The sequence below is a fragment of the Chenopodium album genome, chromosome 2 (assembly GCF_948465745.1).
Source record: "Chenopodium album chromosome 2, dcCheAlbu1.1, whole genome shotgun sequence".
Taxonomy (NCBI): Eukaryota; Viridiplantae; Streptophyta; class Magnoliopsida; order Caryophyllales; family Amaranthaceae; genus Chenopodium; species Chenopodium album.
The window spans coordinates 2721700-2932874 of NC_137835.1; the positions used below are offsets into that span (position 1 = coordinate 2721700).

General features: G+C 34.7%; 17 protein-coding genes, 4 long non-coding RNA genes and 3 pseudogenes across 26 annotated transcripts; 9 read left to right on the top strand and 15 right to left on the bottom strand.

Moving 5' to 3' along the window:
• Nucleotides 1–2086: 2086 nt before the first annotated feature.
• LOC145579572 (uncharacterized protein At5g39865-like) lies at nucleotides 2087–3390 on the top strand. Its single transcript, XM_081636814.1, has one exon. The coding sequence runs from the start codon at nucleotides 2242–2244 to the stop codon at nucleotides 3292–3294; it is 1053 nt and encodes a 350-aa protein (XP_081492940.1). The 5' UTR covers nucleotides 2087–2241; the 3' UTR covers nucleotides 3295–3390.
• Nucleotides 3391–9615: 6225 nt separating this feature from the next.
• LOC145606084 (NAC domain-containing protein 43 pseudogene) lies at nucleotides 9616–11285 on the bottom strand (annotated as a pseudogene).
• Nucleotides 11286–18713: 7428 nt separating this feature from the next.
• LOC145579583 (uncharacterized) lies at nucleotides 18714–21434 on the bottom strand. The gene is made up of 3 exons (XR_014099165.1): nucleotides 20569–21434; nucleotides 20378–20478; nucleotides 18714–19138 (listed from the first exon to the last, which is right to left on the bottom strand). It is a non-coding gene; the product is annotated as an uncharacterized LOC145579583 (long non-coding RNA).
• Nucleotides 21435–21490: 56 nt separating this feature from the next.
• On the bottom strand, nucleotides 21491–23705 carry LOC145606094 (mediator of RNA polymerase II transcription subunit 31-like; annotated as a pseudogene).
• A 4262-nt stretch (nucleotides 23706–27967) lies between these two features.
• On the bottom strand, nucleotides 27968–28588 carry LOC145606104 (uncharacterized). The gene has a single exon (XM_081662163.1). The coding sequence runs from the start codon at nucleotides 28586–28588 to the stop codon at nucleotides 27968–27970; it is 621 nt and encodes a 206-aa protein (XP_081518289.1).
• Nucleotides 28589–31105: 2517 nt separating this feature from the next.
• On the bottom strand, nucleotides 31106–35584 carry LOC145592910 (polyadenylate-binding protein-interacting protein 11-like). 2 transcript variants are annotated; one of them, XM_081649435.1, is made up of 10 exons: nucleotides 35117–35584; nucleotides 34633–35008; nucleotides 34400–34507; nucleotides 34276–34320; nucleotides 34037–34109; nucleotides 33833–33945; nucleotides 33675–33734; nucleotides 33506–33574; nucleotides 31681–31742; nucleotides 31106–31578 (listed from the first exon to the last, which is right to left on the bottom strand). In XM_081649435.1, exons 2-10 carry the CDS (start codon nucleotides 34942–34944, stop codon nucleotides 31521–31523), a joined length of 900 nt encoding a protein of 299 aa, XP_081505561.1. In that variant the 5' UTR covers nucleotides 34945–35008; nucleotides 35117–35584; the 3' UTR covers nucleotides 31106–31520. The 2 variants fall into 2 exon arrangements, with proteins under 2 accessions (XP_081505561.1, XP_081505553.1); XM_081649427.1 differs by having other exon boundaries at nucleotides 34400–34510.
• Nucleotides 35585–38566: 2982 nt separating this feature from the next.
• LOC145592922 (uncharacterized) lies at nucleotides 38567–48609 on the top strand. The gene is made up of 8 exons (XM_081649446.1): nucleotides 38567–39805; nucleotides 39927–40231; nucleotides 45015–46145; nucleotides 46283–46441; nucleotides 46645–46960; nucleotides 47059–47129; nucleotides 47237–47359; nucleotides 47766–48609. Exons 1-8 carry the CDS (start codon nucleotides 38860–38862, stop codon nucleotides 48114–48116), a joined length of 3402 nt encoding a protein of 1133 aa, XP_081505572.1. The 5' UTR covers nucleotides 38567–38859; the 3' UTR covers nucleotides 48117–48609.
• A 1090-nt stretch (nucleotides 48610–49699) lies between these two features.
• Nucleotides 49700–61836, top strand: LOC145592934 (ubiquitin carboxyl-terminal hydrolase 10-like). The gene is made up of 14 exons (XM_081649456.1): nucleotides 49700–49992; nucleotides 50183–50339; nucleotides 54568–54801; nucleotides 55332–55476; nucleotides 55806–55865; nucleotides 56006–56104; nucleotides 56476–56868; nucleotides 56981–57121; nucleotides 57811–57981; nucleotides 58872–59129; nucleotides 59232–59377; nucleotides 59549–60043; nucleotides 60151–60427; nucleotides 61073–61836. Exons 2-14 carry the CDS (start codon nucleotides 50191–50193, stop codon nucleotides 61211–61213), a joined length of 2709 nt encoding a protein of 902 aa, XP_081505582.1. The 5' UTR covers nucleotides 49700–49992; nucleotides 50183–50190; the 3' UTR covers nucleotides 61214–61836.
• A 393-nt stretch (nucleotides 61837–62229) lies between these two features.
• LOC145592955 (glucan endo-1,3-beta-glucosidase 11-like) lies at nucleotides 62230–64899 on the bottom strand. Its single transcript, XM_081649477.1, has 3 exons — nucleotides 64597–64899; nucleotides 63288–64438; nucleotides 62230–62480 (listed from the first exon to the last, which is right to left on the bottom strand). Exons 1-3 carry the CDS (start codon nucleotides 64685–64687, stop codon nucleotides 62412–62414), a joined length of 1311 nt encoding a protein of 436 aa, XP_081505603.1. The 5' UTR covers nucleotides 64688–64899; the 3' UTR covers nucleotides 62230–62411.
• Nucleotides 64900–69117: 4218 nt separating this feature from the next.
• LOC145592944 (granule-bound starch synthase 1, chloroplastic/amyloplastic-like) lies at nucleotides 69118–73210 on the bottom strand. The gene is made up of 13 exons (XM_081649467.1): nucleotides 72832–73210; nucleotides 72648–72728; nucleotides 72441–72539; nucleotides 72253–72342; nucleotides 71918–71981; nucleotides 71714–71814; nucleotides 71511–71620; nucleotides 71150–71393; nucleotides 70758–70934; nucleotides 70480–70671; nucleotides 70298–70384; nucleotides 69716–69844; nucleotides 69118–69582 (listed from the first exon to the last, which is right to left on the bottom strand). Exons 1-13 carry the CDS (start codon nucleotides 73171–73173, stop codon nucleotides 69463–69465), a joined length of 1836 nt encoding a protein of 611 aa, XP_081505593.1. The 5' UTR covers nucleotides 73174–73210; the 3' UTR covers nucleotides 69118–69462.
• Nucleotides 73211–82731: 9521 nt separating this feature from the next.
• Nucleotides 82732–83612, top strand: LOC145579590 (uncharacterized). Its single transcript, XR_014099166.1, has 2 exons — nucleotides 82732–83259; nucleotides 83340–83612. It is a non-coding gene; the product is annotated as an uncharacterized LOC145579590 (long non-coding RNA).
• Nucleotides 83613–88981: 5369 nt separating this feature from the next.
• On the bottom strand, nucleotides 88982–89832 carry LOC145579596 (uncharacterized). The gene is made up of 2 exons (XR_014099168.1): nucleotides 89432–89832; nucleotides 88982–89323 (listed from the first exon to the last, which is right to left on the bottom strand). It is a non-coding gene; the product is annotated as an uncharacterized LOC145579596 (long non-coding RNA).
• A 1479-nt stretch (nucleotides 89833–91311) lies between these two features.
• LOC145579603 (uncharacterized) lies at nucleotides 91312–94720 on the bottom strand. Its single transcript, XR_014099169.1, has 4 exons — nucleotides 94061–94720; nucleotides 92725–92794; nucleotides 92300–92365; nucleotides 91312–91796 (listed from the first exon to the last, which is right to left on the bottom strand). It is a non-coding gene; the product is annotated as an uncharacterized LOC145579603 (long non-coding RNA).
• Nucleotides 94721–96263: 1543 nt separating this feature from the next.
• Nucleotides 96264–105011, bottom strand: LOC145592966 (uncharacterized). Its single transcript, XM_081649486.1, has 6 exons — nucleotides 104484–105011; nucleotides 98672–98834; nucleotides 98332–98508; nucleotides 98143–98226; nucleotides 97097–97178; nucleotides 96264–97005 (listed from the first exon to the last, which is right to left on the bottom strand). Exons 1-6 carry the CDS (start codon nucleotides 104804–104806, stop codon nucleotides 96557–96559), a joined length of 1278 nt encoding a protein of 425 aa, XP_081505612.1. The 5' UTR covers nucleotides 104807–105011; the 3' UTR covers nucleotides 96264–96556.
• Nucleotides 105012–107295: 2284 nt separating this feature from the next.
• On the bottom strand, nucleotides 107296–120284 carry LOC145579611 (beta-1,6-galactosyltransferase GALT31A-like). Its single transcript, XM_081636848.1, has 12 exons — nucleotides 119873–120284; nucleotides 117041–117140; nucleotides 116891–116958; nucleotides 116558–116769; nucleotides 116408–116471; nucleotides 116239–116302; nucleotides 112048–112056; nucleotides 109798–109918; nucleotides 109605–109692; nucleotides 109402–109527; nucleotides 109190–109299; nucleotides 107296–108418 (listed from the first exon to the last, which is right to left on the bottom strand). The coding sequence occupies exons 1-12, from the start codon at nucleotides 119974–119976 to the stop codon at nucleotides 108270–108272; spliced, it is 1215 nt and encodes a 404-aa protein (XP_081492974.1). The 5' UTR covers nucleotides 119977–120284; the 3' UTR covers nucleotides 107296–108269.
• Nucleotides 120285–122088: 1804 nt separating this feature from the next.
• On the top strand, nucleotides 122089–125263 carry LOC145592977 (large ribosomal subunit protein uL11c). Its single transcript, XM_081649495.1, has 4 exons — nucleotides 122089–122437; nucleotides 122648–122820; nucleotides 122918–122981; nucleotides 124906–125263. The coding sequence occupies exons 1-4, from the start codon at nucleotides 122182–122184 to the stop codon at nucleotides 125115–125117; spliced, it is 705 nt and encodes a 234-aa protein (XP_081505621.1). The 5' UTR covers nucleotides 122089–122181; the 3' UTR covers nucleotides 125118–125263.
• A 1355-nt stretch (nucleotides 125264–126618) lies between these two features.
• LOC145579621 (soluble inorganic pyrophosphatase 1-like) lies at nucleotides 126619–129796 on the top strand. Its single transcript, XM_081636858.1, has 9 exons — nucleotides 126619–126772; nucleotides 127898–128052; nucleotides 128138–128166; nucleotides 128299–128364; nucleotides 128563–128670; nucleotides 128798–128863; nucleotides 128962–129082; nucleotides 129213–129294; nucleotides 129406–129796. The coding sequence occupies exons 2-9, from the start codon at nucleotides 127902–127904 to the stop codon at nucleotides 129446–129448; spliced, it is 666 nt and encodes a 221-aa protein (XP_081492984.1). The 5' UTR covers nucleotides 126619–126772; nucleotides 127898–127901; the 3' UTR covers nucleotides 129449–129796.
• Nucleotides 129797–130922: 1126 nt separating this feature from the next.
• Nucleotides 130923–133258, bottom strand: LOC145579632 (mitochondrial import inner membrane translocase subunit Tim13-like). The gene is made up of 2 exons (XM_081636869.1): nucleotides 133071–133258; nucleotides 130923–131301 (listed from the first exon to the last, which is right to left on the bottom strand). Exons 1-2 carry the CDS (start codon nucleotides 133185–133187, stop codon nucleotides 131152–131154), a joined length of 267 nt encoding a protein of 88 aa, XP_081492995.1. The 5' UTR covers nucleotides 133188–133258; the 3' UTR covers nucleotides 130923–131151.
• A 7766-nt stretch (nucleotides 133259–141024) lies between these two features.
• LOC145579642 (uncharacterized) lies at nucleotides 141025–143462 on the top strand. Its single transcript, XM_081636879.1, has one exon. It carries the CDS (start codon nucleotides 141377–141379, stop codon nucleotides 142874–142876), a length of 1500 nt encoding a protein of 499 aa, XP_081493005.1. The 5' UTR covers nucleotides 141025–141376; the 3' UTR covers nucleotides 142877–143462.
• An 18501-nt stretch (nucleotides 143463–161963) lies between these two features.
• LOC145579648 (heavy metal-associated isoprenylated plant protein 30-like) lies at nucleotides 161964–166297 on the bottom strand. Its single transcript, XM_081636891.1, has 3 exons — nucleotides 165787–166297; nucleotides 164204–164279; nucleotides 161964–162542 (listed from the first exon to the last, which is right to left on the bottom strand). Exons 1-3 carry the CDS (start codon nucleotides 165964–165966, stop codon nucleotides 162220–162222), a joined length of 579 nt encoding a protein of 192 aa, XP_081493017.1. The 5' UTR covers nucleotides 165967–166297; the 3' UTR covers nucleotides 161964–162219.
• Nucleotides 166298–170474: 4177 nt separating this feature from the next.
• Nucleotides 170475–173163, top strand: LOC145606114 (putative methyltransferase PMT18). The gene is made up of 5 exons (XM_081662172.1): nucleotides 170475–171218; nucleotides 171602–171812; nucleotides 171962–172259; nucleotides 172366–172833; nucleotides 172935–173163. The coding sequence occupies exons 1-5, from the start codon at nucleotides 170475–170477 to the stop codon at nucleotides 173161–173163; spliced, it is 1950 nt and encodes a 649-aa protein (XP_081518298.1).
• Nucleotides 173164–173465: 302 nt separating this feature from the next.
• Nucleotides 173466–175639, top strand: LOC145579653 (putative pentatricopeptide repeat-containing protein At5g47460 pseudogene; annotated as a pseudogene).
• A 903-nt stretch (nucleotides 175640–176542) lies between these two features.
• On the bottom strand, nucleotides 176543–179058 carry LOC145579663 (uncharacterized). 5 transcript variants are annotated; one of them, XR_014099178.1, is made up of 4 exons: nucleotides 178814–179058; nucleotides 178605–178723; nucleotides 177718–177796; nucleotides 176543–176737 (listed from the first exon to the last, which is right to left on the bottom strand). XR_014099178.1 is itself a non-coding variant. In XM_081636900.1 (3 exons), the coding sequence occupies exons 1-3, from the start codon at nucleotides 178963–178965 to the stop codon at nucleotides 176712–176714; spliced, it is 297 nt and encodes a 98-aa protein (XP_081493026.1). In that variant the 5' UTR covers nucleotides 178966–179058; the 3' UTR covers nucleotides 176543–176711. The 5 variants fall into 5 exon arrangements, 3 of the variants coding, with proteins under 3 accessions (XP_081493026.1, XP_081493031.1, XP_081493037.1); XR_014099177.1 differs by having other exon boundaries at nucleotides 176543–177026; XM_081636900.1 differs by lacking the exon at nucleotides 177718–177796.
• Nucleotides 179059–188911: 9853 nt separating this feature from the next.
• LOC145579679 (metalloendoproteinase 1-MMP-like) lies at nucleotides 188912–190348 on the bottom strand. The gene has a single exon (XM_081636917.1). The coding sequence runs from the start codon at nucleotides 190242–190244 to the stop codon at nucleotides 189117–189119; it is 1128 nt and encodes a 375-aa protein (XP_081493043.1). The 5' UTR covers nucleotides 190245–190348; the 3' UTR covers nucleotides 188912–189116.
• Nucleotides 190349–211175: the final 20827 nt, after the last annotated feature.

Sequence of the window (211175 nt, forward strand, 5' to 3'; positions counted from 1 at the left end):
AAGGTTATGGCCCAATAATATCCCCATTTTAAGATGTCTTTAGTGGAAATTTAACCCGAAATCTTAAAATTATATTGGTTTCACTAAATTTAGCTTAACTTGGTATCTACTGAGTATGTAGGTATGGTACATTCAATTAGTATTGGTACATATTTTACAAAATCACAAGTGATAGATAGTTGATGGGCTGACAGAATGACAATCATGTCCAGAAGCAACAGTCCAATTCATGCGAGTCTATTCTTGAACACATGGTGTTTTTGGACCTATACTTGACCCAGCCCAAAGCTGATATTGGCGATCAGAACTTCAGAAGCCCACAATTCCACGAGCTCTCTTTTCATCATTTATAACTTACAGTAAGTCTTAAGGTTATAGATTATAACTTACAGTAAGTCTTAAGGTTATAGATTGTTAAAAATATTACTAGCATAATTATTCTTACTAATACACCGAGTTGAAGCTTGAACTTACCTCAAATTATATGCGAAGTAAGCTACTCGAAAATGAAAACACTGCTTCAAGTAGTCTTTGCCACCTCTTTGAAACAAGCTCTATGGAGTACAACTTAGGGTACGGTCTATTTCAATTTACCGAACTGAAGTGATTGGGGCTGAATTGAATTGAACTGAACAAAACTGTATAGAGTTGAAATGAATTGTTTATGAGAGAAGAAAATTAGAAACAAAACTGAACTAAACTGATTGGAGCCGAACTGAAATTAAGCTGAATAAAACAGACCCTTAGTACGAGTCTTCGAGCTACTTTACTGCCCAAATTGTTTTCTTTTTGTGTCGACTCGTCTATTATCATGGTTAACATTAAGCAGGGTTTGAATTAAGTTAAATATGGTTGCTGGTTGTGCCAAATAATGTCTCATAATGTGTCTTGCCTCATGGCCGAGTCTACTCACTACATATCGTTTGAAATTTTCAAAAGGATGTCCGACTCATGCCATGTGGCACTGTTTTGTATTCATTTGCGTACGTGAACAAATTTTAACTTATTTTGCTTCATTGTCATGTTGGTTATATACATGTTATGCCTTGTCGTGTTTCTTAATTAAAAAAAAAAAGTGGTTCAACCCTAATTTACAACTGCTTGTCGTATCATGACATAGGTTAGACAAATTTGACCAACACCTGAGTACGCTTATTTTGACCTATATGTTCAATGGTGAATAATATTTTTCAAGAGCTGATCGTGATTGAACCAACCCAATACACATGAGTGGGTGAATATTGAGAACACACGATCTAATAAACGAGCAAGTTTGGGGTCATTTGGTGATTACAATTTTGTTGTCTAGCATGATGTCACGACTTACTTGAAGAATATGGGCTTTGAAAAACAAAACAAAAAAATCTATGAAATATTATGTGGATGTTCGGTTTACCCCTAAATTATTCCGTAATATTCTAAATATCTAAAGTTTATTATTCTTCAAGTAAATTCTGGTTACATTGTAGATTTATATTTCTCCCTTATACAAAGTGCATGAATAAGAACAATAAGGGGTTGTTCTCATACGTTTATTTTCAGTTCAGTTCAGTTCAGCTCCTAATTTCCTTCTCTTATAAAATATTCATTTCATTTCATTTCAGTTCAGTTCAACTGAGTTCAGTCTATGAGAACAGACCCTAAGTTTGTTCTTTCCTAATTTCTCTATTCTCTTTGTATCACAACATAAAAATAAATCTTATATTAATCTTTAAAACAAAAATTTAGGGTAGCTCAAATGAGTATTTGAATTTTTTTTTTGAAAGAAATGAGTTTTTGATCTAATTATATTCAAATTTTTACAATCAACCTTTATTTTTACCAATTAAAGTTTCCGAAAAGACCCAAATCCTTTTTATTCTTTTAATGAAGTTTCTTTTGTTGTTCACACAAGTCACAAGACTCACAACTATCACGAGTGTGTAGTAATCCTAATACTCCGTAGCTAATAAGCAAAACCTGTTAATAGCCTTAAATGACCCTCCTCACTAGTCACTATGCTACTACAGTTGCACATTTTCAAACTCAAATCGGCGCCTTCCTCGCTTCTTTCGTGAACAACCACAGTAACCCCCTTCACTCACTCTCCCCCCAAATTCACATTTTTGAATCTTGAATTTTTCTCTCTCCTCCTCTTCTCATAACTCCCCCTCTTTTTTCTCATCAAACTCACTACAAAACTCTACCAAAACCAAATTCAAAATCAAAACCAAAATCAACCCAAAAAAAAAACACAAAAAAATGGGTTGTGTATCATCAACTCTCCTAAACCAAGACGATGATTTCCCGCAAATCGGAAGCACCGCCTTTAACCACCACATTGTCTCCCTCACTTCCACCACTTACGGCCTTCTTTCGCTCGATCCCCCACCACCCTCTTCCCCTATGACACCGCCTCAGCCGCTCCGTCGCTTCTCTCTAACACCCAAATCCCTACTCATTGACCAGCCTCCTACCGAAGTCATCAATTCATGGGAACTTATGGCCGGCCTGGACTCAACCACACCCGAAAATAATGAGATTCAAGACAATAATAGTAGTTTCAGATTCACTCCTCAGTTGTCTAACTCCAAACCTTGTACCCCTAAATTCTTCTCCAAATTCAAAGAGAATTCGAACCCGAATACTAATACTCGGGTTCGAAAACCCCGACAATTGTTCTCAGAACCAGATGATGGTTGCGGAATTAAGTGTAAATTGGAGAAGTTTCCGGAAATTTGTCCGCCAAATGGGGAGGACAAAGTAGTGCTCTACACTACTTCTTTGAGAGGGGTTCGGAAGACGTTTGAGGGTTGCAATGCGGTTAGATCGGTGATTCAAGGTTTGGGTTTCGGGTTTTGCGAAAGAGATATATCAATGGATCGCGGGCTAAGAGACGAATTGAAGAAGCTGTTAGCATCATCATCAAAGGGCGGAAATCATGAGGTGCTTGCTCCGTCTCCGCCACCGCTGCCTTGTTTATTTATAAAAGGACGGTTTATTGGAGGAGTTGATCAAGTGTTGAAATTACACGAGGAAGGTGGCCTTGTTGAGCTGCTTCAAGGGTTACCGAGACTCGAGGCAGGTACTGTGTGTGAAGGGTGCGGTGATGTTAGGTTCTTGCCTTGTTTTCGATGTAATGGGAGTTGTAAATTGGTTGTGGTTGTCAAAGAGGTTGATGATGATGATAATCAAGATAATGTTATTAGTAAGAATACTAATTATGTTATTAGTGATGGTGTTAAGAGGTCTGTTGTGATTAGATGCCCTGATTGTAATGAGAATGGATTAGTGCTCTGCCCTATTTGCAGTTGATCAAATCATAAAATTAATTTGTAAGTTTATTTCTCTATCTCAAATCTTCTCATTTGAGTATTTTTAAACTTTAGTGTTAATTGTATGGTTATGTTATACAAGTACAATACTTCGTATATTGTAAACTAGAAATATTTGGTTTCTACTTTCTACTAATTGATATGATTTGTATGAGTATGGATAATTTTGAACTAATGACTTTACGAGTATTATACAACTTTTGAAATCTTTTCAAGATTTCGAATTATTGATTGATCATACCTTCACCTACACAGAATGACAATGACATTACTCTTGTTGTTGGTTTGTACCAACTAAAAAGAAAATTCTAAAATCATGCATTTGGATAAGTTGTTTCATAGGAAGATGCATAATTTTTCTACGACATTTATGTTGATACTTGGTGTCGTAGTGCATCCTCCATGATTTCACTTTTCTATTAGTCTTTTTTGTCATGATATTATACAAGATTGTCTGTTATTTTATCATATTTTTTTGTTTGGTGCTTGAATATTGGAGTTTAAGTACTTTTATTTTGTATAGAGGTTTAAGTGTGTAACTAACTAACTCACTATTGTTATGGTTGCTGCATAAAGATTCATATTGGGTTCCTTTGAATGAATTTTTGGTAGATACTCTTAAGCCCCACTCTACATCCCTTATGGAATGTTTGAAAAATCCTCCAAAGGTATAAAAGAACAAAATCCAATAGTGGCCGAAAAAAATAACTGTGGTGAATTGGGGACCTTCAAAGTTCGAACTTTTAACTATGATAGTTAGGAAGTGCGAGTACAAAATTTAAATTGTTTTGATAAAATGCTTCGTATATCTATATCCTCTAATGGACAAAATAATCCATTCTTAAGAGTAATTAGTAAAATCATTACTCTAGCTATAAACTCACTAAATTAATCCTATGTCTAGATTTGGCCGGTTTGTCTACTCTTAGGGAGGGCTTACCATTCCTCTTAAAAGGTGCATAAAATGAATAGATAAACAATTTAATTTTTGTAGTTTTGTAGGTTTTAACATGGTAGAAAAAACTTATGTGTGAGATTCCCCATATATGGACAATACACTTTAGCACTGGATTCCTTATCAACTGTAAGTAACAACAACTTCTCTTATGTTCTTATTTGAGTGTTGAATATAGTATGGATTGTTGTTACATGAGTCTTGGTGAAATTGAACCAACAAGTAACACGCTGAGTAATCTTTGAAATTTATTTATTCCTTGAAGCATCGCGATTTTATTGAAATCTATGTTTTATGGAGTACCATGGCTGCTAAAGTGCTAAGGGTATAGTCACCTTTAAAAATATTCACGAATACATAGTACATAGCTGTAAACATAATTTATTTACATGTATTAATAAGTCGTTGCAAGTAATTTGAAAGGCAAATACACTACAACTTTACAAGCATGGTTGTAGGCCTTGTAGCTTGCTATCAGCTACTTAAACCTAAAAGATTTTGAATAATTTTGTCTTGTGAAACAAACACAACATTTTACCAACCAAGATGAAAGTCTATGGTGATTGGTTTAGTTGATTACCCCACATTCCTCCAAGAAGTTATCCTGTCCTGTTCAATTATCATCAATTTAGTTGGCTACTAATGAGGGAAAGGAAATAAAGGCAAAGGATAAGAGGGATATGAAATTTTATTCCTCTTTTGATTTGACGATTATTGAGGAAGTGAATGCATCTTTATCACTACTAGTATCATTTTTGCCTAAAATTCTAGTGATTATAAGGTTTAATTCATCACTTTATGTAGTGATTTTAATTCAATATACAAGTATAAAGTATATTTCTCCATAGGTTATAAATGCTATTTTTGGTCAATTTGATGGATGTTACTTGTTAGTTTACTCTACTAATACATTATCATAGTAACAAGCAACAACTAACAAGTACTCCATACATAACAATCTTGGTTATTCTACTAATAACATTATCATATAGTCTGATGAAATGCTGCCTATGAGAGTGAGGGATAACTCAAATGGTTAAAGCTCCCATTCCAATTCCAAGAGATCTTGGGATCGATTCTTATCACCCGCCCAAAAAAAAAAATGTTTCAATGAAATCCTAGAAAAGTGCCCTTTGATCGAAGTGATACTCTGCTACGGAGTATTAGTTACTTCGTAAGTGCTTATGTTATTTTCATCATCATTTAAAACTTATCCGTACAATACAAACTACATATGAAGTATAAAACTTTTATCAATCTTTTGAATTATGTCCTTGTTTGAAATGAGCCATTAATATAAGTATATAACCCTTCACCCTTCTCGCTATCAACCAAAAGTAAGGGTGTCATTTACCACCTTTCCTTTTATCTTGGTTAAGATTCTCTCTTGACAACTAGGAAGTACAATGTTTTGTAATGTAAAGATCAAGCTTTGAGAAAAATGAAAATTGACATGAGAAATTGTACTTGCTTTTAGGAATGAATCTATCTAACTAGTAAGCTGAAGTAAATCTTTCCTTTTCCCCCCAATTACATGAGAGATGACAGTTTGTTTTTGCTCAATAATTGGATAGTAGAGGCGTATGCACAATACACGTTGGGTAGGGGTGAACAAAAATTCAGGGTACCCTGAATCAGAACCGAAACCTGTTAGGAACCGCAGGTTCTAAGAACTTGTTGCAACAGATTCCGGTCAGGTTCTCGATTTTTTGGAATCTGTAGGGTACCCTATAACCTAATAAAAGTGTTACTTAAGCCCAAATCATATATCAATTTAAGGCCAATTTTTACTTAATATTAATAAAATAATTTTATAACTATATGTATTAAATTTGGTAAATAAGTATTTTTGGTTTGTTATATTTGCAAACTGTAAATTTATGAAAAATTGCAAAAAAGTACGAAATATAGTAAAAGACAGAGTACCCTGAATCAAAACCAGAACCGGTTCGGTTTCCAATTTTCAGGAACCTGTTCAATAGGTTCCGGTTCTCATTTTTAGGAACCTTTTGCAACAGGTTTCGATTCCAAGAAATTTAACAGTTTAGGTATCTTGTTATGCTCACCCCTAAGTCCTAACATTGGGCATCTGACAAACATAAAACCAAAGAAACATGAAGACTAAAATAAAAGAGCATAAACTTGGATGAACATAAAATCCCATCAACATAACATTATCTTAATTATAGCTCTTATGTTCATTGGAAGTTTTTATGTTCTTTGATTTTAGGCTTAATGTTCAATGAATGTGTAGTGAGCATTGTGCATCACCTCTACCATCATTTATTGAGCTCAGACTCTAATTATAGGTTTGAAATTTTAGTTGTTACTTAAGAGTTAAGACCAACTGAATAGTATCATATGCACGTAAATATATACTTGTACCTTGAACAATCTACGTATTTCATTGTCTACAAATAGACACGTACTGAATTACTTATTCAGCAAGTTCAAATTATTTTGTTGAGGCAATTTTCTCCAACAAATTAATGGTGTTTCACTGAGTTGAAGGAATAGACATGTACCCATTAGGTATGGCATGACTTTTGTATATTGATGTTTGGTGATGTTATTGGTTATTGGTAGACTCTGTTGTCATGCTTTGTCATTTTTCTAATTCATGATGTTATTATTGGGGTAACATCATATTATTCTTTCAATTACACTTACACGGTTACACCTACTAGTATAACAGGTTAGTGTACGTACTTGAAACTTTAAAAGGTCGTGGAACGACAAGAGAAATGAATGTTGTGAGGCCTTTCCTTCGTTCCTTTTATCAAATAGAACATGTGCATATGTACTTGATATGTCTCTCATAGTTAGAAACATTGAACTAATGCTTTGTATACGTTCACTAGTTTAGTTGTTTAAAGTTACAGTAGGTAGTAACCTATATGAGATTAAGAACATGAATATTCAGTACGGAGTAAGGTTTTCCAAATACAAGTAACTTTCCAAGTATAGGAGGAAAAGTTTTTTTTTTAATTAATCCAGCTCTAACTCTCATTAACACAATACATTGTATGTATTTAACTACTTCCCTAAAAAATAATATGTAATTAACTAATGGTAATGTCGTAATGCTATATGTATGTAGCCTTTCGTGTTAAGAATAAGGACTTGTTCTGTTTAGCTTAATTTCAATTCTATTCAGCTTCCATCAATTCAGTTCAGTTCAATTCCTACCCTTCTCTCATAAACAATTCTCCAGCTCTATGCAGCTAAGTTCAGCTTCAATTAGTTCAGTTCAGCCCCCATCAATTCAGTTCAGCCCCAATCAATTCAGTTCAGTTGTCTTCAGTAAATCGGAAACAGAACCTAAATATTTAATATATTTTCTAATTTGTTATTAGTTTAGAAATACATGACAAAATCACCTGCAAATCAGTTTCACCTCTTAAATGATAGCATAGTGTTAGAGATAATATCGGAAAATATATGTGTGATATATTTTCCGTATTGATCTTATTAGGAGAATAATATATTTAGGTTTATTATATGTTAAGATATTATTAAAGTATATCTTTTAAGAAGATTGTTTCCTATCTTTTGTTCTTAGGTTTTGTATAAATACTCTACTTATGGATGAATAATGATCAAGCAATACAAAAGCTATTCTATTCTATTTCTCTCTAATTTGTCATGGTATCAGAGCCAAGTTTGTCATGTATGATATATTTTCCGATATTATCTCTAACACATAATTTTTCAATTTTATCAGTTTCAAATGAGAAACATAACCATTTATTAAAACAAGCTCCCGTGCTTTTTTCTCTTGCTTAATTGGCGTACACAATTTAACTATTTTTGTGGCGAACTCAACAAAAAAAATGTCAAATGATGATGTTAAGATTGTTAACTGTTGATAAACAATGTGTATGTCCTATTTTGTTGTTTAGGAAATTTAAAGGTGCTTTATTTAAAAAAAATAAATCTAAAGGTGATGATTAAAAAATACGGAGTACTTTCTTATAAAAAAAAAAAAATTATAAGAAGCGGTAGTCCAATTAATATGAAAAGGGATGTAATTCTCCTTAATTCCTTTTAATATTTACTGCGTGAAATCATTTAAAATCTTAAATTACTTTATGGCTGAGGTTCAGTCACCTTTGTGTATGATTAAAATGTGAATTAAGATCTTAATTAGTACAAACTATTAATCATTGAACCATTATAATCCTTAACTTCATCCATCTCTTCATCATGTAATTAAATGGAGGTAAATATACGAATCATTAAGATAAGCTACCACTAACACCCATCATAGAAGTCAACACTTCAATCACTAATTTTTTCTGAAAAAAAAAAAGAAATATTTAAATTACAAAACAATAGTTTATCAAAATACAATTTAATATGAATTCTCCGTATAAACAGATGTACAAGAGTGTTTTTTTTCTTAATTGTATATTTTGAGAGATATTGGGCGTGATCGGACTAGCGTTTGAGTAACTTTTAGTGATTTGATTAATTCAAACCATTACTTTGTAAAAGATATAAATGTTTGATAATGTAGTGATGGGAGTAGAGTTTAGTAGTTGGAGTAGCTTTTGTGAAAAATTAATAGTTTTTATGAAAAACTAATTCTATTCCAAAAAAAAAATAAAAATGAAAAGCTAATTAGCTGTTGGAATTTTTTCTTCTATATTTTTTGAATTTTACCGCTAACAACCCATTTTACCTAACACTTATACTTAATTATTTATTTTTAAAGCTCACAGCTACTAGACAGCTAACGGTTAGTATCATAGCTAACAGCTATCTCTATAGATATATTTTGCCGAACACGTCCATTAATAGTCAAAGTTCGAATGAAGATCGACTTTAACCAGTCCGGTAACACCCATATATCAATGAAGTCAAACTATAATCATTAATGTCTATCAAAATAATTTATTAAAATTACAAAACAATAATATTACAAAATTACACTTTGATATGAATACTAGATCCGATCCGTATAAAGATGTACAAGTGAATTTTATTGTATAGTTTTAGCGAAATCATCAATAGTTAAAGATGGAATGATAATCATGCAAAGAGGAAGACTTTACAGGGTATATATCAGCTAAATTTCAACGTAAGTAATGATGAAGATTGGTAACGACAAAGATCTTCAGTAACTAGTCAACTTTCATAGATAGTCCTGGGTTCGTTGCTGGTTCCCACAAGTGACTTGATGAAAAAGTTGCTCTAATTGATGACCGCGAATCATGTGCAGAAAGGTAACTTATGTCACCATCTTCATCATCATCTGGATTCAGGAGACAGCAGAAAACGCGATTTTAATTGCATACTACTAACAAAACTTGTATAACAGTAGGGCGGATATCTAGCTATGACTTAACCATGATACATAACTGATGAATTCGAGCATATTAAGTCTTGGTGATCTTGGCCGTTAAGCTGAGATGCAATAAGGCGGTCTAGTGTAATCCAATCGCTTAAACTTGTTGTGTTACCGCTGCAGGTAAGCATAGGATCATCTTCGTTAAATGGTTGTGGGCTGCTGTTGTTGCTGCAGGTCAGCATAGGAAGATTATTGTACTGATCATTTTCGACTGAGAACTGATTGTTCAGTAATAGCTGATGGTTCGAGACCTCGATGCTGGGGGTGGTTTCAGTACAGCAGTTGTAAGTAGGGATGATGTTGTTATTGGTGGCGGTACTAGTACAGGTTGTTGGGTGATCATGATTGTTGGTAATCTCATCTTCATAGGTTGTCTTCTCCATGCAAGAAAAGAGGTGATCAAGCACCTTTTTACTGCTGAAATTTAACAATTGGGTTTGTGGATCGGTTGATGTGGGGAAGCATCTTGGACTATCACTTGCCTTTTGGTAGTTTTTCTTCTTGAAAACGCGGCATATCACCCACCCTTCTTCTGTTATGCAATTATCTTGTCTCGGCACCTATAACAACATCAATTATCGGTTGTTAAATTAGATTAGTTAGTCGATCTTCAAGATCTATCAGAAGTGTCAAGTGTCGATACTCATGTTAGAGAACGTTTTGAAGGTCCAACAAGGGTACTTTATATAAAATGAGAAATCTAAGTTATAAGATAGATCACATGAATTACTTAGAAGTATACAATATCTGTAAACCATCCAAAAAAAAATGTAAACGTGTCAAGTTGTCAATACTAATTTTGACATCAAGAATCATTATGCATGGATGTTAAAGGGTAATTTTTATCCCTCGAGTATAAACGTAAATAGAAACACAGGATAATTAGGTAAAAACTATCCTAAAGTAGAAGATTATTGATATGTACTGCTTGAAAAGGAGGTCTACATTTGCTGTATTTCATAACAAAATCATAACTCTTTGACTCTATAAATTAAATCATCCTTTTTTATATTTTGCATTAATTTCCTAAGCTTTTCATAAATAATGCTTGGAATAAAAAGGTAAAATTTACTAAAAGCTTTAAGCTTACAAAGGAGTGATGATCATGCACCGTGTTAGAACCACAGTCTTCAAGCCTGTACTCGTGCATAATCCAATCAGATTTCTCACCATGAGGAGCTCGACCTTTGTAGAAAACAAGCGTCTTTCTCATACCAATGCGTTTGTTATTGCTATGTATCATCTTGTCGCGGCCTGTGGCCTTCCAAAACCCGGCTGCTGTGGCACGATTTGTTCGAGTCCCTGTAGGGTATTTCTTGTCTTTATGACTAAAGAAGTACCAGTCATTTTGAGGCCCTGATCCTATTTTGCACTTCTCTGAAAAATAGTATATAATTTGTGTAAGGAAAATGATCAATTTTAATTTTGTACATTAATGATATGAAAAAAAAATATGTTATGAAATGAAATCTAGTCACATAAATTAATTACCTTGGATATCCCATGGTTCAAGCTTGTTAAGATCAATGTCTCTAATGACATCAAGGTCTATCTTTTCATAAGCAACTTTCTTCTTCAAGTAATATTGAAGAAGCTCTTCTTCTGTAGGATGAAATCGAAACCCTGGAGGTACTTTCGAGTGACCATTCACTGAAAGATTCATATTGATTCAACTATCAACAAAAAAAATCAAATAGCACTAGTCACTAGAAGAATATTTGTTACAACAATAAATAAAAAAAAACGCGGATTCTTGTAGTGAGTTGATTTTGAATCAAGAGTTGATAAAAATAATATTGTTAATGACTTAGAGAAATTTGAGCATTGTAATTATGGAAAACAAAGTTGCAAACTAGAACTGTGGGGGGGACAAATGAATGGTTATTACGAAGATAATATATATAAAGGCAATGAAGATTAAGGTGAAAAGAGTCCAAAAACTGCATGGAAAGGTTTGGTATCATGGCCATTCTAGTGTACTTTGTGGGTCCTTATTATGGAGGGGCTTCCAGAAGGGGCTAACTACCTAAAATATCAATAAGAATGTACATTACATAAGGTGTAACTTATAAGTGTGAATCAATTTCAAGTCTTTTAACTAGTAATTATCTCTCGTTAAAACTTAAAAGTATTTACCTTATTTGGTAATGGGCTTTTATACGTCATGTAGTAAGAGCAACTCCAATGGTAAGCTAATTGTGAAATTAGCTTGCCATGCCACCTAGGATTGCAAAGCTAATCTACCTTGTAGCTAATTAATCCCACAATGGTTAAGCTAATTTTCAATAATTTTTTTTTATTTATTTAATTCCCACAATTTGCTAAGCTAATTAGCTTAACTAAGCGAATAGCTTTTCCCAGCTAATTTGATAATGCAATTCCAATGGTTAAGCTAATTATTTGTTAGTTTCATAAATTGCAAGCTAGTTCTAATTTTACACTGTTGGAGTTGCTCTAATACAATTAGAATTGTGTTGGATTAAGGGTAGGTTTATCTAAACTACAGTGTTTTAGCCAATATCAAAAGACTAATATAAGCAAAATTTTCTCAATGGCTTTTGATAGTTTTGGCTTATTATTTAATCAGCACATAATAGTAGGCTTTAACAATTGATAATATCAAAAAATATTTGGCCACGCAAGCCTAGTAAAATAGTTTATTAAAGTATTATACGTTGTAATATAATTGTCATTTGAGATCCTAGTAAGCAACTAACCCTTTATATGTCTTAACAGGGTTTAAGATGCATGGTTTCAGTTTGCACCCCCAAATATATATTCAAATGGAATATCATTAATTCATTATTGCTTTGTTATTAGATCAAATCAGCTCAAACTAATATTTTTTTATTTTAACAAGTAATATTGGAAACATTGATCGATCTACACATCGATGGCACTACAACATTCGTACGTCCTTTTATCATCTAAATTTTTTTTTGAGGTCTCATGGGGTTGTTCATATGTTCATCAACTAATTAAGTTGGGCCTTTTTTTAAAACCAACCAATTAAGTAAAATTAGAATGAAAGCTTGTTACAAGTTTAATTGGTGGCGGGGTCACTCTCCTCCATTCCAAACACAAAGTATGCAAAAAAAACATAATAGCCAAAGGCAAACATAATGAATTGGTCCTACAAAAGGGGGCTTGTTAGGGTAAGGGGAAGCCCTCCATCTTACATCATATTATGACACTTCACCTTATAATCTTCAGTGAAAGCACCATTTCAAGTATAAATAGAAGTAGAATTAGAAGTATTAGTTAGAAGACCATATCTTCAAAAGGAGATACTTAGCAACTATCTTCAATCATTCGTATTCTTTGAGTTTAGATAACATGGAAGAAATTACCCTCCTCCCTTTTTGTGGTGTTCGACCACAATATACGTAGTAGGTTTTTATGATTGTCATGCATTTTATGATGTTAATATATCTCCGGCTTTTTTTTTTTTTTTTTTTTTTTTTTTTTTTTTTTTTTTTTTTTTTTTTTTACCAATGTGACATGAAATTGCCACCTTTTTTTAAACAAATATATTTTATACCAATCTGATTAATTATTTTTAGTTTTATACAAAGTAACACTTCAATCTACGCAACGTACTGTGCATCTATATTAGCTATTTTTTAGATAATGTGTCATGCAAATGAGAACGTGACACTTTAATTAATAAAACCAATTAAGGCCCCCTATGATGATTATACAAAGAAATTTTTCTAAAAAAAAGTTTTAATAAATGAGGTCCATCACTTTTTGTTTATTCCTTTTTAGGAATGGTTCTTTTTACGTTTATTTAACCCTGTAATTAAGCCGCTCATTTGAAGATAGAATTTATGTTTTGTTCTTATTTTAGTGGCTTTATTTTTTGTTCTTATATAAATGGCTTATTATGTGCAGGGATTATGTGATTTTATGCATAATTTTGATCAAGTAAAGAGTTTCAATTAACATAGTGAAGAATTATAAACATTGAAGCTCAGCTTGAAATAGAGACATAACTTACATTATTCTCATATACATTTAGAATTTTTAGGCTAATCTTTTTTACCACTGTTCACCCTTAGGGTACGTTTGGTATAGTAATTTTAGATGTCGGAAACGGATTCAATCAAGCGTCTCCAATTCTAGTTGTTTGGTATGTGTTAAAAGTAACAAATACCCTTTCCTAAGGGTAACAAAATCCCCCAATTTGTTACCCTTGACAAACTAGTGGAAACAAAATACGTTTCCTTACTCCATGGCTAACTACTCAAATTGTTTCCATTCCACTAGAATACCAAACATATAGGCCCTGTTTGGGAGAAAGCTGAAGCTGATTGAGTTAGCTGATTTTGACTAGCTGATTTTATTAACTGAATTGACTAACTTATTGTATTAACTGATTATATAAAAGTGTTTGGTAAATAGCTGATAGCTTAAAGGTGATTGAATATGTGAAATGATCAATAAGCTAATTGTGGGGTAGGTAGTTTAGGTAGGATTTTAAATTAAATGAGGTTATAAGTGTAATTTCACAATAATTAATGAATAAGCTAATTGAAAAAGCTCCTAAAATGAGCTTTTTCAAAAAGAGCTTATTTAGTGGAATAAGCTCTTTCAATAAGCTTAGTACCAAACACTTGTATTAGCTTGTTTGACTAGTCAATCAGCTAAAGTTAGTCAAATAAGCTAATATACCCCCAATAAGCTAACTACCAAACAGGGCCATACTAAACGTAACATTTATCATTACCCTTTCCCCTACTTTTTTGAATCCTTTCCGTTTCCTTTTTTTTTTTTTTTTTTTTTTTGACATTGGATCCTTTCCGTTTCAATTATAGTATTTATACCAAACACCTCCTTAATGTTTACAAAGTATATTTAAAAGTTAAAAAGGAAATAATGTTGTGAAAGTACCATGTTTAAGATAAATTTACCAACATAGTAGTAGTAGTAGGCTAGTAGTTGCTAAACTTTTACCATTATTCACCATTATAGTATAGAAAGTATATTAAGAAATTTAAATAGGATTTTTTTTTTTTAAAAGCCATTTAAAAAAATAAATAAAATGTTGTGATATATAGCACTATGTTTAAGAAAAATCTACTAATTTAGTACTCCGTAGTAGTTGTTGTTTTTAAAGTGCATGCCTTGCTATAGTACTTCTAATTCACGTTCTTAAATTATTACTTCGTATTTTTTAATTTGTGGCAAAAGATAATGACTAAATATACAGAGTACTTAATCCTGCACCATTCGACAAGCCAAACCCTTAGAGGAAGAGTATATCGGGTAAAAGCGCCCCCCAAGTCCCCCCAATTAAGGGTGTGTTCATATATTCTGAATTTCTGAAATGAGCTGAACTGAACTGATAGGAGCTGAACTGAATTGAACTCAAATTAAACTGAAGTGAACAGGCCCTAATATGGAACAAACTATAAACATACATATAGCCTCAAAGTCAAGAGATGGGAAGGCCACCATCAAGGTTGCACCAAGTTTGTGTGTTGGGTTACTTAAGCAGTGGCGGACCCATAGGATACACAGGAAAAAAAAAAAAAAAAAACAAAAAAAACCTACTAACAAAAAAGACCCTTTTTTTTATTATTTTTTTAAAAAAAGGTCTCTTAGGTGCTTCTATAGTAACAGGCGGTACAGGCCTAACCATGATGTGTGCTGGCGTGCTGCGCAGTGCGCATGTCTACAATCTATATTTAATAAAAGACCAGTTTTATAAACAACTGGTCTCTTAGGTACTGTCATAATAGGGCACACTGTTTTCTGAAGATTGAAAAAAAAGAGACCATTTTTATGGATATCGGCTCTCTTAGGTGTGCTCTTTTGATTTTATTTTTTTAAAAAAAAATTATTTTCTTCTAATGAAATCCTATGTGTTCATGCTATTCAAAAAAAATAATAATAATAAATAAAAAAAATCCTATGTGTTCATGGATGTGACAATAATTATCTCTGTACTTAGTATTTTTTTTTCACACAAATTCATATCAATTCTTTTAATTAGTAAAATAATTTTATTTTTTTTTTTTGTATTTTTCATTGTAAATTTTCTTGTACTACATATTGTGCAATTAATATACTTGTGTGTTATATTATGGAAATGTGTCAAAGTAAGTGTATGTGATTTATTATGGATGGATGAAATCTTTCTTTAAGTGTAACCTTTAATTTATTTAATTGACTTATTATTTGGTTCAATTATAGACAAATTTAGAGGTGAAATAACATGCAATGATGAATAAGAGTAAGAGTGTGAAATTAATAATTATTTGAAAGTCTAGTATGACAAAATTTGTGTTTTATAAAAAAAAATTAACAATCCTAATTCCGTATCCTCATAACTAAATTTCTAAATCCGCCACTGTACTTAATAATTTAGCCGAATACACTAATACACATGTGCATTTATGGACCTAACGAGTTATGTACGGAAACTAGAAAAAATCACAAGAAAATTCAAATAGGCAACCAACAATATAATAGTGATGGATTCGTTCAAACAAAAAAAAGAAAACAAAAAAAAAAGTGACGTATAGCTCTCGTGAAATAGACGAGTATACAAGTATGTGGAGAAAGAGGCTGAAAGTGCATGTTAGTAGTAAAGGAAGTAGTTGTTCTGTCAATTAATAGTTTGGCCCAAATCATGATTATGGATAGAATTTTAAGGGCTTAAGCTTAATGGCCATAATTAAGACCAAGACTATTGTGTAAGTAGTAGGAGTAGTAAGTAGTAAAACTCTCTTAACTGAAACTAATCAGCTTTGGTGCAGTGCGCCACCCATATTATATTATGCATGTCATTAATCTCATGATTTCAAAATATTGGTGAAGTGGGATTGAAATATTACATACGTATGTTGTCATATCTAATTACAAATTCGCGATAAATATCACTTAGTTTAGTTAGTTAAAAGTTACTGGTATAAAAGATGTCTATAAACACAAACTTAATTTTATAGGTGGTTGGCCACACCGTGTGACCAACCATTATGAAAGTTACTTTGTTAGTGCTTTAAAGATTACTCACTGGTCAGAGGTTACTTGATTGGTTAGGGGTTACTCAATCGGTTAGGGATTACTCACTCGGCCAAGAGTTATTAAGTCGGACAGAAGTTACTCAGCCGGTCAGATTTTATTCGTTGATTATTAGGGGTTACTTAAGTATAACCTTAAAATTAAGATCAAACCTGGTCTAACATAGGCAGAACCATAAGTACACAAGTACAGACGAGGTTTGATCTTAATTTAAATATTGCTCAAATAATAATCCCTAATATATTTGTTGTTATTCCCAAGCCTTTCATGACGTGGAATATGATTTTTAAGTTTTGTGTACTTTATGTGTGCTATTATGGTTTGCATGTTTGTTATCAACCCTTGTAATTGTTAATCAATACCAATTAACATGCAATCACTCGTTATAAGAATAATGGCTTCATATCTTTTAATTTGGACTCTTAAATATAGTGATCACCTTTTATTAAATCTCATGGGCTATATTAATCAGCTTTAGTGTATATTAGTCTGTTTAAGATGCTAATTTGATGATCATCTGGTTTAAGTCTCTTTCATTTAGTTGTCCCTTTTAAGAATCCAATAACAATTTTAAGTCTCCCTTTAAAGCAAATTTAGTAGTTCTCTACTTGTCCCTATCATGTCCCTTTCAAATCAACCTAATTATTTACAATATTGTAAAAGATATTCACACGTGTCACGCTGTAGGTTTTTCAATAAGCCTATAATTTAACGACTCTATTACAAAGAATTTTTGTAGGATTCAACTTTAAACGATTGAAAATTAAATTTGATTAGAGTTAAAAAGGTTTTTGATATGTAATTTGCAATTTAGTTAAGTAGACTCTAGTAGTCTAGCGTCTATAAAATGTAAACTTAAAAGAACTTTTTAACTCAAACTTAAAAGTCTTGTGGTTGTCTTCAAAGAGTCTTAACTTGTAAGTCATCATTTCATGCATCAAGAAGTCTAAATTCATGACCAACTAAGGAAATTTTTACAATTAAGAAATTTATTCATCTATGGTTCCTTTTTATCATAACATTTCATTTTAGAGTCTTACTTAGATTTCATTTTGCAGTTAAAGTCTATCTCCATAAGAGTCTAGATAGAAGATCATGATAGGGGTTCATTTTGTCATAGGATTCTCTCATAACAAGGGTTCATGCATTATTAGAAGCCAATTACACTTAGGGCATGTTCTCATACATTTATTTTCAGTTCAGCTAAGTTTAGTTCAGCTCAGTTTAGTTCAGCTATTAATTTTCTTCTCTTATAAAATATTCAGTTCAGTCTATGAGAATAAGCCCTTAGAGTTGTTTACATCAAAAGTCTCATACATCCAAAGATCCATTTTCATCTTAAGTTAGCTTTCATCCCTAGATCACTCTATAACTCCCCCTCCCCTATAATGTCCCATAGTTATACAATAAATTAATTCTCGGTATATCACTATGATAAAGAAAAATTACAAATTAAGCAACAATCTTGTAATTAAATCACCAAAGATATCCGGTTAGCAAAACGTATTTGCAAATCGCAGTGATATCAACAAATGTCAACCCATCATTTAATTACGTATAAAAACTTATTATGAAAATGTCATTTACTAATGTCGACCGGGTTTGTTTGTTTACTTAGCTACTTAATTATCACATAATTTGCAATCCTAATTATTCAAGGTGATAAACTTAGATTTAGCTCCACTTAATATATACTTGTATATCTTTTTTCTTTTGTGTTTTTCTTTTCACAAGTGGTCAATTCAACCCAATTTTTTTTTTATTTTTTTTTTCATTTTCAAAAACTTAGGCCCAATCTAGTGACAAGTCAATTTCATTCATGCAAACTCAACTCATCCATTTGTACTTATGTTGTATCATAGCCCATCATTCCACCTCATTATCTAAGTTCAATCCCTCTACTTCACTATCCACATTTCATATAGTTCCAAGCATGTACCATTCATGCATCGACCATATCTACGCACAAATTTCTCAAGTTGCATGACCATATCAACCTGAAAACTTTGCAATAGCTAAAATACACGAAATGATACTGGTGTTAAGTTAAGCTAAGCAACGGACAAATTTTACATGCTGATTATACAATGCATCATAGCAACAAATAATAGACAGGATTTACTGATTTAGTACAAATATCAAGTTTTAATTCTCCCAAAAAATCTTTCACTCAAAAGACATCAGCCTTGTTAACAAGAATGGCGTCTAGCTCATCATGATCAGAGTCTGAGCTACAGCGAAAGTATCTAACAGACTAGAGTGTTGCACCAAATACAATATGGGAGGCTAAAGACAGTAGATCTGAAACAACTCCTAAGGTTGTAAAAGGCATTTTTTTTCCTTTATAAAGACATGGAAGGAAACCGGAATAAGAAAATCTCTACAGAATACCTGGTCCAGAATGATTAGTAGTCAGTTGGAACTCTTGGAAGCAGTACAATTATGAACAGGTCCTACAGCAAGCCAGTTGGAAGAAATACATCAGACCTGCATGTTGTTAGCAACGTCAGAGCCCCAACATAGTACAGCTTAGTAGCATAACATAACAACTAACAAACTTAATGCCATAATTGTGTAATTAAGCTTTTTAGCTTAATGTAAACAATGAAAGTATCTCTTGGAGCCTTAGGCAAAATATTCATTCTTCAAACAATGACCATGACAAAGTATAAGAATTTTATGCCCAATTTATATACAGATATACTTCCTCAAGCATGGTGAAGATATCCTTCCATGAATTAAAACTCTGTTCTACTTGTTTTTGCTCAAGAAAATCACATCAGCCTGAACTCATGATTGCATAAAAAGTAAATATCTGATCCACTAGTTATGACCTGTAGAAACTCTAATAAACATCGTAAAGGTATCTAGTAGATTTCCCACAGAAGATCAAGACAGGACAAGGACACAAAATGTGTCATATTCACACATCAATTTGGGCAAGGCAAGACAGGGCAAGGACACAAAATGTATCATATTTACACATCAATTAGGGACATTAACTAGAGAAGCAAAAGATGAGTTTTCTTCAAGTTCATTCCCCAAGTCAAACAATTTGAGAATGGGGTATGGGTTCCAATTTCTCATAATACTGTTAAAAATTCTGAGCTCTAAGACAGCTTTTAGACACCAGTGTGGTCAATACAATCATATAATAGCTAATTATAAAATATAATTCATCATTCATCTATCCCCAAAAGATTTTCTCAAGCAAAACATTGCCCCAACATCAAGTACTTAGACATTCAACTTTACAAGGCCCAGAAAAAGTGGGGGGCTTATGTAAGTACTTAGATATATTTCACCCTTGTTCCTATGTAACACCCTACAATTGTACTACTCGAATTAAGGGTATGAAAAGAACAAATTTCTCAAGTTGCTCTTCCTGTGTTTTTAACCTGAAAACTTTGCAATTACTACTTTTCACGAAGTATTATTGGTGTCCAATTATGACAAGAAATGGACAAATTTTATACATTGGTTATTATGTACATGACAGCAACAATTATATACAGGATTCAGCACACACAAACTTTTAATTATCGCAAAAATCTTTTACACTCAAAAGACGTTCAGCCTTGTTAACCAGAACGTCTTGCTCATCATGATCAGAGTCTGAAATACTGCCGAATAAGATATGGGAGCTAAGCAAATATCAGAAAACAATTCCAAAGGTTTTACAGTAATATGGGATGAGACAGGCTTCAGAAAATCTCTACAAAGTACCTCGTCCAGAATGATTAGTAATTGTAAAAACTTCGAGTCCAGGCCATATAAAATTATGAACAAGTCCTAGAGCAGAGCCAGTTAGAAGAATTAAATCACCCCTGCATGTTGTTAGCAACGTCACGAGCCTGGATATAGTACAGCCTCTTAGCTTAATGTAAACAGTATAAGTGGAGTTAAATCAGTCTTACCATCTAGACTCTGATGGCATGCCATTGAAGATAAACAAACTTAAGCCTGTAATTTTGGTGATCAACAAGGGAGATTTTTATCTGCAGATTAGATAGCGTCTCTAGGAGGCATGGGGCAAAAAAATTCATTTTCAAACAATGACCATGACAGAGTATAAGAACTGTAACAGCCAACTCATTTACTTCCTCAAGCATAATGAACATGTTCTTCTTCTTCCGTACTTGTTTACGGTATCTGTCCCACAGAAAGGCAAGACAGAAAAGGGCATAAAATGTGTCATTTTCACACATCAATTTAGGAAAGGCAAGACAAGAAGAAGACACACAATGTGTCATATTCACACATCAATCAAGAACACTAACTAGAGAAGTGACAGGAGTTTTCTTCAATTAATTTTATCCCCCTCTTACCTGTCACAATATTAGAGAATGGATTAGCGAGGCCAGGAAGAAATTCTGAGGCTCTAAGCACTTACAATGATTCTTATCTACTTATAACTGCAGGCTTTGAAAATAATCAAAGACATTTACCAATGCTTTTAGACACCAAAAGGTCAATAAACTATAATTATAACTAATTTTAAACGAAATCTATATTATTCGACATCTGTTAAAGAGGATGTGAAGTCCGCTTTTTAAATATTTCTGTATCTGATGTTAAAATCCATCCATAATATTAAATTGATAAGAAAAGGCAAAGTTTGATGAGCTAGTACAAAAGGGAAAAATAAAAAAGAAAGACATGGTTTAACCTTCGATGAGACTCTGATAAGAAGGTTTACCATACTGACATACTCCTGCTTCCCTCAAAGAGAGAAATAAATCCACCAGTAGGCAGTAGCATAAGAAGCAGTCAAGATGGCCAACTTTCTTTCCTGTAAGCACATAGCTGGCATTAGTATCTGTGCAACTTTTGATTCTTTTATTTTAAACAATGTGTAACTTAAATATGCTACATGCACAATGTGTGCTCTCCAGTTCAAACAAGTAAAAAAAAGCTTACTTTCTCTTTTTCGATCAATGCCACTATACATCATGTCATTCTTGCAACACCAGGTACAGTTTGGAATACATAATGCATAGGAGAAAGGGCTGGAGAAGGAGCCGGAATTGAAAGAATAGCAGGCGGTAGGGGTGGTGGGGCAGTAGTTGAAGGTGGAGGTGCAGGAGCAGGTTCAGGTTCAGGAATGAATTTGGGGATAATGTATTTCAGCCTATTGTTTCTGTTGTTCTTCCAGAATAAAACTGTTGTCTGTGAGCCAGTTCCTGAAAATTTTGAAGTGATAGTTGATCATGTAAGAGCATCCTGAATTCCTGATGAAAAATTATTTTTTCTCTAGAATTTGATGACAAATACAATTGTATTCAATAGCAGACTACTCAAAACCGTGAGGTTTGAGGTCTAGTTTAGGAACCTTTTCCTTACTTTAAAATAAATATATACATAAATCATGTATCTCTCCTATAAAATAGAAGAATCATGTCCAGGTGTTGCAGCTATTGCCCGATTCAAATTACTTTATATATTTTGGTAAATAGGAAGAAGAAATGAACATTAAATGAAGCAATATTTATCAAGTAGACAGTCCATTTGGTAGTCGACTAGTCGGTAATAAACTATGACAATAGCAATGAGCTTTGGTCGGGTACTTTTAAAGTGAAAACTCCATACTAAAGCCCATGGTATTTTACGCACCTGAACTTGTGATAGACCTATTTGTAAAGCCAGATATTCCTATCACAAGACGGTGATGGACCATTTTTAGTAATAAATAGGTCAAAGAATCATATAGTCTAGATAGATCACACTCAGTAACCTACATCCTAAACATGTGGACTTTTAACCCCCTAACCTCCACCTAGAGATTTAGGGAATTGGGGAAAAAGGAAATCCAACATATCATTTGCAACAGCAAGCAAAACTAAAATAATTAATTCCTTGGATATCATGTCCAAAAAAAAAAAAAAAAAAAAAAAACCTTACATTTCCTCTAACATGCTGTTTCCAAAATCAAGGTGTAATTTATAGAACAAGCTACATGGGTAAGTACAAATGCCCTTGCTCTGAAACCAATGACAAGTCACAAACAATTCTTTTCATCCTCATCATTTCCAAGCTTTTGATGCATCAATCAAAGTCGATAAAAGAGAAATAAGATAACATAATTACCTTGCTCCCGGGATGAGCTGTTGTATTACGGAAGTTTGCATTTTGCAACAGCTCGAGGAAGAACAAGCAGTGAGGATACCTAAATGTGACAGTGTCATGTCAACACTTAACAGGCAAGAGAATAGGCTAGCCAAAACAAATTTACAAAATATCATCCATTTGGCAAATTGCATGTTTCAAATCAGCTAATTAAGTGGACATAACATATACTTCCTCCGTTTTTATTTTATTGCACCATTAGGACTTTTACACTATTCACTTAATCTTTTTTGACCATCATTTGTGATTTACTCATTCGGAAAAATATACTCATGTGGGATCTAGTTAGATTCGTCTCGAAATATTCTTTTCAAATATCAGATTTTTATAATTTTTACAAAAGTATAATTGAAGATATTAATAGTTAAAAAAATGCATTGGCAAGCGTGAAATCCTTCATGGTGCAATAAAAAAAGAACGGAGAAAGTATATACTTACATTATATATATTTTAAAAACTCTGGCTGCTGCCAATACTGAAGGTATTTCAAATAACCAATGAAATTGTCGTCTTCAAAATAGCGATTCTGTGCCAACTCTGCACACAGGTAAAACTTTTCCGTTTATTTTGAAGTTTACATTGTACAACTCCAGGTCTCACATCATTAGTTATAGAAGAAGTAATATACAATGGATGTAAGTTGGACTGGCAAGACTGAACAAATTCCAATTCAAGTAACAAGTGTTGGCGTCCATCATCTTGATTCTTGTAGACATTTTTTGTTCTGAGAATCAGCAGCCATAAAGCAAAAAATTATACTTATTAGGAAGAGAAAGTCAATAGAGATGAACTTGTAGGGCTTAGTAATTTTGTACGTACAAGTGCAATTGTGCAAAATGGGATGTCTGTAGAGTAGGCAAAAAAAACACAAGGAACCTTACGAGGGTATGGAGTCAACCATGTCATGAGCATCATTTGAAGAACCCATACACTCACAAATCTACTCACACAAAAAGTCTACTTTCTGTATGCAAAGATTAGATTAACTTCAACCACATTCCTCTCATTGAATTTAAATAATAGAGCAATACAAGCAACAAGCTATAACATTTATAATAACAATCATGCTTATTTAATTTAAGGCCGTGTTTGGTTTGATGTAACACATTTTCATTGAAAAATTAGTCTTCATGGAAAACATATTTTTAAGGAAACACCATAATTGCGAATTAGTTTTCCTTTATTTGATTCCTTACATATTTTCAAGGAAAACCACAATAGCAAATTAGTTTTCCTTTATTTAATTCCTTAGATGTTTCAAGGAAAATCACAATTGCAAATTAGTTCTCCTTTATTAGAAAAATAAAAAAAAAATTAAATAAATAAAAATAGGAGTGGAAATGTGAGGATGGATGAGAGAAAAGTAAAAAGGAAGTAAGGAGTAGGAATGAAAGTGGGGCTTCCCTTGTTTTATAAAGGAGAATGTTTTCCATAATTAAGGGTACAATCTTCCACCATTGGGAAAATTGTTGTCCACCCCTTGACAAACCAAAAAATGAAAACGGGAGAAAACATTTTACATCAAACCAAATGGGGCCTAAGTGAAAGTCTCATGAATATTCATCAGCAAAACACATTGTAGATATTACAACTTTCATGACAAACCAACATCAAATCTAAACATAGATTAGGGAAAGCTATGAATGAAGCTGGAGACTGTAAACCCCTATCGGGTTCTCGGTCCTCAACTAAACGGTCAAGAGGCATACAGGAACACATGTAGGGATACTAGATTATGACAGCAGCCATACTCTTGTTCCAACCAAGGTTCAATCTTAGCTTTTCTTCAGGAAGAACAAGCAACCAGTAACTGACATTTTATCATTGTTTCCATATTCAAGAACTTTATATGCTAGTAAGCTTTGCATTGATTCATCTACAAATTTGGCTTGAATTAATTAAGAATAACTCCAATAAAAATAAAACAATTGTATGAACAATTACACTACAACATTAAAATCATCGTAACAAGTTCAATTGAGATTGAAATTCCTATTTTTCTTAAATTGCACCAAAATTACAAAATTTATATAATCAAATTCCATAAATTCATGAACAACATCCAGTAAATTTCAAACAATGTACCTCATAATTCCAGCATAAAAGAAGTTGATTAATATTTGATACTTTTAACCTCACAAAATCGAAACCAACAACGAATTAAGGGGAAAATATTTTACAGATAGAAAATAAAGCGCAAAATTAAAGGTTAAAGATAAACGGAGTATTATTACTACTATACATACATTGAGCGAGGGACTGCGAATGACTCAGTGAGTTGACACTCAAAATATCAAATTGAACCTGGGAGTGGCCGGAGCCGGCAACTCCCGCAGGAGAGTGAAAATTGGAGTAATTTTTTTTTTTTTTTGAAGAAGAAGAAGAAATTGGAGTAAATTCATTTTAGGTAAATTTGAGAATTACTGGTAACAAAATTACTATTATACCCTAGTTACTTTTATACCCTAGTTACTATTATACCCTTATGGAAAATTTGCCAACAACTACTATTTAAATTATCACTTTTGAGAACAACTACCATTTAGTGGGGCCTAATTTATAAAATTTTAAACAATTGTGGTTGAAATAACTAGGGAATTCAGTGGCTAAGCACAATTGTAGGTAAATTGTTTTAAAATTTGCATTATACTTGATTTAATTTATCAATTTTATTTTAAATTAGGGTTCATAATTAAAAAATTGAATTTAGGGTTTTAAGAAATTGGGGTATATGGAGCAATTGAATCATATTATCCAATTTTTAGGGTTAATGTAAGGGTCATTTTGTCAATTCATATAGGTTTTTTGGTCGAAAATAGTATAAAATGGAGCTCTCCAACCGAAGTTTATTGCTGGAAAACCAAAAGTGGTAGTGCCACTCAAAGTTTTTGTGGTAGTTTTTTCAAAAAAAAAAATTAAAATGATAGTTGTTCTCAAAAGTGATCATTTAAATGGTAGTTGTTAGCAAAATTTCCTACCCTTATTAACCCATTTGATAGTGTGAATTTTGGTAAATTAGCCTCCATTTTACAAGTACCTACTGTAATATTGAGGGTAGAATTGATTTTGTCAATGTTGATATGAGCTTATGAGGTAAATTAATCGTCGGTTCTCTTAAAGAATAAATATTTAACATTTTAAATATTTTAATGTAGACATCAGCTAGGTTATAGTTATGGAATGCCAATCTAGATCATATAATGATTTTTCTCATACAGTCAGACTCATTCTTTGACATCAAATCCATATACTTGTATTAGTACTTCGTAGTAAATATAACTCTCAGTAAGACGCAAACAACCCAAAATAAAAACATTGTTGGGAAGTAGCTTGAATTATTCTAATATATGGAGTAACACAAATTTTCATATGTGGCTGGGGGTACTCGGTCAGAGGTTATTGGTCAGACAAGGGTTACTCGGTCAGTGTTTTAATGTGTGTCGACTTGTCGCCTGGTGTGACTAGCCAAAAAAAAAAAAAAAAAAAAAAAAAAAAAAAAAAAAAACTTTACAACAACTAATATTGACTTTGATTTTTATCCTTTTAGTATGTAAACACATGTTCAGTAAAATGTTGTTTAATAGCCTCTTTTTATTGGTGTATAGTTATTATACATATTGTTGATATTTACCACCCAGCAATTTTACCAAATATTTTTAATTAGTACTAGTAGCCATTCTAAACAATCAATTCAAAGTATCATTAATTGGTCAAACAAAAGTCAATTCAACAACTACAATAGATGGACTAGTGTTGTGTTAGACTTAGATGTATATTCACACTTTTCACGCTTATCTTACCATGTTCACCCATTATCACTTTGTACCCTTTATTTTGGATTTTGATCCATATCTTAGGGTAGTCAATAGTAATGGTGTTTGATAAAATTGTTATTCCACGTTTTCACTATGAATATGGATGATTTCTATAGTCTTTGGAAGTGTAGTCTTGACCATGCTCTCTAACAAAAGAAATACTTATGCAATGAACAAGTTAAAGTCGGTAAATATCGTGTTGAAAACATAAACTTTGATCCAACTTAATTAATCTACTATCAAACTCTTTGTCATTAGGTGCAATTTAGGTTAAGATAATATATGCCAACTCTAAACGTCCGATTCATCTAATGTGATATTTGAACACAATAAATTGAATTGTTGCCGGCCTTGCCGCCCCAAGGACAATGCTCTTTCTTGATGGGCTTGCAAATAATACAGATGACAAAGAAAATGACCTAACAGAAACTGTAAAAGGGAAAAAAGAGAAGCTAGACATAATCAAGGCAAAGGAAGCAAAAAGAGGAACAAAGAAGACAGCAGCCAATGATTTCCCCATGCAATTTCCATGCTTATCTAACATAAAGAGCATTAAAGTAAAGGCCCAAATTTCAGGGGTAAAGCTAAATTGCAACCAAAGAAGCCGTAGCTTGCCCAACACCCTTCACCCAGCCCTACAATGACAGGATATTTACTTTAGTCTTTAATGCAGATTTTTTTTTTTTTTTTTTTTTGGTGGATAGGTTGGCTAGGTATATTCTCGGCCTTCAGATCCAGGCCATCTTGGACCACTCGTCGAACCTCAACACCCAGACCCGAATCTGACTAGACCTCAATGCATAGTCGTAAGTCGTTGTTAGACCCTATACAGAGAAATGATGCATCCGAGACTCAATTAAGTTGTTCTGCAGGATATCCAAGATGTGGCTTTGATGCCACCAGATCACTGACTAGATTGGCTCTACTAATGAAATTTGCAAAACACTACATGTGTAGCAAAGAACTTTTACCATAAATAAACCTGAATAGTTTAATCTAGATTTATGCTAGATTCACGGCTCTTCCATGGGTGATTAATCACAGTACAGAGAAGGGGACATAAAATTTACAGGTAGAACTTTCAATAACAAGCACAAACACAAATTACACGAACATAAAATTCATTAGATATAATCATATTAGCTAAAGGAATTCATTGCATAATTCAGATCACTTGCACATTCAAATGTCTGCTTAAGGCAGAATTCAGCATCTCTTAAAAAGACTTCCAGAAACTATACAGACAGATATCTTGTTAGCAGCACAAGCAAAATCAGCACCTATGCTCTTTTCTTTGTTCCCACCCCCCTTCCCCCCAAAGAAAAATTAAAAAAGTTTAATAAGAGATTACGGAGTAAACTAAATTTCTCGGATACTAATCTTTCTTTGAGGATGCCCTGCTACTGGCTACACTCCATTGATCTGAAAACCCGGTAGAGGCAGCCCCATTGCAGCCACATTTTGCTACGGTTCTGACACTCTCAATCAACTCCTCAGTGCGCGCTTCTTGTGACAGTATCTCCACCAACTGCTCTGGAGTTATCACTAGCTTCACCTTCCAAACTCCTTCTTTTGCTCCTCCTTTATTGCTGTACCTCGAAAAGACATCAGTATTTGATCTCTTGAGAACATTGCTTTGAGTTGTACTCCTGCTATCAAAGGACATCCTATAACCTGCATTCCCTCCTGTTGTACCTGTAGGTATACTCTTGGATCTAACATGCCCTACCTTAACATCAAACTCGTCTTTATATTCTTTACTCGTATGAAGCGGAAGAAGCAAGTACGAAACTCCAGGATGAAGCTCTTCATTGTTTAACAACGGCTTCCAGAAGAGATCATCACTCTTAAAAATGGCGTGGCAAGGAAATTCTTCCAAGATGAAGCCAACTGTTATAGGGCCATGGAATTCCATAATACCGCCATTTGCTGTGACAACTTGGATGGTCTCAGCCTCCTCCGCACCTCCCATGCCACCAAACAAGCAATTTCCCATGATGACTAGTACTAACTACTGATTTGTTCCAACTATAAGAGGCTTTTTTGACACAGAAAGCATTTTCCAGTCATCCCCTTAATTTCAGCAATGCAGTTATGCTGATCTAGTGGGATTCAGGTATAAATGCAGGGGGGTTGGTTTTGGTCGGCAAATTATTGATTTATAACTTATGGAAAAAAAAAAAAAAAAGCAAACTAGTTTTAAACCCGGGCAATGCCACGACTATATTCTAAAATAGTGAAGTATTAAATTCATGTTCCCCTGGTCCCCTCACCTCAATCTATACTAATCTTTTGACTAAAAAATGATAAGAGAGCAAACAAAAAGCGATTCATCTTATAACAAGAAAAACCAGATCTAAGAGTAATTCAACATCACGCTACGAGCACATATAAATAAGCCAGTGTTAAGCAGTGGTCTGAATCTGATGGTGTCTCCAACATCCACAGGCTAAGCCAAAGAAGGATGGTCAAAAACACACCCAAGACTCATTGAAGTGGTCCACTAAACCTCATCATAACCTTCACTTTCCCTTTAACAAAGGTTATGTCTATATTCTATACGAAGGAATAAGAAATTTTTTTCCCGCTGCTTTAAAAAAACAAACAATATTCCCAATCCCAAAGTATCACTATCCTTTAAAAATAAGTGGAGTATTATGCAGCAATTAACTGCAGTTTGCAGCTAAAAAGGTTTATATTAGTGGTTGTTAACTCCACTAATACATGCACTTCTAATTAAAGAAACATCAAAACTACAAAATAGAATATATTGCCCTCAAAATCCTCTAACTTTAAGCCTGAATCCACCTTATAACCACATTCCTAATGCAAATGACTTATATAGTATCTGGCAGCTCAAAAGGTAACAAAAGTATGTAGCTTAATAGAAAAGAAATACTAATATATTTAAGTAAGAACCACTAATAACTTTCCATACATGTAAGATGTAACAGTGTAACACCCCACTCACATATTCATTTTAAAAAATAATAATAAAATAGAATAAATTAGGTTTAATCCGACGCAGTGCATAGAGTTTAGAGTTCATTCACAATTATTTCTACCAAAACCCTACATTAACTTCGGGAGAAAATGATGTACATGAACTCGAGAATGGTTCCGGACTTTGAATCCATCCAATGCCCAGTAGCTCCCTTTAGACTTTTGTAAAGAAGAAAAGGAAAAATCAACAATAGCATATTAGTATCCCACTTTTTTACTCTTTAACATGTTTGGTATCTTGCACAGGCTGCACTACTTTTACTAATTACTGCCAGCGCAGTGTTTGAGACAGATACTGCTTAATGACAGTCTGTTACTCAAGTAACTCCATTAATATGATGTAATAACTACCAAAAGGTTCCAGTTGCTAGAAGCTTCCTGTATCCCCTCAGGGGACAGATGACAGTTTGTAACTTCCTAAACCCAAGCTCAATTATCACAGTAAAGTGTAAGTATGATATCACCAAATTCCAGGTCTCAGAAACAATAACAAATCTATAATGGTTTCACATCCCCAGGGGAACGTTATAAGTTTTCCATGCAACCTATACGAGCCTTTGCATGTCTTCACCTTGTTGGTCCATGTCTAAACATTACCGCCACACGCCTGTGGCGGGTTTTCAACGGACTTTTCAGACCCTCTATAGATAATCAAGTATCAAAACCTAGCAAGATGTTTGTTTGGAGGAATAGAAAGAGGATGATAGGGATAAAAGAAAAGGGATTAAAATATTCTCTTGTTTGTTTAAGGGGATAGGGATAACATTGGAATGGGGATAAGGATAAAAATACAGATTATCTCTCCAAAATAATAACTAGGGGGAGGTGGTATAAGAGTTGGGGACAAAATGAAGGAGAGTGAAGGAGAGTTGAGCAAGGTTAAGTAACTTCTTTCTTATCCCAATATAATTCCCAATTCATGCCAAACAAAAGACAACCTCTTTTTTATTTTTATCCCACTTACTAATCCTCAAGATTTATCCTACCCTTTTATCCTCCTTATCTCTATCCCACGTACCAAACTCCCTGTAGAGTGACTTGCTTAGTAATCCTCAAAACTTATCCCACCCTTTTAACCTCCTTATCCCTATCCCTCATACCAAACACCCTGTAGAGTGACTCGCTTAAGAGTAACAAGCATTAGACACCATTGTCATCCCAAAGTGGTCTGATAGAGTAAACAGATCTCTGAGTAGGAAAACTCTCGAGAGCAAGTTAGGTAGTAACTAATAAGGCACACCCTAGGGAATAAGGAGGATAAGAGTGGACCCTTAAATCCACTCTCTAAGATGAGGGCAAACGTTCTCATCTTGATATGACAAAAGGCAGAGTGAGGGGTAATAAGACCACCTCAAAGCCCCAAAAAGTCTGCGTAAGCAAATGAAAGATATATACATGGAAAGTTGGAAACATAGTTCATGTTCCATCCCATATACAGCTAGTACATGTAGAATTCCAATGGCAGATACAGCCATACAGGCATACAGCAGATTACAATTTAGGCAGGTAATAGCAAATAAATGGCAGATGTGTCAAATTCATTGCAATTCAAGAATCCAGGACGACATAGATAACGTAAACATGAGCTTGAAACTCATAATAGCTGATAGGGAACATTAAAAAAAAAACCTCAATAACTGCTACCACAACGGGTAATCATAGTTAAGTTATAAGTAGAATTGTCAAGTCAAAAACAGCTGCACCTTCATTCAGCCGTGCATCATATACAACCTTGCAAGATCCTCAAAGTTCCATCCAACTCTATGCCATTAAGTAGACCCAAAATGAAATACGATACTTCCTGATAAGAATAATTCAGGCTCAGATAGGCAGAAACACCAAGTAGGAGTATAGCATCTTTACATAGTCATCTATGTCCAAAATATACAAAAAGTACTCCTGTTCCTCAAAAGAGCAAAGATGAATCAGTGCATAGGTTTTCTGGGAGCACGAGGGCGAACTGGTGTCTTGGATGGGCTAACCCTGTACAAATACAATCCACCAAAAACAACACGTAAACAGAGCTGTAGTGAAATACACGGGTATTCATATAAATACACCGAACTCTGATATATGGTATCTGACCTTATAGCCGAAGTTCCCAAGACCACACCACTGCAATTCAGAGCTGCTATAGCACTTTCAGCCTGAAGAGGTCAAATGGTAAAGCGCATCAGTAACATGCTTTAAAAATTCTCCTTTGAGTCTTCACTATGATCTTTATAAATCCTGTTTTCTTAAATTTTCTCTTCATTCACTAGGTTGATGATTTAAAATAACTATTTTTCGGTTCATCTACTAGGTGTCTAGGTTGATTAATTGATCAAATCAGAGAATAACAAGTGCTGAATTATTTTCTATTCGCATAGAAGTCAAAAGGCAGCTATACCACTAACACCCACGATCCAAAATACATCAGTGGCAGCATTAATAAAGTGACAGAGTTCATGAAATTGGTAAAAAAAACAGATTTATACCAAAGTAAGCAAATGCCCTTATGCCTTCTGTTGCACAACAAGTATTCGCCAACAAACCTCTGCCTATAATAGCCAACCTTTCAGATAGTTCAACTAGAAAGACAGTACACAACATAGATGGAGACTTTCAGATATTTTTCTATCATAGAGATTAGAAGTAAAGCATGATATACTCTCTAACTGTTGCAAGTTGCAGGACAGACAACCACAGAGACGTGGAATAAAAATATACTCTACTCAGTTGAAGAAAAATTTTAAGCACCCAAAAGTCACACTCCAGAAACACTAATGTAACAGAGGGAACAGATGTATTTGATAGCAAGTAAATGTTAAAAAATTTTATAGTTCAACATTTTAGGAAGTATGCTGACAGCAAGTGCCACAAGAAAAAGAAAAGAAAAAAAAAAGTTCCAAAGAGCATGTAATTTGTGCTGCATTTCATTAGAGTTACAGTGGTAGACAAAGAAGGATTAGGGCATTAACCTAAACATCAGTCAGAAAAGTGCAAGCCATAATACTGCAGGACCACCTAAATTACATCTCGACATTCATAATCATGCAATTTACAGCTTCGTGGCTTTTAGACACTTCAACTTATTACTTTCAAACCACAATGTCAGAGGTAATTGTGCTACACTTCCCACTATAAGCTGAGCACAAATAATGCATTCAACGCCTTTATAACCATATCAAACCTTGAAAAAAAAATTTAGAGAGCAGGAGTTAAAAATGATCCCACATTGAAAAGCTCCCACGGAAAGGTGAAACAATGCTTTATCCTACATTATAATTATTTCACTTCCATAGTATATATGGGTTTTTTTTAAAAAAAAAAAATACACTTCCATAGTATATAAATACTCAATAAGCTTTGACTGAAAACATAATTCAGGAACACAACATGTTAAATTTATAACTGACTGAAGGTCAGTTATATTGGAGGATAAATCCATTGTTAATTGGGATCAAAAATCACATTGTGCAGGTATATACTGATAAGACTTTTATCGCATTAACTAATCCCACATACACCTCAAAAACAAAAAAAGTGTATGGTTGAATTGATGTACATAATTTGACTTTCTATTCATCAATGTACAAGGTTGGACCCTAAAAGGATATAATACCTATTCAATATAATGAAAAATTAAACAAAAATAAGGTCTAGAACTACAATTTCTCTCGGTCGATGCTAAAGTTATTTTACTCAACGTCAGCAATGAAATCTTGAAGTCTTACAACTTCCATAGCCCAAATTATGGGAGAACTAAGATATCAACTAACCAACTAGGTGAACAATATCAGTAATGACAATCACGAACTTCAGAAAACAATATTTATAGGTGTTCAAGTTTAAAACAGAGCACATATCAAGGAACAACATTTGTAAAAAAAAAAAAGGAACCAAAAAGAATGGAAATGAAAATACTTACCATCTCAAACTCAACAAAACAAATACGAGTAGAATGGTGATGATCTCCAAGCATCCTTAAGCGACGAACCTGAAACAAACAAGATCTGCAGTTCAATAAAGATCCTACCCAGCATACAAATTTTGACAATGAACAACGAAAAAACAACTGCAAGAAAAAGAAAAGGCACCTTCTTATCGATGTTGGTGCAGTAAACAGTTCTTGCACACATTTCACGCTCATCGTCGTTCTGAAGTCAAAATTACCCAAGTATAATATGTTAAAATGGAGAAACAAAACAATAAGCCTAAAAGCAATATGAATGGTGATGATGGCGATGACACTCACCTGGGGCAAAAAAGTAGGGTTTACAGGAGCAATTGCAGTCTTAGAAGGCAGAACTTTGATCGGATAAAAGCCAAGCATAGTACCAGACAGACTCAATGCAGCCTGTGCACCTTCTGCAGCACCACATAACAAGTTGCTTTGTTAAACTTAAAGAATCAAAGTTTTGATTTTGAAACTACAATAAGGACATGTTCAATGCTTTACCCTCATCTGTGAACTCAACAAAAGCGAACCGAAGCACAGAATTCGGGTCACCACAAACACGGCAATCCACCACCTAAAAGAGAGTGATACAATATACAATACTATTCAGAACTAATGATAAAATTCAACCAAAACACAAAGAAAAACTACTGCTTGTAGACTAATTTATTTTTAACAAATTCAAAAGCAAATACTGCCAAAAAAAAACTGATAGAATTTGAGTCTATGAAATCAAATACCTGTCCATAGTTGATGAAAAGACCAGCCAGCTGCTCTTCAGTAACCTACCAAAAAAAACCCAGATATAATTTAGAAAATACAAAAAAGATTTAATTTTTTCTTTCAATGAAAGTGATAGAATACCTGTTGATCAATATCAGAAACATAAACAGTCCTTCTAATAACTTCTTCCCTTTGTGCCATACCAGTTCGATTATTTGGCCTACGCTTTCCTTGACCATAATTAGCCTTCTTCTACACACAAACAACGCATTTCAATAAATGACAATCTTATCACACACAACAACAGATTCAATAAACAGTTAAAAATTCACAAAAAAAAACAGAAAAAAAAAAACAAAAAAAATCACTCGAACCTTTCTCAGATTAAGATTATTCTGAGGATTCGGGAAGATTCGAAACGGATCATCCATAGTAGGAGGACCAAAATTAGGAACAAACGATCGAGGAAATTGAGGGGGAAATTGATACTGACTACTGAGAAGAGATGGCGGAACAAATTCTTGAGCACATGGGTTTAATTTCGATAACATTTCCTCCAATTCCCTCATTTCTCTTTTATGATTTTCATTATTGTTGGTATTGTTCGTGTTGTTGGAGGTCCGATTCATTGATGACCCATTTTCAGCACCCAAATCACCCTTAACACCATTTTCAACCACTGCCATTTCTTCTTCTTCCTAAACTCTCAACAACTCTTCTTTTTCTCTCTCCTTTGAAAAATCCGCCTACCTAATTCAATCAATATAAAACCACATTAAAAACTATAGATTATAATACTGAATATAAAAAAGATTATAGATTTGATCGTATAAAAGAAATTAAAGAAAAGGGTATTACCTGGGTTTAAGGAAGTTTGAATGATCGAATGAACTACACAACGAGTGATTGATTTATTTGAAACCTAACCCCACCTCGAGATTCTTCTAAAAGGGGGGAAAGATTAAGAAAAAAAATGGGAAATTTCTATTTTTATGAAAGAAAAAATTAGGGCATTAAATGAGAAAGTATTGAAATGAAATTAGAGGAGAGAGAAAATTTTGTCGTGTTGGATCATAAGGTGAAAGGGGAGCAGAAGATCAAGTTTGAGTCTGCTACAAATCCTTCCAAAAATGGCGAAAATCGCTTCCTTTTTCAGAACCTACTCGCTTTTTTTTTTTGGTTATTATTATGATTGATATTTAAAAAATAAAATTTGTCATGAATTTTTGACGTATTGGAAATATGAGAAAAAGGGGTGCCAAGTCTAAAGGTGACATGTGGTGGGATTTGATTAGTGGATGTGATGGAGTGGGTTTTGGAGGGTGAGAGAGAATAATGGATGAATAGGATGATGCATGCCATAATGTCCCATGCTAATATATGATCTAGATTTTAGAGATGATATAATTAAATTGTTTGATTATCAAGTGATAATTGGTGAAATTGGGAGTGGTTTCACTTTATTATTATTACCTTAATAAAGTGTGTAGAAGCTTATCAGTTACGATTTTTGGATTTAACAATTTTAGGGAAGAAGTCTCGTTTTATTTCCTTGATAAGCATATTTTCTTTAATAATGGGTAAAATTGTAATATCATATGCTAGTATACGTACAAAATTACGCATTTATTTATGGCATTGTCATTTGAAATAACATGAATTATTTATCAAGAAAATAAACTTGAATTTTTTTTCGTCTATAGTCTTGTGGTTGAGGTTTTTAGCTTGTGAGAAGTTCGATCTTGTAGAATTTTTTCCATATACAAAAAAATGATCATTGGATCTTACATGTATTAGTCCAATTTAACTACTCCGTACAATCATATTCTTTATTTGACATGGAGTATTGGATTGAGTCAATAACAAATTGGTTTAGTTTAATTTGTTTGGTTGTCATTAAAGAAATTACAATTCCTAAAAAAAATGAATTTATAGAGGTGGGTAAATTTTTTGCACAATTTTCCCACATAATGTGCAAATTAGCCTTTAGCGTATTTTCTATGACCATTAACCAAATAACACAATATACTCTTTAATATATTTCATTTTCCTTCATTTACATTTTTTTTATTAGCATTAACCAAACAATAGTCTTTAATGTATTTTTGGTACGTACATAAAATTGGTGCAATCATATGCCATGGCAATGACAATGATATACTCCGTAGTTTTGTTATATCAATGTATATGTAATATGTAATATTGTAATATTGTAATGTGTGTGATATTGACATGATGAGATACATATAAATGTTGAATGCATACAAAATAAATGGGATTAGGAGGGTAGTACTAAGGCGGTGTAAGAATGAATGGAAAATGGGAGAGTTTGGTTAACCAACTCGTGAATAGTTGTTCTGTAGTGCTTTAATAACTTTGATAGGTGGCGGTACACTTGGGCTAGTAGTGGCCTATTGCGCAATAGTGCACCGCACCCTTAGACACACGCACACCCACCTCATACCCTGATGGTACTTGCTTGGTTGTGGCATGCACAGCTGCTGTAGCCTGCAGGAGGACAAGCCAGCTTTCTCTGTCCCTGCACTCCTACAGTCCTTCGCCAACCCTTTTTGTCGTTTACTCGCTTTACTCATACACTTCATTGGATTATTGGACCTCAAACTAAGCCATTTGCACAACAGTTCATTAACATGGCCCAGCAATAAAATCTTGGTCCCTTTTAGTCCCAAGCCCAAAAAAAATTTTGGGTGTTCCACTAGCCCAACTTTATTGATGACTCTTTATAAGGGCATATTCACATTTATTAAAATGAACTGAACTGAACTGAACTGAGCTAAACTGAATTGAATATTTTATGAGAAAAGGAAATTAGAAGCTAAATTTAACTGAACTGATTAGAGTTTAACTCAACTAAACTTTAGTATATAATTTTTTTTATTGTATATAGTTTTTGATTGATAATTGTATCGGTTGCAATATTGTATGTAGTATTTTGATTGTTGAGATTTAATACCTATTGGGATATGATCCCTTGATTTTAGCTTCCTCTTATTGCTATTTTAGTAGGTTTTATTGCTGATTAATTTTGTTTGTTTAACTGATAGTCGTTATACCCTTAAATGTTGATTAAAGTTATCTGTTACGGGGGATTGCTGGTCGCTTAGCTCCTCCCATTACTATATATAAACAACTTCTTCACCTCCGTAATAAACTACCAAAAAATCAACAATTTATTTTCCCTTCTCTTGACATATTCTTTCGATTTTCGAACAAGTACTTTTAGTTCCAATTAGGTTTGTGAGTGCTTACAAACACCAGTGTCGTGCTTATCTTGAAGGGCTACCGCTTGGTTTCTATTGCACCTAGAGTAGTGGGGAATCGTCTTTTAAGTCAATGATTCACCATGACGCAACAATTGTCAGTTTAGTCTACACAACAATGAGATAAGTATTTATCGTTTCAATTGCTTAATTACTAACAATTCGCATCATTAGATACAAATATACTACGTATCTTTTATGATCTTATAAATACACTAATAGAGAAACACTTACTTTTAATATCACACAAGTAAATGTAATATCATTGCATATCAAACATAACACTTTAGATTGAAGGTGAAATATGAAAGTGTTTAACATGTGCATATCTCACTCAAAGCCAAATAGGCCGTTGGTGATAGATTTGCTATTGTTCAAATTCCATATAACCAAATTAGATGCTATTTAAAATTCTTGTACTATCACCGATGTTTCTTAGGATCGTTATTACTATTGTTTTTCGTATATTTAAATTTACCATGTGCTAAAAAAACAACATTTAGCTATTCACTCAATTTTTTCTAGAGGTGATCAAAGTTAGCCCGACGCTATTTTGGGTAGAATTTTTCGGTCCAAAACGGGTAATTTTTTTTTTTGGGCGGGTTTGGAAATGCGCTTTTATACATATTTTGATATTTAGTTGATTTATTAGACCATGCCTGAAAAGCTCGCATAGCTCACCAATTTTGGACACAAAAATTCCGGCATGGCTCAAGTAGTGGGCTTACTTTTAGCTTCGGTCCGGCTTGTCCAATAATCGCCTCTATTTTTTTATCTTCAAATTTGTCAATTTCCAATTTTTTGTCAAATTTCACGCAATTATTTAATTATTTTTCACGTGATTTTCTCCATTTTAATCTTAATCTTAAAAAATAAAAATAAAAATAAAACATGGACCCAGTCCACTGCGCACACCCTCCTCTTTCGCCTCTCTCTCATATCTCAGCAAGCAGCACCTTACCTCTCACCAAACCACTTCCCCACCCTTTTCGCTCTCAAAAAATAATCCGCTCCAAAAAAAACCACCGTCTTTCTCAGCCGCCCCTCTCCGGCGACCGGAATCCGGCCACTGTTCAACGCCGATGAAAATTCACAACAAGATAACCGCGGTTGCAACTCGATACTCCCTTCTTCCGGTGGTTTTTATCCCCAATGTTCAATTCTCAATTATTACCAGTTGTTGATTCCCAAAACTTAGGGTTTTTCCGATTAAACCCTAGATCTGAAAACACTGGATTTCCTTCACCCAAAACTGAGATTCTACTCCTTTAAATCTTGAATTTTTATAACAGAGTTACAATTCATAGTTGGTCGGAAACCATGAAGAGCAGGTCGAATCGTAACCCGACATCCGACCCGCCGGATGACTGGGTGGACGGTTCATGGACGGTGGATTGCATTTGCGGCGTGAATTTCGACGATGGGGAGGAGATGGTGAATTGCGACGAGTGTGCAGTTTGGGTTCACACTCGTTGCGTTCGTTTCGTAAAGGGGGAGAAATCATTTGCTTGTGATAAGTGCAAGAGTAAAGCTAGTAGAATTAACAATGATAGCGAAGAGACAGAGGTTGCGCAATTGCTCGTTGAATTGCCAACCAAAACAATCAAGATGAGTAGTGGGAATAATAATGTTTATAGTACAAGTAATTCTTATGGTTTTAGTAATCATCCTCCACCTCCTCCCCCGCCTCGAAGACCGCCTTATCGATTGTGGGCGACTCGACCGATGGAGGAGAGGGTACATGTGCAGGGGGTACCTGGGGGTGCTGATGATCCTGGTCTTTTTCAAGGGTTTCCTATACTATTTGGGTCGGAGTTGTGGAAGTGTAGTGGTTATGTTCCTAAGAAGTTTAATTTTAGGTATAGGGAGTTTCCCTGTTGGGAGAAGGAGCAGGATGATGGGGAGGATGAGGCGAAGGCGGACGGGAGCCCTGAGAATGTGATTGATAGAGGGGCTGGTGTGTTGTACTCTTTGTCGAAAGAGAATGGGGTTGTTAGTATGAGGGGAGGTCAGTCTAAAGGGGGTGCTTCTGATAGGAAAGGTTCTAAGGATAGGAAATTGGAGAATGGTGAATCTAAGAAGTTGGGTTCACCTGGTTTGTCAAAGAAAGAACCGGGTACGAGTCGGTCGATTGTGGTTCATTGTAGTAAGAGAAGTAGAGAAGATTTGGGGTTGTCCAAGGATCGTGGTGGGAAGAAGAAGAGTAAAGCTAGTCATAGAGAACAGGATGATGTGAAGAAGAGTAAAGTTCAAAATTTTAAAGCAGGTAATTGCTGGAACTCTTAATGCTGTTTCATTGATATACTGAATTGCTAATTGTGTTTTGCACTTTGCACAATTTCTTTTTGCTCATTGATTTTGATTTTGTTTTTTTATTTTTGTGTTAGTTGTCATACATTCAACTAGTGCTAGGCAAGCTGAAGTGTGTGAAAGCAAAGCTCACAAAGTAGCATCAAAGGGTAGCCTATCTGAGGGTAGTAACATAGAAAAACCCAAGAGAAATGCTGCTACTGATGAGGGAAATTTGATACTTAGGTCCCCAGAAGTGGCTGGACTTGAGTGTTCAATTGAAAAGAGGGTCAAAGCAGAAAAGCCTGGCCATGATGCTACTGATGGTTCTCAGAAGTCTGCTAAAACCGATGCAGTCATTGCGGAGAAGGACAACAACACTATTAGTCCTATAAAGAAAGAGGTATGTTGGCTGATTAAGGTCTTCCACTGTGCTTTATGCTGTTGAACATGTTTTATTTTTTTGCTATGAGTTATGACCACATAATTATGTCATTCATTGGCATGGAATAGTATCCATGATATCATGGTATAATAAACTAAAGGCTCCTTATGCGATATTACACAATATCTTTGTTAATGTTTATTGTTATTCTGTATTCTTCTGTAGCTAAGAGTCTGGGTGTGTCTTTTCACCCAAGCTCACTTGTTCCCAAATTATATGGTTTAGAACTTATTGTGGTTGTAGATTGAACCTTGTGTACTTATTGGAACTTTTCTTTGGAAAACAGCCTTTGTATTAGTAATTGGACTTAATGTGCTGGCACAGAAGACTGGCCTTTTGTTTATTAATGTTTCAAATCATGCTTTACATGTTTAGCCACACAAAATTTAGCATAGTAATAAAAGATTTTCTAGGCTATAGACTCTAGAGTAATTTACTTATGAGATTGCTGAGTAATTGGAATTATTGCCTCTGTTCTGTATTTCTGTTTGTTGTTCTTTGTGGGATATCTGAAAAGTCTTTCCCAGCTTTAGCAAAGCTTTGTATCAGATGATAATTGATAACTGTTTCACTCATTATCCCCATAGCTATGTTGATTGGGTTCCAGGATATCTGATACGGGTTTTTGGTGCATATATGACTCATCAAGGCTCATAATGGCTTATAGTGGCTCGAATTGTTAGGACTTGGAGAGTCGGAGTCGTGACTATGTCCTAAGTTTGGTCATGAGTATCATAACTTTTTAAGCATAAGAGTGTTTGAAATTCCAAATTTTTTTGGGCTCTTGGTTCTACTTATTGCCTATAATTAGTTGTTTGTAGAAACAATGGCTGAGATTGGTGCTAATAGTTGATAAACACCATGGAATTTAGATTCAATCCTAATGGTTGTGTTTGTTCTGCTTTGGTTCATCATGGACATCCTTAAATCATAACCGTGGAATTTCAACAAATTACTATGAAATCGTGATGTGGCCGCATGGGTGAGTTATAATTCCATAGTTTCATAGTTTGATACAGATATCACACCCATATATGAGATATGGTGTGTATGTTGAGATGGATTCTGCCACATTGCCAGAATTTGTTGATTTTGATATTTGGGTTTTTTGTCATAAACTACCTATTAAAAGCCATTTTTGTGAGAAACTACCTAATAAAAAAAATATTGTAAGAAACTACTTATTAAAATGAAAATGTTGTGTCTATTAGTGGATTTTCACCGTTGACTAATTTTTCCGATGTTGACCATCCACTTGCCAATCACGTGATCTTTTAAAACTTTTTTTTCCATGCCCCACCAACAATGCCACCTATCATGTGACCGATTGAGGGTGGTCAACGCTGGAGAAATTAGTTAAAGACGAAAATATGACGAATAGTAGTTTTTTTTACAACATTATATGTTTTAATAGGTAGTTTCTTACAATATTTTTATTTTAGGGTAATGATATATGTAGCCCTTAGGGCTATATGTATAAGCATTAAATATAATTCTTAAAATGGAATTAAGTTGAAAATTCATGACAAAATCACGCGTAAATCGGTGTAATGAATGTTAATCTATCCTCATTATATTCTTTTTAGCTTTTTATACATAGCCCTTAGAGCTATGGTCATCATTTCCCTTTTTATTTTAATAGGTAGCTTCTTACAACATTTTTTTTATTAGGTAGTTTCTCACAAAAAATTGCTTTTAAAAGGTAGTTGTTGACAAAAAGTCTTTGATATTATTACTAGTACGAGCATCAGAAAGTAATCTCTATATCACCTCCTCACGTGACATTCAATTTAGGTCTTAAAAACTCTATATGACTACCTTTTAAGCTCCAATGGTGATACTCTAGTTCTATACTTCTATAAAATTACTTGTATTTGAGACTCAAATGTCCAATGGTAAGATTCTTCCATACTCCCTCCGTTTTTAAATACTTGCTCCACTTTCCTTTTGTGGCCGTTTTTAAATACTTGCTCTATTTCCTTATTTGAAAAGATTTTACAATAGTTAATTCATTTCTCTCGACTAGTAGACCCAACATAAATCGGTATTTTATTAATTTCATATTCTCTCTCCTCAATTCTCTCTACTAATTTTGCTTTTACAATGTTTTATTTTTCAAACAACCCAACTACCACCATATTTTATTACTTTCTCCAATTTCTCTTAAAACTCCGTGAATGGAGAAATAGAGCAAGTATTTAAAAAGGAAAGAGTATAAGTCTTTAAAATTATTTTTCACCTATACATTTGTTGAAGTCATAATATTCTTTGTTTGAAAAAAATAAAAAGAAAACATTCCATTTTTAACAGGGTGAAAACTATTATGAAGTATTTAAATATGTTAACTATTCTCAATCTGCTACTTACCCAAGGCTCTCTTCTGACAATATTTTTCTCTAAAGCCCCGTATTGGAGATGCTCTTACGTCTTAAGAGTGTTTGTTATTATGTGTATCAATGTAATGTGAATAAATGTTGATAGGATGAAAATGTACTCTATGTATGGTAATCTTAGAGGACATTAATATCAGGCAAATCCAAAAAGGGTTAGTGCATACAGATTTTTTAAAGTAAGAAGCACCTTTAATATAAGCGTATTATCCTTATTAGTTGTCATCTTTTCAAGCCCCTAAGACCGAGTCCTTTTGGACTCGTAATTTGGATGGGAGGATCAAGTTCTCGTTCGTATGGGGCAATTACAAAACATTAATACATATTTGTGTTTAGACACTTATCTTTACAAGGAAGCCTTCCATTGCGCCAAATGGACGAGGTCTTTAAACTCCCATCCAGAATTACGGGTCCTAAAGGAGAAACATGTTGTTTGCGAGTTAAAATTGTGTGGCAATACCACAAAAGGACGACTGTGGTGGTTGTTCAGCTATAATTCATATGCTAAGTGTTTGTGCATTATCTTTTTTTTTTTTTTCCTTAGAAAAATAATATGAATATAACTAAGGGGGTGTTTGGTTCATCAGATTGGAATGGATTGGTATGGAATCTCATAGTAGAGAGGTATGAATTCTAAAAACCATACTTGTCCAAAGTTGTTTGGTTTTATTGTTGGAATGGATTCCATCCTTCATTAATGGAATGTATTGTGAATATTAGGGGGAGGGGTGGGTATGGGATTCCATGGGTATGGAGGAGAGTTAGAAACCCTCGGGTATGAGATTCCCTCACTAAAAACCACAACCAAACCAAAAACTAGATGAAATGGATTCTAACTACATTCTAGATGATCCAACCAAACGACCCCTAGTATAGTTCAATAGTGAGTTTTAAAAACTAACATGAGTAGTGCAAGTATGACTCATTTTTGAGTTTATTATACATTTTGCATCATATGACTTTTTGTATCTCTAGTAGGGTTACCAAGTAAGCCCTATGGTGTCGTCGTATCTGATGGATGGGCTATCTATTTTATAATTATGGAGTGTATATTATGAAGCCTTGGAAAGTGATGACTGATTGAGCCACTTTGGCTGCAAATTTGCTTCTAATATTTGGGTTCCGAGGCAATTGACCAAAGTATGCCCCAAGACTCTTTTACGCATGTTCACATATTTCTGTTCGTTCATGAATGCTTTAACACTTGTTCACTTATCTACTCACATGCATTGTGTTTGCAAGGACTGACGCACAAGATTTTATATGTGGTTTTTAAAATACTTTCTTTTGACAACAACCTTCAAATGGTCTTCATCTTTGAGTATGACTGGCTATGCGTCCAATTTCTTCTCTTTTGTTTCTCATCTCATTCAATTATGGAAAAGTAGATACTTTACTTACCATTCCTTTCCCGTCTCCAAATTTCCTTTTCTGAACATTAAGTGAAAGGGAATTGGAACTGTCGCATCTCGCACATACGATATTATGTTGTATGTTGTTCAGTTAGGATCAAAAGGAGTATGATTAGTACCTTTTACTATGAAGTGATTAAATAAAATGCATTCTGATTTGTTCATCATGCCTGCCTTCTTGCTGTGCCCCTAATGCCTATGCTGCTGCTTCCCAGGTCATTAGAGGTAGCCCTTTCCTCTTCTAATATCCCTGACTCATTTTCTGGCTAATGTCTTAGAGACAATTTAGGATGAAATAACAAATGGGCAAGGAAAGCTTAGCATGTGATTGTAGCCTTTTACTCCCATGGAAATTATCTTTGCAGAGCAGATAATTGATTGAATGGGGATTGGGGAGGGTTTTTTTTAAACACTACTAGCAATATTTTCAATCTCTCTTTTCTGTTCACCCCCCCTTCCCCCCCTCTTTGTTGGTAAGCTTAGTTTTCATCCTCTTTTTTTTTTAGATACATCAATGTTTTATTTAGAAGTTTCAATATACATGCATCACCTTCCTTTTCAGTTAATAAATTATCTCGCTCTCTCATCTCCTATAATTACCTTGGAGTCCGTGATTTTAAAAGTGATGCATCTAAAAAAAAAAAAAGAGGAAATATTATAAATTTATAATAATAGTTGTAATTGAAATGGTAATACCATTGCAATTTCAGCTCTATTTGTGTAAGTCAGTTTCTTCTAAGACATTCATTATAAGAAATCCAAATGTTTAAGTAGTCCCCACTACATTTCTATCCTTGGCTCTCACTTGTGCCATGTTGATTACGTTCTGCTATAGAAGAATGATTGCATTGTTACCTCGTTGTCGGCTTATGTTTATTTATTAATAGCCTTACATGACTGCTTTACAATGCGATTGCTGATTTTTCTTATATATGATAGGGACTTGTTTTAGATGTCATGGATAAAAATCAAGGAGTGCTTCCAGTCGTTCCAGAAGGCCGAACTAGTGATATTTCGATGCTAAAGCCTATCACTGAAGATGTAGATATTGCTCGGGTAGAAGTTAATAATACTGGGGTTGCTAAGGATATAGAGACTACTGTGCCTTTGATCTCTGGACATTGTGCTAGTAAAACAGAATCAGATACTGATAATCCTAATGGGGTTTTGAGGAGTCGTCCTTCTGATATTGATGTGGAGTTACATTGTTCTGAGCAAATATCATCTCCTGATCGGGAATGTGAAGACTCCAAACGGAATGAGGTTGTTGCAACTAGTTCTCAGCCCCTTGGGCAAGAGGTTCAAGACAACGAAAAAACTTTTCAGGCACTGAGTGGCAATCAGCTCGTGAAAGATGAAGAATTAGTGGAAAATCAGTGTAATAACAAAGTGAATTGTGAGGGTTCAGAAAATTCCGATGAGGTGCAGAGAACTCTTTCAGACGTTAAAGAAGTTACAAAAGTTACAGGTGAGGTATCAAAATTGAGTGGGGAAATCCTACCTCCACTAGCTAGTTATCATAAAACAGTGTCTGTTGGAAAATCGTCGCCAAGCTCTTCAACTATTGTCATCTCTAGGTCTTGTCTTTCTGATAAAAATAGGGCTGGAAGCTCACAGAATCAGAGTTCCATTGGCAAACGACCGTTGTCAAATTTCAGTATGGGTACTAAGAAAGAAAATGCACCTCATGGTCAAGCTAAAGATGAAGATAAATATGAAAAAACAAAAAGTTCGACCAATGCTGTGTTGAAGGCATCACAGCCAAGCAAGCCTCTGACGAGTCCTATTCTTAGACATCATACTTCTCTAGGAAAGGATTCATCAAGGCATTTATCTTCAAAAAAGTCCTCCACTGATGGTGCCTTGCTTCCTTCAAGTACTGACGAGACTGCTGGGACACAGCAGACTCAACATGCTTTAACTGGGCAAAGTAAAAATTCAGCTTCTGCTGGACAACATAGAGGGGAAAAAGTTCTTCAGCCAAATTTACAGTCATCCAAGTCAACTCAGTCATCTTTGGGTCACCTGCCACCTTCGTCAAGTGCCCCTGCTGGATTAAGTGATGAAGAGGTTAGAATAAAATAATTGTATACTTTTGATATAAATATAAGTATATCTATATATTTTTTTTACTACGTTTTATCTTATTCTTTCTTTTTTATTGATACAGAAGCTGTTTTTTACAATTTTCGGGTTTTGTATTGCAGCTTGCTTTGCTCTTACACCAGGAACTTAACAGCTCCCCCAGAGTTCCTCGAGTACCACGTGTACGTAATGCTGGGAGCTTACCTCAGTTATCTTCTGCCTCTGCAACAAGCATATTTAACAAGCGCAGTGCTAGTTCTGGAGGGAAAGATCAGCAGACAGTAAGATGCTTCCTTTATTATAGTAATAAATCTAATTTTTTTTTTTTTAAAAAAAAAAATATTATTATTATGTCTGTATTTTCTTTCCTGGAGCCTGATAGTGGTGTTAAGGATCTTTGCTTTACATGAATTCATCTATGACTATTTTGTCCTTGCATCAATTTCTTATTCAAGCATCTGATTGTGTGTAATTGTTGTGCTAGTTTTCAAGAAGAAAGAACAAGGATGGGTCTCGCAATTCTCGTGATCTAGATAATGACGCTAGGAAGGTAGACAGGGCACCTTCATCTCCTGATTCCGTAAAAACATCTGATGCTTTGACTCAAGCAGAATGTGAGTCAATACATTCTGTGAGGAAGAATGGTGAAGATGTTTCCACATCAGCAGCAAATAGTGGTCCATCCTCAACTGATGCTAATGAGCGAAAATCATCATCTACCCGTGATTCCCCTGTCAATAAGCCTGAATATGATACAGGCACCAATAAGGGCCTTGCTCCAATTCATCGCACTCTACCAGGTTGCTGCAGTAAAATGTGATTAATTTTTATTTTATTTTTGATTTCAAATAATGTGGCATCACTAATGGATGGTTTTTGTTTTTCCTCACACTTGTAGGTCTTATTGCTGAAATTATGGGCGCGGGCAGGCGTATGACATATGAAGAATTGTGTAATGCTGTCCTTCCGGTGAGTTCCTACAGTTTGCATGATGCTTTGATGTGTTTAATATAGTATTACAGCTCAAGTGGGTGGCTCTGAATCTCTGATGCCTTTTTGCTGATTAATCTTTACAGCATTGGCAAAACTTGAGAAAGCACAATGGCGAGAGGTATGCCTACTCCAGTCATTCTCAAGCTGTACTTGATTGTTTGAGGAACCGGTCTGAATGGGCACGATTGGTTGATCGTGGTCCCAAGGTATGTTATCATCCCATTAAATCAACTGCTTCTTCTCTATTTTTGCTCACTTTCGTCAGTCATTCTCTTCATCACTCTTGCTGTTGTTTTTGGTGACCAATTACACCAAAGACAACTTGTGGATTTTTCATGACAGTTCCAAAATTTTGAAATCTTTCAGCTGAAAACTTATATTTTGACCCTTGAATTTTTGGATTTTCTATTTCAGTATACCCCTCTCTGCTGGCTATTAATGACTATTGACTAATTAGCAGATATGTGACATGCATATGATTGTTCTAGTCCCTTCCAATAGCTGCATGCTGGAGATGGTTAAAATTGTTGATTATATATTTTGGTCATGTGGAGGATGTATAGGTGCTTCATTTTACTAATGATTAAAGGTTTTTTTTTTTCCTTTTCCCAGACTAGTGCTAGTCGAAAGAAGCGCAAGGTTGATGTTGAGCCTTCTAATACCGAGTCAGAGGATGGTGAGGACAGAACTCGTAGAAATGGTAAGAGCAAGAGCTTTGATTCAAATAAAGATGAATTTCCTAAGGGCAGGAGGAAAGCTCGAAAGCGTAGGAGATTAGCTTTGCGAGGAAGAGGGGTTAAAGATGATCGTAGAAAAACGAAGAAGGGAGCAGGTTCTGATGACTCTGGTACATTTTCTAATTCCAGTGAAGACAGTGGTTCTAGTGATGCTGACAGCCAAGGAAGCAGGCGTGCAGCTAAAAGTGAAGTTTCTGCCAGTTCAGCTGATAATGATGCCTCGTAGTGTAAACTTTGAAGCATGTAAAATCCAGTTGACAGCAAGTGTTATATACTAATATGTTGTGCGGGATACTCCAGTCAACATCGAGAATTATATACTTAAAATGCAGTGTCGTTTCTCAGCAGCCAATCACATATCTCCTCATATGGCCTTGGAAAACATTTGGTTTATTGCAAGAGCAGGAATGCTGTTATCATGCTGTGTTAAAAGTGTTGCCTTCAAGTTTTGAGGAGATGGGCCTGCTTTCTTCCCCTAGAGGAAATGGAATTATTCCAGTTTTAGTGTTTACTATAGAGAAATACAAAGTAGGTGTTAGTGTAAATACTAAATTGTAGTATTCCTTTTTTTAAGCTCTTTTGTTGGAGGTTGAGGGGAGATGGAGGAATCACGATATTTAATAATTGTTTCTTTCTACTCTGATCCAGCTTGATTACTTTGATATGTAAAGTGCTGTAAATTCTTTAATCTCATATTAATTGCTGATTTGCCTATTCTATTCGTAGTTGCTATTAATGTGGCTGTGGTCGGAGCTGGATTGTGTCATTTCATGTAGGATTTCTAAGACTTTAATAATGCGTGCCCTCAATGACTAATGCTTGTTGATACTTAAGCCATACATAGATATGTTTGTTGCCTTATTTGGTACTCCGTAGCTTGTTACAAAAAAAGAAGTATTTTTGTTGGTACTAAGATTGTTACTAGCACGACTTGGTGGCCGTTCTAGATTCAGAATGTTTTACTCCATATTAATCTCAAATTTGGTTTAGAATTTTTCTTTCCTGAAAATTATGATGGAAAGTGACAGTTTCTGTTTTTAATAAAAATTATATGAGTAATAAAAATAAAAAAGTTACTAGGATTTGAGGATTAAGAGTTTAAAAGCTTGTGGACTTGTGGTGAAAAGTGTTAAAATGATTGCAATTACTGAGTATTATACGAAGTATAGATTTTTGGCTTTATGTTGCAATTTGATCAGCATATTGAATTTATGAGTCCTATCAAATTACTTTCACTTCAAACTTTTATCGAAAATTGCATATTTTCACGTATCTCATTACATTTATTTATTTATTATTATTTTTTTTAATATTGAATCAGTGTTGGAATGTATCCAAACAAGTTATAACCAATTTATTCTTTACACCATCTTTTCGAGCAAGTTGGTGTTAGAGGTGTTGTAAAATCAATTTGATTAAGTAACATACTCTGTACCTGTACTACTCAACATTGATCAAATCCGGTCCAAAATCTTAAAAAATCAGTAACACCAGACCGATGTTTTATTATTCTTTCTTTATTTCCAAAAAGTCACAAAATGACAGAAGTAATTATAAAATATAAAATATTCTAGAGTAAAATTGATCAAAACTGGTGTAATCATAAATTTCATAATGTAAATCACTAATCAGTCAAAACTTTGAATCTTGATTTTCAAATTAAGAGGCTTCGGCTTCGGCTCTGTCGAGTGTTAGACTAGTGCACATCCGCTACCTTGTTGGTGCACCCAAAACGGTGGAGTAGCAAAGGGGTAACATTAACGATTAACCAGGTGAAGGGCTCGTCACACAAAACCAAAAACAGACACTTCTTCTTATTAGTTATTACATTTACGTACTACAACTTGCCTTCCCAACTCTGCAATCAGACCCTCGCTTTTCGCATATTCCTTTCTTTCCAGCTAGGGATTTCAATCTCTTAACTTTTTCTATTCATTTCTATTTTTCAATCGAATTCAATCCCCAATTTCTCATTTTTTATCATCAAATCACATTGCTTAATCTTCTCATTCACAGCTATTCGAATTAATTTCTTCTCCAATTTGACCTCTCCATTTCCATTTCTTGATCTGCACATTCAATTTCAACTTTTCAATTCACTGGTAAGCATTAATTGATAATCACTAACCCTAGCATTTTTACTTGATTAATTTTGCTCTTTGTCTGATCTGGGTTGTATTCAATTTGATTTTAGTGTTCTTTTCCCCTTTTTAAATCTGTCGATTTTTCAGGATTAATTAAAATTTTAGTAGTTAATTGAATTAATCAATTGATTAGTTAAAGCTGATTTAGGATCTACAATGAGGGTTCTTGAATCTGGGCATGCAAATTCGTTGAAAAATGGAGTAATTTACTCGCCACAAGAGGAGAAACGCATCGTAAAGGAGTTGAATGATCAAGCTGAATCTAATCTTCAAGAAGGCAACTTATACTATGTTGTCTCTAGCAGGTAACATTTTCATGAATTTGTTTTTGAGGAAATTTTAAATTTTCTTACTATTTTGGCCATCTTTATATGTGTAGAATTGCCTGAAGTGGGAAATTAATTTGTTAATTGTTGAATTCTTTGGTTAATTTGTTGAATTCTTTGGTTAATTTGTTGAAACTTGAAATATAGACTGTGATGAGATTTTAGGTGGGTGGAGGGAATCATGTGAAATGTAAATTTGTACTCTAGGTATACTTGCGAATTCGATTATCCCAGTATACTTGTCAAGATCAGCATTTCAGCTTACATGTTTTGATTTCTTCTAGATTACCGTGAATAGCAATAAGACGTTTCAGCACTTTACTCTATATAGCCTGTATAGGGTGCAACCAGAGGGTAACTGTGAATTAAAGCACAATGGTGATCTTGGCACTTCCCACCCGTGAGATGTTGTGGTTTGAGGAATATGTTGTTGTAAAAAGGAGAGTTATTTCACCCTAAATGAAAGGGTTTACAACAATGGAGTCCGTTCATCTGGTCTAACCATACTCTGTTAAGAGTCTAAAGACTATAAGTTATTTTATGCTTCTTTCATGTATAGATCAAATTGATTCCTTACATTTGCTATGTTTTGATTGTGTCTGCTTTGTTGCCAATGAACTTAATAACGTCAGAAAGAGACTCCCCTTATGTAATACTGATTTCAAGCTTTTTGGCTAGCTGAACCCTTGCTGTTAGTCTATTAACTGAATCAAGTTTCACCTTTTAAAACCCTTACTGAGAAAAATGGGGATGATGCACTCAATCTTTTGTCCATGCTTCAGCTTGTGAGTAGGGTCTCTATTGCCTTAGCCCTTAACTAAGATGTTGTTAGGAGTAGTAAGCTGCCAATGTATCCTTATTTGTGAAACAAGGAATGGAAAAAAGGGCATGCTGATAGGTAGCAAGGAATGGAAATAAGATGCTTGTGGATCAACTTAGAATGACTTTATGTTGTTTGGGAGGAAGGTAATTTGTGGAATTTGATTGACCAGTGCATAATGGATAGCCAAACTTGATCATCTTAAAGATGAATATGACTCAGAGAAGTGTACCAAGTGGCATTTGGAAGTGATGCTGACTTATGATTAGGTTTTATATGCTGTGAGTTCCATACATTTGACAGGCTCTAGTTGAACTGCTGTTCCACTAAATTATATGAATAACTGAGTATGGATGTCCCAACGAAGTAGGTGATAGTATCTAAGTGTTCTAAACGGAAAGGAAAATAAGTAACTGAATAGCTCCGTCTATGTAAATACATGTCCTATGGAGTTCTTATTTTAGTTTGTTTACAATTGGAATGATTGTTGAGATCTTTGTATAAGGCTTTGAAACTGTTTAATCAATGTGAATGATATGACTGTCTATGGTATAATAATATAACTACTAAGTGGTAAATCTGCTAATTATTATTCTCTGATGCAAATAGCTTTACACCATTGGCACAGTCTTATCCATGTAGAAATTGCAAGCTTGGTTTATGCAATTTGTTAGGAAAAGTTTCACTGAGATATTTAGCTTAATAAGTATCTATTGAGATAACAGTAACTGGCTAACATGAAAGTACTTTTCTAGAACTCTCAGCTACTACTCATGAGCTATTTTACTCCGACAAGACTGTTTATGTTTCATACCCAGTTCGACATGAAAGGATCTGGATCTGGGAATGGCATCTGCATCTGGGTATGACATCATATGTGGCTGCCAGTCACACATGGCAGGCGAAAAGGAAGAGTGATTTTGAGGAGAAAGAAGATATTTGAGAGTTGTTTCAATATATTATATTAACCCTACATCTGAATCAGGGGAAGAGGAGGGGGGGGGGGGGGGGGGACCTTTTTTGTTGTTTAAAGAATGGGGCTTTTGCTGAGAATGTAAACCCTATCACACTGATGTGATATTTTGTGATAATCATTGCTTCAGTGTCTTTTCTGGCAGTGGCAAAGGCTGTCAACTTAGTAACTCACATGCTTGCTGCGTTGTTTTATTTTTCATGTAGGGGTAGGTAAAGGAGGGGGTAGAATAGAATACTTAATATGAAGTTTATGAGAAATAAAACCCCCACATCATATTATAACTTTATAGCTGTACTTCCCATTTTGCCTATCATCATCTGAATTTTATTTCTTGTTCATTGTCTTCAACATTGCTAGTCTCAAACTTTGAGTAATTAGGATTGATGCTCATAGATTTTCTCTTGACCTTTTCAATTCAATATATTTTTTTGGAAAAATTGAAAAGAATAATCCCACCTTTCGCCCATCTGCTCAAAATAATCCCACCTCTTCGAATTCCAGAAATAATCCCACCTTGTAACCCCATCTTCCCAAAATGAACCTTTTTACCTTCAACCTGTAAAACAGGTTAGATTTTTTTTTTTTTAATTTTTTTTTTCCTCTAATCCCTCTTCTCTCACCTCACCCCTTCCAATCTTCCATAGCCATCCATGTCAACCACCATAACCACCTCCACACCACCACCTGACCTCGGATCCACCCACACCACCACCACCCAAACAACTTCACTGCACCAATAAAAAATCAATCTCGGTTCCTACCCTGCAACCCACAATCGTGCAGCCACCATCCCTCACCTCGCAACAACCAACCACCCTCCTCCATCCCCGTCGGTCAAGCGCCGCGGGTGTAGTCGAACCATGCCACCCAGGCACCCACCAGCTCGCAAACAACCCACAAACCCTATGCCTCTCCGCCGAATAACACCCACTACCTCAACCAACGGCAACGCAGCGGCGTCGCGCCACCAATCACCAAAATCGACAGCGCACTAACACCGACTACGCCAACAATCACCAAAACCGATAGCCCACCAGCGGCGTCGCGCCACCAATCAGCCAAACATTATCAATCCCGACAGCCTCTAATTTGAACGAAAGTAGCGCCAGAATTTGCAACTCAACGTACCCACAAATCAGCTTAAATCAGGGGTGGAGGTGATTTTCGTGGGTTGGGTGGGGTGGAGGTGATTTTCGTGGGTTGGGTTGGTAGCCTAAAACACCGACCGACTTCCGATCCATTTCTTTCCAGTTCAAGTGTGGCTTCGGGTTCAAGGTTAGGTTGGGGTTTCGGGTTGTGATGGTGATGGTGGTGGTAAGGGGTGGCAGCAGGGGTTGTGATGGTGGTGGATTGGTGGTGATAAAAGGGTGGTGGCAGGGCCGCAAGGTGTTGTGATGGTGGTGATGGTGACGATGAAAGGGGTGGTTGGGGCTGGGAGAATTTTTTTTAATTGTTTTGTTTTTTTTTTTTAATATTTTAAAATTAGGACCAATTAGAAGGTGACAAGTGTCAAGTCACCTTCTAAAACAAGTTACTAATTTCATAAACCGGTAAAAGGTTCATTTTGGGAAGATGGGGTTACAAGGTGGGATTATTTCTGGAATTCGAAGAGGTGGGATTATTTTGAGCAGATGGGCGAAAGGTGGGATTATTCTTTTCAATTTTTCCTATTTTTTTTTAGTTCTTTTTAAGAAAAAAAAAATTATTTTATAAATATTTTTATTGCTGTTTCTTTGATCCCTATTCCCTTGACCATGTCTAAAATTACAACAGGATCCCCATGTCTTGAAATTCCAGCTTTGTTGGGTCCAGCATACGAATCCATACCCAGATGTGACTCCAAGTAACATAGCTCAAGATTAAGACACCAATGCTTAAGACATTGCTGTTGACCTTATTATCCACGTTTAAATTATCTTAAAAGAAAATTTCACTTCTTTTGATTAAGAAGCCATTAGTCTCTTGTTTTATATAATTATTAAATTAACTATAGGTGACCAGAAAACACAATAATAATGAACCGAGATGCATACAGACACATCATTGATGTTTGTAATGCAGTTGGATATGTAAGCTTCTATGCTTCTCGGGTTTGTTACCTTGGTAAATTTTGTTAAGATCCCACTTACTTTTTTTCTCATACATGTACTGCTGTTTTTCTTTCCGCTCAGGTGCAGGGTGTATGATTGAACAAGTACCAGAGCAATTTTTTATGCCTTTTTCAATAGAATATTTTTAAGTGATTGTCATCATGCTGTAAAATATATATCTATTGTCACTATTTACTCACATTTGAATTCTGTGACAATCTATTTTGTTTTTTCTGGGCATATGAACAGATCAAAGTTTGCTGTCTCAGATTAAGTTGTTTATAGTTGTTGATGTGGTGCCTTTCTTTCCCTTGTGTTCAGATGGTTTATTGGGTGGCAGAGATATACTGAGCAAGAAGGTGAAGATTGTGAAATGAATGGTAATACAGCAGATTTACCAAATCCAGCTGAAAGGCCAGGGCCGATTGACAACTCTGATTTAATTTTAAATGTAAACGGTGGTGATGCTGATAACTTAGAGCTTCTTAGAACATTGGAGGAAGGACAGCATTATGTATTGGTTCCTGAAGAAGTTTGGAAGAAGCTATTGGAATGGTAAGATCCCACCCCATGTATTCTTATTATGTATATCGAGACAGTTATTACAGTACCCAACTTAATTATGTTTATCTTCATGTACATTTATCAAATCTTGGTAAAAGTGAAATGGTGAATACTGTCAAGGTCAAAGGGGAACAAGTAATAAAAAAACGGCAGAAGTATAACTCAGTGGATTTGGTGCCCAAACATCCCACTTGAATCAGATCTCCTGTTTTTGATTGCATAATTAGGCCAGCCTTTAATGTCTCACTGTGTTAAATGAGAGAAACTACATAATGGGCACTAATATGGTTTGAATCATCTCAGGGACAAGAAGATTTCTGTGATCATATGCCTCTTTCCACATCTTCTTTAGTTTTATGTGTGCGGGATGCTTAGATTTTGTTAATTTTCAACCCCTGTTCCAACATTATATATTTATATTAGTATGATTGTTAAGGGTGATTCCAGACTCGTGCAGTGCTAACATTATTATAACGATATTGTATTCTGTGATACCTTTGATTAATGATTAATTTTCTTAGGTACAATGGAGGACCTCCACTGCCTAGGAAGCTGATTTCTCAAGGTGCTATCAACAAAAAGTTCAATGTTGAAGTTTATCCTCTATCTCTTAAGCTAACAGATTCCAGGGACAATAGCCAATCTGACATTAGTTTCAGTAAGAAGGTATAAAATGCTTGATATAATTTACAGCTTTGGTGGAATCTTTTCGGCTGCTTCTTGAAAATAATGTGATGAACTTTCCTTTCAGTCTCAACTCAAGTTTTGGGATTTGTTAGAATCAGCCTGTAAATTGTCACTGTTTTTTTAGATAGTCTACACTTCTTATTCTTAAAACAATGCAATATTAATTTTATATAAAAAAAAATATGAAGTTTGTACTGTACTTGATAATGTCGCTTAGATTTCAGTTTCCACAGATTTAAATACTTTCTTTATTGTTTTCAAGTAAAAATTGTCTAGTTCTGATTTTAAGAGTTGATCATCATGCTTAGGCTTCTACCCTTGAGCTCTATGAAAAGGTGTGTGCACTCAAAGGGCTACCACAAGATAAGGTGTGTTGGTCTCTTTATACAGATGTTTTCCTACTTAATTATTATTATTATTTTTTCTTACAATGTTATTATTACACTTCATAGTTTATTTTCTTTTGCCCGAGGTCCCATTTTTTCTGGGTTTTAAATAATTTGAACAGGTCCAAATTTGGGACTACTTCAATGAGAAGAAGCAATGTATATTAGTTCCTTCGGGCAACAAGACTTTGGAGGATGCTAACCTGCAAATGGACCAGCATGTTAGTAGTGCTTTCTTTCTTTCTTTGTCTAATTTGCAGTGTAAAAATAGTTGTCACTAAATTTGCAGAACTCGTATGTAAATTTCACTTTGTGGGGGCTCTTTGAAAAGTGTTAGTGAAAGAATTTATTTTGGGACAATTCGTCTAAACGTTAATACCATTTAACGTTAGTGCAAATACCACTATTACACCAGTGAGATGAATATTCTTGTGGATTTGTTGCTGTTATATAAGAACAATCTTAATTGGCGAACCAAGTTTTTAAAGGGAGATAAATTATTACCCTACTTTCCGAGTTCTTAAATCTGCAATTGATTCTTATGGATTTGTTGTTTTTACACTTATAATGACTTTTGACTCTTCTTCTGTAGATTCTTTTCGAGGTGCGAACTGTTGGGGAGGTATCAGCTGGCCTTGGGGTTTTATCAACCGGAAATGAACTTGCTTTGGTTCCTATGGAACCATCAAGGTCTGCTGTGACTATTGCTGGGGGTCCAGCCTTTTCAAATGGTTATTCGACGAGATACAGTTCCAATTTGTATTCTGGATTGAGTACTAGCTCGACTGCTGAGAATGGTGGTCATGATAGCAATGGTAGTCAGAAAAAAAAGGAAAAGGGAGGCTTAGCAGGGTTACAGAATCTTGGGAATACCTGCTTTATGAATAGTGCTCTTCAGTGTTTGTTCCATACTGCACCTCTTGTTGAGTACTTTCTACAAAATTATACTGATGAGATAAACAAGCAAAACCCGTTGGGAATGCATGTATGCACTTTTCAAATATTCTTCATTTCTGTATATTTGAGTTGGTCTTTATCTGGATTTTTGATGCAGAATGAGGTATTGAGCTTGTGATGTGTGGATTCTTTCTGTGCAGGGTGAGCTGGCCATTTCATTCGGTGATTTGTTGAGGGAAATGTGGTCTTCTGGGCGGACATCGATTGCACCGCGTCATTTTAAGGGGAAACTTGCTCGCTTTGCTCCTCAGTTTAGTGGGTATAATCAGCATGATTCTCAGGTTATTGCCTTTAAGTGCTCATTATTTGCATTTTATAATCTAATAAGCTGCCCTGTAGCCACACACTCATGCTAACCCTGTTACCTCACCACCGTGCCCAATCACCATCTCCAAAATTGCATTCTGGTGGAATGTTTTTCGTTTGGGGTGGGTTGATGAGGGTTGGACAAGAGAGAATGCTGCAAGGGTTGATCATGGCAGTGATGGGGCAACGAAAGGGAAGAGAGGGTGATAATGTGCGAGGAGGTTTAGGTTGTATTGTGCTGGTGGTGGAGCTTCTTTTTGTAAGAGGAATTGGTGGTTGTGTTGGAGAGTGAGGTGGTGGTGGCGGTGAAGGTTAGGATTTTGAGCAATTTAACAGAATAAGTTGTTGCTGGGTTGTGCTACCAAAACAATGACTTGGTAATTGGTGGAAGTTATTTTACTATGAGCTGGATATATGACAAATTTACTACCAAAGCTAGTGAGCTTTGACCACCAAATCCGGTGGTTTCTGTTATATTGATTTTTAGGCAGTTTTAATTCCGCAAACCTCTAGTTTTTGCTTAGTTGAGGGCGAGGCATACAATTGTTTATGCTATATTCCCACTCCAACGTCCAAATAAATATTTTCCTCTCATGTGTAAGTTTCTAGTTTCCTACAATCATCCATCATAAGTTGCTTAATGATAAAATTTTATATCATTTAGGAACTGCTTGCCTTCTTGTTGGATGGATTGCATGAAGATTTGAATCGTGTTAAACAAAAACCTTACATTGAGATGAAAGATTCAGATGGCCGGCCAGATGAGGAATATGCCGAAGAGTGTTGGAGAAGTCACAAGGCGCGTAATGATTCGATTATTGTTGATACTTGTCAGGTTGGTAGAGTTCTTGTTCTTGTTGATCTACTAAGGGTTATTATTTCTATTGATTAATTATTGCCCGCTAAATTGTTCTTTATCTTTTTTGTCTTTCTGACGAGGTGAATTTTACTGTAAGGGCTTTAGAAAGTGTATCTCTTGTTTTCAGACTTTCCATTATTTGTCCTTGCTATTAATGGCCTTGAAGTGCTTTAACACGTGTTATGCCTAAAAATGTCTGCAATTAATAATAATAAAAATGTTATACGGGTGAATATATGTGATCAAATTGCATAATCTTTAGCTACTTACTTTGGCTTGCACAACTTCATTTCTTTTTCTCTGCTTATAAATGCTCACTACATGCTTTAAAGTTGATCAGTAGTTGAGCTAAATTGGATGATTGGCCACATGAGGTCTTAAAACAACTCTCATTCTGTTTGATGGGTAAAATACCAACATATGTCACTGCTCTCTGTATTATTGAAATTTAATTGACCTGATATCCCATTTTGGGCAAGCTAGTATTTGCAATGGATCACAAAAGTGGCTTTGTTCTACTTAATTTATGATTATTATTGCTTTGTTGGCTATATTATGCTGCTGCAGAATATTAGCAATATTATGGACCCCAATGAAAAGCTCATATTGAGCTAAAGGCTAAAATCTTCCATTCGTCAAAAAAAAAAAAAAAAAAAAAGAAAAAGGAAAAAGAAAAAAGAGAGCGAGAGAGAGAGAGAGGGAGAGATTTGAAACATGGTTGTGTTGTTCAAAAATACAAAGATCACTTGCAAGTTGCAACAGAACAGCAGAACTTATTGGCCATGCATCAAATTCAGTAGTTTTCATTTCATATGAGATATATTTGGCTGTTTGCTAACCATGTTTGGTGGCAATTCGATGCACAGGGCCAGTATAAGTCTACACTGGTTTGTCCAGTTTGCAACAAGATCTCAATTACATTTGATCCATTTATGTACTTGAGTTTGCCCCTGCCATCAATGACCAATAGAACAATGACGGTTACTGTGCTGTACACTAATGGAGTTGGGCTTCCAATGCCATATACTGTGACGGTTTCAAAACATGGATGCTGTAGAGATCTGATCCAGGCACTCGGAACTGCTTGCTGTCTAAAGACTGATGAGAGCCTCCTCCTTGCTGAGGTGGATATGCTTTATATTGTGCCCTGGCTACTCTTGGCTGTATTGCATATAATTGTATACCTTTGTTGGCTGTCACTATATAACGTAATATTTTACTTTCAGGTTTATGATCACAAAATTTATCGGTACATGGAATCTGCTATGGAGTCATTGTCTTCCATCAAGGATGATGAACATATTGTAGCTTACCGAGTTCCTAAGAAACTAGGGTTAAAGAAACTGGAGATAGTTCATCAATCCACTGAAAAGTAAGTAACACCACTAAAAGTAGGTGTCATAAATCTCCTCCCCCTACCCTCCTTAAAGAATGTATTGATCTTCAGGGATTTTGCTACATTTTTAAAAAATTACTTTTCAAATTTCACTGCTGTGCTATTACATTATTGAGCTACATTTCTCATAGTAACTCCTGATGACAGGAAGCTTTTAGGATCGCCACTTGTAACCTATTTGCAAGAAGAGCCACAAACTGTTGCTGATGTTTGGATCGCAATTACAAGTATCCTTTCCCCCTTGAGGAAGGCTCATGTGCCATTGAGTAAGAATCACAGTGAGAAGGAAAATGGCTCTCTGTCAGGAGGCAATGATGAAACAGATAATGGGTTCATAAATGACAGTGCAGGATGCAAGTGTAGCAGCGATTTGCCTTTCCAGCTCACTGTAACTGAGGACAGGCTTTCTTCAATTGGCAGACAAATTGATGATGATTATGTCAGAAGCAGTTCTTTCTTGAGAGTTACTCTTCATTGGACTGATAATGTACATGAACTTTATGATATTAGCTATCTGGAGGATTTTCCTGAGGTGTGCAAGTCCGGATTTACTGCAAAGAAGACTCGTCAGGAAGCCGTTTCTCTATTTTCATGCATGGATGCATTTTTGAAGGAGGAGCCTCTTGGACCTGATGATATGTGGTAGGACACCTTTTTATTTTTAAATTTCAAAGCCTATGGTACTTGGTTATATTCAGCGTGTTCAAAAACAGCGTGCATAATTTATTATTTTCTCTGTTTGAATACAGGTATTGCCCAAATTGCAAAGAACATAGACAGGCTTCCAAGAAGTTAGATCTTTGGAAATTGCCAGAGATACTCGTCATTCACTTGAAGCGGTTCTCATATAGCAGATATTTTAAGAACAAGCTAGATACATTTGTGAGCTTCCCCATCCAAAACTTAGAATTGGACAAATATGTGAAGGAAAAGGATTCATCTAATGTTCCCTACATGTACGAGTTGTATGCCATCAGTAATCATTATGGTGGCCTTGGTGGCGGACACTACTCTGCATATGCTAAGGTCAGAATTCTATCGTAAAACTTTGCTTCTTTGGCTGAAACTGTGTTTCTTGGTGGTACGTGATTCTGAGCACTAATGTTCATAAGATGCATATTTTTGTACGAAAATCTACTTAGTATTTATTTTTCATTTTTATTGTAATTATAGACTTGCACTTAGGTTTGACCTTGTTCATGGCAGATTTTCTCATTCATTTTTGCTAAGTAATTCGTAAATATTCTTTCAATGAACAGTCATCATGTTTACGTTGTTAAGTAGTTTATGGATATCCTCGATGCATTTTGGGTTAACAATCACGTGTAATGATTCCTCTTTGTCTTTTACTAATTTGAGTGAGCTACTTTAACTAGACCATGTGACACTATTACCGCTGCTCCCCCCCCCCCCCCCTCCCCCTCCTGATGGAAGAGTCCAGGCCCACCAACTAGCCCTATCAAAACAGTTGGTTGAGTCAGTTTCAAACGAGCATCTGTCTCCTTAATTGGTTGTGGTGTACTGGTGTGAGACTTTGTGAAAAAAAAGCTGATGTATCATGTTAGTTACTCCTATTGAGTCTAGCCCTTTTAGTGAAGGTATTAACTATCTTAAAAGCTGTAGAGTGCATTCAACTGGAAACTTATTGAGCTTTATTTGTTAATTGTGCAGTTGATTGAGGAAGACAAATGGTATCACTTTGACGACAGTCATGTTTCTCCAGTAAGTGAAGCAGATATCAAGACTTCAGCTGCATATGTCTTATTTTACCGTAGAGTGAAAGTTGAAGCAAAATCTGAAGCTAGAGGATAATCTTGGGATCCTAATCATTCTTAAAGGCAGAGTTGATTGTGCACGTCTACAATTGCAAATACTCATTCAGCCTGGATATTACAGGCAAACTACATTATAAATGTGTTTTTTGTGCAATATTCGGAAGATTAGCTTTTGGATGCAGGCTGATGTTGGCTTTAGATGGAGTTGATTAGCACGGAATTTTGGTTAGTCAGATTGGGAGGTAGGACTTCGTTTGTTCCACCAACATTTGCTCATTTGTTCAACAAAATTTTGAAGTGAGCAGCTAGATCATAGATTATTGGAATTATTTTTCCTAGGCCTTACGTATAGGTCTGGCTATCAGTAGCTGATTTATTATACTAGGAAGCATTCATAACACTCTTTCCACCTTTGGTGGTTTAATTTAGTTTCCTTTTGGAGAATGACCTGATATGTAACTACTACGTCCTTCGTCCTTCATGATGAAATTTTCTTTTGTTGTATATTTTGCCATGTTGCGTATGCATCAGGTGGTGCCCCAAGTTCAACATTCGGGTTATAAATCATAATATTTTTTGCACTTGATTACATCGTGTAACTATATTCTACTTCGAGTTATTAATAAAAGTTCTCAAGGCTTTCCCCACTATAATACCAAATTATGTGTACTCCATATTATGTGCTTATATTCTCATTCAAATTAGGGGGTTGCAAGATTATGAATGTGTTTTTTCTAGACTTGTTTACCAGTCACCATTAACTATAAGCAGTGAATAATCTGAGACATGGTAGTAAAAAAATATATATCTTCATCAAACTAGTATCTAATTGACCCTTGTTGTTTAGTCATGATAAAACGAGTTAAGAGATGAAAATATCAGTCCTATCTCTAAGGCTAGCTTGACTTGCCTTGAGGCGGTGTGCTGTGTGCATAGATGCTTACATAAAAACCCCTCTATTTTCCTGTTGCATAAAGATCTGTTGCAACAAGCCAACAAGGAGATACTGGAAGCAAGAAGAAGCAAAGAAAGAAGAAAAAGGCGAAAGAAAAGTAAAAGATATCCAATGGTTGTAGTGTCAAAAAGAACAAGAATGAGTCATTAAAAATAATAATAGTAATAATGATATTAACAGGAGTACAATCAAAGAAACTATATTCCTCCTTTCCCTAACTCTCAAGTCTCTCTTCCAGATCTTCAATGCGCTCCGCACCAAGAATACAATGCAATCTACTCTAAAGAACTACCAGCATAACAATCATAACTAATGAAGTGACCGAGAAGCCGACTGAGGGATATCTTTCCTGCAAATTCACACAGAAAAACTATCAGTTTTTAAAAGTGAGTTATACCTTGAACAATATAATTAATCTTATCACATTATCGACTTTATGTACGATGTTTTCTATACATATCCACCCTCCGTAACTAGTTCAGATTACACTATCAACTTTATCCAAGAAGAACGCAGACTACGCAGTGATTACAGTAACAGCAACTATGTCCAATGTTACGCTACCAAATTTACACACCTTTAATTTCCACATCTAAACAGTATACCTCTAAAGTACTAACAATCATTTATTTAAGAAAAATCAAATCAAATATAGCTGGTTTAATGAATCAATAATTCAAATACTACTACAAATAACTAAAACACAAAAACGTATACGAATAAAATAAAAAAGCTGAAGTAGCGAATCTACACCAATCTGTCACAAACACGAATCTTATGCTTTTTACATTTCCCACAGTTGGGTGGCACTCTTTAATCAGCAAGAATCAAACATACCAATAATTTAATCAAAATATACTTTTATAATACTACAACATCAAAGCAATAGTCCCAATTTTAAGAGAAGGACCTACTGAACCAACACCTCTTATAGATTTAGCCGATTTAAACTCTGTAGGACAAGCATTTTGGAGTTGAGGTCACAAAATTCTTGCCCCACTAACTCCACTAAGCAAAGTTTAGTAGCATTAGTCCCAATATGATTTGAGATTGGCTAACATAAACCGTCATACAAAACCATATATTTTTATAATAAAAAAAATACCATTAATTTTTTTTTTAAAAAAAGTCGAAGATTAAAATAAAGAAAACTTACCGTTGAAAAAGAAATGGAGAGATACCCAGAAGAAGAGGAGCCACCTCCACCACCAACGCTACCACTAGCACCACCGCCAGCGGCAGTCTCAGCGGAAGACGGACTATCAACACCATCATCCCCGGAAGTCCCATTGCTAACAGCTTGAATTGAAGGAATCCCTAAAGAATAAGCAGGTGTACCATCAGGCTTAAACAACCCATAATTCCTCTCAGAAGTTGGTCCTGGTTTCAAATTCTCATTAAACAACGCAAACACAAACACATTCAAATCACAATCAGGCTTCATTGGAGTCCCTTTCTTTTCAGTTGCCAACATCTTTATCAGATTTCCATTGTATTTCTTCGCATTCTCCGGTGTTGCCCCGACCTCATCTTCGTCACCCTTTGACGGCCAACCAGTTTCAGACACCTGCACTAATACCTTCTTGTTGAAGTTGGGTCCCATTGCGGAGTACACCGCATCGACTTGTGCGTATAGCATGTTATCATAATGAAGGCTCGAATCAGGGTCGACTAAAACTTGTGCAGTTTTAGCCTGGAACAGAACATAGTCTAAATTCACTTCCTCCGGATTACCCTTGTACGCGAAGTACGGGTACGCGTTTATTAAAAACGGGGAGCCTGTCTTCGCGTGGAAACTTAAGATCTGCGAAATGCAACTTCCTAAGTCCGACCTAAACGATCCTGCTGATGGCGGGTACGACGTATCGAGGATGGCCAGGTTATGAGCCGTGGTCACCCAAACATTCCGATCCAAACTCAAGGTTTGGAGCGCGGAATGCATGTTTTGCATAGCAGGGTAAAGGCTACTAGTTAAGGTTGTATCATTGAAGGTAAGAACTTCATTTCCAATCAAGATACATGTAATGTTTGTATCAGGTAGATAAGTTTGGACATTCTTTTTAACCCAATCAATAGCTTGTTTTGGGTTTTTTGCCAATTGTGGTAGTTGGTCATTTCCTATTGTGACAGTAAATTCGATGCCGGTTTTAGCGAATGCTTTGAGGACTTTCGGGTCGGCGTCGTAGAGCTTTACCTTGGTTGCTCCGATTGCTTTGACTAGTGGTACTACTTTGTCTGGTGTTGGAAGATTGTTGGCAATTTGCCCGTAATTTATTCCTAGTGATACCACTGTCACTGGGATTGTACCTGATGAATTTTCGTAAATTATAGTTACTATTTTGAACGGTAATTTGCAACGATTAGACAATTTTTATTCACACTTTATGTCAAATCAAATCGTTACAAATATTTTGAAACGGAGCTTTATAATATGGAAAATGGTAGATGAAAATTAGAGTAATTACCTGAAAGAAGAAGAATGAATGATAATAAGAAGAATGATGAATGTGGGTATCTTCTTGTTCTGGAGATTGTATCTCTGCTTGGTGACTCCATTAGACTGATGAATTTAAAAGATCTACTCAATTAATGAGAAATAAGTTTAAAATTTTTGATTTTTATGAAATGGGTATGATTTTTTTTTGGGTAAGAGAGAGAAAAGAGAAGTGAGAAGGGGAGAGAGACAGAGGAGGTGCTTTAGTAGTGTGTATAGACTGACAGCACCGAGCAAGGCAGCAACTAGTATTGCTTGCTTGATTCTTTCTCTTTTTGTTATTAATATGGACTAGCAAGCAATATTTATATATCTATAATAAATTACTCCAATTAATAATGTTATCATAGTTAGTTGGTTTGGCATGGAGAACTGCAGATTATTCGCTCAACCTTAAAAGTGGTTAACGTATCTTTTGTTCGGGTCCATTTGATAGATAATACTTTCTCCGTTCTCTAATTGCAACAATTATTATTGTAGAAATTTGCAATATCATCATATGTGTACTAGCACTTCACTACTTCGTACATGCTTTCACTTCATCTCTTTTCTCATTACATGAATTCCGTATTACATAAGTTCCAATTGTTAGAGTTATAAAGCATATTTAAGTTAATGGTTGAGGTTAGAAATATGATTTATATTCTATAGCCAATTTTTATGTCTTTCTATCTCTCCTCATCCTAAATTTCATGCTATACAATTTAGAGAAATAGAGGAATACAAAAACGTATACAATTTTTTTGTTATTTTCGTCCAAAACAAGTAAAAATACTACTCCCTCCGTCCCTGAATGATAGTCACTTTGTGGTGAAAATCACGGGAATTAAGGAGAAATAAATAAAGTGCATGGGAACTAAAATCCAATTATTTGCAAAACACAAAGAAGAGAGAGAAACTGATTGTCATTAAAAATGGAGACAACTCATTCAATTAAGGCACAAGTACAAATATGAGGGTATTTTGGGAAGCACAAATAATACAACCAATAAAAATGAGGGTATATAGGTCATTTTGTGTTATTGTATGAGACCTAAAATTGTGAAATGTGACTAACATTTTGGGTGTCCAAAAATGGAAATAGTGACTATCATTCCGGAACGGAGGGAGTATTATAAGACTTTATTATTATCTTGGAAGGATGGTTAATCATTTTTTATTTAAATTTTTAGGTCACGTGTTCAATATCTTGTACTCCATACTGAATTACATAAACTTAATTTGGAATGAAAGGGGAAAAAAAAGGAAAAATCTGACTGATTAAAAGTGAGTGATATTAAACAAGATTTACGGATGAAATGTGATTTTAATTTAGAGATTAATAAATGATAGAGGTGAGAATGAATTTTCAAGAAAAAGTCTTATTATTTTTCATCAACCTTTAATTTATTAGAGATTGTATACACTCAAGAAAAGTCGATAGGAATTATTTTTGATTAGGGGATTATATACACTCAGAAATATGGTATATCTAAGGGTATATATTTGCTCATTGGATGATAAAATAAACAATAATTTTCAAATGAATAAATAATATGTAATACCAGTTCATTTCAAAGTGCTTATTTGAGTATGATAGTGGATAGTGTGTTCATGTATACAAACTATAAAACGATAGTAGTTTCCTTATAACATCGTATCTAAACTCATTTTCATTAGCATTATTTGTTATTTTGTTATACGGGTGTCATCATTATAACTAAAATTTAAGAAATGTGAATACAAAATAACTAAAATATAAAACAGATGTATCAGTTTTTAATGACGAGATTTTTCGTAAGACTTGTATAAAACTAACTTAGCTTTACGATAAAGTTATGCCTAGCAAATATCAATTACAGTAAACTCTCATTTAACATTTTTGAGGTTCCTTATTTTCTCTCCTTTTTCTACTTTATCATCTTTTCTGGATTCCACCACTCCTATCTGAAAGCACCTATGCTTATGACCCCCCATATGGTTTTTTGCTGGCGAGTTTGTCAATACTTGATTTTTTTTTTTTCATAACTAGTAACTTTCTTTTCAACCTCGGCCCCCTAACTTTTTATAATTAGTGTAATACATTATAAAAGTTTATTAAGAGAATAACTCACATGTGAATTAAAATATTATCTTGCATTGAAACATATGAAAACGAGACTAAGAGTTTGTTCATATTTACTTAATTTCAGTTCAGTTTAGTTCATCTCCAATTAGTTCAGTTCAGCTCCAATCACTTCAGTTTAGCTCCTAATTTCCCCCTCTAATAAAATATTCATTTTAGCTTAGTTTAGTTCAGCTCCAATAAGTTCAGTTCAACTTCAATCAGTTTAGTTCAGTTCAGCTCAACTCAGTTCAGTAAATGTGAACAAACCCTAATTTAAGTTAGATAAATTAAACATAACCTTGTTATGTACGACTCTACCTTTTATTCAAGGAGAGAGGATTATTAGAGTGGTACGAATTTAAACTCTTTCATTATAGGTTTGATTGTTGATTTTAATCAAATGAAGAACTATCACAATCAAACACCTAACATAAACAATAAGCTACTAACTTAACTTCAATCTAGCTCACTCTACTTTAATTTTTTACAAGTTCTTTGAAATCGACCTCTAATTCAATTCATTAACGACATATCTTGTACTCCGTATAATATACATCAATCATTAATTAGGGTTAGTCGCTAAACTTGTTGCTGAAAATAGACTATTCTATCAGTTATGATAACATTAAAAAAAAAAAAATTATCTAGTACCAAGAGTTGATTATCAACTTAGATCTAACGGTTTGACATGATTTTTAGTGCATGAAACATAGGTTTGATGAAAGACAAGTCTCGAAATTCTACGAATATGAATATGATGGTTTCTACAGTAGTTTCTAGTGATGAGTAAAAGGGCCCCACTCGTACCCATGTTAGGAAAGCAAGTAGTTAGACTTGAATTGAGAAGTTGAACTTGTTATGAGCACCAAACAAGTGTGAAAATTATTTGGTCCGACAGCTTTCACATGTACTACACCCGTTTCGAGTTATTATTATCACTTTACCAACAATGTAGTACTCTTTGATTAACTAAATATCTTATTTTATGGCTTATTCTGTTGTTTGATTGTAACAACAACGTTAACATAATTTAAGCATTTTTTTTTGAAAAAGAAAAAAAGAAACAAAAAAAAAAAAAAAAAAAAAACTATAAGTAGAGACGTGAAGTGCCTGCAAAGTAAGCTTTTCCCCTTTGCCCACCTTTCTTTTCAATTATTCAAACCCGTCCTTGTTCATTCGTTCTTTCACTCCTCTTATTATCTTCAACAGGATAAAATAATAATGATTCATGCTTTTTTTTTTTTTTTTTTTTTTTTTTTTTGTTAAATATTATGTATAATTTTGAAATATTTTATACTTTATATATCACAAATAATACCTCAAATTTATACCTAACATTAACGGAGGTAGTACTTGTACTGTACATTTGTACCCAAAATATTTTTGTTTTGATTTGATATTAGTTTATAAATATTAAGTGTTGGATTAATATCAACTAGATTAAACTCGTGCGTTGCACGATTTAAAAAAATTTAATTATTATGCATATAAAATAATTTTATTATCATGTATAAAAATTAATTTTATCATTTGTGTAAAAATGAGTGGCATTTATTTTTTAATAAAAAATATATAGTGTCGATTAAAATAATAATTGCTAAAAAATTAAAATAATAATGACAATTAATGACATCATAATAGAAATGGAGGGAAACTTTTTAATGTGAGAATGTCAGAATGACACGTAGGATAAGTTAAGGGATGATGACGTCAGCAATGTTTTGTTTTAGTAATAGATAATAGACGTATATTTTTAAATATTATTCTATAATTTTTTCATTATTTTGTCAATACATTCATTATAAGGTTAAACTTGTGCACAAACACTTATAGGAGCAAAAAGGGCTATTGACTTTTGCCTTCATCAAAGAGATGATTACTTGATTAGCAGATTAGGTGATTATTGATGATTTGTGAGTTGGGACGGTTGTTAAATGGATAAAGACCTTTGAAATTAAATGAATTTTCTGCAATAATTAGACTAACGATGATTCAATTTCAGGAGAATCCAACACTTGATATTTGGTGACCACATTTGTAACCTGTTTGATTAAAATCATCTGAGGAGACAAGAGCTCTGTTATGAGTCTTATGATGCATGTGTGTTTGTCAATTGTCATGCTGCTGCGTTTATGCAAACAATTTACTATCTACGTTAAATACTATGTGCAACTTTGGGTATTATTTGTGGGATATAAAATATTTTAAAGTTGCACATAACATTTAAAAGAAGTTTTATTTCAATAGCTGATTTTTAGAGATGGGGTTATTAGCCAAACCGTGACCCACTGGGATCTTGGTGCAGTCCCGAAACAGCCCACGAGTCTCTATGTGCCATGGGTCCAAGGTTGGCCTGTCGTTGCATTCTGAACCAACAGCCTCGGTGTGGAAATGAGGTCTAATGCATTACAAGAAGCTCTTAAACAGTTTCTATTACTGGTTTAGAACCTTATACAACTTATTGCTTTAGGAAGAAAGTGTCATTGCACCTATATTGATTTCATGGTGCATAACCACACATTTCTTACATATACGGATGCTCGAACATAAAATACATCTTAGCATTGAACTGCGCATTCTTTAAAATGCAAATGCTCGAACATACTATACATATTACTATATTAGCGTTCAGCCACATAACATGTGACTTCATTCCGGACACAAGGATGGAACACTGAAACTGTTCCCGTGGATGTCAGCTTGCATAATATATAAATGTATTGTTAGTAATTCCCACAGCATTCAAAAGGTTCATACAGCAGCAGCCTTCTTCTCTTCGGCAGAAGTAGCAACTTCCTCTGCATCAATACCAGGTTCGCTTCCAGGAATATTTAAACTCAACAGCAGCTTTTCCCACAGCTTAGCAGGCTCCTGTATTTTGCAACTCACACCATTAATTTATGACCAACTAACAAATTTTTCTATAACTGAAATACCATAGAATGCCATTTCAAAATGAAAAATCGAAAGCCAAAGTCTTAAGTAAAAGGAAGAAGTAACAGACCTTCCAAGAAACATCTTGAGCCATGCAGTTCTGGATCATCTCTTTCATTGCAGGGGTACGGTAGGTTTTCAGAGCTCTCTTGACAGTTGTGGCTAGAGCGGCTACATCACTTGGGTCAATGGTTTCGCACTGAAGATAATAGAGGCAAGCTTTAGTATTCATATTCAGTCATACAAAGCTAATCAAGCATGTAATATTTTGAACAGAATCAGCATTTTACTTCTCTGATATTCTTACATTCCATCCTATAATCAAACACATTAAAAAAAGCTGTAGGGATATTGCAAAAAGTGGTTATAATAAAAAAAAATGTGGATGGAGTGGTAAATTAGCAAGTGCAAGAGAAAGCTTAGGAATATAATTGAGAGAAAAAGAGGGTTGGTGTTTAGGAAAGATAAAAGGTAAAATTCACATCACACAGGAGGGGGGGGGGGGGGGGGAGTTTTACCAAAGTAGGTAACAACTTAACAAGTAGATTATTACAGGACGGAGGGAGTAGGTGAATTTCATCAGCAAATAGTAGTTTCATAGGAGACACAGAAAGTTCATCTCAACATAAAAAAAGTGAATTAAACAACTCACTTCAACATTGAAAGCTCCCATCTGGAATCCAGTGAAACCTTCCTTGACTGTATCAACTAACCCACCAGTTGAGGCAACAATAGGGACCTGCCAATGCAAGCATTCGGAAAGGGGACGATAAGAAACATAGATATCAGTCAATATGCCAACCACATAAGTTCAGAAAGGTTTCAAGACAATACAGTTCCATAGTTCATGGCATGCAATTGGACAAGACCACAAGGTTCAAATCTGCTAGGAATCATTATGTAATCAGCGCCAGCAATAATCATATGAGCCAAGGGGGTGTTGAACTTTGCAACTCCTCTAGCTTTGTCGGGGTACATGGTCTCAAGTTCTTCAAGCTGCTTCTCCATGGTCTTTTTGCCAGTTCCCTGAGAAGACGATATAACACCATCAGCTTGTTTGCCTTACAAGAAACAACCATGAAGCGTGGAGAACATGAGAAAAGAATACTTACCAGGACAACGACTTGGACATTCTCTCCAATGAATTCAGGAATTGCTGCAGCAAGAATATCAGAACCTTTCTGTTCCTCAAGTCTACCGATGAAGCCGATCAGTGGAACATCTGGATCAATTGGTAACCCAACTTCTGCTTGAAGGGCTTCCTTTAAAAGTGGTTTTGCATCCATCACCTGGAAGAAGCAGAAAGTTGCACAAAAGTTCCCACATGATGATTAGATTTTTATTTTCACACAGATACTTGACTAGAATGAAAAGCTATGTTCGACAATCTATTTAAAAAGAACGAAAAAAATAAATCTTGGGGGTTATTTTTAAGCTAAAACCTAAATTTGCTCCCAACAAACAGATCACTTTAAAAGAAGGGGAAGAGGAGAAGGGTCTTTACCGTTGTGTTGTCATAATTGACATCAATGTATTCATCAGTTAATGGGTTCCAGTCCTGGATGTCTGTGCCGTTGGTGATGCCTGTAAGAGTTGCTGTACGACAAGCGTTGTGCAACTCAACACCTTTTGCAGGACCTGATAGGATTTCCTGAGCATAATTAGGACTGACAGTCACTACCCTGTCAGACTCCAAGATCCCGGCCTTCATCCAATTGATTTTTCTTCCTTTAACAGGCTTAACATGCCTGCACATCCAACGAAATTCCAGGATCAGGAAAAGAAGGAGAACCTTCTAAAACAAAGTTTTATTGGTTAACATAAAAGGTGAATGTTTCAAATAACAGAATGATGACTTCACCTACCCGTCAATGAAATCAAAGGATCCCCTGAATTCGTCAGGGAGGTTGAGCATTGAGAAATCTGAAAAGGCGAATCTCCCTTGGTAAGCGATGTTGTGGATACAGTAGACAACCTGCCATCATTATACATTTCAAACCATCCATGGTTGGTTTCCATGTTTTGCTTAAGTAATATTTGAGTATAAAACAAATTAAAGGAGGGTTACCTTGGCATTCTGATAGATGCCCTTAGATTGGTACATGGACTTGAGGTAGCATGGAAGAAGACTTGTGTGCCAGTCATTGGCAACGAAAACAATATCCTCCCCTGCAAGAACATTGCAACAGCATATGCATTATAAAACATTATTATCGTGGTGCATGTTGATGAGAATCTTATGTAATCAAACTAAAAGCTGAATAATACACACCATATGGGCCTGAAAATTTCGGGTTGCTGTTCAGATTCAAAATTCTCGGGGCTTCCAAAGCTGCCTGCAGCAAAGGTATTTACAGAACATCAAATGCCTGCTAGCTTATGAATAAGTGAGTCAGTGACTACTTTGAAGCTGGTAAAAAACCAACAGAACTTTTATGAGGGAAAAGTTATTCAAATAAATCAGTGCACAAAGTTTATCATATTCAAGACTCAATATTCGCAAGTAAAAAAACTAGGATGAATGTGCTTGGGTATAGCTAGAAGCACCAACATTCTCCTTAGTACTGTTGGAAAGAATATAACATCAGATTGCACTCAAAAAATTACCTGGCAGAGCAAACTGAAACGAAGCTGGTTGTCATCAAAATCCGATCCAGCTGTAGGACCATAGAGCTTGGAACCAGTTTTGCCCCATACCTGAAAGTTCATGAATTTTGGTCATGAGTTCATATGATACCTGAAAAGCTCACACGTTAATAAATTATACTATTTTCCACGATAGAGTTGGTGCAAACCTTCTCAAGGAATATTGGATGGTCAACAAAAACACGGTCTACTCCCCTTTTATAACAATGGAAGAATCGGACAGTGAAAAGCATGTCCCCAACTTTCAACTGCAATGAATAATCAACAGTTTGTCAAATCCCAAAGCATTTTAACAATTACAGAGAGATGTAGACCAGCAAAACATTACAGTTTCAAACAAAAGTGTAACAGGTTACCTCAACGAGCACACTAGTATCCCATGCATCTTTGTATTGGTCATAGCGAGGTACGATTGTCATGACTCTGTGTCCTCTTTTCTAAAAGATTGGTATAAAGAGAAGAAAAACAATGTTACGTGCTAAAACATTAGTCAATACTAATTTAAATCGACACAGTCTAACAACAAATCAAAAGACTCACTGCCAAAGCTGGTGGGAGACCGCCAACAACATCACCAAGACCACCAGTTTTGCACCACTTATCACATTCAGTAGATACAAATGCTATGTTCATCCCACGTATAACAGCTCTGAATGGCACATCATTCTGAGCTTTGTGCCCTTTGCTCCGTACAGCTTTAGTCAATGCTTTCGTGTTGGATTTCATCTGTAGCATGTCACCCATGTTCAATGATCTCAACCCATTGTGAGTGGTGAGACGGCTTTTAAGATCAATCTGCGCCAAAGTTGTCCTGGTTTCTGGACCTGCGCAATTGATGCGCGCTCCACTTGATACAAAGTGAGAGGAAGCAACAGATGCCATTGCTTAACCTGAAACCAATATACATGAACTTAGTATGAGTATATATTTAATAACTGATCCTAGACCATTAATTTAAATCATCTTACCAGAAGATTTACTGCAGTTTATAAGACAAATAACATGAATAAAAGATTAAAAAAATGAGGCTAAAACATAAACAAAGTGACACCATTGACCATTAGTACAAGGGACAAGATGGGCTGAAAAGATTAATACAACACTAACAGAAGTACAGAACCATATTTAACTACTGATCTCAGACAATGAATTTGAAACATGTTCTCATTACCTAACAAAATTCAGTTTTAGGATATACTAATCAACTTAAATCAGTTTTGATCAGTAAAAACCAATTTTAATCGGTTCACATCGGTACAAGTCAATTTTAATTAGCAAATATCATTACAAAATAAGTCGAAGAGAACAAAGTCTAAGCCATTTTACAGATCTAATTCTATATAAATTCAACCTCACATAATTTCTAAATTGTACTCATTTGTCCTGGAAAAATCGTCACAGCAATGTTACTCTAACTATAACTCGTGACAACTAAATCGAAACGAATGTAGTAATTCAAATCACTAAACATGAAACCAACACTAATTTATCCCCCCACCTAACGAGAAAGTTGTCACAATCTCTAACAACGGGTAAAACACTCCAAGAAACATTTTGGTGAACATAACAATAAAAATGAATACTTTATTCAAACGATAAAACATAAACATCATCACAAATTCACAATACCTCCAAAAGCATATTATATTATTATATGTTCATAAAAAAATTAATTTTTGAAAAACATTCCCTAACCCCATGTCAGCAATCTTCTAAAAAATTCCAACTTTTTAATCTCCTTTATACACTTAAAAATGCCACTCTCAAAACCCAACTAATCTACATTACCAAATCCCAAATTTCAACAAAAATTACAAGGAAAAACAATTCAAATACAACATTTTATGATCAATTCAAAACCAAGAACATAAACATAAACACAGAAATTAAAGTATTAAACAAAAAAGATGAAAAATTTACCTGAAAATTCTAAACGAGGAAAGCTTTGATTGCTGGTTTCTCTCAGAAGAGGACACCCCTTTTGTACTGAAAATGGAGTGAGTGAGGAATCAGTCATTCATTCTCCACTTATTTGTAGGAGTGTCTACTTCTTTCTCACGTGTTACTATACGTGGCATTTTTTTAACGGTTAAGCTCTATTAGCCTCAATTATTTCTTTAATTTTTTATTTCCTAAATAGGAGAAAATAGATTAATTTCGTTGTTAAGTGATATATTGCCAAATTGGCCTCATAACTCGGGTGTGAGTAGAAATTAATCTTCTATCTCTTTCCTTTGCAGCCTGGAAATTGAGTTTATAATATTTTGATTATTTATCACATGTCCTAAACAGAATTGATTTTGTAGCGTTCAAATTCGCTAATTATTTAATGCATTAACTATCGAAACAAGCGTGTTGAATGGTGATACGAGAGTGAAATGTGTATGTCTTTTATATATTAAATGTACATTTATGTTTTAGTAAAAAAGACACGACAAATAATAGTTAGTTTTGAGTTAATTAGTTTCTTAATTTGTTACAACTCACAAGTCTAAAATTATAAGATTTCTATTCAACAAATACAATACCTTTTTTTTTTTACACAAATACGATACCTAAATAAAATCTTTTACAACAATGATATCACGAGTGACTTGGTGTTATTGGCAATGTATTAACCAATGGAGCTAACTATCATTCACGGTTTAATTGTTCTTTTTCTCATACGTAAATTTCCATATTGTTTTAATTCCTCCTAATTACGTTATAATCTTTCTGCATGCTATTTCCATTCTATATATACTTCATTTCCTAAAGTATTACTCTTAATATACGTGCTTATTTAATTTATTGCAATAGATAAAGAACAGAAGAATATATCTTTCTTGTCCTTGATTCATACAAGAGGGCCAACCTCGTAAAATGATGGGGATACATTAGAGGTTGATAAAACGCAGTACCAATTGGCAATTTGGTCTAAGTTGGCGTTTTGCAATTGTTTTAATTTTAATAATTTTAATTATTTAGACATGTGTGCCATCAGCCATTTGCCGTGTCCTGTTCCGGAAGATTTTTAAAAGGGCATCGCTCAAATTGGAAGAAACAGACGCCCCCCATCCCAAATCATATGAAGTTATGGGGCCCATTTACTAAAGAATGGGCGGTCCTCAATTTATGCCACAAATATTTAGCCCCTCTCATTAATGTGCCGTAATTAGGTTTGTAATCAATCCGAACATAACCTGACCTGTTATTAACCCGATCTTAACCCGACCAAAACTCGATAAGAAGTATGACCCGACTCAAGCATGACCAAACCCGACCCAAATAGGTTATGGAATTAATCTGAATTGACCCGACCCACCCTTACCGACCTAAACCTGACCCGTTTACCCGAATTGACAGCTCTACCCGAAACTTCCAAAATTTCTCAAAAAGCGTGGATCTTAGCCTTCAATTTTGGAATTTTTTTACTTTTTTCACCCGCAATAAAAATTGCCGAAATATTTACCATGGTCCCTAATGCCCTCCGGAAGTCCAATTAATTGGGTGAAACAATCAAATTAGCCTTTAAACGACCAATGTACCAGTTTACAACTTGCACCGATTTCATTAATTCAAACCTACCACGAACATTTATGACAACAAATAATGACCATATTTGGGCCCAAACGACATTATATGACCACGAGAAGTATTCCCTAGAATTTCAAGTCTTTTATACACCGGGCCCTGAAAACTCCAAAATTTCTCAAAAAGCGTGGATATTAGCCTTTAATTTTTGAATTTTTTAACATTTTTCGCCCGAAAATTAAAAAAATGCCAAAATGTTTACCATGGTCCCTAATACCCTCCATGAGTTCAATTGGGCAGGTGGAACCATCCAATTTGCCTTTAAACGACCCATTTACCGATTTACAACTTGCACCGATTTCATTAATTATTCAAGCCTACCACGAACATTTATGACAACAAATAATGATCACACATGGTTCCAAACGGTATTATATGACCCCGTGATTTATTCCCTAGAATTTCAAGACTTTTCGACACCGAGCCCTGAAACCTTTAAAATTTCGCAAAATGCGTGGATTAGTCTTCAATTTTGGAATTTTATTGACTTTTTTTCACCTGGAAATAATAATTGTCGAAATGTTTACTATGGTCCCTAATACCCTTCAGGAGTCCAATTGGGAGGGTAGAAATATCCAATTTGCCTTTAAACGGCCAATTTACCGGTTTACAACTTCATCAATTTTATTAACTCAAGCCTACCACGAACATTTATTACAACAAATAATGATCATATATGGTACCAAACGACATTATATGACCCCGAGATGTATTTCCTAAAATTTCAAGACTTTTAAACACCGGGCCCCGAAACCTCCAAAATTTCTCAAAAAACGTGGATATTATACTTCAATTTTGGAATTTTTTGATTTTTTTCGCCCGAAAATAAAAATTGCCGAAATGTTTAACAAGGTCCCTAATATCCTCCGGGAGTCCAATTAGGTGGGTGGAACCATCCAATTTGCCTATAAACGACCAATTTACCAATTTACAACTTGCACTAATTGAGTGATTTCATTAACTCAAGCCTACCACGAACATTTATGACAACATATAATGATCATATATGGTTCTAAACGGAATTATATGACCCCGAGATATATCTCCAAAAATCTGAAGACTATTCGACACCGGACCCCGAAACCTCCAAAATTACTCAAAAAGCGTGGATATTAGCCTTCAATTTTGGAATTTTTTTACTTATCTTAGCCAGAAAATAAAAATTTCCGAAATGTTTACCATGGTCCCTAATAACCTCCGGGCGTCCAATTTGGTGGGTGGAACTATCCAATTTGCCTTTAAACGACCAATTTATCGGTTTACAATTTGCACCGATTTCATTAACTCAAGCCTACTACGAACATTTATGAAAACATATAATGATCCTATATGGTTCCAAACGGCATTATATGACCCCGAGATGTATCCCCTAAAATTTCTAGACTTTTCTACACGGGCCCTGAAACCTTCGAAATTTCTCAAAAAAACGTGGATTTTAGCCTTCAATTTTGGAATTTTTTGACTTTGTTTCGTCTGAAAAATAAAAATTGCCGAAATGTTTACCACGGTTCCTAATACCCTCCAGGAGTCCATTTCGGTGGGTGGAACCATCCAATTTGCCTTTAAACGACCAATTTATCTGTATACAACTTACACCGATTTTATTAACTCAAGCCTACCAGGCCATGAACATTTATGAAAACAAGTAATGATTACATATGGTTCCAAACGACATTATATGACCTCGGGATGTATTCCATGGAATTTCAAGGCTTTTAGACACCGGGCTCCGAAGACTCCAAATTTTTTCAAAAATGTGGATAACTTCAAATTTTGAATTTTTTGACTTTTTTTTCGTCTAAAAATAAAAATTGCCGAAATGTTTATTATGGTCCCTAATACCCCCCTGGGGTCCAATTGGGTGGATGGAACCATCCAATTTGCCTATAAACGACCAATTTACCAATTTACAACTTGCACTGATTTCATTAACTCAAGCCTACCACGAACATTTAATGTAATACCCCGTATTTTTAACGTATTTTATAAATTATTTATTTAATTATAAAATATATTTTGGGTCAAACTATTTTAATTATTGAATTATAGATAAAGCAAGTATTTATATTTGGGTCAATAAGTATTTAATCCAAACGTAGCCCATCTTTATTATTAACCCAATCATCCTATTTTTACTTTTGGGCCACCTATTTCATCATTTAAGTCCATTATTTTTATGAAGCCCAAACCTACCCTAACCTACTCTACACTATAAATACTCTACTTATCCCCAAAATTTTACCACCCAAAAAGGTCAAATGGTCAAGGTAAGCTATTTTCTTTTTATTCTTTCTTTCTTCTTTTCCTTTTTCCTTTTCTTATTCTTTCTTTTTCTTCTTGCATTTACGTGGGTTTTGGGTGACATAAACCCACCCAAATTTCAGCCTTGTTGCTGCCACGTCATCACACCGACCACCACCTGCCGGGCTCCGTCGACCAACGTCGGCGACGTGGCTGCCGCGCGCCCAGTCGGAGTTCCATCCTCCACTTCTTGCTTTCTCTCTCCTCTTCTATTTTAATGGTGGGTTATAATTATATATGTGGATTTTTTATTTTAATAGTTCTAAATGTGTTTATTTAGTATAAAAAAACATGTTATAATGATTTAAAACTATAATTTTAGATTTTTATTATTGACATTATTTTCAGATTTAATAAATTATAAAGTTAGGGTTTTTAATTCATTCAAGACTTGATTTTTAGGGTTTTTATGAACAATTGATTTAGGGATTTTATAGTAATGATGTTTTGAAATTTTGGTGATTATAACTACTTATTAGTTTAAATTAATTCCAAATTATTTTGAACACGTAAATTCATGTTTTAATTATTAGATTTCCGTTTGTTAATATTAATCCCGTTTTAATCCCGATCAGGTTCTAAACTCCTCCGATTTTGATAAAAAAAAAAAAAAAAAAAAAAAAAAAAAAAAAAAAGCAGTGTTTTTCGAGTGGAAACAACGTTTTAAGAAAGATTCACTACCTTTGGTAGTGAGTACCACCCTCTCGTGGCCAAATTCAGCCTCTAAATACGATTTTCGAGCAGTTTTTGATTTTTAACGAAGTTTTTTTTTTATGCTTTAAATTTTATCTTTGAGTTTAAAAGGGGTAAGAGATAAATTTAATGTTTCTATGGATAATTTAAGTATAAAGATGTATTTTGATGAAGTTTTAAAGGATTTTTTATTAGTTTAAAATGTTGGAATTTTATTTAAAGTAGTATAATTGTGATTTTTAATAAAAGGGTGTGATTATCCATTAAAAAGGAGTTTAATTAGGGGTTTTTAAATAATTTTCAGATTATTCTAAGTTATTTAAAGTGAGTTTAAGTTGCTGGAAATTGTGTATACAAGGGTAATTAATATAGTATTATTGTCCCTTTATGTAGGAGACTTGGTTCGGGAATTGTTGTAGTGTAATCGGCTACTTTAATGGCTTATTTGAGGTACGTACGCGTACTTAGCATATTTTGATGATGTAGAATCATGTTAGGTTTGATTTCAATCAATTACAAGTAGTATCATGCTCAGGTTTATGTATGGAATTGAGAATTTATGGCATTTGTGATTGAATTGTGAAGCATGAATTATTTGTGATGGTTATGGATTTGGAAAATTATATTTTGGGCATGTTGTGTTTGAACCACATTTTTATTTATGGCATGTTAGAAGGAATGATTAATTAAACTACATGTTTAATTATGTTTGGAATATTGAAAAGGAATTTTATTATGGTTCAAATAATTTTTATTGATGTTTTAAGCATGAGGAAGGAGCTATATAAGTGTCTATGTACACAAGCTAAGGAATAAATAGTATGTTGCAGGTGCCTTTGTGCACTTAAGGTGTTTTTAACACCGAGGGATAGGATTTTTGGCGCATTATGCGTTTAAGGTGTCTTTGACACTGAGGTAGAATTAAAAAGGGTTCAACAATAAATAATATGTGGTCACTAATTATTCAAGAATTAAATTGGTATGCTTGTTTGATTGTATAATTATTGTTGATTGACTTATTATGCTTTGAGAGTCATCACCAAGTCTAATAATCTGTAAATAACGTAAAGTGAAAGAGATTACGCACCAAAACTCTTGGAACGTATATACCTTGAGTATGAACAATGGGGGGGTTATGGGGTTTTATATTTAACCATAACTTCCAATGGAGTACAGGACGTTGTATATTCCTTTTTTATTATTTATTATTATGCGCAGGAATTCCGCCACCTTTGTGTGGTTTTGTCGCTGGCACGGTTAGCTCCCGTGCCAGTTAACCTCAAATTTATTTGGGGGGGGTTAATAGGTGGAAACCCGTTCGATGCGTAATCAATGCAAAATGAATTAATTAGTGTCTAGTCATTGTGTCTTGTTGATTGGTGTGTGTGCTTGTGAACAGGTGCAATGAGGTAAGTGTGTGTTGATAGGTGAAAGCATGTTAGTGTGTTAAATTACGCTTATGTACTCTGCTTTGCTGATTGTGTGTGTTTGTGTGTTTTGGCCATGTCTTTATCTTGGCCCTATGATGACCCATTTTTAATGGAGAGTAGTGGAGACAAGTAAAGATAAGCTTTTCAGGTATTGAGGCATATTCATGATGGGGCACGAGTGAAGAGCGAATCATGCTAGTTTATATTAGTTACAATGTGTTTCTACTTTAATTATTTATGCTAATATTTATATGTGAAGCTAACATCAAGTTTGGATTTGGTTTGGTTTTTAATAAAGGCCTTTAATGGTTCCAAGTTGTAGGTTGATTTTCATTTTACTTCGCTCATTTTGGTTTTAACTTTACTTTCGTTTGGTTAGCTTTTCAAGTTGGTTTGTTTTGGAAAGGTTTTTAAAATTAGTCTTCCGCTGTGTATCTTTGATATTTGCCTTAACCGTTTTCACGGTGGCGGTAATGTCTTAGATATTCCTATTCAAAGTTTTATACAGGGCAAAACAAGTATTTTAAAATAAAGGAATTTCTAGGGTGTTACATTTAAGACAACATATAATGATCATATATGGTTCTAAATGGCATTATATGACCCTAAGATGTATCCCCTTAAATATTAAAGCTTTTCGACACCGGGCCCTGAAACCTCCAAAATTACTCAAAAAACGTGGATATTAGCCTTCAATTTTGGAATTTTTTGACTTATCTTGGCCGGAAAATAAAAATTTACGAAATGTTTACCATGGTCCATAATAACCTCCGGACGTCCAATTTGGTGGGTTGAACTATCCAATGTTCCTTTAAACGACCAATTTATCGATTTACAAGTTGCACCGATTTCATTAGCTCAAGCCTACTACGAACATTTATGAAAACATATAATGATCATATATGGTTCCAAACGGCATTATATGACCCCGAGATGTATCCCCTAAAATTTCTAGACTTTTCTACACGGGCCTTGAAACATTCAAAATTTCTCAAAAAGCGTGAATATTAGCCTTCAATTTTGGAAATTTTTGACTTTTTTCGTCCGGAAATAAAAATTGCCGAAATGTTTACCATGGTTCCTAATACCCTCCAGGAGTCCATTTCGGTAGTTAGAACCATCCAATTTGCCTTTAAATGACCAATTTACCGGTTTACAACTTGCACCGATTTCATTAACTCAAGCCTACAAGGCCACGAACATTTATGAAAACAAATAATGATTACTTATGGTTCCAAACGAAATTATATGACCCCGGCATGTATTCCTTAGAATTTCAAGGGCTTTTAGACACCGGGCTCCAAAGACTCCAAAATTTTTCAAAAAGGTGGATAACTTCAAATTCTGAATTTTTTGACTTTTTTTCCGTCTAAAAATAAAAATTTCCGAAATGTTTATTATGGTCCCTAATACCCCCCGGGAGTCCAATTGGGTGGATGGAACCATCCAATTTCCTTTAAACGGCCAATTTACCGGTTTACAACTTGCACCGATTTAATAACTCAAGCCTACTAGGCCACGAACATTTATGACAACATATAATGATTATATATGATTCCAAACGACATTATATGACCCCGAGATGTATTCCCTAAAATCTCTAAGCTTTTTGACACCGGGCCCTGAAACCTCCAAAATTTCTCAAAAAGCGTGGATATAACCTTCAATTTTGGAATATATTGACTTATTTTCGCTCGAAAATAATAATTGCCAAAAATTTTACCATGGTCCCTAATACCCTCCGGGAGTCCAATTGGGTGAGTGTATCCATCTAATTTGCCTTTAAACGGCTAAATTTCCGGTTTACAACTTGCACTGATACCATTAAATCAAGCCTACTACGAATATTTATGACAACATATAATAGTCATAAATGGTTCCAAATGGCATTATATGACCCCAAGATGTATCCATTAAAATTTCAAGGCTTTTCGACACCGGGCCTCGAAACCTCTAAAATTTCTCAAAAAGCGTGGATCTTAGCCTTTAATTTTGGAATTTTTTGACTTTTTTCGCTCTAAAATAAAAATTGCCGAAGTATTTACCGTGGTCCCTAATACCCTTCGGGAGTCCAATGGATGGGTGGAACCATACAATTTTCCTTTAAACGGCCAATTTACCAGTTTACAACTTGCACCGATTTCATTAACTCAAGCCTACCACGAAAATCTATGACAACATATAATGATCATATATGGTTCCAAACGGCATTATATGACCCCCATATGTCACTAGTAGAAAATTGTAATTGGGAAGCCTTAATTGGCAGGCGGTTATGGAATTCCGCTTCCAAAATTGTAAATGGCAAACGGTTTAGGTGAACCGCTTGCGAAATAGTAAATGGCAAGCGGCTTTGTGTGAACCGCTTGCAAAAGCCCCAAATGGCAAGCGGTTCGTACCGTGAAACACTTGCCTTTTTAACAAAAAAAAACCATACTCACCCGTTCTCTCTCATCTCCTCTTTTTTCAGTTTCTCACTCTCCTCTCTCGATCTCTTTCTCACTCCTCCCTTCATATCTCAGTTTCTCACTCCTCCCTCCATTTCACTCTCCTTGATCTCTTTCTCACTCTCTTCGATCTCTTTCTCACTCCCTCCATTTCTCCATTTCTCACTCTCCTCGACCAAAACCCCCAAAAATTTCTGGCAAATTCGAGTAAAAATTCGAACTAAAACCCCCAAAAAATTCGAACCAAAACTCCTAAAAAATTTGAGCACATTTTGAGTAAAATTTCGAGCAAATTTCAACTTGTGGGTTCCGATTTATGGGTTTTGATTTCGATTTGTGGGTTTCGATTTCAATTTTGTTGGTTTCAATTTTAATTTTGTGGGTTTCGATTTTAATTTTGTGGAGTTTTCGAATTTTTTAGGTCAAATTCCACCGTAAAAACTCTAGATCTAGAGTTTTCATGGTCGAATTTGACCCTTAAAACCAAATTTCAATCCAATTTTGAGGTTTAAGTGGAATTCATGGTATGCTCCCTTTTTTTTGTTTTTGTTTTTTTTTTTTAATTTTATTTATGGTGATGTATGGTTGAATTGGTTTGTTTCAGGCCGAGCTGGTGTTGGTGGGGGTTTTGGTGGGGGTTGTGGTGGGCGAAGTGGGCTGGATCTGTAGATGGTGATGGTGCTGGTAGGTGGTCTGGTGCGTGGTGCGCGTGGATGGTGGTGGTGGTTGTGGTGCGCATGGATGGTGGTGGTGCATGTGGAAAGTGGTGGTGCTGGTGGTGGAACAAACTTTAATTACTTATATTATCATTTTTTTTTTGGTTAAAAATGTAATACTTACAACAATTAATTAATAAAAATATTATTGTTTTTACATATAGTTTATTTGTGTATCAATTTCAGTGATTTTTTTTTTTAAAATTTATATTTGCCTTAATATGCAGCGGTTTGGCGCCAAAATCGCTGCCCTTTCACTACAAATGGCAAGCGATTTTGAACCGCTTGCCATTTAAAAGGCTAATGGCAAGCCTCCTAAGGGCATGCGGTTCAGAACCGCTTCCCATTAGGAGGTTTGAACCGCTTGTCATTTAGTATTTTCAACTAGTGTGTATTCCTTAAAATCTCAAAACTTTACGACACCGGGCCCCGAAACCTCCAAAATTTCTCAAAAAGCGTGGACATTAGCCTTTAATTTTGAAATTTTTTGACTTTTTTTCGGCTCCAAAATAAAAATTTCCGAAATATTTACCATGGTCCTTAATACCCTTCGGAAGTCCAATTGGGTGGATGGAACCATCCAATTTGCCTTTAACGACCTATTTAGTGGTTTATAACTTGCACCGATTTCATTAAATCAATCCTACCATGAACATTTATGACAAAAAATAATGATCAAATATTTCCAAACGGCATTATATGACCCCGAGATGTATCCCCTAAAATTTCAAGACTTTTCGACACCGGGTTCCGAATCCTCCTAAATGTCTCAAAAAGCGTGGATATTAGCCTTCAATATTGAAAATTTTGACTTTTTTTCGCCCAAAAATAATAATTGCCGAAATGTTTACCATGATCCCCTAATATTGTCTGGTAGTCCCATTGGGTGGGTGGAACCATCCAATTTGTCTTTAAACGACCAATTTAAGGATTTACAACTTGCATCGATTTCATTAACTAAAGCCTACCACAAACGTTTATGACAACAAATAATGATCATATATGGTTCCAAAAGACATTATATGACCCCGAGATGTATTCTCTAGAATCTCAAGGCTTTTCGATACCGGCCCATAAACCTCCAAAATTTCTCAAAAAGCGTGGATATTAGCCTTTATTTTTGGAATTTTTAGACTTTTTTCGCCCGGAAATAATAATTTCCGAAATGCTTACCATGGTCCCTAATATCCTTCGGGAGTCCAAATGGATGGGTGGAACTATCCAATTTTCCTTTAAACGACCTATTTACTAGTTTATAACTTGCACCAATTTCATTAACTCAAGCCAACCACAAACATTTATGATAACAAAAGACATTATATGACCCCGAGATGTATCTCCTAGAATTTCAAGACTTTTCAACATCGGGCCCCGAAACCTCCAAAAATTTTCAAAAAGCGTGGATATTAGTCTTCACAATTTTGGAATTTTTTGACTTTTTTTGCCCCGAAATAAAAAATTGTCGAAATGTTTACCATGGTCCCTAATATCCCCCGGGAGTCCAATTGGGTTGGTGGAACCATCCAATTTGCCTTTAAACGACCAATTTACCGGTTTACAACTTGCACGGATTTCATTAACTCAAGCATACTACGAACATTTATGACAACATATAATGATCATATATGGTTCCAAACGGCATTATATGACCCCGAGATGTAACCCATAAAATATCAAGACTTTTCTACACTGTGCCCCGAAACCTCCAAATTTTTTCAAAAAACGTGGATATTAACCTTCAATTTTGGAATTTTTTGACTTTTTTTCGCCCGTAAATAAAAATTGCCGAAATTTTGCAATTTTTACCATGGTCCCTAATACCCTCCGGGAGTCCAATTGAGTGGGTGGAACCATCCAATTTGCCTTTAAACGACCAATTTACCATTTACAATTTGCTCCGATTTCATAAATTCAAGCCTTCCACGAACATTTATGACAACAAATAATGATCATATATGGTTCCAAACGGCATTATATGACCCCGAGATGCATCCCTTGGAATTTCAAGATTTTTTGACACGGGCCATAAAACCTCCAAAATTTATCAAAAAGCGTGGATATTAGCCTTCAATTTTGGAATTTTTTGACTTTTTTTTCGCCTAGAAATAAAAATTGCCGAAATGTTTACCATGGTCCCTAATACTCTCCGGGAGTCCAACTGGGTGTGTGTAACTATCCAATTTGCTTTTAAACGGTCAATCTACCGGTTTGCAACTTGCACTGATTTACTGATTTACAACGGCCAATTTAATTAACTTGCACTGAACCCGACTTGATTCGAAATAGACCCAAACCCGTTTTAACCCGTCAAAACCCGAATTTAACACGACTTGTTAATAACCTGACCTGAATTCAACCCGAAGCGTTCCTAACTCGACTCGAATTTTACCTCACCTGTTACAAACCCGATCCGAATAAACCCGACTTGTTATTGACCCGACCCGAATTTTATCAGACCTATTACTTACCCAACCCAAAAATTCAACCCGATCAGTTACTAACCCGAATCGAAATTAACACGACTTGTTATTGACCCGACCTAAATTCAACCCAAATTGTTCCTGACCCGATTTCAAATCACCTTAAATGCAATTTAGACCACCTTATTATTGGTTATCAAAGCATTTTGTCTAGGGAGACCAAGTCGGTCCAGGCCAGCAAAAGAAAGGAGCATCATCCTCAAATTTAAGAGTTAAATATAGTATATATTTGTTGTATGGTCAAAGAAGTTAATTATCTTCCTAAATTATAGACTATAGTTCCCTAGTATATTGTCATATACTTCGTATATTATAGTCAAAGGAAATAATTAGCTTGATAAAAATGATAATTATCTATTTATAGTTAGTTAAACCCGAATATGACCTAACTTGGAAATGACCCGACCTGATTGTAACCTGTAAATTATTGACTTGAACATAAACCGACTTGAATCCGAGAATGACCCGACTTTGAAATGACCTAACCTGATTATAACCTGCAAATTATTGACTTGAACAAAACTCGACTTGAACCCGAGAATGACCCGACTTGAAAATGACCCGATCTGATTATAATGCGCAAATTATTGACTTGAACCGAACCCGATTCAAACCCGAGAATGACCCGAATTGATTTTAACCCGCAAATTATTGACTTGAACCGAACCCAAGAATTACCCTAACTCGTTTTAACCCGTAAAAACCAGAATTAAACTCGACCTAGTGTTCACCTGACCTGAATGTAACCCGACCTAAATAAACCCGATAAGAAGTATGACCCGACGTGACCCAACTCAAGCATGATCCAACCCAGACCCGACTTGCATAGGTTATGGAATAAATCCAAATTGACCCACCGACCCGTTTACCCGAAATGACAGCTCTAACGGGGGAGTGGTACTTTTAATTTGCGAATTTGCCCTTGAACAATAGGCTTCCTTTCAAATGAGAGAGGAATAGTTTGTATGTTGTATAAGAATTTATTTTTCTTTTTGAAATTTAGTTCTATTCTACATTCAATGCTGGAGGTTTTACACATATATCAATATGTAAAAAATGATTTGAACAGTGTTGCATTACATGCATAATTGTAGATCATACAGCCATAAGTAGTTTCACTAATACTCTATTATTTTTCTTTTTGTATAGAGAAATACAAAAGGCAAATGATGTAGACGGAATGAAATTCTAATCATGAGAATCATCCCTGCACGTTTTATCCACTAGCCAAGCTGATACACTATTACTGATATCAACACGTACAAGATGAAGACTCTTTAATATTATGATGATGATGATGAATGAGACTAAAAAAATATACATACTAAAATATATGGTCTCATGCATCATTACTAATTTTCTCTCCATTCAGAAAAAAATCTTACCGTAATTGAGGTCAAAACCATCACCTGAATAACCATCCTCAATACCGATAATTTTTTTTGGTGGTTTGTTGTATACCACCGTCAAATGATGACCATACATTACAAAATGTTGATTGAACTGTAGCTTTCATTCGACTCCAAGATCTAGTCCTCCGCCAAAGAACTTGAAGACAGAACTACCACATGATAATTTGTATGATACTCGAATATTCAACATTTTATACTTGAACTTCACAAGGTATCTTTGCCCCTCTCTATCAAGGGCTCCACCCCAATTAGACTATAATTATTACTCCGTATATAATTAAGATGCCATAAATATCCCACAACTAACTCTGATGGTTTGGCTTCACATAAGCAATAGCCTTCAGCCTTCGCTATCACCAAATGTGGACACTTAACCTAAGTAAAATGCTTAATGACATGGATCAGCCCCGCAACAGTTGGCCATTCTTGCAAAACATACTAAAATACATCAATTACAAGTATTTTGCAGAATCAACCCAAATTATATCGGCATTCTTCCACATTCAAACTCCGTATTAAGATTCAAATTAGCAGAAAAACCCTGTTAAAATTAACATGCCTCCATTATGGTGTGGACGTGTGGTACATCATAGACAGCTAATAGCCTAATATAAACAGTTTATGTCAAATTTAACACTACCAAATGCTCTTGCACTGATCTGGCCATAAATCAAAAACAATTACCTTGAAATCATCAAAACATTCCAGATTAACAAGGATCCTGATCAACAAAGAATAATCAGCCTAAATTTCACAAACTCAAAAGAACAGAACATGACCACGATTTATAGACAGGATGTAAATTGTCTCCTAGAATGACTCTTTTTGCAAGAAAAATGAAAATTATCAATTTCCTAGAACATCTCGAATCTCGACCCTTCACATGTCCTACCTAAGTTCAAGGGCATATTCATCATTTTTTATCTTCTCAAGAATTTCAACTGAGACTTCTCCTATCCCCATATGATCATGAGTCATGAGACAATGTGCGAACTGAGTCATGTCACTTCTTATGTCATTTCATAAGACTAAGTTAAATCAAAGCAAATAATTAAATCCTATAAAGATTAATAATTTGATTAAAGAAAAAGATCAACAAAAAGGATGAACGTGGAGATAGTAGAGATGATCATTACTAGTCATCAAAAGCTCATACGCTAGCAGGGCGTGTTACACACTCACATGTATCACAACCACCATGGCCATGGTACACCGAGGCATACAGTAAAGGTTCTGATCACCAAGCATGAACATATCCAAAGCTCATACGCTAACAGTACATGACATGTGTTACACTCTCACATGTATCACATACCACCCCAGGCATGATACACCGAGGCGTACAGTAAAGGTTTTGATCACCAAGCTAGATCATATAAACATATCCTTCAATGAATGAAACATTCCTAATGCCCTTACTAAGCTACTCTAAACTCTAAAGTAACAAGTATAAACTTCAGCTATCTCAACAACACAAAACCATACACAAGCCAAAATAACAAACAATCCAAAAATTCTACACATTTTCCACAAGTAGAACAATATACATTACTATATAAGTATATAACCAATATAATAATGAGCTGCATGAATTACAATTACATTAATCAATGCCAAATGTATAAGATTTCACCAAGATTAAGCTCAAACCAAATCAATATAAGATAAAAATGTATGATACACCAGATTTAACATAAAGGGGATAATCCCTTTGTAGTGTCTAAATTAAAATCAGAAGCCGCCAGAGAAAGTACAAATTGGGTACAACTCAGAACATCATCGGACAAAATTGATAACAATTACTCAAATAACCAGGTTAATTCCACCAAACCTCAACGCCGAAATTAGATTGAAAAAATTAGGGTTTCATCGATGAGCAGTAATCAAGGTTTCAATGAACCTTAACCCGTCAAATCTGGGTGAAAATTTCTCCTTCCCCATTGATGAAGACGATGATTGCGCGCCAAAAGACGCATTTTCCTGCATTAATTAAAAAAACAAATAAACCCCAAAACTCATAAATTCATAACAAAATTATAATTGAATCAAAAACCCAAAAAGAAATTGAATTGAATTGGGGGAAATTACTTGTAATTGGGAAGGAAATGTGAAAAGAGGAACAGTAGAAGCTGCAAGAATGGATGCAACAAGACCGCTAGATCCTTTCATTTTGATTGAAATTCGATTGAATTGAATAATTGAAAGAAAAGGGTTTCAGAAAAATGGGCGAAATCCGGCTGAGAAGAACTCCGCCGGATCTCGACCAAGAAGAATCTGGAAGAACAGTAGAGTAGTTTAGAAGCAACCCTTGTCTTTCTCTTTTGCCAGGAAGAAATGTTCTGTACTTTGTAACTCTCACGCTTTTCTTTCTTTGATTTTGTTTTTGTTTTATCGGATTTCTTGCTAATTTTGGTTGTGTTATTTATGGTCGGTGGTTACAGGTTACAGCATTCAAGTAATTAGATTAGGTTTGGGGTTACTAGGTTGGGAAAGTCTTCACTACTCTTAATAAAAAAAAGGAAAATAATTTATATAAACTTATGAAGTATGAGACTTTCAATTTTGATGTTCTAAAGCCTGTATTATCATTGCTAGATGCATCGGAAAAATAAATTGGAGTTTAATGAATTAGGGCCTGTTCCGATTGACTGAACTCAGTTGAACTGAACTTATTAATTAGTGATTGTTAACTACGGATTAGTGATCTTTGATTATTTATTGATATTTATTACTATACATATGTGTATATACAAATGTATATATTAAAATATTTACGAAAAATATACTATATAATTAAAATTATAAAATGTATGGAAAATATATTATAAAATGTATGGAAAATATATTAAAAACTTAAAACCTCTAAACATTTTAAACACATATACTATTTAATTTAAAAAAAATAGAACCATTTGAACAATGAATTGTATCAATATTATTATTGTTATTATTATTATTGTTATTATTATTATTATTAATTATTGATAATTATTATTATTATTTATTGATTATTATTATTATTATTATTATTAGTATTAGTATTAGTATTATTATTATTATTATTGTTATGATTATTATTATTATTTATTGATTATTATTATTAGTATTATTATTTCAATTATTATTGTTATTATTATTATTATTATTGTTAATATTATTATTATTTTTATTATTATTATTATTATTATTTATTATTATTATTATTATTATTATTATTATTATTATTATTATTATTATTATTATTGTTGTTGTTGTTGTTGTTGTTGTTGTTGTTGGTGTTGTTGTTGTTGTTGTTGTTGTTGTTGTTGTTGTTGTTGTTGTTGTTGTTGTTGTTGTCGTCGTCGTCGTCCACTAGTAGAAAAAGCCTCATTTGCGTCGCTCATTTATAGTGTATTTGCGTCGCTTCTATGAGCGACGCAACTGCTCGCGACGCAAATGACTTTTAAGTCATTTGCGTCGCTCCTAGGGGCGACGCAAATAAGAGTCATTTGCGTCGCTCCTTTATAAACAAGCGACGCAAATGACTTTTTTTAAAAACTTATTTTTTGACATTTGCGTCACTCCTTTATAAAAGAGCGACGCAAATGACTTTTCTGATAAACTTATTTTAAGTCATTTGCGTCACTCCTTTATAAAAGAGCGACGCAAATGACTTTTCTGATAAACTTATTTTAAGTCATTTGCGTCACTCCTTTATAAAAGAGCGACGCAAATGACTTTTCTGATAAACTTATTTTAAGTCATTTGCGTCACCCCTTTATAAACAAGCGACGCAAATGATTCTTTTGCTAAACTTTTTTTGTTATTTGCGTCGCTCCTTCATAAACAAGCGACGCAAATGACTCTTCCAATATATGCATTTTTTGTTATTTGCGTCACTTGTTTATGTAGGAGTGACGCAAATAACTGAGTAGACAATACAAAATTGTTGTATTTGCGTCACTTGTTTGTTTAATGAGTGACGCAAATGAGGTGAATTTTTTTTTTTTTAATTATAATATAATAATTGCCTTGTATATGTTTGTAGTACCTGTTTTCCTAGGTATAAAGTAATATGCTAACGCTAATATAATTGAAATTAAAATGCAATATTATTGAATAATGCAAATGTAAATTTCGGCAGAGTCTCCTTTGTAATTTGGCCTACCCATAAAATTGGGAATGACGGCATTATATTAACAACCTGTCCAATAAGATTACATCTCAATATCATAGACATTATACTCATAATCCCAACACCAATTAACCAAATTACTTCATTTCAAGCCTATAATCCAAAACAAGAGTCAAACATGCGCTAAGTGGTAAATCTAAAGTTCAACATTACATATAAAATACTCTGCCCAAATATCTCGGATCTCATTTATCTCCTCCTCGGTGTACCGCCTTAATCGTTTGTCCACAACCAGAACCTCGAGCAACTTGTGGAATTCACTTCCACATAATTAAGAATCTGCCATAAAAAATTACATATATTAAACCAACATAGTTGATTCAACTTAATCTACCATGTGACATAAAAGTTGTTATTCGGCATTGCTTATTAGCCAATCATGGTGTAAAACTTGAAGACCTGAAACGAGTGTTAAATGCTAGGTCCAACTTAATCTGCCATGTGAAATAAATGCTAATTGTTATTTTGAAATTTCTTTTTTTAATTAAGGGTTGAACAAGGTGGTTGTTTAATGGATGGGATATTGATTTATAGTTTTTTTAACTTGATGACTGATTGAAGGTCACCTTAGCTAGGTCCAACGGATGGGAAGTACCTTTTTGTCGCCTAAAGTATGTGAAATTTTCAGTCCAATGAATTAACAACCTTATAACAGCTGCAAAGCTAATGTTTTATTGTCATCAAAGTTAAAAACAACCTCTTTATACTTGAAAGTATCTCTTGACATTACCCAGTGGGCTGTGGCATTCTCATAACACAACAGATATAAGAAGACAACATACCAATGATCCAATAGCAACCAGGGCACGAAATTTTGAATCTAGATCAATACTCTCTGCTTCAGCAATCTGCAACCAGAGAATAAATCAAACTTTTTACCCAGCAAATAAAACTATAAAAGTAGCACTTCTGCATTATTATACTTAAACAATTTGTAAGCTCAATCCATGAGCATCGCAAATACTCCTCGATTTTAAATTATCTTTTAAGTTTTCCAAATAGATTTAGTAATTGTTGGCCACTGTATTCAATCAAAATTTATTAATATATTCCTACATTCTCAAACATAAATGCAAAATGATCCCATTGAACAGTTGAATCTGAGCAAGCATTATAAGATTGCTATAGTTTTAATTGCATCAACACATAAGACAGAAACTTAATACAAAGGGCAGTTGAAAGGAACCAGAGGATTTTAGTATTTTACCTCAAGTGCAGCTGATAATACTTGTAATTGCCCTTCTTCATCTCTCTTTTCAATCAAGAGCACAGCAAAGCTAATACAATTACAATGGTCAGGCAATAAGATTTCATAGTATCACCACAGAAAATTGAACTTGAAGTGAACTCGCAATATATATTATAAAATTCAAATTTTATAAAACCATTGGACATGCATCAGCGAGTCCCAAAAAACACATATATAAACAAACATATTCGCCAAATGATCTGGATATCATAGTCCAACTTAAAATAATCTGAAATTCAATATGGATCATAAGTTTTCTGTATATTGTAAACAAAATATTTGACTGGTGTACTTAGTTTGACAAACATCATGTGTTGCCACGTAACGCGGCACAAGCAGCCAAATCAATCAATAGAAATACCACTCCGTAATCGTCTATTGTCTCCCTATGCAGTATTCGAGATCGGTGCCATAGATAAACCCAAACATACTTCACATGAGATTTTCCATACTTCTCCGATGCGAACAAAAAGAAAACAATTATCCAATACTTACCGACTCCAATCACCAAATTAATAGTCATGTTGATAGCGTAATTGGACTATATGCTCATAAGTCATGACAACCAAATCTGATCATCCGGACAAAGGGAGTAAATGTAAAAACTGCTAGAACTAAAAAGCAGTCAATTCAGATAGACAGAAACTTCAATTTTACTTCTAAATGACTTCACCTAGATTTTTTATTTATTTATTTATTTTATTTTATTAAATATCACTTACTTTTAAATATTATTCACATTGAAAAAACAAGTAAAATATTTTTTTTTTTGGTGTAATTTGGAGTGTAACATTATCATAAATATGGGAAATATAATTAACACTGATCACAAATTTCAGAACCCATACACATTTCTATAAGAATGCAATTATGCATCACGAATGGACTGTCTGACTGTCACTCCTGTATCGCGTTTTTCTATCTTCTCTGTTCATATATCTTCTGCACCACTGCAACACTTCATATGCAACTTTGCTCTTTAACAAAATCTCAATAGTAGTCCTATGCTTTATATAAGAATTTCCATGAATGTATGTTATCCTCAGAGAATGTGTTATAATGTAATTACAGATTTTCCCAACCAGGTATATTGGTTGTGGCTTCATTCACCATATTTATTAATCTTACCCAAACAAGTAAAATATTCCAATCCAGAAAATACTTCATAGACCGAGTAATCAATATTAAAAAAAAAACACATATAAAAAACATCATTGAAGTTTTAAAGCTAATTAATTAATTTAACTCAATTTAAGAAATTCAGGTAAAATTCCATAAATAGTTGAGTTTATACCTGTAAATCCAGAACTTTCCACTTGAATTACTGTAGTAACCGTCAGAATTTCGCTCAAAATTTCTAGGACGCCAAAGAAAAACACGAATCAAGATTCCAGAAAGCACAAATCAGATGAATCTTAAAAAAGGAATTTTTTGGGGTTTCTGGGTTCGAATTCGTATGCTTTTGAGTTGATTTTTGCTCGAAATGGGGGATTTTTGGTCGGAAACAATCAATTTTTCTGGGTTTAAGGGTTCGAATTTCTTAGGGTTTTTGGTCTAAATTTTTGCTCGAAATTGCTCGGATTTGCTTCAACTTGACTGCAATTTTAATTTAGATGTTAAATTTGCTGGGAATCGCAGTTTTTTGGCCTAATTTGTTGGATTTCAGAGACGAATTTGTGGGTGTTTTGCTGTAGCAATTCACTGGAATTGAAGAACTCTTGTTTTTTTTTCTTTTTGTTTAGTGAATGTAGGCGTATGTGATGAAAAACTAAGGTAAAAAAACGCAGAAAACCTAAAGCCAAAAGAGTTATTTGCGTCACTTTATTATAAAAAAGCGACGCAAATAACCTTGTTTATGATATTGTAAACAGCTCATATGCGTCGCTCATGTAGTAAAAGCGTGACGCAAATTACTTAATCACTTATTTGCGTCGCTTGTTAACAAATGAGTGACGCAAATAAGTTTATTAATTGCGTCGCTTTAATAAATAAGAGCGACGCAAATGAGAGAAAGCTGAAATGCACTTGAGTTTTGCGTCGCTTCTTGAATAACACGCGACGCAAATAACTTAACAGGATGGTAAAAATAAGCATTTGCTTCGCTCCTTAGAATGAGTGACGCAAATATGGCGACGCAAATGTACATTTTTCTACTAGTGGTCGTCGTCGTCGTCGTTGTAATAAGAGTTTAAAAGAATGAAATTTGGCTTTATATCAATAGCAATATTATTAGACATAAATTAAGAGCTGAGCTGAACTGAACTGAACTGAACTGAACTGAACTGAATTTCAACGGAACAGAACAGGCCCTTAGTGTTTGTGATTTTAACGCTCTCTTGATTTGGTTGAAGTTATCAGTAATGTTCTTCTAATTGTCTATTATTGCTGGTGATTTTAATGCTCTCTTAATCTAGTTAAAGTAATTAGCAATGGTGTTTTGATTGTCGTTAATAATTGCTTAGTAAACCTCTATGTTGAAGGAGATAATTTCATTATGATAAAGAAATTATATCACTGGAAGGAATTTGGTCAAAATTTATGGAGGTTTCAGTTCTTGCCTGATTGAAGACATTAGATTCATGTAACCCCCATATGTCATGTATATCGAGAAGCTACCAGGGTTACCGATTGACAGAACTAGGCTATGTTGACTTCAATAATAAGAATATTAGAAAAGATAATTGCTTAATAAATCTCTCTGATATAGGAGATAGATAGTTTGATTATGATAAATATATTACCTTAAAAGAAAAATGATAATCTTTCAAAGTTTCAATTGGTGATTGAAGACATTAAATTATAATCATGCAATAACATCATCATACATCATGTACATGGAGAAGCTAATAGAGCTACCAATATTCTACTAGACCTACCCTATCCAAACTTTGACAATAGAGAAATATTTACTAGATTGTATAGGTCTTATTCTTGTAGATAATACTACACATATGAATTTGCCATATGTGCGGACATTAAGACTTGTTAATTTGTTAGGGTGTATTTTCTTCACCGAAGTTTATAAAATATAACTTATAATATCTAATTAGGCCGAATTTTCACCTTAAATCTGATTGGGCAATCTACTCGGAATAGGCATTATTAGCCTTACAGCTTATTTTCAAAAGGTAAACATAACACATCCTCATATTTTATAAAACAGTTAATTAGTAAAATTGTTGATTCAAAATATTTCACCTTATAATTTAAGTACAATAACATGAGTAAATTAATTCATCATCATCTCATCAAATTAGCATTCCCTTACCCCTAAGGCCCCAACCCCACTCAACACCCCACATCTAATACAATTTTCATTCAGGGTGGGTCAAGGTGACATTGGACAACCTTCCTCTATAAATATGTGAAGATATATTCCGAATGACTTATGTTACAATGTGTGATGATCTTGTGCTGCTTCACAACAATATAAAGTGAATACAAAGCCTTATTATTTAGCTTATAGTAATCTAATCGCTAATATTTAAAGTTAGGAATAGACAGCTGAAAGAAAATCATATAATAAGTGTATGTGAAGACATAAGATGTTGTACAGATTTTTTTGACTAATAAATTAACAGATGAAAAATAATCCCAACTCCCCCACCCCCCAAAAAAGAGAGAAAAAAGAGGGCCCAATCTCTTTCCCGTTTATAATACAAGGAGCAGCCTTCTCAATTCGCAGGGCCACGGTCATGGCCATCAACCTTCTTTCATTCCCCATCAAGAGGCGGGGAATGCTCCGAATGCAAGCAAATGGTTCTTGCAACTTTTTCACGAGCAACCCATGTCATGTCTTCCGTCCCATTCTTGCAAATCTTCTGGCCACTCCAAATATCACTGCTTTGGTCAAGAGCCCTCTGTCAACAGTGCACGCAAGAGCAATAGCCCCACCTACTATGACAGCTCTAGGTATGGCTATTCCTGATTTCTCTGAAGAATTTGTATCTGTGTCATGATTTTCAATTGGCAAATCACCAGTTGCAGCCTCCAAGGCCTTGAGGTAATCTATACTTACTCGAGTATAAGAATGAGCCATCAAAGCACAATGAGAAATTGTACCTCCAGACAATCTCTCTTTTTGGTATGTGCGCAAGCCAGGGTCTATCTTCTTAACTGCATTCCACATACCCTGCTTGATTCCAAGCTTCGCAATCTCCCAAGGAATACCCATATCTTCATGATGGAAGAGTATTACCTCACATGCAGTCATCTGGCCTTCCTTTTTCTGAGATTCAGCTGGTTCATTTTCATATGATTAATAGTTCAGTATTCCCTTCCAAAGCTATCGTAATAACTACTGCTAATATGAGTGGCTAAACAAAAGTACCTGCACGAATGCACCAACTTGAATAATAAAGATCAACACGCCTTGGTTTATCTCGTCTAGTCAGAGAGGGAAAAGGCACACCCTGTAACAAAACAGAAAAGGAGATGATTGGTCACTTAATTCAGCTATACATGTTTGAACGATAACAGCTTATTGGGTACTCCTTGTCAAATGATAAATCCACACCAATTTCATTTCAATGCAAAAAACCTAGTACACTGCCAGTTCGATTAAACAGTGGGAATAAGAAATTGGCCTGATGCAACTCTCAGATGTAACTCATGATAGTCCACCAGTGTGAGCAACCAAAGTATGCACTTGCCCAACACCCTTTGGTCCCTACTAATTCACCCACGATCATTCAAAGACTCAATGGTAGTAATTGGTAAATTACCAGGAAGCAAGGGAGCACAATCAGACCCCAATCCAAAAGGATTTTCATTTAGGGAAACTTTAAATTCTATAAAGGGTGCTATTGCGGAGATAGATGCAGCTTACATCGTTCTCATTTTTTGTCACTAGTGGAGGGCAAAGGTTTCCACTGATGTCATCGATTCTAGGGAAGGTCCTGAAATCTAGACTTTTGAATTCAGTCACTTCCGAAAAACATTACAACAATGTGTTTTGGGGCTGCTCATGATCATGGAGCTTGAAACCGATCATGCTTCTCACCACTAAATGAGTATGAGTGGTATGACTCATATGAGTTATGAAGTAGTTCAAAACTTCAAATTGCCAGAGGTCAACTTCAACATCTTCTAATGTTCAAACATCTTGAACTTTGGCACCACTCTGCATCTATGTTTGAGCTTTGGCTGATAGATCTATTGATCTACGGATCTATAACGTTGTTTTGAGCTCTGTCTGTACATAGATTTTATGAGCTTCACCTCTAGGTGTTGCAATTTCAAGCTCCTAAGAGTTTTGAGCTTTAGCTCTAGAATGTATCAAGTTCATGCTACTATTTAGATCCCCATATTTTTGGCAAAAAAAGAAAGAATAACAAATTGAAGGCATAGTCAAAAGCTCACAAAAGCCAATGTTACCTTTGTGACGCAATAATAAGAGCCTCCAGATTCCCAGATCCGGCGACCAATTACATACTCTCTGTCACTGCAGAAGAATGGAAACTGCAAGGAGCATAAATTATGAACATGAACAACAGAGAAATACAAATGCTGTATCTGGAAAGAAAGAGGAGGAATTATAAAAGAATTGATGATGCCAAAATATACCTTGCGTACCCACTGCACTATCATGGTGCCGGTAGACTGAAACTCCTCCAATACAGCATGATGTATGAGCATATCATCCCATTTGGATCGAAATTCATCGTCCCAGAAAAAATCTCTCACCATCTCTGGAGTAGCATCTTCAAAGACAGTTCTACTACGATACTGTGGAGGACCAGTCTGTAAAATGAACCATGCAAAGGTTAGTTACTACTTTTAAATACACAGAGAATCAGACTGCCAATCCAAAACTCTAAATTAATATTTGAATAAAATAACAAAGCATTCTTCAGTGGTAGTAATTAACTAACATGACAAATATGAAAAAAGAAGGGAAACTAACCGGGGGATCTCTGCGCCAAGCTTGGTAGGTCATAGTTGGAGTAGAACGATCCATCATATGAATCCAAGCAGGCCCTCCATCTTGCACTTCAACCAATTGATACAAATGCCTCAAATCAGCTTCATTGACAGCAGAGGCCACATGTCTCTCATGATTTGACAAACTGAAACATGAATTATAACCCAAAATATTTGGCAGATCATTGAGGAGAGCAAGAAAGCACTTGCAGAAATGATATCATTCTACCAAACTCTCAGATTAGAATATTATATGTATTAACCAAGAACCAATTAAAAGATATATAGCAAGACAGCCATTAGCATCTTCATCTTTGGTCTCCCAGAGCCTAGTAAAAGAAACCTTCCTTGGACTGGCTACCACTTAACATTTTCTAATATCTATTCATCAATATGAATCTTACCATGTTAACTAAACCCTGAATGCATACTTGTCACCCCCCACCCCCCCCACCCCCCCCCCCCCCCCCCCCAAAAAAAAAACAAAAAAACTCAAACTCAAGATACAAGCCAAAAGAGACTCGTAAATTAAATTCAGATACAGGATAGTCAATAAATAGTAAAATTGACATGATAAACAGATGATTAACCATGCAGAAGTGATTGCTAATCATACTTCACTGGCAATACTAGACCCTATGTGACCCATCATATTTAGGTTAATATATGAACAGCTATATATACCTATTTTTAACAGGTAAGCATAACTCTGATGGCCCCTAAATGATCCAAACAGGCAAACATTTTATACGCCATATTATTAAAGCTGTCATTTCGGGTAAACGGGTTGGGTAAGAGTGGGTCGGGTCAATTCGGATTAATTCCATAACCTATGCGGGTCGGGTTTGGGTTGGGTCATGCTTGAGTCGGGTCACGTCGGGTCATACTTCTTATCGGGTTTGGGTCGGGTTTAGGTCGGGTTACATCGGGTCGGGTGAACAATAGGTCGGGTTTAATTCGAGTTAAAACGGGTTAGGGTAATTCTCGGGTTCGAGTCGGGTTCGGTTCAAGTCAATAATTTGTAGGTTAGAATTAGGTAGGGTCATTCTCGGGTTTGAGTTGGGTTCGGTTCAAGTCAATAATTAGCGGGTTATAATCAGGTTGGGTCATTTTCAAGTCGGGTCATTCTCGGGTTCAAGTGGGGTTCGGTTTAAGTCAATAATTTGCGGGTTAGAATCAGGTTAGGTCATTTCCAAGTCGGGTCATTCTCGGATTCAAGTCGGGTTATGTTCAAGTCAATAATTTGCAGGTTACAATCAGGTCATTTCTAAGTCAGGTCATATTCGGGTTCAACTAACTATAAATAGATAATTATCATTTTTATCAAGCTAATTATTTTCTTTGATTATAATATATATGGCAATATACTAGGGAACTATAGTCTATAATTTCGGAAGATAATATCTCCTTTGATCATACAACAAATATATACTATATTTAACTCTTAAATTTGAGGATGATGCTCCTTTCTTTTGCTGCCTGGACCGACTTGGTCTATCTAGAAAAAATGCTTTGATAAACAATAATAAAGTAGTCTAAATTGCATATAAGGTTATTTGAAATCGGGTAAGGAATAATTTGGGTTGAATTTAGGTCGGGTTAATAACAAGTCGTGTTAGTAACACATCGGGTTGAATTTTTGGGCCGGGTAAGTAATAGGTCTAGTAAAATTTGGGTCAGGTCAATAACAAGTCGCGTTTAATTTAGGTCAGGTCAATAACAAGTCGGGTTGATTTCGGGTCGGGTTTGTAATAGGTTGGGTTAATTTCGGGTCGGGTTAGGAACAGTCGGGTTGAATTCAGGTCAAGTTAGTAACAATTCGGGTTAAATTCAGGTTTTGACGAGTTAAAACAGATTTGGGTCAATTTCGGTTCAAGTCGGGTTCAGTGCAAGTTAATTAAATTGGCCATTGTAAACCGGTAAATCGGTGCAAGTTGCAAACTGGCAAATTGCCCGTTAAATGCAAATTGGATGGTTCCACACACCAATTGGACTCCCGGAGGGAATTAGGGACCATGATAAACATTTCGGCAATTTTTATCCTGGGCGAAAAACAATCAAAAATTTCCAAAATTGAAGGCTAATGTCCACGCTTTTTGAGAAATTTTGGAGATTTCGGGGGCCAGTGTCGCAAAGTCTTGAGATTTTAGGGAATGTATCTGGGGTCATATAATGCTGGTTGGGAACCATATATGATCATTATATGTTGTCATAGATATTCGCGGTAGGCTTGAGTTAATGAAATCGGTGCAAAGTTAGTTGTAAACCGGTAAATTGGTCGTTTAAAGGCAAATTGGATGGTTTCACCCACCCAATTGGACTCTCGGAGGGTACTAGGGACCACGGTAAACAGTTTGGCAATTTTTTTTTTAGACGGAAAAAGTAAAAAAAATTCAAAAATTGAAGGCTAATATATCCACGTTTTTTGAGAAATTTCTGAGTCTTTAGGGCCCGAATCCTAAAAGTCTTGAAATTTTAGGGAATATATCTCGGGTTCATATAATGTCGTTTGGAACCATATATGAACATTATTTGTTGTCAAAAACGTTCGTGGTTGGCTTGAATTAATGAAATAAGTGCAAGTTGTTAACCATTAATTGGTCGTTTAAAGGCAATTTGGATGGTTCCACCCACCCAATTGGACTCCCGTGGGATATTAGGGACCATGGTAAACATTTCGGCAATTTTTATTTCCGTGCGAAATAAAGTCAAAAAATTGCAAAATTGAAGGCTTAATATCCAATTTTTTTTAACAAATTTCGAAAGTTTCGGGGCCCGGTATCGAAAAGAAATGTGATTTTAGGGGATACGTCTCGAGGTCATATAATGTCGTTTGGAACCATATATAATAATTATTTGTTGTCATAAATGTTCGTGGTAGGCTTGAGTTAATGAAATCGGTGCAAGTTGTAAACCGCTAAATTCACCATTTAAAGGCAAATTCGATGGTTCCACCCACCTAATTAGTCTCCAGGAGGGTATTAGGGACCATGGTAAACATTTCGGCAATTTTTATTCACATACGAAAAAAAGTCAAAAAATTCCAAAATTTAAGGCTAATATCCAAGTTTTTTTTAGAAATTTTGGAGGTTTAAAGGCCAGGCGTCGAAAATCCTTGAGATTTCAAGGAATACATCTCGGGGTCATTTTATATTGTTTGGAACCATATTGTTTGGAACCATATATGATTATTGTTTCGAAAATCCTTGAGATTATTATATGATTATTATATATTGTTTGGACATCTCGGGGTCATTTCAAGGAATACAACTATGACCACTAATTCCTTTAATAATGTATTAGTAAAAAAGTTTCCATATTTTGCAGAGACAAAAAAGCATCTCTTACATTGGGACATTTGAAATAAATGGATCCTCAATTAAAAAAAAATAAAAAAAATAAAAAGTTTATAAAAGGATAAGTAGGAAACAAAGAGGAATAAAAGGAGGGGAAAATATCTAACTTGTTTATCGCTTTCTTAGAACAAAAACCTTGTAAACTAAAAACTACTCTCCTTTCCAAACATTCTCACCAAAGTTGTTTTCATAGTTAATTCCGCATAATAAGCTACATCACTGCCTAATATCAACAGGAAACAGAATTACAATTTAGTTTTGCCCTCTTCAAAAGAGATTATGTGTTGTGGTCTTATTATATTAAGTAAGGTATGTTGTTAAACTTTATGGTATGGGCTCTTTGTCTTATTCTAACAAGAACAACTAAACAGTTCTTGAAGTAAGGTTAAGAGAACATAGCCTTGCTTACCCTCTCATTGCTATTAGCCCAAACAAGGCAAAACTTTGGCTAATGGCAAAATAAGAGGGCAGGGGGAGGGCATAAGAGTTGCTAGTAATTTTTCATCAAGTATTAACATCTACATTAACAAATTCTTAACTCATTTACAAGGTCAATTAAAACGTTCAAACAACTGCTAATTTGCCAGAGGTATATTATTAGCTCCAACTCCCTCTTATAACATACGGGATATATAATACCCAGCAACAACTAGGTACATTAATATGTTTTAGGCATCACATGTACCCAAAAATTCATCAATTGTGGTAAAGCCAACGTGTGAGTTACCCATTTAATTTTCTTAACATTCTAAAAACATAACAATGAAAACAAAAATCATAACCTTATTCCCAAAAGAACGTGGTTGGCTCCATAAACCAAGATATTATGATAATTATCACTTGTGGTCATCCACAAAGATCCCTTTTTTATGGGTTTTTTCCCCCTTTCCTATCTAGTGCTACATGTTCGTGCAAACCTACTTTCTCAATGTCATTCTTATCTCTCTTAATCCAAGACATCTTGGGCCTTCTTCAAGTACTTTTCGAACCTCCATCATCTCAATTCTCATTTCTCAACCTTCCTTGCCAGTGAATCATGTAGTCAACATCACTAATCCCAAATACAGCTATACAAGATAGCTGATTCTCCCTCATCTTATCCTCAATATTCATAAATCCAACATTTCCTCAAATATCAGAGTCCTAATTGTATCTCTCAAATCATTCCCACACATCCATCTCAACATATGCAATTATGCATTTTTTTATAACACTCGTCTCCATAACATGTTATTTCCTAAATGCATAACATTTGGACTCGCATAGCAAAAATGCAGGTCTAATTGTTGTCCTACAGAATAACAGAATTCTTTTCAACTTTAACAGCACACTATGATCAGGTTGATCACATAATAACTTAGTTGCAGTTGTTGGTCACTGCTCTCCACTTGAACCACCCAAACTTAACCACTATGAGTTACATCCTAATCAATCCTGAAAAACATTCATTAATAGCCATAATAGGTAAAATCTTACATCTAAAGTAAAACCATCTTCAATTCACCCCCTCCATGTACTCAGTTTTACCATAACTTACTCTAAACCCTAGTGATTCTAACTTTTGTCTCCGTCACTCTTACTTGCATAAACTCCAGTCTCATATACTAACAAAATACCATCCACAAATAGCAAATACCACTGTGTATCATCTTGGATAGACCTTGTTCCTTCATCTGCAAGTAGCAAATACCATTGTATTTTCCACTTGAAGCGTTTCCATATGGTAAATAGGTGTAACTGTGTAAATGGGGATGAACATTTGGACTCGCTATGTCTCCATTATTTCCAACCTTGCCAACCATGTTGGGATCCAAATTCAATAAGATTTTAGATATAACCTCCGACAAAGTTGAACATAAGTACAAGTACATTAAGTATTGGACAAATAATGGAATGAAACATGCTAGTGTTACTCAATTTCACAAATTCACATAGTATACTCTATATATTCTTCTCAATCTCAATAAGCTCAATTCGCTTTAGTTTCCAGCCAACCCTTCAAACCCAACACAAGCATCAATTTTCTACAATTTTGCCCATCAAAACAAACCTTAATCAATTTCTGTTTGATTCAAAACTGCTCCTAGTTCCATAATCACATTATTAAGCCCATGAACAGGTTCAATAACCAAAAATCTAGTGAAATTCAAACTTCAATCAATCAATCATATCGCATACACTTTCATTCCACTATAATCCTACCAGAAATTAGGTGCATAACAATAACATGATACCTACAGCATTACACATACCAACTTAAACCTAAATTTATCTTAATACCCATATGATGCAATTGGACTAAATTAAACTACCCATTTGGATTATCACACAGCAAACTACCAATCTAAAAGTCAAACAAACTTTTGATCAAAACAACCTAATATATTACAATACAATTGCATACAAATAAATTAATTTAAAAAAAACTGAAAAACCAACCTTGAATTAGACTTCAAAAGGTTATTTTGCTCATCATCCAAGTTGCCATTTGACACAGTCTGAGACAAGAATCTGGGAACCAGTGATTTCAAAGATATAAAACTATAATTTGAATTAAAACCCTTATCATCACTTGAAGAAGAAGATTGCTTTTGAGCTACACCACCACCAAAAATGGCCCAATTGGGCCTCCAAGCCCAACCCACAACAACTCCCACAAAAACAGCAATCCAAAGAGGTACAGTCAACAACATCAGCTCCAACAACATATCCCAGATACTGGGACTCTTTAAAACTTCCAATAACAATGAAATCACAATCATTTTCCCCTAAATTTAATCAAACCCTCGATTCAATTTGATCTGGGTTGAATCGAGGGTTCTTGGGTACGGGGAAGAAGGGGGAGAATTCAGGATAAACCCCCAAAAAAAAAATTAAATTAAATTGAATGATAATTGAATAAATTGAAGGAAGAAGAAGACAAAAAGGGTAAAGTCAGAATCAGAAAGAAACACAGAAATGAGAAGTAAAAAGTGGATAAGGATTGGAGATAAGTGCCAGCTTATGAGCTCAAGCTGTGGTTGCTACTTAGACCAGAGATTTTCGGATTTTTTGTAGGACCTTTTATTTAATGAGTTTATGATCAATAAGTTTTAATAAGGGATACCGAATATGCTAATTTCTAGTTATTTTATACCCTTTAAGGCTCAAATAAACGCTACAAATTAATTATGTTTTGATACCAGATTTGCTATTTTATTTTAGGTGAGACTGTGAGAGTGAAATGAACAAAACTATAAAAAAAAAAAAAACTAAGCCTATTATAGATTAATCATGTATTACATTTAGATTTGAAAACGTTTGGCGAGTTAGATAAAAAAATTTAAATTTATATAGTGTATTAAAGGATAAATGATGTTTGAAATTGAAAAAAAAATAATAAAAACTATATATAGAGTATTATTTATTGTATTAAAAGATGATATATATATATGTCAAATCTTATACTACGTATACAAGGATCATATAGTTTCATTTGATCCCATTTAATATTGTACTCAATATGCATTCCACAGTTGGTATTCAGTATTTTAGTCATAAATTCCAGTTAATAATTTTTTGTTTTTAATGTTCTGTACAAGTATAAAGTTGGTTGAATTGATTAAGAATCTATCATAACTTTGTTAGTTGGTTGAGACTTGAAGCATTACATAGAATTCCTTTCAATTTGATAATGATGCTGTGATCACCTACACCAATTAGACACTTGTATAACGTTATTCAAAGTGCCTAAAATGTTTCAATAATGCAATTACTGTATTTTAATTAATTTATGAACTTTACGGTGTGTTTGGATTGAAGGAAATAGAGGGAAAGGAAGGGAAATGGAGAGATGAAACATCTTTCATTTGGATAACAAAGGAGGAAGAAGGGGAATTGGCGGGGAGAGAAATGGAGGGATTAAATTACAAGAAATTTATCCCTCCAACAAGGGAGAGATTTGGAAGGAAAACTCACCATTCTTCCTTCTCCTCCCTTTCCCTCCCCTCCTCTTCTCCTCCCTCCCATTCTTTTCCTTCCCCTTTATTTATCCAAACACGGTGTTAATGAGATTATGCCCATTTAAACTTTGTTGATTATATGAAGTTGTAATTTTTCTACTTTGGATCCATCATAGGGAAAGAAACAACAAAAATGTACCCATAATTTATTTTATATTGACATCAATCATCGATACATTCACCTAATAGATGTCACTACTCGGTTACTCCATCACCTCAGGGATATGAAGTGGGAGCGGTATCACTACTCCATCACCTCAACCTCAATAGATTAGCAAGCTTAATGTTTAAGTTTATAAGTGAACTGGTACATACAAGTGTACAATATTCAGATAATGCTAATGATTAGTGGAGTAAGCAAAAGTAATTATTGGAGGAAATGCAAAACGAAGAGTAATGGGTGATTTGACGGAGACAAAGATAAACGGCCATGAGTGATTATAAAGCATAATGAATTGTGATAAAATCATTATTTGGTCTTGGAATCTCATTACATGCAATTGAATTGAAAGTCTTTTTTATGGTTTTAATAAAACCAAGACACCAAAATTTGGAAGAAAGACGTGAAATTATTATTTTTAATTAATACTTGTTGCTTGTACATTTTGTATAGATAGTTCGATTAATAAATTCATTTCTTTTTATATGTCTCAATTTCCCTTTTGAGCTGTTTAGGGACCACTACTTTACTCTTACAAAGATACTTTAGGTTCCACTACTTTTCTCTGTCATCAATTTCACTCAACCAAAACTTAATAAAGTGATGTTTCTATGAGAAATACCCTTAGAGACGGAGTGAGTATGACGTAGCCAGAACATAGCCAGCATACGTACTCCTTTGCAACTTTTGACTTTTTCCGCAGAGCTAGGTCACTAACTGCACTTTTCCCAAACTTGAAATGTACAAACTTATTCAGGACCTGTGATGGCTGTGAATAGGGCTGTACACCGGTCCAAAACCGGACCGGACCTGGACCGGACCTGTTGAGACCGGGACCTGAATCAAGATTTTTTAAGGACCGGAGACCGGACCTGATTTGACAGGTCCGGTTCCGGGTCAGACCTGAACAATCAGGTCCGGTCCCGGTTTTGGACCGGATAGACCTGAATCACCTTATAGAGTTAAAATGTTAAAAAAAAAAAATTCCAAATTCACAAATTGAATACATATAATACTTGTAAATATTACTATAGTATCAACGATCAAAATTCAGTAAAAAAATTTCTCAAAAAAATTTCTCAAAAAAAAATCAGTAAAATTTGAACCCAAATTAAGAGAATAAAATTTAAATTACAAATCTAATTTGAAACTTACCGTAAGAAGACTAAGCATATAAGCCTATACTTTAATTCTAATTAAAATGAACAAATCCAAAAAAAAAAAAAATTGAATAATCTAGAATTGTAATCAGTTACGGGGACTAATGGTGGATCTCGCCTCTCGTAATGGACCCTTGGACGGTCACGCGCTAGAGCTTGTGGTGACCGATCGAATGACCGCAGTGGGAGGGCCGAAAGTGAAGAGGTGGGGCTGGGTCGCGTGTTGGACTGGTGGGTCGACGGTGCAGCAGTGACAGCTCTGGTGCTTGACGTCGCAGTGGGTTGACGGTGGTGCAGCCGGCGGCAGCAACCTTGCCAGTTTGTGTGGGTGGAGAGAGATTATAGAGAATGATTGAGAATTAAGAGAGAGAGAAAGGAGGAAGGAAATGAGAAATTAGAACTGACGGCTATGACTCTATGAGTGTTGCATTTAGGGTTTAGTAGGATATTAAGGGAATGCTGAACTTTTTTACAAAATAGAGCTTAAAACCGGTCTTCAGGTCCGGACCTGAAACCCCCGGGTTTGACCCGGACCGGACCTGAAAACCGGAATCCATGTTTTTTACAGACCGGGACCGGACCTGAATTTACCGGTTCGGTTCCGGTCCGGTCCAAACAGGTCCGGATCAGGTCGGGTTTCAGGTCCGGTCTAACTTATGTACACCCCTAGCTGTGAATGCTCAATTGCTCAAATCTTTCATTGATATATCTATATTCGTTAGACTATGACACAAGAACTGATAGCAGACCAATAAATTGAATGATACAGTTGAGCCAATACCAGACAACCAATTGGCCATACAAAAAATTGGGCAGATGATAGTTTGCTTAGCAGACAAAAACCAGGGAAAAAACCATCACACCCTGTCCACCACCCCGGCAAAAAAGAGTATGAACACCGGCTTCAGAAACTAGCATGCCATATAGCTCCATCACCTTCTCCACACCGTTGGTGAATTTCCTCCATTCTCTCAACTGATCTACATAGGCCACTGCATCTCCAGTCGAATGATGCAGCGCAAGGGTTTCCTGCCTGTGCCTTCCATTCACAATCTGCACAGTTGCACAAACATGACAGGGACTAAGACAAAATGATGACTATTGGGGTGAAAGAGACAGAGAACATAATATACACTTATTTGGTTTGAAAAGAGTAGGGCGTTTTATTAAGCAAAACCATCAGTCTGTAGAAAGTATCAGACCCAATCATATTTTTTGATTATCTTGCAGCCGAATATTTTGCTAATAATAGATGCATTTGTCCCCTTTCAAGCAAACCATGAAGACAATTTATCTCACATATTAAACAGAATAATTGTTATAAAGCTCATCTAGAAAAGAAAGATAAACCAATGATGCCCAATGATTAGGCTAACAGTCTCTTAAGTTTCAAAAGTTGATATCAGATCAAGACTATGAATGCTTGACCATAACCACTAAAGGCCAACAGAATACTTTATACAAATAAGGGTTGAACAAAACTATGCTTTGGCCTTTGGTAAAGTACCTCTACTATGAATCAATGCCTATTTGAGTTGAGCATGTGCCAAGTGACATAGGCACACAACACTCAAGATATTCTAATATGGTCTTTACTGGCCATGCTACTCCAAAAGGATCAGCTAAAATATGTAACCAAAGAAAATGATTGCTTTAACACTTGAACAAAATAGTAATACACCCAACGCCTGCTTAACTAGTCAGTCACTAAGCTAAAATATTGTGTAACTCGAGCCCGCGTGATCCTCTTAACTTTCACAAAAGAGAGATCAAAAGAGAGTGAGCAATGTAAAAAAAAAAAAGGGTGCATTGACAATATCTTACCAAGAGGGGTTCCACAGCAGAGGCTTCTATCATCAATATGATTGACATCAAGACCGATCAGCCAAGAACCAAGGGACACATCCTCATTGGCATATCTGTGTAGTACATCCCTAAAGCATAAAAAATAAAAATAAAAATAAAAAAAAAGTTTGAAAATCTGTCACCTACACTCTACACAAATTAGAGAGAAGATAAACAATAAAAGAACCTACTTATTAGCTGAAATATAGGTGGCTAAGTCTTTTGAAATTGCATATATTTGGCCTGAGGCGTGTCTGAAATATTTGTTCCCTTCTTCGCCAAACTTCCAGAACTCTGGTTCATGGTACTTGACCCCCCTGCAAAAAGCAGCAGTAAACCCTTAGTCCAAGTTCTTCAAGAAACTAGGAGAGACAGAAACCTTAATTTTTCTCACTTTTGGGACAGGACAAATCCAGATTTCATACAGCCTATGTAAACATGGGACTTTAACCTCTGGCGCGCCAGTGCAGAAACCACCATACCTGACACAAACAACACGTTATACTGCGTAGTATATCTTTACAAATTAACACATACATCCCATTATCCCAACAGATAGAATTCAGTGAAGATATGGGGATACTAACCAAGATTGACATGCACATCATCATCGACTTTAACGTAGAAGTCAGCATCCCACTTTGCAACAGCTGTTGAAAAGTAAATTTTAGTTTTTGAAGACAATTCATGATATCCCTCTGCATGGTCCTGCAATATAGCAAATTTCCCATTTAGGTAAGCTCTTCCAAACCATGGATAAGATATAATAGTGTTATCGCCGACATTACAAGAACATAGGGGAATATATCTTAGTATTCTTATTTTAATCTGCAAATACTATACTAAGTACAATATAGCATAGCAACCAATACCAAATTACTTCCTGAGGATGTTATATTCAGTGCATCAAAGTCTTTGTAGGTTTCAACAAGTTCTAGTCAAACCCCAAGGATGCCTATGAAATGGTATTCAGACAATCAAACGGCATAAAAAAAAATTGATATGACTTTGCACGAGACCAGTGTGAAATATGGATTTAGAGACATAATGTCCCCCTAGATGGGAATTACTTTTTATTTTGGATAGGTTGTCAAGTTTTAAGGATAACTTTCAACATATTAACTAGACCATACAAATGCGAAATATGTCACTAACTCCTTGTCTCATAGAAATCTTTTACTCAGACAGGTGTGTAAAAGATTGACTTTTTAAACAAGAGACTGAGCTTATATATCAATCAATCAATCAAAGCCCTAATCCCATAAGTGGGGTCGGCTAGTGATTATTCCGTATAGTCATCCACATTGAGCGTAAATAGCAAGGATATAAATTCTGCATAACTTATCCACACACCTTACTTACCAATCGAAAAAAATCTGTAACGGACTCAATGCTCAACAAGGGTCATGATTGGATTACCTATTCTAGAAGGAGAAGGAGGGGTCAGCAGCAGCAAAATGGAATGTCAGGAAATGCACAGCAAGCAGAGGGCAGTCACCAAGCACAGCAGCATCATCCAATCAGGGGGGAGCCTTGACAGCTGCCATAACAACTTTTGTTGTTTTCTCTTTTTTGGCAGATTATGTATATATAAGAAAGGGAGAGTGGGATGTGCTAGGTAGGCAAGATCATAGTAATTCATAGGCTAGAGAGTGGTGCCCTAAAGGTACTAAAATCAGAGATTAGTAGCCTCAAGCTACCCTTGTCTTGTTACTGCCATTTTCATATTAATCAAAGAGCTGCCCATTTTCCTCAAAAATCACATCTTTATTGCATAACTTAATATTAATACAAGTAAGTAACCACTAGAGTGTTACAAGTGGTATCAGAGCGGCGGTCCTGCGACCACCGGCGCCAGAAACCACCACTCCGTACTCTGCTTTCAAAAAAAAAAAAAAAAAAAAAAAAAAAAAAAAAAAAAAAAAAAAAAAAAAAAAAAAAAAAAAAAACAACAAAAAAAATGGTCACATCTGCAACACAGAGGTGTGATAACCTGGATGAGCAAATGGCTGGAGTTCAAACTCGATTGCAAGCCCTGGAAACAGCAATGAAAACACAGGAAGAGACACTTAAGAAAACCTTGAGTGAGGCCAATGAGAAGCTAGATAATCAAATTGAGCTACTCCGGCAGCAGCAGGAAGCTCAGACTGCTGCGAATGCCACCACACAAGCACAGTTCTTTGAAGAGCTGCGAAATTTGGTGAGTCAGAGGCATCACGAACAGGGGCCAGGCTATAACCATGAGAATCGCCACCTGAACGGCGGTGGTGATTACCATTGGAAGCCGAGGAAGCTTGATATGCCCATATTCGAAGGCATGGACCCGGATGGGTGGATCTTAAAAGGGGAGAAATATTTTCTCCACTACCATCTCACGGAGGAACAGAAAATGCAGGCGGCCGTCTCGGCGTTGGAGGGGGACGCGCTTAGGTGGTTTCAGTGGGAAAATCGAAGGAGGCCTATTGCTACGTGGGAGAGCCTGAAGGCGCGGGTCTTGCGTCAATTCCGGCCAACTCACGCCGGAAGTTTACACGAGCAGTGGCTCGCCGCAAGCCAGGAGACGACGGTCATGGAGTATCGGAAGAAATTCATCGAACTTTCAGCGCCGTTGGAAGATATTCCCGAAACAATTATGATGGGTCATTTTATACAAGGACTTAAAGACGACATTAAGGCTGACGTCAGACTCATGAATCCGTTTAACCTAGAACAAGCCATGGAGATTGCGGGTCGGGTCGAAGAGAGAAATCGGGTCGGCGGGTTTAGGAAACCACCCGGTTACTTCGGATCGGGTCGACCCACTACCAGCGCAGCTGGGTCATCTGGATCCAAATCACCCGTCGGATCTGGCCTCATTAACACCTTTGGAACCCCTGCTCAACAAGCCACAACCTTCAAGGGATGGCCAAAAGCCCCGATCATCACCCCGGAGTCTCAGGGCTCCGTTAATCTTCCCCGATCTACCGCCAGTTCAACGGCGCGATCCGGGGAGCCGCGGCGACTGACGGATTTCGAGCACCAAGAACGCAAGGCCAGGGGCCTTTGCTTTAGGTGCGATGAGCGTTGGAGCGTGGGCCACCGCTGCAAGAATCGCGAGCTTAGTGTGCTGCTGCTCGGCGGCGAAGAAGACGGCGGTGCTGGGCCGTCCAAACCACCTGAACTAGACTCCAGCGACGACGAGGTGGTGGCCGGAGCCACCCTCTGCTCTTTGGTGGGAATTTCGAGGCCGAAAACCATGAAATTGGAGGGGAGGGTCGGTCCGAAGTCGGTGGTGGTATTGGTGGACCCCGGTGCCACACATAACTTCGTGTCAGAGGTTCTAGTGGCGGATGTGGGTATTCCGGTGAGCGGGGACCGCGAATTTGGAGTATCTCTTGGGAATGGTGATGTAATTGGGGGAAAAGGGAGATGTACAGGGGTGCGGCTGGTGTTGAATGGAGGATTTGTGGTGGTGGAAAACTTCCTGCCTCTGAAATTGGGGAGTGCTGACATGATCTTGGGAATTGAGTGGTTGGAGAAGTTGGGTTCGGTCACGCATAATTGGAGGACACATATCATGAGTTTTATGATGGGTGAACGGAGGGTGACCTTGGTGGGCAATCCCGCGCTAGAGCACTCTAAGGTGTCGCTTAGGGCCATGTTGAGGGCTTTAAGACACGAAGGGGAGGGCTTATGGGTAGAAATCAACCACGTGGAGATAAAACCGAGGGCAGGAGGAACCGAGCCACTGGTGGCAGCACCACCCCCGTGGTTAAGGGAGGTAATGGAGGAATACCGGAGTGTTTTTGCTGAACCTAAAGGATTACCACCGAAGAGGGGACATGAACACTCAATTGTGTTGAAAGAGGGGAGCAATCCGGTGAGTGTAAGACCCTACCGGTACCCCCAATTTCAAAAAGATGAGATTGAAAGGATGATTAGGGAGATGTTGATGGCCGGAATCATCAAGCCTTCGGTGAGCCCCTTTTCAAGCCCGGTTTTGTTGGTTAAAAAAAGGGATGGCTCGTGGCGTTTTTGTGTAGACTATCGTGCCTTGAATCGGGAAACAATTCCGGACAAGTACCCCATTCCCATCATCGATGAGCTCTTGGATGAGTTACATGGGGCGGCCATTTTTTCCAAGCTCGACCTCAAGTCGGGCTATCATCAAATCTTGGTGAAGGAGGAGGATACTCCCAAGACCGCTTTCCGGACCCATGAGGGCCACTATGAGTTTTTGGTAATGCCCTTTGGGCTTACAAATGCTCCCGCCACTTTTCAAGCTTTGATGAATGAAGTGTTCCGACCACACTTGAGGAAATTCGTGTTGGTTTTCTTCGATGACATCTTGATTTATAGCCCCGACATAGAGAGTCATCGTGAGCACATGAGGGTGGTGTTAGGGTTACTCAAGAAACATCACTTGGTGGTGAATTTCAAGAAATGCGAGTTTGGGCAGCAGCAAGTAGCTTATTTGGGGCACGTGGTGTCCAACAGTGGGGTGGCGGTGGACATGGAAAAAATCAAGGCCATGGTGGAGTGGCCTACTCCGAGAAATTTGAAGGAGTTGCGGGGTTTTTTGGGGTTAACCGGCTACTACCGGAAGTTCATTAAGGGGTATGCTCAAATAGCTAGACCCTTGACCGAACAACTTAAGAAAGATAATTTTGGGTGGTCAACCGAAGCAACCAAGGCATTTGATCAGCTCAAGGCTGCTATGGTGGCTGCCCCTGTGCTAACGATGCCAAATTTCAGCAAGTTGTTTGTGGTAGAGGCCGATGCCTCGGGCTATGGCTTAGGGGCGGTGTTAATGCAAGACTCTAGGCCTATAGCATTTTACAGCAAGTTATTGGGCCCTAAATCGCAAGCAAAGGCCACCTATGAGAAGGAACTAATGGCGATTTGCTTAGCCATTGTTAAGTGGCGCCACTATCTCTTAGGCCGTCATTTTGTGGTGAGGACGGATCAACAAAGTTTGAAATATTTGATGGAGCAAAGGGAAGTGGGAGGAGATTATCAAAAGTGGGTGCGCAAGCTGTTGGGTTTCGACTTTGAAATTCAATTTAAGCCGGGGGCTAGCAATAGAGTGGCGGATGCCCTCTCTAGGAGGGGTGGTTCGGAGTTGGAAATGGCAGCCATGGTCTCTGTCCAAGGTGTTAAGTGGGAGGAGCTGGAAAAAGAAATTGAAGAGGACGACCTCTTGGGAAAAATAGCAGCAGCAGTGCAGCAGGGAGGGGGGCCGTATGTGGGGTACTCCATGGAGAATGGCAGGTTGTTGTTTAAGGGAAGGGTGGCAATTCCAAAGTCATCCACCTTGATTCCCAAGCTCTTGCGAGAGTACCATGATAGCCCTATTGGAGGACATCAAGGAGAGACTAAAACCTACTTGAGGATTGCTTCGGAGTGGTATTGGATTGGGATGAGGAAGGATGTAGGGGAGCATGTGCAACGCTGCCCCATCTGTCAACAAGCAAAGCACTCTCAAATGCAACCCGCGGGACTCTTGCAACCCTTACCCATTCCCGAAGCCATATGGGAGGACATCTCCATGGACTTCATTGAGGGCCTACCCAAGTCAATAGGGATGAATTCTATCTTGGTTGTGGTAGATAGACTCTCCAAGTATGCTCATTTTATCGGGCTAAAACACCCATATAGTGCTGCCACTATAGCTGCCATTTTTGTGAAGGAAGTAGTCAAGCTTCATGGGTTTCCTAGTTCCATAGTCTCGGATCGGGATCGCATTTTCATGAGTATTTTTTGGCGAGAGTTGTTCAAGCTACAAGGCACGGACCTCAAGAGAAGCACCTCATATCACCCACAAACCGATGGTCAAACGGAAATAGTCAATAAGACCTTGGAAACTTATCTAAGGTGCTTCGTGAATGGACAGCCGAAATCTTGGGGAAAGTGGTTGCATTGGGCTGAATTTGCTTATAACACCGCTCATCATGAATCAATCGGGTTTACCCCATTTCGAGTGGTCTATGGAAGGGATCCTCCGAAGCTAATTAAGGTGGGGAAGGGTCAAACTCCGGTGGATAGCTTGGAGGTTTGGCTACAAGAAAGGGACTGGGTGCTTGAAGACCTGAAGATGAACTTGCTTCGTGCACAGCAAAGAATGAAGGCAAATGCTGATTTGAAGAGACGAGAGGTCGAATTTCAAGTGGGAGATTATGTCTACCTTAAGCTACAGCCATATAGACAAAAATCTCTTGCTAAGAGACCTAACGAGAAGCTCTCTCCGCGTTTTTACGGGCCATTTCTGGTGGAGCAACGCGTGGGAAATGTGGCCTATAAGCTGAGTTTGCCTGACTCTTGTCGCGTACACCCTGTGTTCCATGTCTCCCAATTGAAGAAGGCACTTGGCAGCCAAGAAGTGAGCCCCACCATACCACCCCAGCTGACAGCAGAGCTGGAGCTGCTGGCAGAACCAGAGCAGGTGCTGGCTGTCAGAAAATCCAGCAGCTCTCCTTCTCATCTGGAGGTGTTGGTTAAGTGGGAACATTTGCCCGTGATGGAAGCCACTTGGGAAGAAGCTTCTCTCTTAAACGAGCGTTTTCCTTCCTTCCACCTTGAGGACAAGGTGAGTCTTCTAGGAGGAGGGAATGTAACGGACTCAATGCTCAACAAGGGTCATGATTGGATTACCTATTCTAGAAGGAGAAGGAGGGGTCAGCAGCAGCAAAATGGAATGTCAGGAAATGCACAGCAAGCAGAGGGCAGTCACCAAGCACAGCAGCATCATCCAATCAGGGGGGAGCCTTGACAGCTGCCATAACAACTTTTGTTGTTTTCTCTTTTTTGGCAGATTATGTATATATAAGAAAGGGAGAGTGGGATGTGCTAGGTAGGCAAGATCATAGTAATTCATAGGCTAGAGAGTGGTGCCCTAAAGGTACTAAAATCAGAGATTAGTAGCCTCAAGCTACCCTTGTCTTGTTACTGCCATTTTCATATTAATCAAAGAGCTGCCCATTTTCCTCAAAAATCACATCTTTATTGCATAACTTAATATTAATACAAGTAAGTAACCACTAGAGTGTTACAAAATCTTTATATTGAGCTTCTTCTGCGTCAAGGACCCGATCTAGAACTCCGCCAGGGCTAGAACTGAAACAAGGATAAAAACAACAGATACATTCAAGCATGTATCTTACTAATATAGTAAAATATAATCAAGAGTCCTAGACAAGTAAATTACGGTTATAACTATACCTGTGTCCTATAACAAATCGCACAACAATGCCTTTCTCTTTTTCCAACTTTTTTAACTGCTCACCTGTTGAAAAAGAAAGAAATTTACAAGACATAAGACTTTTCCTAATGAAGGATTTGATGACCGGCATAGTCAAATTTCAAATGAACCTTGCGGCATCCAGGTTTCTCTTATTGAATTCCTGCGTTTTCTGCTGCTAAATGCAGTCATAATTCCCATAAAAAAGAAAATCTTGGGACGGTCTTTTTGTTGCTCAATTCCTTTTGTTGTAGTAGTTGGAGTTGACACTTCGTCATGATCTTTGGAAGCTCTTGCTGCAGCCAGCTGCATCTCTAAAGAGGACATGGATTTGTCCAGTTTCCTGTACATGTAGCAATGTTAGCAACAAAGCATCAATACTTATTCATTTGATATGTTTAACCCACATAAAAGAGGACTCTTGAATAGTATAGGAAGGCATCACAATTGCTGTAGAAAGTTACATGATTACGTTGTGCGTATGAGAAACTTGAGAAAAGATGTCCCTGGCTTGTAAAGATGCTTCCTGTTCCTGTATGTGCAAAAGTAAAGTTATACACACACATACAAAAAGTTGGAGAAAATGCAGTGTTCATGTCATCAATTCAACTTGCCTTGTTCCCACAGTTTATGAGCGGGTGATTTTGAATCTCATTCTGCTTCGGCAGCAAAGACCTGCTTTCCACAGTTACTGATTCAGGAATAGCCTGGAACCTATGGATAAGTCAGCAGACAAGCAAATTGCATTTCAAAAAAATAGCTGGAGATACAGTCAGCAGACAAGTCTACAATTTAAATGTGGTCAAAGGATATCATGGACAATGGCCTAGGACCATACTAGTCTGTCTACTCAAGTGGCTCCTTGGACAGAGACAGACCCAACGTCCTACAACATAAAAGATAGTACCAACAAGAAAATATGAGCGAACACAATTGGGCTGATTCAGAAGGGAGTTTCATGTGCTTTCCTTAGATAGCCTGATCCCAAAAGGGGTGCAAGCTTTTTCAAACTCTCAAACACAAAAAAAAAAAAATACAAGCCTGTTTTCCAATAAGAAAAGAAGATATATATTAACAGATTTTTGAGCCTCACAAAATGATTGACCTTCATTATACAAGATGTCAAATTCTGAACACATAGACTTATATTATTTGAGTTCCTCTTACTCATATATGAATATTTATCTACTTCAATATCCCAAAAACCAACATATCTCATGCTAGGAATTTGAGTCATTCCACAACGGCAGCATCACCCGCTGCCTCCACCAATTTGTCACCCTCAGAATAACAAGACCTAAGAATCAACTTCTGCCTGGCTCATTAATATGCAACTCCTTCCACTTCCATAACTACACTGAAGTGCTAATGGTGCGCCTATTGCTAATATTGCATACAAAATACAAATAAATTGAACCCACATACTCTGTCTTCCTTTCATAGCTGATTGATCAAGAGGAATCTCAATACATTTCAAGAGGATTTTTACACAAAAGTGGTTGGACGCATGAATAATGAATTACAATTTACAAGCATAGATAAATTATGTGTAGGTGGGGATATCAAAACATAATTTTGATGACTTGGTAGAAAAACACAAGGCTATATAGGTTCTTAGTTTTATAGTGCACGACTGCACGCAAAGAGGACTGTGAGATCACTATTCTCCTGTGGCTAAAAACAATACAGTCAATCAGTTGCACAAAACTGGTAATCCTACCAGATGGACAAAAAGACAAATAAAGCCATTCTGTGGCATTGTATTTTGCACTAGAAGATGTATGAATGGAACTTCTTCAAAGGTTACTTGGTATAGGAGTTAATGTGATGTCTCAAGATAGGGTCTTAACCAAACAGCACCCCTCATATCCTGTAAGGCTCTAAGGCCTTGCCTCCAACCAGAAAAGTCTACTATTCAAAAATCCCCCAGACAATGACTAGCAAAGTATCTACAGCCTTTATGGCTTTATATCAATGGATCATGCAATCAAAGAAAAACTATTTCTTTTTTCAAGTAAATGGAAGGGAAGCACCATTGAGCCATTGAGGTAGTGTTGGTTTGTATAGATTAAGAATTGTGATCTCATACAAGCCTTCTTATTAGCAACGGCCATTTGGATACTTTTGAATTAGGAAATAAAGAGATCGGCTCAAAAGATTTTTATACCACAAAACCCATGATTTTAGCATGACAAATGCAAAACCATTATAAGATTTATAACTTCCCATGGATCCTCAGTTTCTCACTTCAATCTAACAGAAGCATGAAATCCTTTACCCGGAGCTACAGCTTATCAAAGTCTCATTTGCCTTATTTGGCAAGCTAACTACTTCATCTATTAGTACTACAAATGGATTGCATTTACAATATATATGCTCACACAACCATACATCCAACCACAGTACACTTGCAAGAAGCAAAATGAGTTCTTGTACATGTTGCTGCAGCTTCTGGACAATAAATTTGGATGTCTAGAATAGCTTATGACAGTCATGATTAATTTCAGGCTGTCTAATGTCCATAATATCAACCACAGGCTTTTAAACCTCGGCCACTTTCATGTACTTAGTAACAAAAAACAAGCAGTTGCTGAACCAACAGCATAATCTGAATATAGAGCCATGTCTATTGCTGCCAATACTAGTTTTCTGTAAGACAGCGAAATTTTAGTACTAATCACTTAGTGCATGATATAATTTATACGAGCAAATTGATGCATCATAGGCTCATAGAGTTCATATAGTCATTTCAAGAGTTTTTATCAAGGCTTTTAGTTATTCTAGTTTCCTAATGCATGCTAGTTTCCTATAATGTGTCAGATTCCTGTTAACCCAAAAACTTTTGCTAGTTTTATACAACCACCGTTACATATTTGTTGCAACTTTGAAATATTTTATGTCTCACGATTAATACTCCAAAAGTATATATCGCCAATATGACAAAACATTATTTTGCCTTGATCTTACCCTATTAAAGTCCACGTTCTTTTTCATCTAAAAATTTCCAAACTATAACTGAACTTATTAAACCTTACCTCTAGTTACCGAAGTTCTACTTGTATCATGAATAGAACTCGGTAACATGTACTTGCCCAAACTTATCTGAACGTATTAGACAAAAAGTTAAACATCTCATATTATTTACTCATAAACGAACACAACCTAAATTAATATAGATTCATTTTCCATTTCCAATATTTTAGCAGGAAACAACAGCAATCTAAATTTAGATTAGTTTAATCCACAACAAAATACATCATTAATGAAGCAGCTTCATTACGCTTCTAAAATCACGACATTCTACTGTACAACAATTAAAATAAATCAAAGGACAAATATAGAAATGTAATCCTCAAACAAAACAAAAAATCTACAAATTTTTTAATAATTCCGAATAATTAAATAAAAATTGCAAAAATCGAGAAGAAAAGGAGAGAGAATTTCACCTGTTGACGACAAGAACGCCGCATAAGAAGCTAGCGATGCAGAAGAAAGTGACGCATCGAGCAGAAACTCCATTACTGAATTTGTGAGGTTTAATGCCTCCCATTTTACGTATTTTTTGTTTCGCAAAATTGTTGAATACATTCAAATTATGAACAAATTTCCGCCATTAATGAAGAATTTGTTCAACAAATGCTCTATAATATTGGCAGGGAATTTGATAGAATTAAGAGAGAAATTTGGTTGAAAATCTGAAATGTAGATCTAATCAAACAGAAATATGAAATAATACGAGTAATAATGTTGGTAGATTGTAACAATGGTTAGTGTAAAGGTGATGAAATGCAGCCGAGAATTAGTGAATTGTTCCAAGTGTTATTATTGACGTATGAAGAATGAGGACTGAGGAGTCAGGAATAGGTTGAGTCGATTTGTTTGTCTGTGTGCTTTATAGACAGAGGGTTGGCTCCAATTATATGTTGTCCAACATTTTTTCAAATTTTAAATTTGATTTCGGTGCGGTGATTTATTAAGGTTTAGTATGGCTTATGAGGTGATCAAGGCTCGGATTTTCACTTGAACAAACAATACTCCGTATGTGTGAATCAAATAATAAATTAAAAAAACTTTTATCAAACAATTTGATAATTTTAGTAATGTACAATTTACAAGTATGAGGCATATGCCCACGTTTGATGAAAAGTTGTTGATTTAATTATAAGTGAATTACTTGATTTGTTAATCATGGTAATAAGGGTTTGTTCTGATTTATTGAATGAAAACTGGACTAAAATGAATTGTTTATGAGAGAAGGAAATTAGAAACAGAGGAGTTGAGTTGAACTGAATTGAAATTAAGTCGAAGAAAACAGATCCATAGTTTGGATTTTCTCGTCAAGGTTGGGTCATTCGATTATACACTTCAATGATGATCGGGCTAGGTTTGTTTGACTAAGTCATTATCAAGACATCTAATCGATCATGCTGTGGATTCATGTGGGTTTATTTAAGTCATCCAATTTCTAATACAAATTAGTAATAGTTGTATTTGGTTTTCTTTTCTATCTATGAATTGAACACTAAATAAAACATTATCGCCAAATATGTTTAACACATGGTTCAAAATGATACAATACGTATAATAAAATGGCCACGTTAGTGTTGAGGTTCCAAAACCCATTTATGACAAGTTTGTCATTTTAAAGTCAAAAAATATTGAGCCTTTTATAATTGGGTTATGCTAATGAATTGAGATCGTTTCAAGCTCGACACTCACGAGCTAGCTCGAGCTCCAAGCTCATCGAGCCTAAGAAATTGAGCTCGATTTTAGCTCAATACCCTGTAGGTATAATTCAGCTCAAGACTCGATTAACAAATATCCGATCTACTCTTATATCATTTATAAAAATTGATATTAATATAAAAAAAATCTAGCTGGGCCAAGAATAGATTGGATTTGACTTGTCAAGATCTCAATTGAACCCGAATTTGAGTCAAGTCTGCTCGAGCTGTTCTTTGACCAAATCGTGCATTGAGCAATTTGTGAGCGTACTCGACTCATTAAGACATTGACACCCTAGGTAGTAGGTATACTAACATCTATGCTATATATCTATATATATACTATATATTAAAAGGCATTTATAAAATTGTGTATGTACCACATGTTTCCTTTCTTACACATATATAGCGCCACATCATCATTCAACAACCTTTAGCATCTTGCCACATCATCATCCAATGATCTTAATTAAAAATGCATACAAAGAGATTAGAACCCCCAAACCTCATTGAATGGAAACCAAATGTCTTACCATCTTAGCTAGAATTAATTCATGCTTTATTAATCCAAATTTATACTACTTCCGTTACAGGTTATGTGCAACGATTTGACATAAAGTAGAGAGGGAAAATATCTAATCGTTACACATCTGTAACGGAGGTAGTATATAAATTCATACCTGTATTAGAATGTAGAATAAAAAAAAATCCAAAATAAATTATTTATGTCATTGTATTCTAATTTAATTACCCATGTTAAATAAATTAATAAGTCTCTTAAAGCTTCTAATATAAAAATAAAATTATTCAAAGTGTCATCGGGGCAAGCCCAGGTCACACACTAGTGGAACATTAAAAATTAAACTCACTACAAAAACGACATCGTTTTGGCAACTAATCCAATACAACCATCATCCAAATCGCAAAACAAAAGTAGAGGATAGGCCTCACTCTCCAGTCTCCACAATCCTTCATCTTTCTCTCCTCACTCCAACACTTGTTCACCAATTCGAGCTCTGTAACAACCAACAATGGCGCAACCTCTATCTGCCTACCACTACCACCATGCCGCAGTTGCACCATCTTCTTCCTCCATTACTTCCCAAAAACCCAGAAAACTCTCTTCCTCTCTCCTCACTCCTTCTTCCCTAAGCTTATCCTCTAACCCCAGAAACTCCCTTCAATTTTTCAACAACAAACTCTTCCTTTCTTCTCCTTCTTCTTCTTCTCACCGTCGTCTTTCCATTGTTGCCATGGCTCCCAAACCCGGTGGCAAAGCTAAAAAGGGTATGTCCAAATTTCAATTATTCATCTTCTTATATCCTAATTTTATACTACTCTATGTTATACTTGTCCCGTTCTTTAATTATCGCAACAATTTGACTTTTGCACTATTTAAACTCGTACGAGCTTGTAAAGAATTTTATATAATCTTGATGAATTGGGAAATGTGAAATTAAATTGTGGGTTTTGTTTGATTTTGGATGTTTGGAATAGTGATTGGAGTGATAAAGCTTGCATTAGAGGCCGGAAAGGCGACACCGGCACCACCAGTAGGACCAGCGTTGGGTTCAAAGGGTGTGAATATAATGGCATTTTGCAAGGATTATAATGCTAGAACTGCTGACAAACCTGGTTTTATTATTCCTGTTGAGATCACAGTTTTTGATGTTAGCACCCCTCTTTTCCTTTTAATTGAGTTTTCCTTAATTGCTTTAACTTTGTTGTATTTTGTGTTAATTTTGATTTGAATTTGGTTGATTACAGGATAAAAGTTTTACTTTCATTTTGAAGACTCCACCTGCTTCTGTTCTTCTTCGGAAGGCTGCAGGTATATGTCTATTTTTATCCTATCTTTAAAGTGATTGGTAGAGTTGTAGTTGTATTACAAAGTGATCGAGTACTATTAAGTTAATATTATGAACTATGAGGTGGAAATGCTTATATAATAATATGACTGGCAGGGGCGAAACCTCGAGTTAACTATAACAGTGACTGATAAGGTGTTAATCCAACATGAATTATGTGATAGACACTTTTGGAATATTTGGTAGCTTCGCCCCTGAATGATGGAAGTATAAGGAATGGAGGGAATATTGAATTGATTGGCATGATTGCCCGACTAATAAGGCTTAAGATAAGGCTTGCTTGGAACTATAAAAAAAAAACTCCATAGGATTTTGAGGCCATTGTAACCTTGTAGGCATTGCTCACCAGTTGGCTAGTTGCCAGGATTGTAGTTCAGTTCATTTCTATTTCTAGAACTTTGAGAAAGTATGCAACTCCAACACTTGGGTTTGATTTTTTCCTTTGTACATATATGGGGCACCATCCTAGTAAATCCTACTTATATTTTTCTAGCCTAGCCATAGTGTCGAACTCTTCTAAGGGATGAACCTACTGAGAGAGGGGTGTGGGTGTTCAGGTGAGACAGTAGTACAGCAGTAGGTGATATGCTGGTATGAGTTGAGCTTTCTTACTCTCTGCATGCGTAGAAATTCTATGCTATCCTTTGGTCTTGAACTAGGATCACTGATATCTCACTATCCTGTTGAACCATCAATATGAATGGCTTTCTTATTTATAGTTCACACTTCACAGTGTTGCTATGCTAGTGTCATTAGCAGCAGATATGTAGATTGTCTGTAGTGGTCTCATTGCTCTGGTTTGACTTGGACAAGAGTATATTGAGTTACTACTTAGGTTTGTTTGCTTGGAACAAATTATTATTATTATTATTATTATTATTTTAAATGTTCAAGGAGTGAAAACTTTATCCACATCCCTAACCTTCTTAATATTTTCGTCTTCTCCAGTTTCCTTTTCCCTTTTTGCTCTAATTTGTTTTTGGTAAGGAATCAAAGAATGGTGAGGTTTGAAAACCAATTTCATTTGAAATGTGCTTTCCGTAGAGTACTCCATAAGTTTATGTTGAATCTTGATAGTACTTTACTACTTTCCTCCTGAACAGACCCTAGTATGCTTGGTCTGTTAGTCTGTTTGCTGCTTTCTCAGAACTGTTATTTCCCCCTTTCTTATGGATTTTGGGGTTATGCTAGGTGGGGAGGGCAAGTGCAGTGTGGAGGGGATTGGGTTTTAGTACTTTAATATCCGACCTAAAAGCATTGAAGTTGCAGTTTCCTTCTGTGAGGGTCCATCACGCATCTCATTTTCGGACAGCAGCTCATTGGTTTCTCTGAGTGCATTACTGCATTTGCATTATAAATCTTATAACATGATCTGTTTTTTTCTTGTCATGGAAATTGGTGGATATTGGGCCTAATTTTTCGGAGATGATGTATAAATTTTCATAGTTCAAAACCATGAATACAGTAATTACTAATTAGGTTAAGCATACATTCCCAATCAATATTTGCCAAACTTTTACTTGTCATATGGCATTCTAACCTGTAGAGCTCCTTCCTATCCTTGCCTAACTTTTAGATGATAGAACATGCAATTTACTTGATCGAACGAAGACCCAGGATGACAAATATCTTGAAACACCTTAGTGTTTTAAAAGCGCAATTGTGCAAAGCTGTAGTTATGTTAGCTTTTGTATCTTGTCTCATTGGATTATGAACATGAGAATGATGAGATAATGACATTTTGAGCTGTTGAGGACTGGGAAGCCCTAAGTTTGGGTTTCAAATGTTGGTTCTTTTGTTGTGTTTTAGTGACTAGATAATGATCCATTAATTACATCAGCATTAACTCGTTAAAAGGCTGTTTAACCATGATAATTGTCAACGCAGGTGTTGAAAAGGGATCAAAGGATCCAATGAGAGAAAAGGTGGGGAAGATCACAATTGACCAACTACGACAAATTGCCAATGAAAAGTTGCCTGACTTGAATTGCTCAAACGTTGAATCAGCAATGAGAATTATAGCAGGAACTGCTGCTAACATGGGAATTGACATCGACCCTCCTGTCCTAGAAAAGAAGAAGAAAGAAGTAATCCTCTAAGCAATTTTGTTTCCCTACTCTTTCTTGTAGTCAATCTATATAGGCTGTTTAAATGTTCTTTGTGATCGATTTTTTAAAGATGTTGTGTAACTCGGACTTACTACTCTGTTCAAATTTTAATAGAGTCTGCCAATTGTAATTGCTCATTCTTCTCTTGCTTGGCGAGGTTGATCTTTTCTACTCCATAGGATTTAAAACTACAAACTGTTAAAACAAAGGTTATCTACAGGTTTGTCTTGATTTCCCTTTTTACTACAAACGATACCGAAAGAAGATTATAACATACTTTTTACAAGAATTGGTCATATTCTGGCATCGTTTAGATCAACACAATATGTCATATTTACGCGTACTTCATCATATAGCAATGAAGGATCCTACTCATCGAGATAAGATTGAGTAGAGCAACTTGTAGAATAATGACAAATCCAGTCGGTTTATAGTTTTCATTAATACGTAAGGAGTATACGTTTGCAAATAGCAAATGTTGATTACGATTTAGCTGGTAATGAAATGTCATTTCGGTACAATGAGATAGATGAAGTCATCCACCGACTAACTAATTTGCCACATGATTACCTTCTTATTAGACATACTTCGTAGAACTTTTGGACGTCTCTAGCTAGGGGGTCCTAGGGCGGTGCTAATTGAGCAAGTCGATCCTGAAATGAGGGGTGTTCAAATTGACTTATAAACTTTTTACATGTACTCGACTTGTACTTGATACTCACTAAGCTCAATATTAGCTTGGTTGACTCATGCTTGTTAAACTTTTGAGTCAAGTCGAGTACTCGAGTAGCTTATTATCTATTCATTAAAGTTTTGGACCTTCTAAAATTCTAAATTTTGTTTTATTTTTTATTTTCTGTCACTTTTTAAAAGATTTTATTTTATTATTATTAGGAATTTACTCTTTTTCCTCATTATTAATTTACTCTTATTACGCCAAATTGTTTAACAAAATGGTACAAATAGCATCTTTATTATTGATTTACTTATGAGTTTATTGAATGGAGTAAAAGTTTGCTTAACTGATGCTTATTAATATTTCGAGTCAAGTTTAGATGCTCGCTAGCTACCCAACTCGAATAACACTATAGTACCCACACCCTACAATTAATATTGCATTTTTTGTGTCCTCGAATATTCTTAAAAACCATACCCCCATGATCCCATCCTACTAGTAGCATCCAAACCGATAGTCATATGAATTGTAATATGACTACGACAACTAAATTAAGAGCAACAAAAGATTTAATATTCCCCTAACAAATCACATTGCTAGAATCCACAAGAAAGACGTTTTCTTAAAATATTTGATCATCGCACGAAGTTGAATTGAGCCATACATGACACACACAAACTCTCCATGATCTTGACCAGATTTTAGGAAGGTGGGGACAGCAAGACGAGCCAACGCGTCCTGCCATCTCAATTCTATAACGTTGACCATCTCTTTTTCCAATTTGTTTCTTTTCACACATTAATTATTATTTTTATTTCATTCAAATTGTTAATTAAAAAATTAAAGTTCTAACCTTATAAAAACCCCTCAAAATTAGGACATAATCAAGAATTCTGTAGATCTCCGTCTTTTCTGTCTTCTTTCATTGCTTTAACTCTCTCATTTTCTGCTACTTCGCTCATTTTTCTGGGTATGTTTCTCGTGTTCTTTTATATTTTTTTTCTGGGTGCAAATTTGTAATGTTCTTGCTTGCATTTTGTTTTATTACATTTTTTTTATTCCACTTGTCATTTGTTGCTTTTTATCTATTGTAATAATTTCTGGGTTTTGCTTTTTGCTTGATTTTGTCTTTGATTGTGTTTGAAAATTATTCTAATTAGTACGAGGTTTCATTTTTATGGTGGGGTTGTAATGTTCTTCATTGTTAAAATGTTAATTAGACTAATTTATCTATTAATTTCTTGCTTTTTTGTATAAATTAATCAAGGGTTCTGGTTTAATCTGAACAAATTGGGAGATGTATTAATACATTGTTGTTTGGATCTTAATCATCAACATGAAATAGTAATTAGTCACAAAAATCACATGCATGATGAAGATGAAATGCTCCCCCATTTCGAAATAATGTGCTAAACACGATTTTATAACAACTTTGACCTCGTATTTTCATCAATGTACATTTGTATAAATGATATCTATAGATGTGATTTCATCGAAAAGATCGTTTGAACAATGTAGGTCAACAAATACTATGAATAAATTAATAGTCAAAATTAGACGAATATTCGAATGTTGCCTGGAATTAAGAGTGGCATTTGCTGCCATCTCCTGATCCTGTGGTTGCTGAATCGATGCTCGTGGGGGTGGGACGCGGGGCGGATATAGAGGGGCAGTAACTAAGGCGTTGTTATAGGCTGCCAGGCTGAATGTGGCCAAGTTATGGTGATTTGCAGCCTATGTGCTCTTACCAAAAAGATTGCAAAAGTCTTAGGTCCTACTCTAGATGAAAGAATCTATGGTTTTTAATAGGTAGTCAATCACTTGCATTGAATTCTATGTTATTGTGGCCATTTGGAATTTGAATTGAGGAAAGCAATGGGATCTTAGGGTTTTTCTATTAAAATATGGAAGGCTTGCTTTTCTTTCCCCTTGAGTTCTAACGCGATTGGATGGTTCAAACCATGTCCGTTTTTGCCCTTCTATCCCCTTTGACAATTTTTGAAAAAATTTTGGATTGTTTTTGCTTATACTGGTTCTAAAACATGATTAATGTGATATCATGATGTACTTATTCATTTTGTTACTTATATTCCAGAAATATGGCTAAAATGAATGGTGTTGAGGAGATAAATGGTGTTGCCGATCAATTTAATGAAATGCGTCGTCCAACTCCAAAATTGAACCAGAGGATCATTTCTTCAATGTCAAGGAGATCTGTTGCTGCCCATCCTTGGCATGATCTCGAGATTGGTATGTATCTTGATATGTTTCCCCCCCATTGTTCTGTCTTTTATCTTCAAATGTAATTAATTGGTTTTACATGTTTGTTTACCAGGACCCGATGCCCCTGAAATTTTTAACTGTGTAAGTAGTCATCTGCTTCTGCTCTGTTTGCAGAACTTCCTCTTAATGCTTGGCTTAAATCCTTGATTGTGTTTGATCTGGCAATTTCTGCTTGCAAATGTAACAAAGAACTTATGAAACCTTCTATTGCAGGTTGTTGAAATTAGTAAAGGAAGCAAAGTCAAGTACGAGCTTGACAAGAAGACTGGGCTTATCAAGGTGAGTTCATTTTGTCACTCTTACTCTTTACGTGTCATTTTTCTTGCTGTTACAGTAAGGATAAAAATCTATGATAAGATAGTTTTTTTTGCTGGAATATATGTTTCAAGTTTTATTATACTTGTCTATGGTAGCAATTAGGAGTAGTTTGTATTTATTCCCTCATTCCCAGAATTTTAAATGTTTCTTCTTTTTCAGGTTGATAGAATTTTGTACTCGTCTGTGGTCTATCCTCACAACTATGGATTTATTCCACGTACATTGTGCGAAGATGGTGATCCCATGGATGTGTTAGTGCTTATGCAGGTAATGTCACTGAAGATAGTATGCATAATAGGTGTATTTTTGGCTGCAATATCACTGCTTTATGTGGGATGAGAAAATAATTTTAAAAGTTTACTACAAAGGCTGAATTATATGTCACATTTTCCAGGAACCAGTTGTCCCAGGTTGCTTTCTCCGAGCCCGTGCTATTGGTCTGATGCCTATGATTGATCAGGTTCTAAAAGGGTTATTGTTATGCTTAAATGTTCAAAGATTTGTCATGGCTGTTACTTGAGTTTAATGTTGATAACTTTTGCTCTATCCCTTGAACAGGGTGAGAAAGATGATAAGATAATTGCAGTTTGTGCTGATGATCCTGAAGTTCGCCACTACACTGACATCAACCAACTTCCTCCTCATCGTTTGGCTGAGATCAGACGCTTTTTTGAGGACTGTATCCTTACCAATTTTATTGTTTATAAGCTGATGACTTTCATTTAACTTCTAATTTATCTGTAGAATTTTAAATTCTTTTTTAAAACTTTCATAAACGCAACGTAGCTTTTTCTTAACGGGTTTTTTAGACAAGAAAAACGAGAACAAAGAAGTTGCTGTGAACGAATTTTTGCCACCCCAAGTTGCTCATGATGCCATCCAGCATTCCATGTAAGTAATACTGTACATGTTATCAAACTTCCGTAGCTTTTTCTCTTGCCAATAAACTCTAATGGCCTAACATCATCTTTTTTTTTTTTTTTTTTTTTACTGCTGTTTCAGGGATCTTTATGCAGAATACATTCTACAGACACTGAGGAGATGATTGTCACTTAGATTTTTTTGCCAGCCATATTCTGAAGTAATATTGAAGGACTTTGGCTACAAAATCACATGACTCTAGATGCTACATATTGGAGAGTCTGTTCACAAAAAAAAAAAAAAAAAAAAAAAAAAAAGGAATTTTTTTATTTGTTCTTATGTATTGATTTATTTTTCTAGCTGACGTTGTAGTAAGCTTCAGCAAGCTTCATGAACTTGGAAGTTTTGTTTCTTAGATCATGTTTGTTTTTGGATGCTACTGTAATGCTGCTCAACAGGATTTTCTTCCATTTTAACTCTGTAATTCAGTTGATAAACTTGAATGAAACTTCAGAGAAGATTTGTTTTTTAAGCTGTGTTCCGGATTGTGGTCATTCACACCAAACTCTGAGCCAAGTTTTGCATTGTAAATTTTGTGAATCATATATGTTGTATCGTGGTCACACCGACTCTCCATTAATCCCCAATGATCGTCCACAAGATTCTCCATTAATCCCCAATGATCGTCCACAAATATCCTTATCCACACGTCCACACTTACTTTGTTCAAGTGATATATGGCCTCTCTCAGCTTCCAGTCTCCAACATCCCAACTCTTCACTTTCCTTGCGTCGTTCCATCTATTGTTGGTTTGTCACCCCTCACAAAGTTTCAAACCATCTTAACATCAGAAATTCTTGCTACACTCATATTCTTTAGACAAAAAAATTGGGAATGGAAGGGAGCCAAAAAATATAAAGTTACCCCATCCGGCCATCTCTTTCCCCCTATAACTTATTAATTTGTCTCAACTCTCAAGAACTACACTTTTGGTGTCGTTCCTTCCCCTATGAACCTTTCCTCCTTTTGACAAGCCCAAATATAAATTTGAAAGGAAGGGTTAAATTTGATTGTTATCATAGGAAGACCATATTTCCGTGTGGTTTATAAGATAAGGCATGAGTTCAGACAATACGGACTTAGGTTGAAGGAGAGCACAATGACCAAAAGTTGTGCCCACAGCCCCACAGCTCTTAACCGATGCCAGGGGGTGGTGGAGGACCACATCACCTGCCAGAGGCAGAAGAAGGCTTCAATTCCCTTAACTGCCGTGTAGGGAACAAGTTTCCTACCCATGAGGCTGCAATGTATGATGTATACAGAAGCTGCAGGTAACTCAGGCAGGTTTAACAGAAACATGACGATAGGCTGTTAGCTTATGAAGAATAAGAAACTGAGAGATGAAGTTTTTTACTACTAAGCTGCTTTTAGACATTATATCTGAAATTTAACAATACAAACATCCCTGCAATATGTGGTATTAAAATCACTACATTCACATCCCTCCGTTCATTCTGGTAAAGCATATAATACATGGCTCTCCATAGAATTCAGTCAAAATTGTAGACAGAAATTTCCTTTCTCAACCTTTAAAAGCTAATAATTAGAAGTCCTGACAGAGTAGAATAAATCATAAGTTGGAGTTCATGTATACCGCAGAATATGAGCACAATTGACAATTGGCATGCATGGTACCACAATGTTCATGCTCAAAGTTTCAAAACATAATTTGACAAAAGCTAAGTAATACTCAGTAATAGAGTTATTTATGGACTTGGAAAATTGCATTGCTATGAGATGATCATTAAATTTGCAACATCAGTATTTTTTAAATGAAATCTATTCAAAGCAGTGTATAACTTGCATTTAGCTCAGCATCCCTCAAAACTATCGTTGTTGGCTAAAGAGAGCTTTGCTAATTATACCAGTAGCCTCAATATACCGATCCACACATCTTGAAATACAGCTGCTCTCACTTCCACTTAAACTTGACCCAGGTTTTGTTATGCACTTCTCAAAGCACTTCCCCCTGACAGTCTGTAGACATAAGAAATATTTAGGTAAAAAATCAATGCATGCATTACGAAACCTGTTCTTCTAGTTTTCCATCTTACATATCATAAATACCACAAACATAGCATAACTGTTATTTTTTTCTTTGAAATCTGTTATTACCTCACAAAAGAAAACCCCAATGCAGTACAAGCGACCATCAAGCTACATTAAGCTTTTCATGTAATGATCAGATGAAAATGGTCTCAATTCTTATGATTCAAATTATACTCTTACAATTTTGGAAGAAACTAGAAGTAAAAAAGAAACACCATACAATTTAACATTTTTACTTAACTAAGGGGAGCATAGTGTGAACTTTAAAACGTAGTATATACTCTGTATTACAATTTGCTTACATAAAAAGCATTCAACAAAAAAATCATAGCCATATTGTGTCATCCCTTCTTCACAGTTAACCAATTTAATTATATTTTTTAATAAAATAAATAAAAATTCATAATAAAATTTGATATTACAGACATTTTTTTAATCTACTCTGCATCACTCAACTCAAACAAGACCTTGAAAAATTCCAATTAGGGAAACCATAATCTAAAACTACTCCCTCCATCCCTAAATTACATTCCTCTTTCTCTCTATTATGTGAGGAATAAATGCTAGAAAGAGGAATGTAATTTAGGGACGGAGGGAGTACTTATTTTTATAGATATTCAGAAATGCAGATGTCATTCAAATAGGCCTCTACAAGACTACATCAATAATAAAAGGTTAACGTTGTGAACATTTAGAGTCCACCAAAACTTCCTTCTGAAGGACTAATATTGGGGGATATTGCTATATTTCAATATGTATGATGTATGAAGTGTACAGATGGTGGGAACGTGTAATAACAAAACCATATGAGAACCAGAGTATAGCCATGAGAAAACTAACCTAATACCATCAAACTAGTGTATAATTGAGAAGTAAAATCATAACAAAAAAAAACAAATTATTGCATTCTCCTGCAATAATTTCACAGCCTCACAGGGACTACGTAGTATTCCCAATAGCAAGAAATGCTATAATGTTTCATCCCCTGCAGGCCACATCTTTTCTCTCACTCTCTCCTTCCCGACACACATCTCCTCCACCTTCCCTCTTCCCATCCTCTATTTTATTTGTTTGACAAGAAGCCATACAAAAGAAAAACAAAGCTTTAAAATCGATATATGTACAAAGACTACGAGAGTACGAGTGCACTCTCTCCATTCAATGACTCCAAACCGGACATTGTTGAATCATTCATATACAAATATATACGGATCCTTCAAAATTGTCAAACTATTCTTACGCTCTCCTCATTACTCAATCTTAAGAAGGATTTCTAATCATAAACCCTAACTGTCTCCGAACATTCTAAACTAGAATAGACTACAATTTCCAGACCAGTGAGCTAATTTTCAAATTTCAATAGAATTTTGGGTTCAGTTCAGTATTTTCCTTCAAACTAAATCATCAAAGTACCAAAATTTCCCTAATTCCTCAAATTTTCAAGTTTTCAACATCTATAATAAATAAAAAAAACCAACACATTATTCAATTCAATACATCTCAACTTCAATTAATGTAATAGCAACACTTATGAATCATATTCATAGCAAGTTCAACAATAATCAATAGTTCTAATTTCACCAATTTAAATGAATAATGTAGGATTCATTATACTTCAAACAAATCAATTTAAGTAAAAAATCAAATAAATTCCATTCATAAACCTGACTTTTTACAAAAAAAAATTCGGAAAAAACCTCAAGAAATTCTTCAGCGTAGGCTTGAGCAAGCTGATTTTTGACCTGATCCATAATAGCTTCGGGATTAGGTTGAGCAGCAGAAGATCCATTCGTGGAAGATCCAAATGAATCCATGACTTTCTCTCTCCTCCTTAATTCACCGGCGATTTTCTCTCTCTTATTTTCTTCAACTGATAAACCCTAGCTTAAACCTTCTACGGGTATATCACATTTCCCCTTTCGCAAGCTGGAAGCTAGATGGGCTGGGCTGGGCTGGGCTCTCTTCGGTTTTTTATGCCTTTGGATTTTTTATGACTCCTTTTTTGGTCCATTGTTTTTGTATCGTCCATACAAGTAAAACTTTCACAATACTTTCTTCATTCCAAAAATATAGCGAGGGTGTTTGGTGATGAACTTATTTAGATATAATAACTAGCCTTCTGATCCATTTCATACACGGGTTATTACTTAGGGTATTTTCCTTGTAATGTGTTGCTTATTTGTTGTATGAGTCAGCATTATTTTATTGTACTTTCTATGTTTATATAATGTGGACTAATTAACTCAATTTTTTTTTTTTACTATTACTTTATTTTAAGTTTAGGATATGAAAAGACTACGACTTTATTTTGGTGTAGTTGAAACATTTAATTTCCTTAATTAAATTTGCAAATTACAGAACGCATAAAGACATGAATTTTTTTTTTTTTTTGATAAAGAAGGTGACATGTGGCATATGAGTGATTTGTGGTGACATGTGGCATATGAGTAATGTGTGGTTTGTGTTTTTAAATATTAAGTATAGATATAGATATAGATAGATATAGATATAGATATAGATTAGATGATTTGGTCGAAGTTTAAAGGATCTTATTGAACTAGGATCTCTTATAGGTCACCATTTTAGAGTAGGGGGTAAGGGAATCTCCCTACTTCCAAGCATACGTATGTGGTGGGAACTCAACACCAATTCTACAAAACTTTCCTGGTACGAGTATAGGGTATTTCTAATGGTGTCTATTTCAGTAGTCAAATCCTACATCTTACGGGCTACTCCTTTTGTTATTTTCTCTCAATAAAAAAAAAAAAATCATTAAACCATAATTCACAAAATTCGTTGGGCAAATAATGAGAGTCGATCCTAAGATTGCTTGAAATTGAGAAGAAAGTTTTGACCACCTGAATTATTCCTCACTCTCATATTACATTAGATTATTAGATCAATCATAGTTCAAATCATTGGACAAATATCCATAACAAAGTACATCTATCCAATACAAAATACATCAAAAGGCAATTACTATATAACCTTAGGCTTTGGTGGCCCAATACATAATCCTAAAACACATAGCCCATATAAACTCGTCACCTCAATTCAGGATTTCATATACTACCTCTGGTTCTTATTACTTGCAACAAAGGGGTATTATTTGTGAGACATAAAATATTCATTTGTTGCGAGTAATAAGAACCAGAGGTAGTAGAAGTATAAGATGTGTTCGATACTTCGATTGAAGGTCTAGAATAAAGATATTATTATATGAGGGCACAAACAAACTATATGTTAGATGTCTCGTTTATGGAGTAGTAAAAAAAAAGAGAAATTAATCTCTAATTGAGGTTTTGGGGAGAACATGAGTAACTTGATTGTTGCAAGTCCAAAAAGAAAAACAAAAACAAGACTTAAACAATTAACATGCTTCTTCGCTGCCGGGAAGAAAAAGACAATTAATTAGAAATATAAAAATATAATACTTGCTAATACTATATTTCATAAAAAAAAATATGACTAAATATTTGTTAATAACATGATTAAAGGTAGAGATTCCTATGATAGATTAGTTCAATAAAACATGGACGTCAGCCGTAACATGAGGCATGACGAACGCGATGTCTTAAGTTTTGTTAGGACCAATAATCAAAGTCATGTCTTGTTATTGGAAAAGGTTAGGCTAAAAGTTGATACTTAAATAAATGACTACACTAATTTATAAATTTTTATACTCATTAATCTTTATTAAACTAGCTAATGTGAAAAGGATGTAATTGGACACGAGGATATGATAATATAACATTAGAAAATGAACATGAGGGGTTTATTCAAAGGAAGAACATAAGATTGACATCATTTACTTGTTAGTTACTTCAATTTTTTGGCTCTTATTTGTTTGAGAAAATGTAATTTTTCATTGTTGGCACTAACAACTAACAAGTAGCATAGATAGATATATTTAGGGGATGTTAAATGAGTATGGCATCCAAAAATAGAATAAAATGAAATGAGTATATATGACCAAAATAATAATAATAATAATAATAATAATAATAATAATAATAATAATTATTATTATTATTATTATTATTATCATTATTATTATTATTTATTTATTTATTTTATTTATTTTTTAATTTTAAGTCTTTATTGTTAAAGAGAACTAGCGTGTTAGAAGTTGACCCTCAATAGAGTACAATAAGACTTTAATTGCTTATTAGAATCAAGTTCAATACCTAGTATGCATGATTCATCATCTCGACACTTAAACCATATGGTATATTGAACCTACTTAAAATCAACACGATACAAGTCTAACACAACTTGACTTTTTTTTTTTTCCATGCACAACTCGCCAAAAAGGGTTGTTGACTTCACATGTATGTGGACTTACACAACCCATACCTTGCCAACCTCAAAGTTTACTGATTAAAGTTTACGTCTAGACCATTACCTCTTCTATCAAAAGTAACAACGACAAAGAAGTAACAATATACGAAGTATGTTTTAACTCTAACTTAGAGTCAAAACGACCTTAGAGCTTACACAAAAGATATGAACTCAAATAGAAAATATCAAAAGCAATACTCAAGCTTGCCCTAGCTTTCATGATTCGTTTCCAACGCCCATTAGTTAACTTTACAATAATTTACCCAAATCTCAATCACTCGTTTAAGTAAAGACTTGAAAAAAAGGAAATGTGGATGTATGCTTGACCAAGTCATATATAAAAAGCTAGTTGGTCTGGCTGTGGAACACTTCAATTGCGACCCGGCATGTGGTAAACAATTGATAGGTACATATATTACATGGGTAATAGTGACACTTAATTTGACATTTATGTTGAGATTCTACATGTTAACCTCTACTTGTACTATCAAATGATATATAGTCTAGAGATATAAATAAAAGCAATCCCATGTAATTTAAGTAATTATCAAAGAAAATTGATATATGAATCACTTAAGCTACATGTACGATTATATATATTAGGCCTTTTAAGCACTAAAAGCTAGTCTGGCGACCTAATTCATGATCACTTCTATTATTTTTTGTCAATTTTTCAATTTTAGATAGTTTAATACCCTCATAACTCATAATATAGTGAGATTTTTACTTGATATATAAATATTATTCCTTCTACGAATGTTCTAACTTATTTGAGATGAACTATATATATGATTTACGGTTAGTTTGTCTCACAACACAATCAGTCGAACTGACGAAACCGTAAAGTTCTGCCACTATTTTACTAGGGGCCCTGGCGATTCCACAGCCTAGCCTGTCGACAACTGTAATCTCGGGGTGTAAGAGTGTTTAGTGCATGGTATGCGCTCATACGAGTCACCTATGACACTTGATACACCATTTTCAACATCTAAAGATTTAGTGTCGTTTAATCTAGACAATTAATTCAAAATATTTAATAGAATCAATTGAAACTATATACTTCGTATATATCATTCATCTGAAAACCAAGCAATAGGGTTGCAAATAAATAAAGAGCGAAAAAAGGAATACTTGCAAAATCAAATACTTATTAATTATATTGATCGAGACATGACTTTGTAAATCATTCTAATCGATCCCAAGATCTCTTAAAACTTGGAGGAAAGCTCTAACCACTTGAGCTATCTTCCACTCTCAAAAACATAATAACCCTAATGTATTATGACTACATGTATCATTACCATTATTCTATATATCTCCATATAAGAGTAACTAATACGATGGAAAAATGTATATGTATGTATCTAATGTATTTATGAATGTAATATGTATGTATGTATGTATAATAGTGAGGTTGGTACAAGTTATAGTAGTAGTTTGTTGAATTTTAATGTAGTCTAGAAACATTCCACAATTATAGTACATAGTTAAAAATGTCTCAAAACTTTAAAGCATCTATCATAGAGACTTTAGTTTCTTTAATATACTGTTTCCCTCCATTTTATTCTTAAATTTCGGCTGTGTTTACTGTGACTAGCAATAAATGAGCCGTAGTTGGAAGAGGAACTAGCGAGCAACGGAGCGTAACCAATTTTACTACCAGTACCATTCTCATGGACGGTCCGTCAGAAAGAGAGCGCAAGGAATTTTAATTTTAATTTTCATCATCTGTTTTCTTTTTGTTGTACCGTATTGTTTTAGCTTGTATACTTGTACGGAATATATGTAATTTGGTACTTGTATATGTAATTTGATCAATGCATGGTTCAGGCAGGCGGATGCACGATCCACATGGTCCATCTCTTCAAAAAAAAAGCGGAAAGAACATTGCATATATAGAAATATAAAGAACATTTAGTTTAATTAAGTGAAAAGAACATATTATAGAATTGTAAAGAAAATTGTATAGAAATGTAAAGAATATTTCGTTAAAGTACAAAGAACATGTTATAAAATTGTAAAGAACATAACGTGCAGTTAAATAATGTTCTTTATCTTCATGTTCTTTGATTGTCAGAATAATGTACTTTTATTTGTGACATATGTTAATTGTTTATTTTGAAATGTTCTTTGAATTTTGTCTTTAGATTATGGTGGTTGAATAAAAATAATGTTCATTACATTATATTATCATTAAAGGTGATAATTAATTTGGGTCGAGCTGGGCTATAACATAATATCTCGTGTCCAAAAAACCCGGAAAATGTAGGGGGCTTTTCGACTTTTTTTTGGGCCGAGTTCGGATTTTTTAAACTAAAAATGCATTTTTAGGCTTGTCTAAACCCACCCTATTTTCGGGTTGGATCGGATCGGGTCGGGTCGGGCCAAAGTTGATCACCTCTAATTATCATGTTTTTAATTAATATTACGGATGTTCTTTAGATATATATAAAGAACGTGAAGTTGGATGTTTTTTTTACAAAATAGGTATATGTTCTTTATAAAACAACTATATGTTCATTACAATACAACTCTAATTTGGATTTTCGACTTTTTTTTGGGCCGAGTTTGGATTTTTTTTTTAAGTAAAAATGCATTTTTGTCTAAACCCGCCCTATTTTCGGGCTGGATCGGGCTGGGCTGGGTCGGGCCGAAGTTAATCACCTCTAATTATCATCTTTTTAATTAATATTATGGATGTTCTTTAGATATATATAAAGAACATGAAGTTGGATGTTTTTTTTTACAAAATAGGTATATGTTCTTTATAAAACAACTATATGTTCATTACAATACAGTTATATGTGATGTTCTTTATGAAAAAGATATATGTTCTTTACAAAACAAATGTATGTTCTTTACTGAACAACGGAATGTTCATTCCGCGTTTTTAAAGAGAAAACGGATGCACGGAGTATCGTGCATCCGCCTCCATAGAAAAAATTTCATAATTTGATATATATCGATCTCTTCATTTGTTTATGTTGTTAGTATTGAAATCCTTTATACGGAGTATATTTTATTTCAAATATAATATAATGGAATTTTGTTTGACTTATAAAGTTGGATTGACTTAACTTATGTTAGGTGCTGGATTTTTCAAAGTACTTCTCCTTAAGCTCTGACTTTCTTGTAAAAAAACCTCAATACAAATATATGATTAAATACAACTATTTCAAAAATAAAAAAAAATAATTGAAGTTGGCGGAGAACTCACCATATGTCCTTGAGGTCACAAGTTCTAATCTCCCTCTACTTTTAATAGTCTCAATCCAAGTGTAAACTTGAATTAAATAGGAACGACAAGAATAAATAGTGGGAGTATGAAACGGTTGATATTTTGAAGATATTACTACGTATATAAAGTTTATTCATTAGGACTATTGATCTAATAATCTTTGCCATATTAACATTTTCTTAAAAATATATTCGTATATATATATATATTTGAAAGTTATAATAATCCATTGAAATATAATTTATAAATAATGCAAAAGCTAAAATGTTACAATTAGTAAAGATTGGAAATATTACTTACTATTCTCAGTTTTTGCTTACTTTTCCCTTCTTAATGTTAGCTCTTGAAACGACTAACATCATTTTTGTTGTTTTCCACTTTATAAATTTACAATAAATTAGGAAAACTTAAAGTTGGGACACTTAAAACTGTAATGGCCCCCTCAATTGCCTCATGTAGCAAAAATAGAGTGGTCCGTACGAAATTAATGGGAATGAAGTCAAAGTCTAATCCCCTTAGTTGGTGAGAGCATGCATAATGCATATTCCATTATAATTATTTATATTTTATTTAATTTCAAATGTTTAATTTAATTTATCTTATAAATCCATGAATACGTTTTCATTTTTTTAATTACTAGTAGGACCTAAAGAAAAAGAATCCCAACTTCCAAGTACGAAGTATATGTCATTTTTTTCATGTATTTTATTTTTTGAGTTTTAAAAATATACATATAATAAGAGAAAAAGTCCAAAATCAAAGTGGTGGAAACAAATTTGTTTACTATGTTCTAATCACCCATGTTGCATAAACTGGAAACAAGTATACTTTATTCATCCTACGCTAAACTACAAACATTATCGAAATTATAAACTTGTACTACATTAGATTAGTACAACTATCTTATTAATCACAGTCATTAGTATAGTAAGTTTGAATTAAAAACTAACTAACACGCTGTCAGAATTTAAATATTCAATAAACATACAACTATCTAGCAAATATATGTTACATTATGAATACCACACTGCTAAGATATTTATAAAAATATATACTTTTTCCCTTTTTTATTTCTCAGCTCATTTGCATTCTATAAATTGTACGAAGTATTATTGTCTAATAATGCATCTAATTAACAAGATTACTTTTTTTTTAAAACAAAACAAGATTACTTTATTTTAACTAGATTAACTTATTAAAAATTAATGATTTATGAAAATATAAATTAAATTGAATCTAAAAAGATTATTTTATTTTAACCAGATTAAGATTGAAGTATGTACTGAGCCTGAAATGAATTTATAAGCCAATGCAAATGGAATTTAGTTTGACTTTACCTATTTAATCATCATATCTTATATAAATAAAAAGTATTATATTAAAACTTACACTTAATTTTGTTTTTTTTTTAATTTAAAAAAAAAAAAAACAACCTGAAATTGACCAAACTCAGTCCTTGATCTTAATTGCCACCCCTAATGTTTTTAGTGATACGGAGTACATAAAGAGAGTATTTTATTTGTATAGAGCATTAAAAATATATTTCGTATATTTAAAAATCCCTACAAAGGAGTATCTTATTTGGACGGCTGAGAAATGAGAATAGAATAATACAAGAGGCTCGTGTCATGTATTGTTAAAATAAACGTACTCCTAAATACAGTACAAATTAAAGTACTCCTCACTGTATTATTATTAGTATTATACAATAATTATAAACAATGAGATAATTTTTCAAAAAAAAAAAATAATGAAAAAGAAAACAGCTGGCTAATGGGCCTAATAAAATCTTTGTAAATAGCACCCAAACGAATGAGAGAGACGTGGTCACATGAGCCCAACCAGATACTTGATGGGGGTCCCCCACTCTAGTATAAAGTCTCCCCTCTCTTTCTCCTTCTCATTTTATTCACCTTTTTTTTTTATACTGTAATTTAATTTAATTACCTTCATTTTTCCATCACATTTTTTTTTTATTAAATATATTTATTTCCTAATTTTATTCTACCTCTTCTTTCTTCCTTCAAAAGAACCTTCCAGGACTCCCCATTTTTTTAAAGTTTTAATTTTTTTTTGATTAAATTTAATTATGTTTAAAAAAATATATATATTAAATCAAATTAATTACCTAGCTAGGTAGATAGCTAGAAATTGGGATTGAACTAATTAATAGTTCTGAATTCTTATACTACTGCTCATCTGTTTTAATGAAAGTTTGGAAAATACAAAAGAAAATGTTGTTTATAGCAGAAGGTAGGTAGACAAAAATATCTTTAAACCCTAACTAGCCATATAGTTTTTAGTCATCACTCATCTCTCTTTAAAATGGTTTCTTGTTATTACCCTTTACATTTATTTTATTTTCGTAGAGTTGATTGAGTTTGTTTGAAAGAGGGAAAAGGATTATTACCAATAGAAAAAAAAATGGAGTATAGTCCGTCTTCTTACAAAGGTTTGGTGCATCGAGAGATAGAGTGGATGTCGTCGTCGTCCACGAATAATAATTTAGCATCAACGGGAGCAGCATCGACAACCAAGATAGAGGTGGTTGATGAGGAAGAGGGGAACAAATCGGTAGTAGTAATAGAGAGGGAGCATATGTTTGATAAAGTGGTGACTCCAAGTGATGTTGGGAAATTAAATCGGTTAGTAATACCGAAGCAACACGCAGAAAAGTACTTTCCGTTGGATTCATCTAACAACGAGAAAGGGTTGCTGCTGAATTTTGAGGATCGCACGGGGAAGCCGTGGCGGTTTCGGTATTCGTATTGGAATAGTAGTCAAAGTTATGTGATGACCAAGGGGTGGAGTCGGTTTGTCAAAGAGAAAAAGTTGGATGCTGGTGATGTTGTTTCCTTTCAAAGGGGTGTTGGTGAGATTGGTAAAGATAAGTTGTTTATTGATTGGAGGAGAAGGCCTGATGCTTCTACTTTGCTACCTCATCATCACCAGTTTAATAATCCGCAATCGATTTCGCAGTATCATCACCACCACCACCGGAATGTTGTTCCTGCTGCTGCCGCGGCTGCTTGGGCTGGTGCTAGTCCGACTTTTGTGTTGAGATCTCATCCGCATCCTCATCCTCATCCTTATTCTCAGCCTTACCCTTATCCTCCGCAAGGCGGGGGAGGGGGAGGGGGTGTAGTTTGGGACCACCAGGGTAGTAGTAGTACTACTCATCATTTATCTAACATGAGTCTAATGAATGTGATACCTTCTTCACAATCACATCCGTTTCGAAGGGGTAATAACACGAGTAGTACTAGTGGTGGTGGTGTTGGTGGTTACGGATTTGGGTTTGGGAATGTAGTCAACCCTCCGCAGTATCCAGTAACAGGATCGTTGATATTTCTTAGATCTTCATCGTCAATAACACCAACATTCGGAGCATCAACATCATCAACATCGTCGATACCACAAAATATTGAAGATCAGCATCAGTTTGAGCAGCAGGGTGGAGGAGGATCAGTGATGCAGGTGCAGAGGGAGGAAGGTGGGGTTGAGCCCATGGTATACGAGTCGGTGCCGGTGGTCCAAGGCAAAGCTGCAGCTAAGAGGCTCAGGCTATTTGGCGTGAATATGGACTGCCCCATCTCCCATCAAACTCATGATTTTGACATCTTGTCTTCCTCTTTGGCATCCTCGTCCACCCCCAACCACCCTTCGCCTCATCATCATTATCTTCTTCAACAACAACAACAACAACATGACCAACAACAGCATAATACTACTACTACTGCTATTTCAATGGGCCCTCCTTCTTCGTCGTCATCTTCTTCCTTCTCCTCCTCGCCTAGTCAACAACAACACCACCACCTTCTTCCCTTGCAACTAAGGTCATTCTACAGCGGCGCCGGCGCATCTCCTGTCAAAGGCAAGTCATCCACATCATCATCATCCATGTCTTTAGATTTGGACATATGAATCAAAATCCTTTCAAAACCAATTTTTATATTTTTTTTTAACATCTAGCTCAAATGTTTAGACTACATCAGAAACAAAGATGCAGAGAGAACAAAAGGGTTCATTTTTTTTTTTAATTAGTCAAAAAAAACAAGAGGTAATTAAGTAAGATCATTATTATTATTATATAATAAGCTCATTATTCAAAAAATTGCAGCTTATTAATATAATTAGTTTATCCCCTCAAATGTATCAATTGCTGTAATAGAGGAAGACTAGATATAGTAGGTCTAAAATACCCATTAACCATCCTAAAAAAAAACATGGATCCCTCTCAAGTCTCAACCATCATACACCAACGTTACTCTGCGTACCGCGCCACATTCACAAAGGAAACAAATTCAAGCAACATTGATCAAAGACGACGAGTCGAAAGCGCCCAAGATCAGTAGTACTACTTCTCTCAGTCCTACTATCATATTAGTCATCATAATTTCTTTAATTCATGTAAATTACATCTTAATTATATATCAATATATATCTATATATTATATTACTGCATTTGACTTATATAATTATATGAATGATACAATTTTTTTTTTTTTTATTAATTACTCAATCATGATCAAAGTTATAATAATTTGGCATGCTGGTGTATTAGATGTACATCCAATTGATCAAAGTTTCCAAATTTCAATAACTGCAGTATTCAGTCTTTTTCTTATTCTGTCTCCTTGGATTGTTTCTCTCTCCTACTTTCTTTTTCTGCAGCTGTGTTTCTGCTATTTAATTCTTAACGAACTTTCTGACTTAAGAATAATAAGCTTACAAAGTTGTGTAATTTTAAGGTACAATGTCTACCTCCCCATCTTATAGGAGAATTATTTATATATTTATATATTGTGTCTTTGTATTACACTATATGATATGTAATTCTTTGGTAATATTGTGTGCTTGTATTACACTATATTATGACAAAATTTGTAGAGGCTGTTCGTTTTTGTTCATGTTCGTCGCTGCTAGAGTGCTAGCTGCTGAATTCGGCATGCCTGCAGGTGCTGAAACAACTAATTTCCTCTATCAATTTACAGTTTCAGATCCTATTATAAGGTACTGTCTTTCTCATCAGTTAAATGCATTTTTTTTCTTGAACTAGTTATATACTCTATATTTTTGTTATTAATAGTATAACAGTAAAAACATATATATAAAAATAACATTTCTCAGTAATTTTTGATTGCATGATAATGTGTTCTTAATGTCTTGCATTGAATGAACATGCACGGTATGGGGAAAAAAAAAGTGTGTAGTATGTGTGCGATGAGCATCCATACATGTGTGTATGATCGATCTAAGAATTGGTACTATGAGTAGTACATATGTTTTTTCTTATATATCGGCCTACCTCTTAAGATATACTTAGTCTAGCTAGGCTAATTAGAGCTAGCCCTAAAGTTTCTGCTTCTAATTCCTTTACAACTCGATCTATATGATACTTAATGCATTATTATTAACTTCAATGCATTCACTTTAGTAATTGTATTATTGAATGCTTCTAGTATAGTGTGTCATGTGAAAAACTATAATTAAGAAGACCTTAATTTTCATGTTACACTTTATTTATGATAATTTGAAATATCATTATTCGTTTTAGATTTAGCCTCTACATTGATACATATACATTGATATGTATTTGTTACTATAACGTATATGGAGATAAGATAAACGGGTGAACCAGAAGTTTTTGAGGCTCATAAATAGCTAAAGAGCTGAGTTTAGTACACAAGAAAATATATAATATAAAGTACTGAAGTACATCCTTGATTTTAAGTTGTATAAATATATCATGAATGTTTGCTAGATGATAATTGAGAGTACAACTAAATCTTATGTTAAGGAAATTTCTAATTTTACTTCAATAGTTCAATTCAAGTATATGTGTATTATCATATCTTTGATACTTCAATATGTTTGTGGATGGAATTTTTATCATATACTTCGTACAAAATAGGTGAGTCGACAATTGGACATACATACTAGCTAATGTCTATTCATGAACGAGTTTGAAGTTTATTTGCTAGCTAGCTTATGCAAATTTGATGATAGCTCATCACTATCATTGTCCTTTAAAAATTGTTTGATCAGATCAACTTCCAAAAAGGGCTTGCTTCCAATCCATTAGTGATGATATCTTTTTTCTTTACTTACATCAACAATTAGGTAGTTTCATCTATCTACTACAATTCTAGAATACAAGTGTTAGATCTGTGTATTACTTAGAAATCCATCTATATCGTGAATGTATAGTAGGAAACGCAATATGAAGAACAGGAAACGGTGCCACTCTAGAGCAATTGATAGTTTTCTACATGAATGAGGAAAATTTGCATTATAAGTTCGATTTCATGCATGTCAACAAGCATCTTAGTATCATGTATCATGTATCATGTATGTATAGCTAGCTTTTCTAACTGTATCTTTGAACAAACCAATAAAAATATAAGGAAAGTTAGAATTAGAATATATATGCTTATTTTGGCCCCTTTCTTTAAAAATTGCACTGGTCAGAGTTGGCTACAGTGTTGATGGTTAAATGTGTGTGTCTTGCCCTACTAGCTAGCTTGTGAAATTCATATTATAGAAATAAAATTATTGTTGTTTACGACATTCTTTTAGTTCTTATCTAATTTGTACATTTAGATTATAACAGTCAAATTATTAGGTTTTTAGACCATTTAAATGCCATATATTAAAGGTATAGGGTGAATCTGAAGATATATACGAAGTATATATATCAGAGACATGTGCATATATGAAGTTATAGAGTTGTTGCTGCTGCTTTGTTCTTGCTACATTAGCTTAAATAGGATATATAGCTGGTTTTTTAATGGTTAATTAAGTTTTTTTTATATAGTGTACAAAATGAACATTGAGACCTTCAAGTTGGTGTCTCATGGTTTAAGAGTTTATTAGAGCTAAATTCTTTTCCAAAAGGTAAGGAGACAAAATCTAGGCTTCTTTTATCTCGAGGTTGAATTATATTCTTAGTTCTTCAAGATAATTGTATAAGGTGACCAAAAGGATAGATGATATATATTGTCCTAATCTATATTCCTTACCAGTTAGTAGTTTCGATTTTTGTTGGTAGTGATTTGAGTTTAGTACGTTTTTTTTTTTGGTGTTTAGAGAGCCACAAGGGCGGGGTGAGAATCATCCCATATTCTCCTAGAATCGGGAAGGTTGCTCTAACCACTTGAGCTATCCCTCACTGTCATTTGAGTCTAGTACGTGATTGGTGGTATATATAAACTATTTATTGCAGTTTAGACCGTCTATTTATTTAACACTCAAATCAAATACTACGTCGGTTATTCAATCTGCAATAATAATGTTGGGTCTATGAGTATAAAGATTACAAAGTACTAAGAGATCGAATAAGCAATTGGATCGTAGGAATAAAGTGAATTTCTTTATTATGTGTTAAATAATTAACGTGATTATACATTTAGAATGAACCAAATTATTGTTAGGGTTTCTTAATGATCACATTGATGGTACATGACTAGGGAACATATATATGAAAATATTCTCGTAGATGATTCTATACATCAGCTCCTCAAGATATTGTGTTTGGTGATGATACATATAATATGTAATGTAATAGGAGGATGATTATTTAACGTATTTCCTAGAGATAATGTTGCAATCATGCGCATGCCTATGGGATTCTTGCCTAAGTTTGTCTTTGTTTTTGACGATATGTGTATGTAATTAAAGTGTTACATATCCCTGGACTCTGGTTAGACTAAGCTAAGCTAGGGATTTTTTTTTATATATAATGTAAATGAAATATGTGAGTATATTAATTTAAACAATTAGGTTTCTCTTTATGCTCGTTTTACATCAATTCGAATTTATGGGTCATGTTATTGAGTGTCTTCGGGAACACAATAATAAAAAAAATTGATAAATCTTAATATAATTTCATAATTTAATTTCTTATCTTATTTGATGATTTGAATCGTTCTTTTAATTTGAAAGTTGCAACCTATATTGAAAAATTAAAGATTCGTTGTAAGTATATATGTATGTTTCTAAAGTTGTTTTGAGAGAAAGCATGCATGAATCAAATGCATAATTTTCCTATATTCCTAACAATCTTATATCTTTGAAGTTTTTTTTTTTTTTTTTTTGAAAACAATATCTTTGAAGTTTGTTACACAACTTATTAACAATCGTTTTATATTACCAAAAGGATTAGGTTTTTATATCTTTATTTCAAAATTTTTGTTAGACAATGTTATTCAAATCTAAGAGAATATATCAGTCAAATAAAGGAGGGCAACCCCCCTCCCAAGAATCCCTAAATGCTATTATACTACCCTATAAAGCATAATAGATAAGAAGAGCTTTTTCAAACCTATTATCTATTTATTAATGATCACATTATTCACATATTTAAGCATAGAGTTTGTAAAATAATTCATAAAGAATATTCAAAATCGCTCCAAAATTACCAATCCATCCAGAAAATCCAATAATCACTACACCACATGGTAAATATTTTAGGACCCTTTTTGAAAATCAGTAGTAATTTTTACTCTTTTACCAACTGTGACTTGACATATATTTATACGGTGAAATGTCCAAATTCAAGAAACCAGTATTTTGGACCACTTATCTCAAATATGAAGTGATGATTAATCGAGAAGTACATTATAAACTTTTATTTTAAAAAGGGTTGTAGAATATGTAACTCAATTTTAGCTATGGACCCAATTTACTTTTTCCATTTACTAAAATCACGACAAAGTTTAAGTCCGTTATATTTGCATGCTCAGTAAAAAAAAAGTTGCGATATTCAAAATAAAATGAAACAATTATGTTATTACGATTGCACTCATATGAGAAATGTATGTTATATGTGGATATACGTAGAGGTAGGTACACTTCGGTATCATCGGATATAATAATCCGATATATTAACGCAACCTTTTTAAATTTATATATGGCACAAAGATTAGGGCAGAGGTATATATTTATAATAGTATAGGAGAGAGTAAAATATGGAACCTAATTCAACATATGGTTTACCCAACTACCGGCCATACTGTTAAAAAAATTTCCTTATATAGACCTACAAATTTAAGTGATGTTTCCAATAAGATTATAGCTATTGACCTAACTACTCACATAGACCTACAAATTTAAGTGATGTTTCCAATACTGTATGTATATAGTTTAATTTCATATGATGATTAAATTACTGTAACTAGTAGAGCACTTTGGTTTCATTGGCAACCATATATGACTTTTATAATTATTCATTGTGTGAACTGTAAATTAGATTCTAACTAGCTTTTTAGCTTGTGCAAATCACAAATTGAATTCTATGATTGTCTTGGTATCATGAAAAAGCATGAGAAAAAAGGGACAAAAGTTGAGAGAATATATGTATTATTATGTGTATGTTTGTGTGACATGCAATAAAAGACAGATAATTAAATATTTTTATTACTTTTTTTTTTTTTTATCATCTTACTTGGAATTTTTTTAGAGATAAAAAATCATCATGTTAGGAAGCACATAAAGAAATAAATAGAGTATAAATTCAATATTTACTTATTACTTAAATTTTTTTATCGCACCCCATGTATTATTTCTTTATTAATTAGGGTCTGTTCACATTTACTGAATTGGGCTGAACTGAACGGAATTGAATTGGTTAGAACTGAGCTGAACTGAATAGAGCTGAAATGAATATTTTATAAGAGAAGGAAATTAGGAGCTGAACTGAACTGAATTGAACTAAATTGATTATTGGAGCTGAAGTGAACTGAAATTAAGCTGAAATGATTAGACCCTTATATTAGGGTTTAAGTGTAATATATGTTCGCCCCCACATTATACTTATACAATTGTCGTCGAAGTCAACTAATTTAGTCCAACACTTTTAAAAGACGGTATCAAAACTTGAGATCAAATTTCTTTTCCGGGTCCAATCCGATCCCCAATAAGAATTCCATTCCATACCTTTACGGCTTAAGGCTCTAATGAGTTGAACCTGGACATAATATGACGGCTGGGAAGTGGGAAGTGTACTGTTGCAAGACAGTTAAGTAACTGCAACATTAAACAGGAATTGGATGAGCAATTCTATAGTTGAGATTGACAAGCTAGAATAATAAAATAAAGATAAAACTTGTAAGTGTACGTAGTAAAAGGAGTTAATGGAAGCAAAGCTAGTAAGGTTGTCGCAATTCTGTCATGCTTTACAAGGACAGACAACCCACCTGCACCAAACCATTTTTACACACAACAATCCCTACTTTTTACGCACAAATTACATGCATGCATTTCACTTAATGTCCCTATATATTTTTTCCAATACTATATAATATAGTAATTTAATATACATACTCTACTACAATAATAATATTGGTACTCCTATTATATGCTATTGCATGATCATGAAATATGCATATAAACCTAAGCTATTGTATATATATGTAGGCCATGCATATAACCTAAGCTAGAGTATATATAATAGGAAATTTTGTGAAAAACTACCTATTATAGTCCAGAATTTGCGAGAAACTACCTATTAAAAAAAATGTTGTAATTGACTACCTAATTTTCGAAAAATGTTGTAATTTACTACCTTACGCCGGATTATGAAGGAGTTTGACCAAAGTTCTCCGGTGTTGACTTGGTCACGTGACCATCACGTGACACTTAATGACCCTTTTCTTTCACCAAGTGTCACGTTACCAAGTCAACACCGGAGAATTTTGGTCAAACTCCTTCATAATCCGGCGTAAAGGTAGTAAATTACAACATTTTTAAAAAATTAGGTAGTCAATTACAACATTTTTTTTAATAGGTAGTTTCTCGCAAATTCTGGATTATAATAGGTAGTTTTTCACAAAATTTCCTATATAATATATATGTAGGCCATATAACCTAAGTATAATTAGGCATCTGACTCCATATTTGATAGTAATAGATATGGTATGATATATGGCCCCATCTTTTTGCCCCTCACTTAGCTAATATAGGAATATAGGGTATAGGTTATAGGCACTACTCTTGTGAAAAGATGAATTCTAGTAGCTTTAGTTAAGCATATCAACCATTATTATAATTAATTAATTAGTTATTACTGCTTTTTATTTGGTCCAACCTTAATTCTAGATTAGATAGATGGTCATCAATAATAATCATACCAAATAACTCTTTAAAGTGAAATAATTCTGGTAATTGTGCTTAACTTTATTTAGAGCCCTTTTAGGCTGTTTATTTGTGGATCTAATAATTGTTGATTTGAATTTTGCCATTGAAAGTTTCTAGAAGTTGAATTTTGATTTTCTCCCTAATGATAAATAAAGCTTGTTTGATTACTTCCTTTGTTCTCAATGAATTATACAATTGTATTAGGAGAACAAAGTAACTTAAAACATCTTAATAAAATTAGATGTAGAAAAAAAAAATACTCTAACCACTTGACCTATCGTGGTTTACAAGTACTTTCTTTGGTGCTTAGAGAGCCATAAAGGGCAAGGTGAGAACCGATCTCAGGATCTTCTGAAATCGGGAGAGAAACTCTAACCACTTGACCTATCCCTCACTCAAAAGAATATATATATATATATATATATATATATATATATATATATATATATATATATATATATATATATATATATAACTTTAATTATATGTTAAAGAATTAGATAAACAAGTACCTAGATAACTTACCAAATTGTTATAGATATATACTATATAGACAAGTACCATATTACCAAATTGAAATTTTAGATAAACAACCTAAGGTCTAGGGTTGAATCGTATAGCATTAACACACTAACTAACAACTTCTAAAAGAAAATAGGAACTAACTACAATGTTTTTTGAAGCGTACTTTAATGTATACTTTTTCTAATTTTTTTTACTATTAATTTCATTTATTCATATACTCCTTAAATTTTTATAAACTTTACTCTCTAATTCCCTTCAACTTAAGCTATTAGTACCAATGGAAACATAGCTATCGTATTAGTTTGGCTAGATCGTGATAGCATCATATCCTCGTCCCGTAGTACCAAGAGATTAGAAAGCTATATAACCTTACATACTTGAGACAACAAACTTGTATATGTGCATATAACTAGTGACACACATTTTTTGCCCACCCTAGGTTTTTAACTCTTCTCATACTCATTTATGACTCAGCATGTCTTGTAAGTTTATCAGGCAGACTTCCTCCTTCACGATTCTATAGAGGTCCCCTTCTCAATTGATCAGTCCTTTGCAATAGCTAGCTAACAGCCTTCTTATGCCATTATGCATATAGCATACTTATTACCTATGTAACGATACACCGTGTTATTCATGCATGCGATAGATCCTGCTTTAGTAGGTCGTGAAATTATATTTTATCAGATCATTAATTAATTACAGTTGTTTTAAAGTAAGTCTTGAAAGTGTTATCAGTATTATTACTTTGTGCATGTATTTCCCATGTCTAAAAGCAAGCAATATACTTGTAATATAGTAATAAAAAAACAATATAGTTAGAGTACTTAGTAGTTACTATTCGTCACTTTATATATTTTTGGTTGTCTAAGCTCTTATATAATTAAGACTCTACTTGCTTAACATACTTACATATAGTGAAATGTCAACAAGTTAGTACACTTATTGGAGCTGAGCTTGTGTGTAGCAGTGTTATCCCTCTCATTCTCTCTGGCAAAAACAAGTACAAAATGTAGTTGTTTTTGTTTGTATACATTTGGCTTTCAAGTTATTCAATATATAAATTTATATTATATGGTGTCGAAGCTAGCTAATTTAGTGCATTTGTATGAGTCCACGTACCAATAATAGTACTTGATCATAAGCGTATACACTTTAAACTCATGTTATGGACCACTTTCTCATCACAACATACTTTCAGGTCCTTAGCTTCTTGGATAAGCAAATTATAAAACCAAATGGATGAAAGTATTATTCAATGACCAAACCTTTACCCTTTGGATCGATGCATGAATTAGGTGTTGCTAATGTTTCTAGACCTAGCTAGTTTGGTTCAATGAAATTGAACTCACATTAGTTCGTACTTTCATATAGGGCTTTGTGATGAGCCTCGGCTTATGGGTGGTATATAGGCTCCCACGCGGAGAACTAACCAATACACAATAACTCTACTTACTACTTGAAGTTATTTGTCGCATTAATAATGTAATTTGATGAATTAGTTATGTATGTGACAATTGATTTTGGACAACACGAATATATGTATGTGTTTACTATAGTTCACAAATTGGATTGTACTCCGAGTGGTAATTTGGGAGAGATAATTCAACAAGGGAAGTTATTTGTACAATGTATGGACCCATGAATAATTCTATCTCAGGATTTGGTTCAGAGTAATGAATGCACGTACAACATATACCCTTATACTCGAGACACCTTCAATTCATGTACATAACATTTACCTTACATGTGTTAGGCATGTATGTACTTTATCTTACATGTTTAACATTTAGTGTTCATTTGTTAATAGTGATCGATAAGAATTAACTTGGTGCATGCAAAAAAAACAAATAAGAAACTAGCCGCAGCTCAAAATTTAAAAGGGTTATGATAATTAATTATTTCCATTGGTGCATCGGTGGTGATAAAGTTGTTATATAACTCTGTTAATTCTATATCATTGTCCTTTCTGACTTACATATAATGTGTAGAACACGCCGAACAGAGTTGAGTATGTAAATATACATATATGTGTGCCAGGTGATGAATCAATGCAAGCTAATAAGTAAGAAGGCAGTGAGTTGAGAAATTCTAAGGCAAATCGTGTGAATACATTGTTTCATTAACCATGAATACAAGCTGGGTCATCATATTAGGTCAGTGTGTTCAGACTGCTCACCAACTTTCTTACAAGGGATGAATACAGTCATTCATAATCGCACCAATCAGATACTCTTTACATAAACCGTTACATTGCTTTCCATTATTTATTTTTATTGCTGCAGATACTTATCATTTATTGTAATAGGACAGTTAGTATGTTTCCCTAAATGTACTTATTAAGTTGGGACTTTATGATTTAATATAATCACGATATATATTTTTTGTTCTGATTATTAAATGTTTTATATTTCTTATTTTCATCCTCTTATTTGTCTTATACATTTCATATATTCTAATCAAATTATACTTCAATTGTTTCATACTAGTAATTCATAAAGCACATTAATTTTCAAGATTTCACCAAAACCCTTACATCTCATAAATTAAAATATACTCCGTAATTTTTTATTTAAAAAAAAAAAAAAAAAAACACTCTGTAATTCCTTAGTAAGATTTCATTATATCATTTCATCAATAATAAATCAATATCGATATCAACTCTTTCATGAAACTCCTCCACTTTGATTTTCCACTGTATAATTAAGTATGTGAGATTTCGTTTAGATGCCCCTACTTTAATTTAAACCCTTTAAAATCCATTACTTTAACTAAATTTAAAATATTATTAACCTTAACTCAAAAGGCACCAAATTAAACCCTAGTATTCATCAAACTATCAATTAAGCTTTCAGGACGGCCCATTCTCCCATTTCCTTTCTCTTACTGTATATTTTTCCTATACACCGTTGTAAAATAAATAAAATTCAATATTATGTGTCTCGATATATGATCAAATGTTTCAATGATATTACGACACGTGGTAAATCTAATCACGTAATGCAATGGCTCGTATAGTTGTATGCAATGGTACGGGTATGCATTGGTTTTGCATCCATTATATTATTCTATCCACAATACTCGTAGTATGTAAAGTAATCAAAACTCTGCGATTATAGTTATCGGCTGTTAGAAACTAACAGTTGTACGAATAACCAAACTAATACTATAAGCCAAAAATAAACTAGTTGGTTAGAAATTACAAAAAACATAATTACCTCATAAATCAACATGAATAACTCCTAAAAGTTAAGGACAGTCCCCACTCTATAAAGGTAGGTGTACTTGGTTATAGGCAGGGGTTTATTTTTTCTGTAGGGTTGGAATTTTTGCATCATGTGTGTTATATGTACATTAGCATTATATATAGGCCTAATTAATGACGGCATTTAATATTAGTGTAAAAGGAAACAAAAATAAAACGGGAAATTACTGAAATGTTGTTTTCAAAGGTGTCCTAAAATTTTCTTCCTGTGGTACTACTATACTACTTGTGTAGGTTGGTGTCTCTAAATACAATCCATTCCCATCATCGTGTACTCTCTCTTCGTTTCAGATTAATTGTTACAGTTACACCCTCCTTTTCAGATTCAGTTAATGTGCATTTTTAATCACTAATATTCTGATTATAAATTTGTTAAAACTACGAGTATTGAAAGTTGACATATAGTCTATGTACATTTGATAAATCTATATTCATTTAACATATTAACATTTGTTAATAAGGGTATGTTCTTTTCAGCTTAATTTTAGTTTAGTTCAGTTTAGCTCAATTCAGTTCCTATTTTCCTTATCTCATAAAATATTCATTTCAACTTCAATCAGTTTAGTTCAGCTCGGTGCATTAAATTAGACCAGGCCCTAAGTGTTAGCGATAAAAACAATCAAAAGAAGATTTATGAATAATAAAAAGTCAACATTTTGCATCTCTATCATAACATTTTGCATCTCCCTGTTCTTTTGAGCTTCTGGGCAGAGCAGAGCAGATTTCAGTAGAGCACAGCAAAGCAGAGCAGAGCAGAGCAGAGCAGATTTCAGCCGAGCCGAGCAGAGCAGAGCAGATTTTATTATTATTATTATTATTATTATTATTATTATTATTATTATTATTATTATTATTATTATTATTATTATTATTATTATTATTATTATTACTACTACTATTATTATTATTATTACTACTACTACTATTATTATTATTATTATTAAATATTTATTATTATTATTATTATTATTATTATTACTACTACTACTACTACTACTACTACTACTACTACTAATATTATCGCATTATTATTATATTCATTAAATTTTTAAAGTTAAATATTAATTATTATTATATTAATTATAATTATTATTAAATATTATTTAATTATTATTATTAAAAATTAATAATTAGTATTATCTTTAAATATTAGTCATTATCTTAATATTAATTGCTATTATAAAAATCAATTATTGCTATTATAATTAATATTATTAGTTACAAATATTATTATTATTATTACTGTTAGTATAATTACTATTATTATTACTATTATTATTATTATTAAATATTAATTATTATTGTTATTATTATTATTATTATTATTAATTATTAATAATTTATTATTATTATTATTATTATTAAATATTAATAATTATTTATTATTTTTTTTATTTTTTTATTAAATATCAATAATTAATTATTGTTATTATTATTATTATTATTAAGTATTAATTATTATTATAGTTAAATATTAATTATTTATTAAATATTATTTATTTATTATTATTATTATAAAATATTAATTATTATTATTATTAAATATTAAATATTAATTATTTATTATTATTAAATATTAATTATTATTATAATAATTTAATATTAAGTATTAATTTTAAGTAGAGCAGAGCAGGGCAGAGCAGAGCAGATTGAAGCAGAGCAGAGCAGAGCAGAGCAGAGCAGATTTCAGCAAAGCAGAGCAAAGCAAAGCAGATTTCAGCAGAGCAGAGCAGAGCAAAGCAACTTTTTCCTTTAATATTACTTACATTAGTCAAACATTATTAACTTTGATATTTTTTTTGGTTGAAATTTATAACAAAATTAAATAATTAGCGGTAATTATTGAAATAAAACGGATTAAATAAGCTAATATATACTTCCTCCGTTGTTATTATTATTATTATTATTATTATTATTATTATTATTATTATTATTATTATTATTATTATTATTATTATTATTATTATTATTATTATTATTATTATTATTATTATTATTATTATTATTATTATTATTATCAGAAGTTTTTCAGTGTGGCAAGCCACATGGTGCGGCACGGTTACTTGTATTTTAGGATTACTTGTATTCTGGGGTTACTTGTAGGGTGTTACTTGTATGGGTTACTTGTATCGTGGGGTAATCCCATACCAAACTAGTAACACCCTACAAGTAACCCCTGATCAAAACCAATAACAGCATACAAGTAACCCTAGAATACAAGTAATAGATGACAAAACCAGTAACACCCTACAAGTAACCCCGACCAAAACCAGTAACACCCATACAAGTAACCCCTGATCAAAACCAATGACAGCCATACAAGTAACCCTAGAATACAAGTAACACTTGACAAAATCAATAACACCCTACAAGTAACCCCGACCAAAACCAGTAACACCCATACAAGTAACCCCAGAATACAAGTAACACCTACAAGTAAGCCCTGACAAAACCAGTAACACCCTATAAGTAACCCCGACCAAAACCAGTAACACCCATACAAGTAACCCTAAAATACAAGTAACCCATGACAAAACCAGTAACACCCTACAAGTAACCCTTGCCGCACCATGTGGCCAGCCACATACAAAAATTTGTGTATTATTATATCTCAAAAACAAAAGTCATACAACCTACAATAAATTAGTGGGAAGTCGAGATACAATCTGGGCCCCACTCCTCTAGCTATAGCAAACCCTATCCTAGTAAAAATACGAGCTGCAGCACGTGCTCTAATGTCTTGCGTTATCGAGAACCTCTGAACTCGCTTAAGCAACACAACAACTAACCTCCTTCTCTAATTCACAAATGACTATTATTTGTAAGATATATGTAAAATGTTTCTTTAATGTAAGTAATACAAGTAAGAAATGAAGGTGATATTTAAAAAGGCAAAAAGACGCGTGTAATTCACTCCATTCCCCTAGAGCTTTATACATTAATACATAATTATTAGTAGGGTTTTTTTTTTTTTTAAAAAAAAAAATATATTTTTGCATTGCATGGACCACGTTGAAAATTTGTTCTCAATTGTAATTGCGCCCATCCTATTCCCGTGAACCCCCCCCCCCCCCCTTCATCCTCACCTCTCTTAAGTGTTGTACATATCGTCCCCCGTAAAGACCACATGTAGTTACCACACTATTTGTCTTGGTTGAATTTGGACTTCACATGAATTTATTACGTTATCGATCTTCATTTATACGCCTCATAACAATTTAATAATCATTTCTTTTTTCATGCTAATTCTATATATCTATACAGTCTAGATCATATAGCTTAGCTTAGTTTAAAGTTTTTGAAAAAAGAAAAAATAAATATATATCCGTAGTTTACTTAATTAGTTCTTATTTGATTTTTCTCCCCCTTAAATTTTATAAACGGAAACGAGTAAAGTTTAGAAAAACGCCAAGAAATAACGTGATGAGTGTCAACAAGATGAATGGTATAACTTGTACTAGTCAGGTCCAAGCTAAGGAGTAGGCTATCAATTCTTTATAGCTTTCTGGACAGCTAAGCTAGTTGTCTGAGTTGATTCTGTGATGATAACTTTATATGGTAATTTAAATCCAATTTGAATACATCGAGTGTAAGACAAATTAAAAATTTCTAGGGATCATAAAGTTTTTGGATACATACTAGCTATCTTCTAACTAAATATAAATTACATGTTCTATCCCATAGAGTTGGCAAGAGTTGTCCCTAAATTTCATAACCAAGCATAAGTCCTAACTCCTATGTCCTAAGACCCATATTAATTGGAGTAAATATTCAAATATTCTTTCTGTAAATTCTATAATAGTACATGTTCATATTTTCTCTTCTTACTATGTGGTAAATTATACTATTGTATTTTTTCTATATACTTGTATTAAAACTAGCTTAGCTTTCACTCATAAAGGGGAATGAAGTCGATCACTTGTAGTTATGGAGTAATTTATTTTTGATCATGTTTTCCTCTACAACCTATTTAATTCTTGCAATTCATTAGATTTCCCTTTAATATAAATAAGAATATTTCAATTTCTTTTTATATATAAAAAAAATGTATTACTGAAAAGCAAAATGATTTGCATTGCGTTTTATATTTTCGTGTTGCATATAATTTTTATAGAATACTGTTTAATTTTGAGCATATATTAGTCGTTATAATCATTCACATTGCTCACAAATTTGCATGCTCACAAATGTTATTATCGTTAACTATAGCACAAATTAAGTTGAAAAAAATGTACGATTTATTTGACAATACAACTTGAAGAGAACGAGAAAACACTTCCTTTTCTAGCTAGATTTTACACTCCCCCTCCTAAAATAGCAAAGAAAGTACATTTTAATGATGATTATGATTGTGATTAATCACTAATTAGTTCTTAAATTTGATGGTGATTGACGGCCCATTTGTCTCGAATAGAATTGACGACTTGTTTGTAAAGCAACAACTAGCAAATTTAAGCCATGCTATCACTTTGGGGACCGAAAGCTAGCTATCTATCTTAATAATTAATTATATATGTAAAATAAAAGGAAAAATCCAAGCAAAAAAAGAATGTAATAGAACTATCAACTACGTAATAATTCCTCCGTTTTTGAATTTCTTCTCAATTTTTGTTTCAAATTTTTCCCACTTTTCCTTATTCAATTTTTTGTCAAAGAGATATACTACCTAGTGTATGTATTTCGATTCTTTAACCTAATTTTTGTGAGGGTATCTTTGTTATTACACTATATATAACTTTTGCTATGAAATTTAAAGTAATCACATGTATCAAATTACATTAATTAATTCACTTTGTATATATCTTAGTATGTGACTAACTGACTATATATTAAGGGTCTGTTCCGTTTAGCTTAATTTTAGTTTAGTTTAGTTCAGTCAAATTAAGCTCCAATCAGTTTAGTTCATTTCAGTTCCTAATTTCCTTATCTTATAAACAATTCATTTTAGCTCATTTCAGTTCAATTGTTTTAATTAAATCGGAACAGGCCTTAAGTGGGAAAAAAATTCGTGGAATGGGATGAGTGCTGGACCACATTTAAAAAAAAAAAAAAAAAAAAAAAAAAAAAAAAAAAAAAGGCAATACCAAAACGGATCGAATAGTAAACCATTGAGGTTGTATCTTATATCAGTTATAAAGTCAAACAATCCAGGTTTGAGATGAAATTTGTAGAAAACTTCACCATAGCAAGGAATTGGAAATTAGGTTTTAATGCAATAGTACAAAAATTTCAAAAGCAAGGAAGAGGATAATGAACAGTGTACTACAATGTCACATTATTATAGCAATTAGGTATACCACATTTCTACTGTATACCCATGCATTAAGAGAAATGAACAGTGACCTTTCAGAGAAGAAAAAAAAACCTCACTTTTATCATTTGTGTACTTGATTTATACTAATATGTTGCTAGCTAGCAACACAATGCAATAATTTCAAATAATTTGAAGATACTCAGTTATCGATTTATAATATATTTTGGAAAGTTAGTTGGGCTCTTAGGCCCTGTTTGATTCACCTTAATTTTGCTGAACTGAAATTATTTTTACTGAACTGAACTTATTTTTACTGAACTGAACTTATTTTTACTGAACTGAACTTAATTTTACTGAACTGAAATTATTTTTACTGATTTTCTATTATAATTCTTCTTTAAGAAAACTGAATTTTACTGAACTGAACTTATTTTTACTGAACTGAAATTATTTTTACTGAACTGAAATTAATTTTACTGAACTGAACTTATTTTTACTTAATATTATTTTTTTAAGGTGAATCAAACAGGGCCTTATTCTCTAAGTTCTAATTTTATGACAAAAGAAATTTAGCACGAGCTTAATTTTTGAATCGTGAACATATAGGGACAATAGGGTATATACGTATATATTATATACCCTTCACATGTAACTCGCTCTCTAATCAAATACTACCTTGCATCATGACTTCATGAGACAGTTGAGGTTTGAATTATGTATGAAAAAACAATCGTTAAAGAGTAGGTGTGTAAATATTAAGTGTACCACATCGAAAGATGACTTTACAATCCAAGTATAGTGGGTTAATTACTTTAATCGACAAATAGTGGACTATAGCTTGGGCCTAAATTTCTAAAATGTACTTCACATGAATTTAAGAATAAATGGGCTTCATCACAATGAACGTGCACTATTGGGCTCGAATTACTTGGGCTTACTCCGACCCTCAGCTCAGAACTGAGCTTAATATGACACATTGTGGAGTATCATTTTAAAAATTATACTTAAACTCACTGGCTTTAGGGAGTGTATACGTGGGCAACACCCACCTCGAAACCATATGACAATGAAATGAGTAACCCCTTATCCTTATAAAGTGAACACAATTTTCTCGTTTCTTCAATATGGGATATACACCCAAATACTCATCATAATCTTTCGATGTGGAACAACACTTTTTGTCACATAGTCACATGTGACTTTGCTCATGGATTCAACATCACTCATGTCATATTAAAAATTATTGCTTAGTTCCACTTTTTTATAATCAAAATAGTAAATAATAGAAATTACGTGAAATGGCGCACTAGCCCTCACTTACAAAGTTTAAAGATCAAAGATGCAAAATATATATAGCTAATAAACTGTTTTTACCAATAGAATGAATTACCTTTTTACTTCAAAAAAGTTCTTAATGATGATCGCACTAAACACTATAGTTGTACTGTTGAACTTTATTATAAATAAGGCTTCTTTATATTATAAATTTTTCAATAATAATTTTAATTTTCTTTGATGCTGATATATCCTGTTAAATGTACATGGTTCAAATATTTCAACATCAATTATCAAACATCCAATACCACTTCATTAATCATTATGATTTTAAATTAAGACTATCACACTCCATTTTATCGTTTTAAAGTATAATATAAGTTTTCTTTGCCTTTTTATGACCCTATCCAAATTTATTATATGATCTTAGAAGATTTTTTTTTCCCCTTTAGTTCAGTCTCACAACTTTAATTTTTTTTAAAAAAAGATTATAAAAATAACTACTATTTTTGTATAAAAATTAATTAAATAAAGATTTATAGTCTCTATAATTCATCTATGGACAACATAATGATGAATTTCTTGCCGTCCTCCACAATTGTGTAGAAAAATAATTATCAATTCTCATTTATATGGATTTTATTAGCCAATAATTCAATATACAGTCGAAAAAATAAATAAATTAAAAATCCATTCAAGCTTTTAGCAAAAAAATAAAGTCAATTTTGTAAATAAAATAAAATGAATGAGTAAGCCCACTAGTATCCTGACCCTATCCAGCTCAAAGGAGGAGCCTTTGGCCCTTAGGTAGTTAGGTCCTTAGAGGCCTTAGCTATGATGTGGGCCGCTCTATTATTTCTTTTGTTGACGAATCAAATCATAAGGATTATTATACAACTATAAGCTTGATTTATTTTATTTTTTTTTAATTTTTTTTTTGTAAGTACTACTACGAAGTATTAGTTTAATCTAATTTAATTTTGAATATATTGTTGTGTTATGTCATTTTATTTATCTAAATTTATTAAAATGATAGCTTTCTTAAACAACCCTCATTAAATCTTACTTATTACTTTAACTTATTAATATGTTTCATTTCAACTTTGAGATTTGGAGTTCAATTGCAACTGAAAGAAATTTAGGGATGATAATCTTTTAGGTTATTTCCCTTTTTGCGTTTAGCTTGTTAATCTTAGATGGGTTGAATTATGTGGTATTCTGGCCTGGTTAGGCATTTTCCTTACCTTGACAAATTTGAATATATTGTGCTTCATTTCATAGATATACAAATATAAGCTCATATTCACTCAATCCATTTACAAAGTAGGGAGTATTAATTTTGATATGTGCATGAAACAAAAAAATACTTTAAATTTATTGATTCAATTAATAATTTAATATTATGTCTTTGCGAAATACTTTTTTTTAACCATAATCTAACATAGTAACATCCCATATCAAAATCATTTTCGTATATAATCCAAAGGCAAGTTTGTTGACAATGTAATGTAAAATACATATTAATCATTTTTTTCCTTGACAACATCTAAGTTGATAGATCAACAATAACACCATACATTTTTGGCACAAGAGATGCATAACACATAACTATATAGGAACTACATATATATTCCTACGACACGCTCCTATTTACTCTTTTCTTTTCTTTTTTTTTTTTTTTTTTTTTTTTTTTTTTTTTAGAGATCTATAGGAGGCATAAAGACTAGTACATAATAAAATACATACAAGTAGCTAGTACATATACATGATTCCTAGCTAAATGAGATAATAAATAAAGTTGTTACAACATTATAACTACATGACGGTGCAAGCATTGACATTGTCGTCATTAAACATGTTACTAACTCTATCATCTCCACGAGAAGAAATTGGAAGGGATCCATGCTTATCACCAACATTGTAACCATGTCGATAATAATTGTAGGTCTCTTTGTAATCATGGGTCATGTCCTTAAAGTAGTTGGTGGCAGATGTGAAATAGAGAGGAGGGTTAGGGTAGGGCCAAAACTCGGCCCTCTTTCCCGCCCTTCTTATAGCTTTTAACACCTTGTTGCGATCCACATATCCTATAACTGTCACCTTTTCCATTGGAAGCTCGACATCTATCGAATCCACTCCTGTTAATTGAACAATATACGAGTAAGTTTATAGTCATCACTTGTTACCTAATCACTATTTTAAAGAAAGTAGTTAAGTATACAATATGTTTTTTTTAAGCGAAAGGTATACAAGAATGAAGTTAGGATAGTCTTCACTCACCACATACCATATATAACTTATCAGAATAAATAAATAAAAAATAATAAATAGTTGTATAGTATATGAAAAAACAGCTACTTGATCCCTTATGTTTTATATATATGAGCCCACTAGCCGAAATGTAGAAGATTTAATAAGGAAGAAGTGGATATGATCATCATTCTTCAATCCACTTAATTACTTTACACTTATATTAATTAGGAGCTTTTAGTCATGACCCTATAATAAGGAGCTTTTAGTCTAGCCATTTAGTTAATTATAATAAACTATTAGGCTATCACTATTATCTAGGCATATAGTAGTCTAGCACTTATAATTATCTGCAAGTAATAGTCGTGATTTTACTTTGTCAAATCTATTATAAAGGAGAACTTTATTTGAAAAAGGGATAGTAATTTGAATACTATGCCACAATTGTTCTTTTTATATTTCTAATCCCTCTAAGGTTCTTTCCAAAAGTGAGTAATCAATCACTTATTTTTATTTAATCGTCCATAATTTTGTAATGACGTGTTATATTCACTTGACTTTTATAAATCAAATTTATGTGACCTTACTATTGTAGTTGTATACTTGTATTAAAAAGAAGATAGTTCTTTTATGAGAATCTATGTTTTATACACATCCATTAAAATTTAAAAATGGTTTATATATAACCAAACATAAGAATAATTTAAATGGTTTTCATTGTGATAAGAGGGAAGTCATATTGCACGCCTATTTCTTAATTTCTTCCTTTATCAAATATCTTATATTATCACAAAGAATAGCCCTCTATATTAAACTCTTTATGTGCATTATTTAATATTAAAGGAATCTTTAAAATGGACTTTCCACAAAAAAACACCTACACTAAGCAATTTCAAATTCAAAAAGACTAATTTTTGAAATATATAACAATGTTCCTAATCCAAAACAAAGTATATGCAGGAAAAAAATATGTAAATGTTGCATGGAATCTATGCAAACTTTTTTTTGTAAAAAAATTAGAACATATATAAACAAATGTTTTTCAGCTAAGAATATTTTTAAAAAGGACAGTTGTCTTGTTGTCGATCAACTTGAATGGTAGAAGATTCTAATTATATATACTAAAAGTGTAATTATAACATAGTCCATTGATCTGTACTTTATATATATGTGAGATTATTTGTGGGGTTTGTCTTCTGTTACTTTCGGTAGATAATAATCATGATCTAATTATTTAATTTAGTTTGTGCTTAATAATAATATTTTGTACTTGTATTGGTCTATTGGATATTTAATTTCTAAGGAGAACCTATACTTTGCTTTGCGACGGGCATATGGATTTGTATTCATGTTACGTGCTGGCTTATGAGGTATACATGCACGGGTGTATTATACGTAGTATAAGCAAAAAATAATTTCAATAAGCATAAACGAGCTTATATGGTATAAAGTAGAAATACTAAACATAATTTCAATAAGCATAAACGACCTTATATGGTATAAAGTAGAAATACTAAACATTAAACGTACTTGATATGATGTTTATTACCTCTAAGTTTTAAAACGGCATCCTTGACAACCCTTTCACATCCCGTGCAGCACATACGAACCTTTAGTTCCACGGTCTGAGAAACAAAAAGTAGAATAACAAGTGTGAGTGTCGTGTGACATACTCTAAAATGCTTTCACAAATCAAAGTTAAAATTCTTTTTATGGATTCTAATAGTAACTTTGTGCTATGTTAGCTCAAGTCCCTTTTGAGTTTGCATTTGGCAACTATTATTAACCCTTTACTTCTATGATTCTAGAACAATTCGGATAATATTTGATTCTTGTTCAACTTTATAAGCTATATGGTACATGACTAAAGGAATGAAGAATTTGAATATGATACTCTACTACTAAATATGCTCTAAATCTAATTTTATTCATTAGGCTCTTAATTAAGTAATCTTTTTCTTAATACTCTATTGCACATGGACTTTAATTTACATTAAGATAATGATTAATTATTCTCTTTTTTACCATAAAAGGAAAAAAACAATGCAACATACATAAAACTAGGTAAAGTTCAATAATAAGTACCAAGCAATTATCCACAAAAATATAAACTTAATGCTAAGATTTTGAATATGCAAATAATATCTACTCCATGAAGTATAAACTACTCCCTATCATATAGTGGACGGTAGGAGGTATATAGGAGCATATGATTAGTAGGCGCGCCTCTTGTACTTGTACATGTCTATTACTATTAGTCTTACTCAAAACTTTTTGCAAATTTTTGTTAATGAAGCGATGATTTAAGTTTGCAAAATACTAAAGGTTTTCACTGGAAAATAATTGTTCAATTGGTCACACCTACACTTTTGACGTACATTCTATATATACTATTGTAGCGAGTTATCGTTTATGAGAAATATGTTATTGTTATTTCGGGTAAAATGCATGACTTTTTATTTATTGAGTGAATGATAAAGGTAAAAAGAAAAAAAATTATATTGTCATCGTGACAAATAAACAATACATATACTTTTATTTTTTTTGGTACAAACATATTACTTAGCTACTTCTCAAGCTCTATCTCATACTTTTATTACTACCTCCGTTATTTATTTATTTATTTATTTTTTATTTTTTTTTTTGAGGAAACCTCCGTTAATTATTATGTGCAACAAAGAAAATTTTATGTTTCACAAATAATAACCCTTTGTTGCACATAATAATTAACAGATGTAGTATATGGGACAAAAAAAAATAAAGTATATGCTAGGTACTCCACTAATTAGAATTATTATGAAATACTTTTTTGTAAGTTAGCAAAATCCAAAATTAAAGTCCCTAGTAAAAAATTGCATGAGAGCAAGAATTATATATATCTTAGTATGTTGTGGAGTTTTTTTTTTGTTTATATTTTTATGAAAATGTAAGAAGAAATAAACAGAAGCCCTCTTCACGAGGGGAATTCCTAACGTGACAAACCATACAAATGAACAAAAACTAAAACAGATAAAATGACTCCTTACCACCACATACTACAAATACGACTAAACATGCACAATAGAGTAAAAACAGCTTAAATTTTTTTAGAATGTTTATGAAGAGGAAGGAGGATGAATGAAGGAGGCAAACCTGCAGAGACAACGGGCGAGACGACTTAGGCATGTCGTAGGAGAAGTACCTAAAGTTACTTGTAACACGAACGCGATTATGAAGACTATGTGCACGATGATGAGTATGTTTATAACCAAAGAAACAACAAGTAATGGAGGAGAAGAACAAAGAAAGGGCTCTTTTATAGGTTTTTCCCATTTCTAAACGTGTAGGAGGTGTATGTATTTATACGTACGAATAGTATAAATCTAAGTTAAGTAAGCTTAACTTATATTATAAACAAAACATAAAATTATGGGCTCTAAAAGTTGTGTGATCAAGGAAAGATAGATAAAGGTTAGACGAAGACGACGATGACGACGATGACTGTAAGGCTGAGGATGAAGATATTCGATCTGAACTTGCAGAGTATCGCTTCTTCTTCCAGCCTCTTTAAATTTTTACCTGTAATTTATATTCCAAAATGCTCTAAAAGTCTTGTCAATTTGAATTTTGTAGCTATAATAAGTTTGAAGAATAATGCAGAGAATTGAAGGTGTTACTTGTGTTTAAATTTAGTGGTTTTTGGGCTATTTTAAAGTTGTATGAAATGGGGCTCCCACGTGGGCCGTGTTAGACAATTTATTCATTGTGTTTGTGACTTTGTCATGGCCTACCTCCATGGTATGGCATCATTCCTCCATTATTTATTATGTACTCTTTTGGCTATTCTGTCGGGGATTCGATTGTTGCTCTTGTGTAATGCATTTTTGTTAACATGGTCGATAATTTAAAGATAAATCTTTCCATTGTACTCGGGGAATTGTGATGGATAACTTGGTATTTTGATTAATAGTGTTTAGTTCTCATGTGTAAAAAGTTATGGACATATTCAAGTATCGTTATTCATCTTTCAGAAATTTTATGATTTATTTTTGTGAGTCAAACATTCCTCTCACAAAATAAATGATTAAAGTTGATGTAGTTGGTCAATAAATACTATATTGACCTATTTTCAAGGGATGGATAATTTATATTTTCAAGGTACCAATTTGTAACCTAAATTTCATTCCATCGACCATGGGTCATGTAACTATATATGCAAACCAAAAGAGTGGTCATGTCATGTCATGTCGTGTTTTAGGTTGGACCAACTTAGTGCTAACTCTTCCTAATTAACTATAACTAATTGACCCTAATTGTACAATATGTACACAACACTTGATAAATAGGCCAAGATTAAAGCTTATTGGTTTTCAAAATAACATATTGGTCACTAGAGCTAAATATGAAAATATTTTACTCAATTTAACTAGATTAAAATGACTCGTTAAAATTTGCCTCAATCCAAAAGACATGCTTTTCAAGAATCAAATACATAATGTATCATCTCTTATGATAACAAAAATTGAATATCATCTCCCAAAAGTTTGATTATAGGCTAAGTAAACCAATGATAATATTGTTTCCATCCAAATCATTATATAAAAAAATTGAAGAAGTTGATCAAAAAGTCCTAAAGAGACGGCAGAAAAGAGGGAACCAAAACCCCTTTAGGCAGGGAATAGTATCCCACAATAACGTTATATGTATAAATTATACTTCGTATTTTTTTTAAAATTTAATTAAGAAATAAAATAAATTAAAGTGGTGTGACAATGGAGATGGGAACAAAAGGGGTCGCAGAAAATGAGGGTCATGAAAATATTTAAGATATGAATGAATAAAAATTAATTAGTAAATAAAAAGAATTTATGAAAGAATAATAAATATGAGATTCGGAAGTGTAAATATATTCTTTAATATCTCTTTTAGGCGACACCTATCAATAATATTTCAATCCATGAAACTCACTACTCTTAACAAGCACCATCTATATTTTATCTACCCACTCTTAAAATGTAATATTCCAATTCTTTTTTTAAAATAATTTCACCTGTAAAAAAGGCTTTATTTTGTACTATTATCGTTTGTATTTCTACTAGCTTATAGAATTGATCACTCGTGTTAGATTCTTATTCTTCTTCTTCTTCTATATGACTATAACTTTGGTTTCCTTATAAAAATATCCAACACGTTTGGTAGAAGTGTACTTTAACTATGAATCAAAGCATGTTAGAATGTACTAATTGGATGGTGAATAAGTTTATTACAACTCAATTAGCACTCTTTTATCTATGTGATAAAGTTGTTGTGATCAAGCAAAATGTTTATAATTTATTCAAGAGAGAATAGTGTGTGGTTCGAGCGATATTCTAAGTTATTACTTCAAAAATTATATATATTACAAATAAATTTGCAACACTTAATGTTTCTAAATACATAAAGTCCATAATAAAGTTTTTGTAAACTAGCTCAACCTTACCTCACCGGTAATTAGCATATCGTAGGGGTGGACCATGCATGGCACAAGGGTGTAACTAAGTAACATTTAAATAATACTTAGTTATAATAAAGGGATATTATTTTTGAGAAATAAAAAATTCCTTTGTTACAATTAAAAGGTAACTGAGGTGACAATTTAAAACCTTTATTTTCATTTATTTTAACATTTGAATAAATGAAAATTTTTGTATTTTCATTTTATTTTTTATTTTTAATTTTGCTTGATCATGTCGATTCACTAGGTTTAAAAACAAGTACTTTCATGAAAGCATAAACTTAAAAATTGTACAAATATAATACGAGTACTGAGCAAATTTCATCAACATCATCGACCACAAAATATCATATGAAAACGTGAGGCGTTAATGTTTTTCTATAACAATGACCGATGAGTGATAATTTTCATCGCTAGCTATATGTCTATAATAATGTTCGACGCACATGAAATTTTTGTATGTTACATAGTTACTTCTCACTTGTAAGGAACATAGTACTCCTTTGTCTATATTACAATATATAAGGTTTTTTTTTTTCAAGTAGTGCAATAATTTTCTTTAACAAAAAATAAAAGGTGCAATAATTTGAGCTGAGAAGGTTACATAGATGGAAAAATCTCGAAAAGAAACACTTAAATTTTTAGAATGCAAGTATGGAAGAAGCTAGGTTTGGTGCAACAATATGGGCTATTGAGAATTTTTAGGCGCGTAATTATAGTATTGATTATTGAACTAGTCGTCATAGTTGTCAGAAATATAGGATACCATTTTTTAATTTAATTAATTTTTTTTTTTGACAAAAATTATAAATTTGTATTGCTATTTAGATTAATTTTCCTTCCTAAAAATGGAAAATTGGATAAAAAGTAAGGAAAAAAACTAGAGAAGGAGCGTTTTTTGTTGCGTACTTATAACTTGATTATATTACTGCCCTCTTATTCTTCTTCCTTTCTATTTTCCCATTATTATTTTTTCCACATTAATCCTTTCAATTTTATTGTAGTTCTCGTAATTAATATTTTTTTTATATTGTTCTTAAATTTTTAGAGAAATTTTTATTTTTTATGGAAAATTTATATATTGGGTATAAAATTATCAATTTCATTTTTTGTTCTAGCATGATCGGTCCTTGTACCAAAATCAATTCCAATGTATTAAATTGAAACAAAGTACTTGTATATGTTATAGCAAAAAGAAGTGATTTCTTCGGAGTTTTGAGGTATGTAAATATGTTGGTGTTTCAATCCATTTATTCATATTTCTCTATTAATTAATCAATTAAGTATTTTATAAGCTAAAGGAAAAAATCATGACAATTTTGTTTAAGTTTTGTTTTGATTTTCTAAAATTTATGTAAGTGTGATGATCAGCTCATTAAGAATAAGCCTTGTATATGATATTTACATGAAAATGTGTTGTAAAAAAAAATACAAAATTTATATATTTGCTAGAACAATCTATTATCTTCAAATTAAAAGCTATTGTAAGTAAAAAATAAAAAATAAAAAAATTATGTATAATTTTGTTCACAACGATGTGAGCCACGACATTAGAAAGTGATCAATCTTTTTTGGAGCAAGATCCTCCCAATTTTCTAATTAAATAATTGGAGGGTTTATTATTTCTCCCAAATTATAGCCGTATGTACATAATAGGAGAACAAAACAACATTTCAATGTTTTTTTTTTTACTTTTGTGTTTGGTTGTTATAATTGTAACGGTTCAATTGGACATAATCCTATTGCATCTTTTTATGTGTATTTCGTATCAAACATTATGGTAATTCCATGCGAGCCTACAAAAAGAATAGTTTACTTCCTGCGTAGTAATTTTGATGTCTTTCAAATATTTATTGAATGATCCAAATCATTCGCATAAAACTTAATTATAAATTACCTAGTCAAAGTTTATAGATAATAAATATAGCAAGAAGATTGATATTTACAATGCGTAAGGAGATGTTTTATAACAACAATTTAATGATAGTGAATGTATCTATAATTTCGTATGAAAAATCTCATGTTAATATCCATAAGACCGTAAATAAATATGATCATGCTACTCGATCTCATGTTTTGCCTTTATTATTTTGTTTGACATGGTCTCAAGCTAAAATGTATGACAATGAACAATAACTTGTGGCTTTCTTACCAAAAATTTTCATGTGATTTATCTCCTAGTCATTCTTTTGAATCCCTACATAATAGCAACATTTTTCATTAACATTGTTTCAGGATAAATGCACAAGACTTGAAGATTTAGAACAATGTTTTGATCATTTCTTGTTAAAAAAAAACCTAAGTCAATAATATCTCTTCAAGCAAATCATAATATTTGGTATAGAAAATGGCAAGGGAGCATGGAGGAGGTTCTCCAAAACCCCACCATTACATAGAGGCTAAGAGAAAGCGCCTCACCTACATTTTTATGGTCAGTAGCCTTTGTGTCCTGTTCTACATCCTCGGCGTTTGGCAAGGCAAAACACCGTCTGTTGCTAACAAGTTTCAACGACTAAACAACAACGACGACAACAAGAACAACAACAACGATGGGAAGATAAAATGCACAAACAACGCGTCCCCTGAAGTTTCAAAACTAGGAACCAACTCTCCTTCAACAGGAATAGCAAATCTAGATTTTGAAAGCCATCATCAATTAGCAATGAATGATACTGATGATGCAGCAGTGAAAGAGTTTCCGCCGTGTGATATGTCCTTAAGTGAGTACACACCTTGCCAAGATCCTAGGAGGGGCAGGAAATTTGACCGTTACATGTTGAAGTATAGAGAGCGACATTGTCCTAGTAAAGACGAGTTGATACAATGTCTAATACCGCCTCCTCCAAAGTATAAGACTCCTTTTAAGTGGCCTCAAAGCAGAGATTATGCTTGGTATGATAATATTCCTCACAAAGAGCTTAGTATTGAGAAGGCTATCCAAAATTGGATCCAAGTTGAAGGTGACCGTTTTCGGTTTCCTGGTGGAGGCACTATGTTCCCTCGTGGTGCTGATGCTTACATTGATGATATTAATAATCTCATTCCCCTTACTACCGGCAAGATTCGAACTGCCATTGACACTGGCTGTGGAGTATGTTACAAAACCTTCTTTTGGTTTTTCAGTACATCATATAACTTGTTTTTTCTCATAATGATGCACCTGTGTTTTAGAAATTCTCTGTTGTATATGAAAGGTTTAAGTACCACACCGCCTTTTTGTTACAATAAGTGAGACCGAGCTTAATCCTGTAATTCAGCAAGAACTTAGAGACACTTAGAACTAATCAACAAATAACTGAAAATTAATGTTTAAGTGATTGATTCTTCTGTTTTAATTGTCAGACATCAATTAGTGCCAATAACAATAAGTAGAGCATATTTTATGTTAGTGTTTAGTTCATTTTTACTTCATTAAACAACTTTATATATGCTACAGAAGAACAGCCTGAATCATTTATTTGTTGGATGATGAAGGTTGCAAGTTGGGGTGCTTACTTATTAAAGAGAGACATCATTTCAATGTCTTTTGCACCGCGAGACACACATGAAGCTCAGGTGCAGTTTGCCTTAGAGCGAGGAGTTCCTGCTATGATTGGCATCATGGCTTCCCAAAGGCTTCCTTACCCTGCAAGGGCTTTCGACATGGCTCATTGTTCGCGTTGCTTAATACCCTGGAACAAGTATGGTAAGTTTTCTGTTAAACACATCAACATTTGTAATAAAACATCAAAAAAAAAACTGTAATTCAGGCTATGAGTAACAATGTAACAACTTGAAAACAACCACTAAATCGGACGGGTTATATATTTGATCTGTGTACATGAACCAATGCAGATGGACTGTATTTGATGGAAGTGGATAGAGTGTTAAGGCCAGGAGGGTACTGGATTCTTTCAGGACCTCCGATTCGCTGGAAAAAGTACTGGAGAGGTTGGGAAAGGACTCAGGAAGATCTAAAGCAAGAACAAGATTCAATTGAGAGTGTAGCAAAGAAGTTGTGCTGGAACAAGGTCATTGAACAGGGTGATCTGTCCATTTGGCAAAAGCCAATAAATCACATTGAATGTATTAAGAGCAAGAAAACTTATCCCACCCCACATATTTGCAAATCAGACAATACAGATGCTGCTTGGTATGTATATATAACTATAAACATAAATTTCGCTATCTTTTCCAAGTTTATCTCCTAAGTAATACAGTATCAATCTTTGTATTTTCACTCCTTGTTTATGAAATAGGTACAAAGATATGGAGTCTTGCATAGCCCCATTACCTGAAGTAAGTAGCTCAGACGAAGTAGCAGGTGGAGCTCTCGAAAAATGGCCTGAACGTGCACACGCTCTTCCTCCTAGAATAAGCAGCAATACAGTTCCAGGAATTTCTGCTGAGAAATACAGAGAAGACAATGATTTGTGGAAGGACAGAGTGGCATACTATAAGAAGATTGTCCCTCCTCTACCACAAGGAAGGTATCGAAATGTGATGGATATGAATGCATACTTGGGCGGTTTTGCAGCAGCTATGATTAAGTATCCTGTTTGGGTTATGAATGTGGTTCCTGCAAATTCAAATCCAGACACTCTAGGTGTGGTTTATGAGCGCGGTTTCATTGGTGTATACCATGACTGGTGTGAAGCATTCTCTTCATACCCAAGAACTTATGATCTTATTCATGCTGCTGGAGTTTTCAGCATCTACCAGGACAGGTATATTCATTAGTTGTTGATTGTATTACGTACTGAATTCGTTACACAACTATATATGTTACATGTAGCACTAAGTTGGCTAAGCAATTTTCTTTTTGTAGGTGTGACATTACCTACATATTGCTCGAGATGGACAGATTACTGAGACCGGAAGGGACAGTGATATTCCGAGACACAGTAGAAGTTCTAGTGAAGATTCAAGCAATCACAAAGAGAATGAAGTGGAAAAGCCATATTGCAGATCATGAAAGTGGTCCATTCAACCCAGAGAAAATTCTTGTTGCTGTTAAAGAATACTGGACAGGCGGAGATGCGCAGCAAAGCAGCTAAAGATTTGTTCATAAACAAACTCTTTATGCTGTTGCTATTGATTTTCAATAGTTAAATTGACAGTATCAGATTCTTTTGTATCTCCTAATGGAAAATTTAGATGTTGTTTTACATCACTGATAACAGATTCGAGTAGAGTTAGCCTATTCCAATCTCTGTTAAAAGCACAAGTAAATGCTTTTAGGAATTGATGCTTTTTTGTTACACAACCTTTCTTTGCTCCATTATTTGTAACATTCGTGATGTCAAGTAAAGAGATTTTTTAGATCAACCCACTTCCTATAGAAATGTGTACCCCTTAATCCACATTTCTTGACTTCTTCACGGTGTGCCAAAATGCCTCTTAGTACCGCCTTAAATTGCTGCACAGCTACACCACCTAAAACTAAAAATATCCTTAAAAAATAAAGATATGTGTATCATTCCTCGTATTGTCGTATATCTATAACACATATTCACACCATCTATAAATAAGTCTTAAAACGTCGAAATTTTTTAAGCACTTTAGTATAAAATAAAAAAACCAACTTGATCGTGACAGTCGCCAACTCGCCATGATACCAAATCCATCAAATATATTTCACAACTAAATTCAAATAAGAAGAACAAAACCTAACCTTTCTTTTGTCAGGCAAGTAATGCAAAAAACACTGCTCAGAAGAGGAGTCAGGACACTTGACAATAATCACCTCCAAAATCACAACCTCTTTCTTCTTTCTCTCTCCTCAATTTCTAAAACTTCTCTCAATTTCATCCGTAGAAATCATTCTCATGATACTAGAATTTCATTTTCTGGGGAAACTGCAACAATCAGATGGGATACCAAACCAGATGGTCTTACATTGGTGCAGATGATTCGAGGTTGTATTAATCATGGCTGTGTTTTTCATGGCAAACAGCTTCATTGCTACTCTTTACGATCTGGGTTCACTTCAGATCTCTATGTAAATACTGCTTTGGTAAGTTTTTATGCCAAAGTTGTGTCTTTAGAAGATGCCCACAAACTGTTTGATGAAATGCCTGAGCAAAATGTTGTCTCTTGGAATGCTATGATTTCTGGGTATGTACATTCTGGAAAGTTGTGGAAAGCTCTGACACTGTTTGTTCAGCTCAATCAGTCTGACATTCGAGCTAATGCATACTCTTTTACTTCTGCATTGGCTGCCTGTGGACAGTTGACATTGCCGCGGTTAGGCATGTCCATACACTCGAGGATTGTCGTGGATGGACTGGAGTCTAGTGTTGTTGTTGCAAACTGTTTGATTGATATGTATGGGAAGTGTAGTTCTGAAGTTTGCGCTATCAGTGTGTTCGACGAGTTGAAAGATAAGGATGTGATTTCATGGAATTCTGTTATTGCTGCGTGTCAGAAATCGAAGGCTTGAACTAGCTTCTGACTACTTTTATCAGATGCCTTGCCCTAATACTGTCACCTATAATGAAATGATTAATGGAATTTCGCAGTTTGGTGACATAGATGAGGCTATTAAGATATTGAGGAGCATGCCTAAACCAAATTCCTCATCATGGAACGCGATTATATCAGGGTATGTGGTTAGGAGTAGAGTAGGGGAAGCTCTTGATTTCTTTGCTCAAATGCATGCAGAATCAGTCGTTACAGATGAATTCACATATTCGAGCATTTTGAGTGGGATTGCGTGTATTTCAGCTCTAAGATCGGGTACCATAATCCATTGTTTTGCTATCAAACATGGTTTGGTTACTTCAATGATCATCGGGAGTGCCCTGGTTGACATGTACTCGAAATGTGGACAGGTAAAAGATGCAGAGATGTTATTTCAGTTCATGCCAAGGAAAAACATTGTTACTTGGAATGCATTAATAGCTGGTCTTACACATAATGGGGAATCACACAGGGTGGTCCAATATTTCGAGGAGTTGAAGGATGCGAAGGGATTGAAACCCGATGAAATTACCTTCGTGAATGTTTTGGCAGCATGTTCACATAGCCAAATGCCATTGGAGAAAGCTTATGAGTATTTGACATCTATGTACTATGATTATGGAATCAAACCAAATCCTGAGCATTTAGCTTCTGTTATCAGACTTATGGGATATCATGGGCAGCTATGCAAAGCCGAGAAGTTGATTTATGAGCTAGGGTTTGGGTCATGCCCATCCGTTTGGAGGGCTTTGCTTGGTGCCTGTGGAGTTAACGGGGATTTGGTTGTTGCCAAATTTGCAGCTGCAAAGTTGAAGAGATTAGAAGGCAATGAGGTGGGATATGTTATTCTATCTAACATGAACAAAGACCGAGGCAATTGGGTGGATGCAACTGCAGTTTGGGATCAGATGAGAGGTCAAGGGGTGATGAAAGAAGCTGGGTTTAGTTGGGTTGAAGAGAGAAGATTTACATGACGCATAATGTTATGAGAACTGGAACGATTGTCATGCGGACTTAAACAGATGAAGGCTGAGAAAGGTGGGATTCATCTGATCAAGTACCAATCTTATATTCATTTGATTAAGTACCAATCTCAGATACATTCGGAGCATGTTTTGCTGTGACTGTATTCTAGTATTCTACTGAGGTGAATCCTTGATACAATGGTGAAGCCATGAAGGCTTATAGGTCAAGCAAAGCGACTATTGAGTAACAATCTAGAGGTTGATATGCATATAGTCAAACACATATAGGGATTGAGTGAACCCTGAGCTTAAAGTACTAGCCAAAGTCGGTCGGAGGAGAATCCTGGACTTGAAGTACCAGCCAAAGCCGGTCAGAGGAGAATAAGTCTTAAAGTATCAGCCAAAGACTGTCAGAGGAGAATGAGTCGAAGTTTGCTACTTGAAAGATACTTCCTCCGTTCTATAAATATTGCAACAATGGACTTTTTGCACTATTCATCACTCTTGTTTGACCATATAATATGAGTTATACGTTAAGCAAAATATAGTCAAGTGGGATCTTGTTGGATTCGTCTCATAAAATACTTTCACAATATCAACTTTTTATAATTTTTACTCTTACACAATTTTAGATATTTAGCATATAAAAGGTGTTTCGGGATGCGTAATTTCCTCCTTGTTGCAATATTAACAGAACAGAGGAAGTAATTAATTAGAGTTACTTTTGAAAATACAAGAAATTGCAATGGAAGGAACAACGAAAGTGACTGCATCAATGTTCTTACATTTTTTTACTCTCAAAAGCTAACACTAAGAGAGTGAATTGATAAATTTTTGTGGTGATGTTGCCTACCATGTTCGACAAATAAAAAAATTTGTAGGACTGGAAAGTCAAAACAAACAAAGCATGTAATCGAGATTATTAGTACAGCATTTGCTGCAATAGTGAGTGTAAGACGGTGTGCTACAGTTAAGCTCAGGGTAACAATACAAAAATCACATTATTCCATCAGTTAAACTTTCAAAAATAAATACCTTCACATCCAATGTTTGACCAGCAAAGAAATTCAATAGCTGATAAGAGGATTTGTACAGTTTACAGTAAAAATTTTGGCAGCAAAAAGTTGTGTTTCCAATCACAGGAAGACGGCTTCTTGAATTAGCGATGAACTGCTAAGTCACCTGGGTACGGACAGACCAAGCTCTAGAGCAAACAGAAAATAAATTTTGATCAGAAACTGCTATGAGAAGTAGCACTTCAATATGCTAATTATGCTTGAATATATTGTTCGACTTAGATCCAATAAGCTGTAGTCACAAAGAAAACAAAAAGGGTTTCATCTGCATTGATACAGATTTGCTCCAAAAAATGTACATATATGACTTTGCATCAGACATACAATATCCGTGTTGTAAATTCATTATAGCTAAGGAACATGGAAGCACTGGTGAATTGAGCAACCTTCAAACCTCTCACGTACCATCGGTTTCATCTGGGGAAAATAAGCAGGTATGTCACTACAACATCCTCATGGACCTAAGATACGTTATTTTACAGTGAAAACAATATTTCAACTACAATTATTCTCTCTTAAAGTTGATACATAGTAAACACATAAGACTGTAAGAGGTTTCATTTTGAATCAAGGTAAGAAGTGCAATAGTACTAGAGGATTGAAGAACAGATTGACTGCAAATAGGATGCAAACTTGCAAAGGTATGTGAAGTTGAAAGAAATTGTCAACCGTTGCATCAATATTTTTACTGGGAATCATCCTCTGCTCCTTTTAAAGATAATGATAAATCATCAAATTATCTTCCTAAATGCCTTATCATTTGAATGACCTACCCTAGACTGCTAAAGAACCCAGAGCATATCTGTCCCCATAGAAACAAGCTAGTGTGAGCATGTGGCAACAACCTTTAAATTGTTCATACCTTCAACCCATGTAAAATTCATTTAGTTCTCAGCCATTTATTACATTTCGAGCAAAATGATTAAATCATCAATCAATGAGACAAGTATAAAATAAAAAATGATTTAAGTTCACTAACCAGCAAAAGCACTATACTACCAATACTTTCAACTGCTCTAAAAATGAGCCATTCAATTACAAAATAGAAAGGGTGTATTCTTGTATGACATATTTTGTCTCTATAAAAAAAGCATTTATAGTTTCATACTTGATAACGATGCAGGGATTCATGATTGGCAAGCCCCAGGACCCATACTATTTCTTTCAAGCATATTGACATTATGTGCCTGCAGGAACCAAATACTCTAGTCAGCTTGACATTTGACACTTGACATATGAATTTCTGCCCTCCCATCACAATCAAAATTTAATCCCTCTTCGCACAGAAGTAAACAATCACAGGCTTGCAGCCTAAAGCTAACGCTAAACCCAAAACAACCTCACTATGGAATGTTAATCTTACTTCACCAAAAAATCACAAGGCACGGCATTGCTTTAGTCAGAAATGATAAGTTACCTACACATTTTGCTCTCGAGTTGCCATTTCCTCTCCCCAATAAACTTAACAAATCCGAAAATAAAATGCTATGCAATGTTTGCACTTAGATTATACTCCATATTAATTACCATCAATGAACAAAACCACATGAAACAACTGCACACATCAAATAAACTCATTCATCGGATAACCTATCACTCTATCAGATATTACACTTCACAGTGCATACTCCCAATAATGCAACTTCACATAATGCAATCAACTAAGCTAAGACCAGCTGAAAAAATATCAAAACGTGGTTTCTTTTGATGAATCGGAGGTTATAAGACAGTTGCAATGCTAATGTGATCGGCGATTAACGAGCAATGTCCCGGTAGGCCGGTACACATTACTACCTTATATCAAACATCAACCATCATAAGGTACACTAAGCTAAAGTCACCAAAACAATCTCAATGCTGATCTAGTTCATTCTTAACTAAAATTAGCAATTATATGATGATTTTTATTAGGAAAGCAAGGAAAACCTAATCTGCAAAATGCACAAACCTAAAAATAAGAATATTAGAGGTCGGGAGAGGTACGGCAGAGTGTACCCTGAGAGAGAGCTCTGGAACTCCTCGAAGTTGTGCTTAAGCATGACGTCAGCCTCGCAACTGCTACGGCGCTGTGCAGCGGCAACAGCGACTGCGCTCCTCCCAATTCCTTCGGCAATCTATCGATCGGAAAATATATATATCAAAGATTAATACAAAAATATGAGAGAAAATTATGATAAATTTGAAATTAGGAGAGAGAAACTGACCTTGAGAAATTGATTCGAGGAAGATTTGAAGAAGTGGATCTAGGAAGAGCAGATGCAGCAGACCTTGGAGCAGATTTAGTAGCAGAATTAATGGAGGATTTGAGAGAAGATAGTGATGCTCTGTTCATGAATCTACCGCATTTCGACGCCATTGATGAATTTTTTATTAAGTTTCAGCGAAGGATTGAAGACTTTAAGTATTTGATGATGGAGATTGAATTGATTTTGGAAGATGAGAGAGAAAAAAGAGGGGTTTAGGGTTTAGTGGTTGTTAAATTTTGGGAGTTTTGTTATGTGGGCTAAGTTTAGAAGAAGAGCCCATGATGAATTTGTCTCTTATGTAAACATGGGCTTGAAGGCTTGAACAGATAATTATCGGTCTTGTTTGGTAATTAGCGTTTCTATAACACTTAACAGGTTGTTTAAACTGGTTTGGCTAAGCGATTGTATTAGCTACTTTTAAACGCAAACTTTCTCTCTGTCTTATAAGTCACAACCAAATAGTTTTATAAGATAATTGGGTAGTTGTAGTGGACAAAATGACAAAAGCAGATGATGTATAACGATCAGTGGTTGATGAGCAGGCGGTGTTTAAGGATCAATAAGTAGTAGTGGACCCGGTGGCGGTGGCTAGTTGGAGAATGTTGTTGGTGATGGTGGCTAGTTTGGAAATGGTGGTGGTGACGAGTTGGGATGATAGAGAGAAAAGTAAAAGGTAAAAAGAATTTATTTCCTTAAACGTAGTAATTGGGGGCAAAATGTAATAACTAATTGAAGATGGTGATTCTTTTACACAATCTAAATACAACGACTTAGGTTTATTAGGATAAGAGTTTGGTCCAGAAACAAGGTTTAGGAGCTTCATGCTAAAACCAATTGGCAATAGTAGGAGTTACGCCTTTACCTATAAAGCGGAATCACCTTTCCTCTTTCTCCAATGTAGGACACTCACAAGTGGGCTACAATGAGTTTCAACAATGCTTATACAAGTTTCCACTGCTCGTCAGGAAATGGCCTACCTAGCTAGAAGTAGTTGGTTGTGTTGTTCTTTTTAGTTTTAATGTTGTTTTAATTTGTATCATTAAGGCATAGGTCTTAAATCTAATCACCTGTAGTGGTTTTATGTCATCAGAACGGATGATTGAAGTAAATTATCTAATGTTCTTTTTTTTGTGAAGAAAAAACCCCCCACAAAGTTCTATAAATATAGAATGTTATGATAATACCTCTCTTTCAGATCAACATCTGTTATACCCAAGTCATGAACAATTAAATACACATGTGAGTGGAAGTGTCGTCCTACATTAAACGATGAACAATGAGAAAGGAGAGTTGGAATGTATATCCTAAATTGAATAATAACAAAAGGTTGCATTCACTTTATAATGGGTATAACTTAGGCCCGATTAACATTATTCTTCCTATAATTTAATTTAGTCTTGTAAATTGAATTTTCTCTCTCTCTGGGTGACAAATGCAACCCATGCCTGCTCATATTAAATATGGTATCAGAGCCAAGATTACAATTTGAGACCTTTAATGGTTGAAATGTACTTTGGGCCAAATTAAATAGGTCAATACGAGGACAAGTGTGAAAATGCATTTTGGCCTTATGAAACATCACATGTGATTGGATTGAAGAGGGACCTTACATGTGAGGGAGAAAGTTGATGCATATTTTTCCCAAACAACACATTACACATGTAATAAGTGTCTCACATTTATAAAAATAACTCATTTTTTATTTATTTATTGTTCTTATATATACTCATCTATTTTTATACAATATGTCACAATCTCTTTTATAATAAACACCTTATCTCACACCCTCTTATCACCACAGTAGACGTACTTTCTTAACTCTCTCTTGCTCTTGCTCTTCCGCATTTTCTTAATATCTTTGCAAACATAAAGTATACATTATACTTCGTACTAGTTTACAGTCGGAAATATTCTAGTTTTCCAATTGTCTCAATAACTAGTTTACTTTTGTGTGAATACTTTATTTAATTGATGAATATATAAAAACAAGTTTTTCATTGCATTTTACCGTACACTTATCAATAATAAACATATCACACAAATATACTAACTCTGTTAATCTTTATGTGCAACTTTGGGGTATTATTTGTGAGATATAAAATATTTCAAAGTTGCACATAAAAATTAACGGAGGTAGTATACGAAGTATACATCTTTCGATATTGATCGTATCTCATAAATCTAACAAATTATGGAGCATTAATTTCAACCACAATATAATCAAATATATATATGTGTGTTTTGTGTCACTTACATATGCAATGAGAGTAATGAGTTTATTTGCGTCATAAAGTGGAATATATCTATTAAAGAATATTTTTTTCCCTTTTTTTTTAAGCAAGCAGCTCATTTACTGGCGATTTTCACCCTCACGAAAAGTGAGTCCTAGGGTTTGAACCCCTTTTCTCTTCAATTCCTCTAAGTTCTTCCTTTTTCCCAACCAATAATCCTTCTACCACCAAATTCATGCTACCAATCCGGTTTGGCCGCATACCTATTCTAATAGTTTGAAGTGTCTGTCTTAAATGCTTCAAGGTACACCTGTTGATTTCTCAAGCTCTGCATCTAAGTTCTTGATTACTCAGCAATTTATTTCCTTCTTCTGTAAGAAATTATACCCCCCTTTTACAGATTTTAAATCCTCAACGTGTTTCAAGTTTTAGTTGTGTGTTTTACAACTATTTCTTTATTCCCAATAAACTTTTCCAAACGTTTTTCACACTTTCTACACTTTGCTTAATATGGAGAATCATAAGAATCACCATGGTCCTACCAAGCGCGGAGTCCTGGGTAGACATCCCTCCAGTCACAGGTTAAGGCCTCCAACTAATTGGGATAGCTCGGTTATAGGAAGGTTTCATGGTCCAGAGCCTCCTTCTCGTTCTTTAGTCCAGAACATAGTTGATACAAGGTGGACAAAGAGGGGCCCGATTCGAGTCAAACGAGTGGGGAACTTCTATGCCTTTGTCTGCTCCCATACAACGGATGTAGATGCTATGCTTGAGCTTGATACTACCGTGATATATGGAAGACTGATTACGTTCCGAAGAGGCCAGCGAGGATTGCTTCTAGCCAATCTCAATTTCGACTACGCAAAACTCTGGATTAAAGTTACAGGATTACCACTTGATCATCTAGATCCAGAATGGGTTGTAGAAGCACTGCGCCATGTTGGTCACATCATCAAGGTCGAAGATTATGGCGAAGAGGAGCCTTTCAATCCGGATTACAGAGCGCTAGTAATAGTTGATCTTTCAAGGTCCCTTATACCAGGCTGCTTTCTACCAACTGATGTTCCAGGTCAGGCTGTCTGGGTTTATTTTCAGTACGAAGGTGTGTTTAAATTTTGTCAAAATTGTGGTGCGTTAGGTCATTATACTCGTACTTGTGTTCTGACTGAATATGAAGCTAAGCGTAGATTAAATCTCCGTTATGATGCTTTTATGCAACAAGGATGGAATGTTATCTTTGGTCCTCCGGGTCATCCACTTTACACAAATCTCATTGAAGGATTACCTGACTGGTTTATCCACCGTAACACTAAGGTTAATTTAATCGAACTTGGAGAACATACGGAGGCAGATTCCGATGATTATGGGGGCTATGATCACCCTGACAACGATGATGACGGTGATGATGATTTTTACCGTAGTAATGCCCCACACATCAGTGATTTTAGTATCTATAATGCAGAAACGGTTTTCTTTGAAGACCCAGATGCGGGTAATGATACTCAGCAACCAAATAGAACAGAGCAGGGGAATCAGGGAATTGTCGACATCTCAAGGGATGAAAATTCAGACGACAATTTTGTACAGGCGGCTGATACCTTTGAAGGTGAGGTCGTTTTGGAGGAACAGAGACATATACCACCTCCTTTTCATGATCCGAAAGGGAAGCAACCACTCGTGGAATCTGATGTTAGGTCGCCAACAGTCGCTGCACAACAATTACGGGGCAGGGTTTCAGGGTCTTCTAGGTATGGGCTTTTTGATGACCCATATACTCAGTTTACCACTCATTCAAGTGACAATGAGTCTTTTTCACCTGGTGGACTTTATCGAATGTCTTTGGAGGAGGCCTTCTTGTCACCTACTGCTTGTGACGATCCGTGTAACACGTTCCCACATCAGAATTCCAATTACGAAATTGGAGAGCCCTCTTCTAGGGCTGATCAGCGAATTACATCACCACCGCAATCATCTATTTTTCGTCAGGCTCAAAATATTCGCCAAGATGTAACGCGTGGGTCGAACACAGCCTTTGTCTATATTAATGGAGTCCGAACACCTTTTCGACAGGGAGTCCCTCAGGTTAACAGGGGTGGGATTTACTATCCCATTGATGGTTCAGCACAACAAGCTTCTGGTGCACGTTCTTCTAGAAGGCTCTGCTCTTTTCTCAGCTCTTTACAAAACAGAAGCAGAGTTTTTCCTGTTCCCGACCCAGTTCATATCTCTCCGCCGGAGGTGCCTTTCTCGCCACCTTACTTGCAAGGTCCGGATGGTTTTACCTCACCTCAAAACTACCAGGTACCGCACAACACCCCCATGGGTCGGACAGAACATCATCAGGTGCCGGCGCCAGTGAGTACACCGATGCAGATTGATGATGCATACAATTGGCCGCGCAAAAGAGCACGGCCCTTTGCTAGTAGCTTAGAACGTTCTCAGTCGCTTGACAGGCTTGCTACCCTTCGCTATTGTACTTCAAATTGGCTGCAGAAAAGGCGCAGGATTCGGTTGGAAAGGATCGAATTGAAAGGGGGTTTCAACCTATGGTCAGATAAGGATGGCAACAAGATTTTATCCTCGAAATGCATCACAGATGCTACAATGGCGGACGACATGGGGGTGGAACCAGGATTTACTTCTTCTTCCGTCACTCCTAAAGGGGACTCTAAGATTGCTACTACGTCCGGAAAACGCCAAGCTCCAAAGGTTACACTTGATAAGTGTAAGAAACACAGGGTCACTTCCTTTGAAGACTCGGACTCATCAGATTCTGTGGACATGCTTATTGATAATTGCTCGGATCAGGCAACTACTTGCGACAAATCGGGGATGAATTCCTCTAACTCTTCATGAAGATGATAGCATGGAACTCAAGAGGGCTAAACTCTCAGGCTTCTCCCAAGCTCCCTTACCTTTTTTGGATACTTAGTGTACATAAGCCTTTGTTTTTGTTTCTTACCGAGACTAAATGCTCGGTTAGTACAGTTGCTAGTTTGTTTAGTTCTAAACATCCTACTTTTGTTTCAGGGGAAGACTCCGTTGGTGCTAGTGGGGGTCTGGTAGTTTTAGGTTGGTCTAGTTTGCCAATCACTTGTGTTTCTATAACACCTCATTTTGTCCACTGTAATGTACAGGAACGGAATAGAATGATATGGAATGTCCTTTTTGTGTATGGACCGCCTGTTTTTGAGGATAGGTTTGCTTTTTGGAGTACTATGTTACAAAACCTACAACAATGTCCTAATACTCTTGTTTTAGGAGATTTCAATCAATTAGAACTTCTTGAGGATAAGTTAGGAGGTACCATACACATAAGAGGTAGTGAGGTTTTTTCAAACTGGAAGCTGAGTAATCAACTCTTAGATGTTCCTTTCTCCGGCCCTAGATTTACTTGGACGAATAAACGACTTACCCAGGGACTGGTTTTGGAACGCCTAGATAGAGGTTACATGTCTAATGACTGGTTTTTTCTTTTCCCTGATAGTAGGATTATTAACCAGCCATTAGTTGCTTCTGATCATGCGGCCATTATTATCACTAATGACTATGCTCATGCCACGAGCAACAGGCCGTATCAGGTGGAAAATTGGTGCTTGGACTTTGCGGAGATAGGTTCGATTATCACTCAAACATGGAATGCACCTACTCTAGGGTCTCCTATGTTCTCTGTCTCTAGGAAGCAGGTCATGACTAGGGCCCATCTACGTCGCTGGTGCTTGCGGAACACTAAGCTTTGGGGTGTCAACTGGAAATTGTTAACTACAGACTTGGATTCGCAGGGTAGGTCAGTTTCGACTCTCCCAATGGCACACACATACGTTACGAATGTAGAGGAAACGATGAGTACTGCTTCGTTGGGGGTTGCTTTTTGGAAACAACGAATGAAAGAAAACTTTATAGCCGTGGGGGATCTTCCCACCTCGCTCTTATACTCCAAGGTTAAGATGCGTCAGAAGAGGAATCAAATTCACGCTCTGCAGGATGATATGGGGGTATGGAGGGAGGATATAACTCAGGTACGGGAGTTGGTTGTGGATTCGATGAAAAAGGTTTTATGCTCGACTACTCCTACGGATACGGATACTAAAACAAGCATGCTTCTGAGAGAGTTAGATATTCCGACGTTGAGTGATCGACAGGTTTCTATTTTAACTACGCCAGTGTCTGCTGAGGAGGTTCGAAGGTCCATGTTTAGCCTTGATGGCGGAAAAAGCCCCGGGCCTAATGGGTTTACGGCCGCCTTCTTCAAAAAACATTGGGAGAAGGTGGGAGGTGAGGTAGTATCGACAGTCAAGAGCTTCTTCACCACTGGTTACCTTTTAAAGGAATGGAACCACTCCCTCATGGTTATGCTCCCAAAGATTGATGTTCCTGAAACAACAGCTCATCTTCGACCCGTTAGCCTCTGTAACACAGTCTATAAGTGCATCTCTAAATGTATGGTAAACCGTATGAAGAGAGCATTACCAGACCTGATTTCTAAGTCACAACATGCTTTCATTACAGGTAGACTCATGTCTGATAATATCCTTCTGAGCCATGAGGTTTTAGACAAGATCAACAAAAAGACTACAGGGCAGGACTACTTAGCGGCAGTTAAGATGGACATGAGCAAGGCCTATGACAGGGTAAATTGGGTTTTCTTGAACCGGGTACTGCAATATTATGGTTTCCCTCCTGCTTGGTTGCACATGATAGGACAGTGCATTTCGACAGTATCGTTTAAGGTTTTACTAGATGGGGAGACAAGTGAGCAGTTTAGACCTTGTTGTGGCCTACGACAGGGGGATCCTTTATCACCCTACCTTTTTCTCTTTTGTATGGACGTCCTTTCGAGAATGTTGCAACAAGGTTGCGACATGAGAACTTTCGACGGCATAAAACTGGGTCGAAGGGGTCCCACAATTTCTCACCTGTTCTTTGCAGACGATACTCTATTATTCTACAGAGAAAATGTTTCCAGTACCCAGGCCATTTCAGATATTATTAACAGATTTTCCGACATTTCAGGACAGCAACTTAACCTTGCCAAGTCACACTTCAAAGTAAGCCCCAATACTCCGATTTCCGTTCAGCAGTCCTTTAAGAGTATCTTGGGCATGCCGCAAGTGGATCGCTTTGAGAACCACCTCGGAACTCCGACTGACTTGGAGGGGGGAAAAGGGGCAGCATTTCAATTCGTCGTCGATAAAATCAAAAAACGTATCTCAAGTTGGAATGCAGTTAATCTTTCTCAGCCTCAAAAATTAATCTTGATCAACTCTATTCTCATTGCCATGGCTTCCCATGTCCTTAGTTGTTTCGAGATGCCGATCTCGGTTACAAATAAGGTGGATTCTCTTGTTGCAAGTTTCCTGTGGTCTAATAGAGATAACAACGGAATACACTGGGTGAGTAAAGACAAAGTATGCATGCCTAAGGGTATGGGAGGTCTGGGGATCCGGAGTCTCGGATCCTTTAATTCGGCCTTGCTAATGAAGCAAGCTTGGCGTTTATTTCACAACCCTCAGCTCTTACTCGCGCAAGTTTGCACTGCCCGGTATCAGAGTCCGCTAGCTAAAGGTCTTCAGGTTCAGTATCGGAATAGAAATTTCTCTTGGGGTTTAAGGGGTTTGATAAGAGCGGGGAATACGCTGCTCGAGGGTTGTAGTTGGAAGGTGGGAAATGGTAGATCAATAGTGGCAGGGAAGGATAGGTGGTTGAATGGAAGAGTACCAGAATTTAAATCTTCGGTCACTTTACGCCAGGCTAAGGATTGGAAAGCAAGTTACTTCATTTGCCCGTCGGGAAGTGAATGGAACCTCGCCCGCATAAGTTCGACGTTTGTCCACACAGATGCTTCCTTAATGGCTAGTATGGAGCTACCGAGTGATGGTAATGGCTCGGAGGATTACTTGTACTGGCAATTCCATAAATCAGGTAATTACACAGTCAAAACAGGGTATGCATTCCTTAAACGATCGAATTCTGCATGTTTCACTGACCCCGTCTCAGGTCTCTATAAAATCTTCTGGTCGCTCAACATCATGCCTAAGTGGAAATTGTTTATGTGGAAACTACTACAGAATGGAATTGCTACAAAGTCTAATTTGGAAAGACGCGGTCTGGCGGTAGGCATATATTGTGACCTCTGTAAGACACAAGTTGAAGATTTACAACACTTGTTCAGATTTTGCAGGAATGCGCAGGACGCATGGAGGGGGGGAATTTTACATATCCTCTCACAAGCTAACGCAGACCAATCCTTTGGCGATTGGATTCTGTACTATATCCGGCTTTTTCTAAGCCAGGATGGTCTGGAGGGACACAGGACAACCTTTTTTATTGCCACTCTCTAGGGGTTATCGACGCGGGCTATTATTTCGGAAGGTCTTCGCCAACAGGGACTTTTAACTGCGAAGAAAAATGAGAACCTTCGCTCCTTGCACCCACCAGAAGGGGTGAACAAGTACCCGCCCGGGTTTTTTTGCGCTGTGTTGCAGGATTCAGGAAGGGGTAACCTGCGGGGACAACAGTCATCCTGGTTGACGACTCGTGGAACAGTAGCACTAGAAGATCAGGTATGGGTTGGTGTCCGGAGGTACGTCAGTACGGAGAACAGGGGTGTCTAGAGGGGGCCTCGTGTGGCCTTGCTCAGTCAGCTCTACATGCAGAAATGAATGCCTGTTTGGCGGGGTTACAATGGGCGCTCGCTAGGTCGATTTCGGAAGTTACTATTTACACGGATTCTACTGGAGTTGTTAGGTGTCTTCGGGATGCGCAGGATTCAGATGTTCCCGTTCGATGGACTGTCGCTCGAATTCGGGAAATTAGCAACAGTTTTGATGGGTGTACCATTCTGAAGGTAGATCGGACTGTGGTGGACAGGGCCCACGTTCTTGCTACCACGGCGAACAGTAGTCTATCCTCCTTTAATTTTGTCATATAGTTAGTATTTCTTGTTGTTTAAGCTCTTGTCAAAAAAAAAAAAAAAAAAAAAAAAAGACCATGTAAGTCCACATATCACCGTTATGGCCTTACGTCCTTACCCCAGCCCGTCGTCTCCATGCATGCATTACATATATTCGATCAAATACGTACTGCTCTCATTAAAATGTTGACATGACTCATAACCCAAACCAATAATAGGTAATTACTAATTACTAAGTAAGAAACTTTAACTAAACTTTACTGATGTTACCTAATATCGTTGCTAAAATTTTTAGGAAAATTAAATATTATACATAACCCTTAGGGCTATATATAAGCATTAAATTTACACTTAAAAATCATAAAAAGTTAATAAATCATCAAAATATAAACACTAATAACACTGATTTACGCGTGTTTTTGTCAAAAATTCCTATTTTATACAATTTTCAAGAGTATATTTAATACTTATATATAACTCTTAGGGCTACATATAACATTACCCAATTTTTTGATTATAAATAACAAAATAAGTGATCATTATTCAAGGTCAAATTTGGATTTTAATAAATTTTCTTGTAGCAATTTACTATTGATTTATTACTATACAGTAATTAAGATGAATTTTCAATCACATACAATAATTCATTCATCTTTATGTAAAATGAAAATGACATTTGTCAACTTGGTTAGAATTTTCAATATAAAAAAATCCTGAAATTAACATGCATGAAATTAAACATAAGTTGAATTGTTATTTGACTGATTCCAAGTTACTAAATGGAGTAAATAACAAAGAACGCGTATAGAATGGATTATTCATCCTTGACATGAGTGCATGATTATTAGATCAATAATGAAGTATACACAAGAAAATTACTATATTGTATAAATATGTACTCGTAAATAATCAATTTCAAAAAAATGTGATCGTACTTTAATTTATATAAGCTAGTAAAATAAATAAGATTGAATAATTCTATAATCCAAAATCTGTAACAACTAAATGAGCAACCAACATCAACTAACCCACGTATAAAAATTAATTAAAAAATTAATATTCACATTCGATCCTCTAAAATATACCAAGTATAAGTATGTTTTTTTTTTTGAAGGCCCTAAAAATAAATGAGTTGAGCTAAACTAAGAACAATAGTCCATAGCCACCACGTCGAAAACCCGAAACCTTTCCTATATCCACCACCGTCACCGGCACCGCTGTTAGAAGTTTCCCGATCGGATTCTAACAACGACCCGTAATTAAAATTCGGGTTAGACCCGTACAAAGATTGAACCCCTTCAACATCATCAACACGTAGGTCCACTTTTCGACTCCTTGGTCTTAAACTCGGGTACATAATAGCATCACTAACAGAAGAATGGGCTAACCCAAGCACGTGACCAATCTCGTGCGTTGCCACTGATTCCAAATCAATGGCTACATTTGATCTTTGTGTTCCAAAATCAACGGCCCACGTTTCAGCTGCATCTAAATGAAGTCTTCCATTCTCAGGTGAAAAAGCATGTGCTAAAACTCCGAGTTCGCCATCGAACGGTTCTCCGTCACCGTGATCGCCACTGTGAAAACCGATACGAATGTCGGCGGTTCGATAGTTTTGTGTCTCTGTAAAATTAACGGGGATAACCTCGGACCACCGCGTAAAGGCGCGTGAGAACACCGCCTTGATTTCTTCCGGTGAGATGTAGTCTATCATATGGTCCGGTGAGAAAGCGTATGTTAAAGTCATAGGAGGGTTGTGAGTCCACCGTGGTTGGCCGTTAAAGTAGGCGTAACGACGCGTTTCGTGTAGGTTGGTGATGGTGGTGGTGTTGTGGCGTAGGTGGGAGTCGTCAAGGCCGCAACGTGGGGCCATTATGAGGTCAATAGTATCGGTGTCGAGTTTTCCGGTGGGAGGTAGACCGAGGTTTTTTTGATAAGTTAAGATTGCGGATTCGAGGTCGGAGTCAAAGTCGTCGGAAAAGTTTCCCGGCGCCGCCGCCGGAAGGTAGCCGAAGCGGTTGAGGTAGGTCTTGAGATCACATATCCCGGTTACGTGGCTGCCCTTCTCGAGGTTGGCGAACCTCGCGAAGTTCCCCCACGGGGTGGAGGAGGAGTTAAAGGCGGCCGCGACGGAGGTGGAGATGGTGTCATTTAAGTTTAGGATAGATGGTTGAGGGAAAGTTCTGGCGGGAAAGGCTGAAGGTAGTTGTAATAGAAAGAGCAAAAAGGGTAATAGAAAGTGCATGGCTAAAAAATGAACAAATAAAAATAGAAAAGTTAGTTATGTTGGGAGTTGAGCCTTCAAAATCTAAATAAATTGTTTAGGTTTATTTATAAAGATGTTAAAAAAAAATTTTGGACAATAAATAAAAAAATAATGGGAGTAATATAAGAGAAGAATGTGGGGAGGGTGGAAGCAACCATTTGTAGTTTGAAGGAGAGAGAAAGTTTAGAAGATTCTGCCGTGCTTTGAATAACATTTCAAATATGGGGGATTAAGCAAAGTTTGATGATCTAATGAACATTGGGTGGGTGAACAAACTACTATTTGCAATTTTGTTTAATCCACTTCTTTTTACTTGCTTTATGTTGCTTTTGTGTTAGTAGCTTTATGTCAACGTAACATCAATCGGTCTTTAATCATTCTTCATTCATTAATATCGAGAGATGAAACAGATTGTCCAAAACAAATTGAGATCAAACCAATAAGCTAAACATGATAGGTTACATATTTAGCCATGTTTAATAAATTTAGTTCAAATATAATAAAGTGAATAGATCATATCACACCCTAAGTCCCTAACTGCCTACGAATAATAGTAATATACACGTATATATTAACAAGAAATCACAAATGAAGTGGTGATATAATGAACGTTGAATAATAGAATAGGATGATGAAATCATGAAATTACTAATACACGGCGTATATATGTTTTAAAATTTTTAATGTTGGTTCTTCTAAGATTGTATGCTATAGCGTATGTGTCAAATTGGAATAAGCATAAGAATTAGTAAATAATTAAACAAATATTAGTTTAATATTGTTGCATCTGACTCTGTTTATTGTTGACCAAATTTTTTTATTTATTGACATTGACAAATTCTAAGACTTATTATTACTAGGCCTGTTCACGGATCGGATATCCGATCCGAAATCACATTTCGGATCGGATATCCGACTCATCGGATATCAGAAATTGAAATCTGAATCCGATCCGAGAATTTCGGATATCCGATATCCGATATCCGAAATCATTCGGATTGGATATTTCGGATATCCATTATCCAATATTATTGAAAATTCAAAATCAGATGCAAAATTGAAATTCCCAACAAACCTATCCTTGAAACCAGCATTTTGTAATACAACTTTTGAAAGAGAAATAAACTCCAAAGACCAAAGTTCGAAACAAGAGAATTGACAATAGTAATATCAACTCAGGAAATTTATCATATCACAAAACCATACAAAATCGTAATCCCCAACAAATTTATGTAAAAAATTCAGATAAAAAAACGAAATTAACACAAATACAAGAAGGAGATTCACAAAGACTAGAAAAAATTAGACAAAAAAACGAAATTCGCAACAAATATTAAAATAAAATTGACGAGCAAATGCGAGTCGAAGGAGAGGAGATCTGGTCATCTGGGCGTAACTCTTGTGAAGGAGATATGGGCATATAATGGTGGCCACCGACCGGTAAACGGTGGCTATGAAAGGTAGGGTGACGGCTGAGCATAGAGAGAGAAGGGGATGAATTTAGGGTTTTTACTTTAGTGAGATTGAAAGTGAGTAAGGTGTGACCGTGTAAGTGTGACTGATTGGTCTTAGGAAATATTCTTTTTTTTTAAAAAAAATATATCTAATTTCAATATTTACCCTTTAAATTATCGGATATCGGTTCGGATATCCGATATCCGATATCCGATATTTTTCGGATATCGGATATCCGAAAATTAAAAAATTAGTATCCGAAATTGTATCCGATATCCGATTTTTCGGATCGGATATCCGATCCGAAATGAAAACTCGGATCGGATATCCTAAAATTCGGATCGGTTACGGATCGGATTTTCGGATTCTCGGATAGTTTTGTACAGGCCTAATTATTACAATTATTATTGGAACATATATATATACATTGGGGGTTTAAAGAAGACTTTTGTAAGAGGGTTGAAAATTTAGGCGTAGGGTTTAGTTTAGACTTGTCAAACACGAAAATTTGATTATTGGTCTAAAGAGGGGTAATACCTTTTTGAAGGCTAACGGAATGTCTGAATAAGTTTGGTATTTTTGGTGGAAGATGGGATCTCCGAGTCAATAGGCATGAATTTCATTGATTTTTTCTCAACGTACATGTAAATTTCTTACTCGCATGAATAGGAGAAACTTCCGAGGGATGTTCTAATTTTTGTCATCTACTCTTAAGTACTTGGCTCATATTAATAGCTCTATTGATGAAAATTTAGAAAATTAGTTCTATCGTCATCCTTAAATATACATTAGATCGGATCTTGTGTAAATTTTTATAGTTTGTATCGAAAAGGTTAAGTTTTATTTATTTTTTCTAGTGTACATACTTTGAATTTAGTAATTGTATGGGATACGTTAAGTTTAGTTTACTAATTATATAGAGTTATAAACCTTTGAAAAATTAAATTAATACTTTGTGTATGGGTTAATAAGTTTAAATAAAGATTAAAGATTAATAACTAATAAGTGATATAGTCACATAAAAACTCAATTACAATAAATATACTTTGTATTATATATGTAAGTTTTAATAATGTCTTTTTTTTTTTTTTTGAATTGGAAGTTTTAATAATGTCTAATACGAGGTAAGTTGTGAAAAGTTTATTTAATTTCAATTAAATTTAGATAAGTGAAAATCATATTCATGTACATATGCCGTTACTAGAATAAGTTTTTCATTTTCCAAAAAAGGATTGCATTTGACTTGTATGATCAAAGTGATTTGTCATCGTACCATTATTGTTGTGATTGTAAATTGAATGACAAAAATGTCTTAAAAAGATCAATGATTCTTTTTATATGAAGTTCAGGACTATTCAACAATTTCGTTCAACAAATTAATCTAATATCAGAGTCAATTTGTTTTGAGCTTCTTAGTTCTTACCATTAATTACATACTTATTACTACAATTTTTTATTACTTTGAATACTACACTAAAAATACGGAGTTAAAAACTTCAACAATTTTTTTTAAAAGGCACCTTTCACAGGTTTAACCCAGCCCATTACTTGAGAGTAGAGGGGGGAGGCAAGGGAATCCCCCTAGCTAATTCTAAGGGATTTGTAGTTGGTGGGCTCAAACTCGTGACCTTGAAGTCACAAGGTGAGTTTCCCACCAACTCCACCAAGGTTTGCTTCGACAATATTGAAGTAAATTGTCATATACAAGTATTTCTCTGTACTTCGTATATACTACATACTCGTATATTATAGAGTGGATAGAAACAAAGAGTGTATTGTTAAGTCGTTAGTTGGCAATCTTGGAATATAGTGTTGTTAAATCAATTAATCATCATGCAAGTCGTCAAAGTCTAGCTCTTGCACTAGCACTTTTCAGCTACCAAAATCTACCAGTAACAAGAGTTTAATGTGCATTTAATCTAATCATATACTATTTGATTTAATTTTTGGGGACACATAATCTAATTGGTGGATCAACTGTTTTTATTTCATGTAATTATGTAACCATCAATTTATTATTGTTGCAAGTTGAAACCATAAAAAGACCTGAAAGAACAACAAATCAAATCAAAGAAAAATAAAATTGGCGGCTCTTGTCTTTGTGGATATTTTTTTTCACTTTTATTCTACGGAACTAATCAATATATCTACATTAGTATACGTCTCTTTCAGTCAACAATATTATATTAGATAGAAAAAGTCTAGCTATTTGGTTTTATTGTTGATGTGTATAAAATTCTTTAAAAAAAAAATTAATATTGGTCAGAAAATTACCTAATTAACTTAACTACTCTTCTTCTCAAATTTCAATTATATTATTCAAATTAGTTATGTGTTCACATTATTAATTAATAGATTGTGTACAATTATAAAAATTAATCTTTATTTATGGCTAAATCTGATGTAAATTTATTTCTAGATGGCTTGATGCATATTGGTTGTGTCTTCATGATGAAGTCATGCCACTTCTTTCAATTCGTGAGTGTAAATCATAAAAATTCAAACCTGCAATAGAAAATTAAAGAGGTAGACTAGTATACGAGAACAATTATTTCATTGATAATTTATGAGTTACAACTCTCATAGATCTCTTGATTCCTCTCTCTAAAGGGCTAGAGTTGCTTATTCCATACTATTTGGTAGTCGGGAGAAGATGAAGTTTTTGTGACTTTCCATCTGAGCCTAACTAAACTCTAGAAACAATTCTCTTTATATAGAGTGTCGTAGAGTATTAACAAGATAGCTATCAAAAATTCTACGAGATCACAAAACTTCGGTGTCAATAGTGAGATCAAGAGTTTGAATTACGAAAAGATTAAAATCAACAAGTCAAAATAATTAATTTCTCCGTTTATTTATTTTATTTAAACTTATATACTATTCAAAGAATTCAATTATATTCATAAGTATTGTATTTTGACTAGCTTTAGGGCATGTTCTCATTTACTAAACCGAACTGAGTTGAACTTAATTGTTTATGAGAGAAGAAAATTAGAAACTCAACTCACTAGTAGAAAAAACGAATTAGGCAGCGGTTCAAACCCGATCTAAGGCACCGGTTTGAACTGCTGCCTATTTGAGGGGTGCCAAAAACCCCCTATTTGGCACCGGTTCAAAACTGGTGCCATAGGGTTTAATAGGCACATGTTAACCGGTGCCATAGGGTAGAATAGGCACCGGTTAACCGGTGCCTAATACTGCTCTCCCGCCATTTTTTTTTTGGGTGGTGGATAGTTTAGGCACCGGTTCCTGCCTAACCGGTGCCTTTTGTATAATTTTTTTTTTCAATCGTGCAATAATATTTTAAAAAAAAAACCTGCAATAATAATACCCTGTAATTCCAGCAATTATATTAAATATAATAATTAATAATTTTATTATTATAATAACTAATAATAATATTATTAATTATTATATACAAAAATAATATTAGATACAAGAATTCAATTATATATATATATAGATATAAATATTCCCAAACGCAATACAAAAAAAAAAAAAAAAAAGTTGCTTACATATACAAATAATAGTAAGTACACATATATAATGAATAATAAGTTATATATAGTTCAAAAGTTAACATAAATAATTTACAATTACAATGCATGTCATTTACATGTTGAAGGTGATGAAAGACGCCAACATGTCACGAACTTCATTAAGCTCCTTGATTGTCAACGGACCATCCTTTTGGACCTTGCAAAACTTGAAATACAAAAACATTATTTTAAAAATAATTAATTAGGCAAAAAATATGTATTTTATCAAATATTACCTATACGACTTCTATATAGCCCATTTACTACATTACTTATCAAATGAACTATTTCTTTCTCATAACATTTCAATATTGGATAGTTGTATGTGTGTAAGCCCTAAAATTGTATAGGAGAGCATTTTATTAAGGTTTATGACGGTTTTTACCCAAAATGGCCCGAATATGGCCTATATGACCTTACTTTGCCCATTTCCTACATTTCTTATTAAATGAACTTTATTTATCTCATAACATGTCAATATTATCTAGTTATAGGTGTATAAGGAAAGAAATCACATTAAAAGAGCATATTAACACAAAATGGCCCTAATATGGCCCATATGACTTCTATTCAACCCATTTTCTACCTTTCTTGTGAAATAGCCTTTTTGTTTCTCATAACATGTCATTGTTGGATAATATTAGGTGTCTAAGGCTAGAAATCACATCAATATAGCATTTCAAGAAGTTTAACAACGCATTTTACTCAACATGGCCCAAATAGGGCTTATATGACTTCTATGTAGCCCATTTTCTACATTACTTATCAAATGAACTATTTCTTTCTCATAACATGTCAATGTTGGGTAGTTGTATGTGTGTAAGCCCTAAAATTGTATAGGAGAGCATTTTTTATTAAGGTTTACGACGCTTTTTACTCAAAATGGCCCGAATATGGCCTATATGACCTTACTTTGCCCATTTCCTACATTTCTTATTAAATGAACTTTATTTATCTCATAACATGTCAATATTATCTAGTTATATGTGTATAAGGAAAGAAATCACATCAAAAGAGCATATTAACACAAAATGGCCCTAACATGGCCCATATGACTTATATTCAGCCCATTTTCTACCTTTCTTGTGAAATAGCTTTTTTGTTTCTCATAACATGCCATTGTTGGGTAATATTAGGTGTCTAAGGCGTGAAATCACATCAATATAGCATTTCAAGAAGTTTTAGGACTTACCTCATCAAGCTGTTGAGTGTCCGTACAATGAGTCACAATGTCAAGCATGAATCTCATCACATACAAAGCACAATCAAGTCCATTCTCTTGTTGTGCGCACTAGCATATGACAAACAACTCACATCAGTGAAACATGCAAAGGAAATGAGCAAATATTTACTACCATAGATTTTCAAGATAATCACAATAATATCATGTAAATTACCAATGGTGTCTTCCATGTTGGACCCTTTGGAGCACGACAATGTAGCTTCTTCATAACACTGTAGTATAAAAAAATACAATCAAATTTGATTAGTCGTATGATTACTAAATTAGTTATTATTAGCAATAATCATCACTATAGGTTGCTATATATATTTACTTTTGCAATATAGACTTCACGAGCCACTTCTCCGATGATCGAGCTGAATCAAGGTGATAAATTGTGTTAGTGGAATTACAAATCACCATGAGGCTCCAATGCTCCCTACATAAGTTCACAATAGACAAGGTAATTAATATTTAGGAGTCAACATATAATGAGGCCAAATCGATTGAATTTGACATGGTTAGTCATACTCTCTATAACATGGAGCGAATATGAACTTGTCTCCCGCACGCGTTGATTCCCTTATACTCTGTTCAACATAGTACAACACGTCATGGGGGTTGCCTATGATTTTAGTAGTGGATAACTGCTCGGGGCATAACCACCCAACTTTACAAGGAGAATCAGTGTCAGTTAAGTGTTCCTGTAGTGCTCTGCGTGCATGAACATTGATTAATTTATCAGATGTAGGATAATCACCATCAATTTGAATAACTTGAAAAAAGTATGAACTTTATGTGGGCATTGAAGTACCTCATGAATGTTTGAATGAGGGAAATGTTAAGCTTTGCACCACGTAGAAATTCCTTCACATCTTCTTTGCTGATCCATGCAATTGCATCCTCATCATAGTGGAACATTGCCTTAGGAAGTGCAACTTCCATGGGATCGACCAAATGACAAGCACGGTTGTGAAGAAAGGTCATGTCAGTAGAGAGCGATTGAAGAACAATGTCTTCAACAATTGGAGTAGGTGGCATGGGTGAACCTTTCGAAGAGTGCAACTTCGACGCTTGTTCACTCTTGGACTGTTGTTCACTAAGCTTCTTCTTAGGTTGATCAATTCTTTTAGGCTTCTCCACCCTCTTTCTCTTTGAAGTTTTTCTTCCATTGGAAATCTGAAATAGTTTGAGAAATAATAAGTTTCAACTCACAATCACTTATAATAGCCAAGTGAGTAGCCATTTCGGGTCGAAATGGCTTTTTTTGATGAATTGGACCCAAAAACTTAGAACTTGGCGATTTTTATGTAATTTCAAATGACAAACACTTATAAATATGTGATTATGAGTTGTTTTGAGATGCAAGGAGTTTATAAGTTGAGAAATGAAGAAAATAGCAAAGTGAGTAGCCATTTCGGGTCAAAATGGCTTTTTTTGATGAATTGGACCCAAAAACTTAGAACTTGGCGATTTTTATGTAATTTCAAATGACAAACACTTATAAATATGTGATTATGAGGTGTTTTGAGATGCAAGGAGTTTATAAGTTGAGAAATGAAGAAAATAGCCAAGTGAGTAGCCATTTCGGGTCAAAATGGCTATTTTTGACGAATTGGACCCAAAAACTTAGAACTTGGCGATTTTTATGTAATTTCAAATGACAAACACTTATAAATATGTGATTATGAGTTGTTTTGAGATGCAAGGAGTTTATAAGTTGAGAAATGAAGAAAATAGCCAAGTGAATAGCCATTTCGGGTCAAAATGGCTTTTTTTGATGAATTGGACCCAAAAACTTAGAACTTGGCGATTTTTATGTAATTTCAAATGACAAACACTTATAAATATGTGATTATGAGGTGTTTTGAGATGCAAGGAGTTTATAAGTTGAGAAATGAAGAAAATAGCCAAGTGAGTAGCCATTTCGGGTCAAAATGGCTATTTTTGACGAATTGGACCCAAAAACTTAGAACTTGGCGATTTTTATGTAATTTCAAATGACAAACACTTATAAATATGTGATTATGAGTTTTTTTGAGATGCAAGGAGTTTATAAGTTGAGAAATGAAGAAAATAGGCAAGTGAGTAGCCATTTCGGGTCAAAATGGCTTTTTTTGATGAATTGGACCCAAAAACTTAGAACTTGGCGATTTTTATGTAATTTCAAATGAAAAACACTTATAAATATGTGATTATGAGGTGTTTTGAGATGCAAGGAGTTTATAAGTTGAGAAATGAAGAAAATAGGCAAGTGAGTAGCCATTTCGGGTCAAAATGGCTTTTTTTGATGAATTGGACCCAAAAACTTAGAACTTGGCGATTTTTATGTAATTTCAAATGACAAACACTTATAAATATGTGATTATGAGGTGTTTTGAGATGCAAGGAGTTTATAAGTTGAGAAATGAAGAAAATAGCCAAGTGAGTAGCCATTTCGGGTCAAAATGGCTTTTTTTGATGAATTGGACCCAAAAACTTAGAACTTGGCGATTTTTATGTAATTTCAAATGACAAACACTTATAAATATGTGATTATGAGTTGTTTTGAGATGCAAGGAGTTTATAAGTTGAGAAATAAAGAAAATAGGTTACTAATCTCTAATTTTTTTTCATTTTAATTATTCAAAATTGCTAAACTAAAATGGTTACTAATCTCTAACCATTATACCAAACCAAAATTCAACTAATTAAGTAACAAGGCTAATATTCTCTACTTTATTCAAAATTACACATCAAAACAAATTAAATTAACCATTAAAAATACTAATATCCAACTAAATGAGTAACAAAGTTACTAATTTCTAATATTTTCACAATTTCCCAATAAAAAAACCAATTATTGAAACAAATTGAAGTTAAATTATACTCTAACCTAAATTTTAATTTGCCTAACAATTCTTCAACATGCAAAACAAATTAATATAAGTTCATAAATGGGAAATTATTGAGAATAAAAAAAAAAATTATACCTAAAACACTCAAATTGAATTGAAGTGGTGCGGTGGTCAGTGGTGCGGTGGTGCGGCGGCAACCTTCAGCAGGGAGGTGGTGCGGCGGCAACCTACAGCAGGGAGGTGGTGCGGCGACAACCTTCAGCAAGAATTCAGAAACATTGGAGGTCCAAGTAAAATCGGCGTGGAGGGGGTTGAGCTGAGGGGAGAAAGAGAATGGCAGGGGAGAAGAGAATGGCAGGGGAGAAAGAGAAGGCCAGGGGTGGCGGCGGTGATGGTGGCCGGCGACTGTTGCGGCGGTGAGGTGAGGGGTTTCGTAGGTGAGGTGAGGGGTTTAGAGAATGGAACAGTGAAGAAGATAATTTTGAACAGCGAAAATGAAAAGAAAGAGAAAGAGAAGGAAGAAAGAAGACGCGGTTTTTTTTTTTTCAAATGAGGCACCGGTTCATTTGGCACCGGTTCAAACCGGTGCCTTTTACATTTTTGGCACCGGTTTGAATTGAACCGGTGCCTTTTCCCTTTGTTTAAAATCCCGCCCAATTTTGGGCCGGTTTTTGGCACCGGTTTGGGCTGAACCGGTGCCATATGGGGGGTGCCAAATGCAATTTTTCTACTAGTGACTGAATTGAACTGAAATTAAGCTGAAAAGAACAAACCCTTATTTATCTTTCAAATTTAGTTTGTTAAATAAAGCCATGCATGCATGTGAAATCTTGCATGTTAGATTAATAGAAACTTTTATACAAAGTATTTCATTTACTATGAATTTTAAAACCAATCATGGCTCGAAAATATTTTAATAATGAAATATTTTAATTTTAATTCATAAATGATTTAATTAATATATCAACAATTGAAATATATAATGCATATATTAACACCGTATAATATATATATATATATATATATATATATATATATATATATATATATATATATTACCGTATAATATATATATATATATATATATATATATATATATATATATATATATATATATATATATATATATATATATATATATATATATATATAAGAACAAAAGTTGACACTCATTCATAGTCTCATGGAGTCATGAAGCGAAGCAAATTTTTTTCTAAAGCTAATAAATTACATTGTTTAATATTTAGTATAACATATTGCATATGTCCCAAAAATATAGAGCATAAGTTTCATTTTAGGGTCAAATGAACTCATGAAATTCAATTTTTGTTCTCAAACAATATTTAGCGTGCAAATTAAACCTAGCTAATACTACGTAATATTCATAATATATTACTTCATTCACCTTCTATTTAAGAATCTAAACAATTTGAGAGCTTATATATAGATTATGAGAAATTGAATAGATGATGAAGTAATTACGCTTAATAAGTAATGGTGTATTGGTGTACTAATGATACAAGTTAATCGAAAGAAGAAGGTTTGGAGCAAGATAAGTGTACGAAAATGAATCGGTTCTCTATACTCTAAGAATATCTTGGCAAGTATTACATCAAATTACTAATTTTAACAATTAGTAGCTTAGATTGGCAAGTAAGAGATATGAGCTTCAAGTTAAGCATTTCAATTTTTGGACTGATCAGAGCCGTCGAATCTCCAACTAAATTTGGTGATCTGATGCATATCAAGTTGGGCCTCTTTCAAAAGGCTATCTAATTCTGACCAAATTAACATGTGCTATTGTAGATGTGGATCAGTCTAAACAAAGATTTGGGCCACAAACTCTTTCACATTACAATGTCAAGCCCATTGGATTATGCACATGAAATGTAAAAGCAAGTGTGCTAGTAATAATGTACAAGTATAAATCAAACATAAATTGGGCCTAAAGATAATTTTTTTGGGGGGGATTGTGCTCTATCATTTGAGATAGTTGATATTTGCAAAGTACGGGATTAATTTTCATCAATTGTCCTTGTGGATCTTTAAACATAAAAAAGCAAATCAATGCGAACGTGTAAAGCATTATAATCTTAGAAAACTTGTCAAAATGTACCTATTAGATTAAAGTTTTTGTGAAAAAAAGAAAATTCTTTTTTTTAAAGAAAAATGACAAGAAACTACCTTTTAAGACTTTTTTTTTTTTTTACAACAAGGTATCTATCGTCGAATTCCAGCTATTGACCCATTTTCTACTATTCTTCTCTCCCTACTACATCTTCCCTCTCATGGGCCGTCCTTATTGTTGTCCTCATTAAATTCATATCCCCTTTGTTCGCTCTTATCATAATATACGAGTATTAGCTTTTTTATTTTTTTTTATTTTATTTTTTTATACTCCTTATATTTAGGGTCAAATTTGTGCATTGATAAATATCTCTTTCATGATATAATATCAATCAATAATTAACACGTGTACAGAATATTACAATTAACAATGCATAATTCCAATCTAAAAATTATCATTAAAAAAATACAATACTTCTTCCATGACATATTAAATTTTATGAATCAATAAATAACATGCATACGAAATATTACTATAATACAATTACAAATTTCAACAACACACAAACACACTATCGTGCCAGGCCAAAAAAAGGTACTCATATACACAGTTTAATACACATAATTTTAATCTAAAGATTATTATAAAAATATTATCGAAAATGTCTTTGACCATTGGTCGAAAAACCAACGTTTTACATGAATTTATATATATACTTGAGTCTACATCGATGTTCTTACAACCATTACTTATTTACTTGCATGCATACGGCCAAGTAAGTTAGCAACAAGTTCAATTTTGTCTTCTCTACAAGCTGCCATCAAAATATATTACTCAGAGAATAAATAAAACAAAAACAACTTGTCTCAAAATCTGTATGAGATACGTGACTACTTAAAAACAAGATTAAAATATCTTGACAAAAAATTTGACAAAAAATTTAAAAAGAAATGTGATGTAGTTTAAGTTTAGTATCCTTGGTTAAAAAGAAAATTAATTAAAAATAAAGTAGGGTTTATGTGATAGTGAGATTGTGTGAAAAGTGTCCCATACTTCAAGTTCAATGATTCCATGACGAGAGGAAAAAGACACAGACACAAATTATTCTAGAATAAGATTGATATGTCTCATACTTCATGTATGTATTAGACTAATTAATAATGGACGTCAAAATCATTTTACTTACCCTTTAGAAATTATCCAAAGCCCTATTAACAAACTCGTCTTTATATTCAAACTTACTTTATAGTAGTTACCTATTGATAAAACATTTTAAAGGTGCTTCTTTAGTTTCGTCAAGGATAAAATATGTTCTTAATGGACAATTCTACAATGACTACAATAATTTTGTGGCCACTTTAACTATCATCATTGTATATTTGTTAATAATAGTTCCACATCATTTATATTTACTATTGAATTGACTTGAAAAAAATATTTTATTTACCTTTATATAAAAAACTATATCATCAATTTATCATCCATCCTCTTCCACTATAGACTCACGACTTTCATTCTACCCCATTGTTTACCATGAATTCATTATCTTCAAAGCCTATACCATACATAGAAGAAATTACAACTTTTAAAAATGTCAAATTCTATTCTATGCCATAATTACCATTGATCATCTCTGATTCTATTCTATGCCATAATTTCTTCCAATTTTTGTAATCTCATAATGCTACGGAGTACTATGAATCAATGAATCAATTTAGTCCTATTTTTTGATCGTACAATCTGAATTCTTAATGCCTATATTAATGTGTATGGAAATTAATTTCCAACCTCCCGTCAATGGAGAAGCAGTTATACCATCATTAAATATGTCGCCAATGTTTTTTTTATTCTTTTTTTTTGGTGGGGTAAAAGTATAATAATAATAATAATAATAATAATAATAATAATAATAATAATAATAATAATAATAATAATAATAATAATAAAAAAAAATATCTCTCGTTTTAGGCGATTAGGGCAGGGTTGGGTAGGGTTCCACGTCATTTTCCGGCGTATTTTCCGGCGGCTTCAGTGTCTCGGTGGTTGTGCCTTCAGGTCCGGTGGTTTTAGGCATCTTAGGTGCTTCTTTTTGGTCGAATTCCGGGTGAAATCGGGCTCCTCTAGTGCAGTCCTCGAGGGTGGTTTTCCGTTGGTTTTCCAAGGCAGATTGGCTGCGTTAGTGCTCAGGTTTTCCGGCACCGATCTCGGGTTATTTTTAGGCTTCATCTGGAGGTGTTTCGGGCGTGTTTCTGGTCAAGGTTCTGGTCGTTGTTCATGCAGTTTTTTGCTCGTGGTGTTCTGCTTTGTTTTCAGCGTGATTTTGGTAGGTTTTTCGGTTGTTTGTTCTTGCTGTTTTAAGGGTTGTTTGGGTCCTTTTTCTGTTGCGGTTTCTGGGCAGTTTCTGGGTGCTGTGTTGTTGCATTTTTTGGGGGTTTTCTGCTGCATTTTCTGGTTGTTTTTAGTGCAGTTTTGCTGGTTGTTTTCGGTGCAGTTTTGGAGTCCATTTGGTGCTGTTTTTAGTGCTGTCTTGGTGTCCAATTGTTGCTGTTTTGGGTGCAGTTTTGGTGTGGTTTTGGTGTGCATTTGTTGCTGTTTTGGGTGCAGTTTTGGTGTTAAATTGGTGCTGTTTTGGGACGTTTTTAGTGCAGTTTTGGGTGCAGTTTTGGGTGCATTTGTTGCTGTATTTGTTGCAGTTTTGGGTGCAGTTTTGGGTGCTGTTTTCGGTGCAGTTTGCGTTGTGTTGTGTTGCGGTTCTCTTGTGGCAAGTTGTGGTTGATATTATGCCTCCTTCTGTTCTCTTTCATTGCCCGTTTGTGGGTCTTAATGGGTGTCAAGATGGCAGGGGTAATGGGCTCACTAAAACCTCTTTGATCACTCATCTTCGTGACCGTCATTGTTGTGAAGATGCGCGGGATTTGACCCGACACTCTCTTACTTCGGATTTGGCTATTTTCTTGGAGGCCGAGACGACCTTCCGTCGTATGGGCATTTGGCTTTGTGGGGAGTGTTTCAAGACGCATTCTCTTCGTATGAAGTGTCGGCATGGTCATGGTTCAGATGATTTTGTGGCCCCTCCTGACTTGGGAGATGGTGTTGTTCGGTTTGTTCTTTTCGGTTTTCCTAAACCGCAGGTTCCTTCGGTGGTATCTCCTGGAGGGCCTCTTGAGCCTCATTTTGCTTTTGATGTTGCTCTTCTTGATAGTTTGCTATCTAAGCGGTTTCGTTCAGTGAAATCTATCCCTCCTAAGTGTCGCTTGGGTTTTTCTCGGGTTCTCAAAGGGGCCCTTGATAAGGTGATTGGCAAGCCTGATGACATCTCTTGTTGGGTTCAATTGCTTGTGTTGCCTCTCTGTTTCCTTAAAACCTTTTCCCCAAGGAGTAGTCGCGAGTGTTCTTCGGGTGTCAGGCGTCAGCGACAGGAAGAGGGTATCACCTCTGCTATTCGTTCTTGGTGTGAGCCTGGTGGTTCTGTGCAGCTTGTGCGTGACACGTTGGCTGATGTGTCTCCACCTTTGTTGGATGCTGATGAGGACCATGATTTGTCTGAGCGTAATATTAAGCAGTGTAAGAGAAAGATTTCTGACGGACATTACACTGCTGCGGTTAGGGTTCTTTCGTCTTATGGTCTTGCCCCTTACAATGACGCTACTCTTGCAGATTTACAAGCTAAGCACCCTTCCTTTCCGGCTCCTATCTTCCCGGATATTCCCGTTGATCAGCACCTTATTGCTACTCCTGCTGTTGTTTTGGATCAGATTAGGGGTTTTCCGCGAGGTACGTCATGCGGTAGAGACGGCTTGCGTGCTCAACACCTTATGGATTGTTTGAGTGGTGCTGCAGTTGCTATTTCGGATGAGTTGGTGGACTCTATTACGCAAGTGGTTAATCTTTTTCTCGATGGGAAATGTCCTGCTGTGTTGGGAGAATACATTGCTAGTGCTCCTCTTACGCCACTTGTCAAGCCTGGTGGTGGTATTCGGCCTATTGCTGTGGGTACTGTTTGGAGGCGTCTGGTTTCAAAGGTTGGTGCTGCTTTGATTGGTCCGCGTCTGGGAAGTTATCTAGGAGGTCTTCAGTTTGGTGTTGGGGTGCCGGCGGGTGGTGAGGCTATTCTTCATGCAGTTAATCGTTTGGTTGAGGCGCGTGGTGGTGATGTTGGCCTCTCCATGTTGTTAGTGGATTTCCAGAATGCCTTTAATTTGGTAGACCGGTCGGCTTTGTTGCGTGAGGTTCGTCTCCGTTGTCCTTCTCTCTCTCGTTGGGTTGAATTCTGTTACTCTACTCCAGCCAGGTTGTTTTACGGGGAGCATATCTTATGGTCATGTCAGGGGGTGCAACAAGGTGGTCCTCTAGGTCCTTTGCTTTTTGCTTTGGTTCTTCACCCGTTAGTGTGCCAAATTAGGGATTCTTTTGACTTATGTTTGCAAGCTTGGTATTTAGATGACGGTACTATTATTGGTGATACCTTAGTGGTAGGGAAAGTTTTGGAGTTGATTTTGGCGGAGGGACCTCGTCTCGGACTCCATGTCAACGTTGCGAAAACGGAAGTATTCTGGCCCTTGGAGGACCCTCGTAGCCGTCTCGTCGGTGTCTTTCCTCCAAATATTGGTCGTCCTTTGCATGGTGTTAAGTTGCTGGGTGGTCCTGTCAGTGCTGATTCCTCTTTCTGTGGTGAGCTTGTTTCGCAGATAGTGTCGAAGACCATTGTGCTAATGGATGCTGTTGCTAAGCTCGATGATCCCCAATGCGAGTTGTTACTTCTTCGTGCGTGTACTGGGGTTTCAAAACTCTACTTTGCTATGCGCACTTGTCCTCCTCGTCTTTTTGAAACGGCGCAGGTTTCATTTGACGTGGCCCTTCGAGCTTCTTTAGAGCGTATTGTAACTGCTTCGGGGCCTGGTTTTGGTGATTGGCAATGGCGACTTGCCACCTTACCTTTTTCTTATGGTGGTTTGGGTGTATATTCGGCGGGTGATGTTCGGCATTACGCTTTCCTTGCGTCGCGTCTCCAGTCTTCTGGTCTTCAGGCTACGCTTCTTCGCGATTCTGGTATTGTTGGTACGGGACCGGCCTTTGATGGTGCTCTTAGTCTTTTTAACAGGACTGTGGAGACTGACCTTTTGAGTAACCCTAGTGAGATCGCTGCCCCCAGACTCATGAAAAAATTGGCAGATATATATTTCACGAAGGTCACTTCATCTTTGGATTCCACTTTCTCCTTATCTCCGCGTCAGGTTGCCTTATGGAAGTCCCAACAGGGGAATCACTCTTCGGCCTGGTTGCGAACGGTCCCGATATCGGGTTTGGGTCAGACTATGAATGGTAAGACTTACCGTTGTGTTCTTTGCTATCGATTGGGTGTTCCATTGTTCTCCGTTTCAACACCGTGTTCTACTTGCTCAAGGGTTTTTGATGGAGATATTTATGGGGATCATGCAGTATCTTGTGCTGGGATAGTAGGTATTAAACATCGGCACAACGTTGTTCGTGACACCCTTGTTGATATTTGTTTTCGGTCTGGGATTTCTGCTCGAAAGGAGGTCAACGTTGGGTTGGCTAGTGGGAACGAGGGGGCGCTACGACCAGCAGATGTGTTGCTTTATTCCTGGGATAGAGGACGTGATGTATGTGTCGACTTGACGGGGTCTTCACCTTTGACACATTCGGGGTTGTCTGACTTCGTTCCTGGCCGTGTTGTGTCGGCGGCGGCTCAGCGGAAGCGGGACAAGTATGGGGCACGTTGCAGGGCTAATGGTTATGGTTTTCTTCCTTTCTCCTTTTCTTCATTAGGGGAATTAGACAAGGATGCTATTGCGTTGCTGAAGCGGGTTCAGGCGTTCTCTAAGACTCAGGATATTGGTGCTCGTGCAGCTGCTCACATCTTCAGTAGGATCGGGTTCGCTATAGCTAGAGGGGTGGGAGCCCAGATTGTATCTCGGCTCCCTACCAATTTCTTGTAAATTGATTGAATTTGTAGGTTTTTTTTTTTTAATTTTATAATAATAATAATAATAATAATAATAATTTATGATCGTGGTCGCGATGTCTGTGTTGATGTATTACTTTATTCTTGGGATCGTGGTCGCGATGTCTGTGTTGATTTGACAGGATCTTCTCCTTTGACACGGTCAAGGCTATCTGACTTTATTCCTGGACGGGTTACGTTGTGGCTGATGCAGCTCAGCGGAAGCGAGATAAGTATGAGGCTCGTTGTCAGGCGATTGGATATGAGTTCATTCCCTTCTCCTTTTCTTCGTTTGGTGAATTAGAGAAGGAGGTTGTTGCGTTGCTTAAGCGAATTCAGAGGTTCTCGACGACGCAAGACATTGGAGCACGTGCTGCAGCTCATATTTTTACTAGGGTAGGCTTTGCTATAGCTAGAGGAGTGGGGGCCCAGCTTGTATCTCGGCTTTCCACTAATTTATTGTAGGTTGTATGACTTTTTGTTTTTGAGATATATTAATAATAATAATAATAATAATATTATTATTATTATTATTATTATTATTATTATTATTATTATTTCCCAATTTTTATGTAGTCATTAAATACTATATTTTTAATGCTTTTTTAAAAAGTCACTCGTACTTGCATATATGAATTCACCTTACAAAATATTAAATCAATAATATGTCAAAACTTTTATTTGATTCTTTTTAGGGTACATATAAAAAAATATAAAAATCAATTGGGCTCGTATTTGATTTATTGATTGAGGCTTAACTTATTATCTAATTTTGAAAATGGTTTAAAATACTTTAGTAGGGTACAAATTACAATGAACATTGTGCAAGAATTTTGTTGACAATTGTAGAGCATGGTTGAACAAATTTGACATATTTTTCTATACTAGGGCAGCAAACGCGTGCGATACGCGCGTCATAGCTAGTCATATCTAGAAGGTTTTTTTTTTTTGTTTGGCTTTTAAATCACAAATTTAGTTAAATTAACTATAAGAGAAAATATATAAACAACTATGTGGGTAGTATAAATGTTCAAGATAATTAACATTAATGAAAGCATAAAAGTAAATAAATATTTTAGAGGGTATAGTTGTCTAAACACTAATCATTAAAAGTAGCTTGTACATATTAATGAGGGTATGTATGTAAATACACATTTTAAAGGGTATAATTGGCATTACACTATTCATAAGAGTAGTTTTCTACTTTTTATAAGGTAGAGATAAGTTTGTCAACATTAATTAGTACATTACATTCAAAGTAGTTCATGACATTTTAATTTGGAGTCATAATACTCATAAAGAGTCCTCCAATCCCTCCTTCCTATAAAGATGTTTTATTGTACGAGTGTTGCGTTTATAATCATAACAATGAAAACTTTTTTTTTTTTTTTTTACCAGAACTTTGTCTTTAACCTTCTCACACCCTAATTTTTTTTTTTTTTTTTTTTTTTTTATAATTGAAAAGGTAACAAGAAGTTAGGATAATCTTCTCTTAAAACTATACCCTAACTTATAGAACAAATAAAAAAAAATCCATTATAAGATTTATAACTACTTAACATCCAACAAAAAAAAAAAATTAGGTACTACATTTTGGGTAGCTATTGGGAAAGAAGAAAGAAAAACCCTTTTTTCCTGAAATAAAGGGAACATGACCTTAAACGATATACGTGTGTTAACTAATTAAAATATGTCACGCTTAAATACTCGCATAACAAATTAACAATATTTAAAAATCTATTTTTGTAAATCTCGTCGACGTTGTTTTATCCCCTCAAAAAGTTATAATTACAGGACATACAACACAAAATGACACAATCTTATAAAAATCAAAAAACTTTTATGTATGATTAATTATGGATATTTTGAAAAAAGAAAAACAAAATAAAATTTTAGTAAAAGACAAATAATTTTCCTAGACATCATAATACTGAAATAGTATATGTACAAATCTATAATTTTCAATTGGATGGAGTATTCTATGATCATTCAACCTAATTTATGTGACTAGTATAGCTTATAGATAATGGAATTATGATGTATCCACCCCAAAAAAAAAAGTACTGGTGCTGCAAGCTTTAATATGCAATTCATTACTTCACCAGTTCACCTAAAAAGTGAAGATAATATTAATATTAAAGCTACTTTGATAAAAAAAAATTAATGTATTTTTCTAGAGGTATCATTATTATAGAGAAACAGTAAATCATACAAAAATTATTGCATGTGGACATACCAAACTTAATTAAATCCAGAAATTACTACTATTAGTTCAGAGCAAGCTTAGAAAGTGACCCATTGACCCTATTTCAATGGCCATTGGGTCTTTTGCCCATGTTGTGGGTTCCTCAACCCCCACTGCTTTCTTTTGGACTTTTTGGCGGATCTTGGCAAAAAATATGACTTAAGAGTCCAAATTTGAATATTTTACCTCTCGCTCAAAAGTCAAAATTAATCACTCTCATAAAATAAATTTATTTAAATTCATTAAATGGCTCTGATGAAAGGTTCCCTCTACTCATATGCCACTAATTTTAATTCCGTCTCACATATAAAGTCTGAAAGTTAGACCCACTCATCAATTTAAATACTTTAAAACTTTTAATTTATTTTTGATATTTATTATTTGACTCTCTTATTTATTTTTATTTTTCTTACACCAACTATGTAATTTATTTTACTTACACGTTCCCACTCAAATTTTTTTTTTCCTCACAATTTTAATAAACAAGAGTACAATAAATGAGACATAATTTGGAAAACAAAGTAGAATAATGTTTGTTCACTTTCATAATGTTTTGGCTCCCAAAAAAACAATATGGGACTACTAGAAAAAGGACAAATTGGGACCGTATGACGTGATTGGTTGATCGGTCACTTGATTGGGTCACATAAAAAGAAGCAGTAGCACTCATCAATATCAACCTAAAGAGTAAAGATCATTCAAAGTTATTTTTAAAACATTAATTTATGAATTATGTTAATATGTTTAGTTTTTTCAGATTTAACCTTTCATAGCATCATTAGTACTGTATAGTCTGTGTCTACCTAATTGACGTTTTTGTTATCCAATTTCGCAATTTTGTTGAGACTTACGTATGCATGTTTTCATCTTATAAACTTGTTTGTGCTCATTAAATACAGTAGTACTCAACTACTTATGACTAAATCAACTATAATAATTATGAGACTTTTAGATCATTAAGGATTCATCATAAATTGCAATCCTGGCTAGTTAATTACTCCGTACTACGTAATATATGTTACTTCCATACTGTTTATAAAGTTGAGACATAGTAATACAAAGTGCTCCGTATATTTTAACTTTTAAGAGAAATTAAGTAGTGCCTTCATGATAGAAGTTCAACTTTAAATTTAATTTATTATTATTTTTGTTATTATTATTTTTATGTTGCATACTTGCATGTTTACTGTGTTATATAATCTTCATTTTCAATTGTTAAGTTATATCCTCTGGTGTCATTTTTTTGTTTTCTAATTCTTTTGGTATTTTATAAGTTTCTTATACAAATATATCATGTCATCTTTTTGGCAACTTTCAAAACTTTGTAGCATAATATAATACGTGGTAATTGAGCCACTGCACAAATTTAGCGCTTTGTCACTAAGGAATAACCCAACGCAACCCTAGCTATGTCATATTGTCATGCATGCATTGTCTACTCTCAACCTCTCATAGTCATCATTTAGGCATTTATATTGTTCCCACTTTACCTTCTCAAAACCACACTTATACTAAACACATCATTGTTAAACCACACTTCACCAAAACCTTAATCACCCACATCTTTAGAATTTTTGAA

Excerpts from the sequence above, each read along its gene's own strand:
- LOC145592910 (XM_081649427.1), bottom strand. The coding sequence starts at position 34,944 with ATGGCAGTGGTTGAAAATGGTGTTAAGGGTGATTTGGGTGCTGAAAAT. Across the intron at positions 33,946-34,036 it reads TGTTGAGTTCACAGATGAGG|AAGGTGCACAGGCTGCATTG; the intron begins GTAAAGCATTGA and ends GTGGTGCTGCAG. Across the intron at positions 33,575-33,674 it reads GCACCAACATCGATAAGAAG|GTTCGTCGCTTAAGGATGCT; the intron begins GTGCCTTTTCTT and ends TGTTTGTTTCAG.
- LOC145579632 (XM_081636869.1), bottom strand. The coding sequence starts at position 133,187 with ATGGATTCATTTGGATCTTCCACGAATGGATCTTCTGCTGCTCAACCT. Across the intron at positions 131,302-133,070 it reads ACGCTGAAGAATTTCTTGAG|ACTGTCAGGGGGAAGTGCTT; the intron begins GTTTTTTCCGAA and ends TTATGTCTACAG.
- LOC145606104 (XM_081662163.1), bottom strand. The coding sequence starts at position 28,588 with ATGGGAAATTGCTTGTTTGGTGGCATGGGAGGTGCGGAGGAGGCTGAG.
- LOC145579642 (XM_081636879.1), top strand. The coding sequence starts at position 141,377 with ATGGAGTATAGTCCGTCTTCTTACAAAGGTTTGGTGCATCGAGAGATA.
- LOC145592934 (XM_081649456.1), top strand. The coding sequence starts at position 50,191 with ATGAGGGTTCTTGAATCTGGGCATGCAAATTCGTTGAAAAATGGAGTA. Across the intron at positions 59,130-59,231 it reads AGAGCCTCCTCCTTGCTGAG|GTTTATGATCACAAAATTTA; the intron begins GTGGATATGCTT and ends TTTTACTTTCAG. Across the intron at positions 60,428-61,072 it reads ACTACTCTGCATATGCTAAG|TTGATTGAGGAAGACAAATG; the intron begins GTCAGAATTCTA and ends TTAATTGTGCAG.
- LOC145606114 (XM_081662172.1), top strand. The coding sequence starts at position 170,475 with ATGGCAAGGGAGCATGGAGGAGGTTCTCCAAAACCCCACCATTACATA. Across the intron at positions 171,813-171,961 it reads AATACCCTGGAACAAGTATG|ATGGACTGTATTTGATGGAA; the intron begins GTAAGTTTTCTG and ends GAACCAATGCAG. Across the intron at positions 172,260-172,365 it reads GACAATACAGATGCTGCTTG|GTACAAAGATATGGAGTCTT; the intron begins GTATGTATATAT and ends TTTATGAAATAG.
- LOC145592922 (XM_081649446.1), top strand. The coding sequence starts at position 38,860 with ATGAAGAGCAGGTCGAATCGTAACCCGACATCCGACCCGCCGGATGAC. Across the intron at positions 46,442-46,644 it reads GAGGGAAAGATCAGCAGACA|TTTTCAAGAAGAAAGAACAA; the intron begins GTAAGATGCTTC and ends TTGTTGTGCTAG. Across the intron at positions 46,961-47,058 it reads AATTCATCGCACTCTACCAG|GTCTTATTGCTGAAATTATG; the intron begins GTTGCTGCAGTA and ends TCACACTTGTAG.
- LOC145592977 (XM_081649495.1), top strand. The coding sequence starts at position 122,182 with ATGGCGCAACCTCTATCTGCCTACCACTACCACCATGCCGCAGTTGCA. Across the intron at positions 122,821-122,917 it reads TTGAGATCACAGTTTTTGAT|GATAAAAGTTTTACTTTCAT; the intron begins GTTAGCACCCCT and ends GGTTGATTACAG. Across the intron at positions 122,982-124,905 it reads TCTTCTTCGGAAGGCTGCAG|GTGTTGAAAAGGGATCAAAG; the intron begins GTATATGTCTAT and ends TTGTCAACGCAG.
- LOC145579648 (XM_081636891.1), bottom strand. The coding sequence starts at position 165,966 with ATGGGAAAAACCTATAAAAGAGCCCTTTCTTTGTTCTTCTCCTCCATT. Across the intron at positions 164,280-165,786 it reads CTCGCCCGTTGTCTCTGCAG|ACCGTGGAACTAAAGGTTCG; the intron begins GTTTGCCTCCTT and ends TTTGTTTCTCAG. Across the intron at positions 162,543-164,203 it reads TGCCGTTTTAAAACTTAGAG|GAGTGGATTCGATAGATGTC; the intron begins GTAATAAACATC and ends TTCAATTAACAG.
- LOC145592966 (XM_081649486.1), bottom strand. The coding sequence starts at position 104,806 with ATGATTGTGATTTCATTGTTATTGGAAGTTTTAAAGAGTCCCAGTATC. Across the intron at positions 98,509-98,671 it reads CTTGGCGCAGAGATCCCCCG|ACTGGTCCTCCACAGTATCG; the intron begins GTTAGTTTCCCT and ends TTCATTTTACAG. Across the intron at positions 98,227-98,331 it reads TAGTGCAGTGGGTACGCAAG|TTTCCATTCTTCTGCAGTGA; the intron begins GTATATTTTGGC and ends TGCTCCTTGCAG.
- LOC145592944 (XM_081649467.1), bottom strand. The coding sequence starts at position 73,173 with ATGGCATCTGTTGCTTCCTCTCACTTTGTATCAAGTGGAGCGCGCATC. Across the intron at positions 71,982-72,252 it reads GTTTCAGTTTGCTCTGCCAG|GCAGCTTTGGAAGCCCCGAG; the intron begins GTAATTTTTTGA and ends CCTTTGCTGCAG. Across the intron at positions 71,394-71,510 it reads TCCTTTGATTTCATTGACGG|GCATGTTAAGCCTGTTAAAG; the intron begins GTAGGTGAAGTC and ends TTGGATGTGCAG.
- LOC145579679 (XM_081636917.1), bottom strand. The coding sequence starts at position 190,244 with ATGCACTTTCTATTACCCTTTTTGCTCTTTCTATTACAACTACCTTCA.
- LOC145579611 (XM_081636848.1), bottom strand. The coding sequence starts at position 119,976 with ATGGGAGGCATTAAACCTCACAAATTCAGTAATGGAGTTTCTGCTCGA. Across the intron at positions 117,141-119,872 it reads GGCGTTCTTGTCGTCAACAG|GTTCCAGGCTATTCCTGAAT; the intron begins GTGAAATTCTCT and ends ACTTATCCATAG. Across the intron at positions 109,693-109,797 it reads TGATGTGCATGTCAATCTTG|GTATGGTGGTTTCTGCACTG; the intron begins GTTAGTATCCCC and ends TGTTTGTGTCAG.
- LOC145579621 (XM_081636858.1), top strand. The coding sequence starts at position 127,902 with ATGGCTAAAATGAATGGTGTTGAGGAGATAAATGGTGTTGCCGATCAA. Across the intron at positions 128,167-128,298 it reads CCCCTGAAATTTTTAACTGT|GTTGTTGAAATTAGTAAAGG; the intron begins GTAAGTAGTCAT and ends CTTCTATTGCAG. Across the intron at positions 129,083-129,212 it reads CAGACGCTTTTTTGAGGACT|ACAAGAAAAACGAGAACAAA; the intron begins GTATCCTTACCA and ends CGGGTTTTTTAG.
- LOC145579663 (XM_081636900.1), bottom strand. The coding sequence starts at position 178,965 with ATGGCGTCGAAATGCGGTAGATTCATGAACAGAGCATCACTATCTTCT. Across the intron at positions 178,724-178,813 it reads CCTCGAATCAATTTCTCAAG|ATTGCCGAAGGAATTGGGAG; the intron begins GTCAGTTTCTCT and ends TCCGATCGATAG. Across the intron at positions 176,738-178,604 it reads TTCCAGAGCTCTCTCTCAGG|AGCTTGGTCTGTCCGTACCC; the intron begins GTACACTCTGCC and ends TGTTTGCTCTAG.
- LOC145592955 (XM_081649477.1), bottom strand. The coding sequence starts at position 64,687 with ATGGAGTCACCAAGCAGAGATACAATCTCCAGAACAAGAAGATACCCA. Across the intron at positions 64,439-64,596 it reads ATTCATTCTTCTTCTTTCAG|GTACAATCCCAGTGACAGTG; the intron begins GTAATTACTCTA and ends AAAATTCATCAG. Across the intron at positions 62,481-63,287 it reads TCTCCATTTCTTTTTCAACG|GAAAGATATCCCTCAGTCGG; the intron begins GTAAGTTTTCTT and ends GTGAATTTGCAG.
- LOC145579572 (XM_081636814.1), top strand. The coding sequence starts at position 2,242 with ATGGGTTGTGTATCATCAACTCTCCTAAACCAAGACGATGATTTCCCG.